Here is a 279,130-nt window from a genome sequence, read left to right as displayed (position 1 = left end):
AGGGAAAGTTAAATCCTTGAGAATTTGATACTGGTGTTCAATTTAGAGTGCTCAATTCAGAGGTAAGAATGTGAAACAATGTTTGATTTGAAGATAGATGTGTTGGGTGGGGTGTGTGTGTGTGTGTGTGTGTGTGAGAGAGAGAGAGAGAGAGAGAGAGAGAGAGAGACTTCTTCCAAATTTATGTGAACATATTAAAACTCTTGAGAATTCTATGGTAGGGGGTTGGTGGGGGTGTGCGTGGGTGTGCATGTCCTTGTGTGTGCGTGTTTGTGCACATACATGTCTTGTGTGTGCACATTCATGTCCTGGCGTGTATGTGGGCATGTACACGCATGTGTGTGTGTGTGTGTGTGTGTGTGTGTGTGTGTGAGAACATACAGGGCCTCTGCAATCAGCATAAATGGAGGCTCCTATGGCATTATATAAATAATACTCATCCAGATGTTGTGTGTCTGCAAGAGCATAATCAGCATTCTTTTGCTGGCCAGCATGGGTTCTTTTCAGGATATGATATATTTTATGCAGGATCTGAACAATTCTCTGGGTTCTGCATCTTAGCCAGACATGATCTCCAACCCTGCGTAGCATATAACGATCTTTGTGGCCGATGGATGATTATCCAATGTATGATCAATGGAGAGATTTTTGAAATAGGCTCCTTGTATGCCTCTCAAATTTCAGCTTCCAGAGCTCAAATGTGGGACTCCATAAACCAATATCCTTGGTCCTCAAATGCTCTACTTTGTGGTGACTTCAATAATTCTCCTTACTGGAAGGACAATACCACACATAAATCCCATATGCTACCCTTTGAAATCCAGCAATGGGAACATATGACTTCATCACTTCATACTGCAGATTTATGGACAGCAACTCACCCTTTAGTTTTGGGATTTACATATCATCATAATGCTTTTACAGAATATTGGGCCAGGCTTGATAGATGGTATCTTATTCATGCTCAGCAATATGATGATTATACATGTCAAATGTGGACTAATTATTCTCAACAACTATCTGATCACACTCCTCTTTGGCTCAACCTTTCATTTGGTATGCCTCTGGATGATATGCAGCTTTCTTTAGTCAAACACTTGCAGGTCAATCAATTATATCTTTCTCATGAAAAATTCCAGCAAATGATCAGATTGGCTTGCAAGTCATTGTTATCCCATGCTCAGGAGGATCTGGATTTTGCTTGGAGCTCTTTTGTACATCGTATTCAAAATGTCATTAAGGAATATGGAAGATGGTACATGGCAGAAACCAGACAGCATATCCAGTGGGCAAAATCATATAAGCAGTCCTTGGTACAGATTAGCCATCAAAGGTCTCTTTCTGCTTCTGAGCAGAATTCATTGTCTTGTGCCTCTTCCATAATTGATGCTAATGATAAACGCAAGCTTTCCAAATGGCAGACAAGGGCTAGAGTTAAACCTATGCTAGATAAGGGTTGTTCCTCGAAATCTTTCTTTCAAAATTTACATGCGTATATAGACAAAGTCAATCTATCATGAGAGTCAAGAAACCTGATGGTCTTTGGACCCAGACTTTATCTCAGCTAGAAAAACAATGTCTGGATCATTTTCAGCTTCTTTTTTCTCAACCATCTTCTTCTACACCTCAGGTTGCATTGGCTCGGAGCAGATTTATTGAGCTTGTTTCTCCTATTGTTTCTTTGCAAAAAGCTTCAATGCTGGAAATGTCTTTTTCAGATATTGAATTGGATGAAGCCCTCAAGCATTTGGGTAAACATAAATCCCCTGGCTGGGATGGTTTGACGGTTGAATTTTTTGTAGCCTTTTGGGCTGAATTGAAGGGTCCAATTTTGAAGCTCATTAATGTAGCCTGGCAGCATCAACATCTTCCCTCAGCTTGGAAGCATGGTCTGGTTAAGCTTGTGCCCAAAAAATCTCTATGTGAGACAATGGATGACTGGAGGCCTATCACTTTGATGCCTGTTATATATAAACTTATTGCTAAAATGTTGGTACATCGGATAAAGGATATCCTTCATGATGGACTTCATCCCAGGCAATATGGTTTTGTTCCAAGAAGGCATATACATGATAATATCTCCAATACTCTCATCGCAATGGAATATGCAAAATATTCTGCTCAAGATGTCTTGATCATGCAGGTGGATGTGGCAAAGGCATTTGATACGGTACAATGGGATTATGTTTCTCAAATCATGTCTAAACTTGGTTTTGGGCCAAAGCTAGTTAATGTCATATATTGGCTTTACTCAGATTCCACTGCTCAATGCTTTATAGGGAAACATTTGTCTGAGTCTTGGACTCTAGAACAATCAGTTCGACAGGGATGCCCTTTCAGTGCTTTGTTCTATGCTATTGCTTCACATCCTTTGCTTCTTTATATGGATCATCTGGTTGATACTAGACAGTTAGAGGGGCTTCAGATTTCTGGTTCACGGCCTTTCATCGCACAGGCTTATGCAGATGATTCATCCTTCATGCCAAAGAACAGTCCTCTGGAGCTTCGCCTATTGATGGATACTCTTTCAGATTTCGGGTTGGCAGCTGGTCTAAAAATTAATTTTCAGATTTCTGGTTCACGGCCTTTCATCGCACAGGCTTATGCAGATGATTCATCCTTCATGCCAAAGAACAGTCCTCTGGAGCTTCGCCTATTGATGGATACTCTTTCAGATTTCGGGTTGGCAGCTGGTCTAAAAATTAATTTTCAGAAATCAAAACTCTTACCTCTCAAGCATTGTGACTGGCATGCTATCTTGTGGTCCGGCCAGATTATTTATCCGGAAAACATGGTAAGACATTTGGGTTATCCCATTGGCTGGAAAATTAGAAATAAGAAACAAATATCTTGGGTACTAAACAAAATTCAGGACAAATTAGAATATTGGAAGATCTCCACTTGGCCATTGGACGTATGCCTTTGAATTGTTCAGTCCATTGTTCTAGCTTATGTTCAGTTTTACCTTCCTCTATTACATTGGTCATCTCGAGATCTTTCTTCTTTTATGTCTCAAGCCATGGAGATTTTTTGGAAAACTAAGCTTCATAAAAAAGCTTTAAGGTTGCTCAAAATGGACCTGCTTTGCTCACCAAGAATGCATGGTGGTTTGAATATTATAAACATCAAATTTCATGTGTTGGCAAGAAAGATCACTATGCTCAAAACCTTTTTTCAACAAGAGCAGCCTTGGTCTATCATGTTGGCAATTTTGTGTGGTCAGATGCGCACGAATGCTTATGGACATTGGCTAGTTGATCCATCGGAAGTAGTACTTGGCAAATTTCAAGGTAAAATCCCTGGTTGTCCATTCTCTACTTCCTTGATTCAGGATTGGAAGAAAGTGCTCTCTCGCATCAAATGGTCTCCCCATCCTGCTTCTATAGCTTCCTCGCTTCGAATGGAAAGCCTACATTGGAGTGTTGTTTTTTACTCTCCCCTTGCTGTACAACAACCAATCAGAGCTTACAATCTTATGAAGTTGGGCATCCGGTTCATTGATGACGTGGTAGATACTCGAGGGCATATTCTCTCTTTTCCAGTATCATGCCAACAATACAATCTCGGGATGCATCATAGACCTATATGGAAAGCTATTGCAGATCTCTTACACCCTTTCATTCCGATTCCAACATTGGATGTAAGAGACAGGCTTCAAGATTGGCATCTTCAGTCTTCAAGTTCAAGATTATCCTCTCAGCCTTTGCATCTATTGACCTCCATACAGGCTTATCGATTGATATTACCTCCTCCATGGATTGCTCATCATGCTAATTCTCTTTGGCATCTGAATAAGTCTTTAGCTTGGTGGAAAGGAAAATTGACATTGATATGGAAGTTAAAAATGCCATTGAAGCAGAGACTCTTTCTTTGGAGATGCATTGTTGATATTTTTCCAGTGGGAGTGAAATTGGCTCAAAGAAGGATTGCCTCTCCTCTTTGTCCAAGATGTCATCATACTACTGAGAGTATTCCGCATTTATTGTGGTTTTGTTCATATTCCAGAGACCTTCTGGACAAGATCTATTTTTTCTCTCTCAGATTTCCTGCACACAGGTTCTACAAGTTTTTCTGGATGTTTGGCACATTATCAGCTTCTTTGTCACAGTATTCTCTTTTCTTTCATTGGATCAGATACTGGGCCTTATGGACCCTCTGGCTACAGCGAAATCATGCATATCTGAATTCACCCCTTGAGCACCCTTATGAGTTCTTCCGAGCCTCATTGCGGCGGCAGTCCTTATATGATGCCTTACATGAGGAAGATTTGGATGTTTCTTGTATTCAGCTTTTCTTTTACTGTTTTTGATGGATAGGGCATAGGCTCTTTATTGAGCACTGCCCTGATGTAAAATGGATGTTTCATAATATAGTTTCTTCGTTTCACAAAAAAAAAAGAGTGTGTGTGTGTGTGTGTGCGTGTGTGTGTGTGTGTGTGTGTGTGAGAGAGAGAGAGAGAGAGAGAGAGAGAGAGAGAGAGAGAGGGAAGCTCTAACTCAAGCTTCTCCATTAAGATTGTGGATTTCTCCTTGTTCATGCAATTGAAAGCATGCACACCAAGGTCGAGAGTTGTGCAACCATAGAAATGATTTGTTCTTGTAAGTTATTTATTTAATTATACTTAGGTTTCTTCTGCTTATGCGCTAAGATATGTGCAACCAAGGGTGTCTTTTTGTATAAAAATGATTTCTTTTGGGATTGATTTTTTTTTAAAGACGCATAGAGAGGAAAGAGAGAGAGAGAGATTGATTTTGGATTACATTGTAATAGTAAGTAGGAAGTTCTTTAACTTATATATATATATATATATATATATATATATATATATATATATATATATATATATATATAGTAAGTAGGAAGTTCTTTAACTTTTATATATATATAGAGAGAGAGAGAGAGAGATTGATTGATTTTGGATTACATTGTAATAGTAAGTTCTTTAACTTGGATAAAGGTGGGCACTCCATATGAGTGGATAGAGGTATGCTAGACATGTTGGCTACAGGAGTGGGTAGTTGGGGATGGGAATAAACATTGTGGAGTCTAACCAACTAGTTAATTGGATTTTAAAGAGTGATAATTTTTTGTGAGTCTATTAAATTTGAGATCTCTAGACTTTTGCAATGTATAAAATATCGTGAATTATGGTGTTATAAATTTTAAGCTATCAATTATTACATGGTCTTTAGTGATTAGATTAAATAATCATGATTAGCTACTCGAAACATAATTAAGGTTATTAATCGTGATAGTTCTAAAATTTGTGGATTGTGTCCAAAATTCATGGATGGTTTTCTATCTTGTGCTTGTATGGGGTTTGTATTCACCTTTGTGACTTGTATAGTGCATTACTAAATAATTAAGATTACTAATCTTTTGGCTTAACAATTGGTTTGATGGTGATAAAACTTTGCATAGGTGTCCATTCCACACTCTTACAAAGTTTTATAGCTAGTTGGTTGGTTGAGGCTAAACACCTATTTTTCTATCTCAATTAGCCTTGTAGAGCTCTCTAGAATTTAAGCTGTGGGTGACAACACAAACATAGTCTGATGGCGACGAAACTTTGTAATGGTGTATACGTCCCTCCAAAACTAACAAAAAGCTTAATGGTCATTAGTTGCTATTTTGTTGGTCAGTTGGGACTAGACACCTACTTGGCACTAGACACCTACTTTTCTATCGTAATTAGCTATGTAGAACCTAGTAGAATTTGTGCTATACGGGTGACAACATGTGTGAACATGGTCCCATGGTGATGAAACTTTGCAAGGATGTATAGATGGACACTTCACACTCTTGTAAAGTTTCATGGCCATCAAATATTATTTCGTTGGTCGGTTGGGGCCAACCGCTTACTTTTTTATGTAGCACTAGAATTTGAGCTATGCGGGGGACAACATGTGCTCTATGGTGATAAAACTTTGCAAGGGTGTATAGATGGATCCCTCCCACACTTTTACAAAGTTTTATAACCATCACAACACTATTTGGTTGGTCAATTGAGGTTTGGGGTTTAAGGTTTGGGATTTAGAATTTAGGTAGGTTTTTGGTCTTTAGGCTTTATGGTTTAGAGTTTAGGATTCATCTTTAAGGTTTAGGATTTGGGCTCTGCAATGTAGGGTTTAGTTTGTATGATTTAGGGATTGAGTTTTGGGGTTTAAGGTTTGGGATTTAGAGTTTAGGTAGGTTTTTGGTCTTTAGGCTTTATGGTTTAGAGTTTAGGATTCATCTTTAAGGTTTAGGGTATGGGATTTAAGGTGTGAGTCTTTAGGGGTTAGGATTTAGGATTTAGAGTTTGGGGTTTAAAATTTAGGGTTTGGTGTTTAGAGTTTAGAGTTTAGGATTTAGGTCTTAATGCATTTACCTTAAAGCATTAAGATCTTTAGGCATTAAGGCGACCTAAAGACCTTTATTTCAAAGGTCTTATGCATTAAGGCTTTAATGCATTATGTCTTAAGACCTTAAGGTATTAAGGTCTTAATGCCTTATTGCTTAAGACCTTGTGCCCTTAAGGCCCTAAGGTCTTAATGCATTATTGCATTAAGTTTTTCATGCATGAAGATAACGACCTAAAGACCTTTATTTCAAAAGTCTTATGTATTAAGGTCTTAATGCATTATGTCTTAAGACCTTAATGCATTAAGGCCTTAATGCCTTATTGCTTAAGACCTTATGCCTTTAAGGCCCTAAGGTCTTAAGACATTGAGACTTTTATGCATTAAGGAGTTAATGCCTTATGTATTAACACCCAATGACCTTAATGCATTAAGTCATGAATACCTTAATGCATGAAGGCAAAAAGATCTTAATGCATCAAGGCATAAGGCATTAAGGCCCAAAGGGCTTACTATATGAAGACCTAAGAACTAAGGCTAAAATGCATTAAGGCATTTTGGCCTTACTATCCTAAAATGCACTAAGGCATTTTGTGCTTAGTGTCCTAATGGAGTACGATACATAGAACAAGACTAAAAAACATGACCAAATAAGACACAATATGTGAGAACTAAAGTTCAATGATCAAATGAGGCACCACAAAAAAATGAATGGGAATTGAAGTACAATGATCAAATGAGGCAAATAAAACGAGGCAACAAAAATTATAATGATGCTGAGTCAAAGTACAATGAAACACGACACCCTACTTGACTCTCAAATTATCTAATATGCTCTCATGCTCTCCACATAGGAATGGTTAGGAGCTGCATTTATGGCTCTATACTTGATTAAGGCAAAGCTTGATTATAATTACAGAATGAGAAAATATGTAGGCCTTATGATGATCAACCTGGTACTCCTGGATCTGAATGTGTCAGCCACCACCACACCTATGAATCTATTGGAAAAGAAGTGGGCATGCCTTTGAATCTGCTGGAAGTAGATCCCTGCTAGAAGTCATGGATCTACTGGAAGTAGTGGATCTGTTAGAAGTATTGGATCTGCTAGAAGTAGTGGCCATGTCTATGAATATGTTGGAAGTAATGGCTACCCATAATCATGCTATTGAGCATGAAATGAAACCCCATGACCATCCACAGCATCCTCATTAATAAGAGTGCTCTTCAGCATAGAGCATCTCAACAATTATAGTCTACATGCTCCACATTACCATCATGTGCAATCATGACAAACACATCATCGATGGCTAATAAATCTATGAGTTGGTCATAATCTACAATAAACATGGCACTATCATGTGAGGTAGGTATTGTATGCAAAGGATACATTGGGCTAAGCACCTACTCGCTTCTCCAAGAATTTATCCATCTATAGACATCACACACAATCTTCCCAATCACCATCTGTGTATGCTCCATAAAAGCTTCTCAAAAGCATGCAAACCATCGTGTAAAGATAGTGGGGCCACTCGGACATGTGTGTGAAGGAGTGGAATCCTAAAGTGCTTGGAACTTTCTCTCATAATCATGTGCAATTGAGTAATCAATAGTGTTGTCATCCACATACCAAAAAAATCTCCTCACACCCCTTACATCACCACTTAAGGACATGAAGAGGACGTGTTGCTCTATACACTACTCCACCACTTGATGTGCATCTTTGAACCAATATGCATATTATGCCACAATTGGTGATGCCATAGAGCATGCTTCACAAACTCTCCTGCATCATCGGGCTCTCCCTTCCCATGTCCAGTATCAAAGTAGGTCTAAATTTCATGAATGTATGTGTCCAAGTGTCAGTAGGCCAATGAAACTTCCTTGAAGACTTGAACTCACCACCACCACATCCATCAATGTTGTCATGTGACTCCACGATCCCTTAAAAAATGCATTGAGAAGAGAGAAACAATCTCACACAAAATGTGCATCATGTGAGTGATCACACTGCTAATGTCGAAATGATCCTCCATGAGAATGATGATGCGAATCTAAAGGATGTTGGCAACTCCCTCTACATGAGGATAGCTAATATGCACCAAAATAGCAACCTAGCAAGGAAATAGATATTGAGTTATAAAAAATGCAAAAAGGGATTGATACCTACTCAGAGAAGTAGTGCTTGTGTAGCTCTCTGGAAAATCCAACATTAACATCTATGGGAAGCTGCTCTATGCATGCCTGAATAGGCGATCCTGCCACTTATCAAGGTGTGTTGCATATGTAGGTGTATACGTGATCTCTAAAAGCTCCAATGAACACTACACATAGAGGATGTTACCGCGCACAAGCTGCAACCTCCTTTTTCCATGTAATTTATGCATAGATAATTTATAGATGCTTTAAGGTTTTCTTTTCATCTTATCTTTCCTTATTTTAACTTATTTATATGTAGAACAACAAGTAAAAGAAGAGGAGGAGACTCTTATTATTATTATTATTATTATTCTTATTTTAACTACCAACTTTTCTTTTTCATTATACAATATTCTTAAAACTTTTATGTAGGCCTCTTCTCTAATACTTCTCTGATAGGAGTTTGCTTACACTCATTACCAGATAGGAGTCTACTCCTCTTCTTCAATTCTACTTCGACGATAGGAGTTTGCTCATTGCCAGTTGCTCATTGCCAGATAGTAGTGTACTCTTCTTCTTACTCAAATATTAATGGTATCCTTGATTGCATTGTGATTCTTTAAGTTCCATGTGAAAAAGCTCATAATGCATAGAGCTAGTAAGCTCTATGCACACAATAAGAGCTTGCACAAGCACACATGCTTCATGCATTATGTAATGGTCTTATGGATTAAATCTTATGCATAAACTTGTGTGACATGCATTATGAAGTGGGATTATGCATGCATATGGCCATAAGCAGAATGCATAGAGCTAGTACGCTCTTATGCTGCACACATAAGAGCTTTCATAAGCATGTATGCTTTATGCATTATGTAATGGGCCTATGTATAAGAGTTAATGCATGAAGCATGTATGCCTTATGTGTTATGTAATGGGCTAATGCATGCTTATGACCATAAGCATAATGTTAAGAGCAAGAGCATAATACATAAGCTCTTAAGCATGTATAAGATTCCATGCTTAAGAGCTTGTGCATAGTCACTCTCATATGAGGAGCTTATGCATAAGCTATTAACCATAAGCATAAGATCTTATGCATTAATGCATAAGATATTATACATAGAGGTAATATTCATATGCATATACGCTAGTGCATAATATGCAGCCTTGTGACTTGTTCTTATGCATGAACTCATGACTCCCTTGTGCATTAGCTCTTATACAACCTTCAACTTTTTTATATCAAGCCAATCTCATTTGGTAAGGGCCGACTTTCAAGTTCTTGTTCATTTTTACATATGGCACCTTCTTGTGTGTATTGGGTTTCATTCATCATTTATGTTTTCCATAATGAGCAATGCATGCAACCCTCATGTGCATTAGTTTTGTTTTCCATCATCATTGATTCTTCATACATATATCTTATTCATAGAGCTCTCTATATATATGGATATGCATGGAGCTCTCTATGCATATGCATGTGCATAATTTGATATGCATTATGCATAAGCTCTTATGCTTATGCTTAATCATTATGCATAAGATCTCTACATCAAGCTCTCTATGAAGATGCATCGTATACATGCATAACACATAGAATATGCTTGTTTGCTATTTGTGTAGATGTACCTATTTGTGCTCATATTTACTAGCTTTGACAATAGTTTAGAAAGAGAAACTTAAAAAAATAGTTTTCATATATAGTAATTAAACAACTCCATAGTATAGTGTAGTGTTTGCTAATAGTATATACACCATATCATGCTTAGACCCCAATCTTCTCATTGCAATTTATTGTTGCTATTTTTTCTTCTATTTTGTGCTTTTATTTTGCTATTTTTCCTTTTATTTTGTGCTTTTATGTTGCTATTTTTTAGTTTAGCAGTAAACACAACAATAAAAATAGCAACAAATTGACACTCCAAAATCAATCCATTCTCTCCATTGGGTCACTGCTATGTTCCTTGCAAACATTACATTCTCTTGTAATGAATTGTGTGAGGTTTTTTGTGATAGACTTCCCTTGAGACTGATGCGAGCAATAAGTATTCAAGAGTGTGTATGCATAACTATGCCAATTTTGGTTGTACATCATTATGAGTGATAAAATCAACTCATTTAAAATTTTAACTCATATTCTCAAATTGGAGTTATTTTTGTGTAAAGACTTATGCTGATTTAACATTAGTCTTGTAGAAAAAAGCCACTTTGGTGGCTTTTAGAGACTTATGTAATAAAATTTATCTCTTTAATTATATTGTTTTAAAGAAATTTCTACTAGTAGAAACACCCTCAACAAATGATATTAGTTGAAAATGAATATTTGGTATTATAAAATTTTTAAAAACACTATTCCATGGTCATTAATTTGTAATTTTTGTAAAAAAGTTATTAATTTAAAAATTTACATTAAAAATCTTAAATTTACACGCTTCCTCTTGGTGTATTTTAATCAATTATATTGAAAATAGCTTTTTGGGGCTGAAAATACATCTCAAGGAAAAATAGCTTGCTTTATTTTACATATAAGATCTTTTTCTAAAATTGGACAATAATGTTACGACGATGAAGTATTATTTGCAAACTTTGTACCAAAATTAAATGTCTATAAGAGAGCTTTCACATGTCCAAGAGTATATATAATATTTATCCAAGAATTGTATATATAATAAATAAAAATATGGGAATATAAATTCCATGAATTACTCCTCACATGTCCCGAGGGTGAGAAGCAACCTCGAAGCAACTATCCTCAATTGTCACAAAAGAATATCAAAGTATCATGGGTGAGTATCCCTGTAAGATACAATCAAAGATGGATAGGCAATGAAGGCATGATCAGGGAGCCCTTGAGCCTCTTCTATGGGGTGGCCCTTATACTTGGCCATTTATCTGTGTGATAAGCATGACCTCTTCGTGTTGTTATCTGCTCATGGTCTAAAACTACTTCAGGCTCTATTATCCTAGAATCTTTTTCTAGTAAAGGGGGATCATCATAAACTGGGAGTGCTGGAAGGCTACCTTTAAATGGTCGTAAAAGGCTAATGTGATGGGAGTTATGAGTATGCTAGTGTGATGGATATCCAAATGGAAAGAATTATCATTAATCTTGGTGAGAATCTTAAACGGTTCGTAGAATCTTAGAGCTAGTTTAACTATAAGGTTTTTCTCTACACTCATAGTCTTCTCTTAGCCACACATAATCTTCTTCTTGAAAAGTTATAAGCTTACATTTCTTATTGACATGGACTGTGTATTGGGATTAAAATTTAGAGCTGGTCTCCACATTTAGGCACACATGAGATGCATAGCCTTGTTGGTAGGCTAAAACACTTCTTATCTTATATATTCATAGTCTCCACATACGGGCCTCATGTACTTCACTAACAATACGGGTATGGTCTCAAGTGAAATCAGTTTTTGGAATAGTATGAGAGATTCTAGAAGTAGGTGTCAATAATTGTCGACCATACACACTACTTCAAAGAGAGCTTTACCAATAGTTGAAAGTGATGTGTTGTTATAAGCAAATTGGAGTATATGAAGGTGTTGGTCCCAAGTGCCTGGTCTAAAAATAGTGTAGGATCTTAACAAATCTAGAATAATGCTATTGGTATTGACCATTACTCTGAGGATGGAAAGAGAAGTTGAAATCAATTCTAGATCCTAAATTAGAAAATAAAGCAATCCAAAGATGATTATAGAAACGATTAGAAATGATAATTTTTGGCGATCCATGGTGTGTGAAAACATTCCTAATAAACATATGTGCAGCTTGTGAGGCTGATAATGCCTTTTTGTAAGCAATGTAATATGCTTGCTTACTAAATCTACTAATGATAGTCCACAGCATGTCATTTTGTGTGGATGTAACGAGCAAACCAGTAATGACATCCATAGATATTTCTTCCCAAGGGGTACTGGCATGATCAAGCCATGAAATGTTTACCATGATGCCTCTTTGACTCTTTGACATATGATGCATTCAAAGACAAAAGTTGCAACATCATTCTTTAAACTAGGCCGCCTGTGCGCGTAGGGGGGGTCCAACAAGCACCGACCTTCGTGGAGGGTGGGAGAGAGATTGTGAGCCCTCCAATTGCTAAGTGGAGTAATTATTATTCTAAGAGGAGTATTTACCTCCCCAACATGCTAATTCTATCCATGGCTCTCTTGATCTTACTCTCATGAAAAGAATTGGGAAGAATGGTGTTTTTTGGTTTTGTATTTGGTTAATAACCACTTGGGTTTTTTTTTGTCTAATGGTCCATAGCAAGCTTCCTCCTTTAACCTTAGGCTATTTCTATAATTGTTCTTTAATTGCTTCCACAAAGTGACAGTTGAACATGGATCAGATACCACTGTTGGGCAACAAGGACCCTTCAAATATCAAATTACACAAAAAGAAAAGAGTAGAGATAAGAACACAAGATTGGGTGTAATTTTTCCCACATAAGAGTGAGACCATGCTTTCTCTTGTTGTATTTTACTTGATTATACTCAAAATAGCGTTTTGGGGCTCAAAATACATCTCAAGCAAAAATAGCTTGCTTTACTATACGTATAAGCTCATCTTCTAAAAATGGACAAAAACCTATAACCAAGTATTATTTATAACCTTTGTACCAAAAATCAAATATCTATGAGAGAGCTTTCACATGTCCAAGGCTAATAATTATCCCTTGCCAATATGGACGCCACCCAAAATGGAGTAAAGGAGGGGCATCCCATATTTTATAATAATCCGCCGATGCCTAAAGTTGATCATCTCGAAATGCTTCCTCACCCCACTAGCTCGCCTTCATTATCCAACCTAAGGATTTGCACTTACATCGACTACGCTATAATCATTATAAATTAATTGATTAAATCACCAATGCAAATACCCACATAAAATCTACATAATTAAAACAAACAACTAATGTTGTCACACATATACAGAGTCACTCGTGTATGTGTTCAAAGTAGGCTACGATCGCTCGAATAAGACATCCATCATATCGCCAATTAAAAGAACGGTGATAAAGATGGTGGTTCATATGTGAAGTGGCCCCTCATAGTGAGCATGTATTCGAAGGCATGATGTTAAGGGTAAAATTCACACATTTTTACAAGTGGCTGATAATAAAATAAACATTAAGTTCTCTAATAAAAAAATCAAAGTATTATAAATGTTATTAATCATTAGCCACAAGGACCCCAAATGAGAAGGATAGTCCCATATCTATAACTCTTGGCATTGTCTATATCATCTTAAAAATTGATTTTGATACAAATGTAAGATTAAGAGAGATATTTTGAGATTAATATGAGATGTAGAACACAATTTAGTGGATGATGAACTTGAAAATTCAAGGGATTATAAGTGTACATGAAGATATTCTATTTCATTAATCAAAACTTAGTTCAATTCTTGTGTACATGAAAATATTCTTACATTAGGGAAAAACGGGACTCATTACTAGGTCTTTTAGAGAAAGGAAAAATAAGCACCCAACCAATGAGCGTGAAGGCTATGTAACATAGAAATTCCTAAAAAAGAGCAAATTTTTTTAAAAATATTAAATTTGTTGCTCCAAAAAAAAGAACTCCTGGGGCGTGTCGACATTTCGGTCGAAGGGTTATTTGCTGGTGTGACGAAAGAGCAAAAAATTGTGAAATCACAGTGATGGTATGTTGTCGTGAGGAGAGCGCGAGAAAGAGCAAAAAATTGTGAAATCACAGTGATGGTATGTTGTCGTGAGGAGAGCGCGAGAAAGAGAAGAAATTGGGTGTGTTTCCAAATGTATGCAATGGGCGGGAAAGGTAAATTTATTGCTTCAAACGTTAATGTTGATAGCATTTAACATACGGGAGGAAAAAAAAGAGAGAGATTTTGTTTTCAGGTAATAGCTTTGTTAATAGAAATTTGTTAAAAAAGATACTCATTTTAAAAAAAATTAACGTTTTTATAGGTTCTCACTAAGAAGAGAATATAGAATATATTCTTACATTGGATAATTTCAAATAAGAGAAAGGAAAACATACTCTAGTAGTGCAGTCATAACTAGAAAGTCTACCACTAGTAGGTACTTGTTGCCATCATAGTATGTCTCTATTTGTAATATCCCAAGAACCTTGGTATTTATACCATGGATACCTTTCATCTTTAAGGAGGTATCTAGAAGTTGGGGTTTCCCCAATTGGTTCCATGGATTGAAGAAAATGAGATTGTGACTAACCCTCGTATCACACAATGAATTATAAAGCACTTTACCATCAAGGCTAGGCAATTGCTTAGATATTCTAAGAGATAGGATGTGATCCTCCATGTTGTCGATTACCTCTCCAACACAATCTTGTGCACTAGGTCTAAGGTTTTCTGACTCTCCTGGTCCACTCAAAGATTGTGATTGCTGACTTGCATTCTGTGCAACCACATTTCCACTCACATCAGCCCCCAACAGCTTCTTTTTCAGCAGCATACCAGCTGCTCATCTCATAAAAAACAACATCCCTGCTTACCCTCAACTCACGTGTAGTAGGGTTATAACAGAACCATTAGATGTGGTAATCCACATCTTCAGTAGATGCTCCTTTGAATGTGGGAATCTTACGACCCAGCACTGTGGGAGGGTGTTCTACACCAAAGAGGAATGATTGGAGTAGGAAGGTTGGCTTGGCCTCCAAAATTATTACCTCTCAAAATCCATAATGTGATAATTCCTAAAATAATTTTCTTTACTATATAGGTGTCATTGATACGTGAGCAATGCATATATTGTAAAGACCTATAGGACAAACATGTGACACTAACATATAAGTGACCTTGATTATCATTATTTTGCGGTGTTTTGACTTTGAGTGCATTTCAAAACAATTACTAGAAGGCTGAGGAGGGCAACGAGACAAAATTGCAAGACACACTTTAAACAAAGAAGACAACAATGCCGCGATGTTGGTCGTTAGGAGTTGGGTTCTATGTCATATCACGTTGTTGTGGTCGTTTGTTGAATGACGTTCAAACAAATTGGAACATACACTTCATCAAGAGCTAAACATCACGTTGTTGTGGTCGTTTGTTGAATGACGTTCAAACAAATTGGAACATACACTTCATCAAGAGCTAAACGACCACAACAACGCGATACTAGGTCATTCTACCACCAAGTATACCCGTATCGCGTTGTTGTGGTCGTTTTGGGGGTCAAGGAAAATGCACTTTATAGCACCTATCACACCATTAAAACTATGTTTGCCCTGTCTTAAGTTTGAATGAAGATGTTTGAATGCAATCTTATGTTTCGATAAACGACCACAACAACGCGATATGGGACATTCTGCATGGACTTTCGACCCACATAGCGTTGTTGTGGTTGTTTTGTATCCATAATTGTTTTGTCATTTGAACTATATTCAACGAAGATTTTGTTATGCAGGAAGAGATATGGACTAAGGTGCCAAGTTCGAGCTATCTATGCCAATTTTTTAAAGAATTCCGCTCCATGGTGAGATGGTTCGCTATCACAAAGAGCGAAGCGCTGTGGCTGTTGTGCTGCTCTCCTCAAATGGCTATCTGTAACTATTCATAATTCAAGGTCATAGTTGTTTTACGCAATGTGCTCATCACTCCTCCTCGATGGAGAGTTTGGAACAAATTTTCTATGCATATATAGTGATTATGATTTGTCGCAAATTGGAAGAGATATACTAAATGTGATTGCATAAATATCTCAATGTAAGAAAAAGAAAAAGTAAAGTGAGACCTTGAGTATTTTAATTATGATTTGTTGCAAATTGGAAGAGATACACTAAATGTGATTGCATAAATATCTCAATTTAAGAAAAAGAAAAAGTAAAGTGAGACCTTGAGTACAACACATTAAAAACTTAAGAAAAGTAAAAATTACAAAGGAAGACAAGATTTATTATGATCGCATTTATACATCAAGCCTTCTCTTTTTTAAGGAGGAAGGCAACTCTTCAACAGTGGGGGAAGTGAGCTCTTCTACAATGGGGGGAGGGGGGATCTTCTGTGGTTGGTTGAGCGAGCGCTCCTAAAACGGGTTGCCAGAAACGGAGAAGCTCTTGTTTTCCATAGGGGGGAAGCATCCTAAGATCCTTCAGCCCACAAGCTAGTGCATAGGCTAAATAATAATTACCTCTTAAAAAAAGGTATCCAGGGCCCTGTCCAAAGTTCCATAGAGCAAATTCGTTATCCAAAAGAAAAGCTTTGTATGTGTTCCACCTCATTGGATAGCCCCGTAGATACCTTGAAAGAACCTTCAATAGATTAAGCACAGAAGTAGCGTTCTCCTTCGAGAACCTTGAATGGTAGACCAGCACCCACCTGGGGATATTTAAGGGACTTCAGGTAATTGCCTAGCAAGGAGTCCTTTTCCAGTCCTATCGCATGACGAGCTCCAGAGGCACGAAGGATAAACAAATTCGACTCCACATACAACTGGAAGAATTTTTTTTAGAAATGATTAGAACTTGCCAAACTGAATCGCTATAAATCAATAGAGCTACTAGCAATGCGTACCTTTTGATTTTTGTCACCAACAACAATATCTGGTTTCCATAGATTGACACTTGTGCTATCAACCGCGTAACTCAATGTTGAAGCATCCATTCCCATACGGGATATGTTCAGCGTCTCCTGGATAGCCCTAAACTCGTCTTCAAAGGGTAGAGTGGGCTCGTAAGCAACCGCATCTTGAAACATTTGACAAAGGTATCTACCACAGACAAGAACTCCCTCTCCTCGGGTTTTCTATCTATTTGGAGGTATTTGTTGTCTCCATGCTCAACAAACCCTGCATCTTCGTCGAGATGTTGAGAAATGACGAGAAGGCAATAGTCTTGCCCCGCAAATTGAATAGAGCCTCTATGTGTGTCAAGAGGACATAATATCTACCTTCAATTGGAAATGAGGGTAAAATTGACAAAGGGCAGATTCCCAACATCCTTGTCCGCATGCTGGCGTGTCCTGCTCCGACGAGACAGGAATGATGGTATGGCAATTAAGAGCCTCGATGTCCACATTCTGGGCCTCCCTCCTCTCCTCCTCCCAATCAATATCATCCTCTATTTCTGGAGCTTCCCGAGCTCCATCTTAGAGAAGACCACCCTCACCTTGTGGTCTAGGTGAATCCTCGGAGTTCTCATCCCCAGTTTGCAGATGGAGGTAGATGATGAGTCCCTCATAAAAGCGAAGAAAGCTGCATTTTCTTTTGTGGAGTGGGCGTTTCCGCTCCTCGTTAAGAGCACTGGATGGCAACCTGCTAAGAAGTTGTCTAAACTTTCGTACGACTTCCTTGGTCTGTTTCAGGTCAAAGGAATGAACGAACAGAACACCTTCAAACTCCACTTGACCAATAGAAGTAAGATTTCTTAACTGAAGGTGATGTGAGTAGCAAGCTGGGAATGAAGGGACCTCAGCACGTCTGCCCAAGAACAAACTTGGCATTGAACATTTTAAAAATCTCTAGCTGGCGATGGTGCTGTTTGACTTTGTAGATAAAGTCAAACAGCGTGACTTCAAGTGTCTCAGCAACAGTTTCATCTTCCTCCTCCACAACTGCAAAATTGCTAGAGCTAGCCTATATTTGTCCAAAAACCAATAGCAGCAAACGCCGTCAATGAGCACCAAAGTCGAACAATGTGAAGAATTTATCGGCAAATAGTGACAGAACACAAACAACCATAAAAATGTGAAGGGAGCATGTTGTGTGCAAAGAAATAGCTCTCATCGTGTTGTTATGGTCGTTTTTGGGTAATATGCATAATTCAAGGTAGGACTCCAAACAAAGAGAACTATGAGGAAATTGAAGGCAAAAACACATAAAAGGGTAAGAGTTACCTCCATAATGGATGACAAGGAAGGATCCAGGGTTTGACACAAAGGCACAATGAAGGACTCAGACGAAGACGAAGAAGCAGTGACGAGGAAATGGCCAAAAAAAGGAATGAGAGTGGGAACGTTGGGTAGTCTCGTTTAAAGGGCTCGAACACCGAGACTTTTTTCCACGTGGCCCAAGAGTGTCGAAAAGTGCATGATGTGATTGACGTCCTCAAAGGCCTCCCGATCGAGACTTTTTCCACATGGCGCATTCAATGCAAATTAATGCTATATTTAATTTTGCATGCCATCACTTTTGTCATCATGGGCCTCTCGATCTTTGTTGCTCCGTCCTCGTCATCGTCTATTGCTTCAGGGCCTCTGTTGCTTCGTTCTCGTCGTCATCTTTATCTTCGTCTTTGTCCTCACGGCTACACTATTCTGTGGGGCTGATTCGACGACCTCGCATAGGTACTACATTGACGTGCATTGGGTTTTTTGTGGTGTTATTCGCTATTGGGATCAGCTTCCAATTTCTGTGTCGTTTTCGTGTTTCTCTGAGATACGACCTTTGCATAGGTGCTCGTCTAATGTAGGTAGCTCAGAAAACATTATATCCCCCAAAACAACCGCAACAATGCGTTGGGAGGTCATCCCATCGGCAATTATACTCTGTATCGCGCTGTTGTGGTCGCTTTGGGGGATATAACGTTTTAGAGGTGAGACCCCTTCTATCTACAAAAAATACCACAATAATGCGAGGGGAGGGCATTCTATTGGCAAGTTTGTGTCGTATCGCGTCGTTGTGGTCGTCTTGGTGTTAAAGAGAAATGCAAGACGGGAAGTCCTTTCCATCCAGCAGAACTACCACCACAACGCAATGCTAGGTCATCCTACCGGCAAGTATATACCCCATATCGCGTTGTTGTGGTCGTTTTGGGTGTGAAGGTATGTTTCATTTGAATGAAGATGTTTGAATGCAAAATCCTATGTTTTGGTAAATGACCACGACAACGCGATACATACCAATCTTGGTCAGAGGATGACCACCATCGCATTGGCATTGTTGTGGTCGTGTCTTGTTTTCGTGTATTCGGTTATTCTATGTCATTTTCTCAACTTGCTCATCATCATATTGTTCTTGTTGCCATTTATAATAGGTTGTCATGTGTTTTTGTGGTTTTAGCTATCATGGCCAAGATGAAGTCCAGTGCCTGTCGTACTTCAACAAGCGATCCTGGCATATAGCGAGACGAGTAGGAAAGGGCAAGAACATAGATATTATGAATCAAGCTTGGAGGACCCGAATGAGGAATTGTGCCAACATGTTGAAAGAGATTTGCAAGGCCCAGAAGCACATGTACTTTGCCATACCAAGACTTCCCTTCCAAAGGTTGGTCAGGGGTATCTGTGTGGATTATAGCCTGGATATGCATTGGCAACCTTCTGCCCCTGGGATGCCTTTTTGCTTTTTGTGCTGCTCGATGTGCTCTGTAAGGCCTCATGCACTCTAATTTGCTTTTTATTCATAATTTCTATAGAATCCTCCGGTAGAACCATTGGAATACTTCATGTAGATTGTTTTCTCTCACTTTCCCTCCTACATGTCTGGTGTGGCGAAAGTATGTGTTTCTTGCTTGATAGTGAGACTTCTCCATTCCTTGTGTTGACCATATTGATGGAGTTCCATACTCTTTCACAAACCATGGTAGATGGTTGTATATTATGTGCTGCACAGAAAGACAATTATGAATGAAATGAGTTCTTACCTTATAATGCGTGATGAATGAAACGAGTCCTTGCTGAATGAATGAATGAAATGATTTCTACCATATAATGCACAATGTTTAATTCACTCCATGCATCTTTCAATCATCGATTTCTAAAATTTCTCGATGGTGGCTTCAAAGATGTTAAGGTCATTCTTGTCCCAACGTATCTTCTTACAAAAATGGAAGATCTTGTCTATGGATTTCCACACATCTGCCTTCTTTGTTCTTGCATTGCCATCATCCCCATGATTCTTCCATTTCTCATATGACATTGTAGTGCTCCTCCTCCTTGTTCCTACGTTCTATCTATTGTTGGAAAAATAGCGCCTTGCTTTCACTCCACCAATTGATGGCTTTGATGGTACTTGGACACTCTTTGTTGACCTCTTTCTATCGACTGTTATCTTGACGTTGCTCCCATGCAAGCCAATGTCAGATAGAACTTTTTCAAAGGCTCTAATAGCCCTTTTACTCCTACATATAGGCAAGAGTTTCCAAGAAAATCCAATGTATAGGAATACGAGTTTCTCAATTATCCTGCAAAGTGCGTGCAATGTGCAGATATGTACTCTTGCAAGAGGAATATCTAGCATAGGTCGAAAGTTTGGATCTTTCTCATGCATGTTAGGGGCCCGTGGACCAGTTTCTTTTGTCCATCGTCTTGCATGTTCCATGCATTATAGGGGCAGGGGCACTTTACATTTTTAGCCTTTGAAATATTGTACATGCACTTGAGTGTTTTCAAGTCTCCTGAAATATAACAACAAAAGAATTGTTATTAAATGCCTCTTGTTCTCAGAAGAACTATTTGAGAATGCTTTGGTGTCATTCCTTAATACAAGCCATACCTGCCAATATGCCATTCCACATAAAAATTTCTCTATCTTCTACATGAAGCGTTTCTCCTTCATTTTACCTCCTAATTATATTAGGTATGTTTGTATTATGGAACACCAGGATATCATGGTCCTCCTCCGTCTCACAATCTACATGATAAAATTGAAAGTGAGATTTCTTTAATGACAATGTTCATGAAACCAAAAATAAAAAGAATAAATTGATACCTTTAATGATCCCAGCCACCAAATACTGTTCTCTGATTGCACACTAAAATATATGGGATCATTTTTTTTGTATTGTGTTATCCAATGCCTTGTTCATTAATATGATTGTTATTCTCTATGTTTTCATTTACTTTACAACTTCACATTCATCAAGTTTGATAACAAACTTAAGGACTCCTCTAGTCTCTACCAAGGTCATTCCAAAAAATTGGACTATTGCCATTTGTAATATTTCCAAATCAAAGAAAATAATGTTGGTCTTATCATATCTTATTTCTTCATCGTTATTAAGGTAGGTGTCTTCGATGTGAAAAGGTTGACCAAGCCAAGTTCTGATTCACTCGTTGATAGCGCCACACTTTCTCTCCTAACATGATATGGTTTCGGAAGAAGTGTAGCCCGAATTCCGTTTTCTTTGTATTTTGAGTGTATTAGCTTGAAAATCTTGGATTACCCCTTTCTCCCTATGCCAACATCATCAAAACATTTTTGTATTTTAAGAGCTGACACCTGGCTTTTCTTTATAAACTGTTCTATGAATACTCATCATACTTTCTTATACTTCTTCTCCTTGAGCATTTGGCTTACCATCTTTGAAGATAAAAGCATGAAATATTGTCTGGCTTGCTGAATCCGATTCCATGTTTTCTTTATTTGGATGTAGGAGACACCTGAAACGAATTCGTCTTGTTATAAATTTACAAGTTACATGCGCTAAATATTGTATCATAGAAATGTAGAAATTTATTACCTTGTAGCTTGTATTCTTTTCTTGACTTCTCCACCACTTGGATTAAGTTGCTCTATGTTCCTCAGATTCCTTTTTCTTGCTCTCATATCAATGCTTGTTGCTTTTACATGTGCAACCTGTAAATTCTTGTCAAGCTCCTGTATTGTTTTAGATTGAGACTCTATTTTACACAAGAGTTGTAAACTTCTTTCTTGAAGAGAGGTGTACATTTGTTGCAGATGACTATACTCCAACCGTGCTGCACAATTCAAGTCTTTTAGAACTCTATTCGATTGGCTTAGTGCATTGCAATAGCCAAGCATTCCTTGGTGACCATCGCCAACATATCTAATCAATGAGGTTGGATTTGAGAATGAGGGTGTGCTTGAGGTTAGAGGATTATTTGGATACATAGATCCATCACACCATAGGTCTATATGCTTTGAGCCTGGAGCCCTCATCACTTCCATTGATTGAAAGTTGGGACTGGTTTCTTTTCTTCAAAGGTGCATATTCTTCTTCAAGATCTATGTGCATATGATATGGCTTCCTCTTCTCTCCCATATCAACGTGATGCAACTAAGTCACAATGTAGCACAATGATGAGCTCGCAATACCCTGAGTTCATGAGAAATGCAATTGAATGTCTAAAATGGGAGGGAAAAGTCACTAGAAGAAAAATCCTTCGCCAAAGAGGAAATAAACACGCTCAAAAAGTGCATTAATGAGAGTTCGTTTACCTATAGATACATATTGTGCCTTTATTCTTTTAATATTTATTATGCACCCATAAGACGACGGTATATTCTTGAGCATTTAAGAAGGTCTAGACCACCGTGTTGATTATCTCTCTAAAAAAATACACAAAAGGGTCAAAAATTCTTTCTTTTTCTAATTTTTGGGACACAAAAATTAGGGTGATGTGGATTATCTTACAGGACCACAAAATGAGTCCCGATTTTCCCTGATGAGTTTTGTAGTCTTTGGAAGTATTTATTTCTAAAGATGTCCATCAATCCTTCGCATTTAGACCATGTGCCAAAGCAAATATCTTAACTTCATGAAATCTCCATGAGACTAATGAGCTATTAATGTGTTTCTTTTAAACAAATTATATAATGCTACAATAGGCAATCGTATTACTCTTACGTTAGCCTTGCTTTCTAGCCTATGTTGAGGCACCTCTATTATCTATTTAGAGCGCACTGGAAAAAAGAATTGCATCATATTATAGTTGTACAGTAAGGATTCATGAACATATACAATAATTTATAGTTTCAACTAGTTCAAAACCTTTGAAAATTAATCAATGTTTGAATTTTCAATCATAAAAGTTCAAGGTTGTTTTTAATCAAAAGTTTTGGTGGTTTTTTAGAACGTTGACACAATGTGATGGGTGGTTCAATAATTTCTTCATGGTGAAATGGAGGTGTTTGTCCTTATCATAGAATTTGTAAAATCTTGTGTAAAAAAGGGGAGTAATGGGTGGCCAAGCATGAGTGTAGAGAGCCTTAATAGAGGTCATGAGTACATACACCACACGTGCACATATGCATACATGAGTACATACACATGCACACGTGCGCACATGTGCTCACTTACACACATACACGTGCACACATGCATGCACTCACTCACACAAAGCCACATGCACAAATGTGCTCACTTACACACACATACACGTGCACACATGCACGCACTCACTCACACACAAAGCCACGTGCACACGCTCACACACACACGTGCACTTATTTGACAAGGCTTTTGGATGGGTAGTAATGCGTGTGAGATGGGAGGTATGAAATGACCAAGTATGTGTGTAGAGGGCCTTAGGAGAGGGCCTTAGGAGAGGTGATAAAAGGGCACGTACTAATGTGTGAAAAAGGAAGGAATGGTTGACCAAGCACGTGTGAAGAGGACCTTGGAAGAGGTGATAAGAATACACACACATGATAGCATATATTATTGAGCATTTCACTACTTACTCTATCACCTTAGAGGAGGTGATAAGAGTGTGTGCACACACACACACAAACTTTCACTAAGCAATGGGCATTGGGCAAGCATGCAGTGCTATCATTACCACAAATCACAATAACATATATATATTATCAGGCATTGGCATCATCACTACTAAATAATATTTAATCAAAAGCAAGGATAATGCCACGCATAATTAAACGTAAAAGCATGTGATTAGCACTGATTAATCTACAGCTTTCAGGTCACTGTTTAAGAGGGCGACTAAGAAATCAAGCGACGTAATAAAGAAAAGCGAAATCATGAGGCAAAGCATGCCACACATAATTAAACGTAAAAGCATGTGATTAACAGACTAATCTAGAGCTTTCAGCTCACTGTTTAAGAGGGCGACTCAGAAATCAAGCGACGTAATAAAGAAAAGCGAAATCATGATCACAAATTCACTGCAATCAAAGTCACGCAAAGCTCATAGTACTTAATTGCAGTATTAAGCTTGATTACATCGTTTTGCTTAGCATAACACATCTGCTAGCAGCTTATATCTACGATAATTAGCTCTCGGAGGGCTTAATTGAAGACCCTTTTTCCTACATTTCAAAGCATTAATACCCTTTGTACAGCGTTGGCGTTTGGGTATATGCCCTCCAAAAGCCATCATTTTATCTGTATTAGATATTGTGCTCGCGTATTGTGTTTGCCTTAATCCATCATTAGCCTCGCTAATCCCCTGATTATCATCCATATGAGGAAATGACTCCGCTACCATTAGCAAGTACTCGAACGCTTTGCTGTGCCTCCTTATCATCGACTGCTCTCCATCTTGTGCAGATAGATAATTAAGCTTCTCATTTAGATTTGGATTTGGAATTGGAATTGGATTAGTGCTAATCTCAAGCTTAGCTGATAACGAGTCTTCATGATGCAAACACCAATTGCATATTGATGCCTCTGGACCCATGTTAGGATAAGATCTGCTGCAATACCTGAGAAATCCAATCAAAATTGCAGATTGGATTAGAATATTGATAGTTAAATACTGTACGACTGCTTAAATCAATGCTAATCAACCACAAATTATACCATAATATGTAAAATCATATAATACAACAGTACTGGCATGCAATCAAGCGATGTGATAATACATGGGAATTGTCATAATTATTAGTAGCACAGTGCTACAGAATAATACATGAACAGATGCTGCAATGCTAAAAAAAAATTATATAAAAATGTACCATTTTTGCAAGTCATGTTAAATTACTATAATGCATAACTGCAAATCATATCAGACAACAACAAGCTAAATAACACAATGATAAATGAAATCAAGTATGTACAGTGAAAATAAATGAGATTTAAGGTTATGATAAGACAAGTGAACATAAAATCAAGGGAGGTAGAATACAAAAGACTGGAGGTTATAATAGCAAGCAATGATACTTATAATCAAGTAATATCACACTGTAATGCAATACTGCAAGATGATGAATCTTGCCAAGCCATATAATGTTACAATGCATTCAGATTGGGCGGACGTAGCGGGTCAAAGAAAACCCCCATATACTACATGGACAAAGAAAATCCCCATATCACCTGCATGCGCGAAGAAAACCCCCATATCACCTACATGCGCGCCGAGGAAACAAAGAAAATTGGCCTGTTGATACATGTATTTATGAGAGTATACCATTATCTGCACACTGTGTACATACTAGTGATATAGATGATAAGTACACCTACCCTACCTAAATACATTAGAAGCTAATTAACAACACTCCTTATAATATAAAGGCTCTTAAGTAGACCTAATAAATTACATTAGAAGCTAATCACTCCTGTGAATATAAAGACTCTCAGTAGACCTAATAAAACAACCCTCTCAGATTATATTATACATTTTTTTCATGTGTGTCCCCAAGATAATTAAGCTAATAATCAAACATGAATCATGTTGGACTGCATGGCATTACATAACTAAATGACACATGAAATCCAGTGATCATATTGTAATAATACATGAAATAATGCTGCATTAATTAGATTTTTAATTCATTTTTTGTAAGTCTGACTCTTATAGGGCTCTAAGGTGACATAATCCAAAAGTTTACTGCATATGTCAATCATTTACAACTAATCAGCTAACTGAAGACCAGAAACTTCATCATGACCAATGCCCGCCTGCAGGAGACAAGCTGTATTAACCAACTAATCCAAATCTTAATCCCATCAATAATCAACTACTGTCCTTATCTTAAGCCTGCGATTTGAAGATATGCCTCATTATCATCCCATGGTCAATTCTGACAAACATGCCATTTAGCATATTATTAACCATGGTTTTGAGTCCTGTGAGGTACATACTATACATCCACAGGCCATGATTACAAGCATGGATTAGCCAGCTAGGCCATGATATTAACTAGCTAATTGAACTAAGCTTAGAACATTACATGCTAATCATGAATTAATAATTTCAAGAAGCATAGGTTAGCCAGATAGGCTATATCATCTTTCTTAATATTGTTGATTTAAATCATAAAATCATGGCCTGGGTGGAAGCCATCCCATGCTTCCTGCAGCTTTTACTTCATAGTTAGCATATGAGATTAATCCACAAATAATCCAAAGCCAGCTTCTCGTCTTTATGGTTTACTGAGCTAATATAGCCATGTAATGCAGGACTGCAAATTCTTGTGATTATTTCATTTAATTATTGCTCTAAAGAAACAGGAATGATTAGTAATTACATAAGGGTAAGGAAGGAGAGAGAGAGAGAGACTTACGTGTGTTGATATCTGTGTGAACATTTGATGCACAGGAAGAGAAGCTCTGCAATACCCAAGTCTCCACACATGCTGCATAATTCATTGAGATTAAGAACGTTATTAAGGTTAATATCACTGGCCTCTAATTTGTGCTCTTGCATTAGTGAGCAGCTGGAGCTCTCGGCGCTTGTGCAGTACACTAAAGAGGGATCTAATTTCTGAGTAGTTGGGTGATTATCCCTCTTAGAATCATCGCTTATAATCGCTCCGCCGTCATTAATTAGGGAGGGCTTGTGGTGGGTACTGAGGAGGTGTGCGGGGGAGGATTCCATGATTGAGATAACGGTGAGGTAATGAAAGTAATTAGAGAGAGAGAATGCTAAGGTTTTCTGTAATTAGACTGTGGCCATGAAGGATAACAGGTTTAGAGAGAGAGAGAGAGAGAGAGAGAGATCACAAGCAGAGAAATGGGTGTGTGTGTGTGTGTGAGAGAGAGAGAGAGAGATCACAAGCAGAGAAACGGGTGTGTGTGAGAGAGAGAGAGAGGGAGAGAGATCAATAGCAGAGAGGTTAGAACTGGATGTGTGTGTGTGTGTGTGTGTGAGAGAAAGAGAGAGAGAGAGAGAGAGAGATCAATAGCAGCGAACTGGGTTGTATGCGTGTGTTATATGTGTGCGCGCGTGAGAGAGAGAGAGAGAGAGAGAGAGAGGGAGGTGAGAAGCGGCGCGTGTGCGAGAGAGAGAGAGAGATTCTTTAAGAGAGAGAAAGCCTAGAAATAGAGAGAGAGAGAGAGAGAGTATTCTAGAGAGAGACAGAGAGAGTATTCTAGAGAGAGAGAGAGTATTCTAGAGAGAGACCGAGATTGCCCAAACCCTAGAAACAAGCCGCCGCTCAATTTAAAAAAACCCCAAAATTATGAAAATCAAATAAAATCAAACGTCGTGTAAAATCAAATCCAAATAAAAAAAGCAAAAATAAATCTAAGATTAAAAAAGAGCCGAAAAAGTGAATCCATCGCACCACGTGTACGATCGCAATGATTTTATTTATTTTTAATGGTGTCTAAAATAAATAGCGGCACATGATTGAAAATACATTTTAAAAATAATAATATAAAAATGAATAAAGGATTATGGGATAGGTGTACATATCTTGAAAAATAATTTTTTAATAATTGCAAAGGGGGCAGGGCCCACAGGGCCGTACAGAGGCTGTCACCATCACAACAGCATGGCATCATGCATGGGCTCTCTCTCTACTTTCAATAAATAAAACTCTAAATTAATATACATAATTATATAATTATATAATTATGTATATATATATATGATTTTCCAAGTATAAATATAAATATATATGGTTTTCCAAGTATAAATATATGTAATATATAAATAAATGTATATTTATATTCTCTCTCTCTCTCTCTCTCGCTCTCTCTCTTATTCTCTAGTTTTTTTTAAATATAATTATAAACCTAAATACAACTATTAGAATTATATATATAAATACAACTATTAGAATTATATATATATATAATTATTTCCCCTAATTTTCTCTCTCAACCTTTTTTTTCCCCTTTTTTTTTGGCGCAGGCTGAGTGGCGTTTGTTATAAATTATTGTCTTGTTGTCGGTTGCTTGAGTAGGAGGAATTTCCCCCCCCCAAAAAAAAAAGCGATAATAAAATAATCAAATTGAATCATTTAAACCCCTTTTTTAAAAATAAAAAAAATAAAGGAAAACTCATCGCTTTCAGCCAACCTTTGGCAATTATCAAGGCGGAATGTCAAAAAAATAAAATTTAAATTGGGGGAAAAATTTTTCAATTTTGGGAGCCAATGAGAGGGGAGGTAAATGGGATGATTTGGATTAATGGGATAATAATAAAGGCGGGTTAATTGGATAATGATTAAATTCTTTTTTTTTCTTTTTTTTTAAAAAACCCATAGTGACCGTTCCGGGCTGTCACTTGGACGCTCCTCATTCAATTCAGGCATACAGTAGGGTGTACAAAAACGTCCTTTTTAAGGGACCATCAACCTTTTTTTTAAAATATTATTTTTATATATTTTTCACCACCCCCATTGACCCCCACCCCCATCTGTGGGTACCCCCGTATAGTATAACTAGAGTCAATCAAAGTGTTTTCTTAACATAATAATTGTGTTCAAATGCCCTCCTTACCATGATCACTGTACTCCTCTACCAAAAGATTTCTGTGCATGCTCCTACTCACTTTCGTGCATGTGTGTGTTTGTGTGTGTGTGTGAGAGAGAGAGAGAACATAGTGTGTGTGTGTGTGTGTGTGAGAGCGAGAGAGAAAGAGAACATAATGAATGTACTCTACCAAAAGATTTGTGTGTGTGCGCGCGTGCGTGTTTATGTGTGCACGTGTGTGCATGTGCATGTGTGTACGTGTGTGGGCGTGTGTATGTGTGTGCACGCGTGTGTATGTGCATGCATGTGCATGTGAATGTGTGTGTGTGCGTGTACATGCACGCACGCTCACGTACGTGTGTGTGTGTGTGTGTGTGTGTGTGAGAGAGAGAGAGAGAGAGAGAGAGAGAGAAACATAATCATTTAAAAGTAACCTATCCTCCACCATATGTAGTTAACACATCTCCATCATTAAGATCGCATATAATTATTGGGACACAAAATAGACTAAATTCTCATGGTACTCTTACATGCTCCTTTCTCTGCTCAACTTTCTTGCGAGCCCTTCAAAAATTGACTTAATTTTGTGTTGCTCTCTCAATACCTCCAACTTAAATAGAAAGGTACGTGTTTGTACAGGGCAAGTATTTTATGTGCAAAGCTTTGGTAATGCTCTAACAAGGTGGACTAAAAGCTTCTTTGCAAAGCGTAGGGGTAACTCATTAACCCAGCAATGCAAGATGCGCACAAAAGGGCTATGTGACCTACCTCTAAGGCTATGTGACCTACCTCTAAGCCAATGCAAGATGCGCACAAAAGGGCTATGTGACCTACCTCTAAGGCTAGCTATTACAGGACACCCAAACTCAAACCAACCCTATTTCAAATGCGGTTTCACATGCCGCATAGCCATAAAGAATGATACTTGTTTCATACTACTTTGTTGAAATTGTAAGCATGAAGCATCCTATGATGCCTTTTGGAATTCCAATGCCTCATCGGACACTCTATGACATCTTCCTACTTTTATGCAGTGAATGGCAATGTTTTCTATATTGCACTCTCATCTTTATGAAAGGCTTTTGTTTTTGAAATACATCATGAAGATAAAAATAATGTGCCACTTAGAGGCCATCAAAAGGACCTAGTAGGACTAACAATTATAACGCAAAGCAAGCATATGAGGGCATCACCTTTTCAAGAGCACATGAGGGCATCATTCAAATTCTGCCCTCCATGATCGTTGCGTTAGTAAGACTTTTTAATTACAAATGCTTAACTTCACCTCTTTCACTTTCGACCTCTATCTTCCTTGTCCTCCACATGATCGAAATTGATGTTGATATCACACCATCCTATGATAAAGACACTTTTATATTTATAATGTAAACTACTCTCTGGCCATGATAGCATAAAAAGCTTCATGACATCTCCATATCTACTTATCACCTTCAAAAAAATCCCCATATTATAAAGCTAACATTCTAACGTCCATAAAGATAGCCCCTTTTGAACTATCTCCAAAAGCATTTATCCCTTGCCACCAACATTAGTATAGCGACATATAAATTGTACGTGCTTCTCTTTATATATGTGTGTGTGTGTGTGTGTGTGCGCGCGCGCGCGCACACACATGCATGCGCACATGACTATGGGTGTATGTGTAGATGTATATGTATGTGTAGATGTAGATGTATATGTATGTGTATATGTATATGTATATGTAGATGCACATGAGAGTGTAGAATGTATGTGTATGTGTAGATGTAGATGTAGATGCATATGTACATGTATGTGTATATGACTATGCACATGTACATTTATAAGCATATACTTAGGAATCTTATGCATGCACACACGTACACATGCATAAACAAAGACAAGCATGGACTTACAATTACATAGGTAGTTGTGCAAACATGCACACACATGCTATTTATACGTTTGTGTACATGTAAGTATGGTATTTATAAGTAAACTAGGTGGGTGCTGATTAACAACATTTTCAATTATGAATTGACAACTATTACTACAAAAGCTCATTTTAAAAACCCTCACTTGTTTGTTTATTATTTTTCATGTACGAGTAAGGCCCTTGAGCTTCCATCCCCATCTTCTACATGCTTTACTTTGAGCTATATTAAACATTGCAAAACCTTGTATGACTACATATTCACAACACCACACAACAATCTATGCCTTGGAAATCAAGGTAAGGACATGCAAACACGAGGGAAATCACTTGATTCAACAAGTTTGTAACTTTTCTTATTTTCAATGCATTACTCGTTCGCAACACAAGATCCAATCAATCCTCGTTATATAAGTAAATAATATGTATATTTAGAAAAAGGAACTATCCAAAAGAGATTATTTCTAATGTTCCAACTTGAAAGCCTTTAGTAAAAGTTAGTGGTTGAAAGCTTCAATAAACAATGCCAAGTACCTTTATACCAACTATATTTCTCCTTCAAAAAAATAAAGACAAGTACATGACTATTGGATCATCATTAATGGCTCAAAGTTCCTCCTTTATCCATGGCCCACATGACTATTGGATCATCATTAATGGCTTAACTAGTTTGTAGGTTTTGTTTGGGGTATAAAAACCATGAAGTTTCATATATGAAAAGCCTATATCCCACTTGTGTTAAAATTTAAAAAACTTTATATATTGTGACTTTCCACATTGAATATATGCCCTTTCCATGAATTGAAAATAATTTAATTACGGCACTTAGACTAGTTTTATTAAAAAATCCTCCTTTTCAATAAAAACACCTTACATTCTCTCTCTCTCTCTCTCTCTCTCTCTCTCTCTCTCTCTCTCTCTCTCTCTCTCTCTCTCTCTCTCTCTCTCTCCCCTTTTACCCCTTCAAAAAAAGACCCTTTAAGTATGTACCTATTTTAAGTCCATGAAGAAAAACCCCTTTTATTGAACTCATGTAGGAAATATTTTACACATTCCTAGGTGAATCCCTGAACCAAAGTTAAGCTAAAGTAGAGTCATAAATATTTGTTTCCTTATTTAAAGCTTTTAAATTTGGATCATGTATTTAACAAGCGCTTATTTTGGCAGACTGGGAGCATGTAAATAAAGAGGTATCAATATTTATTTCTTAAGACTTCCATTAAAGTGGCCTTTACCACGTGACAAGTTGCACCATAAATAACACCAAACATGTTGTACCATAAATAACACCAAACAAGTGGTCTCAAATATTCCCTCATAAGCAAAAGACAACCACAACTTTTTGACCATTCTAGAGAGTTCTTCATCTACTTTGACAATTATAAGCAACCTTGGAATTAATGAACCATACAATTGACAAATTATGCTTCCCCTCCATCACTTTATTTCTAATGGTCCCCCTTGGTGATGGATTTCCCTTATGTTGATGTATGCTAGGGTTGAGTTCATGGCAATGGATCACCCAAGTGTGCTTGAGGTACACCTTCATTGACTAGGGACATCCTCACACCCCACGCGACACATAATGAGCACAAAATAGGGTGAAGCCTTAAAAAAACATATCTCTATATTACTTCATAAAAACCAACAAACAAATTACATCGTGGTGCCATAATAGAGTTTGGATAGTTACATAAAAGATAAAAACCTACTATTATCCTCGCTAAGGTGTTATGCTAGTCAACGCCTTGACCAAGTTAATGTAAGTGAATGCAAGTCAAAGGTCAATAAGGAAGCGACCACCAATGATGATGCCAAGGATGCATGGATCATCTATGGACCATAATGTGTGCACAATACAAAGCTTTAGCGATGAGATTAAGCATATGAGTGGCATCTAACTCATAGAATGTGCCCAAGATAGGTCCACATGGTGTAAAGTACAATTCTAAGGTCAAATATGGTACTGAGAGGGGGATGAATACATCCACTAATGATGCGCTTCCAATGCCCACCAAAAACTAGAACACCATTTTTAGCTTGGATCTTATGAGAGTTAATGAAAGTCAAAGGTCAACAAGCAAGTGGTCTGATAATACCAAGGATGTAAAGATCAACTACATGAGCCACGTGTGAAAATTACAAAGCTTTAGCAATTAGATTAAGCACATGGGAGGTCTCTAACTCTCATAGATGGTGGGCACTCTCAAGACGAATCCACATCGTGCCAAAGTACTAACTCTAAGGTCAAACATGTAGATGGATGGATAGTGTACATCGACAATGATGGGTTCCTGAAGGCACAGGAACGGAACGGAATGGAAATGAAATGACAATACAAGTGCAAAACAATGATAACCAAGAGTACTCACATGTAGACCAAGAGAGCTTGATGTTGATTGATTGTCTAAGACTAGAAAGTACAATGCCTTTATAGGATAGGCACACACACTCTAAGTGTCACATGTATATGGGATAAATCCCAATATGCCACATGGCACTTACACAAAGACTAGACAGAAAACTCACTTTAGACACACTAGAACACTCACTTTGACTTCATGTTCTAACACCCCCCGATGAAGGCAAGGTGAGAGACTACTGGAATGAGCCAAGAACAGAACATGGCAATGACGGACTACCAACCTCCAAGTTAGAACTAGACATAGTTCCCACACAATCTCAGAGGCAAGTGAGCATGGCTCAGAGGCTAGTGAGCATGGTACAAATGACTCAGAGGCTCATCAAGCATGGCTCAGAGGCTCATCATGCATGGATGCATGAACAACTCAGAGGTCTAGACAACTGGAGCAACCTGAGATCCTATCAAAGCCAATACATGACTCCACAATACATCCCCCTCCTGACTCCATAACAGAATGGTGGGGAGTCAGACACGAAAAAACAGGAAAGATTACAACATTTTAGAAGGACAATCCAAGGCTGTGAACCTTTATTGACTCAACACACATGATTTATTTGCATTCATTTTAGGGGGACTCCCAAGGCAGAGTACCTTCAACACACTCAAAAAACAAAGTCAAGATCATCCGGTGCATAGACCTCTTCATCAAGAGAGAGATCTTGGATGTGAGCAGTGAGAGCATGATTTGGAGTAGAGGTGTCTGCATCGTCTTCGTCTTCGTTGGATATAGTCCCAACCAAGTTGGCATGGTCTTTAGATTGTTGTTTGGCCAGCTTCTGGAAGCAACGATCTTCGGTGTGACCAAGCTTTCCACAGTAAGTGCACTTGAAAGGTTTGAAGTTACCTTTCCCTTTAGGAAACCTCCCTTTAGAAAATAGTGCATTGGCGTCAGGAGTATCAATATGCCTTCTTTCATGATCAAGAAGCATAGCAACCATGTCATGGTAGCTCATGCTTGCCACTCTTAATGCTGGTATAATCTCCCGATACTTAGGAATTTCTTCAATGCTCGTGAGGAGCACCGCGACTTGGTCTTCATCCCCAACTGGGGCCTTCAACGCAGCAAGTTGAGTGATGAGAGACTCCATATGATTCAGATGAGCGAGAAGAGAGTCCTCATGCTTCATCTGGAGTTTGAAGAATTCTTGACGGAGGAAGACCTTAGAATTGATTACCTTATTGCCAAAGAGACCTTCAAACTTCTCCCATAATTCTTGAGCAGTGGAATCAAAGTCAAGATGATGAATAACTTCATCACCCAAACCCAAACCAATGAGAGAAAGGGCTTTGTCGTTTAAATTCTCCCAGTGTAGAATTTTCTTCTCATCCGATTGTGGCTTTTTATCCTTGCCACAAACAACATTCCACACCCCGTCTTTCATAAGGATAAGACGCAACTTTGTTTGCCATGTCGGAAAGTTCTTACCAGTGAACTTTTCAATGAAGGCACTTGTTTTCGAGGACTCCATGGCAATCAACTTGCAAGTAGCAAATTCAGAGGTGGAACCTTGTGAACGTCAATACCTCGAGTAGGAAATGAAGCAGGTAGTTGGAGTAGATGAAGCAGGGCAGCGGCTTCATAAATTCGTGGGCAGCTCCATCATCACGAACAGATCAGCATCAATTCAGGACAGCAATGTGGGGCAGCTCCTGCATTGTCTCGAACAGAAAATTATGGGCAGCAGCTGGGCAGAGTGGCGGCCTGAACAGGAGCGGCAGCAGGACAGCAGAGTGTGGCGGCCTGAACAGGAGCGGCAGCAACAAACGGCTTGTTGCAGAAATTCGTGGACAGCAGCAATGGCCTGTTGGAGAAGACGCGCAGGAATGTGGCGGCCTAGATTCAGGGCAGAATCGGGGCAGAATATGGCGGGCAAATCTGCAGCAATAGAGGCGGCCTGATGGAGCAAAACGTGGACAGCAGCAGCGGCCTGTAGAAGAGACAGGAGCGGCTTGCAGGGCAGCAACGTTGGGGCAGATGGTGGGCAGCAATTGGAGCAAACGTGGAGCAGAAATCGGGGCAGCCACTTGGAGAAGACGGGCAGCAGGTAGTAGAGGTCTTCAAGATGGAGGAGAGCATACTCTCTTGCACTTAGAGAAAGAGAGAGAGGGCATGGCTTCTCTTTTTGGCCTCCCTCTCCTCAATCTCTAGGAGCAAAGGAGCAGTGGCTCTGATACCACATGAAGGCACAGGAACGGAACGGAATGGAAATGAAATGACAATACAAGTGCAAAACAATGATAACCAAGAGTACTCACATGTAGACCAAGAGAGCTTGATGTTGATTGATTGTCTAAGACTAGAAAGTACAATGCCTTTATAGGATAGGCACACACACTCTAAGTGTCACATGTATATGGGATAAATCCCAATATGCCACATGGCACTTACACAAAGACTAGACAGAAAACTCACTTTAGACACACTAGAACACTCACTTTGACTTCATGTTCTAACAGTTCCTAATGCCCAAATCCTAGAACCCAAGAGGATGATGAAAGATGTTTTTGACTTGGAGTTTCATTCAAATAGGTAAATAAACCATTAGATGCTCTTGATGACACTATGGTATGCCCAAGGATATTCCTAGGACTTAATTGACAAATGAAAGTTGTTTTTGACTTGGAGATTCATTCAAATAGGTAAATGAACCATTAGATGCTCTTGATGACACTAGGGTATGCCAAGGATATTCTTAGGACTTAATTGATGAATTAGGAGGTTAGGGAATAAGGAGTTAGAGACTAGACTAGTCAATAAGTGAGTGATGAGACCGACGAGGACAAGTGTGCATGCCCATTACATAAGTCAAAATCTTTACTCTCAATATACTTTTACATGGCCATTTTAACTATGGGAGTTCTTTTTCCCTCTTTCCCTCTTGTGGATACTCCTCATTACTCTCCTTGGTGTTACTTAAATTTTTTGGTGGATTATGTGTGTGTGTGTGTGTGTGTGTGTGTGTGTGTGTGTGTGTGTGTGTGTGTGTATCTATCTATCTATATGTATATATGTGTATGGATGGTTGCAAGATGATGGTGAGCCCTTGGGCGACAATTTCAAGTGGGCACCCTACCTCGATCGAGGTTCTCAAACCATGAAAGAGTGTCCATCAAACACATACCTCAATCAAGGTATATGTCCATGCCACGTCATGCCAACCCAAACCTTGAATGATGTCACTAAACACCGACACAACACATCATACAACACTTAGATACCTCGACTGTGGTATCTTGACATCATATGCCATGTAGATACCTTGATTGAGGTTCTACCCCAGGTCACATGCCATGCAAAAATATCCATATCAATTACCAAGAAAAAGTAAATATGCAAAATTTGGATGGCCAGGATACATCAAGGACCTTGATCAAGGTGGATAATACATCAGGACCGTCATGAAAGACATCTAGGATCTCGATCAAGGTCAAGAAAGCAATAGCCTCAATTGCATCTAGGACCTTGATCAAGGTCCATGATGCATCGTGGCCATCCCAATCGACGACTAGATTGCATCTTGGACCTCGATCAAGGTTGCGCATGGAATCTAGGCCGTTCACATGAAAGGCATTTGAGATCTTGACCACCTTTCATGTGTTCCATGACCCTGATTACCTCCAAGACCTTGATCGAGGTTTTTGCTGCATCCTAGCTGTCCCCTTGGATGGCCAAGATTTAATCCTACAACTCAATGGAGATCGTAGTGATAATCTTGGTTGTCCATCATGTTGGGAGACCTCGATCAAGCTATAAAAGCCCCCAAACTCTCTCATTTTCACTATCTTACCGAGATGAGTGCACTCTCGACTCAAGCTAAAGGAGGTAGGCATCTTAATCCCTAATCTTTTTATTAATTATAATTAGTTTTTTAATTTAATACTTTTAAATTTTATGTCCAAAAATATAAAATTTCAAAAAATATTAATAATTTAGGTTAACCAGACCGTAGTATAAGCATTTTTTCAATTAATATTTCAAACCTTAGGATATCACCATTAACTCGACCTTATTATAAACATTTTTCAATTAATAGTGAACACTTCAGACCTTAGGATAACACCATTTGCAATAAGTTATAATGTATTTTCCAAGACCTTAGGACCTTAGAACCTTAGGACTAATGGTTCTTGGGCGCTTAGTAAGGGCACATACACTACTCTCTTTAATGATAATTATCATGCACTATTAATTAAATTAATTAAATTATCATGCACTATTAATTAAAGTAAGTATTATATGTACTCTCCTTTTTACGATGTAATAAAAATAGGTTGTCTTATATATTATTTAATTAATTATCCTCTTTTATGTAGTACTTGATTTCATTTTTTCCCATTGCTCACTAGATTGTCCACATGGATCCACCTGAGCTTAGTGCTAGTGGAGGAGATAGGCAGGAGCCTAGAAATAGTAGTGGAGATAGATTGCTTGAGTCGATTGAGAGTGATTTAAAAACTATTAGGATTTTAGGTAGGGACTCTACCACCACGATGCACATTGTTGTTGATCTAGAGTCCATGCTTGCATCACTTCATAGTAGCCTTGATAGATTTTGTGATGTAGATGAGTGGCTGGAGAGACATCATAGAGAGAGACATCATAGAGAGAGCATCTTGCATGGCATGAGATACTTGCATCACTTCATAGTAGCCTTGATAGATTTTGCGATGTAGATGAGTGGCTGGAGAGACATCATAGAGAGAGCATCTTGCATGGCATGAGATACTGACATAAGTGTCTAGTATGCCTGGGATTAGAGAGGGAGTGGGCTAGAGGTTTTTGGGTATATCTGTTAGTCATGACCTCTATGGGGATGCTCATTATTTTATTTTGGGATATTTTATTTTGGATGCACCCTCTATTGATATCATTTTCTAGGATTAATGTGTTTAATCAGCTGTGTGTGCTAGTATAATATAGTCAGGATTAATATGTTTAATCGATTGTGTGTGCTAACTAATATTATTTTGGATGTAGGCGATGATTGAAAGGCAGATTATGTGTTAACCGTGGTGGGTGGGACATGTGTTGGACCACTATGAGATGTTTTCGAAGACATGTGAATACCTATTTGTTGAAGGTAGATTCCTTCAACGTTTGAAGCACATTGCAAGGCACACTTGCACGCGTATAAAACAAAGACATAGAGATAGAGATTTGTTTACCATTAAAGCTTTCTCAACATTACTTTATTCATTTAAATTCTTGTTGTGTCGAATACAAAGAAGATGGTGGTTATAACTCCTCTATGCGCATGAGAACCCAAAAGACACATGACCCTCCAACTACCCTACTAAGGTTTTGCATGCCTAAGGTCACTTGTGGTAGATTTATATGCTAAACATAGGATTGTGTGCACACGCTACTAACACATGATTGTTACCTATGATGGGTAACAAGACATGCAAATCTTTATGGAAATTTTCCTATGCTCTTTCATATGATGGATGCTCAGCCATATGCTTATGGATTATATGTTGCAGTAGGAGAGTATGGATTTTTCTATGCTATTGGCATGTGGATATTATACATTTATGGTTCTATGTGTTTATATTCTTTGATGCTGATATTGGAGGTATATTCCTTGAAGGCCCTCCTTGTGCTTGGCACTGCATAGGGAGGAAGGAGAAGATTTCTCTTATCACCTTGATTAATGACACACATGTTCTTCATAAGGATGTTTATGTGGATCATAGTCATGATGATCATGATGCTTGTTCTTTTGATGATGATATCTTTTATAATGTGATGTCCAAGTTAGCATATTATGATGCTCTAGATGATATTCTAGTGGAGGAGCATACTCTTGCTCTAGTACCTATCGTAGATCATGGTGATTTCATGGTGTTTTCTTTGGAGGATGATCCGACCATCCATGCTTGCTTGATGCAGCTGTTGAGATCTTATTTAGCATGGTTTTATGGTGATGGTCTTTCACTATGTGCTTCATTTCCACAGTGTTGTGTTGTGCCATCTTGGGCACATGCTCTAGATATTGGAGGATTGCCATCGACTTGTTCTTATGATTCGGCTATTGTTCATCGACATATCTTTTTGGTGATAGGCTATTTTCAGCCTATGATGATGCAGATGCTAGTGCTTCATGTAGATTCTTCTGTGCCAGTTTGACATTGATCACTCCATGTGTTTGGGGTGGAGATTTGATTCTTGATGTATGGTTCTACGTTTTCATATTGTATAATATAGTATGGTATCACATGTATATGTTGTGTGCACAACCTTGGCATGACCCTATTATGTTTTGGCAAGGGAATTATGTGGGTGCGAGTCATTGAGTTTTTTATCGATCCACCGGGTGTGCCAAGTGTTAGCCATATACACACACTTCTATCATAACATGTGTGAACACACTCTTAGGATTATGACCTTTCACATACCATGTCTTTTCATATCCCTTTAACGTACATAGAGGAGTTATAACCACTTTCATCTTTGTAATCGATCGTCTCATATAATTGTGAAACAAGCAATAGAATACAGCAGCAATGGCATTCAATGTTTCTTTCTATGTGCTTATGCTTTTCTTCTCTTTTTTGTTGAAGGCATTTGACTTGCATCCATGACATCCTGACATTAAGGTGAACTAACTGTGCAAGAAGGTTCTTTCTTGGCTGACAATGACATTGTGTGGCTTGAGGGACTCCTAATGACAATGGCATGACATTGCACTACTGCAACTCGTGGAACATATAGCCCATCTTCCTTGTTGGGAAATTACGCAATACCTTCATTGGCCATATACCACCAGCCACCATCAAACAAAAATGTCATGCTCGTGTGGTAGCCCAAATGTCAATGTTAATGGATTCTCACAGAGGTCACTAGAAAGAAGTGGGTAAGGTACCTTGGCTAGCCAAGGCAAGTTCGCCGCGCAAGCAAAGACTCAGCAGCCAACCCAAAGCCTACCTTTGAGCACATATCAGCCAAGCAAGACAACCCTTAAGAAGAGATGAGGTAACATAAACAAGAGCCCCACTGAATCCCAATCGAGTTGCTAGAAGCCCAAGGCTTCTACAAGGGAAACCATTTGGTTTGGGTCCCAAAAACCTTGCCATTTGCACAACTCCTTAAGTCAAAAAGATCCAATCAATGGTCCTAGTACCCACACCACCCCCAATAGTCGACACTTTGATGGGTCCTAATATAATTACTAGAAACAAAAGGATTCTACGAAGGGAACCCCTGCATTTGGGTTCCAAGATTGAAGAAAAATGTATCCAAGACCCCCTCATCAATGCACCCTCGATTGTCAAATCCAAGTGGGTGTGGAGACCTAAGGTCATATCTTTGACACCACCCCTAAAGTGTAGCAAGAGTGGAGACCCAAGGCCATACTTCCGATGCCACCCTTAAATTGTAAGGAAGTGGCAATACCCTTGACATGCCACCAAGTCCATGTGCACTAGTCACACCCCTGATAGTTCTGATTTCAGATGAGCCATCCCAGGTGTGCCAGGTATTCCCCTATGCTATGCACATACTCCCTTGGCAATCCAGATGCTCCCCTGACCTAGAGAGGGATCACCCCGGTCCCATGACACCCACGTGCGACATGCCACAACATCAACTCTGCAACAACTGGAAGGCCAAAGTTTAGACAAGTGCACCAGTAAAGCTGATAGTGGTGGCATCCAAGGTTTCATTGTGGATGGGCAAGCGGTTCTCCACCCCCGCCCATTGAGCATCATAGTAAGCTACAAAACCTAAACCATGGTTATACATATTTAATGTTAAGAGTGCCGCTCAAGTGTACAATCACCTTTACACTAGGAATAGCAAAAACATAAAAAATAAAAACAAACTAGAAACATCAAAAAAGCTAAAAAAATGCATGTGCACATCCCCAACAGTCACGTGAGCAACATACCCCATGCATGTGGACCCATACTTGCACATTGTGTCCCCACATGCACTAGTTCACACAACACACTCACGTACACGCTTGCATTTGCACATTTCTTATTCACTCGCATGCACCCATTCAGTCTACCTTGTCCACATGGCATACCTCTTCACATGTATGCACGTACATGCAAAATTACCGCACAACACACATGTGTGCACACTCTTTAAAGATATCAAGACTCCCACATGAACACACCCCTTGCAATTGTATAACACACATCCGCCCACTCACGTGTACACACAACAACAATACATGTATCCACTTGCCCACACACAAAATGAATCCCCCCTCCGCCCACAACACCTTTTTCTTATTTCTTATTTATTATTTCTTGTTTTCATTTTATTGTTATTTTTTAATGTTTAATTTTATTTAAATTATCTTTTTTATTTAAAACAAGTGCCTCCCCAATATTAATTTTTTTTAATAAAAGATAAAAATCCAGATATCTGAGATGAAATATCTACACCTTTCTTGGCAAAGCACTACTCTTGGATTCTGCCATCTTTCCTCAAGATTATATATTAGCCTCCCTCTTTATTCTAGACAACAACAATTTGTTTTGTTGAGTCAGACATCTGTTCTACAGCTTCACCAGCTCTTCGGCTAGATTTAACTACTTTCAGCACTTTCTGCCACTACTTTGCAACTTGGGCCTTTTCTTCCTCTAGAGCTTTACCAGCAACTCTTTTTCTTGCTCTAGCATTGCTTTGTACCTTGGGTCTTTTCTGGTTCCTTCAAACTTAGAACAACGGATGTACACATTGTACCTAGTTTCCTTTTGTGGTAGAATGGCGACTTCTACCACCTTTCTTGGCTGGGGAACTTGCTGAGCATCCTAGAATATGCCATGTGCTTCTTGCACCATCTTGGCTACTTAGTCCTAGACACACCATTTTCTCCTCTTAATTCTAAGGTTTTTTTCCTTTAGACTTAGACCATTCGGTTTCTCTTGGTGAACTACTGGGCCTTGTGCCCTTGTGACTATAATAATCGCCTTTTGGTGGCTCTGATGCCACATGATATGGCTCAATTTTTATACGATTAATTGCTAGAGATTTGATCGAAGCTCTTGCTTGTCGATTGTGTTGTCTACAGCTCCTATACTAATGATGCTGCCACACTAAACACTCCTTCTACGAGATGACCAATTGCTTTACAATAATACGACTAAAAGGGTACACCTGCCGCACCACCACAACCTCAACCATAAGGGCAATCTTTGGTATTCTTGTGTTTATGGGGCTAGCTGGTGCCATCTATTGAACTAGGGCTGCACCCTGTGTTTTCTCCACTTGTCGTCACTATGGATGCTAAACTCTACCATTATAGTGCGGAAAAAAGCCTGCATAACATAAGTCCAACATATGATGGCACAATAGAGTGTGAGCTTACATTCCTCCTTGATTGCTATATTCTTGATTCGAACACTTCATGCACCAAACACTTGGTCGCAGTCCATATCCAACTCCTCCTACACTTTCACCTTGAAGCTTAGAGCATGTTGCCACTAGTCGTTCTTCGACCCTCTCTGGCTTTTGGCTTTTCTTCTTCCAATTCTTGTGCTTAGTTTCTAAATCCGACTTCGCATGTGAGTTATCAATATGAAGTGTATTCCTCTTGCTCACAATAGTGTGTGAGCTTACATTCCTCCTTGGTATGACCTTGATTCAAACACTTCGTGCACTAGACATTTGGTCATAGTCCAGCTCCAGCTCCTCTTATACTTCCACCTTGAAGCTTAGCCCATGCTGCCACCACTAGTCGTTCTTTGACTATCTCCAGCTTCTGGATTTTCTTCTTCTAATTCTTGTGCTTAGATTCTGAATCCGACTCTACTTCTAAGTTATCAATCGGAAGTGTCTTCCTCTTAAGGAATCTTTATCCCACTTCTTCTTCCCCTTCTTTTGTAAGTTGAAGTTTCCCCTAAATTGTGCTCCAATCTTCGAGCAACTTCCACCAACCCATCAAATCCACTTATTGTAAGATCAATAAATTCTACTGCATGCTTCAATTTCTTTAGAAAAATGAGCACCTAAGTTGGCCTATCTACAGGATCCCTAAGGTACAAAATTTAGCCCGCAATGTATGCTTTTCTACTCTAGGTAGTGTAAATTTCTAGCACCTGTGAGGATGTCTTATCCTTTCAAAATCAGGGCAAAATGCATTTCACAAGGTTGCATATAAGTGGGGAAGTGATCAGGGCCATACTATGCATGCCAATTGTTTGCCTACACACCATCAAAAGTGCCATTAAATGTATTACGCTTTTGAATTGTTGGAATCATAGGCTGCATGCCATTAGCAAGCTATATATTCTTAAAATTTGCCATGTGTATATTTGTATCCTACTTCTTACCATGAAACTTTGGGTATTTGAGGGATACATGTTGAGCAATGATCAGTAACTATTAAGGTAATGGCGTTGCCCGCCGCAAGACCAACTAGACCTGTAGATGTCGGAAGATTAGCAACGAAAAGACCAATTAAGCCTGGAACATCGGATAACATGGCAAAGGAAGTTCCACCCCTAATCCAGCAAGAAGAAGGCTAGAAATCAAGAGACTCCTCGCCACTTTTGAGGCAATTAAAGGGTGCTTTGATTGTGAACAGTCATCCTTTGTATGCTCATTGACTATATCTTCCACACAACATCATCTTCTGTGAGCTCATCCTTCTCTTCTTCTAGCTCGTAGCCTTCTTCATCACCTAGATATTCCTCCTCAGTGGGCTCATCCTCCCAATGACTCTCCAAACCCAACTCCTGATGTGAGTCATTGTCTACTAGTGCGACACGACATTGGCGCTCCTAGTGAGCATTATAATGTTATTCTCTCTATTCATCATAAATTAATAGAGAGAACAACATTATAATGATGTCCTCTCTTTTCATCATAAATGAAGAGTAAACTAGTAATCGATAGCCTAGTATGAGTAATTGTTGTGCTCCTCTGCCTCTCGAAGAAGTAAGTCCTCCACGTCAAATTGAGCACTGACTACAAATGCCACCACATAGCCACACAAGAGTGAGATAAAAGGCTTGAACATAGAAAACTAAAGTCGTTCCAGAAGACCCAAAGAGGAAGAGCCACAAAAAGTGACCACTTTAATCAATCAAATGCCATAAATAGGCTAATAATATAGAAACATGTGCAATAGGCAAAATGACATCACATAACGAAAACACATAGACATGTAAGACAAAACAATAAATGCCATCATGGTCTAAACAATAGGAAAGACGAACTGAAAGATGACCTAGGAGACTGTGAACAATTCGTAACTTAACTAGCAAAGGGAAGATGATCTAGAACAATGACCAAAGCATGTTCTAGTGAATCGATTGCAGCAAGGTCGCCAAAAGTGTTGGCGGATAAACCAACACAAGAACTACAAGTTAAACATTAAACATAGTTACATATAAACCATCATTCAACCATTCAAGTTTATGTAATAAATAGCTTACTAAACATTACAACACTCACAACGCTACATAGAATTGTAAATATGAATCACACATAGCTATATGTTTCTTTCTTCTCTTCATCTCTCTTATGATAATCACACTTATCATAATAATCATAATCATAATCACAATCATAATCCCTTCCATCAACGCTTAGCATAGTATATAACAACATGAATGGAGGAAGAGAGTATCACTCATCATGTCTATTCAAGCCTTATTCTTAAGCTACCCCTAAGGTAAGATATAAATGAATAAGGTATAAATGACCAATAATACTAAGAGTAATTTCCTAAGCTAACATACAAACTTAATTGTGTCTCCAAAGAGTGTAGTTTGGCCTAGAGAGCCTTGCATGTAGTCGTGCCTCTGATAAAGTGTCCTCCACTTATGCTAGAATGGGTGGTGACAAATTCAAAGTCATCTTTATAAATGCATTTCCTCATGATGTCATCTTGACCCTTCATGTAAAGCATTATTGCTATTAATTGATAGGGGGGCAAATTCCTAAAGAGGTGCTTGGCTCTATCCTTCTCTTGATGGGGACGGCGACGGTAAATGGGAAATCTACTAGCAAGAAGTGGTCAATGTCTTCAGTCCATTCTCGTAGGTGGTCAATGTGGAACAATGGAGCGTCAAGAAGATCATCTTCTACTCCTAGAGGGCATCTCCATTTTAAATTCCGGTTATTTTATCTCTAGAGGATCCCTGGAGGGAGGATAGACATTCAGATCCTTGATAGCCTCATCCAAGACTTTGAGATATGCAGCAGGATAGAGCAGCTTTGGGAGGGGATGGATTTTCTCTCAATATTAGCCGCCATAGGCACCTTGGATGCAAGCCTAGGTGAGATAAGTAGTTTACTACAGGAGGCAACACAAAGCAGTTTGGGTAGATTCTATGAGAGCAAGAGAGGAGCATTTGCCGAGGCCTTGCTTCTCTTCAATGATTTTAGGAGAGCTCCCCAAATAGCCCATGGGAGGGTCAGTTGTGGCGGGCGCCCATATAGAGCTCAGATCCATAGAGTGGAGTACATATACCATGCTAGAGCTTCCTTTTGAATGCAGGTAGGAGATAGGGTCACTAGGGATTTCTTTGAGATTTTAGGCCCCCACAGGTGGAGAGATGGTATTGGCCTCTAGGTTGCGAGGCTAGGATGGATCTCTCGCTTCTGAACCCCCCCATGTGAGAGCCATAGCCACAGATTTCTTTAGATCCCTTCTCACGAGTGCCCACATATCCTCAGCACAACAGGCGATGGATGCATGAGAGAGGGTCTAGCGGCACATGAGAGAGGTGGTTTCCCCTACTTTGTAGACTTTCCTATCGACTCCCTTTGCAACTAAGGAGCCAGCAGAGGCTTTCATGAAACTCCCTAGGGGAAAATCATTAGGAGCAGACGGACTTCCAGTCTCCTTTTTTCTTTTTCAATAGGATCTCATGGAATTCGGCCCTAGAGTAGACTTCAATGAGATTATGAGTACGGGCACCATGCCAGAGAGGCTTTCAGAGGGTCTGACACACCTATTTCCCAAAGAGAGTGGTGATAGATTTGAGATTCGGTAGTGAACACCCATCACCCTCCTTGAGACTGCTTTACAAGATTTTGGCCAAGGCCATCAGCTAGAGACTTTAGCCGCTCCTCCCTAACTTGATTCATAATCCTTTGACATATTTTGTTCAGGATCAGAGCATTTTGGATAACATCTTTACTTTATGGGAGATGACTACTTCGGCCAAGATGCACCAGCACGATCTCATTATTCTCACTGGATTTTGAGAAATCCTATGATAGAGTTGACTAGGGCTTTTTGGAGGGGATGATGTGCCGGATGGGATTTCCAAAGGAGTGGATCCGTGGTGTTTCCAAACTTTAGTCACAGTCAAGTTCTCATTCAAGGAGCTAGAGGTGATAGATTTCTGCTTACTCACTCAGTGTGGAAGGGTTGTCCCCCCCTAGCACCATATCTCTTTCTATTTATTGTTGAGGCCATGAGAAATTTTCTCACAACTCAGGAGACTAGGCTTCTGGGATTGCGTCTCCCCATCCATGCATAGGAGGAGCTGTTAGACTCAGAGTTTGTAGATGGCAAAGTAGCATACTTATAAGGAGACTAGGGGAATCTTTAGAGATTTTCAGGGTGATAGAGATCTCTATCGTGCATCTGGGAGCACAGATCAACTGGCACAAGTCGTGTGGATTTTGGGTTGGCTCTTCGCTTGCCCTAACTTGGCATCTAGTTGAGGCTTTGCAGTGGATCTCAAGGGGCACTCTAGTTTGTTATCTTGCATGCTAGGTGGGCATCGATATCTCCCTAGAGCATCACTTAGCTCGTGTTCTTCTGAGCATTTAGAAGAATCTTCTATACTGGAGTTCAGCGAGGCTTTACTTAGCTGGCCAAGTGGTGGTAGCAAACTAGGTTCTTCTTCCACCATGTGTGGTATATTACTTCTTGCTAGGCCTCCATTAGTCAGGTTCAATGGCGGTTGATCCGTAACTTTTTATAGGCTGGCAGTTATGATGGGAGGCCTGCTTGGGCCAAGGTGGCCTGGAGAGTGATCATATAACCATGCCATAGAGGGTTCCCTAGCTACTGCCATTCAAAGCCGTGCCCTTTTGGGCAAGTTAACTTCTTCTAGACAGTGAGCCTTGGAAGGATTTCATCTTGGCTAAGATATCTGCATGTGCACCCAAGTCTGGGGGGGCCTTGGTGCTTGGCATTGCAGAGCACTAGATGAATTTTCACATAGATGCAAGCTCGTGGCCCAATTCTTGAGGATAGATTTGCAACCAGTCTATTACGAGCGTCGAGGCAGCCTTGGGCCGTCCCTTTAGTAATCTATTTTGCGAGCCTCCAAGGAGCATCTCTGATAGCCCTTGACTTGGAACCCCCTTATTCGTTTACCTAGTGATCACATGTTAAGGGCTCACCCTTGTGTATCCTGGGGAGATTTGAGCACGGGCCGTGCTAGGTCACTTGGAGATTGGTACTTACATTCAGAAAGCTTTGCCCATTATTGGCTCAAGAGAGGGGCCTGACTAGGATCTAGGGCAAGGATAGACTCAGCCTTGACATCAACTCTACCATTCCTTTGGAGTGGGTGGCCTTGATCCCTGAACCTATTCCCCAGTTGTGGTGGCTAGGAGTGTTCACAAGGCATGATATTCTCCTTGCAGTTCATGGTGTGGATGAGAGTTCCGCCTTGCTCACCTTTTCAATTGGACCTCATGGTAGATTAGTGAGATCAGAGATCTCCTTGGAGAAATTCAAGGGATGCACATTACAGAGGGTGAGGTTGATCGGATTTCATGCACATGAGTGGCACATTGACCCACCACCGGGGAAGGTGTAGCTAGGGAGAGACTCTGGCATTTATGTATTTGGGAGAGCCGGCCCATTACACACGCCTCCCCAGTGGGACCTAGGGGAGTGGACTTGGTGTGATCCTGCAGACATGGAGGAGACTCTGGGTACCCCATTTTTGCATACATGGCATGTCTTTGCCATAGGATCTAGATGCATGAGGTCGAGGGCACTTAGGCAGAGAAGCAGGACACTAGTAGTCTCAGGGCCTCTCGACACACTTTCTCTCAGATTTCTAGAAGAGGCTCTGGGACAATTTTTGACCTTGGAAGATCACACTTTTTATGGCTCGTGCTGGCACATAGGATTTTGGTGGTTGGCATGTGGTTGGTCATTGGAGATAGAGCAACAACATGTCGCAGATGTGGCCATCCCCAGGAGTGTCTCAATGATATTGTCTTTGGGATTGCCTCAGTAGGTTTGGAAGTGGATTCTCCACATCTTCGCTATTGAAAGGCCCTCTTCCCATACTATTACATGAGGCATTATCACTTGGGCCACTGAGGATGAGGTTGTCATGGCTTATGAGGAGGAAGGTGGGGGGGCTAGCCCTTTAGGTCTCTCACGTTCCCATCTTGATAGTGCCAGTCCTAGCCCCTTCTATTGGTCACTGGATTCCTAGTTTGAGCCAAAGATGGGAGATTTGTAGCAACATTGTTGCATGGCACATCTAGAGAGCTTGATATCCAATGAAGCCATCGGCAAAGGCATTCACACCCCACTTGTTGCAGAGTCCATCAAGAACATCTGGCTCGACATCATTCATACCCTCCACGGCTAGTGTGTCAAGGTGGTTTTGACCTTATGCATAAGCATTATGGAGTCTTCCCAAGGCTTTGATAACCTGGTCCTTTTCTCAGAGATAGTGATGGTGAGCCCACTTGGCACTTTAGACCACCTATGTGTTTATTCCCTCCCTCACCCCTTGTATGAGATAGCCTTCCCCTCATAGAGTGGCCCAGCCTCGGAGGAGAAGTGCATCCTTCCACCCCTTTTTTATTGTTTGATCCTTGCTCTGTACATGGAGGCGAGTTTGTACCTAGCCTTTTAAGGTTGTTTTCTATTAACTAATAGAAGGATCTTGTTTCTACGAAGAAAAACTAGTTCATATCTCTTTCCTACGTACACCAACTTGCTAGAATATCCTAAAACTAGTTCATATTTCTTCCATGCATACACCACTTGCTAGAATATCCTAAAACTAGTTCATATCTCTTCCATGATTTTCTCATTTATTTATGTGTCTCATTATATCGATGCTTTTCTTTCCTACCACACATATTTATCTCAAGGTAAAAATCTTAAAATTTGACAAGGATTAACCATTTACAAAACCCAACAAAAACATTTCTTATCTTGATGCACACTTCTCAAATATCAAGGTTACCCCATGTAGTTACCATTTTTTATATTGAAAAGGAGGCTCTAAAACTTGTTGCTTCCCAATATGGAATCTAGGACTTTGAAATTAAGATCAATATAGGAGAGATATTGTTAGATTGATTTAAGAAAAACACTCAAAGGGAGATTTGTGGGATTAGGTAGCTACCCATGGGTTGGCATTATTTCTCTATTGACTCTCTTGTGACTCTCTTATGATAGATTAGAAATACAAAAACTCTACTTTAATTTACGATTCTAAAGGATGGACATGTAACTTATATAATTCTTAGGAAATGATGTGTGCACTTAGTAGGAAAAAGAGCATGAATCATGAAATGCCCAAGATGGATAAACAAGGCTTTTATTGTTTGTGATTATGAGTCAAGACGAGTCCCACCTTATAATCTTTTAAGTTGAATGCACATGAGTGATCAATTTCTCTATATAGCTCATGTGATCTCACAATGATTCTTATCTTGCATCTATAAATCTTGATTAAAATTGCCTTTTGATGTCTGTGCTTTTTAGTAATTAAACTATCTTACTAGCTATTGACTAAAAAGAATGTGGGGGAAAGGGAGAGCTTCAAGTCCTAGCAAGAAAACACACACATTTGTCAAAATTACTCTAGTAAGGATAATTACTCTTTGAGTGGTGATACTGTTTATTAAATACTTCATTTAAAGGATGTGCTTGAGACTACATTGGAACCAAAGGTTTCTAAAAAGTCTAATTTTTTATAAGTGGATGTCACAAGTGATCATAGTCAAATTGTTCCCTACAACATGGTGATCGTACATGCATCCCACAATTAATAATGGTGTACAAAGGCCATTTAGAGAGCCATGCATTAGCCCATCCATACATTAGTTATGTACATTCACCAACAATTAATAATGGTCTACAAAGGCCATTTATAGAGCCATGCATTAGCCCATCCATATATTAGTTATATACATTCACCATATATTGTACCTTGGCTTCCTTCTATTCTATGTTCATAGTTCTAGATAAGCCATAAAAGCTCCCTTCATAGGAGCATGCTTATAGCCACTTTTTATTTATTTTTTATAAAGTAGATATTAATACCTTTTTTATCACTCTTATTAAAAATTTCAATATAAATTTTGTTATGAAAGATCTTACATTGTACAAGTATTGTCTTGCATACATTACATATTGTATCTTTTACATAAGTCTCATTTTTTTGAAAAATGGCTTAATCCAATATTGTCTTTAAAGCAAGCATGCCTAGGACCCTAGTCAATGTTGAGATATAGAGCTTAACTAGTGCTACGGCGGACATTGATGACCCACCTGGGTGATAGCTTCCACATCTACACCACTGGCATGGTTGGTGAGATTATGGGTGATATGCGGCCAGTGAGATGACAGGCTATGTGACAGCCATTTTAGATTAGTAGAGACTGGCATAGTTATAGCACCAGCTCATTTAGTCAAGTTCACATTATGGACCGACCCTTGTATGTAGTAGTTGAGTACTAACCCATATAGTATGTACTCTTATCTTTATGTTATGTTGGTTGAGTAGAGAAGAAGAAGATAGAAGAAAATTTGGCTATCCATCTCTCTCTTGTGTGTGTGTGTTTGCTTGCTAGGATTTGAAGCTCTCTCTCTCCCCCACATTCTCTTTATGGTATCAGAGCCTGGTTCATGTGAGAGCTAAGAGGCAAGAAGAAGCAAGGAAGGAAGCAGTACTACACGGGTAAGAGCACCATCATCTCTTTCCTCTTCTTAGTTTAGGTGCAACACCCCCTCAGTAGCTCTAGGAGCTACACATCTCCGATTAAGGAGTTTTCTTCATGGGAGCGGAGCTACAAGGCAGGTATTCTATCATATTGGGCGATGTTATTTGCGTTTCGCGCACGTTACGGGCCCCGTTTCATCACTACAAGGTATTTTTGGTAAAAGTTCTAGTAGAGAACTATTTCTGCTTGAAATCTAGTTATTGCAGTGCAGTAGTGGATTTTGGAAGTGCAGACAGGTTTTGCACATGTATTGTTGGACGATGTTATTCGCGTTTCGTGCACGTTACGGGCCCCGTTTCATCACTGCAAGGTATTTTTGGTAAAAGTTCTAGTAGAGAACTATTTCTGCTTGAAATTTGGTTATTGTAGTGCAGCAGTGGATTTTGGAAGTGCAGACAGGTTTTGCACATGTATTGTTAATACTGGGTGTATGTACATGTACTCTTTGGTCACATTTGGTGACACATAGGTTGGGCTGAAGTACCGTTGCTATAGCAGTTATAGGAGATACTGCTGTATTACAAGTTACATATAGAAGTTGTCTGTTTGCAGGTTATTTGATTGCTGCAAGAAAACATGTCTAATGGAATTAATCAGATTGTTAGTGAGAAGCTGGATAAGAATAACTTCCATGAATGGAAGTCAGAATGACCAATTTCCTAATGGGTAAAGGATTTTGGGATTATGTAGAAAGAGACAATGAGGAGCCTCCAGACTTATCTGAGGAGAATGCCACTCTTGCAGATATAAAGGCATTCAAGGATTGGAATCAGGGTGCAAGAAAAGTCATGTACTGGCTTTCAATTACTATCATAGACACTATGATAGGACACATACATGATGCAAACACTCCAACAGTTGCATGGCAAAATCTGGTTCAGATGTTCCAGACTAACACAAAGGCAAGGAAGTTGCAGTTAAAGCAAGAGTTGCATACTGTAGAAAAGAAAAGCATGTCCATCAATGAATATGCCTTAAAGATCAAGGGAATTGTTGAATCCCTTGGGTCTATCAATGTATTAGTGGAGGATGATAATTTGGTGAGTGTTTGTTTGAATGGGCTTGGCAAAGAGTACAAGCCATTCAAGACCTCCATTTTGCAGTTAGGGAGAATATTCCCAACTTTTGGGACTTGATATCTATGCTGATCATAGAAGAAAAGGCTTTAGGTGAGGATTCTTCTTTACAAAGCAAGAACACATCGGAACAGGCCTTCTACTCTAATTCAGGTAGAGGTAGAGGTAAAGGCCGTGGTCACGAGGCCAAGGTGGTGGCTGACAACACAAGAGAGAGCAAGGCACAAGAGAGATGGATAGCTGAATTTTCTTCTATCTTCTTCTTCTCTACTCAACCAACATAGCATAAAGATAAGAGTACACACTATATGGGTTAGTACTCAACTACTACAACATATAAGGGTCGGTCCATAATGTGAACCCAACTAAATGAGCTGGTGCTATAACTATGCCAGACTCTAGTAATCCAAAATGGCTGTCACACAGCCTGTCATCCCACTGGCCACATATCACCCATAATCTCACTAACCATGCCAGTAGTGTAGATGCAGAAGCTATCACCCAAGCGGGTCATCAATATCCATCATAGCACTAGTTGAGCTCGATATCTCAACACTCCCCCTCGAGCTCAACTCCACACACTGCACTCCAAGTAAGCTCCTAAACCTGTGGAGCTTGTCTGCACCCAATGCCTTCATGAAGATGTCAGTCTACCTGATCCTCTGTGTGCTGACATATAACAGATCTACATCTCCTACTAGAACCTTCTCCCTCACAAAGTGATAATGCACCTCAATGTGCTTCATTTTAGCATGATATACTGGGTTATTGGCCAACTATATGCTACTCATGTTGTCACAATATTTGGCAACTGTCCCATCCACGGGCTCTCCCATGTCACCAAGTAGCTTCTGAAACCAGGCTACCTCACAAGCTGCCCATAGCAGCATCCCTGTACTCTGACTCTGTACTCAACAAGGCAACTGTTAGCTTCTTCTTACTGCTCCAACTCACAGTAACACTCCCAAATGAGAACATAAAACCACTGGTAGATCTGTCTACAATACTATCAGCCCAATCAGCATTTGTGTACCCATGCAACTGTATCTCTGTACCAGCCTCATAGAAAAGTCCATAATCAACTGTGGACTTTATGTACCTGAGGATCCGTCTAGCCACATCCAAGTGTGGCTTCCTAGGGGCCTACATAAACTGACTCACAAGTGCATCAGCATAGCTCAAGTCTGGCCTTGTAATGGTCATGTAGATCAAACTACCCACCACTATGTGCCTGTATGTAGTGGGGTCCTCCAAAAGCTCACTTGTATCTGCGGAAAGCTTTGTGTTCTACTCTAATGGAACTGAAATAGGCTTACAGTCTGCCATACCATATTTGGACAACATATCCAAGCCATACTGGCTCTGCAAATAGCAAAATGCCATCAGGTGATCTCACCACCTCTATGCCCAAGAAATACAGTAGCTCACCCAAATCCTTCATCTCAAACTTATGCTTCAAAATCATCTTGACATCATGTATGTATGCATCACTATCACCAGTAATAATCAAGTCATCCACATAGATGACTAATAGCATGATCCCTCTATCTATCTTTTTTTCATATAGTGAAAAAATTGCATTGGATATCTGAAATCCAATTGTAACAAGATACTCCCCGATCTTGTTTGACCATGCTCTGTGTGCTTGCTTCAAGCCATACAAGGCTTTGCGTAACTTGCACATAAAATTTTCTGTATAGTAGTATCGTTTCATATAATTGATCCTCCTTTAGCTATGCCCACTTCCTTCCCTTATCTACACTTGATAAGAGTGCATGCATTCATGTTAAGCCATTGTTCAAAACAATGAGACTTGTGTAAAAGATACAACATGCAATACATGAAAGAAGACAATACTAAAGCACAATAAGATATTTCATAGCACAAAATCTATACTTGCATAATAAGAGTGATGAAAAGAGGTACTAATGTTTTTGATAAAAGATGTCTAAGAAGGGAGCTTTAATGGTTGATCTAGAACTACCATCATAGTCTAAAAGGAAGCCAAGGTGCAATAGATAGTGAATATATATAATTATAATATGGATGGGCTTGCATATGTCTCTCTAAATAGCCTTTGTAAACATTATTGATCATGGGATACATCTACAGTCACCATGTGGTAGTAGGGACCAACTAGGTCAATATGATTGCTTGAGATCCACTTATAAAAAATTGAGACTCATTAGAAACCTTTGGTCCCGATGTAGCTTCTAGGCACATTTAATTCATATGAGCCTAACAACCCTAGGTGAGGGTTTGGTTCCACATAGTTTATGCATGGCCTAATATGGGGCATACCACAAGTAGCCTCATTTGGGAATGTGCCGAACCATCCTAAGCAATCTACAAACCATCCTACCTTAGTAGTTTACCATATGGTATTCGATGTTGAGGTATCAAGAATACTAAAAAAGGAATGATTTGAGGGCTTTATTTAGGCAAAGCCCAAGCATACCATGACAAGGATAGAGCATTTACATCTGATAACTTCCTCATTGTCTACTTGAAGATGGAATACCTTTGTCTACTTTTGAATCAATGGAAATCATACATCATCTAGTCTTTGCTAAAAACCTTTTTAAAATATCCACATAATACCGCTAAGTAACATACAGTTTTCACCTCTTTAAAAATGATCTTATACAAAATGTAGTGGATCTCAATGTGTATCATGCGAGCTTGCAACATAGATTTTGTAGGAGAAGCTTGGCATTTTGGACCGTGAAATTGAAAAAGGGAAGGCTTTTCAATGGATTGAAGGCATCAATCCACTCCCACTCTCATGGATCCCACTGAAGATATCTGATAGGACTACCACCATATAGCCATAGACACCAAGAGCCCCGAGTCACTATCTCTGAGAAGATGGATTAATGAACCAATGCTTCCCCGAATGACCAACAATCCTCAGCTTAGTATCTAGGATGATCCCCTCCATGCTACATCTCCTCAATCTCCCTCCACGCATGATAGAATAGATGATGCAATCTGTAGCCTCTTGGTATGGGAAGAGAAATGACCTACAAAGGTATGCCTATCCTCAAAAAGACTCCCAACCAACTCGGATGATAATCTCCATGAAAGGTCCCAAAGAGCCACTCATGCAGAATAGCTACATTAATCTGATCAATACGTATGCGAGAGCCCCTAAGATGCTGAATGGATGCAGCTCTCCGATCCACCGAAAGACTCTTAAAAGTCTTCCAAGCAAGAATTGTGTATGCACGTCTCTCCCATCCTGGACCACTACATGTAATGAGATGCACTAAGTGGCCGACCGGCCTCATCCTCCCTGATGAACTCGTTCCACATAATAGGTTGTCGGTCAGCCTCATCCAAAGACCTAGGAAGCCTTTGTCACAAAAATGGTCTTATGCTTCTCCATGCTCTGATAATGGCTGTAATAAGAGGGGAAGATGGTGTCCTGATCAGCCTTTGTGAACAAAAATCATGTTCTGGGCTCCCAACACGAGGTGTACATCCAAAAATCTAAGACAATAAAATCCTTCCAAGGCTCAGTTCTTGGTAGGAAACCTCTCACCACAAGTTTGCAAAGCAACACCCTGCATTGAACACCCGGATCAATAATATTCAGCTCTCCCTCTCGTCTGGGCTGAATAACTGTGAGCCAATCTACCCTGGCATGAGTGTCTGTGGTGCCATCCAAACTCGACCAAAGAAAATTACGGATCAATCACTGCAAATTGACCAATGCAAGCACGAGAGAAGCACTAACAAGAGGCAATAAACCAAGCCGAGGCAAGCAATACCTGATTAGCCACCAAAGGTCTGGAGGAGGCTAACTCTAATCTCCTAGAGCTCCAATGAAGAAGCTTCTTTCGCATGCTCATAAGTACCGGAGCAAACTACTGTTCAGGAGAAATATCAACCCCAACCTAGCATCCCAAATATCTAGCAGTGCATCCTCTACTGATCCAAGTGAACCCAAGATCTGCACCCCTCAAGAAACTCTCAATGAGTCACTAATCCAAAAGCCAATAGATTTGTGCCAATTAATGAGTGCCCTTGCTCTGCCAAACAAAACTCTTCCAGTGCTACCCGGAAGGAACATAAGCATGTGTGTGAGGACTCCAAGAACATAGATGTGTCATCAACTAACTCAGAGTCAACCAGCTCCTCTTGACTACGAAGAGGCAACCTCAATCCAAAAATACCAATAGTGGAGCGGAGGAAGATGCTCATGGCCGCAAGCGAGCACACTACTATGGGCATCATGATACATGCATGAAACTCCCTTGATCCATCTATGAGACAAACCCATATGGCTAAGAGTACCCTCTTCAAGGAAGTCCCAAACCACTCTATCATAGGCCTTCTCAAAATCCAATAGTAGAATGGCTAAGGGCAAATTACTCGCTTTGGCCCATTCCACGGCCTCCCAAAATGAGAAAATGTTGGCAAAGATGCTCCTTCCATGTAATAATCCATTCTGAATATCATCAATGACATCTTGCAAAATTGGCCGTAATCTGATGCTCACTGCCTCTGCAAGAATCTTATATGCAGTCCCAAGTAAGATGATAGGTCTCCACTGGTCAATCAATGTATTATCCCCACTCTTAGGAGATAAGTCCCTCAATGAGAGAAGAAGGCATAGAACCTGTGTCCCACATCTCCTAGAGAGTCGATGTGATCTCAACCCCAATCTCATCCCAAAAAGTAATGAAAAAACAGGGGAGAGGCCATCCTCCCCTAGACACTTACCATGAGGTAAGGCATGAAGAGGATGATTGAAATCCTGCATAGAAAAAGGGGCATCTAGAGCGGCACACATTTCCTCAGTAATCAAATGTGGCAATGCATTCCAAACCTTCCTTCGTGACCTGTGTCTCAAATTAGAGTGAGGCTCAACACTAAGAAGTTGGTGATAGAAAGCAATGGCAATCTGTCTAACCATAAAAGGATCTGAATGAAGAGTGCCATGTGAATCCTACAACAACTGCTTGACACTATCTCTGGCATGAGACGGCGGACTATGAGTGGCAAAGAAATGTTTGTTGCATCTTCCACCCATCTGGGTCCAAAAGGATTCCTGGGCATAGTAACGGTACTCCACACGCTGCTCAAGAGAGTGATGAAGCCCTTTCCTAATAGCACATGAAGAATATGCAACCCATTAAGCGTGAGGATGTTTCTCATGCTCTTTTTATAAAGCAGCCAGTCTATGTAATAGCCCTTTCTAAATCCAAAGAATCTTGCCTCTTAGAAAGGGCACATGTGTGATAAAAGTCACTAATATCATAGAGAGCAAAGGCCAAGCTTTGCAAGGCCTGCGCGAGAAATCATGAGATCTCCAAATATCGAGCATGCGACGTGATAGCTCTCTGCATCTAAGAACAAATGATCAGGGATGCGTACATGGGGTGCTGATGCATGGCGACTCAGATCCATGGGGTGCTGATCCATGGTGACTTAGAACTCTAATGCATAAAACTAATGGACAACAATGATTCGATTTAGAGGTGTCTACAGTAGTAAAAGTATACCCCCTCTCCCTCTGTCAAGCACCCAATCATCCACATAAAAATGGTCTAACCGTGCATAAATACATCTTGCATCCCGTCTCCTGTTAGACCATGAATAAAGAAGAGTGGATGGTCTCCTCGATATGTCATCCTCATGCCAACAATCCATGCTGTGAATAGAGAGTATAAACCTCTCCCAAGACACTTTCTCAAGAGGATGCACCAAGACCTCATGTCCACCTCTTTTATCCATTGGTATCTCAACCATGTTAAAATCCCCACCAATAATCCAATGGTCAGCATGAGGCATCAACGTAGTGAGAGATTTCCAAAAGACAATCCTCTCACCTCTATGGTTAGTAGCATAAAGGTTGATAATACCAATGTGTGAGTACCTTGCATAAGAAGGATCCACTGTGCTCTCGCTGACAAAATGACACCATGTCCAATGATGCAAGGCAAGACCAAAGTTGAAACAGAGATATAGACGCCACCTTTGGTACCAATAGCTGGTGACCAAAAGGTGTGTCCCGAGAGAAGCTTGCCTGATCTTCCACATTGGCCAGATTCAAAGCCTTTATGTAATTAAAATAATAATAAAACACATGATTATTTCAATTATGTTTACCTAATCCTTAATACATAATACAAAAGCTTAAAACTTAAATAAAGAGGATTAATTTTAATTTTGATGTTGACTTTATATTCTCTAAATCATTATTTCACAACCATTGCAACATCATCTTCTTCTATGTCAAGGTAAAGTTTTAGACCTATTTTATACTTTATAGTTTTTAATATGTAGCCAAAACATGTTTCTTGAAGTGTGAAATATGACTTGTTTTCTAAGTAAAAAGAATGTGTCTAAAGTTACTTGACCCTTTTTGTTTATGACCTCCATTATGTAGACATGTAGATTTCATGCAATAGATTTTAAGTGATAAAGTTGAAGAGAAGAATTTTCTCTATATCTAGCCTTTTGCAAAAATGTTTGATGATGATGTGTGCCCATCATACCAGCTTCACCTGTATCTAACATCTCTAGTAATTCTGGTAGGTGCTCCACAATCCCAAAATTTTTACACCTTTTAACTGTCAAAATATCCCATGTCACATCTTGAAATCAAGAGTATAAAATTATAAGGATAAATCTAGGAAGGTATGATTGAAGAGATTTGGCAAATATCATGCTTATGGTATAATACGAATTATGATGGTGATGTCATGAGAGAATAAAGAAACTCTCAAACAACACTTTTAATCACCTCATTAGTATAACCACGACTGATTCCATTTTCACCCTCTTGAACAAGCGACACCACAAATTCTTGCAAAGAAGGAGGCATCTTCGAGATCTTGTTTACTAAATATACTAATTTTAAGTTCTAATCATTAGATGCTTGATGTGATTGCTAGTCATGCTTAACCTAATTATGCTATGACTATTTTCCCAATTATTGTACATGCTATTTTTTTGTCCATAAGTATATATGATGTAGTTCTTTGATCCTTGTTGACTTTGGAATCTTGTTAATTATTAATGTAGGTCTTGTTAATTATATGATGTAGTTCTTTGATCCTTGTTAACCTTTGACTCTTGTTAAAAAGGTTAATAAATCACTTAGACTAGCTATTTTAGGAGGACAAATTTAGGTCACTTCTTAGAATTCACAAGGTGTATAGACAATATGATAAAGGTCTACAAGAACGCCACATTAGGACGACATTAGGACATGTTACATGCATATTTCTCAAGTTTACTAAAATGAGGCCTTTCAAAAAGTCAATTGGGAAATCATACAACTCCAGTATTGAAGTATTAAAGAGTGTCCTCATCTTTACTTTCCATTCATAAAGCTACTATATATTCGGGGACTTAATTGTAAGCTGTAAAAATGCATCATTCCTCATCAATGGGTGTGAAACTTGCAAGAACCATTCATCTATAGTGTTGAGATTTTGTATGAGTACCCTTATGTGTATATGTATGTACTTGTGTATTGAGTGGATATGCATATATGGATTTATCCAAAAGTGTAAACATGTGCACGCTTGGATCTTGTCTTTGTGCATTTATGTGAAAATGTATAAAGACATGTACATAAGGGTGTACACATGTGTACACCCTTCTTGTCTCTAGATGTTATGACAATGCATCCACACATAAGCTTTTGTACATGTGTGGGCACATTTAAACTGCTCGAGTGCTCATAAGAAAATTGGTAATTAGTACTTCCAACACTGTTAGTAGTTAAAGTAGTATCTATGTATATGAGATGGCTACAACACTGTTAAGTATTCATGTAGTATATATGTATATGAGATGGTTACAATGAAGAAAAATGCCCTTTCTACATGTACTATGTAATTGTGTGCAAAGAAAGACGTCTTTTAAACCCCTTCACTTTAAAACTAAAAAATGTACCTCTAAACTATTTTTATGTTTAACTAGAAAAAAACAATCCTAATAATTGTTTGGCTTGACATCTTTGTGAGTGACTTTGTACTTTTGGTTTAGACCATTTTCAATGTAAAAAGGCTATAATATTTATATATCTTGCTAGGAAGATCGGTGTAGATAATGTATAATATACCATTTTAGACAAGGTATAAGCAATGGGGTGTAAAGGTTGAATATATATTTTCTATGATGGATATAGTTAATTAAGGCCATATTTATATTGAAGCTTGGAGTACCATGGTTTACCTTTAGATAATTCTTACTAATCATATTGCTATCAAAACACTCAAAACTTGCTTATAGGATAGATTTATTCTTTACGAATTAAGCTTGGCTATGATTATTATTCTTCGCATGATGGCTGCTTTGTTGAAGTTCTTTAATTACAAATTCAAGAAAAAAACCACTCTTAAGTGGAACTAACAAAAGCAGAACTTATATACACGATAATACATGTAAATCAAACTAGATTAATGAAAGATAACTTCATATTATTATCTTAAGGGACTTTATTACAAAAACATGTCTTTTTTATTTATGAAAATTTATAATATTGCATTGTACCAATGTCTAAAGTATGGAAATATGAAAGCATTATGAATATGCTCTTTGAAAAAATAAAGTTTAAGGAGAAATAATTTGATTGAAATGTCTATTTTTAGGAAAAAGGAAAAGCTAGTGATTATTCTTCATCTCAAAGTCTTATAAATGAAAAGATATGGGATAAGTTTTGCATTCTCTCTCAAGGTTGATGATCTGTATTTGTTAGCAACCACATATGAAGAAGAAAGTGATATAAGTGTAAACACTAATTACAATTTTAATATAATTTTCTATGTAGAATCATTATATTAACGTTGGAGGAACTACAAAAATTTTGGTAATGAAAGTGCACATGTTGCCCCTATTAGCCCACCATGTCCCCTTATATCATACATTGAGCTATGTCAAACTTTACCTTAACTATATGTACAGCATGTGATAAGAAACATAAGAAATTTAGTCTTTTAACTATCCCAAGAAAGAAAAATGGCTTGAAATTTGGTCTTAAGAGTAATTAGATATTGCTTATTTATCTTGTTTAGGGATTGGAGAGAAATAGATATAAAGAAATGATACAACATTGCCACTCACTTAGCAATGTTGGACAAAGTATTACTCCTACTAGGTAAGAAAGTATTCGATAAGTGAGTGATTTTATAAAAGGTTTCATGTTAGCCATCTAAAAAATAACCAACTTCTTGAAGTTTTTAATGTATTTAGGTTAAACAAGTTTCTCTCAAATGTCAATCAAACAGAAGAACTTTTGGCAACTTTTCAAATAATAAAAGCCCAGTAATTAAAAAACATAAATAGGTCCAAAAACCTTAAGGCGTCCAACGTGAAAGCATAAATTTTAATCAGATTGGAATCCTTATGTGAAAATGGGCCTTAAATATTATATATCACTATCATTTACCTCATTTCTCTCCCATGACTAATCCCTTGAAGGAAAGAAGCAAGGTGGTGGTTCTAAATAGGCTTTTCATGACTATTCATGTGGTTTAAATCCTTAAATTTTATTGTTTGAAGGACTTGCATAAGAATTATATACATACACTTCAAGCTACTAATAAACTCTATGCATATAAGAACTATATGCATAGACTTCAAGCTCCTAATAAACTCTTTTTTGAGTGGCCCTTGTTTGAAAAACTTTAAGTCTCACAAGGTCATCTTTAACTTCATGCTCCACGAGAAGAACTTTACTAGGGGTTCACTAATATTGAAGATAGTCCATGTATGGAACCAAGCTTAGTGAGGTGAGGAAGCACACTAAATATTCATGTGACTCTTTGTAATTTATTTGTATGTTTTTCATCCCTCAATATATAAACAAAACATGTGATATTTAGGTGTGTTATCTTATGTGTGAATTAATTTCATGGGTACCTATTCGCTCATTAATTCGACGGCCTCTAACGTATAAGGTATAAACCTCTAAGGTATACCTTAGACCCTCCCCCATCTGTTGCCCTCTCCTTGCCCTTGCGTGTAGCCGCCTCCTCCCACCTCCCTCCTTATTGTAACCCTTCCTCCCACCTCATTCACTATTCATGCAAAAATAAAACAAGCAAACATAGGCTCCCTCCCCCCCCATTAGGTCCCCATGCTCCTCTCTTTTGTGTGTGCATCTCAGCTCACCTCTTACAGATAAAAGGACTTCGTTCCCTATCCCCCACCCCCCACCTCTTGTACTCATGCAAGAGAGACCCTTTCATACTCTGCAAAAGGGAGACCCTATTACACTCCTCTACGATGTGTGTGTGTGTGTGTGTGTGTGAGAGAGAGAGAGAGAGAGAGAGAGAGAGAGAGAGAGAGAGAGAGAGAGAGAGAGAGGTTGGTGTGCATGCAAACCTAAGGATTTTTTTTCTATCATATTAGGTTTATTAAGTATTTTTAAATCATATCAAATTAAAGAAAAGGGGAAATGTCAAAAAGCCATGAATGCAGAATTTCACATCAACATCACTCCAACATCATGACATGAATCTACCAAATCTTGTGTGTTAAAGCTCTAAAACATAAAGAACCTAAGGTCCAACAATATCTTCTTCAAACATCTTGATTAATTAATAGCAAAGGTAGACGTTGAGTGCTTTATAAAGAGCTTAATTATATGAATGTGCAAGAATCTAGCAAAAATCAAGGGCCTTTGCAACATTGCTCGGAGCCAAGTTGCTCGGCGTTCACACTGTCTCCAATGTCGATGAGGACATAGAGCGTGATGTTAAAAGAATGTCCACTGTTAGGATACATTAAAGCTTGACCCGAACGTTAGATGCTTGTTGTTGTAAAGGCCGTTTTAATCCGGTGGGTCATAACTTTCAACAAAAAAATATTAAGTATAGCTTATGTGGTATAAGTTTCAAGATTTAAAGAACCTTCATTGAACCTTGTATGAGGACTTGGGGGGCCACTTATCACACATGGGTCTCCCATGTGTGTGTGTGTGTGAGAAAGCCTTTCAACTTTTAAGGCATGATGATAAAAAAGGTCGAAAGGGATCAACAATCATAACAAAAGGTATGTGAAGATGATATTATTATTGTTTACATGTATAGGTTATAGTAGGCTTCTTTTATTTAATTAAACAATCATAACAAAAGGTATGTGAAGATGATATTATTATTGTTTACATGTATAGGTTATAGTAGGCTTCTTTTATTTAATTAAACTTCCCACCAACTAAAGGTCCCTGCTTTTTTGTTTTCTTTGTTTGCTCATAAGCGTTGAGAGAGGGAGGGAGAGAGAGAGAGGAGAGCTTGATTTGCAAGAAGATGGGGATTGATTTCGAGGAGAAGCCCGAGTACCAGTTTCTGAAGAAGCTCGGCCTCCAGGCCTGCAACCTTGGATGCTATGGCGGGGGAGCTTGGAGAGGCAACGGACCTACCATCACCTCTGTTAACCCTTCCACCAACAAGGTATACCCCAATGGCCACCCCTCATGCCATGCTGCTTTTCACAGTTCTATGCCGGAAGAGAACTCTACCCCTGGCCTGAGTCTACTGCTTTAACCAGAATTAAGCGAGATGTACCATGTGGCATGATCATGTTGGTTTATCATGATTATCGTGCGGCATGATCATCTGATTATGACCTTCACAATCGGATAATCATCACGTTGATTGATCATGATTATAATCATCGTGATGACATGTTGATTGATCATGTTAAGACAGTCATATCATCCTGACCATCCTGACTATGGTTAATCAGGAGGACATGATTATGATCACGTTGATCAAGCATGATCATCTTGTCTAAACTTCATCATATGATATTGACCATCATGATGGGATCGTGTTCATGATCACGATGGCATAGAGATGATGTTGACTAACCATGGTTAGCATGTTCAATTGGTAATGATTGCAATGACTATGGTGACATCACAATCATTCATGATTATAGATTTCATGATCATGTTGATTCATTGTGTTTTTTATATTAATCATGATGGTATGATTATGATGATCACAATGACATTATGGATGATCATGTTTGATCTTGATGGTATGATTATTATGATCATGATGGCATTGTGGTTGTGCTTGCTTGATGGTGGTTTGAATTTTATTATTTGTTAAGTCTAATGATCATCATACGGAAAAATTAATGATATTTAGAGTTGATTGCTTAGTTTTCAAGATCACGTAGGCAAATTCAATTATCATGATTAATCACTAATTGGCATTTACATGTTAGCTCATTATTAAGGAGTAAACCTATGTGTGAAGTTTGTTAAACAATTTAACACTTTTTCCTTAAGAAAGCTCGACCACGATGGCATGATCATGATGATCATTATAGTGTCATTGATAGAATTATGTTTATCATGCCGACATCTTTCATAATGAAGTACATCATTCATCATGTGTTCAGAGCCCTGTCTTGTGAAGGGGGAGGAGTGCTAGCACCACATTTTTAGTATTCTCAAAAAACTATAGTCCAGCATGGTTAAGAACTAATAAGTGTCACAAGGGATCATGATAAAATAAAGACTCGATCTGGATAGGACTCTCTCTCTCTCTCTCTCTCTCTCTCTCTCTCTCTCCACCACTTCTTTCATCTGCACGCGGCGGTCTACCGCCAAGCCACCTTGCGGTTCCATGCCCCAAAACTGTTGGTATGATGATGAATGCTGATGAGCCACATGCTCTTGTCTTAAAGCATGAGGTATGGATTGGGCAAATCACGAAGCGCCACGCGCAATGGATTTCTCTATGGCTCACCCAATGCAAGAAAGCGCACCTTCATCTGAGACTAAATCAGTGTTTAGCCTTGCTGAGCCTAATGCTCTGAAACCAATGTTACATGCGGAAGCTCTGGGAGTCTTCTTTCAGCCCTAAATACCATCTGGGAACATGCTGATGTAAAAACGCAAACAGAAGAGAGAGAAGAGAGAGATGGTTGAGTATTCAGTATATTCATATATGTACGAAAAGGCACAAGTCATTGCAGCCCTAGGCATGCCCAAAAAGGTAGTAAAATACCTAATCTAACCTAAGTCTAAGCCTAGACTAATGATCCAGCCAAACAAGGACTGAATGCCTAAAACAATGAGCAAGAGTGCTCTTTATTGGCTAGATATGACCCAACCAACTAGCCGACTCGGCAAATAATGGACCTTTGTTGCAGCCAACTGGAGAAAACTGTGTGAATGCTGGCCGACAGCCCCTCCAAGTCCACAATCAGTCAAATCCCTGCCAAAACAGTAACACCCTGCTCCAAATCGTAGGTTGTGATCTTTCTTTATCTGGTTGCGCTCCTTAGGATCAGCTACGAGGTTAGTCAGTGCATGTCCCCCACATAACAATTTTGAAGGAGATAGCATAGGTGGAAGCATAAACAGTAAACATATGAGAGAGTGCAAAGGAGATAGAGAGAGTTGGACAAGATCACCTTTTATAAGAGCAGTAAAGCTTTACAATGGCAATGGCCAGCAATCAAGTGTTGAACTATGTGCAAGGGAATTGGATGAAGGAGTGAATAACGGGGTACTCCTTATATAGTGCATCAGTGAGCTGGCGGACTGCCTCTAGGGCTGGCCGACTGCTCATAGGACAAATAAATAGGAGAAATACAATAAAATGCCCAGAGAAATGGTAAATTCCCAAAACATTGAGATGCACAATTCTAACACCCCCTCTGCAGCTCATAGTGTGCAAGAGTCGGAAGAAGATAAGTCGATAAAGATGCAACCATGGACCCTCCAGCACTGCGAATACTGGAATCACCTCGGAGAGAGCACCCACCAACTTGTTTCCTCGAAACAAGATGCCACGAATGCCTACACAAGTGTGCAGTGAACTCCAAAAAATAGATAACGAGCTGCTGGACATACCGTGCCCATAATCCCCAATAGTGGACGGAACACATCACATCCCAAAAGCCTCGAACAATGAACTTGGAACAGATCCAATTCATAATCTTTGCTGTACCAAAGATAACCATGTTCTGCCAGATGTCTAATGCTTGGAACTCCGAATCACGGTCCCCATGCACCAGTAATAAGTGGAGCTGTAATCAGCCCCCTCTCCCGCCCACAAGCCTCTTCTGGCTAGAAGCACATGGGGGGAAACTGCATGTGTACTAGAGAAGCACACCATTTGGGGCCTCCTGAGCCAAAAGCGCCTAGGGAGCCCTAGAAGTGGTACTAGAATCTATATCACTATCTTGTGTCGTGTCTCTGCTTTTTCTATGAGATGAAGCCTTGCCCTTGGTCTTGTCCTTCTTCTTGGACAAACAATCCTTGGACAGATGTCCTCTTTTCCCGCAAGAGAAGTAGCGACTCCGACCTTTCTTTTGAACTGAGGAAAGTGCCTGATCAGAACTGTTGACTGAGACCTACAACTTACCCTGTGAGATGAGAACTCCTCCTCCTCCAAAAGTAGGGAGCTAAGATCATCAAAATCTAGCTGAGTGGATGTGACCTGGCATCGCAAAGATTGAGAAATCACATCATTGTCCGGAGGAAGCTTGGCGAGGATAAGAGCAGCCAGCTGAGAAGAGGACAAAGCAACACCCATGGCCAGTAACTGGTCATGGATAACCTTGGTCTTCATGAGAAAAGACTACATTGAATTGCCTTTAGGAAATAACAAGCCGTAGAGCTGCCCCTGCAAGGTAACTGCCCTCATCGATGAATCTCGTGCAAAGAGATCCTCCAACTTTGACCATACCTGATGAGCACTGGAGAGAGTTTCCATGCCGGTGAGACCTCCTCGATGATGGTCCGCACAAGCACAGAATGCGCCTTCGAGTCCCGATTCTCCCAATCTTGTAATTCCACAGCAAATTCATCCTCCTGATTCAGAGTCCACCGCCTAGAGTTTTGAGGATGCTCGGGCTTCCTTTCAGTGCCCTGAACAATGTCCCACAAACCCTTGTGGATGAACTAGACCTGCATCTGAAGCTTCCAATGAGCGTAGTTGGGTCCTTTCAACTTGTCATCTTTGTTTGTACAGGGGGGAGCCATATCCACACCAACAAAGAACAAATCTCAGCTCTCAAACACTTCTCTCAAGTGCTTTCCAACGAAGTGAGGCACCAGGAACAATCAGCCCCCTCTCAAACCGTAGAGAGAAAGAGGCGGGACATCAGCAAAACAGTCCAAGATCCACTGGGAACCTCCTACCGGAAGGGCAGTCAGGTCGCATTTTCATTGGTGACAATTCCACCATACCAATTCACAGTGAGGGCCGGATGGAGATCATTCCCGCTGGCAGAGGGGGGAAGCATTCCTCTCGTGTTCTTTATGTCCCCACACTTGGGTTTCATCTGTTGTCAGTGCATGAGGTGTGCAAGACTGGCTTCCGGGTGGAGTTTGAGGAGCATTCTGTTGTTCTACGAGACCGTGAGACTGGCCAGGTTGTTTCGGAAGGCGGAGTGGAGAATGGTATATACAAACTCTCAGCACTCTCCTTTTTGACAGGTTCTCATATTGGTGATTTGTGGCACTTTTGGTTTTGCCAATTGAATGTGGATGCGCTGCGGCGAGCTTTCCGGGGACCAGATGGTGGTTGGCTTGCCAGATGTTGGTAGCAAGCAAGGACGCTGTAGTTCTTGCATTCGTGGTGAGCAGCACAAGGAATCTTTTCCGAAGCAGGCTTCCAGGCGGGCTTCGAAACCTTTGGAGTTGGTACACACCGACTTGTGTGGACCTATGTAGACAGCATCCTTGGGAGGTTCTTTGTACTTTATGTTGCTGCTTGATGATTGTAGTAGATTTGCATGGGTTTATTTTCTTTGACAGAAGCAACAAGCTTTTGCTTGGTTCAAGGAGTGGCATGTGATGGTGGAGAGAGAGTCTGGCTTGTAGATAAAGACTCTTAGGGCTGACAAAGGAGGAGAATTTCCTTCAAATACAATCGTGTGGTTTTGTGATGAACATGGCATCAAGCGGGAGTTGGCCAATACAGGTTCGCCGTCAGAGAATGGAGTAGTTGAGCGTAAGAACCATAGTAGTAGGGGAACCCCGTTTCCCCCCTTGGGGAAGAGTGGAACGCGTTCCCTCCTAGCCAACAAGAAGGGAACGGTGGAAACGGCACTCAGGAACGTGCAGGTGGTGGAACGGCCGTGGAACGCCAGGGAACGATCATGGAACGCCGGGCGGAACGTTAGGCTACCGTTCCCCCACGTGGGAACGATGACGTGGCTTTAAAAAAAAAAATTGCCCGTACTGCTTCGCCCGCCGGTTTGCCCATACTTGTAGGCGGCCCGTAGTACTTTCAAGTTTCGCCGCCTATAGTACTGTCGCTGCCCGCGACCTGCGTATTGTTGTTGACTGTCTGTGCCCGTACTGTGTACCGCTGTCGCTTGTAGTACTGTCGCCGCCCAATGCTCGTACTATGTACTGCTGTGTACCAGCCTCCAAGCAATACATCTAGCTTACCTGCATAGTGCAACTGCAGCCAGTCATGACTCTTGAGTCGCCCCAGCCTCTAGGCCCCCAGCCCTTGCAAGTTGGTGTGTGGTGACTGTACACTACAGTCTACATTTTGTGCTTTTTGTCACTTATGTCATGTATGATGTCACATGTGGGCTAATTTATTTTGACTTGTGAGATCTGTTCAGTGTTAGTATCTAGCCATGCCAATTGTGTGGTGCACTAATTTGGTTATATAAATGAGCATTGTATGTTAAGATTTATTGTCATTTCTAGGAATTATCTAGCTCGTTCCCTGTTTTCGTTCCCCCTCGTTCCCGTTCCCCTGGTGGTGCTTCCGTTCCGTTCCCGTTCCTGTTCTCGAGAACAGGATTGTGGTGGAAATGGCGAGGACGATGTTGGAGCATCGTGATCTTTCTCGTCCACTTTGGGGAGAGGCTGTGGCTACGGCTGTCCATATCCTCGACCGTTCTCCGACGACTTCAATACCGAACATGACTTCCTTTGAGGCGTATTTTGGCAGGAAACCTAATGTCTCCCATTTCCGTGTGTTTGGGAGTGATGCATATGTTCACATTCCAAAGAAGCAGAGGGGGAAGCTTGACTCAAAGTCCCAAAAGCTTGTCTTTGTGGGATATAACTCTCTTTCCAAGGGATACAGGTTGTATGATCCAAAGAGGAACGAGGTCGTCGTCAGCAGGGATGTGGTTTTTGATGAGCATGTTCCAGTCTCCACTGTTGATGAGCCGCCACTTCTTGGAGACCCAGAGGATTCTGATGATGATTCCCAGTCGATTGTTCCAGCTGGATAGCCTGAGTCCGTTGAGGAGGTTGAGCCCGCAGCTGGAGATGAGCCCCCGCAGCAGCAGGAGGCTCCGTGTTCTGTTCGAGTACCCAAGTGGTTGGTAGACACCCTTCGGGAGTCCGGTGTTACAAAGCTTCCCTCCGAATGGACCACAGAGGATGGACCTCGAAGATCGCATAGAGTTCGTGACAAAAGTCATTCAGCGGAGCTTTTACAGGTAAACTATGCTTTGATGTCTCGTATCATGCGGGACAAAGAGCCCACTTCCGTCAAGGAAGCTCTTGCACATGATACTTGGAGGAAAGCCATGCAGGTGGAACTGGATGCCATTGAGAAGAATAACACTTGGGAGTTGGTTCCGAGGCCATTGAAACGGTCTGTCATTGGTGTCAAGTGGGTCTTTAAGACCAAGTATATGTCAGATGGGTCGGTGGACAAACACAAAGCTAGACTTGTGGTTAAGGGTTATGCTCAGCGGCTTGGCATCGACTATGAGGATACCTTTGTCAAAATACGCAGTGGAGATGATAACCAAATCTGAGACCACGAGCAAGTAGAGTGCAGAAAATAGACAGCACAAGAGAAGGAGAGAGAGAGGTGTGTAACTCTGCTCTATACACAAGATCTCGAGGTGTAAAACAAGATACAATGGTGTGGGGGCCATGGGGCCATTTTATATGGCCCCAAACATGCAGTCGGCCTGTTGAAAAGGCAGCCGACTGGACCTAAATGTCCATGACCAGCTCCATCCACCAGTCGGCCAGCTGTACACAGTCGGCCAGCATACATGAGAGACCAGAAGGAGCAGTCGGCCAGCATCTAGGACATCCTGACCAGCAGTCGGCCAGTGTTTGGATCAGCCATGGTGCAAAGAACTGCCTCCCACACCTGGTAAAAATAGGGAAAAATAGAGGGAGTGAGGAAAAATGAGAAAACACCTACAAAGGGCGGGCACACCCACAACAGAGGCCCTGGTGTCTGATAAAGATAGGAGATGACTTCTAACACCCCCTCTCAGCTCTTGGCTGTGAAATCAACCCTAGGGAGCTGGAGTGCCGCCTGAGCATAGCCTGAGGTAGAGACTTCGTGAAGAGGTCGGTTGCATTGTCCTCCGTCGAACAATAAAGTAACAAGATGTCACCATCCAAGATCTTCTCACGTACAAAGTGATACTGTATCTCTATGTGCTTGGTCCGGGCATGGAAGACCGGGTTCCAAGCAATAGCTATACAACTCTGGTTATCACACTGGATGACTGTGGGCTCCTTCTGTGGAAACCTAATCTCGCCTAGCAGCCTCCGTAGCCACACAACCTCGCAAGCAGCACCACAAGCAACCCGGTACTCTGCCTCTATCGAAGATAGGGCAATAGTTGGCTGCCTCTTACTGCTCCAAGAAACTGCTCTTGTTGAGCCGAGGGTAAAACTGTAACTTGAAGTATATCTCCTCGTGTCTAGATCTCCTCCCCAATCTGAGTCACTCCAACCTTGGAGTCTGACTCCATCCCCTCCTGTGTAAAAGAGTCCTAGATCCTTCGTACTCTATAGATACCGCAAGATCCCAATGAGACTTCAATGGCGTCTGCATAAAAGAGCTCAACAGCCCCACGGAGAAGCTCAAGTCCAATCTGGTGTTCAGCAACCAGATCAATGAACCAACCAACTTCCGATACTGCGAGGCATCAACTGGCTCACAAGGATCATTAACAGTTAACTTTGTATTTGGGTCCATCGGCGAAGTAATAGGCTTGCAGTTCTCCATCCCAAAGGCCTCAAGCAACTCATGAACATACCGCTGCTGAGAGACAAAAAACCCCCTTTGGGTCTGCTAGATCTCCAATCCCAAAAAGAAGTGAGTAAGCCTAGGTCTGTCATCTCAAACTCCTTTGACAAGGCAGCCTTCGTCACGCCAATGTGCTCCACATGACCGCCGGTGAGAATGAGATCATCCACATAAAGGATGATAATCGTAACCATGCCACGTTCCCGAAAGAGATACAGGTTGGGATCTGCAACCGATCTCTGAAAACCAGTCCGAACAAAGAAGGAATCAATCTTTTGATTCCAAGCCCTGGGAGCCTGCTTAAGACCATACAAGGCCTTACGTAACCTGTAAACCATCCCTTCTGATCCTGGAACAACAAAGCCTGGAGGCTGCTCAACATACACCTCCTCCTGCAGGTCACCATTAAGAAACGCAGATTTTACATCCATTTGATACATAGGCCACCTCCGAGAAGAAGCAAGGGCAAGAACGGTCCGAATCGTGGTCATCCTTGCTGTCGGTGCAAAGGTATTCTCGTAGTCGATGCCTGGCCGCTGAGCATAACCTTTAGCCATGAGTCTGGCTTTGTGTTTGTCCATCGACCCATCTGACGCATATTTGGTCTTAAAGACCCATTTGACACCAATGACTGACCGTTTCGATAGTCTCTGTACCAACTCCCATGTGTTGTTCTTCTCGATGGCATCAAGTTCCACCTGCATGGCTTTCCTCCAAGTATCCTGTGAAAGGGCTTTCTTAACGGAAGTGGGCTCCTTGTCCCGCATAATACGAGACATCAAAGCATAGTTTACCTGAAGAAGCTCCGTTGTATTGCTTTTGTTGTGGACTCTGTGCGATCTTCGAGGGCCGTCCTCTGTGGTCCACTCGGAGGGTATCTCCGTGACACTTGACCCCCGAAGGGTGTCCATCAACCACCTGGGTACTCGAACAGATCGTGGAGCCTCCTGCTGTTGCGGAGGCTCTACTCCAGCTACGGGCTCAACCTCTTGTACTGACTGTGGTTGATCAACTGGAACAATGGTCTGGGAATCATCATCAGACTCCTTTGGATCTCCAAGACCACATCTCGGCTGACAACAATCTCATTCCTCTCTGGATCATACAATGTGTATCCCTTGGAAAGAGAATTATACCCCACAAATATAAGCTTGCGGGATTTGGAGTCAAGCTTCCCCCCCTGCTTCTTCGGAATATGTACATACGCATCGCTCCCAAAAACACGGACGTGGGAGACATTAGGTTTCCTGCCAAAGTATGCCTCAAACGGAGTCATATTAGGTACTGAAGTCGTTGGAGACCGGTTGAGGGTATGGACAGCCGTTGCCACAGCCTCTCCCCAAAGTGGACGAGGAAGATCACGATGCTCCAGCATGGTCCTCGCCATCTCCACCACAGTCCTGTTTTTGTGTTCTATAACTCCATTCTCTGAAGGCGATCCTGTATTGGCCAGTTCCCTCTTGATGCCATGATTTGCACAAAATCTGAGAAAAACATTCGAAGAGAATTCACCCCCTTTGTTAGCCCTGAGAGTCTTTACCTGCAATCCAGACTCTTTTTCCACCATCACGTGCCAATCCTTGAACCGTGCAAAAGCTTGGTCCTTCTGTGAAAGAAAGTAGACCCACGTGAATCTGGTACAGTCATCAACAAGCAGCATGAAATAGAGAGATCCTCCCAATGATGGTGTCTGTTGAGGTCCACACAAATTAGTGTGAATCAACTCCAATGGTTTTGAAGCCCGCCGCTTGGAAGCCTGCTTCGGAAAGGATTCCCTGTGCTGCTTACCACGTATGCAAGAACTACAATGTCCTTGCCTACTGCCAACATCTGGCAAGCCAACCACCATCTGGTCTCGGAAAGCTCGCCGCAATGCATCCACATTTAAGTGGCCAAAACGAAAGTGCCATAGATCTCCGACCTGAGAACCTGTCAATGAGGAGAGTGCAGAGAGCTTGTAGATACCATTCTCCACACCGCCATCCCAAATAACCTGTCCAGTCTCACGGTCCAGTAGAGCAACTGAATGCTCCTCAAATTCCACCCGAAAGCTAGTCTTGCATACTTCATGCACTGACAGAAGATGAAAACCAAGAGTAGGGACGTAAAGAACACGGGAGGCATGCTTGCCCCCCTTGCCGTCAGGAATAATCTCCATCCGGCCCTCACTGTGTATCGGAATGGTGGAGTTGTCGCCAATGAAGATGCGACCAGACTGCCGTTTCAGATCCAAAAAGAAGTCTCGGGACGGAGTCATGTGCCTGGAAGCACCACTGTCAAGAATCCATTCCCGGGTATCCTTTGCGGTGAAGCCAACTGCCTCCTCGCTCGAAGACGATGAAGCATCTGAGTCCATCATCTCTAAGTGCACAAATGCAGGAGTCTTTGCAGAACTGAGGCTGAAGAATCAACACTCTTCCCAGTCCGCTTAGGACACTTCCTCCAATAGTGGCCTTTCTCGCCACAATCATTGCAGGACCTCTCGGCCTTCAGTTTCTCTCGATCTGTGTCAGGCTTCTTCTCAGAAGACTTCTCCGGTGAAGCCTTCCCTTTGCCCTTGTTGTTATTCCGGCCTTTCGGCCGTTGGCCAGTTAAGGCCTCCGAACCTCCGCTGTGAGGAGGGTTCGTGAATCGTTCCTCGTGGTCCAAGACCATGGGCACAAGTTCCTCCCATGTAATGGTGCTGAGCCTGCCACTAGTAATCAAAGAGGAGTAGAAAGCGGAATACTGAGCAGGCAAGTGGGACAGCAAAGTAATGGCCATATCTTCTGATGATATCTCCTTCCCAGCCTGGAGGACTTCCTGCTGAAGGGCCTGCAGCTTGTTAATGTGCTCCCGCATTGTCGACGACTTTGCAAGGTTAATAACCCGCATCTGTACTTCCAAGGAATTCCTCTTCATGGGCGATACCCTGTTATAAAGAGAAGCCAAGTGCTGCCATATGCCTCTATCCAGCGTCATATGCTTTACGTGATTGATTACTTGCGGTGTGCAGTTGAGGAAGATAAATGAACGGACCCTGGCGTTGACACGATCTCACATCTGTGCCTATGCCTCGCGGTCCTTCCTGGTTGACTGTAACTCCCCTTCCTCTGCTTCCGGCCGTGGAACCCCGATAACGATGAAATCAGCAAGGTCATATGACTCCAGCACAGACTCCATCATAACCTTCCAGATGCCATAATTGTTCCGGTCCAACTGACGGTCCACTGGGAACGTGGGGAGTGTTGGGATCTTCACATGCTTCTCAGCCATCTCTAACAAATCTGCCATCGCGGGGATGTAATTGAAAAAAAGGGTGGGTGGGTGGGAAAAAAAACTTTAAACTTGCAAGTGGCTGTTTAGCAACTCAGCCCGCCTTCCTCTTGCTTCTTCTCTTCCCGAACAGTCCCTAACAATCCACCAATCAGCAACGCAACAATCCCCCTCTTGCTCAGAAAACTCCCAAGATCTTTCAAGAGCCTGGGGCTCTGATACCATGTCAAAATACGCAGCGGAGATGATAACCAAATCTGAGACCACAAGAACAAGTAGAGTGCAGAAAATAGACAGCACAAGAGAAGTAGAGAGATAGGCGTGTAACTCTGCTCTATACACAAGATCCCGAAGTGTAAAACAAGATACAATGGTGTGGGGGCCATGGGGCCATTTTATATGGCCCCAAACATGCAGTCGGCCTGTTGAAAAGGCAGCCGACTGGACCTAAATGTCCATGACCAGCTCCATCCACCAGTCGGCCAGCTGTACACAGTTGGCCAGCATACATGAGAGGTCGGGGACTAGAGGAGCAGTCGGCCAGCATCCAGGACATCCTAACCAGCAGTCGGCCAGTGTCTGGATCAGCCAGGGTGCAAGGAACTGCCTCCCACACCTGGTAAAAATAGGGAAAAAATGGGAAAAAATACGGGGAGTGAGGAAAAATGAGAAAACACCTACAAAGGGCGGGCACACCCACAATAGAGGCCCTGGTGTCTGATAAAGACAGGAGATGACTTCTAACAACCTTTGCACCGACAGCGAGGATGACCACGATTCGGATCGTTCTTGCCCTTGCTTCTTCTCAGTGGTGGCCCGTATTTCAGATGGATGTTAAATCTGCGTTCCTTAATGGTGACCTGCAGGAGGAGTTGTATGTTGAGCAGCCTCCAGCCTCAAAGGGGATGGTTTACAGGTTGCGGAATGCCTTGTATGGTCTTAAGCAGGCTCCCAAGGCTTGGAATCAGAAGATTGATTCCTTCTTTCTATGGACTGGATTTCAGAGATCGGTTGCAGATCCCAACCTATATCTCTTTCGGGAACGCGGCATGGTCACGTTGATCATCCTTTATGTGGATGACCTCATTCTCACCGACGGTCATATGGAGCACATTGCAATGACGAAGGCTGCCTTGTCAAAGGAGTTTGAGATGACCGATTTAGGCTTACTCCACTTCTTCTTGGGATTGGAGATCTGGCAGACCCAGAGGGGGTTTTTTGTCTCTCAGCAGCGGTATGTCCATGAGTTGCTTGAGGCCTTTGGGATGGAGAACTGCAAGCCTATCACGTCACCGATGGACCCGAACACGAAGCTTACAGTGAATGATCCTTGTGAGCCAGTTGATGCCTCTGTACCGGAAGCTGGTTGGTTCATTGATCTGGTTGCTGAACACCAGATTGGACTTGAGCTTTCCTGTGGGGCTGTGGAGCTCATTTATGCAAACGCCATTTAAAGTCTCATTGGGACACAGGATTGCGGATCTTGAGGTATCTACAGCGTACGAAGGATCTTGGACTCTTCTACACCACTGGAGGTGAAACGAAGGAACGAGTTTGACTCCAAGGTTGGAGTGACTCAGATTGGGGAGGAGATCCAGACACGAGGAGATCTACATCAGGCTACAGTTTTACGCTCGGTTCAGGAGCTGTTTCATGGAGCAACAAGAGGCAGCCAACTATTGCCTTGTCGTCTACAGAGGTAGAGTACCGGGCTGCTTGTGGTGTTGCTTGCGAGGTTGTGTGGCTGCGGAGGCTGCTTGGCGAGATTGGGTTTCCAAAGAAGGAGCCCTCGGTCATCCAATGCGATAACCAAAGCTTTATTGCTATTGCTCGGAACCCGGTCTTCCATCCCCGGACCAAGCACATAGAGATACAATATCACTTTGTTCGTGAGAAGATCTTGGCTGGTGACATCTTGCTTCTTTATTGTTCGATGGAGGACAATGCGGCGGACCTCTTCACGAAGTCTCTACCTTAGGCTATGCTTCGGCGGCACTCCAGCTCAATGGGGTTGGTTCCACATCCAGGTGCTAAGAGGGGGTGTTAGCCATCATCTCTTGTGTGTACACTAGGTTAGGGCCTCTGTTGTGGGTGTGCCCGCCCGTATTTGGTGTCTTTCCATTTTTCCTCACTCTTCGTATTTTTTCCCATTTATTTGGAGCTGTGTTGGGGTGTTGGCTGCCCCCAAATGTTGGCCAATTGTGTTTGCTTGCTGCCCGACTGCTCTGTTGATACCCGACCACTCTTACAGTGCTGGCTGACTGGATTTACTCTGGCCGACCGACCTTTTTCCTGGTCGTGAGCAGTGAGGTTGCTGTCATCCTGATTTGGGCTGGCCGACCAGCAGCTAGGGGCCATATAAAATGGCCCCTTGCCCACACACTCCATCTTGTATTATTCCGGGATTTATTGGTGTATATAGCAGAGTTACATAAGCTTCTCTCTCTCTTTCATCTGTGTATTGCTCTCTACAGTAGTTGTCTTCATTTCCGCCATGCATTCTGACACTCTATGCATAAACTGTATGCCAAGATAGTAGTGTAAAGGCCCCAAATCTGACATATCAAATTCAGCTTTCAAATCAACCTCGAAATCTGAAATTTGTTCTTTGCTAGTCCCTGTTATGAGCATATCATCTACATACAAGATGACTATGAGAATATCGGCACCAGTTTTCTTCACATACAATGTGCTTTCAGCTGGACTATTCACATAACCTTGGCTGGTTAGATGAGCATGTATTTTATCAAACCAAGCTCTTGGAGCTTGCTTTAACCCATACAATGCTTTGTGTAACCTGCATACTTTATGTTCCTGTCATGTGCACAGTGTGTATCTACCGTGTGCGACACGCACGCAAGACTAGCTTCGAGGTTGGGAAAGCTTGGAGCTAGGCAGGCTGATTGACAAGCTGAGTTAGGGATAGACTAACGGGCGGGCACCCGAGTATGGACGAGCAGGCGTCCAAGTGTGGACGCCCGATGACCGGCCAAGAGCCTATAAAAGGGTGGCCAAGGTTAGTCATTAGTCATATAGAGTCTCGCGTGACTTTGTGAGAGCTCTATGGTTAGGAGCCTGGATCTAGTGCAGACGTGCACCTGCTTCATGCAGCCGAGGCCGGCAGCAGTCTCGAGGCCCGCGAGGGTAGCTTCGTGACAGTATGGGACGTCACGAGATAGAGATTGGTCGGTACGTCCATCTAGTTAGCTCAGCTCGTGGCTCGGTGGGGACAGCCAAGACTTGTGGGCTTGCCCACGGCTGTCCAGGTTGGGAGGTGAGTCAGGCCTGCACCCCCTTCACGTTTGTTCGTTTGTTTGCAGGTTTCGAGTCTTATACCAGGAGCATTCTATGAGGAGATCCTATGAGGATTTGACAATGGTATCAGAGCAAGCCTCGTGAACGAGCAAGTCGGTAGGTAGAGAAGATGAGGTCGAAGAAAAGGTATGAATTCGAGAAGCTTGCTATTTTTTCTGTGCATACTGCTGTTTTTTTAGATTCAGTATGTTGCTTTTTCATCGTGGGAACCCGTGAAGAAGGGTTGTTCTTGTATGGGTTGGTTTGCTTAGCAAGAAGAAGGGCTGGATGTGTTTTTTGCAACTGTGTGAACAGTTTGAGAGAGAAAGAAAGAAAAGCCAGTTGGCTGTATGCAAGAGAGAGAGAAATGAAATGATATATTAACGTCTCTAAGAGGCCATAATGGCCTATGAGACCAAAATTGAGAGTACATCTGAAGTTGGTTTCTCATCAAAGAGAACAAGACTAAAAGGTACAATAAACTGATTGTCCTACAGTTATAAGAACAAAACTGCAAGACTCCGAGATGATACTGAGTAGAAAATACTGGAAAATGTATATCAGGTAGATCCATGTATGCTGATCAGTTGAAGTGTTGCCCTCTCCTTAGATCAAGTATCTCCGCCATGGGGTTGTCTAGAATGGAGAGGTCGTAGAAGCGAGGTAGGCGCCTCCGATGCCGAGCAATAATGGCTCTGATTTGGCGATCGTGAGGATGCTGTGGTCGGGATCCTGGTGGGCGTGGCCGACGAGCACGACATAAGATAACTGCTCTATCAGTGGTGACTCCCTGGGAGCGTAGTCGGTGCTCTGATGGCCCAATGGAGGAGGTATCAGGAGGTGTGTGGGCTGGGTTGCTGGTGCTGGTGCCGAAGAAATCTGTCAGGGTCCTCTGTCTAGGTACATCATGGCCCGGCCTCCTGTCTGCCAAGAGGGTCTCTCTATGTCTCCTGAGCTCAAGTAGAAACAATCCGAGGCATCTCTGATCCTCAAACTCCATGACCCTGCATAACGGCCCAAAACCCTCTCGGAAGAGGCAGTGATATCTCCCTCGGATCTCATAATAGACTGTACATCGGCAAATGTAGTGTTCCTCTGTCTCTACCTCCTGGTAGCATAGCTGACAAATGCGGTCATCCACGATCTGATGCACATATCGCCCTGTCTCAATCCGCAGCTGGTGTGATGAGGTCCGGATCTGTCCAATGGCACAACGTATCCCATGTGATAGGTGTACATCCATGTACGCCGGGCGGGTGATAAAATCATCCGGTGAGAGGTGTAGAAAATGGCTCTTGTAATGAGTCATTTTCGTGCCCAAGGGCTCAAGGGGGCTAGTCCATGTCCTCTCTGTGTCCACTCTGATGATATCCATCCTGATCACGCGGTTTTGCTCTGAGCGGGTGAGATCCAAAAATGGACAATCCAGACTGTACTGAAAGGGTGGTAGTGCCTCTATCCGCAAACCATGTAGGTCAAACCATGATCTCATCTGAGCGTACCAACAATGAGTATCTCCATCCTCTGCCAACTGTATGGATGAGGTCAATGCCAAACGGGAGTACCTCTGCTGAGGGAGCTCCTATAGCCACTGTAAAAAGGTAACTGCCTGGAATAGGGCCTCGGTTACTACTAGTGGGGCACCCAGCTCAGCCCGAACAATCGCCTGTGAGGTTGTAGTGCAGCCTTACGTGCAAAGAAGCCAGCCTGTATACGCAGCCACGCAAGTAAAGCATGCACACGTGGGCAGGTGCAGGTGGTCACTAGTATGCGCAGGCAGCACAGCCGACCAATCGTACTCGTAGGCAGTCGATGGGGCATTGCGCACGTAGGCAGGGCTGGTACACGCAGGCAGGTGCAGTTGGCTAGGTACGCCAAGAGGGCGACTGCGCAGCCAGGTGGTACACAGGCTGCCTGCGAAGGCACAGGCGCAGGCGGCCAACCACGTGCATAGGCGACAGTCGGTTGTAGGCTGGTACACGCAGGCAACGTGCGCAAAGGGTCCACGTAGGCCGACGGGTGTCAAACGAGTGCTAATTACAAGGGGTGACAGAAAAAAAAGCGAAAAGCATATGCGTGTAAGTTTTTTTTTAAAAAAAGCTTGCGTTTTTTATTTTAAAAAAAAAACCTACGCTACCTTGCTTTTGTTTTTTTTTTGCTGAACCTTAGAAGGGTTTAAAAACCAAAGTCTTGCTTTATCTTTATAAGTGTTTTTTTTCTTTTTTTAAAGAAAACAGAATATATATATTGCAAAAAAAAAACACAAAAGCAAAAGCTAAAGTTAGCTTTTGGGGAAGCCTATATATTCCCCTTAAGCGGGCTTTTTGCCACACATCTCTCAAGTTCTCAAGTTCTGAAGTTCTGAAGCTCTCGAGTTCTCAAGCTCTCACTCTAGCACTCTCCTTGTGCAAGATAAATATTTTTTCTCTCACTTTGCCCTCTTCAAGATGTCGACCCAAGAATCCGAGTTGGAGCCCCTTCTCGAACGTGAAGACTTGCCGGCTACGGAAGATACCGATGCCGATCTTTTCGACGATTATGTGTCAAAATCAGATTTCCAAGATTCTTATGCTCCATGTGAGGCGATTTGGTTGCGGAGATTATTGGAGGAGCTTGGCTGTCCTCCTACCGGATCTACTTTTCTTTGGTGTGACAATTAGAGTTGCATCGCCATCGCCAAGAACCCTGTGTTTCATGCTCGTATGAAACACATTGAGATACAGTATCACTATGTTCGTGAAAGGGTTCTTGCTTGAGATTTGTGTTTGGAGTATTGTCCTTCAGCGGAGAATGCTGTAGATTTGTTCACCAAGCCGGTTTCTCGGGTTTCCTTGGCTCCTCATCTTCGGCTTCTCGGAGTATGTTTAGCATCTGGTGCTGAGAGGGGGTGTTAGCACATTCATCCCCAGTTTTTGCCCATATTTGGTGTTCTTTTTGGTCCCTTTTCATGGCCCTTGATTGTGGACTGGCCACCCCTTTTATTATATATTTTTCTAGGATTTTTCCCAGGCTGGATGTATTTTTCCTAGTCGGCCAGCTGTACTGTACCCAGTTGGCCAGTTAACTATGTCCAGTTGGCCATCCCCTCTTACCTATAAATAGGTGGGATGGCCTCTCACTTTTTCATCTTACCTAGTCTTTCTTTTGCTCCCTCACTTATGAGACACTTTCTGTCTCTTGCTTAGGACTGTATCATTTCAGTATATTCAGCATAGTTGCTCCATATCTCTCTCTCTTGCACTCTCTCTTCTCAGCACACTCTAGTTCTTATTTGCTTCCGCTCTGTGCTCTCATTCAAGATCTTCAACTTCTTCCATAGAAGGGGGCTGAATTGCTGGCTGTTCCACATGTTCTACACGAGGATTTTCTTGTGTAGGGGCTGGCTGATCTGAATCTCCCCTAATTGCAATGGGTAATAGCCCATCAAACATGTCCTGTATGCCTGTATCATGACTTTTATACAAGCTGTACATGGCTGTACTGAATTTTCAGCAAATACCACATCTCTATTGACAAAAATCCGACGTGTTTCTGGATTATAAAGACGGTATCCTTTGCTCTCATTGCTGTAGCACACAAAAATGCATTTTATTGCTTTATCATCTAGCTTTGTTTTGAGTTGTTCTGGCACATGTGCATATGCCAAACACCCAAATGTACGCATATAATCCACTTTTGGCTTTCGGCTATACCAAGCCTCAAATGGTGTTATGGTTTTCAAAGCTTTTGTTGGACACCTGTTCAACACGTGAGTTGCACACATTATAGCTTGCATCCAAAAATTGTGAGGCAACTTTTGTGCTTTCACCATGCATCTTGCCGTCTCCATGAGAGATCTATTTTTCCTCTCAGCTACACCATTTTGCTGTGGTGTATAAGGCACAGTACATTGGTGTTTGATGCCCTTTTGAAACATATAATCCTTGAATGCATTTGACATGTATTCTCCACCTCTATCTGACCAGAGTGTTTGGACTTTACATCCACACATATTTTCAGCCATTGCTACAAAGTGTCGAAAGCATGTAAACACCTCTGCTTTCGCTTTCAAGGGGTAAACCCAAGCAAACCTGGAGTAGTCATCAATGAATGTGACGAAATAAAGATGCCCGCCTATGGATGGTGTCCACATTGGACCGCATACATCACTGTGTATGAGCTGTAATTTACTTTCAGCTCTAACAGCTCCATCCTTGGGGAATAGTTTTCAATGCATCTTTCCCAAAATACACCCCCTCACATACATGTCTTGTTGGAGACTCAAGAGGCTGCATATTATCAACCATATGATGCTTCTGCAAAAGCATCAAACTCTGAAAATTTACATGCCAAAGACGAGCATGCCAAAGCTCTGCATCATGCATAGCAGGAGTGTGGGCAGCCACTCTATGTGCATCAGAAGTATGCTTGTCATAGCTATCCAGCTTATACAAGCCTTTGTATCATATTCCAAAAGTGACTATTTCATAACCCTTTGATGGGTCTTTTACCAAACACTTCCCATCTTTAAATTCAACCTTTAAACCTCAGTCGTTTATGGCTGTATAACATGCGGAAGCTTCGGAGAAGATCGGTAACTCCAATGCTCAGAAATCAGCACTCTTTTCGCGACGGAATTAATGCACAAAACTGAATGAAGATGTACAGAAAATAGAGAGAGAGAGAGGGAGAGAGGAGAGGACACAGTATTGGGTCCCAAATACCCTCTGTAGGGCCCCCGCCACGGATGGTGTATTTGCGTTATTAGAATGATGTGAATCTGAAAAGAAAATCTCTGCCCTTGACCTGCAGTCAGCCAGCATATAACCAGGCGGCCAGCATTGATTTTTGTCCACGACTGAAAATCAGCATTAAATGCTAGTTTAAATCCTAAAAAAGCTGCGCTTCTTTCCCTTGTTGGCTGGGCATCAGGCGCATGATTCAATATAGGGCTGGGCGCTGTTTGTAGACTATTTGGGGACTAGGCAGCCTGTATGGGCTGCCCCATACTTGCCCTTACAACCATAACTAGATTGTACAGCCTGTAGGCTTCCCCTAGCCTACCCCTAGGGTTGTCCTACAGCCCTCCATGGCCTATCCATGGTTGGTGGATACAGCCAGGGCCTTCCTGGCCTTCATGGGGATGGTTTTACACTATCCCCATGCCCACACAAGTACTCGGGGTAGCCCTATGGGCTGGTCCTTTTCCTAAAAGCAAACCCTAACTATCTACACAATGATCTGGCATCCAGTACCATACCAGATACACATAATCACTGACATCATTCCAGAGAGAGACTCACAGCACGGACTGGCACTGTTTCATGTGCAAGACAGTGCACACCTGACCTTGGACTCATGTGCAGGACAATGCACACCTGACCTCGGACGACTGAGATGGATCCCTGGCTGACTCGTCCCAGACTGGGGCTCACATGGGACTAGTTCACCATCCTAGGTCCTGCACCTTCTGTACAGAAATGTCTACGTGGCATCCAAGTGCGGGTGCATGTGACATCCCCTTCTGCTTAACTTGACGGAAGCTGCATAGCCTCCAAATAATCGGTCAATAATGTCGGATAGTCTTCGAAAAACTCTTTGTTAAGCCATACCGCTTCATGGGTCCCTCGGTCCTAAAACTTCATGAGGAATTGTCCTTGTCTTCGGCCTGAGCCATGCTTGAAACGGTGCAGAAGGCTCTGTTCTGGAACCATAACTTTTGCTTCATCAACAATATCTGGTTCCGCTTCGTCTTTAACTTCTGAAGGGATTAGACCTGCATATGGCTTTAACCAACTGACGTGAAATACATCGTGCATAGTCCAACTCGGAGGTAGCTTTAACTGCATAGACACCTCATTAATCTTCTTTTGGATGGGAAAAGGTCCGACGCTCCTGAAAGATAACTTTGGGCATCGCTTGTCCACTTGCTTCAACCTTTGCTTCATAATCCAATCCCGTTCCGAAAACTTCATATCCCTTTAGTCTTTATTGGCCTGTCGAGTGTAGGCCTCTTGCGCTTTAGCCAATCTGTCTTTTACTGACGCTAAAATCTCCTAGTAAGATTCCGTCACTCTGTTCGCTTCAGGTACTGAAGACGAGGTCCTGGTCAACAATGAATGGAAAGGCCTTCCAAATGCTGTCTCATATGGAGTCCTGCCAATAGCTGAAGAAAAAGAATCATTCAAAACAGCTTGAACTAAAGGCAAATAAGATTCCCACTTACCTTGCTGATCGTGGACATAACACTTCCGCACATCAAAGGCCAACTGGTTGTATATCTCTGTCTGGCCGTCCGTCTATGGGTGGAATGCACTGGAAAAATTCAATTTAGTACCAAAGTTATCAAACAATGCCCTCCAAAAATGACTGGTAAACTTGGCATCGCGGTCTGACACTATGTCCAGCAACTTAAGGACTTTCTCCACATCAATGTCATGCTGCTCAACTGTAGCTGAAAATACCAGTATGTCGTTAAGAAATATGAATACACACTTTCCAATGAAATCCCAGAAAACACGCATTATCATGCGGTTAAATGTAGCTGGGACGTTCGTCAAGCCAAATGGCATGACCACAAATTCATAGTGGGCCCGTTCCGTACGGAAGGCTGTCTTGGGGATGTCCCCCTCCACAATCCTTACCTGGTGGTACCCACTCTTTAAGTCAAGTTTCGAGAACACCTTTGCTCCATTCAGCCTCTCGAGAATATAATCAATTTGAGGCATCGGGAATCTACTCTTCATAGTCAGCTTATTGAGTGCACGATAATCGACACACAAACGGGAAGACTCATCTTTCTTCTTGACAAATAAGATCGGGACTGCAAATGGCGACACGCTGGGGCGGATGAAGCCAGATTGCAACAATTCTTGGAGTTGGCGGTCCAACTCCGATTCCATTGCCTTGGAAAGGCAATATGGAAACTTGCTCGGGGGTTCCGAGCCTGGGAGGAGGTCAATCTTGTGGTCCTCCGGTTTGGATGGGGGGAGCTAGAGAGGGAGACTGTCTCGAAGAAAAATCTTCTGGAACTTTTCATGGAGAGCCGAGTACTTCTTGGAAGTACTGGCCACCGTCTGGGATGTTTGGATGTATATCATCGCACACTGTGCGTCTTTCCTGACTGCTCGCTTAACCTGCAAGTGGCTTATGAGCAGAGAGTTCGGAATTCCAGGCTCACACTTAATGGTCACTGGGGCGTTTGACACATTCCGATTGATTGGGAACGTGTGCTTGACCCACTTGACATCTAGAAGAAACTTGTGAAACCACTGAATACCCAAAATTATGTCTCTTCCTACAAGAGGGGCAACCATAAAATCACGCACAAATTCTATGCCCTAAATAACTAACTTAGCACCTAGAGCTTCATACTTGATGCTCGTTATCATGCCTATGCTAAAACCCTCAACCTGTTTGTCCACCGAAGTCAGGACAAAACGGGCACGCCTAGCGGCCTGTTCCGTGACCACATCCTTCGTGCTGCCGTTGTCAAACAAGACAACGACTCTCTGGCCACCTATGTAGCCAAAGGACTTGAGCAATTCGTTGCGCTCATACTCCTGGTCATGGGCGCCTTTCTGCTTATCTTCGAGCTCCCGGCTAATAATTGTTTCAACTGAAGCACTGGGATTTGAAGAACTAGGGGCAGCCACTGGGGTCTGTGTGGGAGCTGAGCTCACCACGGAAGCTGCGGAGGCAGCGGCGGCGGGCTTTGGAGGCTTCTTAGGACAATCCCGAGAAGTATGAAGCTCCTCAGCACTCAACTTGCCACCTGTCTTGCCTGCCTCCGCTTGCTGGTTTGGAGTAAGATTAGACGCATTGTTCGAGTTCTTGGAGCCAGAGGCTCCCGGGATCTGTCGTGGGGAAGACCCCGTCTGGTTCTGGTCTTTCCCCCCCGAGCCGGTAGCCTTGGGAGTAGCCAGCTGGGAAGTCTTGGGCTTGCCACCATTATGCTTCATTTCTGCACTCTGTGCAAGCGAGAGTGCGTCTTCAATGGTGGTTGACCTAAACATACGCACCTCCCACTGGATTTGCGTGTCCAGGCCATACAAAAACTGCCCTTTCTTGTCCGCATCAGATAAGCCTAATTGCAGACATAAAGTCGAAATTCTATTGGCAAACTGAAGGACTGGTTGCTCGTTCTGACGCGCTCCCCTGTGTTGGTGGAACAATAGCGAGCAGATGTTAGGGAACATGGGCACTTGAGAGGGTAGTGTGGGTTGCAAGTCTACATCGACAACCACTTGTTTGCAATACTGTATTCATATGCATTGGTATGGAAATCTGGTCAGAAATGCCCATGACACTATGTACTTGATTCTCCCAAGATCAATATACTTTATTTGAGGGAGGGTCGGCCGTTCCGGCTCATTGTGTGTCTCTTGTCAATTCAGCAATTTACTTCTTGTATTTGAACAAGTGTCCATCAAATCTTAGTGTAGTTAAATGTATTGATTAGCATTGTGTTCAACCAAGTTACATTGGTATCAGAGCATACGGTTCTCTTTCACTTCTATCGTGAGAGATGATCACCGTGAACACTAGCTATTTCTACACTTAGAACATTATGGACAGCCATGCAATGAATGTTGGAGATGCTAATACAAGAGGCAGGGACAATGAAATGCATGCCTCCAATGCTTTACAGGATGAGCAAACTCATGTGGTGCACAATAGGGAACATGAATATGTGGGACAGCCGTTGCGTGGCAAAGAGAAGATGCAGGAAGAACCGCGAGGATCCATTGGTACATGACCGTTTGAAGGCCAAGAAAGCTGAATCTTGTATGGATCATGCAATGGCAATGATTGCTCAAGAGTTGCACATGCAACCGAGGGATGCAGCACGTGCATACTTGGCTCGTACCGAGGATGCCTATGCAGAATAGGCAACTATTCCACATGTCTTGGAATCCCCACAAGTGCTCGAACAAGAACTTATGTCTAAGAGGATGAATCTCCATGCTATGGGAGAGGAACAATCAGTGACTTCACGCCATGCAGGAATACCTTATGTAGCCCATGAAGGATACAATGTTTATGGCAGTGGTCAAAATGTATGTCAAATGCCATTGCCGGCTGAAAATGTACATGCACAATACATGCAACATGAGCTGCAATTTTCTGTTGGTGCAGGTATTCCGCGTATCTCGTGAGGGAGAAGTTATGGCTGAAAATGTATCAGTGCATGTTGAGGGGCTAGCCATGCCTCATGCTTATAGGGCACATGTATCCATGCCTTATGCATCACCTTTTGGTCCTAAAATGATGCCAGTCACTGGGGCTGTCCCAATGGACAAACATGGGGGAAAACATGTTGAGATGCACACACATGCATCAAAGTCTCGTGACTTCAAAGCCGGAGACAAATCTGTGAAGTTTGACACATATCATGGGGAATATGATGCATCAAAGGCACTTGCTTTTATTGCAAAGTTTGATATTGCTTTCAGTGATGAGGATTTCACTCAGAAATCCATGATCCGGCATGTAAGCATGTTCATGAAAGGCATTGCTGCCCATTGGTGGCTCACGGAGAAGCTCTCACCGAATCCTGTTAGATCATGGGAAGAGTTCAAGGAGAGGTTCTATGCTCAATTCTTGCCTCCCAATGCATTGAATGAGATAACAATGAAGTGGGATTGGGTAAAGCAAAATGAGGGGGAATCGGTAAATGTATATATACAAAAGTTTTGGAAAGTGCTTTTGGAAGTGTCTCCATTTATGCATGTCACCGAGGCGGAAAGGAAGAGAAGGTTTCAATCGGGATTGCAACCCGTGTACAAAGCGGGACTACAAATGTATCCTAGTCATACCTTACACCAATTAATCGCAGCCGCTACCGCCACCGCCACCGAGCAATTGGAACTCAAATTGGGTCGATCCAATAAGGCTAAACTCTCATTTCAAAGAGAGGGCTATCCAAAATCTGTAAAATGATGGACAGCCACCTAAAAAGGACCAAAACCAAGATAAAAATAGTCCAAAGGTTTAAAATAACACTACCAAGAAGCGTCCCTTCAAACTGTGAGACTATGGTCTCACTCCGGAACAGAAAAAAGCAATATATGAGTGAGGGGAAATGCTTTACTTGTGGTAGCACCGAGCATATTGCAAAGGCATGCCCAAACAAGAAGAAGCGTGATAATGCAAATGCATCAAAGCCTAATGTGCATATGGTTCCGGATGTGCAGGGCAGCACTTCACATGATAGCAAAGATAGGGTTGTATGTAAAGCTGGGGACAGCTCAAAGATCAGCCCGCTTTGTTCATGTTTGATGATTGTGCATCTGAAAATTTCATATCCACATAGATGGCAGCTGCTTTGGGTATTGAAGTGGAGGACATGGTCAAATTGAAGCGGGGGTTGCCTTTGTTGGTAGAGAAGTGTAGGTCATGCCTATTTTTGGCAAGTTGCGCATACACATTTAAGGCTATGTGGATCATGAGGATTTTCTTATGGCACCTTTGAATGGTTGTGATGTATTGCTTGGAAAGCCTTGACATACACGTATTGATCCATGCAAGGCTTACAAGACCAACAGGATCACCTTCATGCATAAAGGCCGAGAGCATGTAATTGATACTGGTGATACCATTCTTCTTGCATCTCATGTACAAATTAAGAAAGTAATGAAAAAGAGTGTTTTTGCGTACTTGATTTTTGTACGAGATCATGTTGAGAAAAATAATGTACATGTAAACACTCTTAGTAATGATAGGCTGAAATTTTTGCAAGAGCACAATGATTGTTTTGTTGATAAGTTACCAAATGAGCTGTATGACCGGAAGATCATCGCATTGATCTTGTGCCGGGTAGCTCACCACCTAATAGGCCAGCCTATCGTGTAAGTGCATCCCAAAAAGAGGAGATCATGAAGCAAGTGAATGAGCTTCTTGAAAAAGGGTTTGGTTCAGCCAAGCTCTTCCCCATATTGTTCACCCGTCCTCTTGGTTCAAAAGAAGGATGGATCCTTTCGTATGTGTGTGGATTATAGAGCTTTGAATAAACTTACCATCAAGAATCGGTTTTCGATTCCACGCATAGACGACATTCTTGACAAGTTGGAAGGATCGGCATGCTTTAGCCGAATTGATCTCAAGAGTGGGTATCATCAAGTGTGTGTAGTGTCTGAAGAAGATGTACACAAAACTGCTTTCAGGACAGCATTTGGGCTTTATGAGTATCGTGTTACGTCTTTTGGTCTGATGGATCGCATATTCCGTGGGTACAAGAAATTTACAGATGTCTTCTTTGATGACATCCTAGTCTTCTCGAAGACCGAAGAAGAGCATAAAGCTCATTTGGCTATTGTTTTTGAAGAGCTCCATAAGCATAAACTCTTCATAAATGCAAAGAAGAGTGAGTTCTTCTTGTCAGAGATACATTATCTTGGGCATATTGTGTCCAAAGATGGAGTGCGGATGGATCGTGCAAAGATTGATGCAATTCGGAATTGGCCCGAATTGAGTTCGGTGCATGAGATCCGTAGTTTTCTTGGATTATGCTCTTACTACCGCAGGCTCATTCGGCACTTTGCATGGATTGCTTCTCCTTTACATGATTTGACAAAGCAGAAGGCCGTGTTCAAATGGACTAATGTAGAGAGAGATGCATTCCTCAAATTGAAAGATGCAACTACTCATGGTCCAGTGTTGATCATTCTGGATTTGCAAAAGCCTTTTTGTGTGGAATGTGATGCATCTGGAAATTGCATAGGAGCTGTCTTTAACCAAGAGGGACATGCCGTGGCTTATGAGAGTTGTAGATTGCATGATGCAAAGCTATCTCTTGGCATTTATGAGAAAGAGCTCTTGGCTGTAATTCATGCACTTACTATATGGAAACATTACCTTCTTGGGACTGATTTCACTGTGAAGACAGATCACCAGAGTTTGAGGTATTTTCTTACTCAAACTAAGTTGTCAGAGAAGCATATGAGGATGGCCAATTTCCTCTCTATGTTTCATTTTCAGATCTTGCACACCCCGGGAAAGAAGAATGTAGTGGCCGATGCATTGTCACGAAAGCCGTATGTAGCAGCTATCTCGGTTACCTCTCATAGGGACTTGTCTACCATGCGTGATTTGTATCATACGGATGCTGATTTTGCCACTATTTGGGCTGATTTGATGGCTGGTCATGCACATGCCTCATATGTGATCAAAGAGGGTTATCTCATGAAAGATAATTGCCTATGTGTGGTGTCTGACATGAGGCAAAAGGTTTTGGATGGGTGCCATGCTCCTCCATATGCTGGTCATAGAGGCATAATGCCTACTACACACATGATTGAGCGGTATTTCTTTTGGCCAGGTATGTGGAAGGACATAGAGGCACATGTACGTGCATGTATCACGTGTCAAAAAGTCAAATTTGATAGGCAAAAGGCACCAGGTTTGCTTCAGCCATTGCCTATTCCCACGCAGCCATGGGAAAGTATTACAATGGATTTCATTATGGACTTGCCACGTACCCAACAGGGTAATGATGCAATTTGGACAATTGTGGACAGGTTTAGGAAGCAAGCTCATTTCTTGCCGGTCAAAAAGACCATCAAAGCTGAGCATATGGTTAAAATGTATCTTGCACAAGTGTTCAGACATCATGGAATGCCGAAGTCCATTGTGGGGGATAGAGATCCCAGGACTACAAGTCTCTTTTGGCGGGCCTTATTTGATAATATGGGCACCAAATTGGACTTCTCATTAGCTTATCACCCTCAAACGGATGGGCAAAGTGAGGCTGTAAATTCAGCTATGTTGGATCTCTTGAAATGTTGTGGCGGATCAGAAGTCTTCTTGGGAGAAGTACTTACCGCTTGTGGAATTTGCATACAACAACACAGTGCATGCATCTACGGGAAAGGCCTCGTTTGAGATTGTTTATGGTAAGGTGGTTTTGCCACCCATCCTTCGCACAAAGGATGAGATATTTGCAGCAGCTGATGAGTATGTAAGAGACTTGGATATTGCTTTTGCTCAGGTGCGGACAGTCATTGCAAGGTCACAAGACAAGCATAAAAAGGCTGCCGACAAGTATAAAAGGCAATTGGATGTTAAAGAGAATGATTGGGTATTGCTGAAATTTGAGAAAGCAAGACTTGCAAAGAGGCATGGCAAAGAGGGTGCATATCCTAAGCTTGCAACCAGATACTATGGGCCTTTTCGAGTGATCGAGAAGATCAATGAAGTGGCTTTCAGATTGGCATTACCTAGTCATTGGCACATACACAATGCTTTTCATGTGAGTCTCCTTCGCAAGTATGTAGGGCCGGAGCCGAGTGAAATGGTCATTGAGGATCCACCAGAAGTGGATGAGCTTGAGGAGATCTTGTAGCCAGAGCAGATTGTGTATCACAAAGAACGCAAGCTTGCTGCAGGCAAAGTTGTGAGGTGTTACCTTGTGAACTTTAGGAACCATCTTCCCATTGATACTAAATGGGTAGATGAAGAGTTCTTCAAAGATTGCCCGCATGTGCTTCCGACATATTTGGATGCTTTTCAGTTGCGGACAACTGTTTAGAAGACGGGGGGGATGTCACTATTTGGCCACCCAATTGGTCCACCTGTGCTTTCTTATCATGTATGTACATTAGACTGGTGTCCATGGCAATTGTTTATGCCGGGGATTGATGCCACTCATGTGATACTGTAGACTTGGCTTTCCGTTGGGACTTGTGCCTCCGTGTACATGCCCGGAAATGCTTGGTGGATTGGTGATCCATTGGGTCTGGTACCTCGTGTACTTGCCTGGAGCACGTCTATTTTGGTATAGTCTCATGAACGGGGATTGTCTATACCAATGCTGCATTGCATAGCATCTTTATGTGCTTGCTTGCAATTGAAATTGCATGCTGTTTTCATGCTTGCTTGACCAATGTGTAGTTCCGGGTAAGGGGACGCCCGTGAGTGTGAAACTGTGTGCTAACATGGTTGTGTGGCATGTGAACAGGTGGTAAGTATTACCCAATCTAGGCTCAAATAGCCCTTAGGACTTGGCCAATATTTATAAGTGAGTGCGTTCCCACTTCATTAAAGTTTGGGCACCCAAAAGTCACTTATAAATTATGACCGCTTCCAAGTTCACACTCACTGAAGTCCTAAGGTGGACAAGACTCAATGTCCAGGACCGATCCTCCCCTTTTACTCATAAATGGGCATCTCCCCATGTCCCTTCACCTGATTGGACCCCAATTCACTTACTTATTAAGAGAAAGTTCGTGTTTTCTCTTCATGAAGATTTTGGGAGGCTGAAAACTCTGTTTTTCCACCATTTCTCTCCATTTCCAAGCTCTCCATAGCCATACCCAACTTGCTAGGGTGTTTTCCAAGCTTCCAAGAGTGTTTCCAAGTGCTAATCACTCTCCTACTCACTCCCAATGGGACTGAAATTCAGCAAAATAGCTCTCATTTTTGCTGTAATTTCTGGTCTTGTTGCTGAAAACCCTAATTTCAGCCTTTCTTTCTCAAGTTGAACCATAGGGGAAGCTTTCCCAAGGTTCCCTTCATCCTCTTGAAGACTTTTGTTGCGAAGAAAGGCGACAAATCAAAGATCTCAACACTCCAAGGATTTCCATCGCGAAGACTTCTGCTGTCATCGACTCTACTTGCTATTGGTAAGCTTTTATGCTTAAATTTGGTAGCAAGTAGCAGGAGGGAGGAACCGGATTACAAGATCACATACCCTGTGTAGTGTTCTCTTGTCCTACGTGCTCTCTTGCAGATTGTTGCTACCTTGTGTTGGTGGAACAGTAGAGAGCAGATGGTAGGGAACATGGGCACTTGAGAGGGTAGTGTGGGTTGCAAGTCTACATCGACAACCACTTGTTTGCAATACTGTATTCATATGCATTGGTATGGAAATCTGGTCAGAAATGCCCATGACACTATGTACTTGATTCTCCCAAGATCAATATACTTTATTTGAGGGAGGGGTCGGCCGTTCCGGCTCATTGTGTGTCTCTTGTCAATTCAGCAATTTACTTCTTGTATTTGAACAAGTGTCCATCAAATCTTAGTGTATTTAAGTGTATTGATTAGCATTGTGTTCAACCAAGTTACACCATCCACTATGTGTGTGGGAGACGTCCGGAGGCTCAAAACCAACCGTCCTTGGAGGGACAGGAGTCACTCCGAAAGGGGTAGTCCACTGGCGTTTGAAAACCAACCACATGAGCAAGAAAAAATTCTGGTTTCTTTGCTGAATCTTTGCACTTGAAGTAGGCTCTGATACCACTATAACATGCGGAAGCTTCGGAGAAGATCGGTAACTTCAATGCTCAGAAATCAGCACTCTTTTCGTGACGGAATTAACACACAAAACTGAATGAAGATGTGCAGAAAATAGAGAGAGAGAGGGGGAGAGAGGAGAGGACACAGTATTGGGTCCCAAATACCCTCTGTAGGGCCCCCACCACAGATGGTGTATTTGCTTTATTAGAATGATGTGAATTTGAAAAGAAAAATACAGAAATCTTGACCTTTCTTGGCTGAGAAATCTCAGCCCTTGACTTGCAGTCGGCCAGCATATAACCAGGCGGCTAGCACTGATTTCTGTCCACGACTGAAAATCAGCATTAAATGCTAGTTTAAATCCTAAAAAAGCTGTGCTTCTTTCCCTTGTTGGCTGGGCGTCAGGCGCATGATTCAATATAGGGTTGGGCACTGTTTGTAGACTGTTTGGGGACTGGGCAGCCTGTATGGGCTGCCCCATACTTGCCTTTACAGCCATAACTAGGCTGTACAGCCTGTAGGCTTCCCTTGGCCTGCCCCGAGGGCTGTCCTACAGCCCTCCATGGCCTATCCATGGCTTGTGGGTACAGCCAGGGCCTTCCTGGCCCTCATGGGGATGGTTTTACACTATCCCCATGCCCACACAAGTACTTGGGGTAGCCCTATGGGCTGGCCCTTTTCCTAAAAGCAAACGCTAACTATCTACACAATGATCTGGCATCCAGTACCATACCAGATACACATAATCACTGACATCATTCCAGAGGGAGACTCATAGCGCGGATTGGCACCGTTTCATGTGTAGGACAGTGCACACCTGACCTTGGACTCATGTGCAGGACAATGCACACACCTGACCTTGGACGACTGGGATGGATCCTGGGGGGACTCATCCCCGGACTGGGCTCACATGGGACCAGTTTACCATCCCAGGTCCTGCACCTTCTGTACAGATATGTCTACGTGGCATCCAAGTGCGGGATACACGTGACAGGCTGAGACGGAGAGCAGATTTTTCTTTATCCCTGGAACATACAACACATTTGTCATACATATATTGGCACCATTGGCTGCAACAAGTATGACATTGCCAATTCCCTTTACTTGATATGTGGTATGATCTGCACATGATACAGTACGGCCATTTGAAGCATAAACCAAGTGCTGAAATACATCATTGCATGAAGTGATGTGGCTCGAAGCACCAGTATCAAAATACCATGATACATCCTATTTGTCAGATGCAATGCAAGACATATCATTGTATGAAGCACTTGGTGTGTCACTAGTGCATGTGACCAAAAAAGTATACTCTTCGTGAATTACATTAGCCAATTGTTGTGCTTTGTCATCAGAAGAGTCTGCTACTTCATTGCCTACATCTTTCTTTTTCTCTTTTGCAATCCGCTTTCTACGTTCATGATGTAGTGGCTAGGCTTATGGCAGTAGTGACATTTGCCCTTCTTTTTAGGCTTGTTTGCATCCCCACTGTCAGACTTTTCACCACCAAGGAGGGCTGTCCATGACCAGCCTTACTAGACTATTGTCCCCCATGCTTAAAGCTCTTTGATTTACCCTTATCCTTGGCTGTAAATGCCTTGTCTCCACCATGGTTGCTAGGTATGTTTGCTCTTCTTGCAAGAGTAAACCCACCAGCTCTTCAAAAGTGACAGGATCACCACCACCTCTCATAGAGAGGTTGAGAGAGGTGTGAAAGCCCAATTAGGAAGGTGGTAAAGAATGAAGAGTGTTGGTGACCAGCTGTCTGTCTGGGATAACCTCATCAATGTTGAGCAATTGTTCCTGCATATCTTTCACTTTGGTGAGATGATCTGACATGGAGTCACCCTCATCCATAGAAAGAAGATCCAATTGCCTCTTCAAGTAGGCAACTCTTGCCTCGTTGCGTACATGATACATTGCTTCCAATGTGTCCCATGTAAGCTTCGATGTCTTACAAGACCGAATGTGTGGAATAATAGACCTTTTCATTGAAAGAGCTATCAAGGACATGGCATGTACATCCCTGGAGTCCCATCTCTTCTGCTCTTGTGTGGGAGCAAGTTCTATCTCAGGAGCTCTTTGAGCATCTCTCCTTTGAGGCGTTGCTGGGGCTGTATGGTAAGTAGGCATGTGTTGTCACCACACACGATGTCCCAAAGCCCTTTGGCTACCAGCAAATCACGGATCATGAAACTCGAGAGGGAGTAGTTTGATCCATTCAACTTGTCCTCCTGGGTGAGCACACTTATTTGTATAAGGTGGCGGAGAAGGAGTCTAAATCAATGGACAGATCTGATGTGGTCAGTGAGTTTATGTCAAATACATCTATAGCATTTCGAGCCATGTCCATAAAATACACCTGCAAGCAAACCAAGCACCAATGTGCACTGCCAGGCAACCAAATGTCTTGTGCAAATTTTTGCCTGCAACTTCAAGCAAGTATAAAGCTGCACCAAATTGTCCAAGTACGCTCAATGTGTATACATATGTGACAAATCACTGCTGTAATCCCCTATTACATGCTCCAAACTGAAAAGCCCCAATTTTTATGCATTGCAATTGCTTCAATGTGCAATCAATTGCCCAATTTTCACAAAAGTCCCAAATTTTTGCAACCAAAAGAGGCTCAATTGATTGATTTTGGCCTCAATTTGAAAAACCCCCAAATTCCAAGCAAGGCAATATGTTCAATTTTGCCAATTTTTCATCAAATTGAGGAATCCCTCAAATTCCATAGGGCATCTGACAGAAATCCCCAAATGCTTGCACCTGCAAGTGTCTGAATTTGATGTGTAAAATCAAAAGATTTTTATTTTTATTTGTTTTTACCTGGTGACCTGGAGTGCTGCACGTGACCTTGAGGTGGAGCTATACTGTTGCTGGGAGTAGACAGGAAGAAGGGTGACCAAGTACAGAAGTCGCGTCAGATAGCTTGCTGGTCGGGACGCTGCAAGCTGTTACAGTGGCCGCAGCAGGGCACAGGCGGGTTGCTGCAAGAGCCACAGGAGGTAGTGATGGTCCAGTTGGTGATGGCGGGCACAACGGGTGTGGCCGATGGCGATTTCGACTACAACGGACACTGCACGGCTGGGCGACGGGACCTCCACGTGGAAAGAAACACATCCCAAATTTTCGCAAAACCGGCCCTTGCCATGTAAGCCTTAAAGGGGGCTGAGCTCCGCCCTGGGCCGCCCCCCCTGACGCGAGCGCTGCTTGTGGGCGGGGCGGTGGTGGAGCCCTCCCCACTAGCTTCGCCCGTGTCGGTGTCTACAAAGGGCTGAGGGTCGCCAAAGGGGCGTAGCAGAGGTGGCAGAGTATCCCACGGAGACACAACAAGCGATGGACGGAACAACTGGTGGCGACGGAAACAGTCAACGGACGACACGGCTGCAGGCGACGGAACTGCAAGAATTTCCGAGAGCAGGAACCAACTCTGATACCACTTGTTGGGGGACTCACACACTCACACACAGCAAGGCTTCCTGCAGATTAGGGTTAGATGCAAGAAGCAGCAGCTCACACAAAGAGAGAGAGAGAGAGAGATAGCTAGACACAATGTGTGGTGATCACAAATGCAAGTCAACCCTTGCATGTGAGTCACATCCATATAATATAGAAGTACAAAGTTATATGGATAGAGTGTCCTTTCACACTTGATATCCAAGGGGAAAAACCACATGGAAAAAAGTGCCCTTGGTTAAGCCCTGTTCACACATAGCACTACAATAAGTGAGCATATGCTTACAGTCGGCCAGCTTCCACACCACACTAAAAAAGGAGTCTCCCCACTGTGCACTTTTCAATCCATTCCTCACACAGGTTTTTTTTTTTTTTCCCCTAGAAAAGATCCTTTCATTAGTTATAAAAAACGCCCGCAGGGCTACAAAAAAAACTCTCCTGCTCATAAGAAGGCAGAGCAAAGATCCAATCAAGGCAGCTAGGGAGACTCTCCCTAGGTGCACAAAGGTACAAAGATCAGTACAAATAACTGAGAGCTATATCATACAATAGGAGGGGGGAAAAGCCAAACAGGTGGCCTGTAATGCCAGCGGGGGGTACCCGCGTGTGGTGTATAGAAGGGGCCGCTGCGCCAAGTGGTGTGGAAGGCCTGGCGCCGCAAGATCGCCGCATCCGAGTCGCCCCGGATGCGGTCATACTGTCCTCGCAGGGTGTGGATCAGCTCCTGCCAAATCCCCCGAACAGTCTCTGCTGGTGGCTCCAGTCTCCCCTCAAAGGCCCTGAAACACCGGGCTCTCTAGGTGAACCAGATGGTGAGGCTCCTAAGGAGCTCCCATCGTAAATCTCTCTCCTGTGTCCAGACGGCGGACGAGAAATCCGGTGAAGGAACAAGGTGAGGCTAGCCCCTAATGAATCTGATGGCCTGGCTGACATGCTCCGTCTCGTATCCCAGAGCAGGCCCTGACGATGTCGACCAAGCAGTGGCACCCCATGTATACATGCCCTCTGGAGAGAGGGGGGCCAAAATGCGTAGCATCCTCAGCCAAATCTGTTGCGCCTGTGGAAGTCCCATAGGCAGTGTCTCTGTGTCTCCAATGGGTGGCCGCATTGGACGCAGGCCGCCGGAAGACCACTGTAGACAAGCCAGGTGCCAACTGCAGAGCCCCTGTGGGCAACCAGCCCACTGGAAAGTCGAGATCCTACGTGCCTGTCGACTAGCCTAGAGCCTGGCCCAAAAACCCTCCAGGAACTCCTGTGAGAGTCCCTGTAGCCGCCAATGCTCCGATGCGGCTGGAGAGACCATCCTCCTCGCAGTCAAAATATGCCTCCCCAACCGAACAGTGTACTGGAAAAAGGTAATCTCTGTGGCCTTGGGGGACGCATAAGGATCATGCCACTCGTACTCGCCAGGGTCCCACTGGAGCCGGGCCAAGGGGCGCGTAGCATATGCCCAAATGCGCCAATCAGAGTCCACATCTGCAGGGTCTGGATCAATATGCCACTTCCGGGAAGCGGCGGCCACTACCCGTATCCTCTGAAAGATGCACTCTGCAGCCAAAGGCGACTCCGCCTCCACTCTCTGAAGTCTGCCCTCATCCTGGATCTCATAGTAGAGGCATCTACCATCCTCAGTGCAAGCTCTGACAGCAATGAGGATCTCCATCTGTGTAAAGGCTCCCATCCACCGTGGGGCCGCTGGCCCGAAAGGCGTGAACCACTCCTCAGTGAGTGCCTCCTGAATGTCATCCCTCATAATCAGCCCCCCTCTGAAGTGATTTAGCCTCTCCACCTGGACCTCCTCTGGGAGACTGCAGAAGGCCTGCCAGTCTCCAAAACTGCTGCTGGGCCTGCCGCCGCCAATGGTCCCCAGGCTAGACGAGGCCGAGAACCCAGCATATGACCCTGCTCAGTGCGTACCGCGGGGCTCCAGATGAGCGGCTGTCTGGCCCGCTCCTCATCACAAGTAGGAGGTCTCTGAGAAAGCCCCGGTCTCAGCAGCTCCCAAGCTCGCAGGATGCTCAAGGCAAATCTGTCCTCCCATCCTCTACCGAGGCCTGTCCTCCTCATCTCTATGAAGATCCATCGTATCTCTGGTGCCCAAGTGCCCCCTGCTGGAGGAGCCCTAGCCTGCAGCCATTGAAAAAGAAGCTCCTTCCAAGGCTCAGCGCCTGGAAGCAGCCCCCGAACAATAAGCTTCCCTAGTAAGGCTCTACTCTGATCAACTGGATCTATAATGCCCAAGCCCCCCTGGGCCAGCGGAAGAGTAATAACTGCCCAAGCAACCTTAGCCCGGGCTGGCTGACCGTCCCGCCCAGACCAAAGAAAGTTCTTGATCAGCCTCTGTACCTGGCTGATGCAAGAGCTCAAGAAGATCCAGCAAGACGTGATGTACCACATGGTCGCTAAAAGCACCTGATTTGTCACCACCACCCTCCCAGCCAAGGATAGCCGAGCTGTACTCCAATATAAAAGCTTCTTCCGAATGCTCAGAAGAAGCGGGGCGATCTGCTGCTCAGGTGACAAATCAAGTCCAATCTGGCATCCCAAATACCGCACTGCTGTGCCAGGAGGAATCCATCTAAAACCCGGGTCTGGGCTCCAAGCCGGAGTGGGAGCGCTACTGATCCAAAAGGCCACTGTCTTGCGCCAATTGATCAATGCTCCCGAAGCTGCACCAAAAACCTGTAGCGATTGCTCTGCCCTTTGAAGATTGGCCTCCTGGCCATGCAAAAATAATCCCGTGTCATCAGCAAACTCAGAATCGAGCAGGTCCTCACCCCGGACTGGGAGCTGGAGTCCTCTCAAACCAACCTCCTCTGCTGTCAGATACATGCTCATAGCCTCAGCAAAGAAGATAAAAAGAAACGGGGCGAGAGGGCACCCCTGACGGACTGATCTGGTCAACTCAAAACTCGGCCCCCATCCTCCTGCCATCAGCACCTGGCTACGAGTTTTGGAATATAGAGCCGCCACCCCTCGAATCCAGACTAGCTCAAACCCCAGGCGAAGCATAGTGCCCTCTAGGAAACCCCAATCGACTCTATCGTATGCCTTCTCAAAATCGAGAAGCATCACGACCAAGTCCTCACTGAGAAATCTAGCTCGGGCCGTCGCCTCCCAGAAGGTGAAAATGTTGTCAAGGATATTGCGCTCCTTGACAAATCCTGTCTGGGTAGCCTAAATAAACTCCCCAAGGAAGGGCTAGATCCTCAAACTCAAGGCCTTGGCCAGGACCTTGTAGACAATATTGAGGATCGTAATAGGTCTCCACTGCCGAATATCATCAGACACTCCCCCCCCCTTGGGGATAAGAAAGATCAAGCCCTCTGAAAAGCTCTGTGGCATCACCCCTGTGTCCAAAACATACTGAAAGCCCTTGCGGAGGCCTGGCCCCAAAATGTCCCAATAGCGCATAAAAAAGGCGGGCGTCAATCCGTCCTCCCCAGGGCAACTATGGCACGGAAGGACCCTCAAAGCCTCAACAAGCTCATCCTTTGAAAGAGGCTCACCCAGAACTGTGCGCATACGATCTGTGACCCTCCTCTGCACATGGGCCCACACAGTCTGTCTGCAAGCATCACGTGCCTCCGTGGCTGGCTCCGCTGAGAGCAGTCTCTATAGAACTCAGTGGCAATGGCTCTAATCTCCCCGGCTCAGTGGCTAACGAGCCGTCCTGTCTCCTGAGTTGGCGTACACCTGCTCGAGCATGGCGGGGTCCGGTAATCTCAAAGAACTCCCCAGTCACTCTATCACCAAGCTGCGTCCACTGTGAGGCCTGACGATGATAGTAGAACTCATGTCTCTGCTCCTCTGCCTCTCTAACCTCCTGGCGTGCCTTGCTCAGCTGGGACGCCACCCACTCACATGTAGGCTGCTGCTCCTGAAGGCGCTGGAGCGAAGCAAGGCTACGTCTCAAGCGACGCTTCCGCTCTCGTGTGTCTCCCAGCCGTGTCAAGGCTACAACGTGCAAAAAAGAGCTGAGCTCGATGAGTCCCTGGGCACACTGGCCTGCTGCATCCAGGTCAGAGCTCTGGCTATCATGCCATATCCTCTCAATGTCCTCAGAGAGACTGGAATCTGTAAGTATCCTCTCTGGGATCCTCAACTGCAAGCTGGTCTCCCGTGTCCTCTCCTCAAGTGTCAAAATAACTGGCGCATGGTCTGAAAAAGAAGTGCCAGCGAGAATGCCAACGGAGCCCCCACGCTCCCCGAACCTATCGCCCACATAGAAGCGATCAATCCGTGATAGATTAGTCCCTCCCTGTCGGCGATCCGACCGAGAAAAACTAAGACTGTCCTGAGAGCGGGAGAAAGCCTCATGCTGCCATGCATCAGTGATCTGCAGTGTCATGCAAAATCGCTCCCAAGCTGCAAGCTCCGTGCCGTGCACTGTAACATGACTGCCTCCCACCCTATCGGCCGGGTCCTCAAGCATGTTGAAGTCTCCTCCGACACACCAATGTGCGACCTCGGGCAATGCATCTGTAACAAGGGTCCAGAACTCTGCTCTGGCACTAGCATGGTTGGGCGCATAGACATTGAGCGCGCCAAAGAGCTCATCGTGCATCCTCAGAATAACATACTGTGCTCTACCAGGCACAATGATCCCGCGATCCACAATGGCCTGCCGCCATACATCCGCGATGACCATACATACTCCTCCCTGCCCACCCAAGGGGCCAAACCCTGCAGACCAAAATGTGTCCCATCTACCAGGCATCACGGAACCATATCTCCGAATCCTGCTCTCACTCAAATGGTGCTCCTGCATCATCAGAATATCAATACTGCCCCCAACCAGGCATCTCTGAAGCTCCTGCCTCATGCAACCACGATAGCGTACATAGTGTGCGCCGCCAAGGCCCTGTACATTCCATGAGATGATCCTCATGGATGACTTGCTGAGGTGGAGGCTGTCTCAGCCATACGGCGGGCCTTCGCAAGCGGCTTGGATGGAGAATAGTCCCCATCCGAGCGGCTACGAATCTGCCCACCCGGTGTGCTGCAAGAATCTCGGATCAGGCGCCAGTGGCTGTGTCCCATGGCGACTGCCTCCCGCTCAGAGAGAGCAACCTCGTGTATACATACATATCCAGGGTCGCGTGCTAGGTCTGCCACTATGTGAACCACCAAGTGGTGAACCCCGGAGGCATCCGCACTCCCGGAATGAAAGAAGTGAGCCAGCTCCCACAGTTGGCCTATCACGTCTGTCACCTCTAGATCGCTCACATGGTGAGAGAACTCAATTGCCTGAGTCTTCAGTATGCTAAGAGCGAGATCCAGAGTCCACTCCCGGTCGCTAGTGCCACAGAGAAGGAAGGAGAAGGCCACCGCTGAATCAAGTGCCTCGGGCTGGAGGTATCACCACATGAACTCTGATGGGTGTTGGCTCATGGGGGCCCTCCGCTCCAAAAGCCCGTGTGAAGGAGTAGTCAAAAGCCTCCGAGCGCTGTCTAGCGTCGAGACTACTCAGCTGTCTGCGGATAGAGGATATCCGTGAAGCCCGAATCGGCATGGTAGGTCTCCTCTACGGTGCTCGAGCAAGGTCGGTGATCAATACCCGCCGGACAGCAGGTGATCGCCAGGGTACTACCAGGGCCTCCCGAGGAGCGGAGGGGGAGGGGGGGGGGGAGAGGGGGGTGGGGAAGGAGCCGCTGACAAAACAGGAGCGGGAATGGGAGGAGGCGAAGGTGGAAGCGAGGCGGGAGGGGGGGACGGGGGAGGGGGGGTGGGGGCGAAGGAGGGGGTGCTGGCATCTCCTGATCCTCAGTCTGCGCTGGGGTCTCCTCCTGGAGGGGAGCAAAGCTGTTCCTCACTGGAACCGAGTGATGCTGAGACTGTGACTGCTGCTGCATCGGTCTCTGGACCTGCTCCTGTGGCTGTCTCCCTCTATGGCGCCCCTGTCCAGGCTGCCTATCCGAGGTCTCTGTGGGCTGAGCAGGTGTCCCGGAGGCTGCCTGCCGAGCCACATCTGTGGGCGGGCCATCGGGGGCCTGCTGCTGCGGTGAAGGTCGGGGTCTCCTGCGAGGGCAGGCCTTGGCCAAGTGGCCGACCTGCCTGCATATAAAACACTGGTTTAGGAGCCCCGAGAACTCCACTCTCTGATCGATCCATCCCCCCCCTATCCTAGGTAGCTGAATGACCTTCGGAAGAAGAGAGGAGATGTCAGGAACCAAAACTCTGACCGAAGGCAGGCCAGCTGCTCTAGCCACCACTGAAGCTGCTGTGGGGCCAGTCGCAAGCACCGAGCCCACCAATGCTCCTATCCTAGAAAGGAGCGGAAGGTACTCGCGGCGGAGTCCAGGTAAGCAAACTGTGACATGGAATAGGCGCTCTCCCTGCTCGGCCGCTGTTGGGTTGAAGCCATGCTGCCAAGGTCTGAAGAAGGCTCGAGCGCCCCTGATGTCAAGGGGACTCATGGCTAGGACCTGGGCCACGCTTTGGGCTGTCTCGAACTCAATCTGGTAGTGTCCGCGGCCCAGTAGCTGAACGTCCAGGATCTTGCCCACATCTGCAAGAAGGCGGGCCTGGAGAAGATCCCGGATCTCCCCTCTGCTGGGGCGAGTGCCGACTATACGGCAGATGGTGGAATGTGCCTGGAGGCGTTCCACCTCTGCGGCGAGGCTCGCTTCCTCTTCTGGCGAAAGAGAAAGCCTGATGGGGGTATCCTCAGGGGCGGGCGAGGGGGCTGCGGAAGAGTCCCTCTGAGGTGGGGCGGGAGGAGCCTCCATCAGTGTCTGAAGCTTTGTCGAAGGCGAAGCGTAAACGGAGTACCCTGCAGGAACCGAGCTGCACAAAAGGCAGAGCGGGGAGGGGCGGAGGGGGAAAGGCGGAAGACGGAGGAGGAGGGGGAGAACAAAGGGGGGCGGAAAGAAAATGAGGGGAGGGGATTAGAACATAGGCGGCGAAAGGGCAAGGGGGGGAGGGGGGGGGGGGGATGAAACACGAAAAGGGCGGGGAGAGGGCGAAGGCAGGCGGAGGGGGCGGGTCACGGAGAAAGGGGAGAGAGCAGGGGCACGAAGGAGACGGAGCAGGGGGGGGGGCTGGCGCGAAAGAGCAGTGGCGGGGGGGGGGGGGGGCTGGGGCGAATGAGCAGAGGCGGGGGGGCGTGAATGAGCAGAGGCGGGGGGAGTGGACGCGAAGGCAGATAGGACGGGGCAGGGGGTGGAGCAGACGCGAGGGCGGGGAGGGGGGCGTGCGTGCAGGCTGCAGGGCGAGCAGGGGGGGAGCGGAAGCTTCAGCGAGCTAGATATTCCTCACACAGGTTCTTCAACACTTGCTGGCTTATTACCATTGTAAGGCCTTCATGCTATTATAAAAGGTCATTTTGTCAACAAGCTCTCTCTACTCTCTCTTGTTCATTTTCTCCTTCCACCTATGCATTCTCCAACATGGTATCATTCGCTTAGGTTCAGGCTACTCCATCCTTCTGCAAACTGCTTGCCGTCTTCAACTGTGCCTTGCATTTTCTTCCATAGTTTCTCCCGGTTGCAAATCAGTATATTCGGTTGCTGCGTTTTCTGTTTTCAGCATCAGTTGTGGTGAGCTTCTTGCGTGTGGAGTTGCCAGACAAGTGGTTGTACATCTTCTTCGTCCTCCACGAGTCCCTACCCTTCCGGTAGGAGGTTCCCGGTGGTTTCTTGGATTGTTTTGCCGCTGTCCAGCCTCTCTCTCTCTCAGGTTTAAGAGGGGGCTGATTGGTTCTGGAGCCTCGCTTTGTTGGAAAGCACTTGAGAGGAGTCTTTGAGAGCTGAGATTTGTGTTTCTTGTTGCTATGGATATGGTCCCCCTTGTACGAACAAGGATGACAAGTTGAAAGGACCCAACTATGCTCATTGGAAGCTTCAGATGCGGATATGGTTCATCCACAAGGGTTTGTGGGACATTGTTCAGGGCACTGAAAGGAAGCCCGAGCGTCCTCAAAACTCTAGGCGGTGGACTTAGGATCAGGAGGAAGAATTTGCTACGGAATTACAAGACTGGGAGAATCGGGACTCGAAGGCACATTCTGTGCTTGTGCGGACCATCACAGAGGAGGTCTCACTGGCAGTGCAAACTCTCACCAGTGCTCATCAGGTATGGTCTAAATTGGAGGATCTCGAGATTCATCGATGAGGGTAGTTACCTTGTAAGGGCAGCTCTACGGTTTGTTATTCCCTTAAAGCAATTCCATGCAATCTTTTCTCATGAAGGCCAAGGTTATCCATGACCAGTTATTGGCTATGGGTGTTGCTTTGTCCTCTTCTCAGCTGGCTGCCCTTATCCTCACCAAGCTTCCTCCAGACTACGATGTGATTTCTCGATCTTTGCGGTGCCAAGTCAAATCTAGTTAGTTGGATTTTGATGATCTTAGCTCCCTACTTTTGGAGGAGGAGTCCGTTCTCATCTCACAGGGTAAGTTGAAGGTCTTAGTCAACAGTTCTGACCAGGCACTTTCCTCAATTCAAAAGAAAGGTCGGAGTCGCTCCTTAACTTGTGGAAAAAGAGGCCATCTCTCCAAAAGATTATTTGTAAGAAGAAGGACAAGACCAAGGGCAAGGCTTCATCTCAGAGAAAAGGCAAAGACATGACACAAGATAGTGATATAGATTCTAGTACCACTTCTAGGACTCCCAGGGCGCTTCCGGCTTAAGAGAATCCTGATGGTGTACTTCTCTAGTACACATGCAGTTCCCCCCCATGTGCTTCCAGCCAGAGGAGGCTTGTGGGTGGGAGATGGGGTTGATTGCAGCTCCACTTACTGGTGCATGGGGACCGTGATTCGGAGTTCCAGGCATTAGACATTTGGCAAGACATGGTTATCTTTGGTATAGCAAAGATTATGAACTGTATCTGTTCCAAGTTCATTGTTTGAGGCTTTTGGGACGTGATGTGTTTCGTCCACTGTTGGGGATTATGGACGCGGTGTGTCCAGCAGCTCATCATCTATTCTTGGAGCTCACTGCACACTTATGTAGGAATTCATGGCCAAGCAAAGTTCCTTACTGTTCGTGGTGGCATCTTGTTTCGAGGAAACAAGTTGGTGGGTGCTCTCTCCGAGGTGATTCTAGTATTTGCGATGTTGGAGGGTCCATGGTTGCATCTTCATCGACTTATCTTCTTTTGACTCTTGCACACTATGAGTTGCAAAGGGGGTGTTAGATATATACCTTCATAAGGTCAGAAAAATCTGAACTTATGAATTGAGAGATTTGAGAAAGAAATATTAGTGAAGAAGGACAAAAACAAAGCATTTGAAAGATCAAAAATAAATAAACTAACAAACCTAGCTACTAAGGAGAGGAAATCAAAAGATAATATCAAACGAAGACTTTTAATTAAGGCATTAACAAAAAGCAAAAAACCAAAAACAAAAAACAAAAAACAAAAACAAACAAAACAAAACAAAACAAAAAAAAGCAAAAAAACAAAAAACAAAAAACAAAAAACAAGAAAACAAGAAAACAAAACAAAACAATGAAAGAAACTTTAAAAAATAAAAAATAAAAAACACACACAAAAGCATACGCACACTTCTTCTTAATAAGAACTTAAACCTTTTGAGCTGAGATACTAAACAAATATCAAAACAGAGAACTGTAAACTCTAGACCTAAAGCACTCAAGAGCAAGAACCAAACATTAAGCTAAACTTTAAAAAAGACTTCGACTCAAAAGTGCAACCATTAACTCCAATGTCTATCCGAACATGAAGTGTAGGTTCATCGACTCTATCATGCATAGCATGGACAATAAGCTGTGACATCCCTACTCACGTCATTAGTGCCCAAGAGTAGGTGCAGGTTTGTATAAGGTTAGTCCAAAAGAACATGCTTTATAAAACCAACGAACTGAGTTTCTATCACTCTCCGGAGGTGATGGGCATACTCAGCCATGATAGAGACTAGCACTTAAAGTCTGCTCTAAGGTATAACAACAAAGAATCACAAAACATAGGAAAGAATCAAACTAAGTCGATATCAAGCTAGAGCGAGGAGGTGTTAGAATTTATGCATCTTAGTGTTTTGGTGATCTACCATTTATTTGGTATATTATGTGTTTTCTCCTATTTATTTTGTCTAGGGCCAGTCGGCCAGCCCTAGAGACAGTCGGCCAGGTCTTTCTTGCACTATATAAGGAGTTCCCCCATTATTCACTGATCATCCACTTCCCTTGCACAAGTTCAACGCTCAGTTGCTGGCTATTGCCATTGTAAAGCTTTACTACTGTTATAAAAGGTAATCTTGTCCAACTCTCTCAATCTCCTTTGCACTCTCTCATAAGTTTTACGGTTTATGCTTCCGCATGTGCATTCTCAATCACAGATCTGCACGGACTAAAAATTTTAGAAACCCTAAAAATTTCAGACATCCTAAAACTACTCCAAAAACCCTAAAAACTGCTTTTTGGAGGTTTTTATCGCTCAAAAACCATTAAAACAGGTTTTATATCAGTTTTCTTGCCAGAAAGCGCTTTTCCATGGTTTTCTTCATCGACAAGGCTGGAGGAGTTGTGGAGATTACTCATGGGATGAGTGAGTGATTCTTGGATTTGGACTTGGACTTGGATATGAACTTGGACTTGGATTAGGATTAGGATCTGGACTTGGACTTGGACTTGTACTTAGATATGAACCTGGACTTCGATATGAACTTGGACTTGGATATGAACTTGGACTTGGATTAGGATGTGGATTTGGACTTGGACTTGGACTTGGATATGAACTTGGACTTGGATTCATTGGATTTGGATCTGGTACTAGCCCAGTTAGAGTTTCTTGTGGGTCATCCTCGTGGTGTGCTCGACATCAGAGATCTTGTGCCTTGACATCGACATTGACTTGGATATCTTACATCGGCATATCTATTTGCAATGAATTTCAAAAAGCAACAACATTGCAAAACTCAAAGTATACTTAGCGTTTTTTTTTCTTTGCCAAATTCATCATGAAGCCAAAAGAAATATCTCGTCAGCATATGCATAAGATATCTTCAGAGATAGCTCCACATAGCTGGCTTGTCAGCTTGATTTATAATCCACAATAATCCTGAATAAAAGGGAGCCAAGAACATACTCCATCCCAATAAACAGGGAACGAGAAACTTGAATGACACGAATAGAACTATCAGATGTACGTGTAATGACAAAAAGCTTCAATAAAATCCAGTAAATCCTCATTGCTGATAGATAAATGTTTCGGAATCACATAGAATACCAAAATCATAAACTAGTTTAGTGGCTTTGCAGCCAAAAGGAATAGATATCCGAATTGCTCAAAGTATCTCTCCTACAACACATAGCAATAGACAAAGGATATATTGAAATTATATATATATTCAACCAAAACTGAAATATAGTTATTTCTTGCATGTACAAAGCCAAAAATACTTAGTTGATGAAAAGGATACGGACAAAAATACACCGCTGAAGTGTAAGCAAAATTAGCATCCTTGTAAAAAAATTTACGCCTTGATATGAGGCTGAGATCTCAAGTCTAAAATTTAGATGACGCTTCAACATCGTCATGATGCATGATCTTAGGTTGGGGACAGAAGAATGTCATGTGACCTTCGACTTTGCAATCTGTACATGTAGGTTGCCACGCATGCTCTTTCACAGTAGCTTGGGGCTTCGTTCAACGTGCCACTTCTTCCTCAAACTTAGGAGATGCTAGGTGAGGATCTTCAGGCTTCTGCTACTCAAGAGACGTCACAGTAGGCAAGCGAGGTCTCTTTCTCTCATAGCATGATTGCTCGTCCAAATCCTCTGGTGTGCGTTTTTGATATTGCTCAAGAGGTTTTAGGATGAGAAGATCACCATTTGGCTGTAACTGAATGTCACCGTTCTTCCAAAGATATCTGAAAGCCAAGTCTGTAGGATCTTTGGCATACATTTTGGTTAGATCTCCGAAAATGTCCATACCTGACCAATCCTGAGCTACCTTTCCAGACAATAGTGGCTCAACGTATGAGTAGCGCCGATATTTGCTTAGCAAGGCCTCTCGTGTGGCCAACTTTCCAAGGAGCTTGTGTAGCTGCCCTGAATAGAACTCCTTCTCAGCATCCAGAGTCTTCTAGAACTCTGCAGCCATGTTCTCGAACGATGTTTTGATGTCGTATCCCAATAGTGCTGTCCTGTCCATAATATCGAAGCAAAGAGAAAAGAGCATAGGCTTTTCCGGACTATTTGGAAAAGAGTAAAGATTTTGGGAGAGACTTGGATGATATTTCTCTTCGCTTCGATATTATGGACAAAACAACACTATTGGGATACAACGTCAAAACATCGTTCAAAAACATGGCTGCAGAGGGATTTTCGATGGGAGCTCCTCAGCAGTCTCACCATCTGGTTCACCTGGAGGGCCCGGTGTTTCAGGGCCTTTGAAGGGAGACTGGAGCCACCAGTAGAGACTGTACGGGGGATTTGGCAGGAGCTGATCCACACCCTGCGAGGACAGTATGACCGCATCCGGGGCGACTCGGATGAGGCGATCTTCCGGCGCTAGGCCTTTCACACCACCTGGCGCAGCGGCCCCTTCTATACCCTACACGCGGGATCCCCCCGTTGGCATTACAGGCCACCTGTTTGGCTTTTCCCCCCTCCTATTGTATGATTTAGCCCCTCAGTTCTTTGTACTGATGCTTGTACTTTTCAGCACCTAGGGAGAGTCTCCCGGGCTGCCTTGCTTTGTTCACTGCTCTGTTTTTTCTTGTGAGCAGGAGAGGATCTTTTGTAGCCCTACGGGCGTTTTTATATAACTAATGAAAGGATCTTTTCTCGGAAAAAAAAAACATGGCTGCAGAGTTCCAAAAGCCTCTGGATTCCCAGAAGGAGTTCTATTTAGAGCAGCAAGACAACCTCCTTGGACACTTAGCCATACGAGAGGCCTTGCTAAGCAAATATCAGCGCTATCCATACATTGAGACATTATTGTCTTGGAAAGGTAGCTCAGGATCGGTCAATTATGGACATTTTTGGAGATCTAGCCCAAATGTATGTCGAAGATCTTGTAGACTTGGCTTTCAGACATCTCTGCGAGAACGACGACATTCAGCTACAGCCAAACGGTGATCTTCTCATCCTAAAACCTCCTGAGCAATATCGAAAATGCACACCGGAGGATTTGGACGAGTAGTCATGCTATGAGAAAAAGAGACCTCGCTTGCCTGTTGTGACGTCTCCTGAGAAGCAACAAAAGCGTGAAGATCCTCACCAAGCACCTCCGGAGTCTGAGGAAGGAGTGGCACTTCGAATGAAGCCCCGAGCTACTGTGAAACTGCATGTACTGATTGCAGAGTCGAAGGTCACATGACATTCTTCTGCCCCCAACCTAAGATCACGCATTATGACGATGTTGAAGCCTCATCTGAATTTTAGACTAGCAGATCTGAGTCTCACATCAAGGCAAAATTTTTTTTTTACAAGGATGCTAATTTTGCTTGTATTTTTACCAGCATCCTTTTTATCATCTAAGTATTTTTGGCTATGTACATGCAAGAAATAACTATATGTTCAGTTTTGGTTGAATATATATATATACTTTCAATATATCCTCTGTCGTAGATACTTTGAGCAATTCGGATATCTATTCCTTTTGGCCGCAAAGCCACTAAACTAGTTTATGATTTTGGTATTCTATGTGATACGGAATCATTTATCTATCAGCAATGAGGATTTACTAGATTTTATTGACGCTTTTTGTCATTATGCGTACATCTGATAATTCTATTCATGTCAATCAAGTTTCTCGTTTCTGTTTATTGGGATGGACTATGTTCTTGGCTCCCTTTTATTCAGGATTATTATGGATTATAAATCAAGCTGACAAGCTAGCTATGTGGAGCTATCACTGAAGATATCTTATGCGTATGCTGACGAGATATTTCTTTTGGCTTCATGACGAACCTGGCAAAGAAAAAAAAATGCTAAGTAAACTTTGAGTTTTGCAAAGTTGTTGCCTTTTGAAATTTATTGCGAGTGTTTTTGGACACTTAATCCTTGTATACCCGTATAAGGAGAATTATGTGTTGTTTGCCTTGAGCTGGTTTAAGTAAACATAATGGTTGAAAAACCTAATTTACATACAAACATGACCAAGGACTATGGCCTGGCATATCTTTGCTCGAGGATTCATACCTATATGATGATTCGATGCATCTACATGGTTATCACTGCCTCAATGTGTCACGTGCATCCGCACTTGGATGCCACGTAGACATTTCTGTACAGAAGGTGCAGGACCTGGGATGGTGAACTGGTCCCATGTGAGCCCAGTCCGGGACGAGTCAGACAGGGATCCATCTCAGTCGTCCGAGGTCAGGTGTGCATTGTCCTGCACATGAGTCCAAGGTCAGGTGTGCACTGTCCTGCACATGAAGCAGTGCCAGTCCGCGCTGTGAGTCTCCCTCTGGAATGATGTCAGATGTTCTGTGTATCTAGTTTGCAACTGGATGCCAGACCTCTGTGGGCATGTAGGTTTGCATGTAGAGATGGGGCCAGCCCATAGGGCTACCCCAGTGCGAAGATTTGCACTTGCACTCTTAGTGTGGGCATGGGGGAGGTGTAGAACCACCCCCAAGGGGCCAGGAGGGCCCAAGCTGTGCCCACCAGCCAAGGCATGGGCTGGAAGGGCTGTCGGCCAGCCCTAGGGTTGCTGGACAGGCAGCCGACAGGGTTAGAAACCCTACCCAGCAGGTCAGGCCAGGTGTAGGGGCAGTCCCACACCCATGCGCAGATGTGCCCAGCAGCCAGGAGCTGTCCCAGAAGGTATGCGTAGCTTGACACTGTCCCTGCAGTGGCCAGCAGGCTGCCTAGTGTGAAAGCACCATATGGAATATAGTGTGAAAGCATTTTAGTGAAAAGGACCTAGTCGTGGGGCTTTTATTAGCTGGCCGACTGGATGCAAAAGGGAGTATAAATACTCCAGCCTAGAATCCATGAATCCATCTCATAATTCACCAAGTGCATCAAGCAAACAAGGGCCAGGACAGCCAAGAGGTTGCTAACGCAAAGGGGTGAAGGACTGAAGGTCAAGGGCAGGTTTTCCAGCCAAGAAAAGGACAAGTTTCTGTATTTGTTTTCAGATTTACATCATTCTAATAAAGCAAATACACCATCCGTGGTGGGGGCCCTACAGAGGGTAATTGGGACCCAATACTGTGTCCTCTCCATCTCCCCCTTCTCTCTCTATTTTCTGCACATCGTCTTTCAGTTTGTGCGTTAATTTTGTCGCGAAAAGAGTGCTGATTTCTGAGTTTTGAAGTACCGATCCTTCTCCGAAGCTTCCGCCAACAGGTAAGACCGAAAGGGGTAGTCCACCGGCGTCTAAAAACAACGGCGTCTAAAAACCAACCACACGAGCGAAAAAATTTTCTGGTTTTCTTTGCTGAATCTTTGTCCTTGAAGTGAGCTCTGATACCACTGTTATATGCGGAAGCTTCGGAGAAGGATCGGTACTTCAAAACTCAGAAATCAGCACTCTTTTCGCGACAAAATTAACGCACAAACTGAAAGACGATGTGCAGAAAATAGAGAGAGAAGGGGGAGATGGAGAGGACACAGTATTGGGTCCCAATTACCCTCTGTAGGGCCCCCACCACGGATGGTGTATTTGCTTTATTAGAATGATGTAAATCTGAAAACAAATACAGAAACTTGTCCTTTTCTTGGCTGGAAAACCTGCCCTTGACCTTCAGTCCTTCACCCCTTTGCGTTAGCAACCTCTTGGCTGTCCTGGCCCTTGTTTGCTTGATGCACTTGGTGAATTATGAGATGGATTCATGGATTCTAGGCTGGAGTATTTATACTCCCTTTTGCATCCAGTCGGCCAGCTAATAAAAGCCCCACGACTAGGTCCTTTTCACTAAAATGCTTTCACACTATATTCCATATGGTGCTTTCACACTAGGCAGCCTGCTGGCCACTGCAGGGACAGTGTCAAGCTGCGCATACCTTCTGGGACAGCTCCTGGCTGCTGGGCACATCTGCGCATGGGTGTGGACTGCCCCTACACCTGGCCTGACCTGCTGGGTAGGGTTTCTAACCCTGTCGGCTGCCTGTCCAGCAGCCCTAGGGCTGGCTGACAGCCCTTCCAGCCCATGCCTTGGCTGGTGGGCACAGCTTGGGCCCTCCTGGCCCCTTGGGGGTGGTTCTACACCTCCCCCATGCCCACACTAAGAGTGCAAGTGCAAATCTTCGCACTGGGGTAGCCCTATGGGCTGGCCCCATCTCTACATGCAAACCTACATGCCCACAGAGGTCTGGCATCCAGTTGCAAACTAGATACACAGAACATCTGACATCATTCCAGAGGGAGACTCACAGCGCGGACTGGCACTGCCTCATGTGCAGGACAGTGCACACCTGACCTTGGACTCATGTGTAGGACAATGCACACCTGACCTCGGACGACTGAGATGGATCCCTGACTGACTCGTCCCGGACTGGGCTCACATGGGAAAACCATCCCAGGTCCTGCACCTTCTGTACAGAAATGTCTACGTGGCATCCAAGTGCGTGATGCACGTGACACAATGATTCTTGGGCTTTATACACAGCTCTTTGGTTCCTTTTGCTTGGATGGAATATGTTTTTGGCACTCTTTATTTGGGATATAGTGGACTTATGAAACTTGTGGATATCTCATGGATCGAGGATTTTTCTATGGATTTCTATTGACGGCTGAAATGCCTGTAAAACTATATGCAACATGAATGTTTATGGAGCATCAGGATATTTATGCCTATGACTCATTCTCATCTTATGTTCTACACTTGAGCCCACCTCTCCTTCCAGGTCTGTGATCAGAATACCACCACGGAGTGCACGTGGTAGAGTGAACTTGAGCCCACCTCTCCTCCAAGGGGTGTGGTTGGAGTACCAACACGGAGTGTATGTGGTAGAGTGAACTTGAGCCCACCTCTCCTCCAAAGTCTATGCTCTGAGTACCGATACGGAATGCATGTGGTAGAGTGGACATGACGCCTTGTTGACAAGGGACTTATGTCTATGCCCAAGGGTCATGTGATCTAACATCTCGTTGTGGCACGGGACTGTGTCTGCGCCAATTGTGGATGGATTCATTCATGGAAGGGTGGTAACCCTGGTGAGTGAATTTTGTGAACTCATGGAAGGGTAGTGAGTGTCGCATGAACTCATGGAAGGGTGGTTTCCCTGGTGAGTGAAGCCTCATGGAAGGGGAAACCTGGTGACCATCTTTGGTTTCATGGAAGGGTTGTTGCCCTGGTGAACCATATGGACATGTGAAGCATGTTTGGCTTGGGCATTGTGTATGGATCATAGGAGTGGTGCTCTTATGCATTCCAATGGCATGGCAAGATGTTTTTCTAGCTATGTATTCTGCTTATTTTATTTTTTGCAGGTACTTAAAGCTATATATGCATTTATGGATACTTTAGACAAAGTTGGCTCTTGTGCCTATGTCTGATTAATATCAGAGTTGTTGACTCGGCTTATGGATTTATGGATATTTTGGACACAGTTGGCTCTTGTGCTTGTGTTTGGTTAATATCAAAGTTGTTGACTCGGGTTTATGGAATTATGGATATTTGAGACACAATTGGTTCTTGTGTCTCTGTCTGCTTATTATCAGAGTTGTTGACTCGGGATATGGATAAAGATTCATTCTTGATACGGTTGCCTCTGCCCGTATGTGACTTCGGATCGTGTATCTGAATTTATGGCTTTAATGCCCAGAATTATGAAATATTATGGATTGAATTATGAAATATTATGGATTAGCAGTGCATCTGCTATACTTGAAGGATATCTCAATGGGATCAAGTTTATACAATTGTGGACAACTGCTTTATAAGATGGAGGGGATGTCACCATTTGGTTCCTTCACCAGTTTTGACCAGTGTTTCACACACTGGGTGGAACCAAGGTGTGAACGCGGATATTTCTGCAGAAGAAAGTGGGAGCATAAACTTGCAAAGTTTGGCTTGAAAGATGGCTTCTAAGCAAAGCAGCATGGAATTTTCATCATTAAAATGACTTATAATGTTTGTAAGTCAGTGTTTTCACACATCATTAATGAAGGGCTGGCATATTATTATTTTGGGCATGTATATGTGGACATGAGGAGGCACCTAGAAAAGACTTGGGCTACAAGCTTGGGAAAAAGCACTGCAAATATAGCTAGCCGAGTTCATTAAAGAGGGGTTGGGTCTCTCTTTTGGGTATGTGACGGCTGGTTGATGGTTGTTGTACGATTGTTGTACGGTAAGCGCAAGAGAGAGGAGGAGAGCTGTACAGCCTGCTGTACCCTGTACAACCAGCGCAAGAGAGAGAAGGGTGTTGTACGGCCGTAGCACTGCGGTACGGCCTGTGCAAGGAAGAGAGGAGACTGCCCGAGGTTGACAGTTTTCTCTCTCTCTCTCTCCCGTCGCCTTCCCTTCCCCTCCCCTATTCGTTGCCGCCCTGTTCGCCGCCCGCTTGCACAGCCGCCCTGTGCGCTGCCCGCACTGCTCTCTCCCATCGCGCTGCTACTGTGCGCTGCCCGCACTGTTCGCTGTTCGCTGCGTTGGCTGCCCGCACTGCTCTCTCGCATCGCGCTGCTACTGTGCGCTGCCCGCATTGTTCTCTGTTCGCTGCGCTGGCTGGGCCCCTTTTCCCACCCACCCTTGCTCAGGCCCCCAAGGCAGCAACATAACTCTCTCTCTCTCTCTCTCCTCCCTGCCTGTGGGAAGGACTGCAGAGTGATCTGGAGGAATGGCCCCGAGTCTCCAAGAGAAACTCGAGGCCCTCGAGACGGCAATGAAGGCACTAATCAAGGAGAACAAGAAGACATCCGATTCCAACCTCAATGAGGTGGAGAACAAACTACACCGGCACATCATGGCTCTCGAAGCACGGGTCACGAACCTCGAACAAGAGAACACGGCACTCAAGGAGGAGGTGAGTGCATTGAAAGTGGAAATGGTAGCCATCAAGAATACTAAGAAGGAAGAAGGGGAGATCAATGACAACACTCTCACGGCCATCAAAGAAGAGATTTCGAAGGAGATCACAAAGGACATGGAGGGAAAGCTCGAAGCCAAGCAGTCAGGATGGGTTGAGGTGGTGAAGAAGAACATCCGTAAAGAAGTGAGGGAGGAGACTCACCACCATTGAGGAGGAGAAGATGAGGCATGCCCACCGCCTCAACATTCGAGTCACAGGTATAGCCGAGACACCCGACTCCACTCCCGAGAAAGATGGACAGCTTCTATGCATGAAGCTCGGCTACAAGGAAGAGCACTCTCTCCCCTTCACCAAAGCATGGAGAGCCGGGAAAGACTCAACACGCAAGCGAGCCCTCATCCTACAGTTTGCAGGAGAGACGGAGAGGGTCACCTTCATGAGGAAGAGGGTCATACTACGGGGTTTAGAGGGAGCTCCTATTTTCTTGGATGATGATCTCACGAGGATGCAGCTTGAGCATAGGAGAACTTGCATGCTACGAGTCTTACACGCGAGGAGAGAAGGCAAGAAGGCCTTCTATCGAGATGGTCGGGTCATCATTGATGGCCGGCCCATGGATTAGCGGTTTGGGGCCTATGGGACACAGACTAAGCCACTGACAGAGATACACATGGCAGTATGGAACTGTAATGGTTCACTATGGGTACAGCCTGGACGACTGGAGCATGTTATGGTGGAGAGAGACATCATACTTCTTACAGAGACACATCAGAGCCCAGAGAGAGGGCTACCTCGAGTAGAGGGATTCCAGTGGGAGTCAGCATACAGGAGGACCACACGCTAGGGTACCTCGAGAGGGTCGGGGGGAGTAGTAGTTCTATTCAGACGGGAGCTACAGGGGAGACTGAGAGTGGTAGCACAGGATCCAGAGGCCAGATACATGTGGATCAGCTTACAGCTCTCATAGGACAGGGTTATATACATAGTTGTATGTTACTTTTCTCCATCAGGATCCTCATATGTCATTACAGAGGACATGCCACAGGAGGAGGAGACAGGAGCCTCGCTATACACTTGTCTGTCAGAGGAGATTATGCATTATCCTACACTAGGGGAAGTATTTTCTTACGGGCGACTTCAATGCCCACACACAGAGCAGACAGTGTGAGGTGTATGACTATGATGACATGGAGATCCTCCACCCTGTGGATCCAGAGGATATAGGGGCTAGTCGGGCATCAGAGGACACTGGACCAGACAGAGGACATTATGGGGACCACTTACTAGAGTTGGGAGCCAGGCATCGTCTCGTTATTTATAACGGGATGCTACAGTGGCCGGGATCAGGGGCTGACATGCTTCCCACATGGGGGTCATACACGGACCGGAGGCACGGTGGTAGACTACATTATGGGGTCTTTGGAGGCATCACAGCTTGTCACCTCATTCTCCATTCCACCTCGTCCTATTGGGGCAGATCATACATACTTGGCATTTTCACTAGCCGGATCACCAGTATCACCAGGCCCCCACATACCGACGCCACACACTACCATCTACTTCACACATGACATGGCAGACATATACACTGGCAGAGTAGAGGATGGGCTCCTACTCATGGATCCCCTGGCACCTATGGATACCATTATAGCCCAGCTGGCATCACTCCTACACACGGCTGCATTACAAAGCTTCCCACATCGTGTACACTCAGGAGAGCCTGCGAGATCTGGAACTATGCCCTAGAACAGATGGTATGATGACGAGTGCAGAGCCCTATACTCACGGCTCCGCATATAGAGAGCCTTGGGAGCCATCACAGAGCAGGAGTCAAGGAGAGAGATGAGGAGACTTACTCGCCGCAAAAGGCGGGCCTTCGCAAAGATACAGGAGCTAGAGATCTTTCATTTCTTCATGAGTAGAGATAGCCTTGTCTCATGGCGGCACTTCAGAGAGCCCCGGACACCGACACCTATTGCAGACCCACAGACATGGCACACATATGCAGAGGGCCTATACCACGCCCCACAGCAGCCACCTATACCTCAGCCACAGGAGCCTCGACCTACCACAGCTAGCTTCTTTACCCACTCGATGGTACAGGAAGCTATCCGCCGCCTACAGCATGGACGGGCCGCCGACCATACGGGCCTGCAGGGTGAGCATCTCATATATGCAGTAGATTCTTTGGCTCCTTTTCTTGCACACCTGTTTAACAGGGCACTAGCAGAGGGTTTGCCTGCGGAGTGGACGATGCACACCATTGTGCCGATTCACAAAACAGGGGATATGCTCGATCCAAGCAACTACAGGACGGTTATGGTTGGCCACGTGCTGGCCAAACTCTATGGTGCAGTGTTGGAGCAAGAGCTTAGCTTATATGTTGAGCGAGCAGGTTTACGCTCATCAGGGCAGACAGGCTTCAGGAGAGCTTTCTCTACCACTGACCATGTATTCACTCTGAGTTGTATGATTGATCAGGCCAGAGTGAGGAAGAGAAAGCTCTATTGCTGCTTTGTGGATTTCCGCAAGGCATTTGACACAGTACCACGAGAGAGGCTCTTTCAGCACCTGCAGTCTCTTGGCATACCAGCAGATATGACATGGGGCATCTATGCATTATATGAGCAGGTTTTTGGGCGAGTCAGACGCCAGGAGGTATGTCCGAGACTATTGCTAGCACCATTGGTGTGAAGCAAGGATGCCCACTTTCCCCCACGCTATTTGGGTTATACATTGATGAGGTGGCTGACTTCATTACACGGGGAGGCGGAGATGGGGTTGATTTAGCAGGTACCTCAATACATATTATGCTTTATGCTGATGATATTGTATTAGTGTCTGAGTCTCCAGGTGGTCTACAACAGCATCTACATGCACTCGATGATTTCTGCACATAGAGGGGTCTTACTGTGAACCTTGGGAAAACCAAGGTTATGGTCTTTCATACATCGAGATAGGGCAGGAGTCAGTTGACATTCACTCTCGCAGGACGCCAGGTGGAGGTGGTGACATCATACGTGTACCTAGGGGTTACCCTCTCTGCAGCAGCCACCTGCTTCACCATGGGTTCAGCAGCCAGAGCTAGATTGACACGGGGATATGCAGCATTGGCTATTCTAGAGAGACAGTGCCACTAGGCGCATTTTCAGGAGCCTCGGACGAAGGGGTGGCTATTTTGACACATTAGTCACACCGGCATTGATGTATGGAGCAGCGGTATGGGCGCCAGGCCTTGATACCCATTGGTGGACACAGATAGAGAGATCACAGGCCCTCATGATGGCACGCATGATACGCAACAAACAGTCAGTACCTCATGACATTATCCGAGCAGAGTTTGCTGCGCCCCCTATGATGGTAGAGGCCATATTCCAAACTATATGCTTGCTAGACAGATTCAGAGAGATGCCACAGGATAGATTGTCATACAGAGCTTTTGAGGCATCTAGACAGCTGGTTGAGGTAGGAGACAGAGGATCATGGTATGCACAGGTCACACATTGGTTCTCACAGCATGGCCTAGACATGGATCAGCTACCACCATTCCAGTATGACAGGGATGCACCACATATCCGTCTCTCTCATAGTGAGAGGAACAGAGTATTGAGACAGGATCTATGGCAGCTCTATACACGAGAGACATGGATATTGCCTACACAGCCTCTTCCACCGAAGATGCTCTGCTACAGAGATCACTTCATGAGTATCACTGATGATGGATTTATAGAGAGACCTAGATACATGGAGGGTTTTTTACCACACGGCTCCGGAGTGGCTATTGGTCAGCTTAGAGTTGCATCACACCGATTGGAGATTGAGACTGGCAGAGCAGCACGGATCCCCGAGAGGAGAGGGTATGCAGATTGTGCAGAGAGGAGGTGGAGAGTGAGGAGCATTATGTATGCAGATGCAGAGCATATACAGCCATCAGAGAGATATCCCATTTTATTCAGAGAGCCACATTCCCTACGCCAGATCTTTGAGGCAGCAGACTAGCGCATACTGGGGAGATTCATTCTAGACATACAACGCCACAGAGAGACATCATTACAGGCTCAGACAGCTCCAGAGGGGGGACGACATACACAGATTACTACATTTTTTCAGAGATCCATCCCACTCCCAGCCCCTACACAGCAGGGAATTACTCTCCAGAGAGCGGAGACACTCAGAGCCCGCAGGAGACAGAGGACACCTGGACACCCCCTTCATTGATGTATACCATTTTATACCCCCAGTATGGTACAGGATGGAGCTAGCTAGGTTGCATATCATGATTGTATACTCCATGCATATAGCTTTGCATTCTCCTAGTAGTAGAGCTCCATCCCCTTCACCACTCATTGTACTTATTGCACACCCAGATTCAGCTTTTTAGTTCAGTACTTTTTCATTTTGTTGGGATGACAGAGGATACCCCATACAGGTACACCGATTTGTCTCATAGGCCGAGTTTGGTCTTTTGGAAGACGTTAATAAAATCTTTCTTTCTTTCTTTCTCTCTCTTACTCATGTACCCCATTTTGACTAGTAGCATTAGCTTCCCACTCTCCCTGGTTGCTGCTTCCGGATGCCCCCTACTGATGTATTGTGGGGCTAGATACTTACCTTCAGTTCTTTCTTTTCTTTTCCAGACAGTGTATCAGATGTCACATGGTTGTAACTTTGGTCTCATAGGTCACTTTGGCCTTTTGAAGACGTTAATATAACATTTCATTTCTCTCTCTCTCTCTCTCTCTCTCTCTCTCTCTCTCTCTCTCTAAAGTTGGCACAACAGCCGTATAGTGGTGCAACAGGTGTACAGTGGCTGTACAGGTTCACACGTGTGAAAACCAGGGCTGATTTGAGGCCCGTTATGGACTGTTTTTGGGGACTCTTTTGGAGTTGAGTGGTCTTGCTGCAGTATTATTGTGGAAAAATCCAGTGTTTTGACCCGCACCTTGGTTATCTTTGTAAAAAGCTTCTATCTCAATAAAAGAAGTACCTAGGGGGGGCCGGCCGTTCCGGCTTAGTGCAGTGTTTATTCATAGTTCTTGTGGTTTTTTCTTGCTGTGCGTTCTCTGTCTGAAGGCTAGAAGAGTTTTGTCTTTTGTTCCGAATCTCCGCTATTTGTGACAATGGCCAGAGCTAGGGTTTTCATGGCTGGTTTTTCAGGACAGCACTACTTCTAGAGTGTGTGATCACGTAACTAGAGTATGGTTGTGCCCGAGGGACTCTTGGAAGGCTAAGACTGATATCTCAGGCAATTGATTTATTTGTTTTCATCATATTCTAGATGTATCTGGTGCCAGTCTGTGGAGTGTTTACTCTCTGGCAGCCACTCTCTTGTAGTGGAAAACTTTGTTGGTAGTAAAGATACCTCGGGGGGGGGGGGGGGGGGGGGGGGGGGGGGGGGGGGGGGGGGGGGGGGGGGGGGGGGCTGGCCCAACTTCAGCCCCTAGTGATGTGTCTTGTGGAGGTTTTTCATATTGTTGTTTCAGTGATTACAAAGCATGATTATGTATTGTCAAATGCTTATGTATTATGCCATGATGTTATGTATGGAATAAGATTTTCTGTGTACACGCTTCCATATTTGTGACACCATCCCATGTACTTGTTGCACCCGCTAAATGGAGGGTTTTACCGGTTGGACGCTGTACCTACTGTATCAGCCCATGTACTTGTTGTACCGACTGAATGGAGGAAGGCTCTACCAGCTGAATGGAGAGTTGTACCTCCTATATCAGTTCTATTGCATGAAGACCCATGGTTTTTGGAAAAGAATCAATACCCACACAGATGTATATGGATTATATTGTTGACTTGGCATTCTACAACCTTTGTACCGGCTTTATTTTATGGTTGCCTCGACATCTCCCGTGGGGACAGTAAGGCCCTCAAAGCTTGTACATGATATTTTCTCTTTGGGTAATAAAATACTCCACGGGGAGGTCGGCCCATTCTAGGCAATGTGTAACTATTTGGTCCTCCTAGCTCTTTTCACATGATAGAACTCATGCCCGGACACATGGACAGGTTGATGGATACATGGGAACGGGGTTCCTAAAGCTAGCATTGGGCAAAGCACCATTCTTGGTCAAAAAGCAAGAAAAAGCAAAAAGTCAAACTATGTTGACCAAAAGCTATGGGCACCATTGGAAAAAGAGGACATTGAACTGGATCAAAAAGCTAAAAGCCGCTTTTTCAAAAAGCAGCTCTAGGGCCAAAAAGCAAGGCCTTGAAGTTGTAAAAGCACACATCAAGAACTTTGGCTATTATTAATGATATTTAATAGAGAAAAAGCAAAAGCAAGGCAAGGCAAAAAGCAAGAGCCCCCATCTAGTATATAAGAAGCTTGTATCCTCTTGGAGAGGCATAGAAGAACTTGTGGAGAACCACCTTGGGGAGAGCAAGAACCTTGTCATCATCGTCTCCTCCCCTGTACATCATCCATATTATCATCTTCTCCACCCTTAGCCTCTGCCCCGCCTGCAGCTCAGCCACCGCCACCTCTGCGGAGCTGATTCTGCCAAGCGCCGCCTCAGCAGTGCCACCTCCGCTGGCTGAGCCGCTGCCGCCCCAAAGCCGCTTCCGTCGGTGGCTCAGCCGCTTCCATCGGCGTTTCCGCCGCCCAGAGCCACCCTCCGCCGCCGTCGCCCACCAGAGCTTGCCGCCGCCGGCGTTTTCCGCCGCTTGTTTGCTAGAATTTTTTCGCCGTCGCTCATTTGCTGCCGTCTGCCACCACCACCAGCACCACCTATTAGCTGCCTTCTTTGGAGGGCTGCCTCCCTTTAAAGAACCGCCTCCTCCCTTTTGGTGAAAAAGTCTTGGACAGCCATACACCACTCTCAATATCTTCTCCACGAGTTCCTTGAGAGATTTTTGTGAACACGAAGACTTGGTTCATATATTGGTACTAGCCCGGTGTAAGATTCTTGTGGGTCATCCTCGTGGTAAGCTCAGCATCAGATATCTTGTGCCTTGACACCAACTTTAGCCTAACCTCGACATCTCTTCTCTCGAGGTACATGTGCATATGCCAAACAACCAAAAACACGCAAATAGTCCACTCTTGGCTTCTTATTGCACCAAGCTTCGTACGGTGTGATTGTGTTCAAGGCTTTTGTAGGGCACCTATTAAGCACATGTGTTGCACATAAGATTGTCTCAAGCCAAAATTTGTGTGGCAAACCTTGACCTTTGACCATACATCTAGCACAGATCTATTCTTGCATTCAACCACACCATTTTGTTGAGGTGTGTATGGCACTGTACAATGATGCTCAATCCCCTTTTTATGCAAGAAGTCCTTGAGTACATTTGACATGTATTCACCTCCTCTATCAATTCAAAGAGTATGAATTTTGGACCTTGTCTCATTCTCAACCAAAGCTACATACTGCTGGCTGAAAATGCATGAATACCTCCGATTTTGCCTTCATGGGAACACCCATGTGAACCTGGTATAGTCGTCCATGAATGTGAAAATATAGATGTCCCCCCTAGAGATGGTGTTGTCATAGGACCGGTCCGAGGTAACCCCTCTTGGGCGAGGTGGGTCCGGTGCAGCTCGAGGTGGGTCCACAAGATCCAATGTATCGGTGTCCTCCACCTCTTGGGTCCGGAAGAAACTGGTGATGGGGGTGGGGTGGCTGGGGCCGAAGCTCTCTCAAGAAAGTGTCCCTGTGTCTGCAGAGCTCAAGCAGGAAGAGGCCTAGGCAACACTAGTCCGGGAAGTTGATGATCCTAGAGAGTGGACCAAATCTCTAATGAAACACACAATGAAACCTCCCGCGGATCTCATAGTATACTGGGCAGCGGCATATGTAATGCTCCTCCATCTCAACCTCTGTGTGGCATAATTCTTCTCTGGGTCTCCGTATGAGCTTCCCGGCTTTGAAGACGTGCTCAGCTCTACCTGTCTCCACTCTGAGGCGGTGGAATGAAACCCGTATCTAGCCAATCACAATCCGCATGGCATGGGACATGTGAACACTCAGGTAAGCCCGGCTGTTGGATGAATCCATTCTCAGTGAACGTGAGGAAGTGATCTCTCTAGAAGTGCATCTTCGTTGGGAGCTCCAGAGGTGTGATCCATGTGCAATGGGTGTAGAGGCTAAGAAGATCTAACCAGATAACCCAGTTGGATGGTAGGCAGTCCCATGCGGAGCCCATATACTGAGAACCAAGTGGAAACTAATGCATACCATACTCCCGAGTGGCCCTCAAGTGCTAGATGTCTCGAGGACTCCAGGGCAAGCCTCGGGTATCTGTGGGGGTCCATGTGACTGATGCGATGGAGGTAGGTGACTGTCTCGAAGGGTGCATCCACTACCATCGAGGCTGCAACAAACTCTGCCTGGAGGGTGAAGATGTGGTCAAGGGTAGGGTAGCTCCTCCGAAAGCTTGCTTGTCGTGAGGCTCTAAATCCCTGTGTCTCTGCAAATGAACTGAGCTCCGCCACTAGTACCAATCCATAGAGTTTGGCCAATGTGTGGCCAATCATGATCGTCCTGTAATTATTAGGATCAAGTGGATCTCCGGATTTGAGGATGGGGGTGATGGTGTTGGTGGACCAAGAGGGTGGAAATCCTTCACAAAGGGCTCTATTGAACATGTAGGCTAGTAGGGGCGCCATAATTTGTTAGAATTGTGCATCTCAGTGTTATGGGACTTTACCATTTATCTGGGCATTTTATTGTATTTCTTCTATTTATTTGTCTTGTGAGCAGTCGGCCAGCTCACTGATGCACTATATAAGGAGTTCCCCATTATTCACTCCTTCATCCCTTGCACATAGTTCAACACTCAGTTGCTGGCCATTGCCATTGTAAAGCTTTACTGTTGTTATAAAAGGTGATCTTGTCCAACTCTCTCTATCTCCTTTGCACTCTCTCAAATGTTTACTGTTTATGCTTCCACTTGTGCTATCTCCTTCAGCCATCCAACTTTGTGTATGAAGGAGTGGGTATCTAAACCACCCGTTGAATGAGTGTTGTGATGTACCCCCTCTGAAAAACGCAGACACCAAAACAGCCGAAGAGCTGCTCTCTGCACTTGTAGGGAGTGGGTGGGATAGAAAGTGAGTGGAGGAAAAAAAAACGCAAAAAACGCAGAACTACCCCTCTGGAGATGAAAATGCAGGTGTAAAACACTGCGGGTAGCCACCAGGCTTACGTGAAAACACAACAAAAAACAGCACCAATCAGCGATCCCAAGTCTAGATGCCTCTTCTCTAATACCATGTCAGAGGGTAGTGGAAAGATGTAGACGAATGACAAAAACTTTGAGCACCAAGTAAGAGATGAGAGAAAATAGCAAAACGTTGATGCACTAATCCTCGAGAGAAAAGATGGATACAACCAGCCCGCAGCTGAGGAGTGGTCTCCGTAGGCAGAGGGCTGAAGGTGCTCGCCAAATGACCAAAAGCGACCAACATACATATACTCTCCATATGAGTTTGCCAACTCTCTCATAAATTGTACATGACCTGAAAAAGATGGAAAAATAGGCATAAAAGCCAAAAAGGGTGAGCAGCCGACATCGGAGGCCCAAGAAAAAATAGGGAAAAAATACGAGGGGTGCGTGGACATGGGAAGGGCACCCGTAGACACCAAAATAACCACCAATAGGAGATGATATATGCTAACAGTAACAGGCTAACTCACCTCCTAACCACGATCGGCATCCACCAATCTCCCCTGAGCCAAGGCTAGGGCTTCTTGCACAATCCCATAGTCTTGTGTCTAACTCTGGCGTCCCATACCACCGAAGCCTGCCCATAGGTCTTTGACATGCCAACCTATGTTCTCGCCATGTGCGCGGCATGAGCATACCTGTTCTCCTGGTCCAAGCCAGACTGTGAGTGGTGCATCCACACAACTATGTCTCATAATAACCTCTCAATTATATAGTGATAAGTACACCATAAATAGCTAACTCGCTATAAAAGGCCATTAAGCTTGTTTTATCAATTGAGGAACCCTAGCCAAGAATCAGTCTGTAAAATCTAATCTTTGGTCCCTAATCTCGTTGGATTAGTTTCCTAATCCGTAGATTAGTGTCCAGGTACATAACATTACCTAAAATAATGCAAGGCAAACAACACACAATTCTCCTTGTACGGGCATACAAGGGTGAAGTGTTCAAAAGCACTTACCATAAATTGCAAAAAGCACCAACTTTGCAAAACTTGTTATTGGCCCACCATGCTTGGGCAATCAAAGATATAACTCCATACCGGTAGCCTTTGAGCTTGATAACATGATCCATGATACCAATATAAAGAGAATAATGGTCACAAGCACAAAAAGCCATTTTCATAAATCCATAAACCAGTTTGTCTGCCTCCTATGCTCTTGACACATGACTTTGAATCGGCTTGCCATGCTTAATAGCATTGATGGCAAGTGTGGTCCCCACTTGTGATCTTTTTCTTCCTTAACGAGAGAGAAGGAAGCTTGTGCTCTGATACCAATGAAACCGAAATGCTCAGGGGACTAGGGCCTTTGACACACTTTCATATACCATCAATGCGTATTAAACATTAAACATGGCCACAACCATGTAACCACAATCCACAAAGAACTTGGACAATGGACACAACACTAGGGTCGGAATGGGCCGACCCCCCTCGAAAGGTATTTTTTAATTACAAGTACAAGCTTTGGGGGTTTTCCTAGATTCGGGCAAAACCGGACTATCCACATGCAATTCCATATCATCAAAATTGTATACATTAAATCCATAAATCGTGGTCTCATAAAACCTGGCCATTATCCTGTGTGGGTCCTGATTATTCCCCTCGATGCACATAGGCTAACATTTGCCAATAATCATCTGTGGAATTGCCAAATAATACCAAAATAGAAAATCCACATAACCTCAGCCATAAAGAAGATGGTACAGCCGGTATATGTTTGGTATAAAAAATACATGAGACTTGTACAAGAAGTACAACATGCTGGTACAACACTTAGGGTATTATGTAGGGCTCTCATGAACTAGAATGGCAAGTAGAAGCTATAATGATAAGTGGAGAGCTAAAGTGACAAGTGTGAGGCCACTTGTCCCACTTTGATCCACTGTCGTGCGACGTGTCCCAATTTAAGAGATGGTTCCCACCCATAAACTTCTTTCTCAACTTGTAGAGCTTCTGCCAAAGGTGCTTCAGAATAGTCCCTCCATTTGCTTAGTTTATGGACGTAATGACACGAACGAATTTCCATTGGGGGTTTTCCAAAAACAGTAGCCTTTCTAGATTTTAGGAGTCTGTTCCTTTGTATTCCACCTTATTTGAAATGTGTGTGAGCACCATGTTTCAAAGCTAGATCTCTCCCAAATCCTCGGGAGCTTGCCACATATATGCTTTCCACTTGACACTTGAACTCCAATGCCCATTTTTGTGTCCAAGAAACCATCTCGGGCGCCGAGAGCAAGCTTCAGGCGCTTGATCTTTTGTACTGGATAATCCCCCATTCCCAAAGCTTGTACTTTCCAAATATTTAGACGTCTGGGAGTCCGCCAGATGCCTTTCATATTGGGAAATGTCTGGGCTGGTGACACAGGGGGCTTTACAAAATAGAGCAAGCCGTCACCGGCACAATAACGGTAACGAGGGTGGAGCATTGATTTTCAAAAGAAGGTAGCTAGGATTTTGAATGAAGCCATCCTCTGTAAGCCTCTTAAAGTGGTCCCGGTAAAACTGCATCTTCATAGGAAGCTGCATGTTTGTGGCTTTGATGGGTTTCAAAGTCCCTAAGGCATTGGCATATTAGAATGGCTGGGAAAAAAAAGCCCAATGCACGGACAATAAAGATGGACAGATTGTAGCATGGACAGCATTATGGCAGTCTGGGCATGGTTTTTGGGCAGAAGTTGCAGTCCATAGGCAGCACAAGGCCCATGGCTTGGGGGTGGGCTTGTGAAAATTCTGAAAAAGGGTTAAAGCAAGAGAATTCTCACAACTGGCGGCATAGAGCCTAACTTGCTTTTTGCGTGTGTGTGTGTGTGTGTGCGCGCGCGCGCACACCATAGTTGTTAGAGGCACGCCTCAAACCATTAGAGGCATTCTCCTTGATCGAGGTGTCCACAATTAGCGATTTTTTTTGCCTGTTTTTGCCCATTTGATCTGCCAGTTTTTGTCTATTGACGACTTTATGGGGGCCTTTAAGGGCCCATGGTAGCCCCCCCTCCCCTTCTCACATCATACATGACACACATTCTCTCTCTCACATATAGAAACTGGCATACTAGCACGACATGGGAGACGTCCAGTTAGAGTACTCACCATGGAGGACATTGAGGATGTCTGCCATCGACCGATGAGAGACATCTTTGGATAGTTTTGATGTTTATCTTGTGTCATTATGCAATGCAAACCCAAATCTATGCGGGAGGTCTTACCTCCTAGTACCTCACGTTAGTTGTTAGTTGTTTTAGCTTTTCTTACACAGACATTGTATCAGATCCACCAATTGTTGTAACCTTTTTGGTCTCATAGGTCATTTTGGCCTTTTGAAGACGTTAATATATCATTTCATTTCTCACACACATGCCCTCTTACTCTCTCTCACACATTCTCTCTCTCTCATACACACCCTCTCCCACGGGCCACACTTGTCACTCTCTCTTGAGTCTCTCTCTCTCACACACACACTCTATCTCCTTCTCTCATACATACTCTCCCTCCCTCCCTCAAACCTTTCTCAAGACTAACACACACACTTGTCACTCTCTCTCACACACTCTCTCTCCCTCTCTCATACACACCCTCTCTCTCCCTCTCTCATCCATGTACTCATGCTACCCCATTTTGACTAGTAGCATTAGCTTCCCACTCTCCCTAGTTGCTGCGTCCGGATGCTCCCTACTGATGTATTGTAGGGCTAGATACTTACCTTCAGTTCTTTCTTTTCTTTTCCAGATAGTGTATGAGATGTCACATGGTTGTAACTTTGGTCTCATAGGTCACTTTGGCCTTTTGAAGACGTTAATATAACATTTCATTTCTCTCCCTCCCTCAAGGCTCAGACACACACTCTAGTCTCTCTCTCTCTCTCTCTCTCTCTCAACTTTCAAGACTCACACCCTCTCTCTCTCTCTCTCTCTCTCTTACACACACACACATACACACACCTCTTTAAAAATTAATGATTTAGACTCTACCGTCTAAGGTCTTGAAAGTTGACACTCTCTCTCTCTCTCTCTCTCTCCCCCTAATAATCTATTTATCTGTCAGTACACACACACACACACACACACACACACACACACACATATATATGTATAACAGACGCCTCTAACGTCTCTAAAAAATTATGAGTCTTTCGGGGGTGACATGGAGGAGAGGCATCCGCTTTCGGTTCGGTGCCGACTGAATAGCAGCCAGGCTTTGATTTGATGGTAGCCAACCCACTTTAATACTATTGCATTCTCTTTGGGTTAAAACCTAAAAGGAGAAAGTGTGCTTGTTTTGCTCCATTGGAAAAGCCGCCAAATTTGTCACTGACTGGAAAGTGGGAATTCATGGCGTTACTGCTCGCAACAACCCTGGTGTGCGCACAACATGCATGCAGCAAATGGGCTGTCCTTTTCATCTCACTAGACATGGCAACACTTTGGGAGGAGCGATGCGCATGACATTAGCATTCATTCTTGTCATATTGGATGGGGTCTCCAAAATCTGTGGACAGATTGAAGTTGGATGTTTATTACAAAAAAGAACCCTGATTTTTCAAAAACCCAATTTCTAGATACACCAAACTAAATTTCATTATTGAAGGAACTGATGAGTTTTTTGTTGTGCTGCAGCCAATTGCGACTGTGGTTGAAGCTTCACTTCAGGATTATGAAGAAAGCATGAAAGCGTGCTCAGCAGCAAGTAAAATATGGATGCATGTAAGTATACCTTGGTACTGTACTCGTGCTTAACCAGCAGTTCCTCCTCAATTCATCACCCTCTCCCCTCTCATAACCACACTGTTTATGCTGTCATTTGTCCATTTTTCTTATAGATTCCTGCACCAAAGCGGGGTGAAATCGTGAGGCAAATCGGGGATGCTTTGAGATCCAATCTGCAACTTCTTGGTAGGCTCATCTCATTAGAGATGGGGAAGATACTTGCTGAAGGTGTCGGTGAAGTGCAGGTATTGTAATTTGATTGTGCTGTCCTCAGTCCACAAGCATTATCTTGGCTAAACAGCGATCTTGATGCACTTTCTAGGAAGTCATCGACATGTGCGATTATGCAGTGGGGCTCAGCAGACAATTGAATGGATCATTGTTGCCGTCGGAACGTATGTAATTCTATGTTGGAATATGTTCAAATGGTTTTTTTCGGGGTTTATATTGAATTTAAAACCCAGATGCTCTAGGATTCAACCAGGACTGGGCATGTATGACACACCAAAAATAATTCTATTTTTCTGCATTTTGTTGAAAATTTGCAGGACCAAACCACGCTATGTTAGAGGTATCTTTTTCAAAAATGAGTTTTTGGCATTATTTTGAAGTTCTTTTAGTTTGGCTCCTGTTTCTATTGCTTTGTGCGTTTTTGTAATGGTCAAAAGTGTCAAAAGTGAAGTCCATCTTAAGAGGGACCAACATGCAACAAGAGCACCAAACACTCGCACACATGTGCATAGAGAACACAAGGAAAGCAGTTGACGGATTCACCAACTGAACCATAGGCCGGACTGCTGTGGACCACCCCAGGGTGTTGCAGAGTTAGGATGGGTATATAGTGCCATCGAAAACTAAAAAAGAACATGAAAACTGAAAACGGAAACATGACTCCATAAGCCTCATGACGTCAGATGTGGCTATGGTGAGGGCATGTCATGTCACCGGAGAATCTTATCTGTGTGTTGGAGATCCTTGGTGCTCTGGGCCGGCAATGCTTGGCACATAAAATGGAGCAGGCCTGCTCACTCAAGACTCCTTTGGGATGCAAATATGACCCCTGTGTCTGGTATGAGCTGATGTCAATCCAGTGTCGGTGTGGGTGGCTGATCTGGATGCTCGTGCTATGAAGAAGTCAGTGATAGATCTCTGGGCAATGTCTTGTATGGGCTGGCCTTGTCTCTCAGCATGCCCTCTCAAGACTCCTCTGCGATCCGAATATGACCCCCATGTCTGGTATGAGCTGATGTCGATTCAGTGTCGGCGTGGGTGGCTGATGTGAATGCTCGTGATGTGAAGAAATCAGTGATGGATCTTTGGGCAATGTCTTGTATGGGGTGGTCTTGTCTCTCAGCAGCATGTCCTCTCAATGCTCCATCCCTATGTCATGTTAGCTCTATCAGGTACATCCTGAGACATCTCTGGTCCTCATATTGCATCACCCGTGCCAGTGGCCCAAACCCCTCTCAGAAGAGGCAATGAAATCTCTCTTGTATCTCTCAATACCCCGGGCATCTGAACATATAGCGGGCCTCGTTCTCTACCTCCCCTACGGTGCATACTTTACATATCCACTCCTCTGGTGGGATGTTATCAGCTCTCCCAGTCTCTACTCCGGGATCTCAAAGAATGCATCCTCGGCAAGTCTCAAAAAATGCTCTTTGTAGAACTTGTAGGAAAACTCAAAGTGGTAATACTAGGTGTGAACATGGGTTTATAAGGGACACTTACCTTCTGTATTGAAGGGTTTTTTTCTCTGACCACACTGGTGTGAAAGGACACCATATGGGCAACATTATATTATTATGCCTTGTACTTGTGGTTGTGTACACAACCTTCTAATACATTCAGCATCCTGTTGCTCTCCCACCTCTCTCTCTCTCTCTCTTGGTGCTGTTTTCTGCCCCATTTCTTGCACATTAGGGTTAATCCTAACCCAACAGTGCTATCAGAGCCCAAGGTTCATGTCTGAGCCCGAATCTTTTCCGTAATCCTCGCGATCCTGTACGTGTCTGTACTTCCTTGTGAGCCCATACCTGTCCATACAGACGTGCCACGTTTGCCACCGCCATCGTTGTTACAGGTCATTGCCGCCACACCATCAACATGGTACAGTCTGTATAGTACCGCTTCGTACGGTCCATACTGCCGTGTCATCACTAATGTGCTTGCTTTTGTTCTGGCACATGTACCTACAACTCTATTCTTGCTTGTACTTGCTCGTACTTGCTCTACCAGTTGTACCTGATGTACTTGCATATTTCAACATTTGGGGTTTTTTTTTTCCCCGAGAAAAGATCCTTTCATTAGTTTTTTTAAAAAACGCCCACTGGGCTACAAAAACCCTCTCTTGCTCATAAGAAGGCAGAGCAGAGAGCCAATCAAGGCAGCTAGGGAGACACTCCCTAGGTGCAAAAAAGTACAAATAACAGTACAAATAACTGAGAGGCTATATCATACAATAGGAGGGGGGAAAATCCAAATAGGTGGCCTGTAGTGCCAGCGGGGGGTACTCGCGTGTAGAGTATAGAAGGGGTCGCTGCGCCAAGTGGTGTGGAAGGCTGGCGCCGCAAGATCGCTCGATCCGAGTCGCCCCGGATGCGGTCATACTGTCCTCGCAGGGTGTGAATCAACTCCTGCCAGATCCCCCGAACAGTCTCTGCTGGTGGCTCCAGTCTCCCCTCAAAGGCCCTGAAACAATGGGCTCTCCAGGTGAACCATATGGTGAGGCTGCTGAGGAGCTCCCATCGTAGATCGTGTCCAGCCGGCGGACGAGAAATCCGGTGAAGGAATTAGGCCAGGCTGGCCCCTAATGAATCTGATGGCCTGGCTGTCCTGCTCCGTCTCGTATCCTAGAGCAGGCCCTGACGAAGTCGACCAAGCAGCGGCTCTCCACGTATACATGCCCTCTGGAGAGAGGGGGGCCAAAATGCGCAGCATCCTCAGCCAAATCTGCTGCGCCTGTGGACAGTCCCATAGGCAATGTCTCTGTGTCTCCAATGGGTGGCCGCATCGGACGCAGGCCAACGGAAGGCCACTGTAGACAAGCCAGGTGCCAATTGTAGAGCCCCTGTGGGCAACCAGCCACTGGAAAGTCGAGATCCTGCATGCCTGTCGGCTAGCCAAGAGCCTAGTCCAGAAATCCTCCAGAAACTCCTGTGAGAGTCCCTGTAGCCGCCAATGCTCCGATGCAGTTGGAGAGACCATCCTCCTCGCAGTCAAAATATGCCTCCCCAACCGAACAGTGTACTGGAAAAAGGTGATCTCTGTGGCCTCGGGGGACGCATAAGGATCATGCCACTCGTACTCGCCAGGGTCCCACTTGAACCGGGCCAAGGGGCGCGCAGCATATGCCCATATGCGCCAATTAGAGTCCACATCTGCAGGGTCTGGATCAATATGCCACTTCCGAGAAGCGGCGGCCACTACCCGTATCCTTTGAAAGATGCACTCTGCAACCAAAGGCGACTCCGCCTCTACTCTCTGAAGTCTGCCCTCATCCTGTATCTCATAGTAGAGGCATCTACCATCCTCAGTGCAAGCTCTGATCGCAATCAGGATCTCCAACTGTGTAAAGGCTCCCATCCACCGTGGGGTCGCTGGCTCGAAAGGCGTGAACCACTCCTCAGTGAGTGCCTCCTGAATGTCATCCCTCATAATCAGCCCCCCTCTGAAATGACTCAGCCTCTCTGCCTGGATCTCCTCCGGGAGACTGCAAAAGCCCTGCCAATCTCCAAAACTGCGTGCTGGGCCTGCCGCCAATGGTCCCCAGGCTAGACGAGGCCGAGAACCCAACATATGACCCTGCTCTGTGCGTACCGCGAGGCTCCAGATGAGCGGCTATCTGGCCCGCTCCTCATCACAAGTGGGAGGTCTCTGAGAAAGCCCGGGTCTTAGCAGCTCCCAAGCTCGCAGGATGCTCAAGGCAAATCTGTCCTCCCATCCTCTACTGAGGCCTGTCCTCCTCATCTCTATGAAGATCCACCGTATCTTAGGTGCCCAAGTGCCCCCTGCTGGGGGAGCTCTAGCCTACAGCTGCTGAAATAGAAGCTCCTTCCAAGGCTCAGCGCCTGGAAGCAGCCCCCGAACAATAAGCTTCCCCATTAAGGCTCTACTCTGATCAACTGGATCTATAATGCCCAAGCCCCCCTGGGCTAGCGGAAGAGTAATAACTGCCCAAGCAACCTTAGCCCGGGCCGGTTGACCATCCCGCCCAGACCAAAGAAAGTTCCTGATCAGTCTCTGTACCTGGCTGATGCAAGAGCTCGAGAAGATCCAGCAAGACGTGATGTACCACATAGTCGCTAAAAGCACCTGATTTGTCACCACCACCCTCCCAGCCAAGGATAGCCGAGCTGTACTCCAATATAAAAGCTTCTTCCGAATACTCAGAAGAAGACAAATCAAGTCCAATCTAGCATCCCAAATACCGCACTGCTGTGCCAGGAGGAATCCATCTAAAACCCGGGTCTGGGCTCCAAGCCGGAGTGGGAGCGCTATTGATCCAAAAGGCCACTGTCTTGCGCCAATTGATCAATGCTCCCGAAGCTGCACCAAAAACCTGTAGCGACTGCTCTGCCCTTTGAAGATTGGCCTCCTGGCCATGCAGAAACAATCCCGTGTCATCAGCAAACTCAGAATCGAGCAGGTCCTCACCCCGGACTGGGAGCTGGAGTCCTCTCAAACCAACCTCCTCTGCTGTCAGATACATGCTCATAGCCTCTGCAAAGAAGAGAAAAAGGAACGGGGCGAGAGGGCATCCCTGACGGACTGATTTGGTGAACTCAAAACTCGGCTCCCGTCCTCCTGCCATCAACACCTGGCTACGAGCTGTGGAATATAGAGCCGCCACTCCTCGAATCCAGTCTGGCTCAAAACCAAGGCGAAGCATAGTGCCCTCTAGGAAACCCCAATTGACTCTATCGTATGCCTTCTCAAAATCGAGAAGCATCACGACCAAGTCCTCACTGAGAAATCTAGCTCGGGCCGTCGCCTCCCAGAAGGTGAAAATGTTGTCAAGGATATTGCGCGCCGGCCTTCGGGGCCAATGTGTTGTTGAGCGAGGGAGCGAGGATTCTGTGATTGTGTGTCTGAGTAAGTCCAGGTTATTTGTGAATGAATTATCGCTTTATGTGTCCATAGACCGGTTTCATGGTTCCGTTGCCGGGACAGGGTCCTCTTTTCTGCAAGAGCCCGGACACGGATTGGATTGGGTGAACAGGAGACACACATAGTGAGGCACAACTGATTACAGGTGAGAAAGAGTACGGTCTCTTTCTTTGGATACAGGTTCCCTTAAACTTTCAGTTGACAGTATGACAGACAAAGGGAAAGGCAAGCTCCTTGCCGAAGAGAGTTCCTCTTCTACTCGCAGACAGCGTATAGAGGTGACAGGTGCCCAGGTGTCAGCCTCTGCTCGGACGGAGCCAGTAGTACAGCCAGCCTTGTTAGAGGAAGAACAAGAACAGGAGGATTTGTTTCAGGCACAGCTTCTTAGCATGCTTGGAACTTTTCAGCAGCTAGTTAAGAATCCTAGAATGAAGAAATTTTTGCAGTCACGTACAGGGGATTCCCAAGTTGAAGCATCCCAACATGCAATAGAGAGGGCACAAGAACAGTTGCAAATGAGGGTAGAGCATGTTGAGCAGGCACCTGTGATACTAGCTGATCCAGTGCAACATGTTACACAGACACAGGTACATGCATTTAATGGCCAGGAAAGTAATGTGCAAAGGGTCATGCCGACCATTCCTCCATTCATTGCTTCCCAGCCTGGCTATTTTGGTGGTGGGTCTGTTTTCCAGGCCATGGCTAGGCCGCCCACAGTTTTGCCAGGACTGATGTCAAGAGGGTCACCAGGAATGATGCCTATGGAAGCTGTGAACCCTCTTTATGCCAATATAGGTGTGCAGCCCGGATTTCAAACTTATTTTAGTCCAGCTTTGGGGCCCGCAGCACCTGTCAGTGTGGCTGAATTTTCTCAACCTAGTGGACAAAGAGCAGTAAGGACTGATGCAGAAAAGGTGCAAAAGGATTACAAAGAAGGAGGTCAAGCAGTAAAGTTTGAGACTTTCAGTGGGATGCAGGACAAATTGAAAGCGCTGACTTTTATTCAGCAGTTTGATGCAGCATACACTGGGGGTAACTTTACAGAGTCTTCTAAGGTGCGGAAGGCTGCTACTTTCTTGAAAGGTAATGAAAGGGAGCAGGGAAGGTAGCAGGTGATGCACAAGGTCCAATAGTGTGGTCTGGGGGCTGCAGCAAAGAGGCGTGAGCACACAGAGAGAGAGGCGTAGAGGTTCGAAAAACACAGAGAGAGAGAGAGAGATCGTACGATTTGGGGGAAAATCGTTAGGGCATTTTGCCCTTGTGTTCCCTTTTATTAAAAGTAAGGTCTTGAGACCTTTTTAAAAAAAAATAGTCTTTGGCTCAAGTTCAATGTGAACTTGGCCAAGGACCTTAAAAAAAAAAAATCCTAAGCCTTCAAAAAAGGCCATGTACAAAGATATACAAGAGTACATAGAGGGGGTCATTTAGGCCTGTAACCCAACCTCCTCCCACTTAAAGGCATAAATGGCGCCTTTAAGCTTAGTCACTCCCACCATCTGTATGCATAGCTGATGTTGTGCTTTGGGTAAGCACTTAGTGAGAGCATCTGCAGGGTTTTGTGACGTATGTACCTTAACAACTGTGATAAGGCCATCCTCAAGCACTTCCCTAATGAAGTGATACCGCACGTCAATATGCTTTGTGCGCGCATGGAACATGGCATTCTTTGCCAGACATATGGCACTCTGGCTATCACAACCAAGCATAGGTGCCTTGTCAGGCAAACCAAACTCACTGCATAAACGTGCCAACCATATGGCTTCTTTGGAAGCCTCAGTGGCTGAAATATATTCAGCCTCTGTAGTAGACAGTGCAACTATCTTTTGTAGTCTAGAGCACCATGAGACAGCACCTCCTGCAAGAGTATATACATAACCACTTGTGGATTTGCGTGTATCCACATCACCAGCCATGTCAGAGTCACAAAATCCCTTCAATTCCAAAGTAGCCATAAACCGGCTCACAACTCCCACTGCATGGGCTATGTCAGGCCTAGTAGCAACCATAGCATACATAAGTGAACCACAAGCTGATGCATAAGGAACACCTTGCATATCATTGGTTGCCTGATCAGATTTGGGGCAATCATCCTTGGAGAACTTAACATATGGCTGTAATGGCACACCAAGAGGCTTTGCATTAGCCATGTTAAACCTGTCCAGCACCTTTTCAATGTATTTTTCTTGAGACAAATACAATATGCGCTGGTCCCTTTGCCTTCTAATCCTTACTCCAAGAACATGTTCAGCTGCCCCAAGGTCTTTCATGGAAAACGCAGATTTCAGCTGCTGTTTAAGAGCATCAACAGTGCTTCTTTTCTTCCCAGCAATCAACATATCATCTACATAGAGCACAAGAATGATAGGGCTGCCATCCTCATCAAATTTTGTGTACAAACAGTGATCTGCATGGCTCCTTTTGTACCCATGTTTGAGCATGAAAGCATCAAACTTTTTGTACCATTGTCTAGAGGCTTGTTTCAGCCCATACAAGCTTCTTTTAAGCCTACATACCAAATGTTCCTTTCCAGGAATAACAAAGCCCTCGGGCTGCTTCATGTAAAGTTCCTCATCAACATCGCCATGCAAGAAAGCTGTATGCACATCCATTTGGTCTAATTCCAAATCAAGGGCAGCCGCTATGGCAAACAATACACGCAAAGTGGTCATCTTCACTACAGGAGAGAACACTTCCTGAAAGTCTATGCCCTTCGTTTGAGCATATCCCTTTGCAACCAGCCTTGCTTTATACTTGGGTTTTGCATCAACTGTCTTGATTTTATACACCCATTTGTTAGGAATGGCTTTCCTTCCCTTGGGCAATTCCACCAAGTCCCAAGTATCATTCGCATGCAAAGCTTTGATCTCTTCCTGCATAGCAAGCTCCCACTTCTTACTGTGCTCACATGTCTTTGCCTCTTTATAAGTAAGAGGCTCCCCCTCATCTGTCAGCATAATATAATGCAAAGAGGGATCATATCTACTCACATTCTGCCTTGGACGAGTCGACCGCCTTACCCAATGATCCACATTCTCTGGCAATGGGTCTACATCAGGTGGCACAATCAAATCATCAACAACGGGCTGCTGTACATCATTTTCAGCCCCGTTTTCAGCATTGTCATGTGGCTGCAAATGCCCTTCAGGAGCCTCATTTTGCTGTCCAACATCATCTGGCTCAAACACCACTGGTTCATCAACATTTTCAGTCATATGTGGTGCATCCTGAGGGTCAAAATCAGGCCTAACAGGTGGCTGTACATGCTGAAATTTAACCTTTTTATGGTCATCCTTAGAGGCACAATTGTTTTTAAGCAGCCTTGCCTCATTAAAAACAACATCCCGGCTGCGCACAACCCTTTTGAGCTGAGGTAACCAAATCCTGTAGCCCATTTCACCTTCTTCACCATATCCCATGAAGAGGCCTTTAATGGACTTTGCATCCAACTTACTCCTCAACTCAGGTCTTATATGCACAAACGCTTCGCAACCAAAGACGCGTAAGTGATCATACGAAGCAGGTTTGCCAGACCAAACCTCCTCAGGGATGTCACCTTTCAAAGACATGTGAGGGGATCGATTACATATATGCACTGCAGTTTTTAGAGCTTCTCCCCAAAATCCATGAGGGAGATTAGCTGTGGACAGCATGCATCTCACCCTCTCACATAGAGTCCTATTATATCTTTCAGCCACACCATTAGAAGAGGGACTGTATGGAACAGTAAGCTCCCTCTTAATGCCCAAATTTTCACAAAATTTATTAAATTCACCACTTGTGAACTCACCCCCATTATCCGTACGCAAGCATTTCAGCTTTCTACCTGTTTGGGTGGTCACAAATGCATGAAACTTCTTAAACGCAGCAAAGGCTTCATCCTTAGATCTGAGCAAATGAACCCAAATTTTTCTAGAATGATCATCAACAAAGGAAACAAAGTAGTGTGCACCCCCCATAGATTTGGTAGGCATGCTACAAACATCAGAATGTACAAGATCAAGCACATTAGATTTGCGAGAGACACCGGAGTAATAAGAACTCTTCACTTGCTTACCATATTGACATTCATTACAAAAGTCAAGCTTTGTGCCTTTAGCATCAAGCTTATTCAAATTACCAAGCTTAGTAAGGCCTTTTTGGCTCATATGGCCAAGCCTGTTATGCCACAACTCCATATGTGAGTTAATTTCAGCCAAAGCAATAAATTTGCCCAACAAGGCCTTTCCATGCAAGCAGTAAAGTGTCCCTTTCTTTGTACCTTTCACAATCAGCCTTGAGCCTTTGGTCATCTTCCATGATCCTTTCTCAAACAAAATGCTGTAACCATGCATATCCATCTGGCCAACAGAAAGCAGACTTTTCTTGATTCCCGGCACATATCTAACATCATGCAAGACAAGCTCATTTGTGCCATCTATAGAAAGATGCACAGTGCCAATACCCTCAATGGAACATGCATGATTGTTTCCAAGGTATACATGACCATGGCTGCCTGCATTAAAAGTAGAGAAACACTCCTTGATAGGAGTCACATGAAACGAAGCACCGGAATCGACTATCCAAGTCTGAGATAATGCATCATTAACAGTCAACAAAGCATCAATGAGATCACTCTTGGTGATCTGCATGTCCTGTGCATGAACATTGAGAGAGGCATCAAACTCATGAGCATCGTCGGCTGACAAAGTGGCACATAGGATGTCCTCTACATCTGACAACTCCTCAATAATAACACTAGAAGCCACATTGGCCTTCTCTTTGTCCTTTGAGCTGTCCTGTGTGTCTGTCTTGACTTCCTTCTTCTCTTTCTTTTTGTCTCCACCGCTCTTCTTCCTTTCCAACTCTGCTTTGTAGTACCTGCATTCGGGTTTCTTGTGACCTTTCCTGCCACATTGATAGCATGTCACATCACCCTTGCCTTTGCTGGCATTTCCCCTTTCTTTACTCTTACTCTCACTCCTCTGTGCATAAGCAGTCTTCTTCTCTGTCCTGCCTCTAACCATGTTGGCTGAACTGCCACCCTCTCCACTTGCTTTCCTCCTGATTTCTTCGTTCAATATAGAACCCCTAACACCATCAAAGGTCAAATTGGGATTGTTTGACAATGAGACCACCAATGTCTCCCAAGAATCAGGTAGAGTCATCAGCAAGAAGATAGCTTTGAGCTTATCATCAAAAGGGGGCAAACCTGAGTCCTGTAACTGAGATAGAGTACCTGTAAACAACGACAAGTGCTCTGCAGCGCTCTTGGACTCATCTAACTGCATGCCAACAAGTTTTCGCATCAAATGCACCTGATTAACTGGCGTTGTATTCTCATACGTTGCCTTCAACTTCTCCCACAGCTCAAACGCATTCACAAGACCCTTGAGGTCTACCAAAATCTCATCAGAGACGGCCATTTTAATATAGGTAATGGCCTTCCTGTTCAATGTAAGCCACGCTGCATCTGTCATATCTTCTGGCTTCTCTGCTTCAAGTGCCCTGTCACAATCTTTGAGAAAGAGGATTCCTTGAATCCTATCCTTCCAAAGATCAAAACCTGTTCCCTCAAAGCGCTTGATCTCAAAGAGATTCTTTACGTCAGAGGAAGATGATGCCATGGTTGCACAAACGAGAGGGCTAAAGTGCTGAAATTTTGGGCAAACTGCACCAAAACGGGAATGTAGCCTCACTACAATGTGCACAATGGCTCCAAAGGGTCACAGGAGCAAATTGGGCCAAAATATGCAAGTTTCGGCAAGAATAACAAATTCTGAATTTTTGTGCAGAAAATTCAGCGAGCGAATTCTTGCCTAAAAACAACAAATGTTGTTGTTTTTACCCTCACAGAGCATTCATAATGCAGAAACACAGCAATTGGGAGCATCCATAGGCAAAAGCCCCAATTTCTGGCATGAAATTGCAGCAAATTGACTCACAATTGGCCTTTCGGAACCAAAACTTGCTCAATGTTAAGAAATTACAGCAAAGTAGACATTCCCCAATTCAAATACATCGAATGTGCACCTGTGTAAACCTGCGTAAACCTGCAATTTGCTGTAAACACCTGTTTTTGGGACCTGTTTTCAGCAATTTTGCCGATTTCGGGTAGTGGGGACCAAGTACAATCGTTCCCACAAGTTAACACATCTTTGGAGAACCTGCAGTTTGCTGTTATGACCTGTTTTTGACCTAATTACAGCCTGTTTTGGGCTGTTTTGATACTCTAGGTACCCCAGACGACCCCGGAAGCAAGGGGGTTCGCGATGGAAGCGAGAAATAGGGCGTGAAAAGCACTTCTTGCTTGCTGTCCAGCCACCTGCGCATAGGATTTTGAAACCCTAATGGGCTCTGATACCAGTTGAAAGGGAGCAGGGAAGGTAGCAGGTGATGCACAAGGTCCAATAGTGTGGTCTGGGGGCTGCAGCAAAGAGGCGTGAGCACACAGAGAGAGAGGCGTAGAGGTTCGAAAAACAGAGAGAGAGAGAGAGATCGTACGATTTGGGGGAAAATCGTTAGGGCATTTTGCCCTTGTGTTCCCTTTTTAAAAAAAAATAGTCTTTGGCCCAAGTTCAATGTGAACTTGGCCAAGGACCTTTTAAAAAAAAAATCCTAAGCCTTCAAAAAGGCCATGTACAAAGATATACAAGAGTACATAGAGGGGGTCATTTAGGCCTGTAACCCAACAGGTAATGCATTGCAATGGTGGACTTCACTCTTGATGCAAGGACAAGCACCTGCTACATGGGTTCAGTTTAAGCAGCAGTTCTCTTTTGCCTGGCTTACAAATACTTTTGAAGTGGATGTTATGACAGCATGGCACAAACTTGATGCAGCCAACTGTGTAAATTTGGAAGAGTATAATAAGAAGTTTTGGGATGCACTCTTGCCAGTAACTTCCTACAGGACAGTGGCATTGTAAGAGCAAATAGAGAAGTATTGCTGTGGTTTGCCCAAAGAAATCAGGGATTATTGCATTAAGACCAATGTGTCTAATATGACTCAGCTCATTGAGAATGCAAACATGGCTAATGCATTGCTACAGGGAGGTTCACGTGGCTTTAAGAGCACAGTGAAGAAGGAACCTCAAGACAAAGGACAGAAGAGGCCACTATATGGCAAGTCATTTGAAGAGAGAAAGGCATTGATGCAAGCTGGGAAATGTTTCATCTGTGAACAGAAAGGGCATATGGCTGCAAAATGTCCACAACAGCCACCAAAAGATGCGGAGGATAAACAAGGGCCACCCAAGAAGAAGACAATGCCGAGTGCAGGATTGATACCTGACATGGTTGGTGACCAGCCATGTGATGATGCGACAGAATTGTACAGAGCATGGGGTAAAATCAGAGATGCTACAGTGCTGATTTTCTTTGACCCTGGTGCTCGAGCCAACTTTATTTCACCAGCATTGGCAGCCAAGTTAGGAATTCGTGCTGAAGAGACGGGACCAGTTGGACAGGCTGATTTGGCATGCCCTGGGCATTCAGTTCCTGTCACTCCCATACTTGGCAAACTTCACATGCATATACAAAGTTATGTCGACACAGAGGAGTTTCTTATCATGCCCTTGGAAGGATGTGATGTCCTATTGGGAATTCCATGGTGTCATAGGAAACATGCAGTGTTGGATGCTTTCAACAGGAAAATCACAATTGTACATAGGGACAAGACTCATGTTCTAGATGTGAAGCTGAAAGGAGAGTCTGTCCCAGTTATTTCTGCTTTTTGAACCTGAATTTTGAATGACCTGTACATTTGTATTATATGTTTGGCAATGTACAGTTTTGACGTCTGTTGTCAATGACTTAATCAATGAACGAACTTTCAATGCTTTGAAGTCGTATCTGTTACGCTTCAAATGAATGATTTACATGTTGTGACACTAATAGTACAAGATATATGCTATCGCCCTGTGTTGCATCCGGAAACATGTATTTGAAAGGCTTGAACCTGCGATGGCACAAATGGTAGTGGGGAATCCCTATCATCGCCCCGTGTCATCCGTTGGCAGGAGATACATGCGATGACACTAATTACCTGCGGAGTCTTGTGATCGTCCTGTGTCATCCGTTTGCATGTGGACTTGCAATCGAGGTCGCTTGCTTCTTTCAAGAGGGGGGTATGTCACCAGGAGGTGAAACTTTTTGCAGTTGTTTTCCTTATTTACATTTCTTTATAAATATATATTTTTCTTTTCTTTCTCTTTGGTTGCTGTTGCTTTCCCCCGGGATCTCTTGGAAGGGCTTGGGCCATTGCAATGTCAGAATGGGTCAGCCAGTGGGACTTTGGACCAGTGGTTGGCTAAGCCTGAGAACTGCACTGAAAGATGAATGACAGTGTCCAGGACATGGCCACTGAATGAGGGTATAGGCCGGTTTACACTAGTAAGTGGCCGCCACCGAAATGTGAATGTATCTTGAATTCTAAGCAAATTCTGAAGTGACCATAGTGGTCAAAGATGGTCAGGAGACCAGAAGGAATGCAGATGACATCATCCCTAAAATCTAGGGAACTGCTATTTTTGGCAGTGTCGGAATTGAAAAGTGTTCGCGTCAGTTTGTGTGGAATGTCAAGGGGACCAAAAGCTGACAAAGGACTGTTGTGAGAATGTGAACCAGTCAGGAGATTTTTAGCCTGGAAGATTGCATGTGGAAAAGGCTTAAAAATGTGCCAAGTGTCAAATTTTGGTGCATTTCCTCATTGAGAAGAGGGAAGCGTGGGAATTTGGGAAAAAGGAGACTCATTTGCAACCATCGTGTAGTTTTGTTGCAGGAAAACCAACATTTGTGGTGCACTCCCTTGCCCTACAACTCATGAATTGAGGGTTGAGCTTGCTCCCCACAGCCTCTCTCTCTCTTTCTCCCTCTTGCAGACTATGGAAATGCTCTCATCAGATAAAATCAGGTACAGTTGTGTGAATTTCATGCTTATATGCAAAGGTTAGTTGCCTCCTTGAACAGGAACAGGTGTAGTTGGTTCCTACACCAAAGCAGGGACAGAAGAGGGTGATAACCTCTTCAATACAATACTGTTTCAGCACTGTTTAGGTGCTGTTTTTGGGCTGTTATGTTGCCCGGTTGATGCCAAAATGCAGTAGGACTTTGCTAAAGTCCTCCAGGACAGTACAAGGGTTATTTTGGGCTGAAAACAGAGCTGAAAACAGGTCTGTGCAGAAAATTACAGCAAGCTGAATTGTGATGTTTTGGACTCCATTGGGTAGCTTGATGCCTATGGAAGTGAGCCTGTCAGTTGGGACTCATTCTGAGATGTTATGGAACAGTTTTAGTGCAGTTATGCTGGCAAATTTCTCCCAGAATTTGTAAAACTCAGCTGATGCAAGTAGAGTGCTTTGTTGCACTTGTGCTTTGTAATTTCCAACCTTTTAACAATAAAGAAATAATACCGCAAGGGGCGCCGGACTTCAGGGCCAATGTGTTGTTGAGCGAGGGAGCGAGGATTCTGTGATTGTGTGTCTGAGTAAGTCCAGGTTATTTGTGAATGAATTACCGCTTTATGTGTCCATAGACCGGTTTCAAGTGGTGGTTAGTTTTTGGTTGTGTTCTCATCTATGGGCATATTTTTGCTGAATTAACAGCCTCTTTTCTACCATTCTTTTTCCCACCCTTTCCCTCCCTCTTACTTTTGAACCATCTCTCTCTTTCCTGTCTTCTCAAATCTACGTTTTCTTTGTCATGACTCGACACAAAATGAAAGAAAGAATTCTTTGTATCCTTTGTAATAATTATAATCTTTTATATGTTTTTCATGTTTTCCTTTGAATTTAGATATTTTTGAATAAGCAATAAAATCCATTCATTTGGATAGATTCGTGCATAGGAGCTAGCTACTCGTAAGTGGCCATGGGTCATGGTGAGTCCACACAGTGGGCTAGAACATGGATAGTGCACATAGACCTATATAACCTGATTGGGCGCTTGTGGCCGAAACTCAAGTATACCAGGGTCAAGCTCACACACAGAAAGGATTGATGCCTTGGAGTGTGGGCTAGATCCGCCAGAACAGACAGTTACAATCGATAAAATGGCATGACCAATTAAAGTCTATGTTAGAGTGATTGCTTGATTTTCATTTTACACGAGTTAGATGCATCAGATTGAAAAACCATTACTGTTTTGTAATTGTGGACAAAAAGAGCTTTAATTTAACTCCCATATTGGGGGTCCCTAAAATCTAGGATCAGGTCCTAAAAAATAGGGACCCCGGTTTGCCCTAAAAAGGCTAACCCTAAAAAATAGTGATTTCCTAAAATTTAGGAATCACTTACTATATTTAGTAATTTTTGTATCCTAAATGTGGTTGCTAAATTTGAAGGTTTCTATTTTTGGCAGTTGACACCTCACCATAGAAAGTTTTAGAAGAATGGACAAGTGTCCCAACACTTGTCACTTGAGCTCCAAGTGTTCTAGAAGAATGGACAGAGTTTCCAAGTGTCCCTCCACTTGTCCCACTTTTTAACATGTGGGTAGACACTTGTCTTTTTCAGCTTTACTTTCCCTCTTAAGTTTTGAAGGTCTCTTTTCTTATAAATACAGTCCTTTCCCTCTCATTATTACACACAACTCCCTTGCTGAAAATTAGTCCCTACTCACCCCAAAGCACTTGGCGAGAACCCTTACCCCTCCGTCAACGGTTACACATGCCATCTTCCACCCTTCCCCATCCTGTCCATAATTACGACAAGTCTGTAAATGAGTTTTCAGCTCTCTTATAAGTCCAATTTCAGCTTTATTATCTCTCTTTTTCCTCTATCTTTGGATCACGTACAAAGTTACAGCCATTGTACAACTCTACATCAACAAGAAGGCTGATTACTCCCTTCCATTCGGGCTTCTCATCTCACTTATGTATTGTAAGAAAATGCATTTGCAAACTTGCTAGTTTTTGTGTGTTCATTAGGATAGACTTTTGCATGGTGTGTGAGGGTGAAGATTACTTCTTCTTCACTCTCAGGTTGATTGTAACTAAGCTCAATCCTAAGGTACTTGGGCTGGGCAGAAATATATTCCCATTTGGGGGGGAGGGGGGTTGCCCATCTTCAACCCTCAATTTGGCTCCATCATATGTCTCTCAACTTTACTCCCAATATGTGTTGTTATCTCATACACGTGCTGTAATTAATTTCAGCATTGAGTTTATTTGAAGTTAGCTCTTTACTCATCTATTTTATGTGTAAAATAACCATAAAAAATAAGCGGAAATATTAGTTGTTAAGCATCGGGGAACTTACATTCTTACACTTTAGAGGAGTTTTTCACGCAGAGGATGGCTTCAAATACTTTCACCATTCAGAAAGACTCCAAATTTAATGGTTTCAATTATCCCCAGTGGAAGGATGCCATCTTTAATCTTCTGGTGGGTCTTGATCTTTGGCGGCTCATCGATGCTTCTACTCCAAAGCTTGACCCCACAACCAACTTGTCACAGACTATGAGTTCCTTTACTAGCATGGATCTTATCTCCTACAACTTGAACGAGCCATATCTCTTGGAATTTCTCGGTATGGATAAATCTGTTCAAACCTCTAAGGAATTATGGGATGCACTTGGAGCCCGTTTTCAGAGGAACACTTATAGCCACAAGCTTCATTTAAAAGCTCAACTCAATGAGCTGAAGAATACCGAGACGGGTGATGTCATGGCCAAAGTGCAAGAACTCAAGAAGATCCGTCAACAACAAGCCATCTTGGGAGTCCGAATTCCCAATAATGACTGTCATTGAGTTACTGGGCAAACTTCCTTCATCTTATCAATCCTTTAAGGATACCATTGCCTTTCGCCCTGTTATTCCCCCAGTGGATGCAGTGATCAGCATTCTTCAGGACAGGCTAGATCTCATGAAGATCTCTAACTCTTCTCCTACTAAGTGAGCTTTTTCAACCAAAGGGAAGCCCAAGTGGCAACCCAAAGGAGGTAATAAAAACGGCGGCAAATCCAAGGAGTCTGCCTTCAGGCTCCAAGAATAAAGATAAAGGAAAAATCTACGGAGAGGAAATGCCACTACTATGGCAAGGTTGGTCATCTTTGCTCATGCTACATGGCTATCTTTCAGGCCAAACTTTGCCAGTAAATGCTTTAGCTTTCTTTTGTGGAAAAATCCCTGTTCACACCTTGGTTCCGCTCAGTGTGTGAAACACTGGTCAAGACTGGTGAAGGGACCAAATGGTGATAGTTGCTTGTTTTTTTTTCTGGGAAAAAGATCCTTCTTTTAGTTACTGAAAAACAGCCACAAAGGGCTAAATACAACCACGAAGGGCTAGATACAAACTCGCCTCATATATGGGGTGGGAATCACATGATCAAAAAGGGAAGAGACTCTTCTCTTCCGGCTGGCTGCTCTGTGAGGAGAAGGCTATCTCATATGTGGGGGGAGAAAACAATCACACAGGTGGTCTGTAGTGCCAAGGGGCGCCACCACCTCTGTCCGTGAGAAAAGGGCCAGAGAGAGAAGGGGAGAGCAAGATAGGAATAGGGGATTTACACAATACACCACACTGAGCGGGGAACAGGCCCCGCCCCCTCTTCGGGAATTTATTTCAGGAACAATCCACGGGCTTTTCCAAGCCAGGACCAATACAACAAATGAATACAATATCAAACAAAGGTGTCGATGTCGAGATCAGTCTGGGGTTGATGTCGAGGCACAAGATAGTTGATGCCGAGCTCACCACGAAGATGACCCACAAAAAGCTTACACCGGGCTAGTACCGATATCAAAAGAATCCAACTGATGTTCTCAAGTATCCACAAAAAGCTCTTTCTTCCCAATCCAATTCTTTCACTAATAGAGGTGGCGGTTCTTCAAACGGACGCTACCAACAGGTGACAAAAAGTCTAGCAAACAGGAGGCAAAAGCTTTGTTTTTGGAGCGGCGGAGATGTCGACGGCAGGCGGCTCTGGGGCGGCAGAGACGCCGGCGGCGGTGGGCGGCAGGAGGCAGCGGCGTTGGCAAAAATAGCCCCAGCGGTGGTGACATCGGCGGCAGGCGGTTTCGGACGGCAGCAACGGAGACTCTGAGCGGCGGCGGTTCTGGGCGGTGGCAGCGCCGGCGGTAAGCGGCGGCAGTGGCAGAACACCAGCTGAAGGGGGGGTTGATGGGCTGAGCGCCGGTGGTAGTCTTCCAAGGTGGCTATGGAAGTAACACACAAGAAGGTTGATGGTGCTCTTGCTTTTCCCAAGAATTCTTCAATGCTCCACCAAGAGGGTGCTTGGTTCTTTAAATACTTGAGGGGAGGCCTACTTTTACCATGCTTTGCTTTTTGTTTTTACCACTTGGCTTTTGCTTTTATTTTAATAATAATCAAAGTTCTTGGTTCTAACTTCAGGGCTTTGCTTTTTGGCCTTGGAGCTGCTTTTTGAAAAAGCGGCTTATAGCTTTTTGACTCAGTTCAACGAGCTCTTCCCAATGGTGCCCTCAGCTTTTTGGTCAACAAAGTTTGACTTTTGCTTTTTCCTGCTTTTTGACCTAGACGAGTGCTTTTTCCAATTCCAACCTTAGGAACCCTGTTTTCATGTGTCCATCATCCTGTCCATGTGTCCGGGCATGAGTTCTATCATGTGTAAAGAGCATGGAGGACCAAATAGTTACAGAAGCTGTCGCCTCCCAGACCCTCTCACGCGCATCCATCACCCAGTGGGGATAATGGGGCACCTATGAGGAGGGAATGGAAGAAATCAATGGCGATGGCTCTCACATGGGGAGGGTCAGAAACAATAGCTCCATCTTGGCCACGCAGCCTGCGAATACCATCTCTCCTCCTGCGGGGGCCAGCTATCTCGAAGAAGTCTCCTGTGACTCTGTCCCCAGCTTGGGTCCAGAATGAAGCTCTGGCATGGTATTTGTTCTCCACCCTCCTCTCCTCTATGGATCTAATCTCCGTGCGGGCGGCAGCAAGGTGACTCTCAATCCATGGGCTATTTGGGAAACGCTCCTGAAGCCGCTGTAAAGAGGCCAGGCCCATCCAGACAGCCTCATTTTGGCCACCGAGATCTGCAACAGGATAGAGCAGATTTGGACGGGACTGGACTTTACCTCAAGCTCTGTCGCATGCACATTGGATGTTGACCTAGGGGAGATCAACGGTTTCTTGTAGGAGCCAGCCTAGAGTAGATTGGAGGGATTTCGGGAGCAGGAGCGGAGGCCCCTCCTCAGGAGCGGAATCCTAGAACTCACATGCATGTCGTGCCTCTAGGGGTCCTCAAGGGACAGAATAACCGGGCGTGATCTAAAAAAGAAGTGCGTGCCAAAATACCAACCATGCCCCCCCACGGATATAAGCCCACTCATCAACGTAGAACCTATCAAGTCTAGAAAGGTTGGGGCCGGTGCTCCTATCCGATGTCGAGAAGCTGAAGCTCCCAGGGCTACGCCCAAACTTTGGCCGCAGCCCTAACTCTAGCAAGTGCCAAGGGTCCTACCCCTTAGTACCAGTATCAGCTCCTCCTAGAAGGCAGAGTACTCTGCTCTTGAGACTGTGGCCATACCGCCTCCAAGTTTGTCCTTTGTTGCCTCTATCATTGTTGAAATTGCCACCCACGAACCAAAAGTCAGCCTTGAAGCAGGGCCTGCCGAACTGTGCTCCAAAAGAGGGCTTTACTTGCAGCATAGTTGTCGGGTACCAAAAGTTCGATTCGGTACGGTACGTTCAAATACGGTCTCGGAACACACTGCTAAATTTTGAAAATAAAAATACGGTGGGGGTACGGTCCATTTAAAAAATACGGTGGAGGAAGAGGGAGATGATTGAGAGAGTTTAGAGGGGAGAGAGGCTTGAGCCTTGAAGGAGAGCTCAAGGGAGAGGATAGACTTGAGCAATGAGCACTTGTGAGTGAAAAAAAGATCAAAAAACAGCCCCAAAAAATGGTCAGAAAAAAGAAGGGCAAAAAAACGGTCCAATCCTAGTTGATTGTACCTCCATTGTACCGTACGTATCGATCGTACCGAACCGTACCTCCTGGGCAGTGCGCAGGGACGGAAAAGATTGGATTACGGGAGTGTGTGACTTGTCTCAAAACGCGTAGGCTACGCAGTTCGCTACGCTCATCGGTCCCTGCAAACACGAACCGGGTGCCACTGACCTGCAATGGTGTTCGGGGCATAAACATTGAGGAAGTTAACGCTATCCTCTCCAATTAGAATGGTGACCCACTGTGCTCGCCCCGGGACAATGACTCCTGAGCCTGTCACGGCCGGCAGAAGCTGCTCCACTGACTGAGATGCAAGCTCTACTCTATATCCGTGAAGGGCCGAAGGATGGAGACCAAAAAGTATGACTCTTGCTAGTAAAATCTTTCCGCATCGGCGGGTACGACCCTCCAAGAGATGATGCTCCTGGAGGAAAAGAATGTCAATAGGTCTCCCCACTAAGGCTCTCTGAAGCTCTTCTCTGAGGATGCCTTGTCTAAACCGTGTATGTTCCATGAGACTATCCGCATATCAATCTCTGTGTGAGGCCGAACTTGCGGAACTGCCCTCCACTCGAAGAGTCTTGGGCGAGGGTTTAGACGGGGAATAATCACAATCCGTCCTGGGGCGAAGGCGTGCCAAATGGGCACGGATCGTGTCTTCCATGTGACGCCACTCCTTCCGAGCATGAGAATATGCGTACTGCAGACTCCGTCTATTACAATGGAGGTACTTGTAAGAGGGGGGAGAGATACTGCGACAGAAGTACACATGAAGACACAAAGCAGCACCTCCAGGTTGGAGGCAACCATCTCCCCAACGGGCTGAGCCTCCAAGCTCCATCCTAGCCAATGGCCATAGATGGGTGAGTACGTCGGTGATGCGAAGATCATGAAGATGATGAGATAGCTCAACTGCTTGACCCTGGATGGCGGTAGTCACCGACCTTGAGTCCCACTCAGTCCTAGGAGCTGCACTCAAAGGGAATGAGAAGATCATCGCGCCATTCTCTGGCGTAGAGGGTCTGGAGTGGTGGAAGACCACACATATCCAAAGAGGTGCTACTGTCTCCTCGAACATATCTGTCCCTTCCGCCGGAAGACAACGAAAGAAACTATAATCCATCGGAGGAAGGCTCTCGACAAGGAATCGTTCGCGAAATCGGAGGGGCCGGAGGGGACCGCTCAGAGACAAGAGGGGGGCCGTCGCCAACTGGTGGGTGTTGTGATGATAAATGCTCATAATAGTTCTCTGAGCGAATCCTCCTGAGCTCTGCGAACTTGGCGCTCAGCCTTGGAGGTCAGCAAACGGCCCGGGCACGGGCCAACCGTCTACCACTCTCCAGCAGCTATGTCGTCCGCGGCTGGAACCTGGTGCTCTGTTGCCTGAGAATCTGCCGCTCTCTCTACCCCCTAGTGAGAATCTAAATGGGATATGAGGGGGGGGGGGGGGGGGGGGGGACTGTTGGTGGCGGTTTGCTGGACTGACGTCGAGGGCAAGCTTTGGCTAAATGGCCCATCTGCCTGCAAATGAAACATTGGCTTGGAAGGCTTGGATACTCCATTGCTGAAGGATGGGGTCTCCCCGGAGGCATGGAATAGATATAACGTGGGGCACTGAATCCGGTGAGGCGACACAGATGCGGAGGGATGGAATCCCGGCTGCCCGTGCAAGTGCTGAGGCAGCTTGGGGGGGGGGGGTCCATCACTCTCCCAATGGCACCACCAATCACCGGGAGAAGCGGAAGGTATTCCTTCCTAAGGCCTGGAAAGCAAACTGTCATGGGGCCCGACACGCGAGCAAGTGGGTCAAACATAGGGTCGAAGTCGTGCTGCCACCACCCAAAGGAGGTGTGCGCCGTACACAATGCAAGGGGGCTCAGCTGCATGAGTTGGTCAGACGCCTCTGACGAGTCGAACTCCACCTGGTAGTAGCCACGCTCCAAAGGGTGAATGTCTGTGATCTTTGTAGGCGTGCCAATGAGGCTCGCTCGTAAAAGATTCCTGAGTTGTCTGCACACAGGGCGGCTACCAACAATTTTGCAAAGCAAGGTGGAGGCCTCTAGTACTGCAAAACAGTCTTGGCAATCAAGTGAAGGTCTGCCTCGAAAAAAGATAAACAAGCGATGGCGGCCTTGGTCGAGGGTGACAGAGTGGCTGCCATGGAGTCCTCTTGAGGGATAAGACCAGAAAATGCCAAGGCTTATTGAAATTGAAAAAACACCCTGAAGAACCTGAAAAGAACCTATGGGAGGAGGGAGAGGGAGGAGAAAAATGGAAGCAAGGAAAGAAACAAGGAGTGGGGGGGGAGGGGGGTTTGCAAGCGGAAGAGAGAAGGGACGAGAGGAAGGGGGGGTGGATAGCCGCTGGAAGAGGGTGAGGCGTAGAGGAAGGGGGGGTGGGATAGCCGCTGGAGAGGGTGAGGCGAAGCAGAGAGAGGGCAGGGCAGGCGCAACGAGGGGGGGTGGGTGAAAAAAAGGGGGGGAAGGGCAGGGCGGCGGCGAAGATTGGGGGGGGGAGGGGGGAGAGGCGGCGGGCGCTAGGGGCGGAAGAGGCAGAGAGGGAGGGGCGCAGTAAGCCGCCAAGTAGAGGTGGAGAGACCGTCAACTAGAACCCTCACATGTTTTGATCACACCACTAAGGAACAGATAGTTCTTGTTAAGAGCTTTGACCAGCAGGTTGGGATCCACTTGGAGGGGACTGAAGATGTCAACCAATTTCTTAGGAGGATTGAGCTGGCAGCTTTGTACTGATGATGAGCCATCTTGTCACCATGCACTACAGTGCAGAGTGCATGTGACTCATAAGTGCCCCCAAGGTCACTTTTTTGTTTCCCCCTGGGAAATAAATCCTTCTATTAGTTATATGAAAAACCAACCAACTGGCTGAAGTACATGCTCAGAACCCTCAAGAGAGGAAAAAACATTGTGAGGGTAGTCCCCTGCATGGCTGGCCACTCTCAGAGGGAACTATCTCATTGGGGTTGGGGGGGAAGCCAAACCATTGGTACTATTTGAGAGGAAGGGTCCTTGTTGCCAAATGCGTAGAAAGGCCTCTTGACGACTCCGCATGGGGTTCGAATCTCCCTGTAGCTCCCCCCACTAGCCATGGAGGGTATGAATGATATCTGTCCATATGACACGGATGGCGTCCAAAGGGGGAGGGGGCATGCCCTCAATGGTCTCGCTGCTCCCAAGGTCACTTATATAGCAATAATCTGGCTATAATTGGTCCTTGCTTTATTTATAAGATTTCTTGCTTCATTTATAAGCTATTAGTCTTAGGCTATTAGTTATAAGCTCTTAACTAATCTAGATCTCGTCGTACTAGCGCCCTTAGCCCATGTGTGAACCCTCCAGGTCCCCTTGCCCCAGATAAGCCCTAACCCTAATTCAGGTTAGTCCACGTTTTCAAGTCGGGTATCCATTTTCAAGTCATATAACATCATCAAAAGTACCATACAACATGTTCATATTGTGCCCAACTTGTGTCCATGTCCGAGGCACCTTTGGGCTCCTACTCACCTTTGGGCTTCTACAGGGCTATCAAAACTACCCAAATCGGACCATATTCTACCTCTTAATCTTGCCTAAGAGGCGGGTGACTCTGAGATCCATGTCCATGTGGCACTCACAATTGTGATGCACATGGATGCTTGAAGGCATTGAAATGGGTCTCCAAAGGGCTTAACACCATAGGACAGAGGCGATGCCAACAACTCATGCAAGCAAGACACGAAAGAGCCATTGGTTAAGTGGTTAGTGTAACTACACCGGCTAGGTGTGAGCAAATCGTCTCGTAAACAATACGCACATCAACACTTACAATGTAATAGCCACAATGCACAAAACAATTGAAGGATACATCACTGCACAAGATAAACTACAAAAGACAAGCATTGCACAGTATAGAACCAGTAGATGGGGAAAGAGAAGGGATGTGCCAGCCTCAAAAACTGTGTGTGAGAGAGAGAGAAACAGTCGTGTGCGTGTGTGGTGGGCAGGAGGTGGAGGGATCCAACCTCATAGTGCCATGTGGCACTGCCCACCTTAAACTATGGTGGTTAGTGTCCACACACACTTATGAGTGTTTGCTTGGTCAAAAGAGTGCCCACAAGTTGGGTGGCCCATACCTGGGTCCTCTGGGCCTCTTTAATGAATGTGAAAAGTAAAGGTTGTAAAACCTTTGCAATCAAGAACAAAGGTTTATATTAATACTTACCACCTTTTCACATGCCACAAACCATGTCATAATATAGGGCATTCGCACGGTTCACGGGTGGACGTCCTGTGCCCGTGAATTGGACACATCATAGCAAGCCGTCAGACGAAAACAAGTCACGTGAAATCAGTTTCAAGCAAGCAGAGATGCGTGCACATGCATTATGCAATGGATACATCTCCCGTTTCTAGAACTTGTAGATAGAAGGTCTTCCCGCGCACGGAACTTGCTCAGTGGGAAGTCTAAAACTTGGATCCTTGATGGGTTCCATGTCCTTATACTACGGGTGACATGAGGCCTGGCCTCTTGTAGGTGACGCGAGTCGTGGCCTTAGTATGGGTGACACGAAGCTCCCTAGCTTTCCATACCTTGGCATGACATAGGGGAAGACCACTTGGGCAGCGAAATGGTGACAGTTAAGAGTGTGGAATCCATTATCATTGGTGGGTTTTTGGTTGACAAGAAAGTCTTGAAAAAGGAGGCTTGGCTTTGGGGTTTGGGTGGTCTGCGCTTTGGGCATATACCTGCGAGTGGTTTTGCTTGAATTATTATTAACAATATTTTTTTTGGTCAGCCGTATAGCTTAGGGGATAAGGAGGTATTTTCCACATGCCTATAACAACACACATGCAAACATCTTGACAACGTAAAAGGGACTACATCAGCAACATAACTCACCATGCATTTGGAGCTCCGTACTTGAAAAGCAAGTCGTGCAAGGCCAGAGAGACCACTCTATAGTTTGGCATAGGGGAGTGGGGGTTTCTTCACCGAATCATCAGTGCCCTCACACTATTTATTGTTGGATATATTCCTATCTTATGGAGTAAATCATTTAAAAAAGTGTTGTGTGCAGGTGTGGAATCCCCTTGGTATAGTCGGGGTTATTACAGCTTTCAATTTTCCTTGTGCTGTTCTTGGTAAGGGTTTCCTATTCCTACTTGTGTCGGTTAATCTTGGGTTTTGTCAGTTTAGTACTAATCCACCTTTTTTTTGTGACCAGGCTGGAATGCATGCATTGCTCTTGTGTGCGGCAATTGTGTCCTATGGTAGTTACCGCAGAAGCCATCAAAAGAGTGTATTTGTTTGAAGCACCACAGATCAGCGTACATTATTTTCTTACAAATTTTTGGCTTCTCTCTGTCAAGGAAGGGAGCACCAACAACATCCTTGGTAACGATTGCAACAACAAGGCTGATTGTTGATGTGCTTGAAAAGAATAACCTGCCGGGAGCCATTTTTACTACTGTCTGTGGGGGAGCTGAGATCGGGGAAGCTATCTCCAAGGATTCAAGGATCCCTTTGGTTTCTTTTACTGGCAGCACAAAGGTTAATTTTCTGGTTTTTATGTGTTTGTTTTGATCTGGTCACTACCATGGCTTCTTGTCACTTGCTCGGTTGATTCAATTGAAACCACTATGCTAGGGTTCAGAGGGTGGCGTGGCTAGCCTGTATTCGCAGCTTGTTGAAACTTGAAACTCACGATTTTCTATGTAAAGAAGATGTGGAAAAGACTCTGATTTGGAGATAGACTCATCCTGGATGTGGATTCTCTCAGGTTGGTCAGATTGTGCAGAGCATAGTCAGCGCGCGATTCGGAAGGTGCTTGCTCGAACTCAGTGGTAATAACGCTATCATAGTCATGGATGATGCAGATTTGTCTTTGGTGGTTCCCTCCGTATTGTTTGCAGCGGTTGGCACAGCAGGGCAACGATGCACGAGCTGCCGACGCTTGGTATTCTGACGTTGCCTACTATTTGTGTGTGTGTTCATGCTGCTACATTTTCGTGATTTTGGGTGTGTATTGTATGGCAGCTTAACTGCAATTAAGTTTCTGTTTTGTAGTTGGTTCATGAGAAACTATACAGCCAAGTAACTGAAAAGCTCCTTCATGCCTATTCTCAAGTCAAGGTAGGGGATCCTTTGGAAGAAGGCACCTTGATAGGGCCACTCCATACCCCATCCTCGAAGATAAGTTTTGAGCAAGGCATACAAAAGATAAGATCTCAGGTAATTTTGCATTTATTTATATCATCTTTTGATCGCCCGACATGGGAATTTGTGGATGTGTTTTCGGATGAGATGCCTCCCGGGTTGCAGCCCAAGTGGGCTGGGTTGGCGTTTTTGTTTGTTTTGTGACCAAGGGCCTCAAATGAACTCATCTTATGTGATTTGGTATTTTGGGCTCATAGGGCGGCAAAATTTTGACGGGCGGCTCTGTCTTAGAACAAGAAGGGAACTTTGTCCAGCCCACTGTTGTTGAGATCTCTCATGACACCCCGGTTGTCAAAGAAGAACTCTTTGGACCCGTTTTATATGTTTTCAAATTTCAGGTTTGTTTTTGGCATCAAAACTTGCATGCTGCTTGTCCTCCTTTATAAATCAATTTATTCATGTTTTCAAAGGCTTAAAGGAAATTTTGCATTATATATATTTTAATTCTTTTATTTAGGTGGACTGTACATCATCAATTGTAGTATGTTGGGGTTTAAACTTAACCCCTTTTCTTGACAGCGTGGTACGATAGCCAGACTACCCATCTGACTTATAAGTTCTAAGTAGACTGAGATTTGGTCTTGGTGTTGAGGCAGACTCTCGAAGAAGCCATCTTGTTGAACAACTCTGTGCCACAAGGCTTAAGCAGTTCTATCTTCACCCGCAATCCTGAGGCGATCTTCACCTGGATCGGGCAAGCTTTCTCCTTCTCTTTTGTTATTTTCAACTCTTTCATACTTTTGTTTTGAAGTATTTTGAAGTATTGCCGACTGAGTTGTGGTGAAATGAGATATCTCTGATCATAGATGCATATCAAGAGGTTGTCGTGAGGAAGGGCCAGTGTCTTCGGTATGATTATGCTTGTAAGCATAATTGTTTGGGGGTATAGTGCTCTTCTCTGGTTATAGGATCTAACGATATTGCTATCTTTAGATGATAGGCCAAACGAAAGTTCTCGATTCATCTGTGTTTCATGTTTTCAGGTGAAATATATTTGTGGTTGTTTTGTTAGTATCATACTGTCATCATTGATACTTTGTAGTTTCTGTACGTGCAAGCTGTATATATGTACCAGCTATATGAACACAGAAAGTATACATGGAGTTTGATGGCCAGTCATGCCTGTGAATCTTCAGGGATTTGAGTTCTCGCTGATAATCCTGGGAGCATAACAATGCTTGTCAGGACTGCATTGAAGTACCCTTGTGTCAAGACATGTCATGGTATACAAGAGGGAGATCTTATCTTGGAGTCACTATTGGCAGAGCTTTTTCCCTTTTTGAATGTGCTCAAGTCATGGTGACATTGCTTCTTGGGCAAGAACACTTTTCCATTGTATAGAAATCAATCCAGCTTGCGACGGAAGACCCCATATCATGTAATTGTGATGTTAACGTTTGATAGCATCACAGTTAGACTAAGCCTACACAAATGCAAAAGGCTTTTTGTTGATGAACAACTGACTTGTGTGATTTCTCCTTAGTGGCTTTAAGAATGTTATCGATACAGGAAAGTATCAAGGTAGTTCTGTTGTTTGAGGGTCTATGTGGGTGCCTTTGTTTAGGCATGTTAATACAGCTTCAGCTCATTTAGAGAAAGAAAGAATTTAATATTAATGTCCATGAAAGGCCCCGAGGGTCTATGAGACCATAAGTGATACAATGGTACCATGGATATACCCAGCCATGGAAAACTGAAAGAAACGTTGAGAGAAAGAAAGAAAGATATATTAAGTGTCTACTAAAGACCCAATGGGCCTATGAGACCAAAGTGGTACAATAATGTCCATGGCATATCTCATCATGGAATGGAAAATAAAACAGAATGAAAACATGAATATAGCTATCTCATTGGGGTGATACAAAACTGTCCATGGAAACTCGTCATGGAATACTAAGAACATAAAAACATGGGAGCAACATCAGCTCCGAGTAGATGGTATACCACTCTCCAAATGTCAAGCATGGGGTTGACGAGTATGGCCGAGAGGTCTCCCTCAGCTATGTCACGTGGAAACGTAGCTCGATTGCGGTGGAGCATGTCCTGGATCTGGAGCTGATGAGGTGATCGTGGCCGACGGGGGGGTCGAGGGCGTCGGGCACGCTGGAGTGCAGAGGCTCGGTCCGAGGTAACTCCTCTCTGGCGGGGTAGGTCTAGAGCAGCTCGTGGAGGGTCCACAAGATCCACTATGTCGGTGTCCTCCACCTCCTGGGTCCGGAAGAAACTGGTGATGGTTGGCTGTTGAGGGAGGGGGTGGGGTGGCTGGGGCCTGTGTCTCAAGAAGGTGTCCCTGTGTCTGCGGAGCTCAAGCAGGAAGAGGCCCAGGCAACCCTGGTCCTGGAAGTCAATGATCCTGGAGAGTGGACCGAATCCCTCACAAAATAGACAGTGAAACCTCCCGCGGATCTCATAGTATACTGGGCAGCGGCATATGTAATGCTCCTCCGTCTCAACCTCTGTGTGGCATATGTTAAAATATTGCATCTTTCTTTTATGTTGTCGTGGAGCTGTCGGCCTGTTTTCCTACAGCCGACTGCTTCATGTACAAGTATATAAGAGGTGCTCCCTTTATTCATTCAACATATCATTCCTTGCCCTATTTGCTGGCTCTTGTACTCTGTAACCTCAAGCTAATAAAGCTCAGTTCTTGCTTGCAATCTTTCTCTCTCTCATGTTCATTGCTTCCGCTTGTGCACATTTTTTCATGGTATCATTCGCCTAGGCTCTGGCTGCTGCACAATCTGTTTCTCTCCGTTTTCTGCTTCCCTAGATTCTCCAGGCTGTAGATCCTTCAAACAGTGGCTGCGTTTCTCCTTTCTTAGCTGCGTTTTCTGCTCTACAACCTCTCCAACTGCTGTCGGCCAGCCCCCAGGCTGCGTTTTCTTCTACAGAGGCAAGTGGAGGAGGTCTAGCTGCAGATTCAGCAAGTGCATCAGACAAGTGGCACATTAGCTCCTCTCCCTCCAAGATTCCCTCCCTCTTCCGGTAGGAGGTTCCCGATGGTGTGTTTTTTGGGTTTCTTTTGCTGCTGTGTCCAGCCTGCATCTTCAGAGGGGGCTATTAGTCCCTAGTTGGATCCTATGGAAAGGTGCTTGAGAGAGCACGTGGATTGCTTAGCTTCAGAGGTTGTTTGAGACATAGCTTCTTTGAGGCAGACATGGGTCCACCCTGCACGAACAAGGAGGACAAGCTCAATGGTACAAACTATGATCACTGGAAGCTACAGATGAAGGTCTAGTTCACACACAAGGGTCTCTGGGAGATTGTTCAGGGCCACGAACGAAAGCCCGAACGCCCTACCAGCTCTAGGAAGTGGACTCAGGACCAGGAGGATGCCTCACTCTGCACTTGTACGAGCCATCTCACCAGAGGTCTCCCCCGCCGTTGGATTGTGCTGCCTCTGTTTGGAGAAAGCTGACAGACCTATATGCACGGGACTCTACAATGCGGTCTGTCAACCTATTGGGTCAGCTCTTTTCTCTGGAGTTTACAGCAGGGACTTCCATGCAGTCATTTGTGATGAAGGTTAAGGTAATTGATGACCAATTAGTGGCAATGGGTACTGCCCTGACCTCTTCTCAGTTAGCTGCTCTCCTCCTCATCAGGCTTCCTGCAGATTATGACATGGTTTCCCGAGCTTTGCAAGTTCAGATCACAACACGTTCCCTCGAGTTTGATGATTTGTGTACTCTCCTCTTGGAAGAGGAATCCATCCTAGTTTCTTAGGGGAAATTGAAAGTTTCATTGTCTATTGGACCTGATCAGGTACTCTTGACGATGCAGAAGAAAGTTCGGAGTCGGTGTTACAAGTGTGGGAAGAAAGGCCACCTGTCAAAGGATTGTCAGTCAAAGGACAAAGGCAAATCCAAGGACAAGGGCAAGTCTTCCAAGAAGGGCAAAGACAAGTCACATGACACTAACACTGACTCGTCTAGTGACAACCCCAGCTCTCCCAAGGCCTTACAGTCTGGAGAGAATATGACTGGTGTCCTGCTCTGATCCTAAGGGCATCCCCCCGCGTGCTGTCTTCCAGAAACGGTTTGTGGGCGGGAGAGGGGGCTTTCAAAAGCTCTCTTATATTAAATCTGGAGCATGGGACCCGTGTGTTTGAGTAACTAGTATAAAGACAGGTAAGTTCACTTGATGGTCCGGATGAGTTCCAGGATCAACCAAGTTTCCTTCATGGTTCGGATGAGTTCCATAACTATTGGTTAGCAGAGACTATGGACAGAATGTGTTCCATGTTCATTTGTTCGAGGTTATTGGATGTGATGTGTTCACAGTTCTACTTTGAGTTTGGAGCCAAGCAGATTTTCTTTTGCTCTCTATAGTGGCATTATGTTCTCTGAAGACAACAAGCTAACATGTGCATTTTCCGAGGTGTACTCAGTACTAGCCATGCTAAGGTGTCCATGGTCGCACCTTCGTCTCATTAGTTTTCTTCTGACTTTTTTGCACACTTCAAGATGCAGAGGGGGTGTTAAAATATTGCATCTTTCTTTTATGCTGTCGTGGAGCTGTTGGCTTGTTTTCCTACAGCCGACTACTTCATGTACAAGTATATAAGAGGTGCTCCCTTTATTCATTCAACATATCATTCCTTGCCCTATTTGCTAGCTCTTGTACTCTGTAACCTCAAGCTAATAAAGCTCAGTTCTTGCTTGCAATCTCTCTCTCTTCGCTGCCCGCCTGCGCCCCCCCCCCCCCCCCCCCCCCCCCCCCCCCCCGCTGTTTCGCCTGTCTATCTTCGTGCCTCCCTTTCCTTCTCTCTCTCTCTTCGCTGCCCGCCTGCGCCCCCCCCCCCCCCCCCCCTCGCTGTTTCGTCTGTCTATCTTCGTGCCTCCCTTTCCCCACCCACCCTTCCTCAGGCCCCCAAGGCAGCAACATAACTCTCTTCTCCTCTCTTCCCCCCCCCCCTCTTGCTGCTGTTTTGCTCCTGTGTCATGGATTAATTAATTAATTAATTTTCAGTCCATTGGCTGTGGGAATCTGCAAAAAAGTCATGACCAAGACCGGGTTTAAAGAGGAGCTCGTGAAGATGGAGGACAAGCTCGGCACAACTATCAAGGAAACCAAGAAGATGGTCGACTCTTCCGTCACCGCAATCATAAACCGCCTCTCTAAACTCGAGAAGGGATTTGACAAAATCCAAGAGCTCGAAGAGAGATCTTCCAAGCAAGAGGCTGAGATTTCAGCTTTAAAGGAGGAACTAGCGGAGGCCAAATTGCATGCTAAGAGTCAAGCGGCTGAAATCTCAGCCCTCAAAAAGGAGTTGGCAGCCACTTCAAAAAGCAATCTTGAGGATGGAAAATTTCAGCCCTCCTTTCTTGAAGAGCTGAATACCATCAAGGAGCAAATGAGGATCATTCGAGAGGCGGAGGAGCAACATAAAGAGAAGACATCTTCATGGGTGGAGGTGATCACAAAGACACAAAAGAAGATGGACGAGGCGGAGAAATGGATCGAGGTCGCCAAGAAAGGGAAAGGTAAAGAATCGCCACCCATCCCCACTCCCACCATCATCAACATGACCCTTGAAGAGGAGCAAAGGAGGAAGACCCGGGCCTTACATGTACGAGTGTCCGGTCTAAAAGACCGTGATGATGCGGAAGGGGAAACCAAGGACCTCTTCTCTATGATGGGCATTGAAGCCACGCACACAAAGGCGAGTGGGAAAGAAGAGAGAAGGTAGTGGTGGCGAATCTTCTAAGGAGAGAGCACTTATCATTCGTTTCCCCTCCGTGGAAGCGACGAAGGACTTCTTGAAGAGACGTCCTACACTCAAGAAGACGGGAATATTCCTTGGAGATGACCTCACACTCTCGCAACTTGCCCACATGAAAGAAGTTATGCCAGAGATAAGGGCAGCCCGAGAGAAAGGGAAAGTGGCCTTCTATAGAGATGGTAGAGTGGTGATTATGGAGAGGCGCTCTTCATGACGGCACGAGACCTATGGGACTACACTCAAAGTTGCTACTTGGAATTGTAATGGATCTCTATGTCTTGATGTAGGGGCTTTTGAGGATAGTTTCACTGGGAGGGACATCATCTTCTACTGTGAGACGCATCAGGCTCTTGGACAGTCCATGCCACATGTTAGTGGATACCGATGGGAGACAGCTTGTAGACAGGAGACTCGTTCAGAGCATAGAGGACGGGGCTCAGGAGGAGTGGCAGTATTGTTTAGAGAGGAGCTACAGCCACTGATACATATAGTCCGCAGAGATGAGGAGGCTAGGTACATGTGGGTTAGACTGAGGGCAGAGACGGGCAGATATCTCTACATTGCTATATGCTATTTTGCTCCTAGTACATCAGTGTATGCATCACCTAGCGGGCAGTCTCCCTTTTCTATTTTGGATGATGACATTTGGGAGTTCTCCAGGGATGGTGACATCATTCTCCTGGGGGACTTCAATGCCAGGACCGCCCATAACCAGACAGTATTTTATGATACCTCAGAGGAGATGTTGAGGGAGCTTGATGTTAGGGATATGGGCCTATCTAGACTCTCACAGGATGAGAACATACAGTGTATGGGCGGTATTTGATAGACATGGGGACTGCACATGGATTGGCCATCCTGAATGGCCTACAGAGATTCCCGACATCGGGCGGTTTCACTTGCTTTCCACATAGGCATGGTGCTAGTACAGTGGACTATGTTATGGCTCAGCCCAGTCTCATTCCCTCTTTTCAGGATTTTATGGTAGGCACTAGGCCGGTTGGAATAGCAGTGGATCATGCTATCTTGTCCTTCACTCTCACATTTCAGTTCAGCACCGCTCCATTGGGACAGGTCTCCACACACACTCGTTATACCTTTACGAGGGAGACTGACACCGTGTACACGGATGAGATATACAGACGCTTATGTGCCGAGGAGCCGAGACGGCCATTAGATGAGCTCACTCAGATATTGATAGATACGCTTCATGCTGCAGCATCAGAGGCATATCCCCATAGTCAGCCTACACGGAGACGATCTGGGAACATGCCCCAGAACAGTTGGTATGATGAGGAGTGCAGAGAGATGAGGATCAGATTACAGAGAGAGGTGCTCATGGGTGTTACCACTCACAGACAGTCACGGATTACCTTCCGGCACCTAGTGCGACGGAAGAAGAGGGCTTATCTTGCTCAGTTAGAGAGGGATTTGTATCAACTATTTATGAGTCAGGACTCGGGCGAGGCATGGAGACTATTCCATGAGCATTCACCATCACCAGCCATTACCTCCACAGAGATTTGGGGTGAGTATGCAGCATCCCTGTACACAGCAGCAGGACAGCCGCCCCTGCCAGACCCATCGGAGCCATGCCCAGAGGAAAGCTATTGACAGGATGAGGACTGGGAGAGCATATGATCATGATGGTTTGGTAGCAGAGCACTTTATTCATGCCAGAGATATGCTTGCAGAGCTTATTGCTATGATGTTTAACCGAGCTATGTGTGAGGGTTTTCCTGAGACTTGGAATATGTCCACGATTGTGCCTATCTTCAAGTCAGGGGATCCCATGCTTCCTGGGAATTATCGTACCATCATGATTGGTCACACATTGGCTAGATTATATGCATCTATTCTTGAGCAGGAGTTGAGTAGATGGGCAGAGAGAGAGGGCATACGTGCATCAGGGCAGGCAGGGTTCAGGAGAGGTTTCTCCACTCTTGACCATATCTTGACACTCAGAGCTATTATTGAGGAGGGCAGATTATATGGCAGGAGGATTTATTGTTGCTTTGTGGATTTCCGCAAAGCTTTTGACACAGTACCGAGAGCCAGACTGATGCGCAGACTACAGGAGATGGGAGTGTCCACAGAGCTGATTTGGGGAATCATGGCTTTATACAGGACAGTTGTGGGACAGGTACGTACTACTCAGGGTATATCTGAGATGGTTCACTCCACTATTGGGGTGAAACAGGGCTGCCCCCTTTCTCCCACCTTATTTGGGATGTACGTGGATGAGGTTTCGGACTATGTAGAGCGGGAGGGTGACAGAGGAGCACAGCTAGCAGGGACATGGATTCCGCTGTTATTGTGTGCTGATGATATTGTGCTGATCTCAGATTCTCCAGAGGGGATGCAGCGTCATTTGGATGCATTGCACACATTTGCACAGGACAGTGGATTGTCTGTTAACCTTGGTAAAACCAAGGTGATGGTGTTTAACACCACAATACAGTGGGTTAGGAGGTCAGTACCCACCTTTACATATGGTCAGGAGACGGTGGAGTATACAGATGCATATACTTACCTTGGTGTGGTTTTCAGTGGCCCACTATTTTCCTTGAGGAGAGCAGCGGAGACCAGATTGACCAGAGCTTATGCAGCATTGGGGAGACTAGAGAGGATGTGTTCGCAGGTTCAGTTTCAGGAACCTCGAACAAAGCTCTGGCTCTTTGACACTTTGGTCACTTCAGCCATGCTGTATGGAGTGGAGATATGGGGACCCTCAGTGGATCACCACAGCCGAGCTGGTAGCACTGATGGATGGAGACATATGGAGAGGCCCTTGGTTTCTATGATTTCCCGGATGATTAGGGCCAAGACCTCCGTACCACATGATATTATCCGTGCAGAGATGGCTGCCCCCCCATTGGTGGTAGAGGCACTCACTCGATCAGTCTCCTTTATACATAGCACTTGGGCTCTCCCTAGAGACAGATATGCTCGCTTAGCCCTGGAGTCTTCACGACTGTTGGCATCACAGGGAGACGGATCATGTTGGTATGCACAGATGACAGCTTGGTTCCAGTTGCATGGCTTTAGTATGGAAAGGCTACCTCCATTTCAGTACTCCCTGGATGCACCCTCCCTCTCTCTCACGCGGGCAGAGATTACCAGACTTATGAGGCAGGACTTGATTCAGCTGGACACTAGGAGGACATGGATACAGCCGACACAGGAACTTGGTACGAAGATGGCTTTCTATAGAGATCATCTCCTCCAGCTCACGCAGGATGGGTTTGTGATTAGACCCAGCTACATGGATACTCATCTTTCTCATGGGGTACGATGTGCTATTGGTCAGATGCGCACATCCTCACACCAGCTAGAGATTGAGACTGGCAGATTCAGAGGAGTACCAGCTGAGGCCAGGATTTGTCAGCTGTGCCAGATGGAGCCAGAGACAGAGTTACATTACATATGTCAGTGTCCAGTATATTATGAGATACGAGGCCGTTTTCACTGCCTGTTTAGAGAGGGTTTCGGACCACTTTCTAGAGTCATGAGATACCAGGATCAGAGATGCCTCGGATTATACTTGCTGGAGCTTCGTAGACATAGAGAGGGTCTCTTGAGAGGGACGGGATCAGAGAGGGAGAGACACCTACAGAGGCAGATTACAGACTTCTTTCGACCAGAGATTGAGCAGTCAGGCCAGCAGGCATTGCAGCTAGCCCCAGAGTATAGCCGCACTAGAGGTACACTGATTGATCGGGCTATAGAGCTGGGGCGGTCCAGGCGCCCCAAGATGAGAGGCCCATCTCGACACCGGCGGAGACTACATCAGAGGATCAGGACCATACTAGCACGGCATGGGAGACGTCCAGTCAGAGTACTCACCATGGAGGACATTGAGGATATCCGCCATCGACCGATGAGAGACATCTTTGGATAGTGATGCTTACCTTTGTTGCTGGAGTTTTCCTCCCAGATGTTATCCATTAGGAGCTCCTAGTACCGTACTTTTCCTCACAGTTATTTCAGTTTCAGTTAGTTGTTTTTAGTTTTCTTACACAGACATTGTATCAGATCCACCAATTGTTGTAACCTTTTTGGTCTCATAGGTCATTTTGGCCTTTTGAAGACGTTAATATATCATTTCATTTCTCTCTCTCATGTTCATTGCTTGTGCACATTCTTTCAGCATAGTCGGCAGATCCTCTCCTCTCTGGGTGTCCGTACGAGTTCCGGCTCTGAAGATGCGCTCAGCTCTACCTGTCTCCACTCTGAGGCGGTGGGAAGAAACCCGTATCTGGCCAATCGCAATCCGCATGGCATGGGACATGTGAACACTCAAGTAGCCCGGCTGCTGGATGAATCCATCCTCAGTGAGTGTGAGGAAGTGGTCTCTATAAAAGTGCATCTTCGTGGGGAGCTCCGGGGGTGTGATCCATGTGCAATGTGTGTAGAGGCTAAGAAGATCTGACCGGTTAACCCGGTGGGTATCCTCGTGAGATAGCCGGAGAAAAGAAGAAATGAGACAATAGTAACTCGCCTGATCCTTACAGCTCGCTGAAGCTCCCACCTCCCCTCTCCCTGCTCGCGATACTGCACTGCGCCTGTCGCCCCCCCCCCCCTGCCTGCTCGCCCCCCCGTCTTCCCCTCGCTCCTTCCCCCCTCCGCCTTCCCTGCATTGCCCGCCGCCTGTCCTTTTAGCCCCCCCCCCGCCTGCTTCCGCTGTTGCGTCCCCCCCCCCCTTTTTTCTTCCGTTTGCTGCCGCCGCCTTGCTCTGCTCGCTTCCTCTCCTCGCGCCTCCCCCCTTGTCTTCGCGCCCCCCTCCCCTCTGCTGCGCCTCATCCCCCCCCCCTCCGCCTGCTCGCTTCCCCCCCTCCTCCCTTCCCTCTTGCGCGCAGCCCCCGTCTTCCCCCCTTTTTTAGGGTTTTTTTTTTTCTTTTTTTCTCCTTCGCCTTCTCCCACCCCCCCCCCCCTCCTTCCTTTTTCTTGCACCCCCCCTTGGGTTTTGTTTTCCTTTTTCGCTCCGTATCCCGCCTCTCTGTGTGCAGTTCGGTTCCAGCAGGATCCCGCCTTCGCCGCAGCTTCAGACTCTGATGGAGGCTCCTCCCGCCCCGCCTCAGAGGGACTCATCCGCAGCCCCCTCGCCCGCCCCTGAGGTCACCCCCATCAAGCTTTCTCTTTCGCAGGAAGAGGAAGCGAGCCTCTCCGCAGAGGTGGAACGCCTCCAGGCTCATTCCACCATCTGCCGTATAGTCGGCACTCGCCCCAGCAGAGGGGAGATCAGGGATCTTCTTCAGGCCCGCCTTCTTGCAGATGTGGGCAAGATTCTGGATGTACAGCTTCTGGGCCGGGGACATTATCAGATCAAGTTCGAGGCCGCCCAGAGCGTTGCCAAGGTCCTTGCCATGAGTCCCCTTGACATCAGGGGTGCTCGGGCTTTCTTCAGACCTTGGCAGCATGGATTTGACCCAGCAGCGGCGGAGCAGGGAGAGCGCCTCTTCCATGTTACAGTTTGTTTCCCTGGTCTCCGTCGGGAGTATCTTCCGCTCCTCTCCAGGCTTGGAGCATTGGTGGGCTCGGTACTAGAGACGGGCCCCTCAGCAGCTTCAGTGGTGGCCAGAGCAGCTGGGCTACCTTCGGTCAGAGTGTTGGTGTCTGACATCTCCTCCCTTCCTAAGGTCATTCAGCTACCTAGGATAGGGGGGGGGTGGATAGATCAGAGAGTGGAGTTCTCGGGGCTCCCGAACCAGTGCTTCATTTTTTTGCAGGCAGGTCGGTCATCTGGCCAGGGCCTGTCCTCGCAGGAGACCCCGACCCTCACCACAGCAGCAGGCTACTGATGGCCCGCCCACAGATTCGGCTCGGCAGGCTGCCTCCGGGACACCTGCTCAGGCCACAGAGACCTCGGAGTGGCAGCCTGGACAGGGGCGCCGCCGAGGGAGACAGCCACAGCAGCACGCCCAGAGACCGCTGCAGCAGCAGCCACAGTCTCAGCCTCACTGGGTCCCCGTGAGGAACAGCTTTTCTCCCCTCCAGGAGGAGACCCTCGCGGCGACGTCTGAGGACCAGGAGATGCCAGCACCCCCACCTTCACCCCCCCCACCCCCGTCCCCTCCCACCGCCTCGCTTCCACCATCGCCTCCTCCCGTCTCCGCTCCGGTTTCGGCAGCGGCTCCCTCTCCACCTCCCTCGCCTCCCCCTCCTCCCCCTCCGCCCGCCTCACCTTCCCGGGAGGCCCTGGCAGTTCCCTGGCGCTCACCTGCAGTCCGGAGAGCGCTGAGCACTGACCTCACTCGAGCATCACAGAGGAAACCTATGCCGATTAGGGCTTCACGGATTTCATCTATCCGCAGTCGGCTGAGTCGCCTTGGCATTAGACAGCGCTCGGAGGCTTTTGATTATACCTTCACACGGCTTTTTGGAGCAGAGGGCCCCCATGAGCCAGCACCCATCCGAGTTCATGTAGTGATACCTCCGGCCCGCGGGGAGGAGGCACTAGACTCAGCGGTGGCCTTCTCGTTCCCTCTATGTGGCCCTTGCGACCGGGAGTGGACTCTAGAGCTCGCTCTCAGCACTTTGAAGACTCAGGCAGTTGAGTTTTCTCATCACATGAGCGATCTGGAGGTGACAGATGTGATAGGCCGACTTTGGGAGTTGGCTCATTTTTTCTTGGATCCCGGGAGTGTGGATACCTCAAGGATTCGGCATTTGGTCGTGCGCATAGTGGCAGACTTAGCACGCGACCCTGGATATGTGTGTATACACGAGGTTGCTCTGTCAGAGCGGGAGGCAGTCGCCATGGGCCACAGCCACTGACGCCTGATCCGGGATTCTTGCAGTACACCGGGTGGGCAGATTCGCAGCCGTTCGGATGGGGACTACTCTCCATCCAAGCCGCTTGTGAAGGCCCGCCGTACGGCTGAGACAGCATCCACCTCAGCAGGGCATCCATGAGGATCATCTCATGGAATGTACAGGGCCTTGGCGGAGCACACTTTATACGCTATCGTGGCTGCTTGAGGCAGGAGCTTCAAAGATGCGTGGTTGGTGGCAGCATTGATATTTTGATGATGCAGGAGCACCACTTGGGTGAGAGCAGGATCCGGAGATATGGTTCGGTGATGCCTGGTAGATGGGACACTTTTTGGTCTGCAGGGTTTGGTCCTTTGGGTGGACAGGGAGGAGTATGCATGGTCATTGCAGATGTATGGCGGCAGGCCATTGTGGATCGAGGGATCATTGTGCCTGGTAGAGCACAGTATGTCATTCTGAGGATGCATGATGAGCTATTGGGTGTGCTCAACATCTATGCGCCCAATCATGCTAGTGCCAGAGCAGAGTTCTGGACTCAGGTTACAGATGCATTGCCAGAGGCCGCACATTGGTGTGTTGGGGGAGACTTCAACATGCTTGAGGACCCGGCAGATAGGGTGGGAGGCAGTCATGTTACAGTGCACGGCACAGAGCTTGCAGCTTGGGACCGGTTTTGCATGTCACTGAGGATCACCGATGCATGGCAGCATGGGGCTTTCTCCCAGTCTCAGGACAGTCTTAGTTTCTCTAGGTCGGATCGCCGGCAGGGAGGGACTAATCTATCACGGATTGATCGCTTTTATGTGGGCGACTGGTTAGGGGAGCGAGGGGGCTCCGTCGGCATTCTCGCTGGCACCTCATTTTTAGATCATGCGCCAGTTATATTGACATTGGAGGAGGGGACACGGGAGCCCAGCTTGCAGTTGAGGATCCCAGAGAGGGTACTTACAGATCCCAGTCTCGTTGAGGACATTGAGAGGATCTGGCATGATAGTCAGTGCTCTGACCAGGATGCAGCGGGCCAGTGTGCCCAGGGACTCATTGATCTTAGCTCTTTTCTACACGCTGCAGCTTTGACACGACTGGGAGAGATTCGCGAGCGGGAGCAACGGCTGAGACGCAGCCTTGCTTCGCTACAGCGCCTTCAGGAGCAGCAGCCTGGATGTGAGTGGGTGGCGTCCCAGCTGAGCCAGGCACGCCAGGAGGTTAGAGAGGTAGAGGAGCAGAGACATGAGTTTTACTATCGTCGTCAGGCCTCTCAGTGGACGCAGCTTGGTGATAGAGTGACTGGAGAGTTTTTTGAGATCACTGGACCCCGTCATGCGCGAGCAAGAGTCCGCCAGCTTGGTAGACCGGATGGATCGGTAGCTACTGAGCTCGAGGAGATCAGAGCCATTGCCACTGCATTTTATAGTGACCTGCTTTCAGCGGAGCCAGCCACTGAGGATCGAGATGTTTGCAAACAGACTGTGTGGGCCCATGTGCAGAGGAGGGTCACAGACCATATGCGTACAGTTCTAGGTGCGCCTCTGTCAAAGATTGAGCTTGAGGAGGCCTTGAGGGTCCTGCCGCGACATAGTTGCCCAGGGGAGGACGGACTGACGCCGGCCTTTTTTATGCGCTATTGGGACCTTTTGGGGCCAGGCCTCCGCAGGGGCTTTCAGCATGTTTTGGACACTGGGGTGATGCCGCAGAGCTTTTCAGAGGGCTTGATCTATCTTATCCCCAAGGGGGAGGGAGTATCAGATGACATTCGGCATTGGAGGCCTATTACGATCCTCAATACTGTCTACAAGGTCTTAGCAAAGGCCTTGAGTTTGAGGATCCAGCCCTTCCTGGGGGAGTTGATTCATGCTACTCAGACAGGATTTGTCAAGGAGCGCAGTATCCTTGACAACATCTTTACTTTCTGGGAGGCGACGGCCCGAGCTAGATTTCTTGGCGAGGACTTGGTCGTGATGCTTCTCGATTTTGAGAAGGCATACGATAGAGTTGATTGGGGTTTCTTAGAGGGCACTATGCTTCGCCTGGGCTTTGAGCCAGGATGGATCAGAGGGGTGGCAGCTCTGTATTCCACAGCTCACAGCCAGGTGCTGATTGCAGGAGGACGGGGGCCGAGTTTTGAGCTGACCAGATCAGTCCGTCAGGGGTGTCCTCTCGCCCCTTCCTTTTTCTCTTCTTTACGGAGGCTATGAGTATGTATTTGACGGCAGAAGAGGTTGGTTTGAGAGGACTGCAGCTCCCAGTCCGGGGGGAGGACCTGCTTGATGCTGAGTTTGCAGACGACACGGGCTTATTTTTGCATGGCCATGAGGCCAATCTTATTCGGGCTGAGCAGTCGCTCCAGGTTTTTAGTGCAGCTTCGGGAGCATTGATCAATTGTCGCAAGAGAGTGGCCTTTTGGATCAGTAGTGCTCCCACTCCGGCATGGAGCCCGGACCCCGGTTTTAGATGGATTCCTCCAGGCACAGCAGTGCGGTATTTGGGATGCCAGATTGGCCTAGATTTGTCACCTGAGCAGCAGATTGCCCCGCTTCTTCTGAGCATTTGGAAGAAGCTATTGTATTGGAGTACAGCTCGACTATCCTTGGCTGGGAGGGTGGTGGTGGCAAATCAGGTGCTGTTAGCGACCATGTGGTACATTACGTCTTGCTGGATTTTCTCGAGCTCTTGCATCAGCCAGGTACAGAGGCTGATCAGGAACTTTCTGTGGTCTGGGCGGGACGGTCAGCCAGCTCGGGCAAAGGTTGCATGGGCAGTTATTACACTTCCGCTGGCTCAGGGCGGTTTGGGCATTATAGATCCAGTCGATCAGAGTAGAGCCTTATTGGGGAAGCTTATTGTTCGGGGGTTGCTTCCAAGCGCTGAGCCTTGGAAAGAGCTCCTCTTGCAGCGGCTACAGGCTCGGGCGCCCCCAGCAGGGGGTACTTGGGCACCAGAGATTCGCTGGATCTTCATAGAGATGAGGAGGACAGGCCTTAGTAGAGGATGGGAGGACAGATTTGCTTTGAGTATCCTGAGAGCTTGGGAGCTGCTGAGACCGGGGCTCTCTCAGCGACCTCCTTCTTGTGTTGAGGAGCGGGCCAGACAGCCGCTCATCTGGAGCCCAGCGGTTCGCACGGAGCAGGGTCATATGCTGGGTTCTCGGCCTCGTCTAGCCTGGGGACCTTTAACGGCAGGCCCAGCTCGTAGTTTGGAGACTGGCAGGCTTTCTGCAGTCTACCAGAGGAGATCCAGGTGGAGAGGCTGAGACACTTCAGAGGGGGGTTGATTATGAGGGATGATATTCAGGAGGCACTCACAGAGGAGTGGTTCACGCCTCTCGAGCCAGTGGCCCCACGGTGGATGGGAGCCTTTACACAGTTGGAGATCCTGATTGCTGTCAGAGCTAGCACTGAGGATGGCAGATGCCTCTACTATGAGATTCAGGATGAGGGCAGACTCCAGAGAGTGGAGGTGGAGTCGCCTTTGGTTGCAGAGTGCACCTTTCAGAGGATTCGGGTAGTGGCCGCCGCTTCTCGGAAGTGGCATATTGACCCCGACCCTGCTGATGTGCTCCCGGATTGGCGCATATGGGCATATGCAGCGCGCCCCTTGGCCCGGCTACAGTGGGACCCCGGGGAGTACGAGTGGCATGATCCTTATGCATCCCTTGAGGTCACAGAGATCACCTTTTTCCAGTATACTGTTCGGCTGGGGCGGCATATTTTGACGGCGAGGAGGACGGTTTCTCCAGCGGCAGCGGGGCATTGGCGACTACAGGGACTCTCACAGGAGTTCCTGGAGGATTTCTGGGCTCGGCTCTGGGCTAGTCGACAGGCCCGCAGGATCTCGACTTTTCAGTGGCTGGTCGCCCACAGGGGCTCAGCAGTTGGCACTTGGCTTGTTTACAGCGGTCTTCCGGCGGCCTGCGTCCGATGCGGCCACCCTATGGAGACACAGAGACATTGCCTTTGGGATTGCCCTCAGGCACAGCAGATTTGGCTGCGGATGCTGCGTATTCTGGCCCCCCTCTCTCCAGAGGGTATGTTTACGTGGGGTGCCGCTGCTTGGTCGACTTCGTCAGGGCCTGCTATGGGCTATGAGATGGAGCAGGGCAGTCAGGCCATCAGATTTATTAGGGGCCAGCCTCGCCTGGTTCCGGCACCGGATTTCTCGTCCGCCAGCTGGACACAGGAGAGGGATTTACGATGGGAGCTCCTCAGCAGCCTCACCATCTGGTTCACCTGGAGGGCCCGGTGCTTTACGGCCTTTGAGGGGAGATTGGAGCCACCAGCAGAGACTGTACGGGGGATTTGGCAGGAGTTGATCCACACCCTGCGAGGACAGTACGACCGCATCCGGGGAGACTCGGATGAGGCGATCTTACGGCGCCAGGCCTTTCACACCACTTGGCGCTGTGGCCCTTTCTACACCTTACACACGAGATCCCCCCGTTGGCACTACAGGCCACCTGTTTGGCTTTTCCCCCCCCTATTGTATGATTTAGCCGCTCGGTTCTTTGTACTGATGCTTGTATTTTGCAGCACCTAGGGAGAGTCTCTCGGGCTGCCATGCTGTATTCGCTGCTCTCTCTCTTAGGAGCAGGAGAGATCTTTTGTAGCCCTACGGGCGTTTTTATATAACTAATGAAAGGATCTTTTCTCGGAAAAAAAAAAAAAGATAGCCGGAGAAAAGGGGAGTCCAAACTGTACTACTGAAGGGGGTGTGGGCAGTCCATGCAGAGCCCATATACTGAGAACCAAGTGGAAACTAGTGCATACCATACTCCAGAGTGCCCCTCAAGTGCTAGCTGTCTGGAGGACTCCAGGGCAAGCCTCGGGCACCTGTGGGGATCCATGTGACTGATGCGATGAAGGTACGTGACTGTCTGGAAGAGTGCCTCCACTACCATCGGGCTGCAGCAAACTCTGCCTGGATAATCTGGTGTGGGACTGATGGTTTGCTACGGATCATACGGGAGAACATCATGACCTGGGGCCTCTCAACTCGCTGCCAATCCTCGTCGAATAAATCTGGCCCACAGAAAGCTGCTCCATACATCAAGGCTGGTGTGACGAGGGTGTCAAAAAGCTAGCCCTTCGTCCTAGGCTCCTGGAAATGTGCCTGGAAGCACTGGCGCTCAAGTAAGCTCAAGGCTGCATATCCCCGCGTCACGCTAGCATGTGCTGCGGGAAGCATGGTAAAGCGTGGGCCACTGAAAGTGACACCAAGTTAGACATAGGATGAGGAGGACGATGTCATCTGCATAAAGTAGTATGGGGATCAATATGCCTGCCAATGTGGGACCAGCCCCGCCTAATCCATCAATGAAGCTCGAGATCTCATCAATGTAGAGGCCGAAAAGAGTGGGTGATAGAGGGCAGCCCTATTTCACCCCAATGGTGCTGGAAATCTCCTGTGATGTACCGCCTGGGGCTCTCACTCGTCCGGTGACGGACTCATAGAGGGCGATGATGCTCCAAACCATGTCAGATGGGACTTCGATCTCCTGTAGACAGTGTAAGAGGCGGGCTTGGGGTACAGTATCAAAAGCTTTGCGGAAATCCACAAAGCAACAGTAAATCCTCTGGTGTCGTGCTCTACCCTCCTCGATGATGGCACGGAGGGTGAAGATGTGGTCAAGGGTAGAGTAGCTCCTTCGAAAGCCAGCCTGTCCTGAGGCTCTGCATCCTTGGCTCTCTGCAAATAAAGTGAGCTCCGCCTCTAGCACTGATCCATAGAGTTTGGCCAATGTGTGGCCAATCATGATCGTCCTGTAGTTATTAGGATCAAGTGGATCTCCGGCTTTGAGGATGGGGGTGATGGTGTTGGTGGACCAAGAGGGTGGAAATCCTTCACAAAGGGCTCTATTGAACATGTAGGCTAGTAGGGCCGCTAGGGTATCATGGGCATGCGAGATGTACTCGGCAATGAGTCCCTCATGATCTTGGGCTCGCCCATTGCGTAGTCTACGAATGGCCTTGAGGACCATGCCCTTTGTGAAGAAGGTGGAGGTGGTGGGGCGGGGGTCTGGTGGTGGGGGTAGGGGTAGGGGTGGCTGATGGGGGATATGATAGAGGGAGCGTGCATAGGAGTGCCATGTGTCTGGGCAGGTGATAGGTGTGGGAGGGCGATGTTCTCGGAGTTTCCTCCATGCCACTTTGCAGTTCGGCCCTAAGAAAAGTCGGTATAACTCATCCTCTTTCCGAGCATAGAACTCCCGTTTCTTGCGTCGGGTGAGCCGTTGAGAAATTTGTTGCGCTTGGCGCTTCGTGATTTGCCCAATCCGTACCTCATGCTTAAGACGGGAGCATGTGGCCCGACATTCGTCATCATACCAACAGTTCTGGGGCATGGAACCGCAAGGTGGCTTGGCGGTAGACCGCCGCGTGCAGATGAAAGAAGCTGTGGCAGATGTGTGGAGTATGATAGGGGGACAGTAGGTCCCACATCCTGGAGTTGGCGGTAGATGTGGTTGGAGTAAACAAGGTCAAGCTCGTGATCAAAGAGGACCTGAGTGTAATGTGAGATGGGGGGAGGTGGTGTGCAGGTAAGAGTGAAAGAGAGGTAGGCATGGTCAGCTTCAAAAGGGGGTGGCGGAATGGAGAAGTCGGGGATAAGGTGTGCCAAAGCCAGAGATCCCATAAGGTAGTCCACAGTGCTAGTACCTCCTGAGCGAGGGAAGGTGGTGAGGGCGCCGGAGGAGGGCCATCGGGACATCCCGTTATAGATAACGAGACCATGTGCAGCTCCCAGCTCTAAGAAATATCTCCCGGACACTGTGACCTCCTCACAGTCCTGTGATGATCGCTGTAGCCCTGATGTCCAGGTCTTGTAGTCTGATAGGGTCGTCTAGATTGAGTAGTGGGACCTACTGACTTCCTGTCGTGGCGTTGAAATCCCCGAGTAGGACGACTTCCCCCAACTGTGAGAACTCCATGATATCGTCATATAATGGTAAGTACGGTGACTGGCCATGCTGTGCGGCGTAAGGGGAGTGGCGTGGTGCAAAATAACACATAGCAATGTGGATGACTCTGTCACTGCTAAGCTGTAGCCGCACCCAAAGATATCGTGCATCCTCATCCTTCTGGACGATGCTGAGAATCTATTGGAGATGGGATCTAAAAAGGACAGCTACCCCCCCAGAGCCATGTACTCCTCCTAATGTGCGGGTCTCACCTCGAAAAGCCGACTCCCACTCATACCCGGCTATGTATGGTAAGCCCCTCTCAGGGCTCTGATGAGTCTGTAAAAAAAAATGACATCCCTGCCTGTGAGAATCTCGCTCAAGCCTCCTGGATTCAACCACAGCATGCCATTGCAGTTCCATACTGCCAACCCCAGGTGTTTGGTCTAATAGACCCCGCGTCCCTATTTGGAACGGGGCTCAGTGATAATGACTCTACCATCTCTATAGATAGCCCACTTGCCTGCTCTGCGGGCCTCATGAACAGTCACCATTGCCTCACGCCGGTGTGCCATTTGTGCTGGAGTGAGATCATCTCCCATGTACACCTGTGTGCCCTTGAGGGCAGCCCGCCTGTCTAAGAAGTCCTGTCTACTGGTGGTGAAACCGGCCTGTGGTAGAAACCAAAGTGCGGTAGACTAGCAGTCACCCTTCCAATTGTAGTCCAATAAAAAAACAAAATTAACTGGAGCTAGAATGCCCCAAAACTGAAAGGAAATCGACACCTGTTGGCCCCAAAGCTTGGCGCCCCTTTCGGTATTTCTTTATTCAAATTCAATGAAATGTAAAACTGAGTACAACAAAGCCAGTCCAGGAAAGAAAACCTGCATGTCCAATCTGGCAGCCCTCAAGACCTCTTAGCAGAGAGGATTCACACGTTTTGGGCATACGGAAAGCTTTTTACTGAGCATACAGTTTGTGAAACATGAGCATGCAAGCATGGTCTAGTGAGCATTCAGATGCACAGTGGTCTGCTAAATCCGCATATTCTGACCAGGCCGATGTACTTTCAGAGCTAGAGGCTCTCAAGCATCAAGTTAGACGCTATCGTGAGGAGACAGCTGAATTGCGGCCTCTCAAGAATGACCCTGATGTGCAAAGGGTTTTGAATGAAAAGAAAAAGAACGATTCAGGTGACGATGCAGCCTTTGAGGCCATAGCAGCAGAGATGGGATATGAATATCCTAAAGAGCTGGCCATATCTTATTTGAAAGGCAAAAAGGATGTATTGGGTGATGACAAAAAGGACTCCATGTGTGAAAGCACATGCAGATTCCAATACATCAGGAGATGTAGATCGTCGTCGCCGGCATCTTCACGCCGAGAGCGTTCTTCAAGTGAAGATTCTCACCACTCCAGGAGCGTGTCCCGAGTACGTGGGAAGAGACCCAGGCATGAGTCACCTAAGCCTAGACATGAGACTAGAGTCAGGTCTCGTTCTAAAAAGAAAAGCCGAGAGTTCAAGTCAGGAGACAAAGATGTGAAGTTTGAGTTGAGAACTTCTATGGCAAGATGGATACTACGAAGGCGCTTGCTTTTGTGAGACAGTTTGAAATTGCTTTTTGCAATGAAGATTTCTCTGAGAAGTCTAAACTCAGGCATGTGGGTATGCATCTCAAAGAGACAGCTAGTGATTGGTGGATGGCCAAGCTTTTGGATGCAAGTGCTGCCCGCACATGGGATGACTTTAAAATTCAGTTTAATGCTCAATTCTTGCCTCCAAACTTTGCCAAGAATGTACACAAAGAGTGGGATTGGTTGAAGCAGGATGAAGGGGAGACAGTGCAGACATATATAGCTAAGTACTGGAAGGTACTGCTGAAAGTTACTCCCTTTATGTCTCTTTCTAATGGGGAGAAGAAACGGAAGTTTGAATCAGGTTTGCACCCCATCATTCAAGAGAGCTTACAGGTGTACCCAAATTAGACTCTTCAGCAGTTGATAAACTTGGCACTTACAGCTGAAAATTTGCGTATGAAGTGGGTTAAAAACAAGTCAAATTCAGATTCATTTAAGGGCAAGAGACGGGTTGGTTATGACCAGAAAAAGGGTGGACAGCCCTATAAAAGTGACCAGAAAGATGCCTCAGATACAAAGGGAAACTCGTCTAAGAAGCTGGGGGGTAAACGCAATGATTTTGGGCTGTCAAAACAGTAGTGAGGCTTGATTATGTACGTGATGGGAAATGTTTTGGTTGTGGCAGTAAGGATCACATATTTACCAAATGCCCGCAGAATCCCAAGAATGCAGATTCTGATGCAGAAAAGCCTCATGTGAATGTTGTGTCCGATGTGCAGGGAAACACGGGGCAACCCCCAGATCATAGAACAATATGTAAAGCATGGGGACAGTTGAGGGATCAGCCCGCACTCTTTTTGTTTGATGATGCATCCACAGATAATTTCATTTCGGTACAGATGGCTGCTGCCATAGGTGTGGATGTTTCAGATTTTGGGACTCAAATGAATGCAGATGCCGTTTTTTAGGGTAAAGGAGTTGATGTAACGCCGATCATTGGCAAACTCAAAATTCATATAGAGGGATATCTTGATCATGAGAGTTTCTTAGTTGCTCCTCTCACAGGATGTAATGTTTTGTTAGAGATGCCTTGGCATGCTCGTATGGAGCCCAAGAAGGACTAAAAATCCAAGAAAATCAGCTTTGTTCATAGAGGTAGAGAGCTTGTTATAGAAGCTAGTACTCCAGGTAGTACCATACCTATTGTAAGTCATGTTCAGGTTTCCAAAATAATGAAGAAGTCAGCTTGTTCTTACTTGGTTTTTGTACAAGAACAATCTGAACATGAGAATGTAAATGTAGATCATCTAACCCGAGAGCGCATAGACTTTTTGCGTGGTTATGGTGATTGTTTCAGGGATGCATTACCAGGAGAGTTGCCACCTGAGCGTCCCGAGGATCATTGTACTGATGTGATACCTGGGAGTACGCCCCCGAATAGACCTCCTTACAAGGTGAGTGCAAGTCAACAAGAAGAGATTATGGCGCAGGTTAATAACTTGCTTGAGAAAGGGTTGATACGCCCTAGTTCATCTCCTTATTGCTCACCTATGTTGCTGGTGCAAAAGAAAGACGGGATGTACAGGATGTGTGTGGATTATCGTGCCCTTAACAAGGTGACGATAAATAACAAGTTTTCGATACCACATATCGATGATATTTTGGATAGGTTGGAGGGTGCAACATGTTTTAGCCGCATCGATCTTAAGAGTGGATATAATCAAATACGGGTGGCCTCTCAGGATATTCATAAAATTGCTTTTCGTACGCAGTTTGGGCTTTATGAGTTCTTGGTGGTCCCGTTTGGACTTACCAATGCTCCTGCCACCTTTAATCGTATGATGGATCGTATCTTCAGAGCACACAGAAAGTTCACAGGTACTTTCTTTGATGACATCATTGTGTTCTCTGAAGATGAAGAGTAGCATAAGGAGCATTTGGCCATAGTGTTTGAAGAGCTTCGTCGCCATAAGCTCTACATTAATAATGGCAAGAAGAGTGAATTTTTCTTGGCTGAAATTCACTACCTTGGTCATATTGTATCCAAGGATGGAGTACGTATGGATCCCGCCAAGTTGCAGGCTATAAAAGATTGGCCCGAATTGAAGAATGTACATGAGATTAGGAGTTTTCTAGCATTATGCTCATATTATCGCCGGTTTATTAAGCTCTTTGCCGAGATTGCTTCACCTTTGTATGATTTAACAAAGAAAGCTACTTTTCACTGGGGTGACAAGCAAAGAAATGCCTTTCTTAAGTTAAAGGAAGCAATCATGACTGGACCGGTGTTGATCATTCCAGATTTGCATATGGGAGTTGTATTGGTGCAGTGTTGAACCAAGAAGGCCATGCAGTGGCATATGAGAGCCGTCGGTTGCAACATGCCGAACTCCACTTGCAGGTTTACGAGAAAGAGTTATTGGCAGTGATTCATGCTCTCACGATGTGGAAGCATTATCTTTTGGGAGCTGAATTTACCGTTAAGACTGATCATCAGAGTCTACGGTATTTTCTTACACAGACTAAGCTATCTGAGAAACATATGAGATGGGCAAACTTCCTATCTATGTTTCATTTTCAGATTTTACATACTCCTGGTAAGAAGAATGTAGTGGGGCTACTATAATAGCACTTACTTGAGGCCTTCGGGATAGTGCATCGGTATCATCAGGACTTATCAGATATGCGAAATTCTTATCATACAGATGATGATTTTCAGCATATATGGGCTGGTTTTCAGCAAGGTATAACAGCCCCGAATTACTCCATACGTGATGGGTATTTGATGTTTCATAATCGCTTATGTGTACATAAGGATTTGAGGCAGAAAGTAATGGATGAATGCCATGCACCGCCTTATGCAGGGCATAGAGGAATCCTTGCCACTACACAGGCTTTGGAGAGATACTTCTTCTGGCCAGGAATGCGTAAAGACATAGATGACTATGTGCGCCAATGCATGGTTTGCCAGAAAGTTAAGTTTGACAGGCATAAGACTCCGGGGTTGCTTCAACCGTTGCCGATTCCGAATCAGCCTTGGGAGAGTATTGCCATGGATTTTATCACAGGTCTTCCTAAGTCGCACAGCAAGGGAATGATGCCATCTGGACTATTGTGGATAGGTTCAGTAAGCATGCACATTTTATTGCCATGGATTTTATCACAGGTCTTCCTAAGTCGCACAGCAAGGGAATGATGCCATCTGGACTATTGTGGATAGGTTCAGTAAGCATGCACATTTTATTCCGGTACGGAAGACCATAAAGCCAGAGCATATGGCAAAGATATTTATGGCATAGGTTTTCAAGCATCATGGTATGCCAAAAACGATTGTGGGGGATCGTGATCCTCGCACCACAAGTCTCTTTTGGCGAGCATTGTTTGATAACATGGGAACGAAGCTGAATTTCTCTTCTGTATATCATCCAAAGACAGATGGGCAGAGTGAAATTGCAAATTCAGCAGTGCTTGATCTTTTGAAATGCTATGTGGCTAATCGCAAATCAGATTGGGAGAAGTATTTGTCACTGGTAGAGTTTGCTTACAACAATACAGTGCATACCTCTACAGGCAAGGCACCCTTTGAGATTGTTTATGGCAAGATTATTTTGCCACCTATCCTTCGCACGAAGGATGAGATATTTGCAGCAAATGAGTATGTAAGGGATTTGGATACGGCCTTTGCACAGGTCCAGACAGCCATACAGAGATCCCAGGATAAGCATAAGAAAGCTGTAGATAAGCATAGAAAGCAATTGGATTTGAAGGATGGAGATTGGGTTTTATTAAAATTCCAAAAGGCTCGCATGCACACTAGGAAAGATGGTAACTATCCGAAGCTGCAAGTATTATGGACCATTTCAGATCTTGGAAAAGATCAATGACGTAGCTTACAGGCTAGTGTTGCCAGATCATTGGCGGATTCATAATAATTTCCATGTCAGTCTCTTGAAGAGATATATTGGTCCTGAGCCGGTGGAGCCGGTTATGGAAGATCAACCCGAGGTTGATGAGCTGGAAGAGGTATTGCAGCCTGAGCAGATTGTTTTTCACAAGGAACGGAAAGCTGCTAGAGGTAGGCTTGTCCGTAAGTACCTTGTGAAGTTCATGAACTATCGAGCACTTGATGCGAAGTGGATGGACGAGGCATATTTTAAAGATTATCCAGATCTTCTTGCGGCCTACTTGGAAGCTTTTCAATTGCGGGCAACTGATTAGAAGTCGGGGGGAATGTCACCACTTCTTTGGCAGACGTGTGGTAAGATGTCATGATTGAATACATGTGGAAGGCCTCCATGGAAGATTGGTATCCTGGTGTGAGTTCCTGGCATGATTTATGAACTCATGGAAGGGTGGTTACCCTAGTGAGTACTTTTTGGTTCTATGTGGACGATGCCTGTGAACGGGCTAGTTGGATGTACAAGATGTAAGTTGGGAGATTTCATCCACTATGTTTGTGCACCAACATATGTATGTGAGTTGCACATGCATAGATGACTTGTTTTTGATGCCCGGACATTACTTGGTATTTTGCCTGTGAATGTCCAAGGGCACCGGGGATGCCTGGACAACCTGCGGATACCGTGTGCACACCTGTTTGGGATTCATATGGTTTCCTTATGTGTTTTGCAGGTGGTACACTTACTTGGACAGGAAAAAAACAGCAAGGTTTACTCATTTGCATGAGCTACAGGTGGAGTACATGCCAAGAGCAAGAGTCCCAGGGTTGGCTGTTATTTCTCTCTCTCTCTCTCTCTCTCTCTCTCTCTCTCTCTCTCTCTCTATAGGGCTGCAGGCTGTTAGGTTTACTCATTTGCATGAGCTACAGGTGGAGTACATGCCAAGAGCAAGAGTCCCAGGGTTGGCTGTTATTTCTCTCTCTCTCTCTCTACGCCTTGATGTAGGGGCTTTTGAGGATAGTTTCACTGGGAGGGACATCATCTTCTACTGTGAGACGCATCAGGCTCTTGGACAGTCCATGCCACATGTTAGTGGATACCGATGGGAGACAGCTTGTAGACAGGAGACTCGTTCAGAGCATAGAGGACGGGGCTCAGGAGGAGTGGCAATATTGTTTAGAGAGGAGCTACAGCCACTGATACATATAGTCCGCAGAGATGAGCAGGCTAGGTACATGTGGGTTAGACTGAGGGCAGAGACCGGCAGATATCTCTACATTGCTATATGCTATTTTGCTCCTAGTACATCAGTGTATGCATCACCTAGCGGGCAGTCTCCCTTTTCTATTTTGGATGATGACATTTGGGAGTTCTCCAATTGGGAGTTCTCCAGGGATGGTGACATCATTCTCTTGGGGGACTTCAACGCCAGGACCGCCCATAGCCAGATAGTATTTTATGATACCTCAGAGGAGATGTTGAGGGAGCTTGATGTTAGGGATATGGGCCTATCTAGACTCTCACAGGATGAGGAACATACAGTGTATGGGCGGTATTTGATAGACATGGGGACTGCACATGGATTGGCCATCCTGAATGGCCTACAGAGATTCCCGACATCGGGCGGTTTCACTAGCTTTCCACATCGGCATGGTGCTAGTACAGTGGACTATGTTATGGCTCAGCCTAGTCTCATTTCCTCTTTTCAGGATTTTATGGTAGGCACTAGGCCGGTTGGAATAGCAGTGGATCATGCTATCTTGTCCTTCACTCTCACATTTCAGTTCAGCACCGCTCCATTGGGACAGATCTCCACACACACTCGTTATACCTTTACGAGACAGACTGACACCGTATACACGGATGAGATATACAGACGCCTATGTGCCGAGGAGCCGGGACGGCCATTAGATGAGCTCACTCAGATATTGATAGAGACGCTTCATGCTGCAGCATCAGAGGCATATCCCCATAGTCAGCCTACACAGAGACGATCTGGGAACATGCCCCAGAACAGTTGGTATGATGAGGAGTGCAGAGAGATGAGGATCAGATTACAGAGAGAGGTGCTCATGGGTGTTACCACTCACAGACAGTCACGGATTACCTTCCGGCACCTAGTGCGACGGAAGAAGAGGGCTTATCTTGCTCAGTTAGAGAGGGATTTGTACCAGTTGTTTATGAGTCAGGACTCAGGCGAGGCATGGAGACTATTCCATGAGCATTCACCATCACCAGCCATTACCTCCACAGAGATTTGGAGTGAGTATGCAGCATCCCTGTACACAGCACCAGGACAGCCGCCCCTGCCAGACCCATCGGAGCCATGCCAGGAAAGCTATTGACAGGATGAGGACTGGGAGAGCATATGATCCTGATGGTTTGGTAGCAGAGCACTTTATTCATGCCAGAGATATGCTTGCAGAGCTTATTGCTATGATGTTTAACCGAGCCATGTGTGAGGGTTTTCCTGAGACTTGGAATATGTCCACGATTGTGCCTATCTTCAAGTCAGGGGATCCTATGCTTCCTAGGAATTATCGTACCATCATGATTGGTCACACATTGGCTAGATTATATGCATCTATTCTTGAGCAGAAGTTGAGTAGATGGGCAGAGAGAGAGGGCATACGTGCATCAGGGCAGGCAGGGTTCAGGAGAGGTTTCTCCACTCTTGACCATATCTTGACACTCAGAGCTATTATTGAGGAGGGCAGATTATATGGCAGGAGGATTTACTGTTGCTTTGTGGATTTCCGCAAAGCTTTTGACACGGTACCGAGAGCCAGACTGATGCGCAGACTACAGGAGATGGGAGTGCCCACAGAGCTGATTTGGGGAATCATGGCTTTATACAGGACAGTTGTGGGGCAGGTACGTACTACCCAGGGTGTATCTGAGATGGTTCACTCCACTATTGGGGTGAAACAGGGCTGCCCCCTTTCCCCCACCTTATTTGGGATGTATGTGGATGAGGTTTCGGACTATGTAGAGCGGGAGGGTGACAGAGGAGCAGAGCTAGCAGGGACATGGATTCCGCTGTTATTGTATGCTGATGATATTGTGCTGATCTCAGATTCTCCAAAGGGGATGCAGCGTCATTTGGATGCATTGCACATGTTTGCAGAGGACAGTGGATTGTCTGTTACAGCATTGGGGAGACTAGAGAGGATGTGTTCGCAGGTTCAGTTTCAGGAACCTCGAACAAAGCTCTGGCTCTTTGACACTTTGGTCACTTCAGCCATGCTGTATGGAGTGGAGATATGGGGACCCTCAGTGGATCACCACAGCCGAGCTGGTAGCACTGATGGATGGAGACGTATGGAGAGGTCCTTGGTTTCTATGATTTCCCGGATGATTAGGGCCAAGGCCTCCGTACCACATGATATTATCCGTGCAGAGATGGCTGCCCCCCCATTGGTAGTAGAGGCACTCACTCGATCAGTCTTCTTTATACATAGCACTTGGGCTCTCCCTAGAGACAGATATGCTCGCTTAGCCCTGGAGTCTTCACGACAGTTGGCATCACAGGGAGACGGATCATGTTGGTATGCACAAATGACAGCTTGGTTCCAACTGCATGGCTTTAGTATGGACAGGCTACCTCCATTTCAGTACTCCCTGGATGCACCCTCCCTCTCTCTCACACGGGCAGAGATTACCAGACTTATCAGGCAAGACTTGACTCAGCTGGACACTAGGAGGACATGGATACAGCCGACACACGAGCTTGGTACGAAGATGGCTTTCTATAGAGATCATCTTCTCCAGCTCACGGAGGATGGGTTTGTGATTAGACCCAGCTACATGGATACTCATCTTTCTCATGGGGTACGGTGTGCTATTGGTCAGATGCGCACATCCTCACACCAGCTAGAGATTGAGACTGGCAGATTCAGAGGAGTACCAGCTGAGGCCAGGATTTGTCAACTATGCCAGATGGAGCCAGAGACAGAGTTACATTACATATGTCACTGTCCGATATATTATGAGATACGAGGCCGTTTTCACTGCCTGTTCAGAGAGGGCTTTGGACCACTTTCTAGAGTCATGAGATACCAGGATCAGAGATGCCTCGGATTGTACTTGCTAGAGCTGCGTAGACATAGAGAGGGTCTCCTGAGAGGGAGGGGATCAGAGAGGGAGAGACACCTACAGAGGCAGATTACAGACTTCTTTCGACCAGAGATTGAGCAGTCAGGTCAGCAGGCATTGCAGCTAGCCCCAGAGTACAGCCGCACCAGAGAGGTACACTGATTGATCGGGCTATGGAGCTGGGGCGGTCCAGGCGCCCCAAGATGAGAGGTCCATCTCGACACCGGCGGAGACTACAACAGAGGATCAGGACCATACTAGCACGGCATGGGAGACATCCAGTCAGAGTACTCACCATGGAGGACATTGAGGATATCCACCATCGACCGATGAGAGACATCTTTGGATAGTGATGTGTATGATGCTTACCTTTGTTGCTGGAGTTTTCCTCCCACATGTTATCCATTAGGAGCTCCTGGTACCGTACTTTTCCTCATAGTTGTTTCAATTTCAGTTAGTTGTTTAATTGTTTTTAGCTTTCCTTACATAGACATTGTATCAGATCCACCAATTGTTGTAACCTTTTTGGTCTCATAGGTCATTTTGGCCTTTTGAAGACGTTAATATATCATTTCATTTCATTTCATCTCTCTCTCTCTCTCTCTCTCTCTCTCTCTCTCTCTCTCTCTCTCTCTCTCTAGGGCTGCAGGCTGTTAGGTTTGTTTCCAGAAGCTGGCGCATGGCTGTTGGGACTGTTTTTGTGCTACTCTGTTGAGAATAGGGCTTGGACGGAGTGAACAGAGCCTCAACAGGAGCTGGCCGACTGTTGTAAGGGTCATTATTGGCTGTTTTTACAGGTTTGCAGGAGGTTTCTTGCGACGAAACTTGAGCAAACATGTCCATAGACAAGTATCAAGCCTGGGGATGTGATCTGGTGGAACTTGTAGGAGGCCAGTGAGCCAAAACCCTGGCTGGTTACTGTTTTGCAGGTTTGGGACAGCACTTTGTTAGAGGGTTGGTGACCGCACTATCAAAGTATAGGAGTTGTTGGTGACCCTGGTTGGTGACCGAGGGTATTTCTACAAGAGCGGTTGGTGATCGCTCAACCTTGGCTGGTGACCGAGGGTGTTGCAACAGGAGTGGTTGGTGACCACTCAACCTTGGTTGGTGACCGAGGAGTTGCAGGTAATGTGTTTACCTATGTTTTTACCGTTGGATAAATCTAGTGTCGGCTGGATGAGTGTGTACTCTCCGGGCACCTGCATCTTGTACATATAAATACTTCTGTTGGTAATAAAGATACCTCAAGGGGGGGCTGGCCCAACTTCAGCCCCTAGTGCTGTGTCATGTGCAAGTTGGTTTATGTTTGCAGGATGTATATGCTCATGTAATGTTTCACAATGATGGTAAACATGTATATGCGAGGAATGGTTGATGTATGTATGCTGTTTTGGTAGTGAATTGGTTCCGTATACACGAGCCTATATGTGACAAAAAGTCTGGAGGAAATTGGAATCTTGTACTCAGAAGGAATCACTCCTCCTTGATTGTATTTGGTGTTAATAAGTCCTTGGAGGCAGGGCGGGGCACCCACCGGGTGGGGGGGTCTCGGCCCAGAGCATTATTCTATCCACTAGTGTTGTTTCTCGTCTCATTGTATTGTTATTTGTTTGTCAATTCCTGTGTTATTAAGTGAATTCCTTTATATACACGCCCCCCGCTGTTACAGGTGCGATGGCACAGGCTTGCAATGGGGGGAGCTCCAGCTCGTCCACATCAAGTGTACCAACACCTTGACCTCATTCACTTGGCCAAAGCATCTTTAATTTGTAATCCACCTTGTGTCAAGGGAACCTCATCCTGTTGAACTGAGAGACAGCTGGAGCACCAACAGAACTAACATGGGCATTTGTTTCTAGTTCATCTAGTCCTGAAATGATACCTGACTGTGTGCAATCTGGAGCTTTGGGCAGTACTTCTTGGAATGCCCAGCTCCTGAAGGCTGAAACATCTGCCATCGCTAGTTCATATTTCTGAACAAGAACCATTTCTTTGTCATATATTACCACATAGCACTAGATTCCCTCCACCAAGCTAGGGGTGAAAGAGTTGAGCTGGTTCTCATCCAACTCCCACGCCTAATTTGAGTCTCCATACAAACTGTGCTACCCACTCCATCTCTTTTCGCTGCTTTCTCTGAGACTCCGTGTTCAACCGCTTAATGCACAAAGGTGAAAGAAAATATGCCTCCAGATGGTCTGCAAAACCCTTCCTATAAATGGCATTGCCGAGAAAGTCTCTGTAGTCATGCTTTAACCATGGCCACCAGGTTGCTGTGTCACCATCCAAATAAATGGTCTCCTGGAGTAGCCTGGGTCGCTCCAAAGCCTTATGTAGCTTCCATGCACTCCTCCCCCTTGGGTCAATAATAGTGGGTCAAAAAATGTTCTCTGCCTGCCCACATGCATTTGTGAGTAGTGATGCATATGACTTCCCCCTCTACTCATGGTGAAAAAGCTCCCTTTGCATCATATGGATGTGGATATGGATCTTGATTTACCATGATCGGAAGTCCTGATGCAACAGGAAGGTTTGATTGTGGTCCAGCCTGTGGTATAGGTATTGGTTACTTGCACTGATTTTGCATATTTGTTCTGGTAATGTTCTGGTAATGGCGTGGGTGGGGTCTATATTTTGAAATTCTGTTCTGAGTAGCAACAACTAAAAGACAAAGTGAGGCGCTTGTACAGGCCCTCTGGTAGTGACTGTGGCATCGTGAATGTCAATATTCCAACAAGCGGAGCCGAAATCGGTGGTGCTTTTGGAGGAGAGAAAGCAACAGGCGGTGGCCGAGAAGCCGGAAGCGATTCTTGGAAGCAATACATGCGTCGAGCTACATGGTGAGTGTGTGTGGGCCACCCCTCTTAGCTAAACATTGTAGGTTTGCTAATTTCGGAGTTTCTTGCACTATAATGTATGCCCTAAATTTTTGCAGTACAATTAATCATGGAAGGGATCTGCCTCTTGCTCAAGGCATCAACTTTGGAGCCTATTGAAAGGGTTTCCTCAACAGAAGTATTACAATAGCGTAGCTGCATCTGTGGCTAGTAATACATATGATGACTCTACTGTCGACATTGTGGCTCTAAGCTGTTTCTCAATGTACAGTAAGAAAACTGTATGACAACCATGTTCTGACATTCCATCGTATAAAAAGTTGTGAAGATTTTGGGTGCTTTCTTTTACATCTCTAATCCACCATTATGTTGTCACATCTATAATATCGCCACCACCACATTATGGACATTTTACCATAGGATTAAACTAAATGCATCCAACCTCCTAGATGTTATGTCTATACAAGTGCTTGTAAGATCTATAATTTTGCACCCCCTTATCTACTTATCAAGATAGTGAATTATTGAAGAAAGAAACCAATACAAGAGTTCAAATTGTCCACCTCTAATTAGGACTAGACTAGTTTAGTACATAAAAACATCCTTTTTAAGGGTAACAAAGGTTTTTTTTGTGGTTTGGTTGTTTCTTCTCAAGATGTGTAAAATGCATGATCAAAAGGACATGGGAAAAATATAAGGACAAAATAAGGCTCAATAGGACACCCTTCTCTCTCTTCACAAATAAAGGTGTATTGTGGGCAGTTGCATTTACAATAAAAATCCAGTATCTAGCACCCTTAAAAAATCTAGCTTCCCACCCCCCCCCCTCCCCCCACCACACACACACACACACACATTCAAAAGTCATTACTATTATAGAGAATTAAATTTGGTGAAATTGAAGGTAATAAAAATCATTTGTCCTAGGAAGATGCAATGAATGTGTACATGTAAGCGTGCACAATAAGTCTAGCCAAAGACCTAGACCTTATAAATGTATACTTCCTTACACAATGATTTAAATGCAATGAATGTGTACATGTAAGCGTACACAATAAGTCTAGCCAAAGACCTTATAAATGTATATTTTCTTACACACAATGATTTAAATGTATATTTCAAATAGCTATGCAAGATGATGGATCAAAACCATTATAAAATGCTAGAAGATCTCACAACGCTCCAAAAAATTAACTAGGTATTGATAGAAAAACTCATAGTGCATCTAATCAATAGTCCTTTTTCCTTCGATAGCATTTTTATGTTGGCCATTCATTATCGATTGGCTCTATGACTTCTACCGTAGCCAATCTTTCGTCACTGCACTTCTAGGATACTCGTGTGCTTGGTCGAGGCTTCTTCCAGGTGGACTTTTATTCTCCAAAAGCCACTTCTTAGGTTTTGGTTGGCAGTACCTTCCCTCTTGCCCCTAGGAAGATTTTCTTCTTTCAGTTCCAAGTGGGCTTTGATCCAGTGGGAGGATCATCGCCTTACCCCAATCTCACTACAGTTCACTGCTCTTCCTCGGTCTTATTGGAAGCAGGTTTTAGAGATATTGGCTCTTCCTGGCTCGCCCGCCTCAACATGGCGACTGTCACTGCCACTTCTGATGGTGTACCTCGGGTATTTGTGCTTGTTCTTGATCCATCGATTACTGACGACCATATCATGCTTCAGAGACCTTACAGCTCTCATTTCGGCAGAGGATGGAGATTACAAGCCTTTCTCCTTCTTCCTACCCATTATAAGTTCTAAAGGAGAGCTAACCACCTCCTTTAAGTTGGTATTGTATTCAACCTACGAATCAACCAAATTATAATAAAAATCCTACTACAAGTAGTATAATACCATGATCATAGTATAATGCATTTAAATAGAATGAGCACTAAGCGAATACTACCCAAACATAAGTCATGCCAAATAATTCCATGATCACAAGTGTAGTATAATTCCATGATCACAATGGAACACATTTAAATAGAATGAGCAATAAGCCAAATAATACCCAAATATAAGTCCTACTAAATAAACTCTAGGTAAAGGATACCAAACCTTAACACCCTTACATTTCTTATCTCTCACAATCTCAATTTAAAAACTTTCCTTGGGATCTCATACATTGTTGTGGATTAGTATGTTTTGTACCATTTGGCGTAGCTTGAGGAGTCCTTGAGCTTAACAAAGGTCCACATTATATTAAGCCACTTACGTAGAGGGTTCAAGAAAAAAGACAGTAAGAGGGTTTCGAGGGAGAATGCAACATTGCACTCTCCATCTTAAGCTTTTTTTTAAAAGAATGGCTCTCATAGAATTCTTCTCAAATGAGCATGATCATGGTTTCACCCGCCTAACCTATTGTAAGGCACTTTGCCATCTTGCTCGCTCGAACAAACATTGAACTTTTATAAGACAGCACTATAACATATAAAGCCATCTTTCACCGTGCTTAATGTCAAAGAGGGAAAGTCTACAAACTTAGTGTACATAGTTGCTTAAGACTAGTAATAGAGGTTGGATCATTTTTTAGTTTATCTGACCTAGTGTGAAAACTAGTCATTTGTATATAAGTCAATTTTTACAATAAGAAAGACACAATCATTTCCTTGCAATAGTTTACTTATGAGCTCTCCTCTTCCCTCTTCTTACTCGCTCGTATATTTTATGTCAACTTTTTGCTCTCTCTATTCTGGAATCCTTTGCATGAGCACCTAGGGAACTCAAGGATTTTCGTGCTGAATAGTTCAATCCCAAGGCCCTTGTGTTGAAATATTGAAAACTATCTGCAAGTTGGCTATGTTGGATCAAATATTAGAGCTAAATTAAAGCACAGATAGTGTAAAATGATGTGTACACACAAGAGATACAAAAATGTTGGGAAAAATGGTTGATTGATTACTTCATAGACAAGTGCCCTTTTATAGATTCCATACAACTCAATACCACCTAGTGGTTTCATCAAAACAAGTGGTTAAACACAAAACTACATGCTAGAGAAGCTTCACCTACAAGCCAAGTGATTTGGTCCCTTTCACATGTACATGGTCCATTTGGCCCTATCCTTCTATGGATGTGTTTGGTGCAAATTTCAACACCCCCCTTCAAACACATAATCATTGCAATGGTATTGATGACCTTTGATGACTCACCACAATTTATGCTTACCTAAAATCCATGCTATGATTTCCCTCTTACTATGATTGCTTACCATGACCATACAAGTTTAGGATGGCAATTTAAGCTTGAGGCTACTTAGGAATAGTTGGACTAGAGGTTTAATGGCTGATTTACAAAGATTTACAACACTTATGTAAAGATGGGCAATAAGAGTTTGGGGTCGGGCCCAAGACATGATCTAGAGAAGGTATTCACTATGCATTGTGAGAGCTTCATCATGCCCCTTGTTGTCCTCCTTTGGTTCTCCATGCTCTTCTCCTTCATCTCCATACTCTTCATGCATAATGTAGGCCTTTTGAGTGTTCTTTCAAAAGAAACAATCTTTCTCAATGTGTCAAGGTTTGTGACAAAAATCGCAAATGATTGAAGAGTTGTACTTAGCCTTTCCTTTGTAGTCTTTGTTTGATGTGTAGAGAGCCACTTGATTTGGTGAAGTGTTGGACAAGGCGTCCTCTTTGGCTTTGAACTTTAGCTTCTTCTCCTCCTCCAAAATAGAAGCTTCAACATCAACAAGCTTTGTGATAGGCATGTTGGTCAAAGTTATCACAATGTTGTCAAAATCGGGAGGCAATGACTTGAGTAGCACCGCAATGGCAATGTCTTCATCCACCTTTAGTGAGATGCCTGTTGGGTCATAAGACTTTGCACATAATTAAGATGAGATGCAAGAGAAGTTGTAGACTTCATATCAAGTTTAAAAAACTCAATAAACAAACCAAACTTAGAGCTCCTAGATTGAGCCCCAAATAGGGTATCCAATTGATCCCATGAAGCCTTGGAAGATTCACACCCATCCACATGGTGAATGTATGTATCATCCAACTCAAGAGTTATGATGGATCTTGCTTTGTCATCTCTGGTCTCCCATGCCAAAATAGTAGCTTGGTCCCTTGGCTTCCTCTCCTTTCCACTTGTGATGCTCCATATGCCTGTCTTCACAAGGATGAACTTGATGCGGGTTTGCCAAGTGTGGAAATTTTTCCCCTTGAAGCGAAAGGTAGTGTCATGTGAGGCCATTAGGGTTGAGAGAGTTGAGAAACACACTTGAGAGAAAGTACTGAGGAGGTTTTTTCTCAAACTTGATTCACCTTGAAGATTGAAGCTCTTAGTGAATGAGAGACTTGAATTAGAAGCTTGTGGAAGGCTTGGAAGAGGCTTGGATTTGATTTCAAGAACCTTATTGGGCCTTGCAAGAGAGGCCAAGACCAACATTGAGGTAGAAACAAGTGATAATTCTTAGATAGAACACTTGATTAGCCAAAACAAGATAGGATTAGTGATAATTAATCACTAAGGATAGTTAGAAGAGCTTGTGGCTATGGCTGTGAAAAACACAGCTCTGCTAAAGAGCTCAGCTCTCCTAGTTGAGAAAGCTATTGGCCAAGCGCTCTTGGGGCAATCAAGCATACATATGGGTGCACCTACAGCAGTTGAGAGAGATCCGACAATGGCGACCGGATTTGTTGTACGGCCAAAACTGTGCCATTAACATCCGATTTTGGGGGAAGTGATAATGCAGTGGCAACGGATACCTAATCATAGCAATTGACGGTACGAGGTAATGCACCTTGATGTGTGGAAGGTTCTCACAAGATTTGGTGAGCAATGATTCACTTATCGGGGAGCATTGAATCCTCCACCAACTGGCTGGCAGTTTTGGAGTCTAGTAAAAAGATGAGATAGCATTAAATGTGAGCTAATCTCACCAAATCTCGGATTGGATTCAACCTAGGATCCCTACCCATTCTTGGCTCTAAGATACCATGTTGAAATATTGAAAAACATGTGTAAGTTAGCTATGGTAGATCAAATACTAGAGCTAAGTTAAAGCACATGATATACAAGGATAGTGCAAAATGATGTGTACACACAAGAGAGACAACAATGTTGGAAAAAATGGTTGATTAGTTACTTCATAGGCAAGTGCCCTTTTCTAGATTCCATACAACTCAATACCACCTAGTGGTTTCATCAAATTGTCGATGCCCCCAAAAACAAGGTGCTGGAGCTCCTACTTCTTTAGACCCCTCATTAGTATATCTTCCACATCTTGCATTATGTCTAGGAGGTGGAATCCCAAAGCAAGTCATTTCTTTCCCTAGCCCAGCCCGACGAATTGCCCAAATGGTCTTTGCCACTTTGGCTTCAACAACAATCTGGTTTTGTCCTCCTTGCTCCTCTTTTGACCCACCCTCCTCCTTATCAATGAGAGTAACATACTTAGGTCTATGGCTATCATCTTCCAACTCCACTCCTAGATCTGCCAAAGGAGGCCGCATGGTCTCTATGCATTTCTGGAGAATACACCCCCATCTCTTACATGGAAGAGTGAGTGAGATCAACAAGTTGTTTAGCCAGTTGACTTACTTGAACTTTTTTTACTTTGAAATCTATCCTCTCTACTACTTAATTTAAGAAAAGTCAAGTATAATGACGACACACTTAATCTAGACCAAGTTAAGAGTTACACAACTTGGCTTACACAAAGCCAAGAGTTCATGGCACACACACTTAATCCAAATAAATTCGAGATCTAACACATGCTTAATCCAAGTAAGACCAAGTGCTATGACATATTGAATAATCTAAACAGAGCCCAGTGTTAACAACACACGTAAACCTCCACAAGGCCTAGGATTTATCCCTTCAAGGTAGTGTACATTGAGAGCTTAGTACAAGAATCACAGTTAACAAGTGCTTAACTTACATTAATTTTTGAAAAGAAATCCACATAGTAGAGTAATCATATGATTTAATTAAACTTATATACTTAGGTTAAAAATTTAAATCATAATAACTACCATTAATCTAGAGTAATTGATAATAATGTCCTAAGCATGCCAGTACCTGAGTATCTTGAGATGCACTTGAATAATTAGACTGCGTATTGGTATTAATTAAACCCTCGTTTAGATCTTTGATCTCCTGCTACTAGAGGATTTTCAAGTAGCCTAATGCATCTGAGATAACACATGGCTGCAAGCAGAAAGCAAGGCGTAGTTGAGAGATAAAATCTAGGAAATTAAACTACAATAGATAAAGCAAAGAGAGGAGAGTGATTTTTTTTCAATTATTAGTTTGTAGATATGTAGCACCTCTGTATTGATGCAGGCGTTGCCAATAGCGTAGTGGGGAGGGATTAAGTTCCGCCAGGGACTGCAACTCCTTGTACAAAGAGCTGGTAATGGTGGCTCCCCTACTCCTCTTGATGATCCTCCTCTGCTTTCTCTTCATCACGGACCTGCTTGCCCTGCATGCATTATCACCACCCCCATCATCATCATCGTCAAAGAGAGTACTCTCACATCGACCAGATGAGAAATAAGAAGCTTCTTCAACCTCCTCACATCACTGTTTCTGGCTAGCAGAACCATCTTCTTCCAACACAACCTCCTTAGCCACAAAAATTAAAAAAAGGCCCTGTGGGTGGGCAGGTTGCGTTGGCACAGCCTGCCAACACAGGGCCTTTAAAAAAATAAATGCGTGACATATATGATGCAAGGCCATGAACATGAAAATCCATGCCTCATACATGAACATGCAATCACCATCAATATTTATCAATGTACATGCTATCAATTGCCTTCAGAGCTCTCCATGGCCACGCCTTGCATCAAACATGTCACACCAAAAAAGGCCCTTGTGGGTAGGCGCCCATATGGCCCTTTTTTTTGTGAGACATGTATGAGGCATGGCCATCATCTCCATGCTATCAAGGCCATGCATGCCTCATACATATACATGTGAGCCAGCTCATTCATGTACATGCTATCCATGGCCAACCCTAATACATGTACATGCCATCCATGCCTCATTCATGTACATGCTATCAAATCGATATATATCCATGTACATGCTTTCAATTTCCTTCAAGCATGTAATTGCCTAGCCCTGCATCATATATGTCACACAAAATTTTTTTAAAAGGCCCTGTGGAAAAGGCCCTGTGGGCAGGCCGCTCTGGTGCGGCATGCCAACAGGGCACCTTTTTTATTTATTTTTGTATGACATATATGATGCAAATCCATGCCTCATACATGTACATGCAAATCCATGCCCTGCATCAAACATGTCATTCTATCAAATCAATATATATCCATGTCCATGCTTTTAATTGCCTTCAAGCATGCTAGGCCCTACATCATATATGTCACAAAAAACAAAAAACAAAATTAAAGGCACTGTAACAATCTTTAAGAATTCTATTCCTTTGAGTTATGTGTCTACCTTTTTTTGTGTTGGTGGGTGTGATAGGCTACATGTCAAGAAATCTATGTCCTATGTTAATTGTCATCAGAATACCATGGGCCATGTTGTGCTGCTCAGAGAACCCAACTGTATTGCAGTTGTTGGTGATTATGTGGAGATAGGACATGATTTCACTGCGGGATTGAAGAATAGCACCTACACTCAAGTCCATGAGCATATGCTTAGGTGTGCAGATAGTATTTTAGGAAGGGCAGATTAGTGTCATGGGTTGCAGATTTGGTGTTCTTGGATCTCCCATTTGGCGGAGTCCTCCATGGATAGGTGCCACGTCCATAGTGGGATGCGCATTCAAAGGATCATGTTCACTATGGTGTTACATTGGCAGCTTCTACTCTATCAGATTTTGGAGTGCTGCTTGTGATGGCCTCTAGTGGAGCATCCCCCCATATTTACGAGACCTTAAGTCTACACACCAAGGTAATTGCTTTGCCATGGGTCACTTTTTTGCATAGTCAACTTTTCATGATTGGAAAATGTTTACAATGTCTTACTGTGCTCTTTGTGGTATTACCTCCATGATGTTCGTAGCACGGCGGCGTGGGATGGTTGCAGGTTTGTTTCGCTAGGAGAGTGTGCCTTGTTTTGAGGCTTTAGGCATGAAGCCTAAGGATTATGTACTCTATCATCACCTGCTATATCCGATGTGAAGGCTAGGTCACCTATGGGGGAGGATTTGTGTGGTGGGATGGACTGTAGTGTGCTCTTCATAGCATGCTTCATGGAGATTCTTTCTCCACCAGATGGTATATGCTTAGAGCTCAGTTGAGGGATAGCGCCACTTTTTTAGCATGCCTACGCACAGGCTGTGTTTGTGTAGTTGTTGATAGGGATGAGCATATCATCTCTACCTTTGTAATCCCTATGCTACATAGGAGTCTAGGGAAGCAAGCACATGCAGGTACCTCAAGGGATGTTGGAGATAATATAGATGTACATGCTAGAGAGAACCCCTATGACTAGTGAGCTTCCCCATGCCACTTAGTTTTGGATTGCCATATTTTGCTAAATTACATTATGGATTTTTGTTTCTCCATTTGTTTGAATATTCCATTGAGTTATGTGTGACATAAATGTATTATCCCCTTTCTTTTTGTTGTTATCTTGTATGGTAAAGATAAATATGTATGCAAATTAAGTAGATACTCTTATGATCATGGGTATTCACCCAAACCTTTTTATCAAGCAACACATACCGAGAATACACTACTTGAGAAAATTTATAAAATTTTAATGGTGTCCCACTATGAAAATATCTTAGACACACTATAATAGATATTGAGTGTGTGTATGGAGCTTTACTACCCCCTCAAGCACTAGTGTAACTTGCAATGAGGAAATTAATAACACATGACAATTGACATGCTTTCGTAAAAAGAGACTATTCAAAATGACCTCTAGAAGGGTTCTATTGACATAACCCTTCATGAAATTGATTTTTGAAATGGGATACATACTTAAGCTTGAGGCAACGATGGGTTTGAGCTAGAGCTGTAATGGCCCTATGTGTTAATTTTATAGGGAACAGAGGTGTGTGAGGATCCACGTGTCAAGTGGAAACACCTCTCTTCCATGGATTGCATGGTGATGCATTCCCCTTCATTGCACTCACAGGCAACAAATGGTCACGGACTAGTTTCGGCCATAGACATGGATGTAGCACACCAAAACTAGTATCTATAGTGAGGTGTCTACAATGCATATGTCTACGCTAGCACCTGTAGCTAGGTTGGCTACAAAGAGCACTCTAGAGCTCCATTATGTTAAATTATAGTGAAAATGATAGTTTTGGTTCATGCATTTCATATTTTTCATGAATTATTCATGTATTCTATAAATTAGTAGAGTAGAAACATACAAAAACCATTTAAAAAACAATCTAAAAACACTTAATCAGTTACATCACAACGATTAATTAAGATTAAGAATATTAATAATACCTCATCAAGTTCAAAAAATCACAAAAACCACCAAAAATTAGGCTAAACCAGCTCTTAAGTAGGGAACGTAAGCCCACAGTCTCGTGTAAAAAGACGTAAACCTGGACATGTGAGCTTGTAGCTGTGAGTTAAGATACATGAGCTATGAGCCCTGAACATATGAACCTAGAGACGTGAGCCTGGAAACATGAGCCTTGAGATAGGTATACCTAATATAGTATGTACCTATTATTACAACCATAAAGACCCATACTGACACACCTACACTTGTCCTTAGAAACGTTTCTTATCATACAATAAATTCTACAAAAGATTCTCGTCCTTCATAATTATTAAAAAATTAAAGTACTATTAATACCTAATAAGTGCACACCAACCCTATCTCATAGGCCTAGTTTTTCGAGATTTATATATCCCAAGTACATAAGTTAGGTTCATACAAAAGTGCACACCAACCCTATCATAAGCCCAGTTCCTAGATTTTTGTATCCCAAGTAGGCATATTCTACACCAAGGAACACCAAGGAAACACATAACCTGAGTTCATAAGCATGAGCCTACATATGTGAACTTGGACACACGAACCTACATACGCGAGCTAAGAGATGTGAGTCCAGAGACATGAACCTGCATAGGTGTGTCTGTAAACGTGAGTCTAGAGACGACATGAACTTAGGCACATGAGCCTAGAGATGTGAACCTGTATATACGTGTACATGTGAACCTGTATATACATGTACATGTGAACCTGTATATACGTGTACATGTGAGCCTGGAAGCGTGAGTCTAGAGGCATGAACCTAGACACATGAGCCTAGCAGCAGCAAAAAAAGAAAGGAAAAATAAAAACTTGTCTGAAACCATTCTGAAACCTCATCTAGAAGTGCAAGGAACTTTGATGTGAACCCGATCTGGACTAATTATTAGAAACAACAACACAATAAATTACGATGTATAAAACCACACCTCCTTAAACGCACCAAGCCTTTTGGTAATACACTTAGTAGAGTGCTCCCTAGTTAAGAAGGCTAGACTTCTTTGGATTCACCTTAAGTGAGGAGCTTTAAGAAGAAATGAGATAACGAAACACAAACATGAGTGGAGGAATGGTGGAACACCTAGCAGTAGGAGCCACCACACTACCCTCTGAACTCTGAATTCACTAACTAGTGTTGAAAATACAAGTGAATAGGGTGTGTGCGGGAACAAGCCCTTGGTTAGAGGCTGTAAAAGAGAAGATGTAAATGTGAAAAGGTGAGAAGAATCTACTAGGAGAGAATAAAGGGTAGCATGAGAAGATTTAGGAAGTGTGGAGATATTCTGGGAAGTATTCTGGGAAAAGTGAAGAGGTGGAGAGAATCAGGGAAAAGAGGTGGAGTGAATCATGGAGAAATCAGTGGGATTAGATGCTTGATGTAAACTCTATAAATTGAGGCATTGCCCTAATGAGAATTTGCTGGTTTTTGAGTATCCATGCCTACATTAATCTATTTGCTAATTACATCTTAATTATTTGCTAATCACTTTGTTAATGATGTTGATTCTACTGTTTGATCCACCATAGCTCATCACAATGCTCAAATTTCAACATGGTATCAGAGCCATGCTAATTTGTGAGCCCATTATCTTGCTAATTATTTTGCTAATTAGGATTAGTAGAAAATTATAATTTTTCCTCTTTTTTCAACTCACCTCTGTACACCCAGCCAGTGGAGGAGCTCCCTCTCCTTGCACACATAAAATTAGGCCAAACCCTTCTAGCACATGATAGGTATCTCATAGCTCTTCAAGCTCATCCAAACAACATAGCAAACCGCCGTCAGATGAAGGAGAAATCGCTGTTTTAGCATGCTACGTTTTTCAGCAGAAGATCTTAGATCTACACTCACTTAGGGTGAATCACTCTAATTCCTCTTAGCCCGAGGTGTTTTCAAGCATGCTCTACAAGCTGGTGAAGACAGAATTCAATTTCATCAAGTCTACAGTGAGATCCAAGCTCTTCATCAAATCTGCAGGTGACTTTGGTAAAACAGAGATTAAGCTTTCAATATTTGGTCAAATCTTGTGTTTCTTGGCTTAATCCTCTACTAGACTCATTGATATTGATGGCTTATTTGAGCTCATTTGAAGTCTAAGGCACCAGATCTGGACTCCCCGCATACTCTGTTTTTTGCACACAAAACAGTAGATTAATTTGCTAATCAGTGATTAATCAGTGCTAATCACTGTATTTTGGTGCAATTGAGGGTTCAAATTAACCATTAGTATCTGATACAGATCCCTATAACTTCAGATTTCAATTCGGAGTTGGTTTGATACTCCAACCATCCCGTACAAATTGGTTACCCTTGATTTAATGTAATTTCTAATTTCTAGTAAAATTGTGTTGATAAATTTGTGATAATCATCATTTTGCATTTCACCCTTGGTTAATGCCTGTAAATCTCACTCAAATTCAAGATTATTCATAGCCAGAGTTGCATTTGGGAATGTGCATTAGAATGAATGCTATACGCATTATGTATTGGGCACATTGCATCAATGTAAATATGGGATCAGACACTGCCCTTGTCCAGAATAAGGCAAGAGGTAAGACCTCCCGCATAAATTTGGGTTTGCATTACATAATGACACAAGATAAACATCAAAAACCCAAAGGAACTGTCAGCAAAACATTGAAACATGTTGCTCACATGGAGCAAGAAGACCTGACGGACGAGCTCATGGCCCCAGCCATGAAAGAAGAAGAACATCTCCTTCCAAGAAGAAGATCCACACCAAGAAGATCTAAAGGAAGCCATGGACACGAGAAGAGAAGCTGCCCCAAGAAGACTGAAAGAAGACATGGACGCGTGGAGAGAAGCTGCCACGATAAGAAGACTGAAGACAAGAGAAGATGTGAGGCTCCAAAGAGTGAGGAGCCATGTGAAAATCTCTGAGAGAAAGAGAGAGAGAGAGAGAGAGAGAGAGACCCCACAACCCAATGTAACCTGCCCCAACAAAGTAAAACCACCTCTGAGCCACCAATGATGTAGGTCACGTGGTAGATAGATGTATGTGTGAGCACTTTAGTCAAGGTCGCGGGCACTTATAGTAGCCTTGGACACATAGAGAGAGAGAGTGTCAAGGACTATGAGTTTAGGGACTCGAGGCACTGGTCGCACGCTATCAAGTAAGAGAGAAACTTGGCTCAAATCGTGTGAACGAGGGCTACAATGCGTAATGAACTCACACCGTATGTGAATGCACCCAAACTAAGCACTAATGTGTGTGGAAAAGGATATTGTGCACCCAAATGTGTGAATTGTTGAGATATCGAGCTCTAGTGAGGCGGTGGACACTGATGACCCGCCTGGGGGATAGGCCCCGCACTTACACCACTGGCATGGTTGGTGAGATCTTGGGTGATATGCGGCCAGTGGGATGACAGGCTGTGTGACAGCCACTCTAGAGACTGGCATAGTTATAGCGCCAGCTCATTTAGTCGGGTTCACACTATAGAGAACCCGTGTATGTATTTGGTTGAGTACCTTTCATATGTGGTGTACTCTTATTCTTGTATATGGTGTGTTGAGTGTTGAGTAGAGAAGAAGAAGATTTTCAGCCTCTCACCTTGTGTGTTCTCTATTAGGGTTTTGTGAGTGTGTGTGTGTGCTTGCAAGAGCTCAAGCTCTCTTCCCCCCTGCATCTTTTCATGGTATCAGAGCCTGGTTCGTGCTAAGGGCTGAGTTGCAAGCAAGAGAACCACAGGAAGCGGTACGAGGGTGCTAGAGAGTATTCACTTGAGGGGAGGTGTTGAAAATACAAGTGAATAGGGTGTGTGCGGGAACAAGCCCTTGGTTAGAGGCTATAAAAGAGAAGATGTAAATGTGAAAGAACCTGTGAAAAGGTGAGAAGAATCTACTAGGAGAGAATAAAGGGTAGCATGAGAAGATTTAGGAAGTGTGGAGATATTCTGGGAAGTGTGGAGATATTCTGGGAAAAGTGAAGAGGTGGAGAGAATCAGGGAAAAGATGTGGAGTGAATCATGGAGAAATCAGTAGGATTAGATGCTTGATGTAAACTCTATAAATTGAGGCATTGCCCTAATGAGAATTTGCTGTTTTTTGAGTATCCATGCCTACATTAATTTATTTGCTAATTACGTCTTAATTATTTGCTAATCACTTTGTTAATGATGTTGATTCTAGAGTTTGATCCACCATAGCTCATCACAATGCTCAAATTTCAACAACTAGCTCTGTTAACAACACCTTAAATTTTATGAAAGTTGTGTTTTAATCAACTTATTTTTTGGTGTAGCTCCAGTTCGAGCAAGACTTGGAACCTCAAGGTTTACTCCTACAAGAAGGGGTCAAACCATGTCAATGCCATAATGTTTTAAACATTTGGTGTCGATCTAGAGCTAGGTTTATCCCAAGTTTACCATGACCAGTAAATAGCCCATCATAGTTTACGGCAATGGGACACATCTCTTTTATTATACCACCAAGGATAAGTGTTCCACATAAGACACAATTACAAGTGTACACAACACAAGAAGGAGTCATGCTATCCACATGAGCCCATTATAACAGTGCCTTTACCACAAAACCTAGTTCCAAATCTTCTCTATTGACAGATGAGGAACAAGGAACACGAGGAGGGGTCAAGGACTACCTCCTCATGAAGGGATCCACAAGGGCATTCACAAAACATGTTCTCACCCACATCAAGCTTGTAACCTCAAGGCCAAGCTGACAAACCACAAGTGCCATTGAAAACTATGTAGCCCAATGCCATAGGGCAAAAGTTCTCGTACCCTTAAATAAAGAGTCTTGCACAACCACCTCCTTATGTTCCACGGTCACTTAAATACGTGGAAGACATATTGAGGATGGCGTTTGAAATGGGAAGGGGGGTTGTAACCAACATACTCTAAAGGCTTAAAGTTGGGCAAAACCAAGCCAATCCACATCTCAAGGACGATGACCAAATTTGATTAAACTCAAGATCCCATTTAGTAAAGAATTTCAATCAAATTTATAAGGCCATGGGATGGATTAATGATCCCAGTAAGCCTGCTCATTTGGACTGTCATGAAGGTAAAGCAAGCCAGTGGTTCAACCAAATTTGTGAGGCCCTGGGATGGATTAATGATCCCACTAAGACCTGCTCATTTGGACTTTGTCATGAAAGCAAAGCAAGCCAGTGGTTTGGATCACTAAACCCACTTGAAATGGCCACCCTACGAGGCCTTGCGACACACATTCGTTGTGGGATTCTTGCCTAGTGGTGCACAGTGGAGCCCTATCATTATGGCATTGTTGCCTAGATGTGGATCTCTATTGCACATATATACAACATGAAACAAGAGAAGGGTGAAACAATGTGGGACTATATTGCTAAAACCAAGTATCTCCATATGAGATATGAGATACAACACTTGCAAGAGACTAAATGACTTATCCCTTCATTGATCAATTTATGATCGATATCAAGAGTAAGAGGCTACACAACCATCATACCGCAAGGCAATAGACCTAGTAGCACAAGGATGTAGAAGTCGTCCACACCTGAACAAAGAGATATGGGACACGTCATCCAAATCCTTGTCATCGGCCAAGGGTGACCAACTGCACCAGCTAGAGTCCTCGTCAAGGACATGAGCATGGACGAGTTGGTAGAAAATTTATTAAACCATTTAGGCTAGTAGTGGTAGGGCCAATCCCAAGGGTAACTTAAGGCTAGTCCTAGTAGCTAGCACCTCAAGGATCACATCTACATCTATTTGTGCTCATTGCCCAGCACCACAAAAACCATGACACAACTCATTATCTACGAGGGAAACTTAGCACCCCAACCTATGCTCCCAATGCCAAAGAAACCACTAGCCCTATCGCCCATACCAAATGCTTCTCAACAAGAATGAGCTCCAAGGCCTACACATTAGAACCATATACCGAGAGGTATGTATAGATCACCACCAATGCCATACCCACCTTCGGTATTACCACTCAAATCGGTTCTTCATGGAAACACCATAACAGTACTCAGTGACTTTGCTAGTGGACTCTAAAAGCCCTGAATAGGAGAGCTATGAGTCATAGGAGCAATATGACTCACATGGGTATCTACAGTAACCTCTAACCATAGATTATACCTCTATTTGCAAAGCCATAGTGCATCAAAGAGTGAGATACCTCAAAATATGCACACATGTCACCAATGTAATGTTTCCATTACACTATGTTGTTGAGTGTCCTCATAAAACCCTTGCACCTAGTGCCCCAACTCCATCCTCGAATCCAGTGCCAACCCCCAATGCCATTCCATACAAAGGAACATGTTACAAGTGTGGATTCAAACATCCTTTCAAGAATTATCCTAATAGAGTAACAATCACCATAGCAGAAAGAGCATTAGCCACTTTGATAAGCCTTAATTTGTTAAGTGTACAAGCAAAAATTATTCATGCAGTCCCCCTTAATGCCATCACAAGGCTTCAAACCAAGTTGAGGGCAAGGAAACATCCAAGGCAATGAAGAAGCATAAAGCTCAAACTTTGACCTCGAAGCTAGCAGCCCAAGAGCCAGAGGTGCAAGCCCTAAAGGCTGCATCTGTCGTTAAAAGGGTAATGAACCATAACTAGAGGTGCACACAAAAATATAACACACAATCAGTTTATCAAGGATAATGTCGTTGGTTGTCACCTTTAAAAGTGATTCAAATGGTAGCTCCAAAGCTGCCTTCCTCATGGAGAAAACGAGTGATCTCCCATTCAAACTAGCTCTTTCCAAAGCAAAGAAACCCATTAACTATGCAAACCTTCCAAAGAAACTCAAAGAGTACCCCAACCTTGTGTTGAAGAAAGAGCAAATAAAATAAGCCCAAAAGCTTATAAGGAAGGTGTAGGCTAAACTAGAGCTAATACTTGAGCAAGTGATCGAGTATGAACCACTGACCCTGCCTGAACCAATCCTTGATCCCATCCTAGGAGCAAATCATAGAACTAATAAGGGAACCTCAGAGTGTGCCAAAGGCCTTGACTGAAACTATAACCATTCTCGAGAGGCTGAAAGAGCCAATTTTGGAGCCTTTACCTTTGAAACCAAATTGCCCAAATTCTGCATTGCTAGAGGACTCACTGGGAGGTGAAATTTGGCCTTACATGGGTCATCATAATCACCATAATATTTTCTATATGGCCTTCCATGAGTCACTATTGCACCCAGCAGCTTAGTCGTGACAGACTGCACAATCAGACCACTTTCCATGTTGTGAGCACCATCTCGGTGCTGAACGTGTAAAGGTGGCACGTTGTAACCACTAGAATAATCTTTGCCAAGATCAAGAAGACAATGCTTAAAAGGATGGTTGATCACTACTGCATGAAGGTTACACGCTGCTAATAGCTCACGCAGCCAGGTGAGAAGTCCAACATGGTCATAGTCCTTAGGAAGTAGTAGTCTTTGTGTCACGATCTGTAATGATCCTGCAATAATTTTGGAAGTAATCTAGTAAAAAAAGAGCAATGTTGCCATTCATTATGTCTCTGTGTTACTCTCTATAATAAGAGTGAACATACTCACTAGAGAGAGAGTTATGTAGCACTGTAGCAGAGTGAGAGAGTGTGAGAGTGTGTGGAGTTCTAAAGTGAACATACTCACTAGAGAGAGAGTGAGAGAGTTATGTAGCAGTGTGGCAGAGTGAGAGAGTTATGTAGCAGTGTAGCAGAGTGAGAGCAGTGTGAGAGTGTGTGGAGCTCTAAAGCAGAGTGGTGTTCTGAGTGTCTCCATGACCACTCTAGAGATGGTGTTTAAATCTAGAAGCTATGGTAGGTGACTACTCACCTCCCACGGCATTGCCTGACTAGTCTCTTACTTCAAACCATTGTCTTATCATTTTTTCGAGAGGGAAATTGGCAAGAAACACCTGGCGATCTTGCTGGGGGGAACTCTACCACAACTCTGCTGGAAAACTTCCTGCTGAGAGAAACCTCTACCATAGGTGAGAAATCTTTCCTTTTTGGGAAATTGCAGCGGAGTAGAAAGGTCTCTGCGCTAAGTAGCATTCTGCACCTTTAGGCAAAGGAAACTCTGAAAGAGAAAGTTCTGATTCCGCTCAGCTTGATCTTGCTAGAACTGGCTTTTCTGGGCAAGTCAGTGCAGAGAACCTTCCACCACCACACAACCCAACTAGCAAAAATGGAGTCAGGCATGCCTTCCGCATGTCTGTGAACTTGAGGATGGAGAAAAGTAATGCCTTCCAATAAACCCTCTAGAAAGCTCGCACAGCTGGTGGGAGTGTCGCATCATTCCAATCAAGAAGATAGTGTGGAAACTTTGACAACCCTACACGAGCAAGAGGGAGCATCAGATTTCAAGCACAATTTGGACCAAGAAAAGGAATACCAAGAGCTAGAAGTTCTACATAGTCCAGGTACAGAAAGCCCAAGAAAGGTGGAGCAACAAAACCAAGAAGAACAACCACAACAACAAAACCCCCAGAAAAGGTTCAAGGGAGCCATGGAATGATTAGCCAAAATTTTCTCAGTGTTCTCAAGGGAGAAAGGGGAAGATGCAGATCTACATGTAAGGAGGTTTGAGCAATGCTATAAAGTGACAAGACCTTGCGATATGGAAGAATCCGAGGTGAGTGAAATACGCAGAAATACTTTCATGAACACCTTCAAAGACATAGTCACGGAGTGGGTGTCAAGATACCAAGACAACCATTTCTAGACTTATAAAGAGATCATGACTGCTTTTATGGGGAGATTCCACAAGATAAAGTTTGCAACTCAACTATGTGATCAAATGATGAGAGAACTCCGACAAGAAGACATGGATGTAGAGGCCTGTGCAACAAAATTGCTGAACTTGAGGCAGAGAGTGGCAGAACAAACCCAACCCTCAATGCAAATAGTTGCAAATTGGTTTGTCCAAGGGCTTAAGCCAGACATCCATGCAGCAATCAACACAAAGTAGGTAGAAACTGAAGAGGAGTTCGAGAAACTGGTCGAGCTCGCCAAAATGGCAAAAAAAAAAGAAGTCAAGAAAGAAGACAAAAGAGAAAGCCTAGGAAAAGTGTGACAACTGAGGAGAGGATGATTCAAGTGACACCTCATAGGACACTCTAGTGGAAATAAAGAAAAGGAAGGACAAAAAGAAGAAAATCGTGAGAGGGCACAAATGAGCCCTAGAGAACTTGCGCTACAGGTGAAGCAGCTAATGCAAGAATGAGAAAGAGAAAAAGCTTAGAATTCTGTAAAAAATGTGTTCTTCTCTCAATACAAATAGGAAGGCCACCTCGAGGAGGAATGTATAGTGCCACCAACCACCAACGTGTACCATTTGTAACATGTACAATCATAGTACATGGAACTACAAGTACAACTTGAAAAATAGAGTTCCCATGGTGAACAATATGGAAGGAGCAGAAAGAAGACCCCCAGGGATAGGAAGGTATGGGAGCAGAGGCCGTGGTGGAAATTAATCAAGAAGAAGAAGCCAAGGACATGCCGTTGGCTTTACAACCTTCACATGCATTGTCAACAGCCTAGGCACATCAAGGTGGAATGTGCTATGAAGAAAAAACATGATCAAGAAAGACAGGCATAATTAATGGAATTCGTGATGAGGTACTATGTAGAAGCAAAAGATGAAAATGGAGAGAAGAAGCAGCTGAAAGAAATGAAGAAAAAAGAATCAGATTCCATAAAACCATAGGGCTTAAGGAGAAGAAAACTAAGCAGAACTATGCAAGAGAAAGCCTTCGAAGCGATTGAATGGGCCCGGAATCTAGAGCAAGAGGAAGAGATTCAAGAGATCCGTGATGATTGGGTGTAGAAGCAAAAAGAGAACCATAAGAAAAATGCCGCGAAAGTAAGCCAGGACAAACTACAAGAGGTGAATCTGGGAGATGAAAAAGAAGAAAAGCCTATGAAGATTAGTCTCGAACTAGACGAAGAATTCAAGCAAGAGTTAGTGTCCTTACTAAAAGAAAACCAATATGTCTTTGCTTGGTTGTACGAGGACATGGAGGGCATTGACCCTAAAGTCTTCTAGCACATCATCAATTTAAGAGGAGGAGCCATACCAGTCAAACAACAAAGGTACAGAATGAACCCCAACTATGCCAAAGTCAAAGAAGAAATTAACAAACTACTAAGAGTAGGCTTGATTATATCAGTAGAGAAAGCTGCTTGGATATCCCCAATTGTGGTAGTTCCTAAAAAGAACATGAAGATCAGAATCTGGTGTGGACTATCGTAAGCTAAATGTCGCAAATACCTCAGATCCCTTTCCACTCCCATTTACGGACTCTTTGTTGGATGAGGTAGCTGGAAAGGAAATGTACTCATTTTTGGATGGATTCAGTGGGTACAACTCGGTAAAATTAGCGCCGAAAGACATGGAGAAAACAGTCTTCATCACTAAATGGGGTGTCTTCATGGCAACTATCATGATGTTCGGCTTGAAAAATGCACCTACTACCTTTCAAAGAATGGTTCAAGAGATCTTCTATGATTACCTGACAGACTTCATGAAAGCTTTTGTAGATGACTTCAGTGTGTCGGGACATAAAGCAAAGCACATCTATCATTTGAGGCTGTGCCTACATAGATACAAGGATTAAACTAAATCCAGTCAAGTGAGATCAGGAACACTGTTGGGATGCATTGTCAGCCTAAGGATTTTCCATAGATCCTGCTAAAGAGGAGGCCATATCCAGGATGTTTTCTCCTGAGAATATTAAGCAACTAGAGAGGTTCCTTGGTAAGGTTAAGTGGCATGCTAGATTTTTAAAATATTTAGCACATGTGGTTAACCCATTGTATGCACTTACCAAGAAAGATGCAAAGTATGAATGGAGTTTGGAGTGTCAAAAGGCATTCCAATGTGCTGAAGAGCATGGTGTCAACTGCACCAGTAAATAACCACCCCATACTGGAATGAAATGTTCCATGTGTATGTAGATGCTTCAAACAAAGCAGTGGGTAGTGAACCGATGTAGCACAAACAAGAGGGATATATGCAACCCATTCATTGTGCTAGCAAAGCCCTCACAAGGGTGGAAAGGAACTACAACACAATAGACCAAGCAGCTCTCTCAATGATTTATGATGTGAACAAGTTCTGACACTACCTCTTGGGAAACAAGCTTGTTTTCCACATGAACCATCAAGCCCTGATTTATGAACAAAGCCTTTCTAGTGGGGAAGATGGCAAGGTGGATGCTTCTACTACAAAAGTTTGAGTTCACCATCTAGCATATGCGAGCGCGACAAAGAAAATGCGGTGACGGACTTTCTGTCCAGATTGGATTCTGGAGAACTTGGTCTAGATGGAATGGATGACCAGCTCCCAGATACCAATCTATTCACAATAACAGTTGTAGAAGTGGGAGAAATTTGGTATTATAATATGATGCAATTTCTAGAGGATGGAACTTTCGCGGGAAGGTTACACTGACATAAAGAAAAGGATTGTCTTAAGGAGCAGGAACTTCACTATGATTGCAGGGTAGCTCTACAAAAGAGGCATAGACCAGATCCTATGTAGGTGTGTCCCAAACCATGAGTAGCAAGCAGTATTAAGAGAAGCACACTCTGGCATTACCGGAGGACACATGGGCAGAGAAATCACAGCCCAGAAAATTTAGCATGCAGGCCTATGGTGGCCAACAGTCATGATGGATGACAAAAGTGAAGCAAAGCAATGTGATGGGTTAACCCGGTGATTCTGATAGATTGCCCATCTCGCCCATACTGTCGTTTGTTTCCATTCATGAAGTGGGGATTGGATTTTGTTGGACCAATCAAGCTGCCCACAAAAGGCAGCAAGTGTGAATACATCATTGTGGCAAACTGATTATTTCACCAAATGGCTGGAAGCTAAAGCTGTGAAGAGAAATTCCCTAGAAGAGGTGGTGAAGTTCCTCTTCAAGGACATTATTGCTAGGCATGGATTGCTGGTGGAAATAGTTAATGACTAGGGCACCCATTTCATGAACAAAGTGATGAAAGGGTTTATGGAAAAGTACCTAATCAATCACAAGAAGTCCTCAACCTATTACCCACAATGCAATGGCCAAGCAGAATCTACCAACAAGTTTCTACCCAAATTCCTAAAGAAGATTATAAATGCCAACAAGAATGATTGTGACCAGAAGCTTATGGGCATTCCTCACATCTTACAAAGTTTCAACGGGGCAAACACCATTCAAACTAGTCTATGGGTTGGCAGCAGTAGTGCCCATGGAATTTGTGGTGCCGAGTTAGAGAGTTGCAATCCAAGAAAAGCTACCAATGGAAGAATCTAGGGAGCACATAATACAGGAGCTCCTAGCCTTAGAAGAAGAAAGACAACTTAGCTCTCTACAGGAGGAGATAGTGCAGTGGAGAAGAAAATCTTGGATTGGCAGGCATCTCAAGCACATAATTTTCAAGCAAGGAGACCTTGTATTGGTCTACAACTCCAAGTTGGGATCACACCCCAAAAAATTCCAATTTCGGTGGATAGGACCATTCATGATGAAAAACCTGGTCAATTAGAATGCCTTCACATTAGAAAGCGTGGATGGTATGTCTTTTCCCAAAACAGTGAATGGCTTCAAGATGAGGAAATACATGAGTCAACTGGTGGAAGTTACACTAGAAGAAGAACAAGCAGAGGATAAGGAGCAACAACAACAATAGCCTGTAGGCCAAGGGTCCCCCAAACCAAGCACTTCCGAAAAGGACTAGCAAGCAGAATACGAGGACCAAAACCTAATGCTAGCCCTGAAGGCCATCGCTTGGAAGGTAGCTCACTGGGAGAAGGAGGCTAAAAAGCTAGCAGAAAGAAATCAGGAATTACACCAAGAATTGCAGGATGCCACGCCCTCCCAGGAGTATGCATAGATCTTGAGAGAAGCCATGGAGGACAAAGACAAGGCCAAAAAGACACAATCAAAGGAATACAAAGAAAAGCTCATGAGGAGAACCAAGTTTGAAATTGACACAATCAATGAATTGAATGCGATAGAATTAGAGATGCAGTGCTATCTAGAGAATGAGACTCAACTCAGAAGAGAAATGGCCAGAGATTGGACAGAGTACAAGATGGCACTCCAGAAGTAAATAGAGAAGCATGTCCAGTTTTGTGGAAAGGGTACAACAGACCCAAAAGACTAGACTGCACTGGGTGCTAGAGCTGCGTGAAGCAAAAGAAGAGGCCGCCAGGCTACAAGCAGAACTCGCAATCAACAGCGGTGAGATAGAGCTGATGCGGAATTAGCCACAAACAACCCGAAGATGCTACCAGCCGATGTGCCAAGGAAAGAGCGCAAAGAGCTGCTGGTTGAGATCCGGAAGTTGCAAGATGCCAACTAAGCTCTAAACAAAGAAAATGTGCACCTAAAATACAAGCTAGCAAATAGTTCAAGAGCCCCATGGGCCAGCACAAATAACCCCTTTTTGAGGTCTCCCATGTCATGTTCTCATAACTGTTGAAGGCTAACAAAGAACTGTCAACATACTTTCAGGACAGAGACATAATAAGGTCTATACTCACCAGGAAACCCCTTCCTCCGGAGCATACATGTTCTCAAGACTTATTCTCTCAAACTCCGGAGGGAAGGAAGATGCTACCACCAAGGATGCAACAACCAACTAGCACCGATGTCTGGAAGTGGGGCACTGGAGATCCATATGCAAAAAAAACACAAAGCCCACTTACAGAACATCCGACAGAATATGAAGAAGCCGCACTAGTCGAGTGGAGGCCTATATCCCCATGGCAGAAAAGGAAATTCTAAGGCAGACCCCACTCTGACCGATGGTGAGAGTTTTTGACCTGAAAACTCCGCAGACCAACAACAGAGGTCTTGGGTGCTCAAAAGAGCAGGTAACAAGGCTGAAGAGGATGTAAAAGCATGCTACTTACTCAAATAATGTATACATTTTGGACTATACTCCTCTAGAAATGCTCATAAGGCTTAAAGATAAATTTGTGAAGGGAACAGGTTCCGAAGCAGATGCTCCAGCACCGAGCGCACACGAGGTGTTGCGCTTAGTTGGCGACAGAGTGCATAGTCGAACCACTTCCCACGTCGTGAGCACCATCTCGATACTACACGTGTGAAGGTGGTGGGCTGTAATAACCACTGTTTCCAAGATTAAGAAGACAAAGCTTAAAAGGGTGGCTGAGCACTACTATAAGGAGGTTGCACGCTACTAATAGCTCACAGCTAATAGTTGGCAACTAGTAGTGAGAAGTCAAACAAGGTCATAGTCCTTAGGAGGTAGTACTCTCTATGTTGAGCAGTTGCTCTGTAATGATCCTGCAAAGATTTTGGAAGTAGTCCAGTAAACAAAGAGCAATGTTGCCATTCATTATGTCTCTGTGTTACTCTCTGTAATGTGTTCAATAGCAGTGATGTGTATCTCTTTTAATAAACATGCTATACACTAGAGAGATAGTGAGAGTGTGTGGAGTTCTAAAGCGGAGAGGTGTTTTGAGTGTCCCCATGACCCCTCTAGAGATGGTGTTTAAATCTAGAAGCTCTGGCGGGTGGCTACTCACCTCCCACGACATTGCTTGACTGGTCTGTTACTTCAAACCATTGTCTTGCCATTCTGCCAACGAGAGGGAAACCGACGAGAAACAGTCACCATAATATTTACTTCATTGTGATAGGTGATGACTTTATTTCAACCCCATTAAAGGCACCACCTCTTAGGAAAAGATCAGTACACATCCCTTACACATTAGCAGGTCCGAGCCTACCTCCAAATTAGTACGAGCTAAGTGAGCATGAATATCGCACAAGGGACATAGTAGTCCTTACAGCCTTCTTCTCCTTAGAAGTTCGAGTCCTGATTTATAAGGAAATTCTCAACTTTGGAGAGGCTTATCCGATTGGATGAATGGGAATTTAAGAGCTCACACATCTGAACCTAAACAGGATGTTGTTCTTCCAAAATGAGCACTCTCCTTCCATACCTAAGACAAAAGGATAGCCAAAAGTTCCCATGAACAAGCTGGGGCATTACTTTGAAAGCGATGAAATGAATGTAGTGTTACCTCTTGTTTATAAAGGAATGATGGTCTCTGCAATCTTGGATGGTTGTGTTGGTGTCAACATAATCACCAAGGATTGCTGAGAGGCCTTGAGAAGCCCACAACTCATATAAGCACAAGCCTCATGTGGTCAAGCTTACTGGACGGGAACACAACTAAACCATTGGGCAATGCAAAGATTAAAATATTTGGACTAAGCTTACACCACACATTTGTGGTGATGAATTTTCAGAGAAGAGGGTCATTCACCACGTTCCCTAGAAGACCTTACATCATGAGAGACGCAAAGCTGGTTCACGATATACAATAATGTTCTACCCAAACCTTGAGCCCCACTAAAAGCCAAGGCTTATACAAAGGGAACATGTCCCTTTGGGTCCCAAATAACCTCAGTGTTCACATAACCACAAAAGCCAAAAAGATTTAGGTGACAGCGTACCCAATACCACCCCAGAAGTTTATGCTTCATTGGATCCCAACAAAATGGCTAGAAGTACCAGAATTCTATGAAGGGAACCCCCACATCTGGGTGCCAAAATCAAAGAAACCCATGCCCCAGACCCCTACAAATGCACCGTTAAATGGAGACCCAAAGCCATGTCTTTGATGTCAACTGCAAAGCTTAAGCAAGAATGGAGAGCAGTGGCTTCCACCTTGACTCGTGTGTCAACTTCACCTTCAGAAAAGTGGGAAAATCCTAGGGACTCTAAGCAACAAAAGAGGCAACGCATTACGCATGTGCAATGGTCTACCTGTCCTTATTCCCATTGACGAAGATCCACTCAGGATGTCAAACCCCAAAGAGAACCATGCACACACTTTTGTGGCACCGTCGAGCACTCCCAGGGCTTAAAAAGATTACCATGACCTCAGAACACACGTGTGCCCCTTCTCGCTCTACACAAATTTGCAAGATGGAACTGGAAAGATACATCATAATCAAGGCTTTCATCAAGGCTCACGTCGCCACATCATCACGTCGCTTGTTTGATGATGTAGCATCATGAGCCAATACACACACACACACACACATATTCAGATGATAACATGACAACAAGAGCCTATATGATGATGATAGTGATATCAAGGCTTTCATCATGGATGTGCAAGTGACTCTTTGTCTTCGCTTAGTAAGGCCGCACGGTAAGTCGAATCCTTAAAACCCCGTTATATACATACGTAATGTAAGTTCCTATTAATTGTACATACACATATACTTAGGAAGATTATATTTAAAAAACTTCAAACCCAAAACAAAACTAAACAATGACAAAAAAATTAAGAACATGCACATGCACTTATGAGCATATAGCACACAAAAGACCCACACACAACCGTATAAAAAAAAATCTTTAAAAAATTTGTTAGCTCACGTTACCACATCATCACATAGGCTCATGTTGCCATGTCACCATTCGAAAAAAGAATCTTGATTTTTTTTTTGGCTCACATCGCCACATCATCATGTAGGCTCTTGTTGTCATGTTATCATCTGAATGTGTGTGTGTGTGTGTGTGTGTGTGTGTGTGTGTGTGTATTGGCTCATGATGTCACATCATCAAACAGGCTCATGTTACCATGTAATCACCTCTTGAAGAAAAAAAAAAGAAAAAAAGACCTTTAAAAGTACTCTTCTAAAATACATTTTTATTATTATAACAATCATAATAGTATGAGAAAGAGAGAAAGCGAAAAGAAGAGAAGAAAGAGAGTAAGAGAAGAAGAGAGAAATCATGCAATAGAACAAAAGAGAAGAAGAGAGAAAGGGAGAGAGAAAGTGCACAATAGAACAGAAGAGAAGAAGAGAGAGAAAAAAAGGGCAAGAGAGGGCACATGAAAACCTCCCACCGAGAAAAGAACCAAGAAGAGTACCTAACCATTGTGAAGAGCTAGCAACGCAACCAAAGCTGGCAAAAGTAGTGATTCACTCAACCACCCTTTGTATCTCTCTCCATGGCACAACGCTTACTTCCATGCATGCTACTCTTGAAGAAAAGTAAATATATCTAAAAGGTTACAACAATGCCGCATGCCCAAGGTCCCCCAAATTTCACCCCAAGCCGAGGAAGCTAGGTAATGATGCTTGTCTTCTGTTCACTGACATTATGATGCTTCAAGTAAGAGGACCGAATAGCCACCAACTCAAACAGAGGCTCACACAGCACCTGGATCCCTTTGGCCATGTCCAAGAAGCCACCCATAGTTCACGGTTACCCATGTACCCACATGTTCTAAAATCTTCCATTCTCATGGATAAGCCAATGTCATTCCCAACCACCTTATCGGCCTTCCTCGTTACACATCAACTACTAATTTCCTATCTCAAACCATGTGTAAGAGTCAAAGAAAGCAATCAAATATAAGTGTTAGATATAGCAATGTGTTGGAGTTTTCACTAGATGAAGCTTCTACATGGACCTACCTTTTGCCCAATGCCCATGCACGTCACTTGCAATATCCATGGACTCTACATGTAATAGACATATAGGCATTGTTCTTTCATGAACTTGGATTGAGCCTCATCTCATCAACATCCATGTACATTTCTGAATGGGGGGCCATGACAGGCGCAAACCTGGTTGATGGTATGACCCACTACCTCGATGTTCCTACAATCAGCATCATGGACTTTCCGAGCCTCATCTTCCATCACCTCACCCATTCAATCCACCTTGCCCTCTAGCCCAAAATTAAATTAATGTGCACCCGCACACAATAGACCTTATTAATTTATTTTTCCTTGGGAACCTTTATAAATTTGGCCTTGATATTTGTAATTAAATATCGGCACTAACCTAATTAGTTCTTATTTTCTTTTGTAATGAATTTCACCAATTTTTTTCTTTGACCTAAATTAAATGCACGATTGTACACCTATGTACGTGGGGTTTTTCACATTATTTTTAGTATATGAACCTTGGCAATTTTACTCAAAACGACTTTTACTAAATGTTTTATGAGACTTTTACAAAGAATTTGCACATTCTCTCTCTCTCTCTCTCTCTCTCTCTTCATAATTATATACCTTAATAAATTTGGCCTTGATATTTGTAATTAAATATCGACACTAACCTAATTAGTTCTTATTTTCTTTTGTAATGAATTTCACCAAATTTTTCCTTTGACCTAAATTAAATGCAAGTCTGCACACCTATGTACGTGGGGTTTTTCACATTATTTTACGTATATGAACCTTGGCAATTTTACTCAAAAAGACTTTTACTAAATGTTTTATGAGACTTTTACAAAGAATTTGCACATTCTCTCTCTCTCTCTCTCTCTCTCTCTCTCTCTCTCTCTCTCTCTCTCTCTCTCTCTCTTCATAATTATATACACTCAATTGAATTTATTATTGGTAACAAGGATATTACATTCTCCCCTCACTTAAAGAATTATCTTCATAATTATATACACTCAATTGAATTTATTATTGGTAACAAGGATATTACATTCTCCCCACTTAAAGAATTGTCTTCATAATTATATACACTCAATTGAATTTATTATTGGTAACAAGGATATTACATTTTCCCCTCACTTAAAGAATTGAGATATCCTCATCTCGCAAATTGGAGATAATAATCTCTCACTATATCCTCTACTTTCTCCAGCCTGGCAGATTGCATCTTTGGTTGGGAATAAATTCCACTTGATTAAATATTCCTTCAGAAGATTCTATTTCTAAGAGGCTTTTCCCTAACATCCAAGACTTTCTCTAGTTCTAAATCTACTTGCCCTGAATTGGCATAGTAATTTGCTCATCTTCTAGGATATGTCGACCTATAATATACTTCTTCAGCAAAACTGAAAACTGACATGAAAACATTATGGATTTGAAGATATGAGAGAAGAAGAATATCAATAAACTTAATCTCCCATTCTCCGTGTAATCATACAAACCATACTATCTGGGTGCGACAATGCCAAGTCAAGCCACAAGGACCGCCCATCTCCCTTACACCTATGGGCACAACCCTGCGCAAATCGGTTGCCATGCCTCCTAATAAGCTAGTGATCTTGACTCCCCAAGAAGGAATGTCAAGTAAATGTCAAAGAAGGCAACAAAGAGAGCTGAAGAAAGCAGTTGAGTTTATGTTGGAGAAGTGTACACACATGGGCACATCTTTCGTCCATTGCCCATGCACGTTACCTACATATTTCATGACATTCTTCACAATCTTTTTTCACTTCTCGCATCTCGCATCTCACGGCACACACATACACATTCACCTGTAAAACTAACCTTGTCAATTCCATCCTCCAGGTACATCTTTAGATGGGGAAACCATGACAGATGTAAGCCTGGCCCATGCTATGACCCGTTACAATTGGGTGGGATAAAAAGATGTTGAATTGAAGAAGGTAAAGGGAAAAGCAGAGGACATGGACGCCCTCTGACCACAATACCAAGAATTGAAAGTAGTCAAGAATGAAGCAGCCATGGCACATGAAGCCCACAAGGACCAACTTCTAAAAGAGGTCAAGAAACCCAAAGCAGAAGAAGCCCAAGCCATCCATGTTGCTAATGAGATTTCTAGAAAGTGAAGATGCATGCACGAGACAAAGAGGAAACATATGTCCAAGTGAATGACTAAAGAAAATGCCTACCAAGAGCTTCTATAACACAAAGAAAACTTCATAATTGAGGTAGAAGTTTGGAAACCATTGCCTTAGATAATACCCCCTTGGAAGAGTGCAACTAAAAGAAGCTGGATATGCTTCTCTCATGGGCAATCGACCTTTACACCTTATCAACTAATAGTAGACCATTATTAGCCTACGTCCACACATCACTACCATATAAATGGCTACAAATAATTGTTGGATTGGCAATCAATGTAGCAACAGCAAGAGCATGCAAAGAGGGAACATATGTCCAATTGAATGACTAAAGAAAATGCCTACCAAGAGCTTCTACAACACAAAGAAAACTTCATAATTGAGGTAGAAGTTTGGAAACCATTGCCTTAGATAATACCCCCTTGGAAGAGTGCAACTAAAAGAAGCTGGATATGCTTCTCTCATGGGCAATCGACCTTTACACCTTATCAACTAATAGTAGACCATTATTAGCCTACGTCCACACATCACTACCATATTACAAATAATTGTTGGATTGGCAATCAATGTAGCAACAGCAAGAGCCGCTTAATGTTGGTCTAACCTTACACTTGGATAGTGACTTCAGTTTGGGCAATGAGAATGGCTTAACATTGAGCCTTAAGTTTGTAGGTGTTCTTGATGTTGCTATGGTTGGAAAGTGAGCATGTTGGCCTCTTTTATACAATATGCATGTTCATTCCCTTGCATTGCTCATATTATTTTGCCTAAGCGTGATGTGTGTAGCATAGCAATGCCACGTGATCCTTGTATCTTCTCGGTATGAGTTGAATATGGCGAAGAACAAGGGTGAAGTAATTAATTGCTTTTCATTGCTAATATGTCGAGCTCTCGATGCTAAAGCAATCAAAATTAGGCCATAAAATTTCTACAAGAATGCAAGAAGCCATATGGGTAAGAGGGTAAGAGAAAGACACAGAGAATTCTACTCTATGTCGACACTTTTCACTTGTGAATTCTTACTCTTATATGAGAGAGAATTGGAGAGCTTAAATAGAGAGAGAGTTTAGGATATAATAATGCATGCCAAATATAGGGAGGGTTACTTCTAACTTATATAGGAAGGTCATAGAAGAGAAGCACGACCTCTACAAAAGTTTAAAAGTAAAGGAAAGTTTGACCTATAGAAAAATAGAACCAAGTCAAAAAATAGGGGCTATTTTACAAGGTTCTCCAAAAAGTCATGGGCTATTTTATGTGAAAATTTCAAGCTATTTGTAAAATATGAAGACAAATTTGCCAAAAATACACATGTCAGCATCTAAGATGAAATAATCGCCAAAATTTCTATACTTTCAAGTTCATAAAGAAATATGTTCGTCAATCGATACCAAGATATTGGTGCCTTAATTTTTTTAAATCATGAATTGAACAAATGTTGTAGCCTTCTTGCAAGCAAGGCAAAGCCAAAAGATAAAGCAGGGTCTGGAGCCAAGAAGTATGCCTCTGAGAAGATCTCCATGATTGTGCAACTGCTCTTGTTGGCCTCAATCTTGCTGATACATTACCTCGATCTCAAGAAATCAACTAGTGAGGTATGGGTAAAAATGGGAATGGAATACGACTGTTGAAGCGAACATTCTTTTTAGATGCATGAGAGTGTTGTGTTTTAAAATAGAAATCGTGACTTTTCATAAAGACGCATCATAAAGACGCATGAACCTCAATGAGGTGCATAAGGTCCTCATCTCTGGCCATTAATTCTCTCTTTTTGAAAACCAGCTGGGCCTCTATGTCCCCTATAATATCCACGGTGTTCTCATCCACGGTGTTTTGTGAGTTAAGCTTCTTTGTAAAAAGCTTTTTGTAATAAGTCTGTGAAGACTGTAAAATCCGTCGTGTACTTAATATAATTCAAAGCTTTCAGCAAAAAAAATAAAAAAATAAAATCGTGAACTAAAGATCCAATGGATCATGGTGTGACACATGGCAATTTGTGAGAGCATCTTGATTGGTTCTTTGCTACCCTTATGTGAAGTCCAAAAGCTTGCTTTTTACGACAAAATTGAGAGGCTAATACTATATATTATGTATTATTTATTCACCTATTGGAATTGTTGATACTTCTTTTGTTCTGAGCGTGGGAGCAAAAAGCACATTATTAACAGAAAGAAGAAGAAAGAGGAAGCATGGAGATGGGCCGTGAAGACTACGAGCGCCTCATATTTTTCGAGACCGCGCGAGAGAAAGCTGCCGACGACTACCAGCGTAACCCTCATGACGCAGAGGTAATGTCAGGGAAAAAAAATTTAAAAAAATTTGGATCTGTATTTCAAGCCTTTGATCTATCAAAATTTCCCCTTTCAGTTCTTAGGTTTGATATAATTATGTTTTTTTTTTTTGGTTTTTTTTTTTTTGGGGGGGGGGGGATTTCCTGAAATTATTGTCTTCAAAGACCATGTGTTAATTTTCTTTTTAAAAAAGTTTTTTTTTTCTCTTACCCCTTTTGATCTTAGACTCAATGATAGATCTTAGAAAACGCAATTTTTTTACAGAAATAAGTAGCTGGTATATCTTCTTATTTAGGGTCAATATAGGGATGTCATCATAGATGGTGATTTGTTATCTTATAATCCTTTGGTGTATTTGATCTTGTAGCTTTGATTTTAAAAACTGTACTTACTATTTGTTTGGCTAGTCAATACAAATGAATATTTTTAGTAAACAAATAAATAAGTTATATATATATATATATATATATATCTGTGTTGTGTGTGTGTGTGTGTGTGTGTGTGTGTGTATGCATATGTATGTATATATATGTGTGTGTGCGTGTGTAATAATAATGTATGTATGTATATTGTGCATCTATACATACATACATACATACATATGTATGTATTATGCGCATATATGTATGCGTGTGTAACACACACACACACACACACACACACATGTATGTATGCATGTGCGCACATGTCTGTACGTATATATTTGTATATGTACATATGTGTGTACATACATTGTATATATCTGAATCACAATGAAAGCTAAGGTTTTTATTAATCACATCCAAAGCTAAGGCAGTTTTCTAATGATTGTTTTATAAATAGAATTTGATAAGATGGGGAGGGGCCCTCTTGGAGCTAGCTCAATTTCAGGCGGGCCCTGAATCTGTCGGCATGGTACAAGGTAAGCATGTTAAAGAAACTTCGGTTTTGATATGATCTGAGTTTTATTATGTTGTTTGTTATAGTCTCAACCCTTTGTACGAGCTGCTGATGTTGCATTTTTTTTGGAGCGGTGAAGATGCTGAGGCAAAGTTAGAAGAGGCCCTCAAAATCAATCCAAAATTGGCCAATGCGCTCTGGTGCTTGGGAAATGCACACACATCCCATGGATTCCTCTTGCCTGAGACTGATAAGGCCAATGAACTTTTCAAGAAGGCTTCAAAGTGTTTTCAACAGGCTCTAGAAGAGGTAATGTTTCTACTTATGATGTCCTTAACGTGTTCTTTTCTTGATTCCTCATTATGCATTGCAAGCTTAAGTTGTCTGCATTCATCATAAAGTGCATGCACTATGAAACATATTGTGGGCTGCCTACTGCAGCCCATTTCGGTGCCTTTGCTGCTTGTGGACGGGCCGCATTTGGGCTACTTGTTTGGACAGTTTGTCTGCCCAAAAAATGCAGAAACTGGGCCCCTTCTCTGCTGGTCTTCCCAGGCTGCCATTTACTGCCTTGATTTTGTTGTGCCCCACATTTGCACTTTGTTGGCTTCCTTTACTCCTTCGTTTCCTACCCCATAGTTAAGTGTATGCAACAATATCTTTGTACATTCCCTTCACATTCTTGTAGCCTCTTTCCTCCTCAAGGCTTACAATTTTCCCTGAGATCCGCTGGGCTTGTTGCGAGTTTGTGGCTGAACCTGGACTTCTATTGGCACATTCTGCCTCCTGATGCTCTTCGTCCTGTCTGTGTTCTCCACATCCCCCCTTTTCACCCGTTGAATGGATGGTCTACATATTTTGTCTCTGGCCGGGCCTTGGGCAGTCACCCTGCGCCTGTACTTTTGTCCACGCTGATTTGCCTTGCTATACTGCCTCATTCAGAGCACTTTGCAAGAACTTGATCAAATATTGTGTGCCCCACTTTCTTGACCCATGCTTGAATCCTTGTAAAACAATGTGTTCTAGCATTAAGACTTGCACAATGACTGGGGTACACAGCGACACACTGGCATCATCATCATTGGAGCATTTGTGCAGTAATAGTACCTTTTAGGAACATTTGTTGTACGCCATGACCCCATTGTGAGCCCTCAGTTTTGAGGGACAGTCAGGCACGAGGTACGTAGGTCAGTCTCCGAGCTATAGAGGGCAGTCTGGAGTCAGTCCATAAGATAAGTGCATGTAGAAGTCAACCTTAGTATAGTTCTTGCATCAGAAGCATTACCATATGTAGAGGCTAGATTTATGTAAGGGATGCCTATGGGCTAGCCAAAGGCCAGCCCATGGCTATAAGCCTCAATCGGCAGCCTGTTAGGCGCTGTTTACAGCCTTGGACCACAAATAAACCAGCCGACAGCATGAGATAGCATTCATGCTCTAGTCGGCCAGCAAAGGACAGCAGCAGCAGGTTGGGTAGGACTGCCAGTTGCCAGCAGAATGAGGGACAGCATGGGCACTAAAGCGCAACTGCATTCAATGCTTAATTTAGCATTTTTGTCCCATATCAACTAGCCGACAGCGATTCTACTGGCCGACCAGCATCATATGTCCATATATAAGCAGTCGCCTAGCATTCAGCATAAATCATCAAGCATCAATCAGTCTATCAAATCAGAATCAGCCTTCATCCTCTCCTGGCAACCCTGAAGCTTCTCTTCACCATTCAGCCAGCATATGTGTAGTCCTACAGCTATCCTAGACTTTCATAAGTGGCCCAGAAGAGTCTTCTACAGTGCCCTTGGATTGGTGTATTCTCAGTGGACACATGGTCTTTGTCGTCCTTGCGCTGGACAATCATAACTCTTGTTCTCAAGCACTGTACAAAAGCTCTCCAAAGAAGTAATATAACCAAATACTCCTGCTTGCAGGGGGGACCCTTTAGTGAGTATCCAATACTGTGTCGTCTGCATTCTCTTCTCTTCTCTCTCTCTCTCTCTCTCTCTCTCGTGCTCAATGAATGGATGCTAAAGATCTCACCAAAGTAAAGATTTAAAGAAGGCTTTGTTGCATGTTACCACGGTCAAATTTAGTGCATGTAACATTGGTATCAGAGCATAGGTTGGTGACCCAACTCAGCTACCTAAAGAATTGAGAGCATCTAGTGGATGGTAATATTGTGGTGAGGAAAAACCACCCAGGCCTCTACCATGTCGAGAGAGACATCTTATCAAGAAGAAAGCCAACAGGAAGTTATGGAGGTACAAAGCCTCCAAAGCGACACACCCAAAGAAAATACGCTTTTGCAAAGCACTGAAGAGCCCCACAAGATAATGATGGAGCAAACCAACTCATTGAAGATGCAGCTTGCAACAGAAAAAGAGTAGCCCAAAGAAGGTATGCAAGATCTGGCAAGAATGTTCTTTGGTTTGGAGGAACAAAGAAGAAAAGACATGAAGAAGTAAGAAGAAAAGACGAAGAAGAAAGAAAGAAAGAAGAAATGAGGGCAGAGAACAATGGGATAAGGAAGCCACACGCAAGTATGGGGAAGACCAACGCCGTCGGGAAGAATCCGACCGAGAGTACCAGCAAAAACACAACTGGGAGGCTATGCAAATTCAACATCAACAGACGATAGCACAGATTCTGGCATCCCTCCGCAGGATGGCTCCAAATCCACCACCCCAACCACCACCGTCATTCGAACTTCACCAAACTTTAGTAAGGATGATGATAAGTGTGGTCATGGGTATATCAGAAGAAGACAAGTTGAAATAGTTCATTTGAGTCAAACATTTGGTACCGAGTCCGAAACTTTGAGCCTCAGACTTATGCACGGTTACTGACCCTTGCTCAGAATCAGGAACTGATGTTGAACAGAGGTAAGCCCAAGCAGGCACACACTCTAATCCTAAGCCCCAACAACAGTCATCTACCTAGCAGTCATCCAACTAGGGTAAGGGGGCGCAGAATAGCAAAGACCAAAAGGACCAAAAGAAAAATTCTTAGGGTCAATCGGACTATAAGAAAGATTCCACGCCCAAGAAAACACCTGAGGAAAAATTTGAGGAGGCATCACCGGAGGTTACCTCCAACCGGATGAATAGACTCGGTACAAGGCAGAGAATCGTTGTTTCTTCTGTGGGGCACGGGAAGAAGGATTGCACTAAGTGGCAGGTCGAAAAGTCTGTCAAGGCACTCACTTCCACAATAGCGAGCATCCACATCGGCACCTCCACCATCACTCTCTAATGCTGTTTACCTACCTATTGCCAGCTTTGAATCCGGTGTCACCAATGGTATTTGATGATAAGCAGGAGGATGAGGTTGAGGATAGAAGAATGCTGAAGGTAGAGAACCATTGTTTCTTTTGTGGGGCACGAGAAGAAGGATTGCACTAAGTGCACCCACTTCCACAGTAGCGATCGCATCCACATCCACATTCACACCTCCACCATCACCCTCTAATACTGTTTAGCTATTGCTAGCTTTGAATCCGGTGCCACTGGTGGTATTTGATGATAGGTAAGAGGGTGAGGCTGAGGGACAGAAGAAGGCTCTCATCCGTGCCTATGGAATTGCGAAGGGACAACAATTCATTGTGCTCTTTGACATGGGCAGTTATGAGGATGCCATCTCTCCGCAATTGGCATCATTTAGATGTGGACGGGTTTACACCTGGTCTATGTACACATATCACTTAGAAAGGTCATCAGTTTGAGTTCTAGGTTGAGAAGACAACTTTCCAGATGGATTTCATTGTCTCCCCTCTTTTAGGGTGTGACATGATCCTCGAGATTCAGTAGTTAGACAGTATGCACCGATTCCTGATTGGAGGCAGGACACTTTCACTATTGTTGAAGGTTTTATTGAGCCCATCATGATTTGCACGGATAAAAGCATTCCTAGCATACCACTCATTTCCCACATTCAGGCCCAACGAGCCATAAGCAAAGGAGCAAAGTGTGTGTTGATTTATGTATACTCTTAGACTAATGTTGTTCAGACAGCACCCGCATTGGAGCAGAGGATGGCTAGTCTCCTGTCTCAATACAGCGACATTATGTTGCGAGATGACCTCCCACCCAATAGACTTGAGGACCATCCCATAGAGTTGGTTCTGTCAGAATACGCAGTGGAGATGACGACCAAATCTGGAAACACAAGAGCAAGTACAAAAAATAGATAGCAATGGAGAGAGAGGCGTATAACTCTACAATATATACACAAGAAGATCCCGAATACAATACAAGAATGGCAAGGGGCTGTGGGGCCATTTTATATGGCCCCCAAACAGCAGTCGGCCTGCTGTAGGCAGCCGATAGGAGTCCAAATCTCCACGACTAGCATAACACCCACTCGGCCAGCTCTGTGTACTGTCGGCCAGCATCAAGAAGATGTCCACACAGTCGGCCAGCACCAGTAAACACATAGATGCGGTCGGCTAAGGAATAGGACCTTCTGCCACCTCAGGGCTAGGGCTGCCTCCTAAGCCACAGAAAAAATGGGAAAAAATGTGGGAAAAATACGGGGAGTGAGGAAAAATGAGAAAACACCTACAAGGGCGGGCACACCCACAACAAAGGCCCTGGTGTCTAGGTAAAGACAGGAGATGACTTCTAACACCCCCTCTCAGCTCCTGGCTGTGAAACCAACCACAGGGAGCTGGGGTGCCGCTTGAGCAAATCGTGAGATAGCGACTTCGTGAAGAGGTCCACCATACTGTCCTCCATCGAATAGAACTCTAGCAAGATGTCATCAGCAACAATCTGTTCACGAACAAAGTGCCTCTGGATGACTGACCGTGGGTTCCTCCAGTGGAAGCCCAATCCTGTGATGCAACCTCTGCAACCTTACCACCTCACAAGCAGCATCACAAGCAGCCCGGTACTCTGCCTCTGTCGACGACAAGGCAAAAGATGACGTCCTCTTATTGCTCTGGGCTTGAAGTAGATCTCCTCGTGTCCAGATCTCCTTCCCAATCTGAGTCACTCCAACCGTGGAGTCGGACTCCATCCATCAATCCCCCTCCTGTGTAAAAGAGTCCACAATCCTTCGCATGCTGCAGAAACCACAAGATACGCAATCTTGCCTCCCAAAGAGTCATCTGCAACCATGAGCTCAACTGCCTCATCAGGAAGCTCCCGTCCAGTTTGGTACATCAACCAAATCAATGAACCATTCTGCTTCCGAGTCAAAAAGGCATCACACTGCTCACAAGGATCAACACCTGTTACGGTGGAAAGCCAAGTCTTGGAAATTTGCTGAAGACCATGTGAAACCGATCCCGTCAAGTGGGAATAGACTCCGTTGGACACCCACACGCGTAAATAGCACAACTTAAATATGACAATATGAATGGACAACTCAATAACAACAGAAAACTGAAATGAAATGAAATGATGAGTAATACATGCACGTACATATGCCTCAATGTCTTTACGCATGCTTGGCCAAAAGAAATCTCTCTCAATCATGTGTGTAGTGGGCATGATACCTCTATGACCAGCATAAGGTGGAGCGTGACATTCCTCCATAGCCTTTGGACGCATATCCTTCACCACACATAAGCAGTTATCCTTCATAAGATAACCCTCTTTGATCACATAAGAGGCATGTGAGTGACCAGCCATCAAATCAGTCCATATGTGGCAAAAATCAGCATCCAAATGATACAAATCTCGCATAGCAGATAAGTCCCGATGCGAGGCCACTGAAACTGCAGCCACATAAGGCCTCCTGGATAATGCATCTGCTACCACATTTTTCTTTCCCGAAGTATGCACAATCTGAAAATGAAACATGGAAAGAAAGTTTGCCATTCTCATCTGCTTCTTCGAAAGCTTTGTTTGAGAGAGAAAGTATCTCAAGCTTTGATGATCTGTCTTGACTACAAATTCAGCCCCAAGAAGATAATGTTTCCATATCTTTAAGGCATGAATTACAACCAAGAGCTCTTTCTCATAGATATCCATATGAAGCTCAGTATCATGCAAACGACGGCTCTCATATGCAACTGCATGCCCTTCTTGATTTAGGACAGTCCCTATACAATCGCCACAAGCATCACATTCCACTATGAATGACCTTTGCAAGTTGAGAACAATCAATACGGGTCCACATATGATAGCATGCTTGAGTTGCAAGAAGGCATCCTGTTCTTTTGGAGTCCATTTGAAAGTGGTTTTCTTCTTTGTGAGATCATGTAGAGGGGTGGCTATCATAGCAAAATGCCTTATGAAACGCCTACAGTATGAACATAATCCCAGAAAACTACGTACTTGATGTACATTTTGCAACTCTGGCCAATTCCGAATGGTTTCTATCTTGGCAGGATCCATTCTTACTCCATCCTTGGATACAATGTGACCCAAATAATGTATCTCTGAAAGAAAGAACTCACTTTTCTTGGCATTAATGAAAAATTTATGCTTCCGCAACTCTTCGAACACTGTGATCAAATGAGTTCTATGTTCCTGCTCATTCTTGGAGAAAACCAAGATATCATCAAAGAATACACCTGTGAATTTGCGATGGGGTCGAAATATCCTATCCATCATACGATTGAATGTGGCTGGAGCATTGGTGAGACCAAAAGGCATCACCAAAAATTCATATAATCCAAAAGCTGTCCTGAATGCAGTTTTGTGGACATCTTGTGGCACCACTCGTATTTGGTGATAACCACTCTTCAAATCAAGACGGCTGAAACAAGCCGAGCCATCATGCTTATCCAAAATGTCATCAATACGCGGGATTGGGAATCTATTCTTGATGGTGAGCTTATTTAAAGCTCTATAATCCACACACATGCGGAATGACCCGTCTTTCTTTTGAACAAGAAGCACGGCAGAGCAATAAGGTGAGGAACTTAGCTGAACCAAACCTTTCTCTAAAAGCTCATTTACCTGCTTCTTGATCTCTTCTTGTTGTGCGGCACTCACACGGTATGCGGGTTTGTTAGGTGGAGAACTGCCTGGCACAAGATCTATGCGATGATTCTCGGGCCTTTGAGGAGGTAATTCACCTGGCAATGCATAAGTAAAACAATCGTTGAATGCATGAAGAAAATTCAGCCTATCGTGAGTCAAAGCATCCACATTTTGATGACTTGGGTCAATGCTATCACGAACAAAAACCAAGTGCGCAGAAAGACTCTTTTTCATTGCTTTATTAATCTGGATGTGAGATACAAGTGGGATAGAATCCCCTTCCTTGCCGGCATCAATGATATGCATGCGGCCTCTATGCATAAAAGAAATCATGTTTGTCTTATACTCTTTGCGGGGCTCAAGCCTATGATGCCATGGCTTGCCAAGCAATACATCACATCCATTAAGTGGTGCAACCAAGAAATGCTCATGATCAAGGTAACCCTAGATATGTATGCGCAACTTCCCTATTAGTGGGGTGACCTGCACCTCTTTACGAACAAAGGCAGCTTCTGCTTCAATTTGAGGTCCCATGTTCTCAACCTCAATACCCAAGGCAGCTGCCATCTGAATAGAGGTAAAGTTATCGGTTGCACAATCATCAAACATAAATAAGGCGGGCTGATCCTTGATTTGACCCCATGCTTTGCATACCATCCGCTCTTTTGCATCATGTTTTGTGTTTCCCTGCACATCGGGAATTGCATGCACATTAGCCTTGGTTTGCTTGTCTTCTTGCTTTGGTCTGCGGTCAGGGCATTGTCTAAACATGTGCTCTTTGCTGCCACAAGAAAAACATTTTCCCTTCTTGGCATATTGCTCCCTTTGCTCGGGGTCAAGCCAAATTTGTTCTTCTTTGGCCCATGATCTTTAGATGAGGTATTTTCAGCTTTACCTCTCTTCTGGATCTCTCGGAAGCTCTTTTTAGGTGGCTGTCCACCTTTTTTCAGATTTGGGACAGCCTTATCTTTGCCCTTTGAACCCCCTTGATCTTGCTTAATTTTGAGCACTAATTGCTCCATAGCAAGAGCAGAGGCTATAAGCTGTTGCAAAGTGTGTTTCGGGTGCAATTCAATGCCCGAACGATAAGCTAGTTGCAATCTGGAGCGAAACTTCCTCTTTCTTTCATCCTCAGTGATTTGCATAAAAGGAGTTACCTAACATACTGTTGCACACTTTCATTATCTCTTTGCTCAAGTCTATCCCACTTTTGGATGAGAGTTTGCTCTGCATTAGGTGGCACGAACTGGTCGTAAAATTTGTCCTTAAACTCTTTCCAAGTGCAAATGGGGTCTTTGGTGGTCTTTTCAGTGATCCACCAATGAGCGGCTGTCCCCTTCAAGAACATGCTAGCATGGCGTACTTTAGACTTCTCAGTGAAGTCCTCATCACTAAAAGCAATATCAAACTGTGCCACAAATGCTAACACCTTGGAAGCATCATGCTCTCCATGAAAAACATCAAACTTAACGGACTTGTCACCTGCTTTAAATTCCTTGAGCTTTCTGGCATGAGGGTCATGGTCCTCTCTTTTTCTTTTTCCCTTATCCAACGGGGCAGCCCTATCTGCATGGGCTCCATGGGCCATCATGGAAGTTTCATAAAGCACGGTGGCATGTGCTCCACGAACCTGAGAATCAGATGCATGTGACCTTCCTGCATAAGGCAATGTCTCTCCATGAGACGACTTAGTAGGCAAAGCTCTTCTAGTGGCAGACCTGTCACCCCCTCCATGGGATACATGCCTTGAATACATGTGACCATCATGTCCTCCATGAGCACTAGCATACATATACCTGTCACCCTTTGTGCCTTGTGGAGAAGATGCATGACGAGAGGTGGCTGTCACCTCTTCCCTTTGCATAAATAACCTCAACCTTTGAGATGCGGGATCTCCATGCTTCAAGCGAGGTGGATTTCTGAATTTCAGCTCTCCATCTTCCCCCTCTTTGATGTCACCTTTGCGGAGGAGGTAGGAAAGTGCCAACTCCCTTGGCTTCTTACCCACTTCTCGTGCCATGGACTCAAAAGTCATGTCCACCATTGCATTGGCTTTCCTTGCTCAATGGCACTTTGCACATGGGGATCTTCATGCAAAAATTTCAGCTCTTGCTCTTGTGCCTGCAAAAGCTTTCTCATATGCTCCAATTCAGCCCTCATTGCATTAGACTCTTCTTCTTGCATAACTGTCTTTCCACGAGACGGTTGTCCCCTCGAATCACTATCATTCACCCTCTCAAGGGGCTTGTGCCTTCCCTGTAAAGCATCAGAAACACGCGAGGCACTTGATGGGCCCCTCGAATTAGGCACTTCCAAAAGGTTGCCTTGGCAGTCCATTGTGTTAAGTGTGCTAGAAGCGGGGTGTCCAATACACAGGTTCGTTTCCCCACTAAGAAGAGGGAAATAACCGTGCTCTGATACCAATGAAACCGATCCCGTCAAGTGGGAATAGACTCCGTTGGACACCCACACGCGTAAATAGCACAACTTAAATATCACAATATGAATGGACAACTCAATAACAACTGAAAACTGAAATGAAATGAAATGATGATCAATGGACACCAGCACTGGGGCCGGAACGGGCCGACCCCCCTCTCAATATATAATATATTATTGGGAGTATTTAAGTGATACAATGCTCCATGGGTTCAATGAACGAGATGATGTCCATGTACAACTGAGATGAATACAGTTACCAAACAAGAGACTTGAAGTAGACGTTCGAAGGAGAGCGATCCACTTGAAGAAAACTAATCCCTACGGTCCTGTGCCTTCACTGGGATCCGCAGAGCGCGCCCCAATAGTGTTCTAGGACCACGCACAAACAAGCGCTCCTGTACTAACACTTGGCTCTCCCGATCTCGGCACCCATGGACCGTGGTTCTCCAGAAGCTTGGACTACCCGGCACCGAACGGGTGTTAGCAGCAGAGAGTATCCCTTGTAAGATTTACACCAAAGACCTTTGCTTGAATCTCAATCCACTTACCTTGTAAAATAATGAATACGGCCTTCAGTAGTACTAGGCACCCACGTATGAAAGGAGAAGTCTTTATTACTGATGTTGTTGCCAGCTTGAGAGATAGGGGATGGAGAGCCAGCAGCTGCCCAATAGTATGGGAAGTAAATTCGCCTGTTGTGAAGCTTCTATGTAGCCGCCTGCAAAGCAAGGGAGTGAAGTCCTGTGTGTAGCCGCCTGCAAGGCAAGAGAGAGAGAAGACTTGCGCAGCCCCCTGTGTGCAGCCGCCTGCAAAGCAAGAGAGAGAGAAGATTTGCGCAGCTCCCTGTGTGCAGCCGCCTGCAAAGCAAGAGAGAAAGAAGATTTGCGCAGCTCCCCTATGTGCAGCCGCCTGCAAAGCAAGGAGAAAGAAGAACTTGTGCGCAGTCGCCTTTGCATAGTCGTCTCGTTGCAGTCGCGAGCCGGCAAGATGAGAGAGGGTGGCCATGCACAACCACCCATATGCAAGAGAAGGATCACGCCTGAACGATGGAGGGGGCACACGTCGAACAGCTAGCTAGCCTACCTTATTTGAATGGAGGCGGCCAGTTCCAAAGTTCCCAAGGGGGGGGGGGGGGGTGGGTAGGTGGCCATGCACCCACCCCCACACACATGATTAAGGGAGGGCTTCCCTCCCCACCATGGCCTATGTGTGGGTGCCCACCCTACCAAGGGCACCAAGAGATATTGAGGAGGCTGCCCACTCATTAATGAGTGTGAACCTGCAACCTTATAAAAACAAAGGTCAGAAATAATGCTATAAAATAAACAAATGCAATACGCTTACCACCTGTTCACACGTAACAAAACTCGTGAGAAGGCAGAGCAAACTTCACGACTCACTGGCAGGCGTCCCCGCTCAGTAAGTGGCACGTCAAACAGGCAAACACAAGAATACAAGTCACGCGAAGACAGTTCCAAGCATGCAAACATGAATGCATGTGCAAACAATATCATGGACATATCTCCCGTTCATGGAACAAGTACTAAACATTCCTGTCGGGCACAATAATGACACGACAGAAAGTAAAAATCTCGGTCTTCCTATGGAGTGACAGTCCCATAGGTAAGACACAGATTCAGGCACGAGCCTCCCTATGGAGTGAGAGTCCCATAGGCAAGACACGGCACAAATACTGGCTCTTCCATGGCGTGACAATCCCATGGATAGAACACAGTCCAGGTCATACATGGGTGGCACCAGTCTGGCTCCCGTCCATACGACACCATCCTGCTAACACACGGGTGGTACCAGTTTGGCTCCCGTCCATGTTATGCAAAAATATTGGCCCCTTCACATGAGACACCGGCCTGGCCTCAAGTGAACGAGACACAAATCTGGAGATGGACCAAATGGTCGGCCAATTGGTGACACCATGCAAGGCCTTCTGAAACCTGTCAACCATCCCCTCTGAATTTGGAACCACAAAGCCTGGAGAGTGCGCAACATCCACCTCCTTCTGCAAGTAATCAACTGCCACCTGCCTAGCTTTCCAAGAGGTCCCCGTGGAAAGAACATCCTCATCTACAGGAGTTTCTTTGTCCCGAATGCTACGAGACATCAGAGCATAAGTTACCTGTTCAATTTCCTCTGACTGACGAACACAAGAACTACCAACATCAGCACTGGAAAGTTCCTGCCAACTTCTGCCATCAACTGGCAAGCTATCCTCCATTGGTCCTGGAAAGCTTGCACCTGCAGCGTATCCACACTTAAGTGGCCACTACTAGACTGCCACTCATCACAAAACTGAGGACTTGGGAGAGAGAGTGCTGAAAGCTTGGAAACTCCATTCTCCACTCCACCTTCCCAAACCACCTGGCCTGTTGCCTTGTCCCGGAGAGCAACAAAATGCTTATCAAACTCCACCGGTACGCCAGTCTTGCAAACCTAATGCACTGACAACAATAGATGAAAACCAAGTGATGGAACATACAACACCTGGGAGGAATGCTTTCCTCCTTTGCCATCGGGAACTATCTCCAACCTGCCCTCACTGTGAACTGGGATAGTGGATGTATCCCCAGTAAGAATGTGACCAGAATACCTGCAGAGATCCTGTAAAGCTAAACGCAAAGGAGTCATGTGCCTGGAAGCACCACTGTCTAGAATCCACTCCCGAGTATCCGTAACGGCGAGTCCTCCCACCTCCTCCCTGCCTGAAGAAATGAAACATCACCTCCAAGTGCACAAAAGCCGGAGTCTTCATGATTGCTGTTGAGGAATCTTCACCCTTCTCGGTCTTCCACTTGGGACACTTCCTCCAATAGTGGCCTTTCTCGCCACAATCATTACAGGTCCTCTTTGCCTTTAGTTTCTCGCTGTCAGCCTCAGACTTCTTCTCAGAAGACTTCTCCGATGAAGCCTTCCCTTTGCCCGTGTTACGGCCTTTCAACCGTTGGCCAATTAAGGCATCCGAACCTCCGCCCTGAGGAGGGTTCGTGAATCGTTCCTCCTGGTCCAAGACCATGGGCACAAGCTCCTCCCACGTGATGGTACTGAGCCTGCCAGGTAATGAAAGAGGAGTAAAATGCTGAGTACTGAGAGGGCAAATGCGACAGCAACGTTGTGGCCATGTGTCATGGCCCTGTGAAAATGGAACAGCACAAGTGTGGGCATGGTGGTTGCAGAGTCAGAATATTGAATGATTCACATGGGGGGTGCCCGGACAGAGTTAATGATGTGTGGACATCCTTAGGTGTGAAGGGGGGAACTAGAACATTAAACTTTAATGTTTATTAAAGTTGCCCCTAGGCCTTAGTGGCCCCTAGGGACTTTTTAAGTTTGGGGCCCTAGGATTTTTATGGGGAGGAGGCCACTCCACTTTTGGAGTGTGTGCTTCTCTCTCCTCCCTCTCTCTCTTCTTTTTGGAAAAAGGAATCGTGGAGCTTTCATGCGCTTGTGTACATGCGTGGAGAAGCTGAGGAGAAGAGTCGACTGCAGATTTTGTGTGCTGCTGCTGCTGTTTTTCTGAGTGCAAACCAGCCGTACAGCACTGTACGGCCAGATCTGCTGCAAGTACTTGTTGCTGGCTGCGCATAGGAGTTGTGCAAGGATCTCTGCTGCACACAGGTTCTGGACAGGCTGTACCAGCAGGTACAACAGTAGGTACAGCACTGTACGACTGCCGTACACTGTACGGACAGTCAGGTACAGCAAGTACTGCTGCAGGCGGCGTTGGACAGATGCTGGACAGATCTGGCTGCGCTGATTCAGGCGAGCACAGGTGCAGATAGCAGGCGGCGCTTGCAAGGACAACTCTTGGCACGTATCCCGAGGTGGTACAGACGGGTACGGGGTTGTTTTTCAGATCTGTACTTTCAAAGACAGCATAGAAGTGAACACTAGGAGGAGGGTACAGACAAGTACAAACACATGTGTGAAGCAGGGTTGTGGAAACAAGTGCCTGCGAGTACAGATTGGCACCGTTGCTTCCTCCAGTGCTGTGCTGATTCACGAGCTGAATTTGGTAAGCTCCGCTTCTGTTCATCTATCTCTCTTTCTACTGCTTGATGTCTGCACAGGATGATGAGTCTAAGTCTAATTTGTCAATGTTAGATAAGGACAGGACTGATTTCTTATGTGGGTTTCAAGATTGTTTTTCCGAGTCATTGCCAGGAGAATTACCTCCTGAGAGGCCAGAAGATCATGCCATAGATCTGATTCCTGGTAGTACTCCACCGAATAGACCGCCGTACCGTGTTAGTGCAGCCCAACAGGAAGAGATTATGAGTCAGGTGCAGGAGCTTTTGAATAAAGGGTTGATACAGCCTAGCTCATCACCCTTTTGCTCACCTGTGCTCTTAGTGCAGAAGAAGGATGGTTCTTGGCGCATGTGTATTGATTACAGGGCGCTGAACAAGAATACCATCAAGAATCGATTCCCCATACCGAGGATCGATGACATATTGGACCGCTTACAGGGCTCCACAGTTTTTAGTCGTATTGACTTGAAAAGCGGGTATCATCAGATACGCATTAGACCCGAGGATGTGCATAAGACAGCATTCCGAACCACGTTTGGGTTGTATGAGTTCTTGGTTATGCCCTTTGGTTTGACGAATGCGCCTGCCACATTTAACAGAATGATGGACAGGATTTTCAGGCCTCATAGAGAGTTTGTGGGCACATTCTTTGATGATATGATTGTGCATTCACGAACTGAAGAAGAGCATAGAAGGCATTTGGCCATTGTGTTTGCAGAACTCAGAAACCATAGGTTGGTTGTTAATGGCAAGAAGAGTGAGTTCTTTTTGCAGGAGATACATTTCTTGGGGCATATTGTGTCTGCGCATGGAGTCCGTATGGATCCAGCAAAGGTGGAAGCAATACTTAATTGGCCAGCTTTGAGGACCGTGCATGATGTACGCAGCTTTCTAGGATTGTGTTCCTATTACAGGCGCTACATACGGCACTTTGCTGAAATTGCTTCGCCTCTTCATGCTTTGACGAAGAAGGGAACTCCGTTTAGATGGGCTGATCGGAAAATTACAGCATTCAAAAAGCTCAAAGAAAAGCTTACTTCGGACCCAGTATTGGTGTTACCGGACCTCCGAAAGGCTTTTGTTGTCCAGTGTGATGCATGTGGAAGTAGCATTGGTGCAGTTCTCATGCAAGAGGGACATGTGATAGCCTATGAGAGTAGAGTATTGCAAGATGCTGAGAAGCATTTACAGGTTTATGAGAAAGAGATGTTGGCTGTAATTCACGCTCTTTCTACATGGAAACACTACTTGCTTGGGGCTGATTTTACTGTACAGACAGATCGTCAAACCTTGCGTTATATCCTCACGCAGACTAAGCTTTCAGAGAAGCATATGCGTTGGGCAAACTTTTTGTCAATGTTTCACTTCCAGATTGTGCATGTGGAAGGCAAAAAGAATGTAGTGGCAGATGCTTTGTCACGCAAGCCACAGGTCTCTGCAGTTTCACTTGCTTATCATCATGAGCTTGATGAAATGAAAGAGCAGTATGCCCATGATGAGGACTTTGAAAGGTTGTATGATCAGATGTCTGAGGGTCAGCGGCATGAGCACTATACTCTCAGAGATGGGTTTTTATTGATGCATGGCAGACTGTGTGTTACCAGGCCATTGCGACTCAAGGTTATGATTGAAAGTCATGCTCCACCGTATGCAGGTCATAGAGGTATTGACGCCACGGTCAAAGCAGTGGAGACTTTCTTTTATTGGCCAACCTTGAGAAGAGATGTTGATGCCTTTGTGAGGCAATGCATCGTATGTCAGAAGGTAAAGTTTGACCGTCAGAAGACACCAGGGTTATTACAGCCTTTACCTATTCCAGGTAGACCTTGGGAGAGCATTGCCATGGATTTTGTATTTGATCTTCCACGGACACAAACGGGAAATGATGGCATCTGGACTATCATATGCAGGTTCAGTAAGCAGGCACATTTCATTCCCGTGCGGAAGACAATCAAAGTGGATCATATGGTGAAGTTGTTCATGGCGAACATCTTCAAGTATCATGGATTGCCTACGTCTATCATTAGTGACCGTGATCCACGGATGACGAGTTTGTTCTGGCGAGGGTTGTTTGACAACATGGGTACAACTCTCAAGTTTTCATCGTCATTTCATCCACAGACAGATGGTCAGTCAGAAGAGGCTAACTCTACAGTGTTGGATCTTCTCAAGTGTTATGTGTCAGAGCACAAGCAACAATGGGAAAAGTATCTTCCTTTGGTGGAGTTTGCATATAACAACACTGTACATAGCTCGACAGGCAAGGCGTCTTTTGAGATTGTAGAAGGAGGGAAGAAGGTACCACCCATTTTGCATACAAAGGATAAGATCTTTGAGGCTGATCAGTATGTGGAGAGCTTGGATGAAGCTTATCGGAGAGTTCAGTTGGCCCTCCAGAAAACTCAGCAGAAGCAAAAGAAAGCCGCAGACCGTCACAGACATGATTTACAGTTTGCATTGGGTGATTGGGTTCTTTTGCGCTTTGAAAAGGCTAGACTCAAGAAGATGAAGGGTAAAGCGCTTATTTCCTAAGTTGAGCATGCGATATTATGGGCCTTTTCAGGTTTTGGAAAAGATTGGTGAGGTAACCTATCGATTGAAGTTACCACATCACTGGAGGATTCACCATGCTTTTCACGTGAGTCTTCTTAGACCTTTCCGTGGGGATGTGCCTGAGGATGTATCAGATGAGGCTCAGCCGGAAGTTGAGGAACTTGATGAGGTTCTGATTCCAGAGCAGATACTGGCACATAAAGAAAGGAAGGTACGAGGTAACCGTCGCTATCTTGTGAAGTTCAAGAACTACTCACCGATGGATGCGAAGTGGATGGAGGAAGGTGACTTAACAGATTCACCTCAGGTTTTGCAGCTATATCTCGATGCCTTTGAGTTAGAGCCGACTCTTATTGTGGCTCATTCAGGTTCAGCAAAGCATGGGTCTGGAGCATTACCTGATGCTCAAGAGGGGGTAGCACCTCCACTCCCTTGATACAGACAGGCTCAGATGACATCTAGAGGTCGCTTGGTGCAGTTTTTATCTCACCCGAAGGTACTGAGGCTGACAGTACATCTGTTTATGGGACTTCTACGATATATGTGTACTAGTCACATGAGATTTTGTGGATATGTATGGTTCACAATGGTATACAACTTGGACTATTACTATGCCATTGGTTTACAGTGAATGTTGATACATGTGCATGGCTTAGAGAGATTGGGACGCTGATCTTGCCATATTGTATATTTCACTTTGGATATTTTGATCAATCACCAAAATGCAATCGAGGACGCTTGCCATTTTTCAAGAGGGGGGTATGTCATGGCCCTGTGAAAATGGAACAGCACAAGTGTGGGCATGGTGGTTGCAGAGTCAGAATATTGAATGATTCACATGGGGGGTGCCCGGACAGAGTTAATGATGTGTGGACATCCTTAGGAGTGAAGGGGGGAACTAGAACATTAAACTTTAATGTTTATTAAAGTTGCCCCTAGGCCTTAGTGGCCCCTAGGGACTTTTTAAGTTTGGGGCCCTAGGATTTTTATGGGGAGGAGGCCACTCCACTTTTGGAGTGTGTGCTTCTCTCTCCTCCCTCTCTCTCTTCTTTTTGGAAAAAGGAATCATGGAGCTTTCATGCGCTTGTGTACATGCGTGGAGAAGCTGAGGAGAAGAGTCGACTGCAGATTTTGTGTGCTGCTGCTGCTGTTTTTCTGAGTGCAAACCAGCCGTACAGCACTGTACGGCCAGATCTGCTGCAAATACTCTCTTTCTCTTCTGTTGCTGGCTGCGCATAGGAGTTGTGCAAGGATCTCTGCTGCACACAGGTTCTGGACAGGCTGTACCAGCAGGTACAGCACTGTATGACTGCCGTACAGTGTGCAGACAGTCAGGTATAGCAAGTACTGCTGCAGGCGGCGTTGGACAGATGCTGGACAGATCTGGCTGCGTTGATTCAGGTGAGCACAGGTGCAGACAGCAGGCGGCGCTTGCAAGGACAACTCTTGGCACGTATCCCGAGGTGGTACAGACGGGTACGGGGTTGTTTTTCAGATCTGTACTTTCAAAGACAGCATAGAAGTGAACACTAGGAGGAGGGTACAGACAAGTACAAACATGTGTGAAGCAGGGTTGTGGAAACAAGTGCCTGCAAGTACAGATTGGCACCGTTGCTTCCTCCAGTGCTGATTCACGAGCTGAATTTGGTAAGCTCCGCTTCTGTTCATCTATCTCTCTTTCTACTGCTTGATGTCTGTTTGCAGATATGAGTTATCTGGCCCCTTGTGAGAGGAGGGGTATGGCAGATTGACAAGGGTTGAGACAGAGTTTGGACAGTACATGTATGTATGAGCTGAGATGTTGTATCATGCACTTGAGTTATGCCAGATGTATGCTCATGGTTGCCCTGCTTAGTGGTCTTGGCTGATCAGAGGGAGGCACAGTGTGTTATTGTGAAACACAGATCTGTGTGCATAGATCCTCTGTGCTAAGAGGGAATTGTGGGCCATCAGATTGGACATACAGGTGTAATCTCTTGGCTGATTTTTGTTGTACTCAGCCATTCATATTTTTGGAATTGAATAAAGAAATACCGCAAGGGGCGCCAAGCTTTGGGGCCAACAGGTGTCTCTTTGTTTTCAGATTTGGGCGCTCTAGCTCCAATCTGTTTTGTTTTCACATCTAGACTACAAGTGGACGGGTGACTGCTAGTCTACCGCACTCTGGTTTCTATCAGAGGCCGGTTTCACCATGTCCTCTGACGATATCTCCTTCCCAGCCTGGACAACTTCCTGCTGAAGAGCCTGCAGCTTGTTAATATGCTCCCGCATCGTCGACGACTTTGCAGGGCTCATAACCTGCATCTGTACTTCCAAGGAAATCCTCTTCATGGGCGATACCCTGTTGTAAAGAGAAGCCAAATGCTGCCATATACCTCTGGCTAGCGTCATATGCTTTACATGATTGATTACCTGCGGTGTGTAGTTGAGGAAGATAAATGAACGGACCCTGGCATTGACACGATCCCACAACTGTGCCTGTGCCTCTCGGTCCTTACGAATCGACGGTAACTCCCCTTCCTCTACTTCCGGCCGTGCAACCCCAACAACGATGAAATCAGCAAGGTCGTAAGACTCCAGAACAAATTCCATCATAACCTTCCATATGCCGTAGTTGTTCCTGTCCAACTGACAGTCCATCGGGAATGTGGGGAGTGTAGGGATCTTCACATGCCTCTCAGCCATCTCTAACAAATCTGCCATTGCGGGGATGTAATTTGAAAAAGGGTGGGTGGGTGGCAACAAAGAAGAACTCACAGCTGCAAGTGGCTGTCCAGCAAATCAGCCCGCCGTACTCTTGCTTCTCCTCTTCCCGAACAGTCGAATACAATACAAGAATGGCAAGGGGCTGTGGGGCCATTTCATATGACCCCCAAACAGCAGTCGGCCTGCTGTAGGCAGCCGACAGGAGTCCAAATCTCCACGACTAGCATAACACCCAGTCGGCCAGCTCTGTGTATTGTTGGCCAGCATCAAGAAGATGTTCACACAGTCGGCGAGCACCAGTAAACACATAGATGCAGTCGGCTAAGGAATAGGACCTCCTGCCACCTCAGGGCTGCCTCCTAAGCCACAGAAAAAATGGGAAAAAATGTGGGAAAAAATACGGGGAGTGAGAAAAAATGAGAAAACACCTATAAGGGCGGGCACAGAAGTCTGGGGGCAAGGGGGGCATTTTATATGGCCCCAGGCTGCTGGTTGGCCAGCCTATAGCAGGCCGACAGCAGCCCATGCTCACGACCAGCATCTAGACAGCTCACGACCAGCAGAGACCTTGTCGGCCAGATGCATGAAGTCGGCCAGGACTGCAGAATAATAGTCGGGTAGCAAAATCACAGTCGGCCAGCATCTGGGGGTAGCCGACAACCCAACCACACCTCCGGAAAATAGGAAAAATACATGGAGAGAGAGAAAAAATGGGAAAGCACTAAAACGGGCGGGCACACCCACAACAGAGGCCCTGACATAGTGTGTAGATAGGAGATGACTGCTAACACTAAGATCATCACCGCAAAGATTGAGAAATCACATCATAGTCCGGGGGAAGCTTGGTGAGGATAAGTGCAGCCAGCTGAGCAGAGGACAAAGTAGCACCCATTGCTAGTAATTGGTCATGGATAACCTTGGTCTTCATGAGGAACAACTACAATCTTCCTGCAGGAAATAACAAACTGTAGAGTTGTCCTTGCAAGGTAACTGCTCTCATCGACAAATCTTGAGCAAAGAGATCCTCCAATTTAGACCATACCTGATGAGCACTGGTGAGAGTTTGCACGGCCGATGAGACGACCTCTGTGATGGTCCGCACAAGCACTGAGTGCGCCTTCGAATCCCAATTCTCCCAATCTTGTAATTCTACAATAAATTCATCCTCTTGATCCTGAGTCCACCTCCTAGAGTTTTGAGGACGCTCGGGCTTCCTCTCAGTGCCTTGAACGCATAGTTGTCATGGTACAAAAATACGATACCGTACGGGAATTTTTGGTACGATATGAAATTTTCGGATACCGTACGATACGGTTTTTTTTTTAATACTTACAACCTATGGAGCTTCAAGCTTGAATGTGAGGGAAGGTTGGGAGGGGAGGACTCTACAGTGCTTGAGGAACCAGAACATGGATATGTATCTCTCCCAATTGGATCTTTATTGTCTCCAAAAAAGAACCTGGATGGGTAATGCAATACCAAAGGTCTCCCAATGTAGCGTTTATGACTAAGGGACCATCCTTGCACAAATACGAGCAATGCATCTAGGGTGATAGGTTTAGGGACTCCTCTCTAGATCAAAATGGCCATGTCCAAATCTTCTCCCTCGTACATAACTTGAGAATCTAATTGTCTAGCCTACCTATACCAGGGATCTCCAAGTGATGTAGCAAGATTCTCTCATCCTGCCAATCAAGTGTACACTACCAGTCTACCTTGCCAGATTTTTTAGGTCTCTCAACAACCCCATATGGAATACTGAGTGGACACGAAAGTTGCGAAGTATTGCGAGCATTTGGGATCTTTGTTAAGCAGGGTTTCTATAATTTTTTTAAGCATTTGGATTTTTCTTTTTTTGGGGGGGGGGGGGGACTCGTACCGTACGAACCGTACGGTACGAATGGGTTCGTACCAATACGAGAAACAACTATGCTTGAATAATATCCCACAAACCCTTGTGGATGAACCAGATCCGCATTTGAAGCTTCCAATGGGCATAGTTGGGTCCTTTCAACTTGTCATCCTTGTTCGTACAGGGGGGAGCCATATCCACAGCAACCAAGAACACAAATCTTAGCTGTCCAAGACTCCTCTCAAGTGCTTTCCAAACGAAGCAAGGCTCTAGAACCAATCAGCCCCCTCTCAAATTTGAGAGAGACAGAGATTGGACAGCAGCAAAACAGTCCTAGAAACCATTGGGAACCTCCTACCGGAAGGGTAGGAACTCGTGGAGGAAGAAGAAGATGTATAGCCACTTGTCTGGCAACACCACCTACAAGAAGCTCACCACAACTGATGCTGAAAACAGAAAATGCAGCCAATAGCTCCGCCTTTGAAGAGCAAAACGCAGCCTGTAGGACTGGCAGACAGCAGCAAGAGGGCTGGCTGGACCAGAAAATGCAGCAAGGCAGGAAAATGCAGCCATTGTATATGCTGATCTGCAGCTGGAGAAGCTATGGAAGCAAAATGCACAACAAAATAGAAGACGGCGAGCAGTTTGCAGAAGGATGGAGCAGCCTGAATCTAAGCGAATGATACCATGTTGGAGAATGCACAAGCGGAAGCAGAAATTGAACAAGAGAGAGAGTAGAGAGAGCTTGTGGACAAGATCACCTTTTATATTAGCATGAAGGCTTTACAATGGCAATTAGCCAGCAAGAGATGTTGAACTTGTGCAAAGGAATGGATAAAATACAAGTGAATATGAGAGGCCCTTATATAGTGAGGACAGAAGCTGGCCGACTGGCCCAAGACAAATATCCATGTGAAAATAGATAAAATGCCCAATAAATAGGCGGAGTCCCATAACACTGAGATGCATAAATTCTAACAGTGCTAACCCAAGGTTAGGGTTAGGGCTTATGTTAATCATTTAGCTTAATTAAACATTATTAGACATAATTAAAGGTCTTAATACTTAAATACTTGAGTAAACACAAGGCAAAGAGGAGAAAGTTGTGTGTTTGTGTTGAAACAAAAGCTTTCTTAAATAGGGCCTGAAGAGTTACAAATGAAGAGGCACATTCCTGATCACAAAAGAGTGTGACTCTTGAATGAATAGTTATGTCTTTTGAATGAGACATGTCTCTTCATAGGTGACCCATGTGATAGGTTATGACTCTTCACTGGTGTCCTTACAGGTAATGAGGGATTGATGAGAGATTAAGAGAGTTAGTCTTGGATTATTATTGATTTAGAACTTGACCAGGAGGTTTACCCCTACCATGGACATGGTGGATCACTGTAGTCTTGCTGAGGGCCCTTGTGGGTAGGCATTGGTGCAATAGGATGCTAGGGCTGACTGGCATGGAAGTGGAACCTTAGCCCTTGGCTCGGGGGAGGTTTGCGGACACGAGCCTATGGTTGGGTGGTGAGCTTGCCCGCACCCTTCTTTGTTTGTACTAATCTTGTTTATGCCTTTGTATTAGGTGATCCTTGGGAGGAGTCCCTTACATGTGGGAATACATATTGATGCCATGGTGGAAAGCAGGAAAGCAACTGGATGTGGCTGAAAGGGGTCAAAGAGAAGATGTATCGGCATGTGGCTCACCACCTTTGAAACATGCACCAATCTTATCATATGTAGCTGTTGGTGGCGGCATTGGATGTGAGAGTAAGTGGTGCTTTTGAGAGCGCCTTTTGGGTCCCTCCTCCCATGTGGCTATGATGGATTTTCCACAAATGGGTGAGTCATTGCCACACTTTTCCCATGCATCCTTCTACAAACCCTTCCAATAGAAGATCTTTTTCACAGACATATAGGTTTTGCAAAAACCTACATGTCTTGTTAAGGGAGAGCTGTGCATCTCTTCAAGGATTAACTTCATGAAAGGGGAATGGGGTACCAAGTGTATTCTGTCCAAATGCCATTTTAAACCCTAAACCCTTCAAGCAAAGGATAGAAGTGTGGTCCCTGATCCATCCACCTAGTGTGAGCCCTGTAGGGCTTGGAATATGAGAGAAGTCTTAGGATGGTGTAGTGGGGAGTGCGGGTCCTGGAGCAATTAATTATTAACTTAATAAAATACACAATTAATCCCAGTTTAAAATGACCACAAACCTAACACCACCAACATCATACCTGGGGTCCCCCTCCCAAAAAATGTAAAAATAAATAAATAAATAAAATAAAAAGAAATTATCTTATTACCAAGGAATATTAAAAATTTCCAGCTTGTTACTGGTCAATGAATCATCAGTTTTTCAGTACGATTGAATTGATAATGTGAATGTGAGTACATGGGAGCTAGTACAACTTATTTTGAAGTACCAGATGCAACTCTCATCTAGATTAAGGTCTATAAGGGCCTTTTTTCTCCACCCATTGAGGAGGAGGGACATCATGTATGCAGTATTCACGGATGAAAAGTTCAGATGAAAAGGTTACAATGAAAGGTGAAGTTAAGAACTGGACTCAGAAGTTGAATCCAAAGAAAACTTTTTGTTAGTCTAAGAGTAGGCCTTTCTTTCTATCTTTATTGAAGGCTAGTTTTTGATGGTAAGCATCATGACTCCGATTCCATATGTGACCCCATTCCACCAAAACCCCCTTACGTGTTCTCGGGGATGCTCTCACACATTCATATGCCTTGAACTGATTTGGTTCCAGTATGTCAATCACTTCATCCCTCATGCACCAAAGAAAGCTTTTGTCAATAGGATTATTTTTGAAATCCTAGGGCTATGGTCGTACAATTAGCTTGCCAGCAATTCTTTTGATTGTCCTAACGTGCACTATGTGTTTTGAGGGCTTTCAACAAGGACTCAGGCAAAGCCCTACGGAGGTGCCAATTTTTTAGGGAATATATTTTGGTTGTTATTCTCTTGTAAAGTTTATATGCTTTCCGAACTTTTTACACTGATGAAATTCATCAATTTGTGCATCTCTCAGGAACCCAACAATGAACTTTTCAAGAAGGCTGTAGAGATGTCAGGAAAGGTATGTACAACATTTTACATTTGGTACAAAGCTCAAGTGATTCAAGGGTTTCTCAAATGAGTTCAGGCTTTGATTTATAAATACTTATCACTTTACCCCAGGCACCCGACTTGCATCAAGAGCTTCAAAAACAGTTGATCCAGCAAGCCACAATTGGTTCTACATCTGGACGCACAGCAGCATCCAAGGTATGTATCATTCAAAGTTGTATATGAATTTGCTATGTATTTTGCAACAGATTGACCGGGTACAGCTCTTTGTCGTTTTCTTGAAGAGTCCAGATGTCCTCGACCAATTCGTGTGGGGGACATCTTTTTCTCATGTGCGGTCTTTATTGTTTTGCAGGGGCCACAGAAAAAAAATAGCAGTGACCTCAAATATGATGTTCTAGGCTGGCTCGTTCTTGCTCTGGGTGTGTCGTTGTGGGTAAAAACAGCTTTGCAGAGTCAACCTTCAAGTTAATTTAGAGTCACACATGTGCCCATTTGCCAAGCAAGTGTGTGAATGTTTTTCAAGGTCTGTATATTTACCTAGCTTCTTTGCCGAAGTATATCCGATCTTCAGCGGGATTATTAATATCTCAGCTACAATTTCTGAGTTAGATTTGTGCAGTTGTTCTTTTTGATGTAATAATCCAGATCAATTGTCTGAACAGGTTGAGTGCTGTAGTTTGCAAGCCTTACAAAATTCTGTTTACTGGCCTGTAGTAATGACCTTAGGGTTAAAACTGCATAAAAGGTTCACATTACAGTCTCACACTGCATAGCATAGGCATAGGTTTGTAGAGAGAGCCCTTTGCTCGTTGCTGCCAGAGACGGGCAGGGGGTGGCAGCTCATGGACTCCCAAGGTGAGGGGGTGGAGGTGCTGGTGTGGTGAATAAAAGGTGCACAAGGGTTGTGTGGAGAATAAAAGGTGCTTGTTTTTTTTTTTTTTTTTTGGGGGGGGGGGGGGGGGGGGGGGGGGTGTATTGAAGTTTGTTCAGTTTACTGGCAATGTATGTTGTATCATATGCACTCTTTGCCTTCTTGTAAGAAGTGTAGTTTAACTTGGTAATGTTTATTAATAAGCTGTCTACAAAAGAATAGCTGACAAATTGGAAGTCAAAATGTTTGTTAATGGTATGGGCTTGTGATGTGGCAAGCAGCTATTGTGAAGTGAGCATTTGAATCTAATCATCTTACATTATTGTACCTTTTGGTTGCAATGGAGGCAATGTTCCTCCATGCTTGCCAACATAAGATACATTTTGCTTCTTACAACATGGCTTATCTTGTTTAAACTACAACAATTACAATGCTTGAGTTTACTTGCATGTTATTCAAGGACCTTATTCTCATTTAAGGAAGAAGGCTACATGATCAATGACAAAGTAGTTGACCAATGAAAGGGAGATATGTAGTAATTAAAGCCTAGCAAGAAACAAGATTCAAATGTTGGAGAAATGAATTGGGCGAGTTATCAACAGGAAGGGGGAGTGTTGTGACGGCCCTTTGAATTTTTCAGGAACCCATTGTTTTATTCTTAATTAAAGTATATTGATACTAAGGAGCGCTCCATTGGAGAAAATTGTTACCTAATTGTTATACCGTAGCATATTGATTCAAAAGATAGTTTTGTCCAATTCTTTGAAGCACAAGACCACTCGATAAAGGGGGGTGTGTTGAAGAGAGTATCATGACTCCTTATTTAGGAGTTAAGATATAGTTTGCCATCTAGTCAGGGCATCGCTTATCTTGGAGATATATGTGAATATAGTTAGATATATCGAATATGGTGTATTAGCTTAAGGATCATTGTTTATCAAAATGGTTTTATGGCAATGAATGAATGACAAGCTTGCCATCTCGTGTTAAAGTTCTTTTTCGAAATTTTTTTGTGTATTGTAGTACTATATCCTCATGGGTTAGCATCATTTCACTTGTCTAATCTATCGTAAGGCACTTACTATGGATAACGGAAGTCCATATTTTGCAAGATGGCATTGGACTTTATAACACAACCTTACCTTGGGCTTAATGCCATACAAGAAAGTTACCGACTTTGTGTACACTTGCTTAAGACAAACTACTGATGTGAGATTATTTATAGTTTTTATTGGACCTAGTGTGGAAACTTACGTTTTATTGGACCTAGTGTGAAAACTAACCATTTGCATATAAGCTAATTTTGACAATATGGAACACACAAGCATTACATTGTAATAGAATGAATACCTGTGAGCTCTTTCTTCTCTACTCTTGCTTGCTCATGTTTTCTATTGGATTCTTGCATGCTTGATGGTTTGCTTGCTTTTGAATAGGTTTGATTGTTACTCCTCCCTCTCATTAGCTTCTTTGCCACCCACCTCTTGTGAGGGAGAATCACCAATGAAGGCTCTTCCTTCTTGCCTCCATCTAGGTAGAAAGAGATATTTTTGTGAAAGGCATTTAAAAGGACTTGCTATCACTCTTTACCATTGCTAGGGCCCTAGTGGTTAGATTTGTTGATGACAGGTGTACACTTCATGATCGGAGTGATGGTGGAGACAACACTGTGGTATTTGGTACTCTAAGCCATGGGCTTTACAGGTTGAATATATGAGAGATTAGCACATAATGCTTGTTCAGTTATTATCGCGCGTGCTATGAATGATGCAGAGCTATGGTATGCTCGCTCTTTGGTCACTTGAATTTTGGTAGTTTGTTATGCCTTTAAAAGGAAAGAGATGGTGGCAGAGTTGCCAAAGCTTGAGGCTCCTATCAAACATGTATGTGAGGGATGCATTTTGGGAAAGATGTAACAAGTATCATTCTCGAAAAATGGATCAGTTAGGGCTGTCCATAAATTACAGCTTATATATAGTGATGTATGTAGTTCCATGAGGACACCATTGATGTATGTGATTCATGAGGATTTTAAGGAGCATCTTGCTAGTACGGATGAGATATATCCTGATGGTACATTGGTGCCCACAGTTCTCAATACATTGTCAAATTCTTATCAGAGTTTTACCTCTATCCTTAGACTCATGAATGAAGGGAAATCCAAATGCCTTTACATTTGACGAGTTGGTTTTAGTACTCTTGCAAGAAGAGCAGTTTAGGCAAAACAGACCTGTTATGTGAGTTGATGACCAAGCTTTTGTTGCCAATCATAAAGACAAAGGTAAAGCTTCTTCGCATGTTGGCTATAAGCCAAAATCAGAATCCTCAGGTAAAGATGCAGATAAAGAAGGTGATAAGCCTAAAAAGAAGGGCAAGTGTCACTATTGTAGGAAACCAAGGCACTACATAAACGAGTGCAAGAAAAGGCTAGAGAATGAGAAAAAGAAAGAATCGGGCATGGCTGTGTGGCTGATGCATCTGCACCAAGTGCAGAGAAGAAGGAATCTACAAGTTTTGCTCAAGATGATTGGGCATGGACAATACATTGCAATTATGACCCTTTTGTTCATGATGTATGCATGTCAGTGCAGAAGCGGATGCTTGGTACTTTGACAGTGGTGCTAGTAAGCACATTACTTCACAAAAAAATTTGTTCTCATCTCTGGAATCTATCCCAAGTGCAGGAACCGTCACATGTGCAAATGGTTCCTCATATCCTGTTAAAGGAGTTGGTAGAGTTGCGCTCACTGCTACAAATGGGGACGCATTTACTCTTTCTAAAGTTTTATATGTGCCAGGCATTAAGAAGAATTTGCTGTCAGTTTCAGCCTTAGCCTTGTCAGGCGGCTTGACTGTGAAATTTGTGGATTACAGATGTACAGTTCAGGATAGAAATGATGGTTATTCTATCGTTGCTTCTCAGGTACCTTGTTTCATGGCCTATACAAGATGGATGTATTTGAGAAGTTGCAGTGTGATGCTTGCTCAGTCTCTAACGACTCGTGCTATGAGTGATGCAGAATTATGGCATGCACGATTTGGCCATCTAAATTATGGCAGTTCGTTACTCCTTCAAATGCATGATATGATGTATGAGTTGCCAACTCTTGAGACCCCTACTAGACATGTATGTGAGGGGTGTATTCTTGGTAAAATGCATCGGGCGTCATGTCCAAAGGATGGATCTGTGAGAGCTGTTAAGAAAGTACAGCTTATACATAGTGATGTATGTGGTCCTATGAGGACACCATCTATTGGGGGATATCTCTACTTCGTCACTTTTATTGATGATTACTCCAGATATAGCTGGGTGTATCCATTAAAGCAGAAGTCAGAGGTTTTTAAGAGCTTTAGGCATTTCATATCCATGGGTGGCTAAAAATGCATGTGAATGTAAACTTGGCACCCTTCATTCATATCAAGGGGGGGAGTATATGTCCAAGGAATTTCATGCATATATGGCTGGAAAAGGCATAAGGCATCAATGTACAGTGCCATACACACCTCAGCAAAATGGTGTGGCTGAGAGGAAGAACAGGTCTCTCATGGAGATGGCACGATGTATGGTGAAAGCCCAAGATTTACCTTATGGTTTTTGGTTAGAGGCAACTATGTGCGCAAACTATGTGTTGAACAAATACCCTACCAAGGCCTTGCAGTCTAAAACTCCTTATGAAGCTTGGCATGGCGGCAGGAAGTCTTCGGTGGCTCATTTGTGTGTTTTTGGTTGTCTTGCTTATGCTCTTGTGCCTGAGCAACAACGCAGTAAGTTTGATGAGAAGGCAGTTAAATGCATATTTGTGGGATACAGTTTAGAAAGCAAGGGATATAGACTCTACCATCCGGCCTCAAAGCGGATTTTGGTATAAGTAAAGATGTTGTTTTTGTCGAAAACTCAGTTTAGCCCATGCTTTCATGCAAAAAATAGCAGAATGTATTCTCAGAGAACATGTTCGATTTGCTCCTACCTTTGTTTAATGGAGGGCAGCCATATGTAGAGCAATTGAATGCTCAACCAAGTGCTGAAATTCAGCCTTGCAGGTGCAAAATCAGCGTGCAAATCAGCCTTTTGATGAGGCAATTATTGAGGATGTAGTGGATGAGGAGAGAGCAGCCATAGAAGAATCTCGGCGTATGCCAAAATGGCTTGTGCAGACATTGAGGGATAGCAAGTTGGCAGCTTCACTACCTAGCGCAGTTCTCGTGTAGGTTCTCATCATGCAGATTATTCTCATGTGGATCATGTTCTCATTTCTACTTTATGTAATGAGGAGGAACCTGTTTCCTTTGAGGAAGCACATGATGATGATCATTGGATGCATGCTATGCAGGATGAGTATAACTCTATACTCAAGAATGACACCTGGTATTTGACAGATCTACCTCATGGCAAGAAGGCCATTGGTACTAAGTGGGTTTACAAGTTAAAAAGCAAAGCAGATGGTATGCCTAGTAAAAGGGCATTGATTATGATGAGACCTTTGCACCCACATCTCATATGACTACCATTAGGTGTCTCACTGCTTTGGCAGCACATCATGGGTGGAATGTACATCAGTTGGACATTAAGACTGCATTCTTGAATGGTGATTTACATGAGGAGGTGTATGTATCACAGCCTCCTTGTTTTGTTGTGAAAGGAGAAGAGTCTAAAGTATGCAGGTTGAAAAAGGCTCTTTATGGCCTTAAGCAGGCTCCTAGAGCATGGTATGAGAAGATTGATACATACTTGGTTGCAAATGATTTTTGCAGCAGTCCAACAGAGAGTACCCTCTATGTAAAGAGGAGTAAGGACACATTTTTGGTTATCGTTCTATATGTTGATGACATCTTACTCACACGGGACCCGATATCGATTAGATTACAGCCTTTAAGGTTGATTTGCAGTCATCGTTTGAGATGTCAGATTTGGAGCCGTTACATTACTATTTGGTTAAACTTGAAGACTATAAACCTATGGCTACACCTATGGAGACAGGTACTCGACTTAGTCTTCAAGATGCAGGAGACTCTTTTGATGCTAGTTTGTATAGTACGCTGTTGGATCCCTTCTTTATGTATGCAACACGAGGCCAGATATACAGTATGCAGTCTCACAGTTGAGCAGATTTATGCATAGCCCAGGTACGAAGCATTGGCAGGCTGTTAAGTGGCTTTTCTGCTATTTATAGGGCACTCAATATTTTGGATTATTTTATCCAAAAGGGGTGAGTCACAACCGCATGCTTCTGTGCCTCTTCCATTGTCAGTTTTGAACACCTCCAAGCCATTGCTGCTGCCAAGACTATGTATTAGGATATAAAGCCACATCAGGAAGCTCCTAGAAAAACTGTCATCATGGCTTGTGCTCAAACACACATACCACTCATGTAAGCAGATGATGCTATAAAGATACAAAATGTAATGATGCAGAGCTGACACACATCCAACACACATGCGAAAGAGACATGCCATAGCACCTACTCTAGATACAAGCCAACTGTCATTGCTTGGAACAAAAACACGTGAAAAATACACATATATACATGATTGTTTGGTTTGATTTTCCAGCCTCACATACTTTGCGCCCCCCCCCCCCCCCCAACTGCTAGAGCATTCATGTCTAGCCGCGCAAAGAATAAAACACATAAACCAAAGTCCTCTTATTTTTCTTGTTGTGTAAGGTCTTCATATGCAACCTTTGCCCAATACATTTCATCCTTCATTATGTTCATGAGACGTTCTATGTACTTCTTCAATCTAAAACCATTCACTCTCTTCTTATGCCATTTCCCATCTAGATCCAATAAATCTCTCTATCACATAGAATGGTCCTTCCCACTTGGTCTGAAACTTTGTTTTGAAAGTTGTTATTGAGCTTATTGTTATATCTGTACAAGATCACCTCTCCCAATGTCCTTGTCTTTGACTTCCTTGTTGAACCTCTCCTGGTTCTTTAGTAATACTTGAGCATAATGCTCAAAGGCTCTTATCCTATTGTCAAGTTATAATTCTTAAAAATACAAAAGTCTTTGTTGTAAAGCATTAGCACATATTTCTTCATGCTTCATCAATACCTTCACTGATGGTATCTCCACTTCTATAGGTAGCAAGGCTTCCTTCCCAAACACCAAATGGAAAGGGGAGAATTTTGTTCCTTATTTAATAGCAACCCTGTAGGTCCATAAGGCACTAGGCAACTCCAAATCGCAAGTTTTGCCATATCCTTCCATCATTTTGGTCAATATCTTAATAAGCTCACCATTGAATCTTTCATTCATTCCATTACACTGAGGATAAAAGAGGGTAGTGTACATATGTTGAATTTTCAGCTTAGCACACAAATGGGATATGAGATCTCCTTTGAACCCTAGTCCGTTATTTGAAAAAATTTCCAAAGGTACAGCAAACTTATAGCAGATGTCTTCAATCATAAACAAACTTAGCTACATCTTTGGCTTTAATCTGCTTCATAGCTCGAGCTTTTGCCCATCATGGGTAAAGGCTCCACTGCAATACCCCACCTTTCAAAAACATCATAAGACAAAAATGTATGTCTTAGGTCATATTTCAACACTCTCTTGCCTAGTTGTTGACATTGTATCATAGCATAATGACCACCACACATGCTATCTCATGGTTGCCTTCAAAGATATTTTAAATTGCCTCTCTCAATTGTACCCTTCTAAGTACCAAATCTGCACCCTTCATGTATAAGACATCATTAATTAGCATGAATTTTGTTGCTTTCTTGACAAAAGTATACCTCTTGGATCTCTCCAAGCCCTCTGGAAAATGGTCTCTCAACAAAAATTGTTCCTGATGTTCTAAGCTTTCCCTTCCTAGATACAAAGGAGGATTAGTCTTTACAATAAACACTTCTGAAATACTTTGTTGAGCTACTGCATGAACTTCCTCATTCTTCTTCCTCTCAACATGCCTGAGAGACCATGCTTCAAACGTGTTTAATAGTCTTTTTATTTGTTGACACATCTTTTTCAAGGCTACATTTTTACTATGCCACACACCTAACACTTGTTTTACAACAAGTAAAGCATCACCTTTGATCTTCAATCTCTTAATTTCCATATTAAGTGCAAGGAGCAAACCATTTTCGAAAGTTGCATATTTAGCTTCATTATGACTTGATACCTGCAACTTCATAGTTAATTGTTTCACTTTGTTCCCTCCAGGATCATACAAGACAATCCCTCTCGAAGTTTCATTGTGGTGAGAACCATAAAAAAACATGGTAAAAGCATCTTCCGTCTTTGCATCTTCAACTTCTTCCATCTTTGGTTATACATGTTTACAAAAATAAATAGGGCCCTCCTTATAAGTGAGTATATCTGCAAGGGTATCCCTAGTTGACTCCTCAAAACTAGAAAAGAATATTGGAATTCTTGCAACTCCACAACCCACTTTATCATTCTTTTTTATAAAATTACATTGTTTATAAGCTGAGGAACTAAAGCATAGCTTCTCAAGAACACATAAGGCTTTGGAAGGAGATAATGTCAAAATCTCCTGCAAGCAAATATCACACTGACCATCACCTACTCCGCTTCACTGTAGTTTCTTTCCATCATAGCTTTCATCTTGCTCGCATAGTAGATGGGCCTCGTGTAGAGCCTCCCCTTTTGTTGTTGAAGTAAAATTGCACCCATAACATTAGCACCTATTGAAGGGTTTACATAAAATTCATTGTCCCAATTAGGAGCTTGCACAGATGAAAGGTTACAAAGCACTTCCTTAACTTTGTTGAAGACCTCTTCACATTCATGGGTCCACATAAGAGGATCATGCTTGAAAACTTGTTGGAGAGGATACAAGACTTGAGAAGATAGAGGAATAAACTTGTCCATTTATTTGTCTTTGTGAATAAAAAACATTAATTGCTTTGTGTCCTTGGGAGGAGGTGAAAGCACCAAAGCTTTCACCTTATCATCATCTGCTTCAATACCATTCGCTGAAATGACATGTCTAAGCAATTTGACTTCACGTTGAGCAAGGAAACACTTTTTTGGGTTAAGTTGACCACCACTCCTATCCAGTCTTACAAATGCAAACTTTAATTTTTCACAATGCAAAAGTCTACTACTATAAATGCAAATGTCATCAATGAAGACCTTAATGAACTTCCCAAGATAAGGTGCAAACACGTGAACTTCCCAAGATAAGGTGCAAACACAATATTAATCCTCCTTTGAAAAGAAGAAGGCCCATTGGTTAAGCTAAAAGGTAACACTTTGTAGGCAACCCCAAGGTGTTATGAAGGTGGTTTTCTTTTGATCTTCAGGGGCAATATGGATTTGGAAATAGCCTGAATAACCATCACAAATGCTATATCTTTCGTGAACTACTACTGAATCCAAGACTTCATCTACATGGGTGGGGAAGAAGATAACGGTCTCTTTTTGTGGTTGCATTAAGCGGCTTGTAATCCACACAAATCCTCCATCTTCCATCCTTCTTTGGTTGAATGACAAGTGTACTCACTCATTCATAAGTGGTGGCTGGGTAGATGAAGCCGGTCCTCAATAACTTTTTTACTTCTTCCCCTTAAGTGCACCTTGTTGACCTTTTCCCAAAGGCCTTAGCCTTTGGCATATTGGTTTGGAACCTTCTTTGAGTTCAATATGAAGAGCCTCTCTTCATAAGATGTGATGAAAAGATTAGGAAACTTTTGTAACATGATTTTGTATTGATGTTGTTCAATAGAAGTGAGATCGGTACTTAACATTTTGTCAACAGTCTCCCTTTACATCTTTTTTGGGTTTAAGAAACTCCTTAATTTCTTCAAAATAACTCTTTTCATTACCCATCACTTTTCCTATGTTGCCTTAATTCTCTAAAGCAAGGATGGACACATCAACTTAACTTGAATCCGAACCTATGCTCCCCTCATCACTATCCCTTTCACTCTCATTCTCACTCTCAATGTTTTTCCCTTCCTCTTCATCTTTTTCCCCTAACAATTTTTTGTCAATCATGCTATACTTTTTCCTCATTCTTTTTTTTTATCATAAATTATAATTGTACCTTCCTCCCAGTCTTGAATTGCACCCACTAACCTAAGCCATGGACTTCCTAAAACCAAAGGAAAAGCACCCAAACCTGTAGGCATAATGTGACAATTCACTTTTACATTTACACCAAATACTTTTACATCAAGATCCTTGATAATACCTAAGCACCTTACTTTAGTATGATTTGCAAGTCGGATCCTAAACCTTGAAATCCCACTTGTCTCTAACCCAAGCCTCTCAACACAAGACTGTGTAATCACACATATATGTGCAACCCCATCAATGTATGCTTCTCCCATACCTTGACCTTTGTGCCAGGTGTTGACTGGGCATATATCGGGAATCTCCTCTAAGGAGTGCACCTTGACAGTGCCTTTCCTTGGTTCCTTTCCTTTTGGATTTACCAATGTTTTCAACTCCCTTCTTAGGCTTGGAGAAAGCTCCATGAGTTGGCCATAAGATATGTCCACCTTCTTGTTACAAAGATCCTCCTTAAGCACATAGTTTGTTTGACCATCTCCTAGAGGCAAATCTGCTGCTTGATAGTGTCTTGTAGGATTGGTTTTCTTCTTGCTTGTCGATGCCTCTTCTTGTCGTTTTCCCTTCTTGGCTTTTGCTTGGTCACCTTTAGATTCTTTCTCTCAAGTTCTTTTCATGGGCATGACATTAAGCTCCTGATCTGTGGTTAACTCTTCAACTTGAATCCAGCTTTTAGATGCTTTGCCTTTCTCCTTTTGGGTGTCAAACCACTAGAGCTTGTTGGCTGGTCCTTGATTTCCACTGCAAAATCATTACTTTGATTAGGCAAAGTTGATGGCAAAGGGTACATATCTCCCCCCCTTCTATCACAATTAGGGCTTGTATGGCCCCATTGTTGAAATGAGTGATGCTAGAGTGCCAAGTTACCTAGCCAATTTATCCCACATGAGTTATCATAGCTTTGTTGTACTTTCCTCATATAAAAGGAGGACATTTGAAGCATTGGAATACAATCACAACATCTCAAGTCTTTTTATGAGTACAAGTTTCCATCTTGTAACCTAACTGAACTTGAGTCTAAACTTAATTAGCACACACTCATCACCATGAGTATTGTTCATTTTTATCCACCTTAGATTAGTGTTGTCATTAGTGTAAGATTAGATTAGGATTAGTATCTAATTAGATAGTTGATTGTTTAGGAGAGCTCGATCCATGATTTCAACTTGGTATCAGAGCTTAGGTCTAGCTCTCTTAGCTTAGTTTTAATTCATTAGTCTAACCTTTTTTATTAATCACTTAATTAACCACTAATCTCAACTTATCCCTTCTTCTTCTTTCTGGCCCAAACTTCAAATCCTTAGCATTGCTTATTCTCTTTACCATTAGCCAAGAATTTTTTGGAGAGTATTACTTAACCATAGACTAATCTACATCCAAGAGGAATCAGGAAATTAAAATCCATCTTAACGACTTGCATTGCTCAACTTAAGTGATTTTTTCACCACATCGAGTTTATCTCTAGCATATAATTTGCAACAATCACTTGTAAAAGGGTTAGACACTAGTTGAGCACTAAAATCAAGGCTCAAGGTAAGACCCCCTTCCAATCATGGAGTATGTAGAAGTCATCTCAAGATTTAATGGTGATGGTTTTTCACACGGCAAAGCAAGACCATGTACTTTCTTATGCGTAAGGGGCTTTGGCACCTTATTGAGGATGAAGAAGTGGAGGTTGAGCCACTTCAAAACAACAAAGCATTGGGCCTCATCGCTCAAAATCTTGGTGATGATGTGATTAGTCACATTGCTGGCATCATCAAGGATGCCAAGTTGGCATGGCAGGAACTCAACAAGATTTTTGGCACCGACTCAAAGAGCTCAAAGATCAACCTTCTCATGCAGTTTTACAAGCTCGACAAGAAGGACCGAGACCATAGCTCAACACATCAGTAAATTCAAAGGTATCAAACAACAACTTAGTGCATTAAAGAAAGTCATTGAGGAAGATGAATCTATTGCTGTATTGCTAAAAAGTGTTGACAAAGAACCTTATGAATCAATTGTTGCTACACTTAAAAATGTGCCTAACACTAAACTTCAAGATGTAGAATCATCTCTACTTGAACAAGAATCCAAATTTAAAAATAAAAAATCATTCAAATCACATTCAAGTGAGCAAGCACTGTATACAAAGGGTGGGAGATTTCAAAGGACAAATCAATCAACATCTCAACTTCCAAGATGCTATCACTGTGGAAAACTTGGTCATACCAAGAATGAATGTCGCAAATAAAGATAAACCAAAGCTTGTTTGTGACTATTGTGGAAAAATTGGTCACCTAGAAGAAGATTGCTATAAAAAAAAGAAGCAGGCAAACTACATTGAGGCCAAAGCTGTCCTAGTTGAAGATCTTCTAGAGAAAGAACCCTTGTACTTTTCACCCCTCTTATTTCTACAAAAAGTGTGATGTAATCAACCTCCATGCTTCAGCGACTGCAACCAATACCTTCGCTCCCTGACTCTGAGGCCTTCCTCTCCTTTGTAGAGACAGCCCGTCTCTCTCTCTGTCCCCTGTCTCAGCTCTCCTTTCACCCAGTAATTGCCAGCACTAGTCGTGTCAACATCTTCCAATCTGTGACCAGCTCCTCTGCTAGCCCAAGCAGTCCTTAGCCAAAACTCCCTCTGTAGGCGGTCCCTCAGTTGTCGCCACCACCACAGCTACTAACACCTTCGCTCCTCTTTGTTGTCGCCAGCCACAAAGGCGGCCTCAACAAGAACACCTCTCTTGCACATCCGACTGTGCCAACTACACCGTCAGTCGCCAGTTGCCACGTTGCCCAATTGCAGCTCCCTTCGCTAACCCAAGGCACTCTCTCTTCGCTTTTGCTTTGCTCAGCCACCCGAGAGACCTCTCTCTACATCACACGGCGGCCACCTTCCTGCGTTGGCTCTCCCAGTTGACGTCAAACCTACAGCCGGCCCAGCAAGATACCAGCCACTCCTCTGGCTTTTTCCTTTGCTGCTCCCCCAGGCGACTCCTTTGCCTGGTTGACGCCAACAGCTTAGCTCCTTGAGGTCTTCGACACTAGCATCCCCTTTCCAACCGGTCTTGCTCGCCAAGCCACTCCCAAGCTCTGCCTGCTCACACCAGAAAAAAAACCCCGTGGTCTGCACTCTCCAGAAGTCTCCCCGTCTCCAGGCGGCAACTCCACGTAAACTCTTTTCGCCAACCTTCTTGAAGGTCGCGCTGGTAGCAAAGCAAGCGGCCAACTGGCTCTTCTTTCGCTTGCCACTTGGTGGTGTTTATATATATATATATATATATATATATATATTGGAAGGTGGTTCCCATGCCACACTGCAGTGCCTATCAAGGCCTCTATCAAGATCTTTTGTAACCTCGGAATCCACAGATAACTACATCTCATCACCATGCCTATTATGCCCAAACCCCTTGCGATGTGGAGACATACGGCCATTCCAAAAATCTGCTCAGTACATCCAAACTCAAGCACAAAGAGCAAATTATATTTAGCTGGCATCCCTTGTAGATTTCAGTATTTACAGTCTAGATTTGGCTCTCTCCACGTAAACCAGCATATGTACATCTATCTCCACCAGAGCCCCAATCATTGACATCCTCACGCTCTTTCACCTCTTGTTTGTACACATCCCAAGACACCCTCTTGGCAAATAGAAAGCTCATACAAATAAAACTTCTAGTCTCAAGCACCTACTCCAAAGAAAAATGCATGTACTAACTCACTGCAAGCCATTCAGTCTGTACATTTGCCAGGGCATTCAAGGCAAAGTTTTATTGCAAACCATGCATCCATATGTACATGGACTCAAAACACCTTTACAGAATTTTGCGTGACATACTTTGCCCAATCCCCAGCCTGCTAAATCATTCATGGTCAGCAGTAAAAAGCATTTCAAGACCTAAATCCATATCCAAAGACTGCCCTTCATTGGAAATCACATCTTCTAACACTACATCCTGTACAATCACCATCAAACGTGCATAATACTTCTTCAGCCTATATCCATTTAACCTGGAAGCATGCAAAGTCCCATCTAAATCTGCCAATTGATAGGTACCATTTGCAAATCCTTGCATCACCAAGAAAGGTCCCTCCCACTTAACTTGAAACTTCTTATGAAAGGAATTGTCCAACCTGCTATTATAACATAAGACCAAGTCATCCTTCATAATTCCTTTGCTTTTAATTTTCTTCTTGATCTTCTCTAACGTCCTTGTCTGCATATCCTCATAATGCTTCAAAGAATTACCTCTGTTCAGCTGTGCTTCTTGTAAATATAACAGTCGCTCTTTAAGGGCATAAAGCTTCTTTTCCATAAACAAGATGAAATGGAGTACCAGTTTTAACTGCTGTCCTGTATGCCCACAAGGCAGCAGGCAACTCCAGATCCCAACTCTTGCCTTGTCGCTCCGTCACCTTAGATAAAATCTTAATCAATTCACCATTGAAACGCTCATTCAAGCCATTACACTGTGGATAGTAAGGTGTGGTAAAACTGCGACTGATCTTCATCTTTGTACACAAATAGTCCATAAGCTCTGCCCTGAAACTTGGACCCTGATCAGAAAGCAATTCCAATGGCACACCAAACTTACAACAAATATCCTGATATACAAACTTTGCCACTTCCTTAGCAGTAATTTGTTTCACTGCCTTTGCTTCCGCCCATCTACAAAGGTAATCAACTGCAGTCAAGATGTAGCACTTCCCTCGGTTGGTAATAGGCAATGGTCCCACAGCATCAATTGCCCATTTTTCAAAAACATCATAAGCAAGAATTGTCTTCCTCATTTCAGGCCTTAATATCTGTCTACTATGAGCTTGGCATTGTTTGCATGACCTGCACCAATGATTAACATCCTTATATACACTTGGCCATACATAACCTTCCTGCAATACTTTATGCAAAGTAATCTTCGAGGCAAAATGTCCACCGCATGCTCCTTCATGGTTTTCCTTAAGAATTTTGAAGATTTCTTCCTTCCAAGGTACCCGTTGCATTATCAAGTCAATTCCCCTCAAATACAAGGCATCACCAACCATCACATACCTTGCAGCTTTCCTGATGAAACCATATTTTTTTGATTTTTCAATACCACTAGGAATCATCCCTGTTAACAAAAACTCCTCAACATCCTGTAATTTCTCCCTGCCACAATAAAATGGTGCATGAGCTTTAAGAACAAAAACTTCACCAATCATTTCCTGGGCTGCTTCATGAGCCTCCTCATTATGGCCTCGATCCACATGCTTAAGACTCCAAGCTTCAAATTCCTTCAATAAACCTTTAATCTTGAAACACATTTCTTTGAGTGAAACATTCTTTGACTTCCAAACTCCCAACACCTGTTTTACAACAAGCAATGCATCACCTCGAATGCGAATCCTATGTATACCATGCTTTAAACATATTTGCAATCCCCTTCCAAAGTCAGATACTCCGCTTCATTGTTGCTATGTGCATCCACCTTAACACCCTTCTTAAAAACAAGGCAACCCTGTGGATCATAAAGCACCAAATCTCCTGAAGTTGCATCATGGCTTTTCCTGTAGGAACCATCAAAATATAATAAGTGTGCATTCACCAACTCAACCACATCCTCAACTGGCTTCTTGATGGTCTCCTCCTTTATAAGAAGAGGACTCTCCTTATATGTCAATAGATCAGCTAAGGTAGCCCTGGTACTCTCTTCCACCAAGAATGAGAAAGTAAACTCCTACAACTCAATCACCCACTTCATCATAGCCTTAGATAAATTTGTGCCATTTATCAACTGAGGCAAAAAAGTGTAACTCGTCAAAAACACAAAGGGTCGAGGCAACAAGTAGTGGCGGAACCGCCTACATGCATACATCACACTAACCATAACAAGTTCCACCTCTGATAACAACCTTTCTCTAGCAAGTTTTACTCTGCTAGCACAGTAGACTGGTTGCATATAATGTGATTCTTTCCCCTTCTGTAACAACATAGCTCCAATTGCATCTTCACCTCTACTGAAGGGTTGACATAAAATACATGTTCCCAGTTAGGCGCCTGCATTGTAGGAATAGCACCCAAAACCTCTTTCACTTTTTGAAAAACTACCTCACACTCCTCCGACCAATGTAAAGGATCATGCTTTGCTGCCTGTTGCAAAGGATATAACAACTGTGAAGATAGAGAGATGAATCGAGCCATATACTTCACCTTTTGCACAAAAGTAAAGTAGTCAATTGCCTTGTATTCTTTGTAGGAAGAAGAAGAAGAGAATTGACTTTATCAGGATCTGGATCAATACCATTCTCTGAAACAACATCGCCCAAGAGCTTCACCCTTGGTTGAGCCAAAAAACATTTTTTTTGGATTTAATTGACCACCACACTCATCATAACGCTGAAAAACTGTAGCCAGCCTATCACAATGCTCTTGCCTGGAGCTGTATATACAAAAATCATCAATAAAATCCTTGACAAACTTGCCCAAAAAAGGAGATAATACCCAATTTGCCCTTTTCTGATAGTAGGCTGGCCCATTCGTCAATCCAAAAGGAAGGACTTTGTAGCAAAAACACCCCCAAGGTGTAATGAAAGTCGTCCTTGCGCTGATCTTCTTCTGCAATCTTTGACTAAAAATAGCCTGAATACCCATCACAAACACTGTACCTTTCATATCCAGCTCTACAGTATCCAAGATCTCATCCAAAAAAGGTAGGGGGTAAGGATCCTTTTTTGTAGCAGCATTCAAGGGCTTGAAATCCACACATATACGCCACCTGCCATCCTTCTTTGGACTCACCACTGTAGGACTTACCCACTCAGCTGTGTCCACTTGTGTAATGAAACCTGTACTCAACAACTTATCAACTTCCTCTCTCAGGGCCTGCATTTGTTCTCGTCCCATCCTGCGTAGCTTGTGCCTAACTGTTTTTACATCTTTTTTCAATTTAGTCCTCAAATCTAGCCCTTTAAATCCTCGAATCTCCTTATAAGAGGTGATGAACAATTCTGGAAAATGAGACAGCATATTAACATACCTAACCTTTTCTCCACTCGAGAGATCCGGACTCAGCATTCCTTCAATCAGCTCCTGCTTCTTCTTCACTTCTATCTTTGGCTGCAGTAATTCCTCGATCACTTCATACGACCCCAAAGTATCCTCTCCCTCAGTACCCACTTCATGCACTTCTTTATCTTCATTACCTTGTTGCTCTGATACTAGGAAAGCCACATCTGCCTCTTCTTCACTAGAAGCAGTAGTCGATGAATCCATCTCCGATTCAGAAGTACTGGTAGTTGTTTCCTCTTCACTCGAATCCTGTGGCCTCTCCCACACATCATTCAAAGATCTCCTACTATGCATCTCAAAAGATTTTTTATTACCCCGCTTATTATGCAAAGAAATGGTCCCACACCTCCAGTCTTGTACTGCACCCACCACTCGCAACCAGGGTCGTCCAAGAATAATTGGAAAAGCACCAAGACCCACAGGCATCACATGAAAATCTACAATAGCTTTGACATTAAAAGCTTCAATTTCCAGCTCCTTTACCATACCAAGACATTTTACCTTTTGATGATTAGCCATCCTGATTCGAAAACCAGAAACCCCAGACACCCTCAAGCCTGACTGCTCCACACATGATTGAGTAATCACACAAATTTGAGCTCCTCCATCTATATAGGCCCGACCAAGGTTCCTACCTTTACTCCACACCTCCACAATAGGGAAGATATCTGGAAGCTCTTCTAAAGATAGTACTTTGACTAACCTCTTCTCTGACTCCTTTTCCATTGGATTCACAAGTCCCTTCCATTGCCTTCTCAATTTTGGCACCATCTCCACCAACTGCCCAAAGGTGATGTTTGCCTTCCTGTTCACCATATCAGATTTCAAGTTATAGCTGGTTTGCCCATCCCCCAGTGGGAAGTCTGACACCTGGAACCTTCTACGAGGCTTCCGTTTCCTTTTGGCTTTCACATCTTCTCCTTCCTGTTGCTTCCCCTTCTTACGGCTGGGTCTAGCCACTCCCTTTCCTTCTCTTTGATCTGTTGTGCGCTTGCCAATGGGCATCACATCCCCTTCTTCTTTTACCCGAACATTCTCCAGAGTGACCACATTCACGACCTTTGCTTTCCCCTTCTCCTCAGCTGTGATTCCACTGGGGCTTGCTTGATCCCTGATATCAATACCATAGTCGTTTGACCTATCACGTAACTGTGAAGGTAGTGGGTACATATCACCACCCATCCGTTGAGGCTCATCACAATCTGTACTTAGATGCCCAAGTTCACCACAATTCCAGCATGTAGGGATGAAACGACGGCCCCTACCACGACCACATCCATACCCTGCTTGTCCATCTCCCCCTTCTTGATTATTGCCTCTACCTCTACCACGTCCACCACCTGTACTTCCCATTAAACTTAAGCTCAAATTCTTCATAAGATCGACCATCTGTTTCATATCTTGTCGCAATCCTTCATCAGAACCCACAGGAACCATAGGTACTCCTTGACTAACTTGTGGTACCATCTGCATAGCCTGGGCTTCAGCGGGTTTCATCCTCTCAATCACTGCATTCATAGGTGTAGCCTCCACTCTACGAATCTCCGGCTGTGCTACAACTGGAATCATCCCCAGCTGATTCATCCGTTGCAACTTCCAATCCTTTGATTTGGGCATCCTCATAAGACCTGGGCTTCTTTAATTCCACCTTCCAGCGAATACTCCTCTTAAGCCCGGCTACAAACTTGTTTTTCTTCATCATGTCAGGGGGTACCTGTTCTTCCCCTAAAGCCCTGCATAAAGTCTCCCACAGTAAAGAGATACACATATAAGAAATGTGTGAGTTTGATTGTGAGTGAATCCGATCAACTCTTCTAAATTAATTCTTGATGAGGGTGACCTAGTGTGGTATAAGAATTAAGAATGAATTTGATTCTTTAGAGGGTGACCCTAGTTTGTTGTGAGTGAATCCAACCAGATGTGACACATGTGAAACGTGTGGTGTACTCTGTGAATACGTGTGACGCGTATAAAAATCCAATGTAGGAGTTTGATCGTGAGTGAATCTGATCAACTCTAAGACATGTGTGATGCATGCAAAGATTATAAGAGTTTGATCGTGAGTGAATCCGATCAACTTTAAGACACGTGTGACGCGTATGAGGACATTGGGAGTGAATCCAATGTGGGAATGATTAATGTGTTTGATCACTCATGTGTGCTGATAGTTACAACCGAGGACGGTTATCTTCTCAAACGGGAGGACTATCACGGGGGTGAGATTTTTCAGAATATTTTATCATGCGAAGTGAATCCAACTAGTTATGTGTGATGCATGGTTTATGTGTGAAGCATGGTAGTAAATGATTTTCATTTGTTAGAATTATTTTTGTTAGTGATTCCAAAGTAATTGTGATCTAACATTGTGGACTATGTTGAGTATAGATCATGAGTTCGGAACAACCGAGGTGGACATTGGACGAGATTATCTAGCCGAGCACATGTGTGCTAAATATTTGATTTTGTATGGTTTGGCCCATTGTACATATGTTGGGCAAGGTATATTATTGATGAGATACTTTAAAAGCATTGGACTAAGGGTTCAATTTTGTAAAAGCCCAATTTTGGAAAAGCTATGCTATTTATGGCTCCAGGGGCTAAATTTATGATAATATGATTTAAATACCGCGTGTGGGAGTGGAGCCACACACGTTGGGGGGGATTGCACCCAATCTTGTGTTCTTTGATTTCTATGCTCTTGATTTATGCTATGGTGTTGATGGTTTATTTCTTCTATTATTTAATTTGTGAAGAAATAATATAATCTCCATGTACCATGGTCCTGTAACAATAGGTGAGCTCTTGTGGAGGATCTCTTGCTTGTAGAGAAGCTTCTTAGGCCTTCAACCATTGTCAAGCCTCATCCTATAAGTAGTAACAAAGAATCCTTAGCATAAAGAGAGGCTCTTGCCTGTTTTTTATCAAGTAAGTGATCTCCAACTACTCCACAAAAATTTTGGCATCTTCATGCGGCAACCCATGGAAAAGTGGGAAATCTTGAGCCATATTAACATAATTAGCAAAACAAAAGGTGCCTAAAATGGACTCAATGGGGGCACCCAAAGGATGTGAGGTGATGAGCAACAATCAGTCTTTGCCTCTACAGTTAACCTTTGTGAAACTCCCAAACCTTAAAATATACTCGAGGAGCACTCTATGACTCTTTGCTAAACACCAATCCCTAATCATGGCAATCCTAGTTTGAACAACATACACTCTCAAAGAAACTTCCACAATAACCTTTTCATTCCATGAAGTTGATATGGTAATTTTGCTAGATATTAGGTTAACACACACCCAGCTGATAAGCAAAGCCACTAATACACTTCAATGGAAATAAATCCAAGAAAAAAACCCAACACCTAACGTAATCATCACAAGGAAAAACACTACTGACATTTGGTAAAGGAACCTGGTTTTATACAAAAAACCACTTCTCGATATGTCAACAGACTTAATACATGGTCATGTTTAACAAAAAAGAAAATTAGTATTCACATAAAGTCAATTACAGTCCATGTCTTCTTCTCGCACTATCTCTACATCAATTACCCATTCTGGTAGATCCCAGGGAATTTTCACATCACTAAACCCTGTTGGTAGTTCGAATGACATGAACCATTCATAATCCATGCAGAAGGAACTAAAATATCTAGTGTAAAACTCTCTGTTGAGATATGTTTTATCCATAGCTCTAATACAAGGGATAAGATCATGATACAAACACTTTGTTTGAGATTTCAGTCACATTACAAGATGATAACATGAGTTGTATGTAACTTCAGTTTGTGTGCAAGATAGCTTTGTCCTCTTACTTCCACATTGATAACACATGCATAGCAATGACTCAAACCCAACACATCACACACCCCAAGAATGACGTTGTATTCACAGCATAAACAAACGATCAAAGCATCACCATTTAGAGGCTAACCATGATAACCATCCATGATAAAAAGACACGGAACTACCATGTTCCACAAACACTACTTGCACACACAAAAACTCTAAACTCAAGAACATAATTATTAGGTTGCCATCACATATAATGGGTTGAGCCTTTGGATATCAACCCATGCTTCCTTGATAGTTAGAGTTTTATGAGCATGAGTATGAAAAACTCAAACACACAATAATGTAGGCTTGAGTTTGCAGGAGCAGTGAGTAGCGTCACGGTCTTCAACGAGCTTGAGCATAGAAAGGTTGTTTATTGCCTCGATCTTCAGGCAAACAAACACTTGAAATGTCCAAAAATTGCCTTGGGTTCTGCCCATGCGCAGCTCATACCCCGTCAGCCCTTTTCTTGCTATTGCCACTTGAACTGTCTGCCATGCTCTTGCCATTCCAGGGTTAAGAGCCCCATGTCCAAGCCAACATCATTATGATCATGATCGTTTGTACCACGCCTATGCCTTCGACTAAGGTCATCTGTTTCTTCCTCCTAGTCTTCCCTAAGGTTTACCTTAGTTCTTTAAAAAAAATTCAAATTTCAAATGCTTCATGGGATGTTCTTGCTCCTTTGCCTTCCTCCATTGCCCTCCAAGCACACCATCACACTAGCACTTGTTCACACACTTAAGAGACAACCTCTCCATACTAGACCAAATTCTCATGTGCCTTAGAAGCAAATACCCCACAACCTTGTCTTGCCTTTTTTCATGTGCAAGAACTCTGTAATAAGTCTGTCATCATGAGTGGGGCAACAACACCCCAACACCCACACAACAACAACACATACTCAAGATCCATGATGTGTGCAAGCATAAGAATAGTCTCTAATGGCTTCAATGAGAAGACATGGTTGTTGAAAAGGTAATCCTAAAGGTTCTTATGGGTTACAATATCTTGGTGTAAATATGCTTTGTTTAGAGAGATTGTTCACGTGGGTCTCTTTGCTATGGTGGAATCATTGCTGGAACTTGAGATGCCCAAAATTAGGCAAGACATGTTGTCGGTAGTCATGATCATTTGAGACAGACTTTTTTTAGAGATGACCCCAAGCATGGTGCTCCAAGAAGTGGCATGAAGATGAGACAAGTTACCCTTTTTTTTACAAGATGATCCCAAGCATGGTGCGCAAGTATATCACATGCTATGTGTGGTGAATAGCACTTGTTGAGTTGAAGCGCTTGCTATGTGTGGTGAATAGCACTTGAGTTGAAGCGCTTGCTATTTGTGGTGAATAGCACTTGAGTTGAAGCGCTTGTGTGGTGAATAGCACTTGAGTTGAAGCGCTTGTGTGCGTGTGTAAGTTTCCCATGGGTGCATGTAAAAAATGAGTGGCATGTAAGTTTCCCTTGAGTGGCATGTAAAAAATGAGATGGCATTTGTGGTGTGGGTAGCAGGTGCTCACGGTGATAAATGACATCAGTTACCAAGTTATGATAGTGGCAAGGGTTCACTCCTTCATTTTGTCCCCTAGCAAAAGGATGCAAGGCTCCTTGTGGCTTCATGATAGTATTATGTGTCCATATGCAAAGTATAGAGTATTTAAAGTGTCGAGGTTTTATAGAGTATTTAAAGTGTCGAGGTTTGTTTTCAGAGTGGCCATTGCTAAATTTTTTAGATCAAGGGGCACATGTCATGTCAGCTTATCACTGTGCTCAAAATATGTCAAGTGAAAGTGCCACATCAACTTACATTGGCAAGAGAACATGGCACATGCCCAAAAGGTAAGAGTGGAGATAAGATGTCAAGTGCAAGTGCCACATCAACTTACATCGACAAGCTAACATGGCACATGCCCTACAGGTAAGAGTGGAGATAATATGAAAATTATCATTTTAGATTTAATTTTTTTAAATTTACATTGTTTGAAACCCTACATATACTTGTATATTTCATCCAACATGAATCTAAGCAAGACTTTAGCTGAATTACCTTGGTAAGAGACAAAGTTCCCAAAAACTTACAATTTTATCGACATCAATGAATGCACATACAATATGAGGGTTTGTTTATGTTTCTAAGATTCACTAAGCTTAAATCCTTTATGTTATTTTAAACATGTGCAATGCATCATTGCAAGAAAAGGACAATATTAGATTACATGTGGCATATGCCCCTTGATCTAGCAATGATCAACCAAAAAACTGTAAACATTTTTTTTCTTTCCCAATTTGCATTTCTCTCACTTGCTTTGCTTGACAACACACAAATGTATGGTTCCATCACACGACAATCCATTTGATTTCTTGCTAGCATATTGGTATGCAATTTTGATGCTAAGATAATTTGATCATGGTTTAATTAGGGCTTCCAAAAGTGTGCAAAGTAACCATAGCTAGTTTAAGTGTATTCAAAAATAGTATAAATGTGTGTAGGCTCTCTTTTTCTTTTCATCTCACAGATAGACACCCAACAACAAATACTCTTGTTTACATGTCTACATGTGAGTCATACACACCTGTGAAGGCATGCACACCTGTGAAGTTTCTCTTTTTCTTTTTGACTCACAGAGAGATGCCCAACATCAAATACTCTTGTTTACATGTCTACATGTGAGTCATACACACTTGTGAAGGCACACATAGTATTAAACTCTCTCTAATGTGTGTAGGTTCTCTTTTTCTTTTCATCTCATAGATTGTAATGTGGTGGATGCCATGGTCTCATGGATGTGTTCACATGTTGGTCTTTAGGGCCTAGGCTTATGGGCATGGGCATAATAAGTGAGTGTGAAATGGACCAAGGTATATAAGACAATGGGTCATAGTTGTTAAGGTATCTTTTGACAATCTTTTGATAACTTGACTCCTATGTCAAATACAACTACCTTGATGCCTATGGCTCAAGCTTCCATGGTGAGCTTCTCCCTTCATGAGATTCCGAGATGGTGACCTACACCCTTGTTGTCTACTCCATGTAATGAGTGGGCCTTCTTCTTACAATGGTATCAGAGCTCATGCCTTTGATCCATTTTCTTACAATGGTATCAGAGCTCATGCCTTTGATCCATTTTCTTGAATCTTCTTGATTTTCTTGATCAAGAAAGATGGTTATGGTGTGGTGACCTTGAATAGTTAAAGTCCCTTTTCTTGGTTTAATTCCTAAGCTTTTGGGGCTATGGATTTATTGTGGACCAAATTTTGGGGGAGCTGCACAAAATTGGAGAAAAAAGTTACTAATCTTGATTAATTGCTAATCAAAAACGTTTTCCCTTCCTTCTTCTTCTTTGCTTGATTTCTATGAGTCATGGTTAGAAAATTATGAGCTTGGAGCTTGCCAAACTTGGGGATTAGTAAGAGGAAAACATTAGCTACAATTTAAGCTTAGATTGATGGCGATTTTGCGTGTTTTCTCTACCCGCTAGGTTGTTGAATTTATGTGCTTATTTTCATGGCGTTTTGAAGCATGGTGGCCCATACCACTCTTATGCTTCCATTTGACACATTGAGCTTCACTATCCCCAATGAGTGCCAAGCTTTCTCCATTGAGGTGAAATTTGGCTTTAGCAAGGATTGGATGATTTCAATGGTTGATGGTTTCAATGGTTTAGCAAGGATTGGATGGTTTCAATGGTTTAGCAAGGATTGGATGGTTTTAATGGATTGGCTTGATGAAGGCATTGTGGTGAAAAGGGGATTGCATTAAGCTTATTGGATGTATTATGATGGATATAACACGTGCTTATGCTGAATTTGGATGCCTTCCATGTATTTCTTGAGTGCATGGTGAGGGGCTTTGTACCGGAACTATTTGGGAAAGCATAAGGCTATTAAATCCATGCATTGTAAATGATTTGGCGTGTTTCTATAAATTCCATTGGTATGCATCTCATGCTCTCATCCATTTCTATGCTTTCCATTGATTCTTGCACCATTAGAAAGCTAGTTATGTGGTGAGGGTACCTTGGCATTTGGTTGAAGAGGCTAAAGAGAGCATTTGCTTGAATCCAACTTGCCATGAGTGCCATGGAAAAGTGGTAAGGTGGAGGATTAGGTCTTTTTGGTGAAGACATGGCCCAAACTTGTGCCCTTGGAATTCAAACTTGAGATCCGGTAGCAATTTCCCAAAGGTCATGCCAAAAATTCTTCAAAATGCAATGCCAAAATGCTTATCTTGAGTCAATACATGCTATTTGACATCATTTGTGGTCAAGCTTGATGCATTGGAGACTAGTGGGACAATTTTAACTACATGCAGGTATTGTAGAAAAGTTTAATTCAGTCACACAAGTGGTGCAGGTTGTTTTGAAGGGTTTGGAGTGTTAGATATAGCACTACTATAAAGAGCTTTCTAACAAGCATTAGAACTCCCGAATCGAAATTTGCAAAGGCAGTGAACTTTGGCATTTTCCATCACATTATTTTTGGGGCAGATTGTACAAAACCTTGGCCTAGTCATAAATGCCTCAAGCTAATGGAAAAGTGATCATATAGCATGAAATTACGTATCAAAAAACAAGCCCAAGCCATGCCTGGCTTGGAGATCGTTTGATTGGTCAACTCAAAGCAGTTGACTTTTTAATTAGTCAACTTTGGTCAATGGGGATAGTTGAATTTTTGAATCTTTTTCACACATCCTTGATCTACTCATCAAGAGAAGTCCAATGACCCCCAAAGATCACGCAAATCGAGGTTCACTTGAGTGGTAGGAGACGGGCATGCGGCACAAATCTCAAGAGAGAGGTATAACACACATCTAAAGTGGGAAGTGCCTCTTGAATGGGGAAAAAAGCGTTGATCCCAATGATCCAAGTGCAAGTTTCTTCCTTGATCCGACCAAATATCTTATAAATGCAATTGGATCAGTTTGATCAGAAATGATCTTGACTACGTTAGAGTAAAAAGTTATCCTGGTGGAATCGCCCATGCTTTCTGGTAAAGGAAGTTTTTCCGGGTTCGGTTTTGGAACAACCGACGGATTAGTCTCTTATCCGGATATCCGTGGGTGAGGCCCCGAGTGTGGGACCCCTGTCCCACGCGAGAAGTGCTACTTCCGATAACTTCTCCACCATGCAAGGCAAAAACCAATACTTTATACCTATACAAGAGGCGTCATGCTGTGCATGGTAGGTGTGGTTGCTAGTCAGGATCCAAGGTAGCATGCATTTGTCCTTTCTACCTAACGAATACCTTCTCAAAATGAGACTTCCTGTAAGATTTCAGGACATCCGTGATACCTACTCCCAGAGTCTTATGTGGCTCTTTCGTGCATGCCAGCTACTCCAAGTGAGCCCACCTCTAGCTTCGTGTGCAATTTTAGCGTGTACTCGGTCAATTGGAACCAGTACACATGGCGATGGATCCACATGAAGAAGGCTCTATCGAATGGTGGAATCTATGCATCCCTCATAGTAGCAAGCTCGCCAATACCAGCCAATATGTCAAGCAACCTACATTTCCTACATTGTAAACAAGCATTAGGTTTCTAATAACTTTTTTTAAAAATGTATCAAGAGAGCCGGAGATCTTACCCTTGGTATGAGATCACTTTTTTAAAGAACTATTTCCTAGAATCAGGATTGGCAATTTGTGCCAGCTCATGTCCCCTTTTAGTAAAAAGTGCCTCCGTCTCCTTTAGGGCATCCCTATAGTTCTTGTCGAACAATTATGCATCCATCATGTATTCTCTACTCCCTCGCTCAGGCAAGCCACTGATCTTGGCTAGGAACGTGGCATCGAAGTCCGACTGTAATGCGTTTATATTTATTTAAGAAACATACTTTGAAATGAAAACATTAAGAAATATATTTCGAAATCAAAACATACTGCAATGCGCACACACCTTGAAAACTGATTGTGACAAGTGCCATGGGAAGCTTTAACCACTTGGATCTGTTGGGTCCTCGATGAGTAAGCACTTTCTGGGCCCCTGCATGATCAACATCACTAAACTTTGACAACAACGATTGTGGATCAGCAAGATCCACACTCTGCATCATAAATATATCATGTGCCATTGTGTTCGGCACATGAATGGTGGTGACCCTGAAAAATTTGCATGCATTTTAAATAAGGCAAAAGATGACATACACAATGTTTGTTCATTTCATATACACATTGTACAATGCACTTACTTGTTGATCATGCGTAGCACCAACAAGAACTCCACCTCCTCTTCCTCAAGGAACTAGACCACTCTGCAATTCACCTTGGGAATCCTCTCTTTTTCGACTCGATTGGTATTCACCCATTCTTGCCAAGCTTTGAGTCGATGGTTGCCATCCCAAACAATGAACATCTTCCCAACCATGTCTTTCCATCCTTTGGTCTCCTCTAATACCGTGTCAAATTCACCTAACAATGATAGATCGTGGCCGGCTACCCTTCGATGATCGAATGGAATGGGGGCTTTGCCTGGGAATCCCTCTGAGACAATGAATTCCACCAGTGTCGACCGTTACTTGCTCTCCTCGATGCTCTAATCAGCCCCTCGATAGAATCCTCATTTGTGTGGATTTCTAGGCTTACAAGGAGGCAACAAAGCGACACTCTAGGAAGGCGATTTTCATTGTCGACCAAGTGGTCCTCCACCCAATTCATAGAGATGTGTCGATCAACCACTTGGATGGAACTCTCTTTCACAGACTCCTCTTCTTCTACAATTGTGGCACTACTGGTGGCCACACGATTGTCGGCGAGACCGTTGAAGAACCAACTTCCATAGTTAACTATTGCAATTGTGAGGTGTTTGTCACCTCGCTTGATGTGGCCACTTGTGTTATGCCCACATCTTGCAAGAGAATGATCTCATCTTGCGATCCGGTGAACCCTTTTGATTGCAAACGAGTGCGTGGAGGCATTTTGTCTTGAATACGCATCCATAATACCATGAATAGTTCTTAAATTGGTCTTTGTCATTTAAGATGTGATACAATTATCTTAAATTAGTATTTAAACTTCATTGATTTTTATTCCAATTACATGTGATGCACTCTCTTTAAAATTTTAGAAATTGTTATGCTATCCATATGAAGTTTACCTAGAGAAGTTTGATGATTGAGAACTCTTCCTTCGACATTGAGGGCAAGTGAGAGGACCGCTATCACTTGAGGGAATTCCAACCGTTGAGACCACTTCCAATCGTTGAGACCACTTCCAACCGTTGAGGTGTGCTTGTTGAGAGAGAAAGAACGACTCTTTGCGGTGGGAGAGAGAGAGAGAGAGCTCGGCTCTTTGTGGGAGGGGTTGAGAGAGAGAGATGGCCGGCTATTAAGGGGTTGAGAGAGAGAGGGAGGACGGTTGTTGAGTGGGTGACCGAGAGAGAGAGAGAGAGAGAGAGAGAGAGAGAGGCTTTTGAGGCTATTGAGGGCTCTTTTGTGAGCCCTCAACATTGGCTATGCAACGGCTATTAAGCCATTGCACAACCAACCACGACCCCTTCAAGGTTGGATTTGGTGAATCGAATGCGACGGACCGGCGGCTCTGGCGACCTGCGACATGCGAGGATACAGCTCGACCACACCTGGACAAACATCAGATTAGGTGACCATGGCTTGTCATGTATATGATCCAAGGTAGCAAATTACCAATGTAGAGTATTTAGGTGGTTAGAACAAGCTAATTGTACAACCTCTTAAATGACTATCATTTTCACGCAGCATGTAGGATCTTCTCTCACCATTGCGACATGTGAAATGAAAGAGGAGGATATGGAGGCCCAATGTCTGTTCTAGGAATGCATTAATGAAGTGATGGCCAACCATGGTTGTGAGAGGGTAGATTTCTATGGTTTCATGGAAGACAAGGCTCAGGAAAACTGGAATTGTTAACCCATGGCGGACATGGCGACGTACTATATTTTACGTCATTAATTTAAATATTCTGAGTCATGGGCCGGGCTTGTCGGCACCATATGTTAAGGATGAAGGGATTGGGTGATCGCCGATGAGAGGCGCACCTTGGATATCAGTAGGATAAGGGTTAGGGTCGGCCGGCCATGTATGGGCGCCCAAGTGTGAACGGCCAAGTCACCTATATGAGTCAAATGTAACCCTAAAATCCTCATTCTCATGTGTTGTGAATAGAAGAGTGCTCTTGCCTTATCTCTTTGGTTTCCTTCTCCTGCGTGTGTGTGAGAGAGAGAGAGAGAGAGAGTGAGAGAGCGATCGAGCGCACTGTGTAGCGGCACGGCGGCAGCGGTGAGGCGGTAGAGCGGCGACGGCGGCTCCTCCTTCACGGGTGCGACGCGGGAATCCTTCAAGGCGGCAGTTAAGCGGTGAGTGACACACCTTTTGCATTCTGTTTTGAGCTTGCCTTCCTGGTTGCATGCTTGCAGCCATTTGTGGCTCGCATACGGTGTCCGGCAAGTCCCCAGCTACGACCTGTGCGGCAAAAGCGCACATTTTTGGCGCCGCTGCCGGGGAGTTGCCCTGCACCAAGCTCCAGTTTGCAGCTCGGCTGCTGCGTGAAGTTTAATCTACACTGTAGGAAAGCGACTGTGTGTTTATTGTTAAGGTGTTTCTATTATTTGCAATCTGTTTCTGTAATTTGTCTGCTGCATTTCTGTTTCTTTTGTTATATTTTCGCTCCGCGTGTGGGCGTGCGTTCTGTTATCTGGTTTCTGCGTGTGAGAGGGATTTCTGAATCCCCAGATCTGTGCTGTGTGTGCGAACTGCACCGCGGCCAAGGCTGAACCCCAAGGAAACCCTAGAAAACTTATCTCACAAAAAAAAAATAGAAAATAAAAAATAAAAAAATTATAAAAAATAAAAAAGAAAAAATTAAATTTTATTTTCAAAGAAAGAACCAAACATGTGGAGAGGAAAGATTTTCTAATTGGAGAAAAAAAATTTGAAAAGAAAGAACCCCAATTGACCCACGACCCCGGCCCCGGCCTCGGCCTCGGTCTTTTGATATATATATATAGGAGAGTGAGCCTCCATAGCTTTCTCTCAAGTGAGAGCTTATGGGAAGTCGTGCCCTATATGTAGCCCACTCCCCAAGGAGTAAAGTGAGCATGTGGGATAAAGCCCTCACCCTTTCCTCCACAAGCAAATAGGCTTTTGCCCCTTCCCCCCAAAGGAAATGGACTATTTTGAGGACTACAGGAGCTCTAGATAGGCGAACACGGTGCTGTAAAGCACACTAGGACCCTTTAAACGATACGTTCGTTTCGAGCTATCACACGCCCTAGTCCAAGTTCGACCGTAAGTAAGGGGGTCAAAAACGAGTTAAAAACAATCTAAAAACAAGTAAAAACGAGGTGCAAAATACCCAAGAAACCACTTGTGTGGGCTTCAAGGGTAGTTACCAACGCACGTAGGGTACCCACGTCACATGCATCTACGCTTTGGTCGGGTGCTAGAGCCTGAACCACTAGAAAGCGTTTCAGTCTACGCAGGCTCACACCATCCCTCCACGTTGGCATCTTGGCCTTCGGCTGGAACCCAAGGGAGTGCAACCCAAGATCCACGAATAGTGGATAGTGACTCGTCCTCTGACTCAGAAGCCATGGAAGGGCACCCTACCAAGAACCCTGAGGAGACAAGCCAAAACATGCCAGTGTGGGCCCCACAACCCGGATCTAGCATGTTTAGTCGTCTAATAGAGACCTTTAGTAGAGCTACACGCTCTGAACATGCGACAAGCGAAGTAAATGAGGAGGGAGGGGTAGTAGATTCGCCATTCACATCTTATGTAGACCCTACCCTCCCAAAGAGTGTCCATGTGGATATTCTACCCACTTCGTTTAATGAGGGCCCTACTGAGCTACCACATTCCGATGCTCTTCCTAAAGTAGAGGTCCCTAGAAGCCAATCCATAAGAAGTGACATTGCGTCCACTTCAAGAGAACCATTTGGCACACCAAGTCTAGATGGGATATTTCTCAATGAAAATTGGGAATATGATCTACACACAGAGACTCTACCTGACCTATACACAGGTTACACATACCATGTAGGTTGGTTAGAAGTCCTACGATCTACATCTAGCGCCACTAATCTAGAGAAGCAACAACACATGATATGTGAGGTGATTCATAGAATTATCCAAATTGAGAGGCAAAATAGGGGAGTGAACCTAGTTTCCACTGGCCCTATGAGGTTTTTGGATACGGGCAAGGCCAAACAACCAACCCTATCACAATTGGAGACTCCCTCGGTGAGTCCCATAGACCCTTCATATGTTGTTTCGCCTGGAGTCTCAATGCAGGTTGAGCCCACGAGTAGTAACTTTAGCTTTCCAACCTTGGCTCAACTTTCTATTAGGGAATCCGCAATGCCTACCCCAATGATGAGCATAGCTGAAAGTGCACCTGTTTTACCGCTGTAGTTAGTACGACACCACTACCTAGTGGAACAGTACCTACAACAGTGCGTGCCAGTGCCTATCGACCCTATGTACCTATCGCTACTCATGCTCAGGTAGCTCCTACGCCTCTTAGTATGCCAATGGCGTATGCTCCACGACCGCCTTATCATAACCATTATCCAAGGGGAGCTAGGCCTAGTCACATATCATATCCTACGTCATTTGCCAACCTACTCAGACCAACGCCAACTCCTATCAGCCAGGCTATCCCAGAAGTGCCTCCACCAACTATGCCTGCTCACTTAGGTGATCTCGCAGCATTTGCTCAGACGATCGGACGATCCATTGCAGAAAACATGTGGGGTATGCCTGAGAGAGAACCTAGAAGCAAGGCAGTACAAGTGGCTAAGCTCACTCAAAACTTCAGTGGTAACGAAGATGTTAGGAAGCACATTGAAGTCTTTGAACACGTGTGTGATTCCTTGGAAGAGCACAATGAGCTGCATAAGTGTAAAGCCCTAGGCTTAACCTTGAGTGGGAAGGCCGGAGATTGGTATCGAACCTTAAGGGTTGAAGAGCGCACTCACTACCCCACTCTCAAGAGATTGTTCTTGAAAGAATACATACGTGAGGGTGTGCTTTGGGGAGTAGCATCTCAACTCCAAAAAGCTGAACGCGAGGAAGGGGAGTCAGTGAGAGACTTTATAAGTCGATTGAAGCATCTAAATTCTCGCTGCACTCTCGATGAACGCTTCAATAACAACCAACTCCTCGATAGATTCATCCGAGGATTGCGCCACGAGGACATTTACAATGGCCTAGTCATTAGAGGTCTTACAACGTGGGAAGCAGTCACTGCCAATGCAATCCAGTTAGAAGACAACTTGATGATTGCAGGTAAAAAGGTGTCTTCAGAAACAAAATCCGTTAGTTCGCAAGTATCTGGGCACGAGCCAATGACGGTAAAACCAATTGCCAAGGAGCCCAAGATATCTGAAATGTCTGTGACCGACCTTACTAAGGCTCTCCAAGAATACTTTAGGGGTAATCGAGCTCCTCAGAATAGCCATATGTACCCAAGGAGAGAGCAACAATGGTGTTCGGTGTGCTTAGGACCACATAGCACGAGTGAATGTCCCATATTTAGAGTCAAATTCAATGGGAATTGCAATGCATGTGGTAAGTATGGCCATCAATCTAAAGATTGCCTAACACTTAAGCGAATGTTGGCAAACCAGGCACCACTAGCTTGGTCAAACACACCTCAAGTACCCGCGCTAATGCCTGCACAACCTGTCGAGCAACCGTCACAGCACATAGTTCCAAGGAATCCGAATGTAGTCCAGTCTGTGCCGTTACCACCGCCAGTGCTAGGACCACAACCTCCACATCCAAGGATTACCCCTGTAAACCAGATGGGTTGTGAGTCACATAGTGCATGTGGGGATTATGAAGAGGAGATAGACCCCACTGCTCCATATGGGATTGATACGTTTGAAATGATTCCCCAGTACTACATGGAGGATCATTTCGGGCAAGTCAAGCCTGTATATCAAGCGGCTGCTCTTGCCACAAGAGGGCAAAACCTTAATACCATGGCAAGGAGACCACCTCTTCAATGCTACGAGTGTGGTGGACCGCATCGTGTAGCGGAGTGCCCTAATAGGCTACAGAAGATCGCCACTCAAATGCAACCAAATCAAGGGAGCACATCGGGAATGCCGGTACTTACATGTAATCGTTGTGGCATAGATCATTTGATCGCTCAATGTCCACATAATCCTAATGCACCCAAGATTACGCCATTGAATTTGGTTGAGGTCACCAACCAAGCACGAGGAACCACACCTGTTGTACCCGCGAATGTAGTTACACGGTCAATGCTTCAAAATCAAAACTACATTCTTGAAGAGAGGGATACTGCATCAATCGCTCAGGCAAAGAAAAAGAAAACACGACGAAAGAGATCGCTTAATGCCACGAGCTCCCAGCCCAGTTCAAAGACCAACATAGGGACAGGAGACGACCCCGTGTATATGAATGATCCTGAAGATGATTCTGATTCAATAGAAACCATGGGGACCAAAGCCACTACCTTAAGGGAGGAACCCACTCGGGAGCTCAATGAAGGAGAATCAAGCGAGTACAAAAATAAGGGGAAACAGAAGGAAACTTCCTCGGCCCCACAACCAAGTCAGTTAATGCCCTCTCGACCACCCAAATTGACTGAGACTCCCCAAGACAAGCCACGTGGGCCAAAAACCCTCAAGAAAAAGATTGGAACTTACCCGAACCCAGTTGAGGAGATTGAACAAGTGCAACACTTAAGGGGTTTGGTGGAAGAAACACAAAGAGAACTGGAGCCAAACCCGAGAAAAATCAAAATTCCAGACACAGTGTTTCCTACGCAAGTTCAGCCTCACAGGAACCATAAACCGTTAGCTATACCGAGTATCATTCGAGAAGAAAGTGAGGATAGAACATCAGGAAGTGGGCAAACACCCTTTTTGCTTGAAAGAATGTTTAGTGAGGGAATGCCTGACCCCATCGAAGAGGAAGTGATTCCATCTTCACCAGCCCCTAGTCAAGGGGCGATGTCTCGAAAAGTACCGTTGAATGTGTCTAAGCTAATGGATTTCATGTCCTCTGAGATCAGAACCACGATCATATCCAAATTATACGGAGATCCTGAGCTATTCTTAGCTCTTCGGGCATTTCTCAATGGAGAACTAAAGGCGGGGCTACCACAATTTGCAAATATGGATAGACCCGACACGCTTCAAGATGAAGGGGAGCATTGGGATCTACAACCCAACTTTGATGAAGATTCGGTCGTGGAAATACCTGTGAACAAGTTGGGACAGTACTTTGAAGGTGACGAATCTAATGCCACCCTCCCCATTACTACCAAGGGATTAACTCTAAAGGGAATCCTTGATGGTGGTGCTGGAGTGAGCATTGTGACTAAAAACTGTTGGGAATCTATGGGAAGGCCTCACCTCGAAGTCACAAACATAGTGGTTAAGATGGCAAACGGAACCATAGCTAAACCTATTGGAATGTTAAGGGACCTCAAGATCAAGGTCCTGGGATACAAGGTAAAACATACCTTCATTGTAATGGATTTCTCCAAGCATCCTATGTCATATCAAATGATCTTAGGACGTCCTTTCATGAGGGAAGCACAAATGGTACATGACTGGTCGAAAAACCATGTCTACCTACAATTCCAGGACTCTGTCATTCGAGTTGATCTTGAGAATGGTCGTGCACATCCTTTAGGAAGCAAGGTTATCATCGATAATCGATCGGATACCACTGTTCATTCCACCCCATTAAGGTATTGCTATACATGCAAAAAAGAGACTGATGATGGGAAAGATTCTCCTTACATGGATGTCCTACCGGGTATGATTGAGTCGGATAACGTGGATTGGGTACACCTAGCGGCAACCATAGACACATGGGGAAATAGAGGCACAAGTTGGGTAACACCTGAGGGGCAAGATATACCACCGTTAGTGCCAATAAACATGATAGGTGTTATGCACTTGACTCCTGATGGCGAGAACGTGGCAAACTCCACCGACACTGAAAGTAGCGAAGACTCTGACCAATGCAACTCTGAGTATGAATCTCAAGAAGAAACTGACCCTGAGCCTGATGGGGAAAATGAATCAAATATTCACCCAAATGTGGAAGCAAGGTGCTCAAGGCCTAGGACAGTGACCTCCTGCAGTTCATCCGAAAGTGAAGATCGACCAAGTGAGTCCGAATCGAATAGAAACAAAAATCAAAAACTTGGTAAGAAGAAAACGAGACATAAGCGCCAACGCTATCGAGCTAATGTACGCACTGCAATAAACAAGGAAAGATCCACTGCAGAATGGCTCAGTTATGTAGGAGCCATTGATGCTCATCGGAAGTTAGCGGATAATTGGGGACAATACCTCCAAAGTGTCATGTGGTGTATTCCGCAACCTCATGACGTCGCCCAATTGAAAATCGAAGAGAAGACGAAACTAAGTCGTACTGCAAGAAGGCGGCAAAACCAAGAGTTGGCTCAACAACAAAAGGAAGCGGAATTGAAAGAAAAAAGCCTGGCACAACAAGAACCAGTAGACTTACACCCCGCACCCGAGCATTTCAAATCATTCACCACAGGGGAACGTAAAGTAGTCTACACAAAAGCCCAACGAACGCCTACCAATGGGAGTAGCGGTGTCTACGATGGCCCTGCGGTAGTTAAGGAGATAGACTTAGCAGATCCGGGTGAGGAGTCTAAACTAGTTTTTATTGCTCAAGACCTCACCAAGGCGGAAGAAGCTGCACTTACGAAGCTTCTTAAAGAATTCAAGGACATATTTGCCTGGACATATCATGATATGAAGGGTGTCCCACCCTCGGTGGTGCAACACACAATTCCAATGATTAGCATTGCTAAACCAGTCCAGCAACGTCCCTACCCAATGAATCCTAAGTATGCAAAGATTGTACAAGAGGAAATTGAAAAGCTGGTAAAATGTGGATTCATATACCCAATTGAGCACTCAGAATGGGTTTCTCCGATAGTCATCGTGCCAAAGAAGAATGGGAAACTCAGAGTGTGCGTTGATCTCAAAAAGGTTAATGCAGCCACTAGAAGGGATCATTACCCCTTGCCATATTCTGAACATGTGCTCGAAAGAGTGGCAGGCAAGGAGGCATATAGCTTTTTAGATGGGTACTCGGGTTACAATCAGATCACAATTGCAGTCGAGGACCAAGCTAAAACAGCATTTATCACGGAGTTTGGAGTGTTTGCCTTTCGCGTCATGGCTTTTGGCTTGACCAATGCACCTGCAACATTCCAACGATTGATAAACACGGCCTTTAAGGAATATCTAAGGGACTTCTGTGAAGCTTTCTTAGATGATCTTTGTGTTCATTCCTCTTGGGATGAGCACTTGATGTGTTTACGAAAAATATTTGAAAGGTGTAGATTATATCGCATCTCCTTGAATCCTTTCAAATGCCAATTCTGGGTTAAACATGGAGTTATCTTAGGGCATATAGTGTCCAAAAATGGGATTTCCACGGACGAGAGTAAAATCAAGGTCATT

At 44.1% G+C, this 279,130-nt stretch overlaps 3 protein-coding genes, 1 long non-coding RNA gene and 1 pseudogene across 4 annotated transcripts; 3 read left to right on the top strand and 2 right to left on the bottom strand.

Moving 5' to 3' along the window:
* Window positions 1-24,310: 24,310 nt before the first annotated feature.
* On the bottom strand, window positions 24,311-27,226 carry LOC147606458 (uncharacterized). The gene is made up of 2 exons (XR_015264995.1): window positions 26,639-27,226; window positions 24,311-24,838 (listed from the first exon to the last, which is right to left on the bottom strand). It is a non-coding gene; the product is annotated as an uncharacterized LOC147606458 (long non-coding RNA).
* A 36,035-nt stretch (window positions 27,227-63,261) lies between these two features.
* ALDH7B4 (aldehyde dehydrogenase 7B4) lies at window positions 63,262-187,451 on the top strand. The gene is made up of 14 exons (XM_086791631.1): window positions 63,262-63,513; window positions 128,994-129,080; window positions 129,197-129,328; window positions 129,406-129,478; window positions 129,632-129,654; window positions 154,176-154,239; window positions 154,323-154,368; window positions 154,468-154,648; window positions 154,878-155,054; window positions 155,165-155,329; window positions 155,512-155,652; window positions 155,911-156,008; window positions 186,968-187,117; window positions 187,213-187,451. Exons 1-14 carry the CDS (start codon window positions 63,370-63,372, stop codon window positions 187,271-187,273), a joined length of 1,542 nt encoding a protein of 513 aa, XP_086647757.1. The 5' UTR covers window positions 63,262-63,369; the 3' UTR covers window positions 187,274-187,451.
* LOC147606456 (uncharacterized) lies at window positions 134,785-141,486 on the top strand. Its single transcript, XM_086791855.1, has 2 exons — window positions 134,785-135,275; window positions 140,864-141,486. The coding sequence occupies exons 1-2, from the start codon at window positions 134,822-134,824 to the stop codon at window positions 141,094-141,096; spliced, it is 687 nt and encodes a 228-aa protein (XP_086647981.1). The 5' UTR covers window positions 134,785-134,821; the 3' UTR covers window positions 141,097-141,486.
* Window positions 138,476-139,531, bottom strand: LOC147606457 (uncharacterized; annotated as a pseudogene).
* A 30,738-nt stretch (window positions 187,452-218,189) lies between the features above and the next one.
* On the top strand, window positions 218,190-243,574 carry LOC147606454 (putative mitochondrial import receptor subunit TOM20). The gene is made up of 6 exons (XM_086791994.1): window positions 218,190-218,389; window positions 219,215-219,293; window positions 219,411-219,580; window positions 242,836-242,883; window positions 242,985-243,071; window positions 243,229-243,574. Exons 1-6 carry the CDS (start codon window positions 218,291-218,293, stop codon window positions 243,343-243,345), a joined length of 600 nt encoding a protein of 199 aa, XP_086648120.1. The 5' UTR covers window positions 218,190-218,290; the 3' UTR covers window positions 243,346-243,574.
* The last annotated feature ends 35,556 nt before the right edge of the window (window positions 243,575-279,130 follow it).

This window comes from Cibotium barometz, chromosome 57 (genome assembly GCF_041138505.1).
Source record: "Cibotium barometz isolate CiBa-2024 chromosome 57, ASM4113850v1, whole genome shotgun sequence".
In the NCBI taxonomy this organism is placed as follows: Eukaryota; Viridiplantae; Streptophyta; class Polypodiopsida; order Cyatheales; family Cibotiaceae; genus Cibotium; species Cibotium barometz.
This window is presented reverse-complemented; position numbering and strand designations above follow the sequence as displayed.

Bases quoted from the DNA above. Each gene is read 5' to 3' on its own strand.
- ALDH7B4 (XM_086791631.1), top strand. From the start codon at position 63,370: ATGGGGATTGATTTCGAGGAGAAGCCCGAGTACCAGTTTCTGAAGAAG. The intron at 129,655-154,175 runs GTATCTTTTTCA...TGTTGTGTGCAG, and splicing joins CAAACCACGCTATGTTAGAG to GTGTGGAATCCCCTTGGTAT. The intron at 155,653-155,910 runs GTTTGTTTTTGG...GTGTTGAGGCAG, and splicing joins TATATGTTTTCAAATTTCAG to ACTCTCGAAGAAGCCATCTT.
- LOC147606454 (XM_086791994.1), top strand. From the start codon at position 218,291: ATGGAGATGGGCCGTGAAGACTACGAGCGCCTCATATTTTTCGAGACC. The intron at 219,294-219,410 runs GTAAGCATGTTA...GGAGCGGTGAAG, and splicing joins ATCTGTCGGCATGGTACAAG to ATGCTGAGGCAAAGTTAGAA. The intron at 219,581-242,835 runs GTAATGTTTCTA...TGCATCTCTCAG, and splicing joins TTCAACAGGCTCTAGAAGAG to GAACCCAACAATGAACTTTT.
- LOC147606456 (XM_086791855.1), top strand. From the start codon at position 134,822: ATGCCGACCATTCCTCCATTCATTGCTTCCCAGCCTGGCTATTTTGGT. The intron at 135,276-140,863 runs GTAATGAAAGGG...GTAACCCAACAG, and splicing joins GGCTGCTACTTTCTTGAAAG to GTAATGCATTGCAATGGTGG.